Source organism: Trachypithecus francoisi, unplaced genomic scaffold, assembly GCF_009764315.1.
Source record: "Trachypithecus francoisi isolate TF-2019V2 unplaced genomic scaffold, Tfra_2.0 Lachesis_group17, whole genome shotgun sequence".
In the NCBI taxonomy this organism is placed as follows: Eukaryota; Metazoa; Chordata; class Mammalia; order Primates; family Cercopithecidae; genus Trachypithecus; species Trachypithecus francoisi.
In genome coordinates, this window is record NW_022681462.1 from 24,790,298 (window position 1) to 25,010,702 (window position 220,405).

General features: G+C 45.8%; 3 protein-coding genes and 2 pseudogenes across 19 annotated transcripts; 2 read left to right on the forward strand and 3 right to left on the reverse strand.

Moving 5' to 3' along the window:
* Positions 1-2,527: 2,527 nt before the first annotated feature.
* Positions 2,528-3,973, forward strand: LOC117062046 (annotated as a pseudogene). The gene is made up of 2 exons (XR_004428194.1): positions 2,528-3,574; positions 3,606-3,973. The product of XR_004428194.1 is annotated as a keratin, type I cytoskeletal 18-like (transcript).
* A 10,526-nt stretch (positions 3,974-14,499) lies between these two features.
* Positions 14,500-30,391, forward strand: MTHFD2 (methylenetetrahydrofolate dehydrogenase (NADP+ dependent) 2, methenyltetrahydrofolate cyclohydrolase). Its single transcript, XM_033175150.1, has 8 exons — positions 14,500-14,675; positions 22,171-22,355; positions 24,137-24,259; positions 25,012-25,164; positions 26,074-26,181; positions 27,316-27,408; positions 27,858-27,983; positions 29,175-30,391. Exons 1-8 carry the CDS (start codon positions 14,575-14,577, stop codon positions 29,336-29,338), a joined length of 1,053 nt encoding a protein of 350 aa, XP_033031041.1. The 5' UTR covers positions 14,500-14,574; the 3' UTR covers positions 29,339-30,391.
* Positions 30,392-33,403: 3,012 nt separating this feature from the next.
* SLC4A5 (solute carrier family 4 member 5) lies at positions 33,404-174,117 on the reverse strand. Of its 5 annotated transcripts, XM_033175145.1 has the most exons (30): positions 172,981-174,117; positions 161,943-162,019; positions 158,041-158,089; positions 152,853-153,003; positions 146,590-146,656; positions 133,042-133,119; positions 122,368-122,559; positions 103,436-103,565; positions 81,816-81,976; positions 80,847-80,999; positions 78,847-78,942; positions 76,301-76,356; positions 72,497-72,654; positions 71,339-71,426; positions 69,708-69,862; positions 68,909-69,121; positions 67,093-67,267; positions 65,099-65,232; positions 63,786-64,057; positions 58,134-58,192; positions 54,989-55,189; positions 51,096-51,209; positions 49,413-49,574; positions 48,485-48,663; positions 47,278-47,350; positions 43,859-43,927; positions 43,008-43,181; positions 40,873-41,028; positions 37,160-37,227; positions 33,404-34,201 (listed from the first exon to the last, which is right to left on the reverse strand). In XM_033175145.1, exons 6-30 carry the CDS (start codon positions 133,115-133,117, stop codon positions 34,036-34,038), a joined length of 3,480 nt encoding a protein of 1,159 aa, XP_033031036.1. In that variant the 5' UTR covers positions 133,118-133,119; positions 146,590-146,656; positions 152,853-153,003; positions 158,041-158,089; positions 161,943-162,019; positions 172,981-174,117; the 3' UTR covers positions 33,404-34,035. The 5 variants fall into 5 exon arrangements, with proteins under 5 accessions (XP_033031036.1, XP_033031038.1, XP_033031035.1 ...); XM_033175148.1 differs by lacking the exons at positions 146,590-146,656; positions 152,853-153,003; positions 158,041-158,089; positions 161,943-162,019; positions 172,981-174,117 and adding exons at positions 38,600-38,684; positions 143,816-143,964 and having other exon boundaries at positions 34,064-34,201; XM_033175147.1 differs by lacking the exons at positions 152,853-153,003; positions 158,041-158,089; positions 161,943-162,019; positions 172,981-174,117 and having other exon boundaries at positions 146,590-147,839.
* LOC117062050 lies at positions 124,564-125,889 on the reverse strand (annotated as a pseudogene).
* A 6,815-nt stretch (positions 174,118-180,932) lies between the features above and the next one.
* DCTN1 (dynactin subunit 1) lies at positions 180,933-212,254 on the reverse strand. 12 transcript variants are annotated; one of them, XM_033175158.1, is made up of 33 exons: positions 211,966-212,072; positions 203,369-203,445; positions 197,804-198,049; positions 197,452-197,530; positions 197,235-197,269; positions 196,551-196,571; positions 194,126-194,143; positions 192,719-192,739; positions 191,325-191,516; positions 190,767-190,964; positions 190,405-190,609; positions 190,250-190,328; positions 189,971-190,130; positions 189,750-189,854; positions 189,065-189,256; positions 188,863-188,979; positions 188,493-188,645; positions 187,740-187,900; positions 187,464-187,632; positions 187,115-187,183; positions 186,811-186,873; positions 186,549-186,698; positions 186,226-186,387; positions 186,011-186,142; positions 185,661-185,786; positions 185,282-185,424; positions 184,842-185,008; positions 183,391-183,405; positions 183,069-183,202; positions 182,769-182,952; positions 182,425-182,504; positions 181,833-181,922; positions 180,939-181,416 (listed from the first exon to the last, which is right to left on the reverse strand). In XM_033175158.1, the coding sequence occupies exons 2-33, from the start codon at positions 203,393-203,395 to the stop codon at positions 181,279-181,281; spliced, it is 3,831 nt and encodes a 1,276-aa protein (XP_033031049.1). In that variant the 5' UTR covers positions 203,396-203,445; positions 211,966-212,072; the 3' UTR covers positions 180,939-181,278. The 12 variants fall into 12 exon arrangements, with proteins under 12 accessions (XP_033031042.1, XP_033031048.1, XP_033031043.1 ...); XM_033175151.1 differs by lacking the exon at positions 203,369-203,445 and having other exon boundaries at positions 180,933-181,416; positions 211,966-212,254; XM_033175157.1 differs by lacking the exons at positions 203,369-203,445; positions 211,966-212,072 and adding an exon at positions 199,819-200,163 and having other exon boundaries at positions 180,936-181,416.
* Positions 212,255-220,405: the final 8,151 nt, after the last annotated feature.

Genomic DNA, 220,405 nt, shown 5'->3' on the forward strand with positions numbered 1-220,405 from the left:
TTTTTTTTTTTTTTTGTGATAGAGTCTCGCTCTGTCGCCCAGGCTGAAGTGCAGTGGTGTGATATTAGCTCATTGCAACCTCTGCCTCCCGAATTCAAGCAATTCTTCTGTCTCAGCCTCCCTAGTAGCTGGGATTACAGGCGTATGCCACCACACCCAGCTAATTTTTGCATTTTTAGTAGAGATGGAGTTTCACCATGTTGGTCAGTCTGGTTTCAAACTCTTGACCTCAGGTGATCCACTCGCCTTGGCCTCCCAAAGTGCTGGGATTACAGGTGTGAGCCACCGTGCCTGGCCTGAAGGTGTACTTTTGAGTGAGATGTGATGCCAAAATTTTGGCTCATATTGGTGACAAAAATTTGGCTAATATTGTTTTCAACCATGGGGAGACCCCAATCACCCTGAAGTTTTTTACTTTTTTGAGACGGAGTCTTGCTCTCATCACCCAGGCTGGAGTGCAATGGCGTGATCTCAGCTCACTGCACCCTCTGCCTCCTGGATTCAAGCAACTCTCCCACCTCAGCCTCCTGAGTAGCTGGAATTACAGGCATGCACCACCACGCCTGGCTAATTTTTAGTAGAAATGGGGTTTCACCATGTTGGCCAGGCTGGTCTTGAACTCCTGACCTCAGGTGATCTGCCTACCTTGGCCTCCTAAAGTGCTGGGATTATAGGCATGAGCCATTGCGTCTGGCCCACTCTGCAGTTTTAAAATGCCTCTACTCTTTTTTTTTTTTCCTTGAGACGAAGTCTTGCTCTGTCACCCAGGCTGGGGTGCAATGGCACAATCTTGGTTCACTGCAACTGCAGCCTCGCAGGTTCAAGCAATTCTCCCACCTCAGCCTCCCAAGCAGCTGAGACTACAGGTGTATGCCACCGTACCCAGCTAATATTTGTATTTTTTAGTGGAGACAGGGTTTCACCACATTGGCCAGGTTTGTCTTGAACTCCTGACCTCAGGTGATCCACCTGCCTTGGCCTCCCAAAGTGCTGGGCTTACAGGCGAGAGCCACTGCGACCATCCAAAATGCCTCTACTTTTATATTTTTGTCATTTTCCTTTGTTGTCTTAACTCTAACTCACTAGTTGTGTAACTAATGTAAGTTATTTAACCTCTTTGTGCCTCAGTTTCCTCATCTGCAAAAAAGGAATAAGAGTAGGACTGACGTGAAGATTAAATAATGCATGTAAAATGCTCAGAACAGTAACTGGTATATGTTGGTTATTATTATGATTTTGTTAATGTTGTACTTTTTATCTGTTTTCCGTCATACTGGCTATTATTATTTATCAGAAACTAAAGTTTGTGTTGTTAACTTCGTTCTTTTTCTCTTAAAGTTCAAAAATGATCATTTCTTTTGTATCTTAAAAAAGAAAGAAAATGGATTTGAAAATTAGATTGGCCATTTACTCTCTATGTGAGGTTACTAACCTCTTTGTGCCTCAATTTCCTCTTCTGTAGAATGGGAATAGTAGTAGTATACTGCTTTATAGGGTCACTGTGAGGATGAAGTGAGTTACTAAGCATAAAGCAGTTGGTACAGTGACTAGTACATATAAGGGCTACCTGTTAGTTATGTTGTTCTCTGCAGCAAATCATTTCTCCCAATATTGTTACTAACTTTAAAATGCTGAATGTGGATCATTGATAGTGGCAGGAGGCAGACAAATGCCTAGGCAGACAGGGGCAGGTCCTTGGTGAAACCCAACCTTCAAACCAAAGACAGTTTTAAAGCCTGAAAATCAAGCTACGAGTCCCAGGTAAATCCATGGACTGGATTGAGAGCCTCTCTTCCTGTTTGGTAAGGTTTCCTCTGATTGATTCCCACCCTTCACCTATTTTACATAGACATACCTTTTCCTAATTGGTGTTTTACACTGTCATGCCCACCTTTGAGTGGTGCCTTTGTTTTAATCTTTTTGCATACTCACAAACCAATCAGCACACACTCCCCATTCGGAGCCCATAAAAGCCCTGCAACCAGCCATACTGGGAGGGAGACCATCTGACTTTGGGTGGGGGATCACCCTCTCATCTCCTCTCCACTAAGGGCTGTTCTGTCACTCAATAAAATTCTTCTCCACCCTCCTCACCCTTCCACTGTCAGTGTAACCTCATTCTTCCTGGATGCAGGACAAGAACTCAGGAACTGCCAAATGTGGATATGAGCTATAATACAGGCAGGCTGGGGCATGCCCAGCACAGTTGTGGGATGAGCATGGATCCTGCAGCCAGCACAGGATCTGGGCCAGTGTGCAAGCCAGGTGCGGCCCAGCTGGCCAAGTGGACAGGTGACTCCTGTGGCAGGCCTGGGGCCAACTGAGGCCCAGGCAGGGATGACACTGGCCACGGAGGTCCCTGGCTGGCAAAGTGACCAAGAAAAATCCTGCATCACTGTCATCTCAGCACTTTGAGAGGCCAAAGTGGGAGGATGACTTGAGCCCAAGAGGTCGAGACTGCATTGTGCCATGTTGGGACCACTACATTCTAGCTTGGGCAACAGAGCAAGACCCTGTCTCAAAAAAAAAAAAATTAAAAAGTTCAGTTTGGTCGGCAAAGCCTGAGTCCTGTCGTCTCGCCTTCCTCCCATACAGCATGAGCTTCACCACTCGCTCCACCTTCTCTACCAACTACCAGTCCCTGGGCTCTGTCCAGGCGCCCAGCTACGGCGCCCGGCCGGTCAGCAGCGCGGCCAGTGTCTATGCAGGCGCCGGGGGCTCTGGTTCCCGGATCTCTGTGTCCCGCTCCACCAGCTTCCGGGGAGGCATGGGGTCCGGAGGCCTGGCCTCAGGGATGGCTGGGGGTCTGGCAGGAATGGGAGGCATCCAGAACGAGAAGGAGACCATGCAAAGCCTGAACGACCGCCTGGCCTCTTACCTGGACAGAGTGAGGAGCCTGGAGACCGAGAACCGGAGGCTGGAGAGCAAAATCCGGGAGCACTTGGAGAAGAAGGGACCCCAGGTCAGAGACTGGAGCCATTACTTCAAGATCATCGAGGACCTGAGGGCTCAGATCTTCGCAAATACTGTGGACAATGCCCGCATCGTTCTGCAGATTGACAATGCCCGTCTTGCTGCTGATGACTTTAGAGTCAAGTATGAGACAGAGCTGGCCATGTGCCAGTCTGTGGAGAATGACATCCATGGACTCCGCAAGGTCATTGATGACACCAATGTCACTCGACTACAGCTGGAGACAGAGATCGAGGCTCTCAGGGAGGAGCTGCTCTTCATGAAGAAGAACCACGAAGAGGAAGTAAAAGGCCTACAAGCCCAGATTGCCAGCTCTGGGTTGACCGTGGAGGTAGATGCCCCCAAATCTCAGGACCTCGCCAAGATCATGGCAGACATCCAGGTCCAATATAACGAGCTGGCTCAGAAGAACCGAGAGGAGTTAGACAAGTACTGGTCTCAGCAGATTGAGGAGAGCACCACAGTGGTCACCACACAGTCCGCTGAGGTTGGAGCTGCTGAGATGACGCTCACAGAGCTGAGACGTACAGTCCAGTCCTTGGAGATCGACCTGGACTCCATGAGAAATCTGAAGGCCAGCTTGGAGAACAGCCTGAGGGAGGTGGCCTTCAGAGGGCCTGAGGGAGGTGGAGGCCCGCTACACCCTACAGATGGAGCAGCTCAATGGGATCCTGCTGCACCTGGAGTCAGAGCTGGCACAGACCCGGGCAGAGGGACAGTGACAGGCCCAGGAGTATGAGGCCCGGCTGAACATCAAGGTCAACCTGGAAGCTGAGATTGCCACCTACCACCGCCTGCTGGAAGATGACGGGGAATTCAATCTTGGTGATGCCTTGGACAGCAGCAACTCCATGCAAACCATCCAAAAGACCACCACCCGCCGGATAGTGGATGGCAAAGTGGTGTCTGAGACCAACCACACCAAAGTTCTGAGGCATTAAGCCAGCAAAAGCAGGGTACCCTTTGGGGAGCAGGAGGCCAATAAAAAGTTCAGAGTTCATTGGATGTCAAAAAAAAAAAAAAAAGTTCAGTTTAATAAAATCAGGACTAATAACTTTGTAGAACTTTTTTCATGATAAATTATAGGCTACAATTCACTTGTAATTAATTGTAAGATGATAAACAAAAGCATGATCAATTGGCATCTAAGTACTGAAGGAAGTTGGACAATAATCTCCAAAACAACTTTTGGTGCTACTGTCAGAATAATTTATTTTTAAGCACATTGGTAAACATCATCTCTGTTTCATAAAACAATCATACAAAATTTTTATTTTTATATATTTGTTTTGAGGGAGGGTCTCACTCTGTCACCCAGGCTGGAGTGCAGTGATGCGATCATGGCTCATTGCAGCCTCAACCTCCCACACTTGAGCCATCTTCCTGCTTGGTCGAGTAGCTGGGATTGTAGGCACACACTACCACACCTGGCTAAGTTTTGTATTTTTTGAAGGTCCCACTATGTTGCCCAGGCTGGTCATGAACTCTTGGACTCAAGGAATCCTCTCGCCTTGACCTCCCAAAGTGCTAGAATTACAGGCATAAGCCACCACACCTAGCCCAACATTTTCATAGATGGTAAAATTTAATAAGAGTTGTTTGGCTTTTTTTTTTTTTTTTTTTTTGAGACGGAGTCTCGCTCTGTCGCCCAGGCTGGAGTGCAGTGGTCGGATCTCAGCTCACTGCAAGCTCCGCCTCCTGGGTTTACCGCCATTCTCCTGCCTCAGCCTCCGAGTAGCTGGGACTACAGGCGCCCGCCACCTCGCCCGGCTAGTTTTTTGTATTTTTTAGTAGAGACGGGGTTTCACAGTGTTAGCCAGGATGGTCTCGATCTCCTGACCTCGTGATCCGCCCGCCTCGGCCTCCCAAAGTGCTGGGATTACAGGCTTGAGCCACCGCGCCCGGCCTGTTTGGCTTTTAAAAATTAACTAATAAATTAAATTTTTGAGACAGGGTCTCACTCTGTCACCCAGGCTGGAATGCAGTGGCATGATCTCGGCTCACTGCCACCTCCACCTCCCGAGCTCAGGTGATCCTCCCACCTTGGCCTCCTGAGTAGCTGGGACTACAGGTGCACACCACCACACTCAGCACATATTTCTATTTTTAGTAGAGACAGGTTTTTGTCGTGTTGCCCAGGCTGGTCTCGATCTCCTAGGCTCAAGCAATCTGCTGGCCTCAGCCTCCCAAAGTGCTGGGATTACAGGCGTGAGCCATTGGGCCCAGCCAAGAGTTGTTTTAGCAGGCAAAAAAGAAAAAGGAGGAAGAAAACAAAGAAGATGGAAAAGAAGGAAAAGGAGGAGGAGGGAAGGGGAAGAGAGGGGAAAGGAGAAGGAGAGGGAGAGGAAAAGAAAAAGGGTTGTTAGAGTGTAACCTTCAGTGCGAATCATTTCCTTAAGTCTTCTGTGACCTTGTCAGAGGTTCCTTCTCCTGCATTCTGGCCAATGTGTTCTGCCAAATGCCTTGTCTTCAACCAGAACTAATAACTGTACTAGTCAGGTTTTGTGGATGAACATGGATTTTGGATGAAGACAGGCTTGTATTTAATCCTAGCACTGCCATTACTAGCGTGACCATGGGCAAATTACTTTAACTTTGTGAATCTGTCTCTTCTTTTTTAATATAGAGATAATATGATACAGTATTGACCTCACAGGAATGTTAACATTATGAGTAAATGTAGGGGAAGAATCTAGCACAGTGCCTGATGCACGATCAATAGCCCATAATCGTAGTGCCCTTCTTCCTCACCCTTTAACTCCCTGTCCCCTTTTCTATCGTGTTAAATAAGTAAGATTTCCTTACTTTTCCTTGAAATTAGAAGAAAATCTATTTGCATCTACTTAGGTGCCACACTGACTCTTCCTAAATCCAGAGGTGCCCCTCAAACTGAAGGCATCCTTGGTTCAAGGCAACAAACAAGAGTTGAAGAGGCACCTAAGCCCAAATTCTCAGGTCAGAGTTCTCCAAACATGGGATCCTTAAGCAGCTGCCTTTCATGCCCCTTGGTTCATGAAGATGTACAGAGGGGCCCTGTCACTGGCAGGAGAATTGCTTGAACCCAGGAGACGGAGGTTGCAGTGAGCTGAGATCGCGCCACTGCACTCCAGCCTGGGTGACAGAGCGAGACCTCAATCTCTGTCTTAAAAAAAAAAAGGCCGGCATGGTGGCTCAGGCCTGTAATCCCAGCACTTTGGGGCTGAGGTGGGCAGATCACGAGGTCAGGAGTTCGAGACCAGTCTGACCAATATGGTGAAACCCCGTCTCTACTAAAAATATAAAAATTAGCTGGGTGTGGTGGTGTGCGCCTGTAATCCCAGCTACTCAGGAGGCTGAGGCAGGAGAACCGCTTGAACCTGGGAGGCAGAGGTTGCTGTGAGCTGAGCTCGTGCTACTGCACTCTATCCTGAGTGACAGAGCAATACTCTACCTCAAAAAAAAAAAAAAAGATGTTTGGTCATTAATGTGCTGTCTGCTTTCATGCTAAAGATGAATGAGATGAATCATGAGATATAAATCGCCTTGGTTAAATAAGCGTACATCCACTACTGTTGAAGATAGACAGGTGCACAAACAACATCAAGATGTTCTGAGGGTTGAAATAGGAGTATTCCTACATGCTACAATAGCCCAGAGGAAAATGCAATTAATTCTGTCTGTCTGTTTTGTGTTGGAGCAAAGAGTTTATTTTGCCGGTATACAGTCCTGATTCCTGGTTATTTGTATATGAAGCATTCGGGTTCACTTAAAGTGGAGGTCTAGAGGCCAGACTTTTAAGTCAGGCAGGGTAGGGGTACAGGGAGCAGAGAAAGGAGTGCAATCGAACACTATGCAGAAATGCAGAGTATGATTACAGTATAGAGGGCAGAGCAAAGAAAGATGAGGCAGAAAGACTAGCTGGGGTGGGATATAGACAGGCTTAACCACCTCCACCTCACAGAATTTGGACTAAAATTGGAGCATAAAATATTTTTGTTAAACAAAGGAGATTTTATTTTATTTTTTATCATTATTTTGAAACAGGTTCTCGCTCTGTCACCCAGGGTGGAGTGCAGTGGCACAAGGTGCATCTGGGGCTCAAGCCATTCTCCTGCCTCAGCCTCCCTAGTAGCTGAGACTGATACAGGGAGTAGAAAGAAATTATTTAGGCAGATAGTGAGGGCAAATGAGTCCTCGGCAGAGCTTCCCTTCTAACAAAAAGCAGTCCAAGAAATTATTTTTCTCTTAACAAAAAACAGCCCGAAAAATTTAGCTGCAAACATAGGTAAGCAAGCTGGAACATTACACAGGGAATGCTGGCAGCTGTGCCAATAGAAAAGGGCTCTCTGGGGGCCAGGCATATCCATCATGGAAGCTTTATCTTTCTTTTTGTTAGCACATGTATAGTAGGAAAGAAGTGGGCAACACGGCACAGCTTAGGCTGAAAACCCGCCTGCATAATAAAAGAGTAGGGGCCGGGCGCGGTGGCTCAAGCCTGTAATCCCAGCACTTTGGGAGGCCGAGACGGGCGGATCACGAGGTCAGGAGATCGAGACCATCCTGGCTAACACGGTGAAACCCCGTCTCTACTAAAAAAATACAAAAAACTAGCCGGGCGAGGTGGCGGGCGCCTGTAGTCCCAGCTACTCCGGAGGCTGAGACAGGAGAATGGCGTAAACCCGTGAGGCGGAGCTTGCAGTGAGCTGAGATCCGGCCACTGCACTCCAGCCTGGGTGGCAGAGCAAGACTCCGTCTCAAAAAAAAAAAAAATAAAAATAAATAAATAAATAAATAAAATAAAAGAGTAGGGTGGGGGCTGCCAGAAAATTGTGCCCCATACAAATGGCACAACTGGTCCTAACCAGTATTTTGTGCCCTATGTAGATCAGACACCACTTCCCAACCAGCTCATCTATAAAACCTTCTGCATTTCACCTCAGATCGACAACCCATTTTTCTGGGACCCCTCTCTGTAGCAGAGAGCTATTCTCTTTCTTTTGCCTATTAAACTTCCAGTTCTTAACCTCACTCTTTGTGTGTCCACGTCCTTGATCTCTGTGGCTGTGAGGCAATGAACCTGGGGTTTTACCCCAGACAATGAGGCTACTTCAATACAGGTGCATGCCACCACAGTCAGCTAATTTTTAAATATTTTTTAGAGGCAGAATGTGAACCTAAAATATTTGAGATAGGTCTCAATCAATTTAGAAAGTTTGGTTTGCCAAGCTTAAGCACGTACCCATGACACAGCCACATCAGAAGGTCCTGATTACATGTACCCAAGGTGGTCAGGGTACAGCTTACTTTTATTCATTTTAGGGAGACATGGGACATCAATCAATATGTGTAATATGTACACTGATTCAGTCCCAAAAGATGGAACAATTCAAAGTGGGGAGTGGTGTGGGGAGGCTTTTAGATCATAGGTAGATAAAATACAAAAGGCTGCATTCTTTTGAGTCCTTGATCAGCATTTCACTGAATACGCAATTTAGTCTGGCTCAGTGAATCTGCATTTTTACATAAACAATAGGGGAGGCCAGGCACAGTGGTTCACGCCTGAAATCCCAGCACTTTGGAGGCTGAGGCGAGCAGATCACCTGAGGTCAGGAGTTCGAGACCAGCCTGGCCAACATGGTGATACTTCATGTCTAGTAAAATATAAAAATTAGCTGGGCATAGTGGCGGGTACCTGTAATCCCAGCTACTCAGGAGGCTGAGGCATGAGAATCACTTGAACCCAGGGGGCGGAGGTTGCAGTGAGCTGAGATCACGCCATTGCACTCCAGTCTGGGCAACAAGAGCGAAACTCTCTCTCAAAAAAACAAAAACAAACAATACAAAACAAAACAAAAACAATAGAGCAGAGGAAGCAATCAGATATGCATTTGTCTCAGGTAAGCAGAGAGATGACTTTCTGTCCTGCATGTGTGAAGATCATCTATCAATTTATATTGCCAGGGTGAAATTCAATAGAACTGGTAAAGATCTTGAGACTCACAAGGAATTTCCCTGTGGGCAAATTTTGAGGAGGATATGCAGCTTTTTAAAATCTTTGTAGCTATCTTACTAGGGAATAAATTGGAAGACAGGTTTGCCTGACATAGTTCCCGCTTGACTTTCCCCTCGCTTAGTGATTTTAGGGGCTGAGATTCATTTTCCTTTCACGGGGTGTCACTATGTTGCCCAGGCTGGTCTCAAACTCCTGGGCTGAAGTGATCCTCCCACTTTGGCCTCCCAAAGTGCTGGCATTAGAGGTGTGAACCATCATGCCCAGCCTATTTCATTATTATTATTATTATTATCATTTTATTTTTTTTTTGAGACAGAATCTTGTTCTGTTGCCAGGCTGGAGTGCAGTGGCGCTATCTCGGTTCACTGCAACCTTTGCCTGCCAGGTTCAAGCGATTCTCCTGCCTCAGCCTCCCGAGTAGCTGGGACTACAGGCATGTACCACCATGTCCAGCTAATTTTTGTATTTTTAGTAGAGACAGGGTTTCACCATGTTGGCCAAGATGGTCTCGATCTCTTGACCTTGTGATCGGCCAGCCTCGGCCTCCCGAAGTGCTGGGATTACAGGCGTGAGCCACCACGCCCGGCCGAGACAGAATCTCTGTCACCCACAATGGAGTGCAGTAATCCAATAATAGCTCACTACAGCCTCAACCTCCCAGGGTCAAGTGATCCTTCCATCTCAGCCTCCTGAATAGCTGGGACCACAGGTGTGTACCACAATGCCTGGCTAAATTTTTTATTTTTTGTGGAGATGGGGTCTCACTATGTTGCCCAGGCTGGTCTTGAACTCCTGGGCTCAAGCAATTCTCCCACCTCAGCCTCTCAAAGTACTGGAATTACAGGCATGAGCCACCCTACCTAGTCTAAATAAATGATATTTTAAGAGAGTGGGAGCATAGAAGCAGGTCCTTTTGTGAAGCATATTAAAAATATATAATAACGTTCACACATTGGTTTTATAACTGCCCAGTGGGCTCATCTTGCCTGCTGCCTAGATACAGCCCATTTATCAAGACACAGGAGAAGTACAATACAGAGAGCGTTTAATACACAGAGAGCTGGCTAAACGGAAGACTGGAAATTTTTTTTTTTTTTGAGACAGAGTCTTGCTGTGACGCCCAGGCTGAAGTGCAGTGGCTCACTGTGACCTCCCGCCTCCCGGGTTCAAGCAATTCTCCTGTCTCAGCCTCCTGAGTAGTTGGGATTACAGGTGCATGCCACAATGCCTAATTTTTTTGGTTTGTTTTTGTATTTTTAGTAGAGACGGGGTTTCACCATGTTGGCTAGGCTGGTATGGAACTCCTGACCTCGTGATCTACCCGCCTTGGGCTCCCAAAGTGCTGGGATTACAGGTGTGAGCCACTGCACCTGGCTGGAGTTTTATTATTACTCAAATCAGCCTCCCAGAAAGTTTGGGTCTTTCAAGGATAGTTTGGCCCATGCCCAGGAATGACCAAGGGCAGTTTGGAAGTTAAATGCCAAGATGAAGTTGGTTAGATCAGATCATTAATAAAGTGATCTAACCGTTAGATTGCTGTTGACAGTATTTGCAAAGGCAGTTTCAATTCATTCCTGAAAGTTCACATTTTGGGAAAAGAAAATTTCCAAAATTTTGCAGAGGGATGGAGGGTTAGGTTCTTTAAAAGATGGGCATGTGTATTTCCTTTCCCTCTTAAATCACTGTTGCTAGGTTCAAGTAACTCTAAGGTGCCTCCTTCCCACAGTGTCCTGGGGACAGGATCTGCAAATTATCACACCCAGTCTTATCACCAGTCATATGACCTGTAGGCCATTCTCTGACCTCTAAACTTTCCATATCCATTGTTTCATGGGCTCTCAGTATCACATTCTTTTTCTTAGTCTCTTTTTCATTGTATGCCTGCCTCACTCCATGCCCCATAAGGACATAAATATTACTGATCTTTTTAGCCTGACCAACATGGGGAAACCCCATCTTTACTAAAAACACAAAAATTAGCCAGGCATAGTGGCACACGCCTGTAATCCCAGCTACTTGGTAGGCTGAGGCACGAGAATCACTTGAACCCAGAAGGCTGAGGTTGCAGTGAGCCAAGATTGTGCCATTGCATTCCAGGCCTGGGTGACACAGCGAAACTCCATCTCAGAAAAAAAAAAAGAAAAAAAAGAAGGAAGGAAAGAAAAGAAAGAAAGGAAGGAAGGAAGGAAGGAAGGAAGGAAGGAAGGAAGGAAGGAAGGGGGGGGAGAGAAAGAAAGAAAGGGAAAGAAAGAAAGATAGAAATTACTGGTCTTTAAAAAAAATGTTGACATCATTTCAGACATACAGAAAGGTTATAGGAAAAGTTCAAAGAATACTTGCATACTCTTCTCCAGTTGTTAATATTTTACATTTGCCACTTGTTTTATTTTTTTTTTTAATTTTATGTATATACATTGTTATGGACTGAATTGTATGTTCTCCAAAATTCAGCGCTGACACTCTGACCTTGGAATGTGACTGTATTTGGAAATACGGCATTTAAAACAATGAGTAGGTTAAAATGGGGCTGTTAGGGTGGGCTCTAAATTAATCTTACTGGTTTCTTTATGAGAGGAGATTAAGACATTCAGAGAGGCCAGGCATGGTGGCTCATGCCTATAATCCCAGCACTTTGGGAGGCCAAGACGGGTGAATTCCTTGAGTCCAAGAGTTCAAGGCCAACCTGGGCAACATGGCGAAGCCGTCTCTACTAAAAACACAAAAAAGTAGGCTGATGTGGCGGCGCGTGACTACAGTACCAGCTACTGGGGAGGCTGAGGTGGGAGGATCACCTGAGTACAGAAGGTTGAGGCTGCAGTGAGCTGAAGGCACACCACTGCACTCTAGCCTGGGAAACGAGAGTGAGACCATATATCAAAACAACAACAAAAAGTAAAATAATAAAAGATATTCGGAGAGAGATGTCAGGGTTGCATGTGCACACAGAAAAGGCCGTAACACAGCAAGCATGCAGCCCTCTGCAAGACAAAGACTGCACGCCTTGGCCGGGGGCGGTGGCTCAAGCCTGTAATCCCAGCACTTTGGGAGGCCGAGACGGGCGAATCACGAGGTCAGGAGATCGAGACCATCCTGGCTAACATGGTGGAACCCCGTCTCTACTAAAAAATACAAAAAACTAGCCGGGCAAGGTGGCGGGCGCCTGTAGTCCCAGCTACTCGGGAGGCTGAGGCAGGAGAATGGCCTAAACCCGGGAGGCGGAGCTTGCAGTGAGCTGAGATCCGGCCACTGCACTCCTGGGCGACAGAGCGAGACTCCGTCTCAAAAAAAAAAAAAAAAAAAAAAAGACTGCAAGCCTCAAGAGAAACTAATCCTGCCAACACCTTGACCTTTGCTTCTAGCCTCCAGAACTGTTAGAAAATACATTTCTTTTTTTTTTTTTTTAGATCAAGTCTTACTGTTGCCCAGGTTAAAGTGAAGTGGTGCGATCTCGGCTCACTGCTACGTCCGCCTCCTGGATTCTAGTAATTCTCCTGCTTCAGTCTCTCAAGTTGCTGTGATTACATGCACCACCATGCCTGGCTAATTTTTGTATTTTTAGTAGAGACAGGGTTCACCATGTTGGCCAGGCTGGTCTCGGAATCCTGATGTCAGGTGATCCGCCTGCCTCAGCCTCCCAAAGTGCTGGGATTACAGGTGTGAGCCAATGCACTCAGCCCATTTCTGTTGTTTAAACGACTCAGTCTGTGTTATTTTGTTATGGCAGCCCTAGCCAGCTCATACATACTAAACATTATTTTTTTTCTGAACTATTCAAAAGTAAGTTGCAGACATGGTCATTTAGTTCTAGAAGCAAGTGCAATATGTTCTCTTACATTACCTCATGCGATTACCTAACACTGATACAATGCTATTAGCTAGTTGCAGACTTTATTCATATTTTGCCAATTGTCCTATAATGTCATCTATAGGAAAAGAGAAAAAAAAAAGAAGAAAGAAAGAGAAAAAAAGAAAGACAAAAAGTTTTGGGTCCAGAATCCAATCCAGAATCAAACAGCATTTAGCTGTCATGTCTAGGCTCCTTTAATGGAGAACGGTTTCTCATTCTTTGTCTTTCACGGCCTTGGAGCTGTCAAGAGTACAAGCAATTTATCTTGTAGAATATCTCTCACTTTGGACTTGTCTATTTCCTTGTGAATAGATTAAGATCTCTTAGTGTGTTCCAAAGCTTTAGAACTGTTTGTTTTTTTTTTTTCCTGGACAGTTTTAACATTCTAGGTCTGTGATCTTTCTCCTCAATGTGAAATGAGGAATCTGTAACTGTTTTTAGGAGACTCATTGGTTTAGGAAAATCACTTTATTAAATTTACAGGCTTGTTAAGAGCTACAAAGTGATGTGTCTCCTCAATGGATCCTATCAGAAGGCACATATGTGTGTTCCATTACTGGGTAGTGCTAACTTTTATCACGTGGTTGAGGCAGTTAACTGTCAGGTTTCTTCACTGTAAATTTACCATGTTCCTTTCCTTCCTGGAGGCTAGAAGTAAAGGTCAAGGTGTTGACAGGATTGGTTTCTCCTGTTCTTTTTTTTTTTTTTTTTTGAGACAGAGTCTCTCTCTGTCGCAGGGGCTGAAGTGCAGTGGCTCAATCTCGGCTCACTGCAACCTCTGCCTCCCGGATTCAAGCGATTCTCGTGCCTCAGTCTCCCAGTAGCTGGGATTACAGCGTCCGCCAGAACGCTCATCTAATTTTTTGTGTTTTTAGTAGAGACGGGGGTTTCAACACGTTGTCCAGGCTGGTCTCGAACTCCTGACCTCAGGTGATCCGTGCGCCTTGGCCTCCTAAAGTGCTGGGGATTACAGGCGTGAGCCACCGCGCCCTGCCCTCCTTAAGTTTCTTTGCAGGAGAGATACTTTGACACGATGCAAAAAGTTTGCGGGAAAGAATACAGGAAGCCCAGTTGAATCTGAATTCCAGATAAGCCATAAATAAAGTATAAATATGACCCCCCAAAGTGTTTATCTAAAATTCTAATTTGATTGGGCATCCTGTGTCTTTATTTGCTAGATCTGGCAACCCTATATGTAAATATCTTGCTCCTCATCCAACTTTCACCCAGTTGTTTTGTTATCTATTGCTGCTTCTGAATCAGTTTTTATTATGATTTTGCTAAATGGTGATTTTCTAACTCCATAATTCCTTTTACTTCTATTCATTGGTATTCTATCAGGTTGCCTTTTCATCCACCCTTTACAGAGCTTGGCACACAGTAGGCGCTCATATAATTGTTCAACGAATGAATGAATGAACTTTTCTCTTGTGTTGTCCGGGCTTCCGTGACACTAGCGGCGACAGGCAGGAGCTTGACTTCCTCAGCCATTCACGGCATGTTGCCGAGACTTCAGAGCCTTACAGGACCTCGCTCCAAGCTCTTCTTGCTCCAATCAAAAACAGGGCTCTTTCGGACTTCGCTTACGTTTAATAAAGAAAATCGGTTGGCCCCTTCGGCTCCAGCTGGCTCAATAGACAGCCAGTGGCGTGTGGCGGGGACCAATGGGTAGCGGAGGGAGGCGGGGCCTGCCACGAGGCCGCAGTATAACCGCGTGGCCCGCGCGCGCGCTTCCTTCCCGGCGAGGTCACCGGCGCGGGCTATGGCTGCAACTTCCCTCATGTCCGCGTTGGCTGCCCGGCTACTGCAGCCCGCGCACAGCTGCTCCCTTCGCCCTCGCCCCTTCCACCTCGCGGCAGTTCGGTAAGAGGGTCAGGGAGCTCGGTCAGCGCGGAAAGCTGAGGGGAACGGAGGACGAGGGGCACGCTGGGCCCCCGAGGGACACCGAGGGAAGTCCTTCGCTAACATCTCCGCCCCAGCGGTGGGGGCCGCCGAGGGGTGTGGCGAGGCGACGTGGCACCGAGTGCCGCCGCAGCCCTCGACTGGGGGGCTTGCTCGGCGCGAAGGGCTGGGACCCGAAGCCTGCCTTTCGGAGGGAGCTGCTCTTACGCCACTCGGGGCGTCGCCGGGGCCCGTGGACAGTAGGCGGGAGTGACGGGGGTGGCGTGCGGAGCGAAGGCGCCGGTTTACGCGGGGCCTTTAGGCAGCTGCCGGCCGCCCCTGGCTGAGAGTCGTCTGGGGGAGAGCAGGCAAGGGTTCCAAAAGAGCAGCCCTCGGCGAGCTGTCCCTTGCAGTGACCCTAGCGGCGGAGGGCGCTGCTGCAGCTGATGAAATCGCGGAGCCGACTTGCTCTGGGTCCCCGCGCCGCCCTCCTCCCTCCGGCGGTGGGAGTGGCCCTCGCTGCCGCCGCTCTGCCCGGAACGTGAACGGACTCTGGACACCCTGGCTTTGGCTGCAGCCCACCCGAGCTGGTCAGTACCGGGCTGCGTACAGAGAGGTGGCAAACACCCAGGAGGCTCCCAGAGCCTTAGGGAAAGGGAGAATCGAGGGTGACAAGTACCCACGTTTCAGCGGTACTTGCAGAATTTCAGTTTTACAAGATGAAGAGTTCTGGACATGGATGGTGCTGATGATTGCACAACATACGAACGTATTTAATACCACAGAACTGCACTTAAAAATGGTTAAGATGGGCCGGGCATGGTGACACGCGCCGAGGCTGAGGCACGAGAATCGCTTGAGCCCGGGAGTTCGAGGCTGCAGTGAGCCATGATTACGCCACTGCACTCCAATCTGGGCGACAAAGCGAGACCTTGTCTCAAAAAAAAAAAAAAAAAGTTGGTAAGATTTAGGTTATGTGAATTTTACCACAGTAACAAATTGGGAGAAATATACCCGGGAGGAGGAAAGGAAAAGCTCTGTTTGCATTTTTGGATTTCCTTGGGAAGGTGATTTGGTCGGTCATTAGAGCGTTGGCATTGTTAGAGCCATGCACCTTATGACATCGGCCCCTTCTTTTTTTCATCTAACGTTCACTGTGTGCCAGACGCTATGCCAAGCTTTGCGAATTCAGAGATAAAAACTGTTTTTAATGGAGCTCATGTTCCTGACAAGAGGCGGAACACGTGTGTAATTTCCAGTCAGTGCAGAAATGCTGTTAGAAATATTTCAAAGGCGCTGCTTGTTGGAGCAATGAGTTCTTGAAGGAAGACGTGGGAGGGGACTTTCAGGGTTTTCCCTGGTCTGACTCTGACCTCCCCCATCTTTCGTTACTGTGTGTTCTCTCCCCCTCTCCCTCTTCCTGAGTGCCGGCCTCATGTGACTGTGGACCAGACCTTTCCTAGGCTTCCATGATCCAAAAGAGATTTATAAAGATGCTCTCACTCACTAAAGAACTGGGCCAGTTTGCCTACACTCTCCAATTACAAATGCTCTTTTCGCTACCTTTCAGAAAGAACAAGTAAGCTTCATCCACATCTCTGAAGGCAATCCATATTATCTGTACTGCACATTTGCTATTTACAGTTCCTACATACTGCCTTCTTACTGCTGCTTATTTTTAAATACTGCTTATTTTTAAAATGTGTCTTTTTGACAATATGAGTCTGCATTCCTTTTTTTTTTTTCTTTGTTGGTTGGTATGAGAGTTTCAGGAACATAAACCTATGGTTGGAGAAATTGTAGCCTAGGAGACAGTGGGGTTATGAAGTCAATGGACTTTAGAGGCAGAATTTGCCTTTGAATCTTGTTTGTACTATCCTCAGTTTCATCTTCTGTATAACAGTGTTATTATAATAGTCCCAAGGTGACAGAGTAATATATGTTAAAGTTCCTGTAATCCCAGCACTTTGGGAGGCCGAGACGGGCGGATCACGAGGTCAGGAGATCGAGACCATCCTGGCTAACACTGTGAAACTCCGTCTCTACTAAAAAAATACAAAAAATTAGCCGGGCGAGATGGCGGGCACCTGTAGTCCCAGCTACTCGGGAGGCTGAGGCGAGAGAATGGCGTAAACCCGGGAGGCGGAGCTTGCAATGAGCTGAGATCCGGCCACTGCACTCCAGCCTGGGCAACAGAGCGAGACTCCGTCTCAAAAAAAAAAAAAAGAAAAGAAAAAAAAAAAAAAATATATATATATGTTAAAGTCTAAGCAAAACACCTAGTGTTTAATAGATGTTTGTTCCATTCTCCCTTGTGTCTTCCTTCACTCATTACTTTTCCCATTAATAAATGATAACAACTCTTCCCTAAATCACTTGATGATGAATTGTAAAATGCCCTGATACTGATTTCTCATGGAAAATTACAGTACTGTAAGCTGTTGAATTAAAAGGAAAGTGAAGATGCTGCTCACTTGGATTTTAGTTTTGAATTTTATTTTATGTTTTGAGACGGAGTCTCACTTTGTTGCCCAGGCTGGAGTGCAATGGTGCAATCTTGGCTCACTGAACCTCTTGCCTCCTTCCTGGGTTCAAGCTATTCTCCTATCTCAGCCTCCCAAACAGCTGGGACTATAGGCGCACACTATCTGCCCTGCTAATTTTTGTGTTTTTAGTAGAGACGGGGTTTCACCATGATGGCCAGGCTGGTCTCGACCTCCTGACCTCAAGTGATCCACCCGCCTTGGCCTCCTGAAATGTTGGGATTACAGGCGTGAAACACTGTTTTGGATTTTATTTGAACAGTCCTCTTGACTTCTTCCTATTCTGTTGATTATGTATTTTAATGGGAATTTTTCTTTCTTATGTATTTTTTTTTTTTTTTGGCAGGGGAATCTCTCTTTTGGTCAGGTTGGAGTGCAGTGGTGCAATCATGGCTTACTGCAGCCTTGACCTCCTGGGCTCAAGTGATCCTCCCATCTCAGCTTCCTGAGTAACTGGGACCCCAGGAGCATACCACCATGCCTGGCTAATTTTTTTTTTTTTAACTTTTAGTAGAGATGGGGTCTCGCCATGTTGCCCATGCTAGGCTTGAACTTGGCCTCCCAAAATGCTGGGATTACAAGTCTTGTGCCACCATGACCAGCCCTGGGAATTTTTTCTAAACACATCTGTGAACGCATTTAATTCTGGGATAACTGCTAGCTAATATAGTTACAATTCTGGATTCCCCGTGGGACTTAGCTGACTTTCCATTTCCCTGTTTATTTTGGGGTAGCAGTTAATCTGCCCCTTGGCAAAAGAGATGATGCTAAATTAGTTAATGACTCACTCCCAAGGCTGTATTTCACATTTTGCAGAGTTGTGGGAAGCAGAGGAGGGCTGACAGTTATACTATGAAAGATATTCATTGCAAGTGACTTTGTTTTTGATTCTTGTTACTCTTTGTTTTTCATTCTTTCTTTCTTTTTTTTTTTTTTTAAAGCAAATTGGCATAACATCAAGAACCTGCTTTTGGAAGCAAAGTTGGGGACTTGGAACACTGGCTTTTCCCAGAACCCTGTGTCCTTAACTTTAGTATATGATATTATCTGAATGTGCTCATACCATTTTCTCTAAGTTTACTGCTTTCAAAAGAAATTTTTATGAGGTGCAAGCTAAGTCATTCTCACTGAGTATTTATATATACATATAGTATACATACTTATATATATCTCCTTATGAGTATGTGTAAGTATATTTTAAGGATATGTGTGTATGTGTGTGTATATGTACATATATAGAAAACTAAGAGAAAAGAGTCAGAAATTAGTTTTATTGAACATATATGCCTGGCACATTATATATGTTTGTTATTTCATTCAAATAAATGACTGTTCTAAGCCCTTTTAAAGTAGTCTTTCACTCTGTAGTGTTCCAGGATTAGGAATGTATTTTTGGCCCACGGTGGGCATTCCAGGTACTAATATAAATCAGGAATGTTGCCAGGTATATTTGTATCAGCAAACCCCCCACTGTCTTTTTCTTTTCTTTTTTTTTTTGAGACAGAGTCTCTATCTGTTGCCCAGCCTGGAGTGCAGTGGCACGATCTCTGCTCACGGCAATCTCGGCTCACTGCAATCTCTGTCTCCCAGGTTCAATCGATTCTCCTGCCTCAGCCTCCCAAGTAGCTGGGACTACAGGTGTGCGCCACCATGCCTGGCTAATTTTTTGTGTGTTTAGTAGAGAGGGTTTCACCATGTGAGCCAGGATGGTCTCAATCTCCTGACCTCGTGATCTGCCCGCCTTGGCCTCCCAAAGTGTTGGCATTACAGATGTGAGCCACTGCACCCAGCCTGCAAAACCCTTTTAATGAAGTCCTCTTCGACTCTAATTCTGAAATGGAATTGTGAATATTAATATGTTTTCAATTTTTTCATATACCATGGGTGTAATTAAATGCTATTATATGTTGTGCCATGCTAGTATCATTATGTAAAATCTGGGTAAAAGTATTTGATTTGCTATAAGATTATGATAGCTTTTTTCTTTTTTTGAGATGGAGTCTTGCTCTGTCACACAGGCTGGAGTGCAGTGGTGGGATCTCAGCTCACTGCAACCTATGCCTCCTGGGTTCAAGATACTCTCCTACCTCAGCTCCCGAGTAACTGAGATTACAATTACAGGCTTCTGCCACCATGCCTGGCAAATTTTTGTATATTTAGTAGAAGTGGGGTTTCGCCATGTTGGCCAGGCTGGTCTTGAACTCCTGACCTCAAGTGATATGCCCACCTTGGCCTCCCAAAATGCTGGGATTACAGGCATGAGCCACCGTGCCCAGCCAGATTATAATAACTGAATACTTCACAAGATGCAATACAGATTAAGATTAAGTTTAGATATAAGATTATTGCATTATATCTAAGATGTTGAGATTTGGTTTAAAGTTGGTATTTAATCATAATGCAATAAAAAGCACTTATTGAAGGCCTAAAGATCATGAATGCTTTAAAATCCCATTTAAATTAGCAGTTACTGCCTGGGTGCAGTTGTGGGTGCCTGTATTCTCAACTACTCAGGAGGCAGAAGCTGGAGAATTGCATAAACCTGGGAGGCTGCAGTGAGCTGAGATCATGCCACTGCACTCCAGCCTGGGCAACAGAGCAAGACTCTTGTCTCTAAATAAATAAATTAGCAGTTATCTTGAGAATTAATTTTATCTGACCCTATAGGTTATTCAGTACCTTGATGTTAGGTTTTAGAATATAAGAGGAGATTGCTTCATTGGTCTTGAGGTTAGAGCAGTCTTCATGACACCAAGGACAGAGATCTGAAGGGAAAGGCTTCTTTTTTTTTTTGAGACGGAGTCTGGCTCTGTCGCCCAGGCTGGAGTGCAGTGGCTGGATCTCAGCTCACTGCAAGCTCCGCCTCCTGGGTTTACACCATTCTCCTGCCTCAGCCTTCTGGGTAGCTGGGACTACAGGCGCCCGCCACCTCGCCCGGCTAGTTTTTTGTATTTTTTAGTAGAGACGGGGTTTCACCATGTTAGCCAGGATGGTCTCGATCTCCTGACCTCGTGATCTGCCCGTCTCGGCCTCCCAAAGTGCTGGGATTACAGGCTTGAGCCACCGCGCCTGGCGGGAAAGGCTTTTTTAAATGGGATCATTTTACTTAAGGAAGAGATGCTCGTTTTATTTTATTTTATTTTTATTTTATTTTATTTTATTTTATTTTATTTTGAGATGGAGTCTTGCTGTGTTGCCCAGGCTAGAGTGCAGTAGGGTGATATCAGCTCACTGTAACCTCTGCCTCCTGGGTTCATGTGATTCTCCTGCCTTAGCCTCCCGAGTAGCTGGGATTATAGGCATGCGCCACCATGCTCGGCTAATTTTTGCATTTTTAGCAGAGAGGGGGTTTCGCCATGTTGACCAGGCTGGTCTCGAACTCCTGACCTCAAGCAATCCACCTGCCTCGGCCTCCTAAAGTGCTGGGATTACAGGCATGCGCCATCGCGCTGGGCCAGATGCTCATCTTTAAGTAATGGGCACTTTATTGTAAGGACGTGTGAAAATAGGAAAACTGGGACTGTTCCACATTTGGGCTTCATGGAACCCAGGAAGAGCTGCATAGCAGTTCGCTTTGGGAAGAGACAGCCTTTCGCGCAGCTGAACATGGTTTTGGGAACTGGAGGTTCTTCTAGATCCTGATTTTTCTTCTTGCTCTCCACCCCAGCAACAGTTTTCTGATTTCTTATCCTGTTGTCTCCCATTGGTGTGACTATTCTGTCTCTTCTTTCTGTCTTTGTTCTGTGGTTCTAGTTTGAACTGCCTCAGGGACGAGCTCTTACTGGTTCAGCTAACTCTCACTGCTCTGTTGAGCTAAGCTTTTGCACCAACTGGACCACTGGGCAGCCTAGAGATTGTTGGTTGCCCTTGGCGTCAGATACTCAGTCCTGGTCTGTCAGCTTTGGATGATGTGGTGGGGTCCCTGGGAAGAGCACATTGCCAACTGTGAGAAGGAGCTTCCTCCAGTCCCCTGCCCTGCCCCTCTTCTTACCAGGAAAGTCTTCCGCAGAAGGGACTGTGGGGAGTGGTAGTCATTTTGATGTTTGACCTGTCCAGTATATTGTTTGTTCGTTTGTTTTTGAGACAGAGTCTAGCTCTGTCACCCAGGCTGGAGTGCAGTGGCATAATCTCAGCTCACTGCAACCTCTGCCTCCTGGGTTCAAGTGATTCTCCTGCCTCAGCCTCCTGAGTAGCTGGGATTACAGGCGTCCACCACCACATCCAATTAATTTTTGTATTTTTAGTAGAGACGAGGTTTCACTGTGTTGGCCAGGCTGGTCTCAAACTCCTTACCTGGTGATCTGCCCTCCTCAGCCTCCCAAAGTGCTGGGATTACAAACGTGAGCCACCACGCCCGGCCTGATATTGTTTGTTTATTCAACTACAGAATATAATTTATCTATTTAAAAGCACCATAAAAATGAAGTCAATTGACTGGGAAATGATTTGAAATAATGCCTGGCTGCTAACAACAGGGGCAAAACACGAACTACAAATGGCATATAAGCAGATAAGAAGAACTATTTAACCTCATGGTGAGGGGTCACACAATTGCAAATTAAAACTGTGAAAAACTTAGTAATGATCAGGGCGCAGGGTGGTGTAGCAGTTAAGAGCCCAAACTGATGTGAGACTCAGCTTGACCAAGCACTAGCTGTCAGTCACTTAAACTCTGAGCTTCAAATTAATGATAATAATGATTTCTATCAACTTTATCCCCCTCCATATGTAGCTGGATATATTTATTTATTTAGCAGAGACAGGGGTTTTGCCATGTTGCCCAGCCTGGTCTCAAACTCCTGGGCTCAAGCCATCTTCCCGCCCTGGCCTCCCGAAGTGCTGGGATTACGGGCATAAGCCACTACACCTGGCAGAATTTTAGTTTTTATAAAAATTCAAGTTATTTTGTTTTGTGACTCTGTTGCCTTCTGCAGAAATGAAGCTGTTGTCATTTCTGGAAGGAAACTGGCCCAGGAGATCAAGCAGGAAGTGCGGCAGGAGGTAGAAGAGTGGGTGGCCTCAGGCAACAAGCGGCCACACCTGAGCGTGATCCTGGTTGGGGAGAATCCTGCAAGTCACTCCTACGTCCTCAACAAAACCAGGGCAGCTGCAGATGTGGGTATGTGTCCTTTTGAGACCTCGAATGCTGTTCAGTTGAGGTTTATATGAGGCAAAGTCCATTGTCATTTATGATTTCTTTTTTCTGATTAGGAAACCCAAGCAGAGGAGGCTAATGTGATTGAACTGTATCCCAAAACTTTGTTATAGGAAATCAGACTGTATCTTTCGGGGTTTATAGACTAGGACAGGAGATACTGGTTGGTATTCTCTGTGGCTTCTGGAAAGAATATAAGGCATGTTCTGTTCTTAGTCTTTCCATTTGGTAGGTGACCCTGAATACATTTTACATTTGCTTTCCTTGAGCAATAATGGGTCTCCAGCGGAGGTGTTCGAGTGTTTGCAGTTTAAAGCCTTAGAGGCTTAGGGGGCATGATTGAACAATACAGTATTAGGAAATCTCAGTGATGAGGTCAGGAACACAGTCATAGATTTGAAGGAAATGACTCTGACTTCTGGGAAAGAGCTTTCAAGTTCTTTACCTATTGGTTCTAAAGCCAAACATGCGGTTTAGAAGCAGTTCGGGTCTGGATGATGGGGTTTGTGTTCTAGGTCTCATGGTACCATAGATTACTATGTGTCTGTGGACAAGAGGTGGGTGGGCAGACTCAGATATGCCTCTTCCTGCCCATCTGTGGGCCCGTGGTCTGAGCATGAGCAGCACGTGGCCTTTCCTTCTGAAGGGCTGTGAAACCACTGGCATGGCTGGGAGGGGTTACTGGCCTGTGAGCCCGTGGTTTCCTCTATTCTTTACCATTGAGGATTGAGGCCTCCTGCTCTTTTAATTGAAAGCCTTTAGAAACCTCTAGAAAATGGCAAGCCATGGCTTTTTTTTTTTTTTTTTTTTTGAGATGGTGTTTCGCTCTTGTTGCCCAGGCCAGAGGACAATGGCGCCATCTCGGCTCTCCACAACCTCTGCCTCCTGCCTCAGCCTCCCGAGTAGCTGGGATTACAGGCATGCATCACCATTCCTGGCTAATTTTGTATTTTCAGTTGAGATGGGGTTTCTCCATGTTGGTCAGGCTGGTGTCAAACTCTCCGACCTCAGGTGATCCGCCCGCCTCGGCCTCCCAAAGTGCTGGGATTACAGGCGTGAGCTACTGCACCTGGCCAAGCCATGGCATTTTAAGACATTGGGAGGTAGTGTGGTGCAGAAAAAAAGAACATGGATTTTGGAACGAGAAAGACTGGCTGTATTATTAGCTCGCTTATTTATTTATTTATTTAGACATGAGTCTTGCTCTGTTGAGCCGGCTGGAATGCAGTGGTGTGATCTCAGCTCACTGCAACTCCCACCTCCCAGGTTCAAGCGATTCTCCTGCCTCAGCCTACTGAGTAGCTGGGACTACAGGCGCCCGCCACCATGCCCGGCAAATGTTTTGTATTTTTAGTAGAGATGGGTTTTCACCATGTTAGCCAGGATGGTCTCCGTCTCCTGACCTCGTGATCCGCCGGTCTTGGCCCCCCAAAGTGCTGGGATTACAGGCATGAGCCACGCGCCTGGCCTAGCTGGCTTATTTTTAAATCTCTCTGAGCCTCAGTCTATCTGTAAAATAAGGTTAATGAGGATTGCATAGAATGAGGTATACAGGATGTGTTAAGCTAGTATTCTCTAGTGTATATATTTGTGAAGTTACTTTTTTAGGTTCCTTGAGCTACTTCAGCTTCTAGGGATGGGTGTGATGATACAAAACCTGTATGGTAGCCAAGTATGGTAGGCAACATAGCAGTGCTCATTAAATGCCTCAAAAATTTTTTTAACCTCAAAATTTCTTATAATAGGAATCAACAGTGAGACAATTGTGAAACCAGCTTCAATTTCAGAGGAAGAATTGTTGAATTTAATCAATAAACTGAATAATGATGATAATATAGATGGCCTCCTTGTTCAGCTGCCTCTTCCAGGTGAGTTTTGGACTCCACCACTTAAAGATTGCTGCTGCTTCTGCTCCTCCTCCTCCCCCTCTCCCTCCCTCTCTTCTCCTTCCCTCTCTGCCTCTCCCTCCCTTTCCCCCTCCCTCTCCCTCTCCTTTCCTTGTCTCACTCTGTCACCCAGGCTGGAGTGCAATGGTACAATCATAGCTTATTGCATGCTCAAGCTCCTGGGTTCAAGGGATCCTCCTGCCTCAGCCTCCCACATAGCTAGGACTATAGGTATGTGCCACCATGCCCAGCTACTTTTTATATTTTTCCTAAAAATGGAAGTCTTTCTGTGTTGCCTGGGCTGGTCTTGGGCTCTGTGCTTCCCAAGTGCTGGAATTACAGGCATGAACTACCATGCCTTACCTAAAATGATTTCTGAGGAGTAAAAAGGCCTTGTTATTTTATACACCTGGCTCTTCATGTGGATTTGGCTTAAAGGCAAAGTAAATGCAAAAGAGTGAATATTTTATTAGAATGGGACAGACCAACTCAGAATACCCATTACCCCTTGATTTAGTATTGTGGTCTTGATACAAAGGACAGTGGAGGGAAGCAACTGATAGATGATACTGGCTTTGCTATTGGTGTTTGGCTTTGCTTATGCGAGTTCCTTCCGTGCAGATGAAGTACATCTCGGAGGCAAGCTGTAGAAGAATGACGAAGCAGATAAGCTGGAGTCAGGCAGTGCTGACTGTGCGGTGGTGATTTAAGGCAACTGCCGATTTCTTTTTCAGAGCATATTGATGAGAGAAGGATCTGCAATGCTGTTTCTCCAGACAAGGATGTTGATGGCTTTCATGTAATTAATGTAGGGCGAATGTGTTTGGACCAGTATTCCATGTTACCGGCTACCCCATGGGGTGTTTGGGAAATAATTAAGCGAACTGGTAGGTATATCCCAGAATTGTATGTCTGTTAATATTATAAAAGTAGTACCTGCAAATGGTAAAAACTCATAATACAGTCCCAAAGAGTGGAAACCCCACCCCATATCCTCTACTCTTACTCCCCAGAGTTTACCTCTCTTAACAGTTTTTTTTTTTTTTTTTGAGACAGGGTCTTGCTCTGTGACCCAGGCTGGAGTGCAGAGGCGCGATCTTGGCTCACTGCAGCCTCCGCCTCCCGGGTTCAAGCAATTCTTGTGCCTCAGCCTCCTGAGTAGCTGGGACTACAGGCACACGCCACCATGCCCAGCTAATTTTTTTATTTCTAGTAGAGACAGGTTTCACCACATTGGCCAAGCTGGTCTCGAACTAACCTCAAGTGATCCGCCCCCTCGCCTCCCAAAGTACTAGGATTAGAGGCATGATCCATCGTGCCTGCCCTTAACAGTTGCCTATGACAGTTTTTGCTTTTAATCTGGAAGCCTTGGTGAGGGAAACTTTCTGTTTTTCTTTTTAATTTTTTCTTTAAGAGTCAAAGGTTTCACCATGCTGCCCAGGCTGGTCTCAAACTCCTGGCCTCAAGCAATTCTCCTACCTTAGCCTCCCTGGCCTCAAGCAATCCTCCCTCCTGCTGGGATTACAGGTGTGAGCCACCACCCCAGCCCTCAGTGAAGGAAATTTAAGATTTAATAGTGGTGACAGTGCACATTCCTGTAACATTTTGTAGCCTATAGTATGCTTTCTCCTGTTTTCTTTTAGCCCTTATGTGTAGCAAGTTACAGCTCCAGTTGACGGATGAGGCAGTAAGCTCAGTGACTTCTCTATCAAAATTGGCTTCATGTTCTAGGCCATCTGACTTTGTTTTGCTTTGGACTGGCACTACTTTTAATGTAAATACATATATTTTTATAGGTATTCCAACCTTAGGGAAGAATGTGGTTGTGGCTGGAAGGTCAAAAAATGTTGGAATGCCCATTGCAATGTTACTGCACACAGATGGGGCGCATGAACGTCCTGGAGGTAAGGAAATTGTTTTCAGGGAACACTGTCCTTTTTTCCCCATGTAAGAACTCTCAGAAGCCATCCTGTGCATGTTTGGAAGTATTAACTGTGTTATACTTTGTATTTGTTGAAATTTTGTTAACAGATAATTCAGGGAGTAACCTTTGTAGAGAAGCTGCACCCAGTGTCACTTGAGTTTCTTTATTATTCATTTACCATGTAACTAGCTTCAGAAATAAACTTAAGTTTTGAGTATAAGCATGATTGTAGGCAATTAGAAAATTTCAGCTATAGCTTTGATAGCTGGAGCTAAGGAGCAGTTCTTATTCAAAGATACTGTGTCATTTAGTGGAAAAAATCTTAAGCCGTTGCAAAGGATTGAATTGATATGACTGTAATGTGTTCTGTCAGGTTCTTTTAATTGGTTCTAAGGTAAAGCCTCGTCAATCTGTTATCACATAATTATTGTAATAATGACCTTACATGATTATATCAGAAATAATGGCAAAACTATACTTTCAACAATCTTTCAACATACTTAAAACAACCTTGAGTAATTTTAGTGATATTTTGCTTAGAAAAGGTAAAATTCTTGAAAGGCTTTAAAAATATGATGAATAAATTTAATTATATGACTCAAAACAGTCGAGCTGGGACCAATGGTTTAAAGCTATATGAAATTAGGTATTAATTTTAAAAAAGTAAATGACAATTAGCTGTCCAGAAACTATGACACATGCCATTAAGTCAGTTTTTTTGTTTTTGTTTTTGTTTTTGTTTTTGGAGAGGGAGTCTTGCTCTCTTGCCCAGGCTGGAGTGCAGTGGCACAATCTTGGCTCACTGCAGCCTCCACCTCCCAGGTTCAAGCAATTCTTGTGCCTCAGCCTCCCAAGAAAGCTGTGATTACAGCCATGCGCCACCATGCCCAGCTAATTTTTGTATTTTTAGTAGAGATGGGGTTTCACTATGTTGGCCAGGTTGGCCTTGAACTCCTGACCTCATGATCTGCCCACCTTGGCCTCCCAAAGTGCTGGGATTACAGGCGTAAGCCACCGCATCATTGTTGAGTTTCTACAGTGACTTGACTAGTTGAGACCTAATGCAGTCCCAGCTTTGTGTCAGAAATCAAGACATCTATTGTTTTCTTTCTAGGTGATGCCACTGTTACAATATCTCATCGATATACTCCCAAAGAGCAGTTGAAGAAACATACAATTCTTGCAGATATTGTAATATCTGCTGCAGGTAAGAACACAAGGGGAATGGAGGGAAGGGCTTCACCTCAGAAGAGGTGGTTGTACCCCTCATCTTAGAATTCGCCTGCCTAGCTACTATTCATCCTTCCCCTCATGATGATTCTTTGAGCTGCCTACAAAGATGAGGATAGAGTTGTGATTGGAATACTGGTTTCTGGCATTCCATTATAGTCTGGATGGGTGAAAGTTATTCCTAAAGCTTCAAAATATTTATATTAATATTTACTGTATAAAGTTTAAACAGTTCCTTTTGTTTCCTGTCAGGAACCAAAATAAATAAATAATAAAAGTAAATGGTTCCTTAGTTAATATTTTTAACAGGTTTTAATAAAACATGTTAATTAGTTCTTCTAGGTCTCTTGAAATTGAAATTAGACAACAATCTGACAGGTAGACTGTTCTCAGTACTAAGCTGATTTTTCCTTTCTCCATTTCCAGGTATTCCAAATCTGATCACAGCAGATATGATCAAGGAAGGAGCAGCAGTCATTGATGTGGGAATAAATAGAGTTCATGATCCTGTAACTGCCAAACCCAAGTTGGTTGGAGATGTGGATTTTGAAGGTAAATGGTAAAATTTTATTTTTAAAAATGAAATCAATAAGTACTACCTTTCATGGACATTTAGGATAGATTATTTACTTTTTTTTTTTGAGACGGGAGTCTCACTCTGTTGCCCAGGCTGGAGTGCAGTGGCACCATCTTGGCTCACTGCAGCCTCTGCCTCCCAGGTTCAGGCGATTCTTCTGCCTCAGCCTCCTAAGTAGCTGGGACTTCCAAAGTGTTGGGATTATAGGTGTGAGTCACTGCACCCAGTCCATAGCCTTTTCCCTCCCTCCCTTCTTTCCTTCCCTCCCTCCCTCCATCCATCTTCCTCTTTCTTTCTCTTTCCTCCTCCCTCCCTCCCTTCTTTCTCTCTTTCTTTCCTCTTCCTTTTTTTCTCTTTCTTTCTCTCTCTTTCCCTCTCTCTCTGTCTCTTCCTTCCTTTCCTTTCCTTTCCTTTCTTTCCTTTATTTTTTCTTCTTTCTGTCTCTCTTTCACTTTCTTCTTTTTTTTAAAACAGTCTCATTCTGTCACCCAGGTCAGGAGTTCGAGACCAGCCTGACCAACATGGTGAAACCCCATCTCTACAAAAAATACAAAAATTAGCCAAGCAAGGTGACATGTGCCTATAGTACCAGCTACTCAGGAGGGCTGAGGCAAGAGAACTGTTTAAGCCCAGGAGGCAGAAGCTGCAGTGAGCTAAGATCATGCCACTGTACTCCAGCCTGGGCAACAGAGAGGGACCCTAGCTTTCTGTTTTTATTAAAGCAGTCAAACCCATACATAGGTATGTAAGGATTTTCTTTTTAACATTAGGTTAATTTTTTTTTTTTTTACTTCTCACTTTTAAAAAATTACTGTGCTTTCTGCTTTGGACAAATTATATTTAAATTAATAAAATGCTGTAGGCAGCTATTGAGGTAATGCTTATTATTATTATACTTACAACTCCCACACAGTTAACCTACTAGATGTTTCTTTAATAGATTTCTTTATAGGTTACTTAGATGTATAAATATTCCTTTAACAATTCTGTGTGTGCATGTTTTTTTACTAGTGTGTTCACAAAACCTTGAATGATGTAGATGTGATTTTTGAGTTTTATGCATATGTATGTCACTTTTTTTTTGCATGCTTGTTTCATAATATATTAAAGTACACACATGTCCTTTGCCATAACTAAAGCAGCCTGCCTGTCTTGTTTCTATGTAGGAGTCAGACAAAAAGCCGGGTATATCACTCCAGTTCCTGGAGGTGTTGGCCCCATGACAGTGGCAATGCTAATGAAGAATACCATTATTGCTGCAAAAAAGGTGCTGAGGCTTGAAGAGCGAGAAGTGCTGAAGTCTAAAGAGCTTGGAGTAGCCACTAATTAACTATTGTGTCTTCTATGTCACAAACAGCACTCCAGGCCAGCTGAAGAAGCAAAGCAGGCCAATAGAAATGCAATATTTTTAATTTATTCTACTGAAATGGTTTAAAATGATGCCTTGTATTTATTGAAAGCTTAAATGGGTGGGTGTTTCTGCACATACCTCTGCAGTACCTCACCAGGGAGCATTCCAGTGTCATGCAGGGTCCTGTGATCTAGCCAGGAGCAGCCATTAACCTAGTGATTAACGTGGGAGACATTACCATATGGAGAATGGATGCTTCACTTTGTCAAACTCGGTTACACATTTGCCTTTTCTAGGATTGCATTTCCCAAGTGCTATTCTAATAACAGTTGAATACTCATTTTAGGTACCAAACCTTTTGAGTTCAACTGACCAAACCAAAGGAAAAGTGTTGCTAGAGAAAATTAGGGAAAAGGTGAAAAAGAAAAAATAGTAGTAATTGAGCAGAAAAAAAATTACTCTAATTTATATGTGTATTGATTGGTAACCAGATTTATCTAAGTAGAACTGAATTGGCTAGGAAAAAAGAAAAACCACATGTTAATCGTTTTCCTAAACTGTCTTTTTGAGGCTTAGTCACTGGGAAAATGTTAGGATTATTCCTTGCTATTAGTACTCATTTTATGTATGTTACCCTTCAGTAAGTTCTCCCCATTTTAGTTTTCTAGGATTGAAAGGCTTCTTTTATACCTTATTCATGTGTGTTGTCATATTTGGCTTTTGCTATATACTTTAACTTCATTGTTAAATTTTTGTATTGTATAGTTTCTTTGGTGTATCTTAAAACCTATTTTTGAAAAACAAACTTAGCTTGATAATCATTTGGGCAGCTTGGGTAAGTATGCAACTTACTTTTCCACCAAAGAACTGTTAGCAACTGCCTGTTTTTCTGTGATGTATGTACCCTGTTGACTTTTCCATAAAGTTTTTAAGAGTTTGAGTTAATATTGAATTTAATTAGACTTTCTGATTAAATGGTTTTTTTTTCTTTTTTAATAAAACACATCTGTCTGGTGTGGTATGAATTTCTGAGATTCTGTCTTCCTATGACTCTTAGTTACGACCTAACCAGAGTTTTTTTCTCATTTAATCAATGTAGATATGCCTATATTCAGTAACACTTACTTCTATAGCCTTAAATAGATAATTTTTTTTTCTTCTTCTTTTTTCTTTTTTTGGTAGAGATGAGGTCTTGCTATGTTGCCTGGGCTGGTATTGAACTCCTGGCCTCAAGAAATCAATCCTCTTGCCTCAGCCTCCCAGAGGGCTGGGATTACAGGCCTGGGCCACCCACGCCCAAACAGAGGTTTAAAGAGCTTTGGAGAAACCAGCCTCGTCCTCCAGCCTTTTTTTTTTTTTTTTTTTTGAGACTGAGTCTCGCTCTGTTGCCCAGGCTGGAGTGTAGTGGCATGATCTCGGGTCACTGCAACCTCTGCCTTTTAGGTTCAAACAATTCTTGTGCCTCAGCCTCCTGAGTAGCTGGGATTACAGGTGCATGCCACCATGCCCTGCTAATTTTTGTGTTTTTAATTGAGACGGGGTTTCATCACGTTGACCAGGCTGATCTCAAACTCCTGACCTCAAGTGATCCACCTGCTTCGGCCTCCCAGAATGCTAGGATTACGGGCATGAGCCACCGCACCGGGCCTGTCCTACAGTCTTATATCCCAACAGATTGTGCCAAGCTAGGAGCTTAATCTGTTAAATACTTGAGGCAGGGGTAGGTTTCTTGTCTATTTTGGCTTTTGGCTTTCAGGCAAGCAGAAGTAGCTCCTGCTCTAGGCAGCTTGAGGCAGAAAGAGAACAGTTGAGTTCACCTACCTCCATCCTTGTTCTTCTGCCAGCTAGCGTTATTCTTTTCATAGTTCTCTGGAGTTGAAAGAAGTTTCGATAGTTTGTTGGAGATGTTTTTGTAAGTGAGGTATAGCTCATGGCTATAAGCCATGCCTACTTACTTACCTAGATTATTAAACATGGAGCTAGATGACCAGACAGGATTAAATTTTATTGAATTAGAGTTACAAGTGGAACAAATGACTGACTGACTGCATGTAGAAGTATTATGTCAACCTGTTAAAAGCTATGGAGATTAAAATGTTCATGTATATACAAAATATAAATGACATGTAAGGTAAAATTACAGTGATCAATTTACAACAAAGAAATTAACAGTAGTTTTCCAGCTTGTCTGATTAATTAAGCAGGTTTACTCTTGAATCCACAGCATTTCTACAATTTAATTTGGACAAAGTTCTATTCCAAATCAGCCAGGTTTTAAAACTGAAATGTTAAGGGTGGATTGTTAGCTTCCCCAGGATTGGAGCGGATGATAATAAATACTTTTTAGAAACATTAATTATTATTGTTTATAAGACATGGGTTCCAGCTGTCTCCCTGGCTGGAGTGCAGTGGCATGATCATAGTTCACTGCAGCCTTGAACTCCTGGGCTTAAAGGATCGTCCTGCCTCAGCCTCCAAAATGGCTGGGACTACAGGTGTGTGCCAGCATGCCTGGCTAATTTTTAAACATTTGTTTAGAGATGGGTCTCACTATGTTGCCCAGGCTGGTCTTGACCTCCTGACCTCTACTGATCCCCCAACCTCAGCCTCCCAAGTAGTGGGATTACAGGTGTGAGCCACAGTGCTGGCAAGAATTTATACTTAAGCAAAGGAGATGGTTCTGGATTAGCTAAGAAATTCTGCTCTCAGTAGGAGTAGAGGTTTAGAGCTTTACCTCTTGGCAGTATCCCTTGGAAGGGAGCTCTGAGATTAAATGTAATCAAACACTTACTGAGAGCTTTCTGTGGACCAGGCACTCCACTAGACTCGGGATTACAGAGGCCAGTTACCTGTCCTGATCTGCTAATGATCTAGTGTCATTTTTCTTTAAAAAAGAAAGCACCTGCATTTGTCATCTTGAGCAAATATAATAACCAAAGTGATTTACTCAAGGTTCGAATCATAGTTGTTTTGGAGAAAGTAAGTGTCAGATGCACTGTGGCTGTCGGGGTCATAGTAGGCATTAAATAAACATGGTTGGTATTCATTAAATGTGGACTGAAGGTAAAATGACTGATCTTAAGTTTCATGAGGAATAGGTTTGCTTCATTAAAACTGGTTTTTATCTTCCCAAATAGTTTTCAATCATTCCTTTAAAGTACTAGGTTGATTAATATTGCGAAGTTATAATGTAAAATGTGACATTACCTCTGTCTAACCTGTATTGTTCACATAAATGGGAGTTTGACTTTGGGAATAAATGTTGAAAATTTGCAGGAAAGACCCACCCAAATGTATAATGAAATGTGATTCCAGGTATGAAAAACCAGTGATACTAATTTAAATGATCATTTTGTTGATTTAACGTGTGGTTTCAAATTTCACTTTAACAAGAACTATTTTATTTTAGAAACATTTATCCACTCAGATGGATTGGTTCTTTCATTAACAGAGTTTTGGAACTGGCTTTTCAATCTGGGAAAGCCCCAGTCACACTTCTGGAGCAAGGCCCATATGCAGATGGTTCAAACTTTTTGTTTGTTTAGAGACGGAGTCTTTCTCTGTTGCCCAGGCTGGAGTGCAGTGGCACCATCTCGGCTCACTGCAACTTCTGCCCCCCAGGTTCAAGCGATTATCTTGCCTCAGCCTCCCTAATAGCTGGGACTACAAGCATATGCCGCCACGCCCAGCTAATTTTTTGTATTTTAGTAGAGATGGGGTTTCACCGTGTTGCCTAGGCTGGTCTCGAACTCCTGAGCTCAGGCAGTTTGCCTGCCTCGGCCTCCCACAGTACTAGGATTATAGGTGTGTGCCACTGTGCCCGGCTGGTTCAAACTTTTCTTTTTTCTTTTTTCTTTTTTTTTTTTTTGAGACGGAGTCTCGCTCTGTCGCCCAGGCGGGAGTGCAGTGGCCGCATCTCAGCTCACTGCAAGCTCCGCCTCCCAGGTTCACGCCATTCTCCTGCCTCAGCCTCCCAAGTGGCTGGGACTACAGGTGCCCGCCACCTCACCCGGCTGGTTTTTTGTATTTTTTAGTAGAGACGGGGTTTCACCGTGTTCGCCAGGATGATCTCGATCTCCTGACCTCATGATCCGCCCGTCTCGGCCTCCCAAAGTGCTGGGATTACAGGCTTGAGCCACCGCGCCCGGCCTGGTTCAAACTTTTCATATAACCCTTCGGAAATTGGATGTGACAGGGAGAAAAGATATGACCTTTTCAGCATTTCTTAATATGCAGAATTGCCAAATATTCCAAAGATGGTCTAGTGACATAAGAGTATATTACGAGTTCATTCGAGAACATCTGTATTTAAATCTAACCTTTAAACAATTTTAAATTGGTATTTGTTTTAAATATGAATTGACTATTGCCCTTTTATCTTAGCTATGATTTGGGGAAGCAAGCATTTTTTTTATTTCCAAAGAAATGTTAGAATTTCTATGCAGGACTGCATTTTAAAATAAAATATTTAGCTTTAGGTATTTTAATTACTATGAAAGGAAGGGGAGAGCTTTGCATCTAAGCAGTACTTTTCATCAACAGATCTCCAGTTTTCTATTAGGCAGAAGGACTCCCTCTGTTTGATAAAGAAGGAAACAGGCACAGAGAAGTTAAGACCCTCCCAATGAAGACTAAGCCAGGCTCTCCATCTCCCATCTGGGAGAAGCTGCTTCATCCTAGAGGGTGGTCTCGCTGTCAGTTTCTCTTCGGTATTTGTCCATGTCTGTGAAGTCATAGTCTGACTCCATCTCTATCTTCACCTGTGGCACCATGAACACTGGGTTCCGTGAGTAGTTGAAAGCAGGTGAAGCTGGACAGGAGATTTTGAAGTGCAAGGTGATGCTGAACAAGAAGTAGGAAAGAAGGATTATGTAGTTCTTGGTGTTTTGAACCCATCCCCTAGAGCAGGGCTTTAATGCAAATACTTCTGTCTTCGCTTCTGAACTCTCAGCACATGCCAGAATGAGCAGTTTCCTATTGGCTTGGCCTTCAGCCATAGTTATGCACCTGGTCTCGCCCTGTAAACCTATCTTCACGTTGCTGCCAAGGTGAACTTTTGAAATCACAGATTTGGTGATTCCTCATTGTTCAAAAAATCTAAGCTCTTTAGTGTGAGAAGACAGGAGTATCTGTCTTCTCACAAACACAAACACAGCCTTCTGTGTTTGTAGTCCTGCCTGCTTAGTTTGCCCTATCCATTGCAGTGTTCTTTGCTCTTTGGGTGTGTGTGTGTGTGTGTGTGTGTGTGTGTCTGTGTGTGTTTTCAAATGGTACTTCGCGCCTGTGTCCAGTGCCTGCAATGCCTTTCCTTTTCTTTATTCTGCCCCGCTCTATGTCTGGCAGATTCCAGTTTCTCTTTCCTAGATTCTCAAAATGAGGCTAGTCCCTCCCTGTGTGCTCTGTTATTCTTGCACAGGGTGCTCTTTCCATGCCATTCTTTTTACATCCCCAGGGATTAAGCATCGCACCTGGTAGATCATTGATGCTTAGTCTTTGTTAAACCAGACCATGCTACAGAGCCTTTCACTGAAATAGAATCTTGCTATTTAGTGGTCTTTGCCTCCATCTGTTTTCATAAATTCAGCAAAACATCAATGAGGTTGGGAGATGCCATCTCCAGTTACCAAATTTTCTTCATTTCTGACCTTGTCTTAGGGCTTTGTGTAATTTAACAGGGTTTTGGAAACCTTTAACCTGGTCCAAATTTTCTCTCTACTGCCTGAAATTGGGAGCAGTTAGTCAATTTCGTGTAGATTATTTTATAAATGAAAATAAGATAGACTGCTTTCTCCTAATACTGGTATTACTGGTGTACTACTATATAATGATGAATGGCATCATTGGAGCCTGGCATATATCCCAGGTATAGGAGCCTGACTGGGGATGTGGGATGAGAAGGAAGGCGGAGATGTAACTGGGACAGGTGACACTTTGGGCTAGATCATCCTTGGGACTGCTGCTTAGGGAGGGTTGAACTGGGGAAATGTCTGTTGTTTCACCCTGGCATTGGGGTAGCAGCTTTGCCTTTTAATTCAGAAGATCCCCTGTCCCCTGTTTCCCCAAAAATCTCTTGGATGAGTGCCCTCTGTGCCTGGAGACTGATCTTCTAGACTTGGGATAGCCTGTGCTGTAATTACTGTTTGATCCCTGTCCATTCTAGGGCACAAGGTAGGAGTGGGACTGCCCCTGGCATCTTCCCAAGTAACAATGAAGTAAAGCCTTTCTTGCCTCTGAATTCCTCTTTTCTGTGTTTGAGCCCACTGTGTCATCCTCAGGGAGTCTCACCTTTTTCACAGGTGGCTTCTCATGAAGAACAGAATCACATTGTTGGCATGGGGGCTCCTGGCAACCGGCCTGGAACTTATTCTTAACAGTTCCCGGCCGGGCGCGGTGGCTCAAGCCTGTAATCCCAGCACTTTGGGAGGCCGAGACGGGCGGATCACGAGGTCAGGAGATCGAGACCATCCTGGCTAATACGGCGAAACCCCGTCTCTACTAAAAAATACAAAAAACTAGCCGGGCGACGAGGCGGGCGCCTGTAGTCCCAGCTACTCGGGAGGCTGAGACAGGAGAATGGTGTGAACCCGGGAGGCGGAGCTTGCAGTGAGCTGAGAGCCGGCCACTGCACTCCAGCCTGGGCGGCAGAGCAAGACTCCGTCTCAAAAAAAAAAAAAAAAAAAAAAACAGTTCCCATCTCGAGTTGATCTCTGATGTTAGCTTTGATGTTAATCTCTGATGTTGGCTTTCCTCCATACCCTTTCTGACCTTTGCTAATTAACCCTGCTGTTAATTCATTCTACAGAGTACCCTGGGGTTTTGATCCTTAGCGTTCATTTATCCTGGCTTTCAGTGATACTACACTTAAGCCATGCCTAGTTTTTCTGCTTTTTTTTTTTTTTGGAGATGGAATCTCTCTCTGTCGCCCAGGCTGGAGTGCAGTGGCGCAGTCTCAGCTCACTGCACGCTCCACCTCCCGGGTTCGCACCATTCTCCTGCCTCAGCCTCCCAAGTAGCTGGGACCACAGGCGCCTGCCACCATGCCCGGCTAAGTTTTTGTATTTTTAGTAGAGACAGAGTTTCACCGTGTTAGCTAGGATGGTCTCAATCTCCTGACCTTGTGATCTGCCCACCTCAGCCTCCCAAAGTGCAGGGACTACAGGCGTGAGCCACCGCGCCCGGCTTCTGTTTTCTTTTTATCAATATTTAATTTTTTTTTTTTTTTTTGAGACAGAGTCTTGCTCTGTTGTCCAGGCTGGAGTGCAGTGGCGGGATCTTGGCTCATTGCAAGCTACGCCTCCCGGGTTCACGCCATTCTCCTGCCTCAGCCTCCCCAGTAGCTGGGACTACAGGCACCCACCACCACGCCCATCTAATTTTTCTGTATTTTTTTTAGTAGAGACGGAGTTTCACCGTGTTAGCCAGGATGGTCTTGATCTCCTGACCTCATGATCTGCCCGCCTTGGCCTCCCAAAGTGCTGGGATTACAGGCATGAGCCACCATGCCCAGCCACAACGTTTACTTTCAATTTTTGTTCTACCTAGTCTTTTGTAAGAATTTCCTTTACTAAAGTTGAATACCTTTGTGTGTTGTAACCATATTGTTATGTCAGTAAGAAGACATATTTGTTTCTTGGCCCTGAATGATGAGTCAGGTTTGTCAGCCTTTGACTCCCAGTTGGGGACCAGCAAGGGCCTTCTACTCAGAGGACAGCTAGCCTGGGCAATCCTAGACCCTCCACCTTCCCGACCATTTCCCAGTCTCTTACTTAATATGCAAGGAGTCTACCTAACAGTGTTTACCTTCGATCAAGTTCTGTGTCACTGAAGGAAGAATCAGAGTGAGTAACTCCAACTGGAAGATCTTTTTCCTGGTAGGAAAATGAAAATGTCAGATGTGGAGCAGTTTTGAGCACCATATTTCTCCGGGCTTCCCCCACCATTTCCTCTCTTTTCCTTCTCTAATCCTATAGCCAACACTATGCAAGAGGAATACAGGGCCTCAGAGATGTGTGGCTTTGGGCTTAGTTACTCCTTCACCCAGAAGGCTCTCAGCCAGGGCTAGGGGGTGTGAGGCATGGGAGGGCCAGGGAAGAGAGATATGGGAGTCAGGGAAGAGCCTGAGAAACTCAAGATCTTGAGGTGCTTATGAGGGATACTGCTGATGGGAAGGACGCCCTGGCCACCCACCCCTAATCTGTCTTTGAGGGTGGCAAGCCCTGTATTAGAAGCACCAGGCTTGGGACTAAGGTAGGGATCTTTCAGAAGACTCGGGACAGGCTATGTTGCCTGGATGACAGGACTGGCCACCTATGGGGAGCTGAGGCTGAGAGGGGTTAAAGGCAGCAATAGAATCTCCCAGGATTTCCGTAAGCAATGCCCAATCCCTCCCAGGCAGTCTCCCTCTCAGCTGTCTGCTGAGAAGGTGCTGAGGATTCACACAGAGGCACAGCACAACCACCACGGGGATCTCCAATTATGCCTGACTTATAACCCAAGTGCTATGCTACCTATTTCTCTAAAGGGGAAAGCTTGGTTCTGAGCCCTCAATCATTTCAACAGCCACTGGAAAACATGGGAGGCCTGGTGGGCCATGTTTGGACTGATGTGGTCTGAAACAACACAGAAGAGGGCCAGGAGATGCCACAGGGATCTGGGGACACGTGGGGAAAGGAGGGAATGAGGGATTTTGCCTTAACTAAAGTGAGGATTAGTCATTCAAGTCTGCAGGCTTTGCTCTGGGGTTTCCCATCTGGTTGGAGTACCAGTCCTGGTGGCCCAGTTCTCTTTGATCTCTGCCTAGGACAAAGGTCTTCTAGTGCAGGTCCTAAACCCCCAGGCCATGGAACAGTAGCAGAACCAGGCCGCACAGCAGGAGGTGAGTGTGGGCAAGCAAGCATTAACCTCTGTGCTCTACCTCCGGTGGGATCAGTGGCAGCAACAGATTCTCATAAGGGTGAGAACCCTATTGTGAACTGTCCATACGTGGGATCTAGGTTGCATACTCCTTAAGAGAATCTGAGGTAGAACAGTCTCATCCCAAAACCATTTCCCACTCCCCTACTGGTCTGTGGAAAAATTATCTTCCACAAAACTTTTCCCTTATGCCAAAAAAGTTGAAGACTGCTGCTGTAGCATCCAAAATGATTAGATCCCCCTGAGTTACAGATGAAAGTTCCTAGGGGAAAGACATGGAGGATTAGTAGTAAGTAGGAAGGGAGAGACACCATGTGTTTTACTTACTGGCAATGCAGTGGATACCGTTTTGGGGATCTGATTGGACACTTTCCATGGGAATCTTTATAACTGAGGGAGGAGGGAACGGGGGCTGAAGAAAAACAGTGGGAAAAGAGGATAAACATCAACACAACAACTTGGCTTTCTTTTTTTTTTTTTTTTGAGACAGAGTCTCGCTTTATTGCCCAGGCTGGAGTGCAGTGGCATGATCTCAGCTCACTGCAACCTCTGCCTCCTGGGTTCAAGTGATTCTCCTGCCTCAGCCTCCCGAGTAGCTGGGATTACAGGTGTGCACCACCATGCGTAGCTTAACTTTTTGTATTTTCAGTAAAGATGGGGTTTCACCGTGTTGGCCAGGCTGGTCTCAAACTCCTGACCTCATGATCTCCCCGCCTCAGCCTCCCAAAGTGCTGGGATTACAGACGTGAGCCACCACGCCTGGCCAACAACTTGGCTTTCTTGCCAAGATGGAAAATGCATGCATGTGCAGTGCAAACCACCATTCTCTTCACCTCTAGACAAAACAGGGGTGCTGCAAACACTCTGGGGCCCACTGAGGGGGAATGGGCACAGTTAGCCTGCTGTCCTATACACACCATTGAACAGAGCGCAACTCTTCCAGGAATGTCATCAAAACGGTTTTATCTGTCACAGCAACCAGTCACTTGGGAATGAACCTCACACAATAACTGTGTTACTATAAAGACAAGTAAAATGAATTTGTGTAAATTGAATCCTGTTTTTCCATTGATATATCATAATTCAGAGATTCTTTTTTTTTTTTTTTTTTGAGACGGAGTCTCGGTCCGTCGCCGGGGCTGGAGTGCAGTGGCTGGATCTCAGCTCACTGCAAGCTCCGCCTCCCGGGTTCCCGCCATTCTCCTGCCTCAGCCTCCCGAGTAGCTGGGACTACAGGCGCCCACCACCTCGCCCGGCTAGTTTTTTGTATTTTTTAATAGAGACGGGGTTTCACCGTGTTAGCCAGGATGGTCTCGATCTCCTGACCTCGTGATCCACCCGTCTCGGCCTCCCAAAGTGCTGGGATTACAGGCTTGAGCCACCGCGCCCGGCCTAATTCAGAGATTCTTTTTCCCAACCCTGTAATAGTTCTTGGCATGTGGTAGCCACTCAAATATTTATTGAAAGTATGACAACTAAGTGTCTTTAAAAGGCATGTAGTCTCTATTTCTTTGTTTTCAGAACCCACCTTTACAAATCATCTACAAACACATGCATTATGGGACTCTTCCTGGAAAAGCACAGTGATTAAGGACCAGGGGAGTTCTGACTGATCAGAAGATGGTTTAATCATCACCAGCCAGTCAGAAGGGATTTGCCTTGAGCATGTTTCATCTGCACGAGGCCAAATCATGAGAACAGGACAGGGTGGATGCAGGGACGTGAGTTTGGGTCAAATTGGGAGATTGGGAGGCAAGCAGAGCACTAGGAGATGGCATAGGCAGCTTAGCATATCAGAAACCAGCAAAGTCAGGAATTATTTTAATTCCTTCTTAGAAATGTAGCTACATGTCCATTTTGGGTAGGTCACTTCCTTTTGCGGGGACAGTTTCATCATATGTAATGAACACGTGAATTAAGAATCTTTCTGCCTCATGTTTAGTGATTCACTATAATTTCTGGACTGGCCCCTTGTCTGTTGATTCCCTGAGTGTTTTGGGGGTGAAATGGGAAGGGAGCATGGGAGAAGAGGGGCAGATGGGGCAACCATGTTGTCCCAGGCGTCTGGGAAATGTAGCGTCTCCTTTCGGTCAGGATACCTGCCTCTTTCCCCATCTTTGTCCCCCGTACCCTAGGGAAAGGTGCAAGTAAAACTTGTTCCCAGCCCCTTCTGCCTGTCTGGAGTCCAGTCTACTTTTAAGTCCCCATTAGACACCTCTCCTCAAGTCTGCTCCACTCTCTGGAAGTCAGTCTTCATAACCTCCTTCCATGCTGGAGCTGCCTCCCAGCCCTTCCCGCAGGAACCCGCTTGCTGTGATCACAACCATAAAGCCCGCAGTGATGGAAAGAGTGGGCATGGCCAGTCACCTTTTCCCTGGACACGGAGTCTCATTCACTCTGGCCCACTCTGAGGATATTCACATAAACAGAAGAGCCCTCAGCACCCCAGATCAAGACAAGCAGATGCCCCAGCCCATCCTGGATTGGGCCTAGGCACTGTCGCAGGCCACCCAAGAAGCCACCCTCTCCCTAGCCCTGGCAAAAGTGGAGAGAAGGACTCTCGATTTCTCCTCTGTGCCCCAGCCTCACATCTTCCCCACCTCCTCATCACAGTCCTCGTGGGCCCCTTTCTTTCTCTTCCTCTTCTTGTCTGTCTCCTTTTTTTCCTTCTCTGGGAGGATGTTGTCAATCCAGGCCAGGTCGTGCTGGGAAAAGATGAAATCCAGAAGCCTTCGAACGATGATGAGGCCCAGGATCTGTGGTGGGAAACGGGAGAGAGACTAAAGTTTTGTGAGAGTTTGGAGAAAACTGTGGTCTTAATGCCCAAACTCAGGCATAGATTTTTTCCTCCCTCAGTCTGCTGAGTTCAGGGACTTTTTGTGGTGTCTTTGGAGCCATCTCGAAGCTCCCATAAGCCATTACTCACCTTCCCTCCACTGTGGTTCCTCTCGTCTGGCCCCTCAGGTGAGTGACCATTCCTACCAGTGACCAAGAGGGACAGCCTGTGACAGCCGAAGTGGGGAGCCTCAGAAGGGCCATGGGCTGGAGAACAGTTATTCTTTAAATTAGTGGTTCTCAGCCAGGCATGGTGGCTCACGCCTGTAATCCCAGCACTTTGGGAGGCCAAGGTGGGCGGATCACCTGAGGTCAGGAGTTTGAGACCAGCCTGGCCAACATGGTGAAACCCTGTCCCTACTAAAAATACAAAAATTAGCCGGGCATGTTGGTGAGTGCCTGTAGTCCCAGCTACTCAGGAGACTGAGGCAGAAGAATCGCTAGAATCCGGGAGGCGGAGGTTGCAACGAGCCAAGATTGTGCCACTGCATTCCAGCCTGGGCGACAGAGCAAGACTCCATCTCAAACAAATTAAATAAATACATAAATTAGTGGTTCTCAAACTTGAGCATGCACCAGGACCTGGAGGGCTTGTTAATACACAAATCACTGGATTCCCCCAGTTTCTGATTTAGCAGGTCAGGTAAGGCCCAAGAATTTATGTCTGTCTCTACTCTGTACATTTGCCAAAACTCATAGACCCATCCACTGAATTTTACTGTATGCAAATTAAACAAAAAAAATTAATAGGTGGAGGGTGTGGGTCTTGCCTTGCCCTGCCCTGTCTGGCTATGTGCCCAGGGTCACTCTGCTCATGCTCTCTGAGCCTCATGTTCTCATCTGTAAAGCTGGGTTACTAGTGCTTCAGGGGCTGGTGTGGACTCAGTGGAACAGCACTCAGTAAATGCTAATCATGACTACTACTGCCTTTCCCTTCAACAGCTCTGAGTGCCCTCAGGGTGAGGCTCTATCTCCCTTTCCCTGCAGTGGGGGTTCTCAACCCTGGCTGCATGTCTATGCTCATCCGTGGACCTCATAAAAATATCAAAGTCTGGGTTTCCCCAGAGATTCTGATTTGATTGATCTGGGTTGATTGTCATGGGCAGCCAGGGTCAAGAACCATGGACTAGACCCCTCCCAGGAGTGTGCACTTCAAGTTCTCCTCACTGTCCTTACTTTGGCCCCTACCCTAGAACCCTCAGGCTTTCCCCAGGCATTTGCTGACACACTCCAGGCTCCTGGCAAGGGGGGCCTGGGTCACTGCCCTCAGTGAGTTATCTAGGTGGCCAGAGGCAATTATGTTGTTGGCTTTGCATTCTTTTCACTTCTTATTTTGGAGTAATTTCAAATTTATATATTTGGAGTAATTGCAAATTTATATAATATTTGCAAGAATAGTGAAAGAACTGTAACCTTTCCCTTGCTCAAGCTTTATATATACTGTCATTGGGTTTTGTTGTTCTTGATCTCTGACCCTTGTTCTTCCCCCGCCCCACTACTTCACTATTTAGCTTTTCAAATTTAGCTATCTTGAAGGGTGGAAACATCTATATTTAGTACTCGACTTCTGAGACTGGTTGGAATTTTGGCAGTGGGAACTTGGTGTCCAGGTTGAACTGATTTGCTTTCTCTGTCCCTCCCCGGAGCTGGGTGGCTCCTGCATTCTCGCTGAGCTGCTCTGACATTCCTTTTTCCGCCTCCTCTCTGCCCCACCCCATACCATCTGGCCTGGATGGCCACAACTCGAATCAGGTCATTCTGTGCCAGCCTCTGCGACCCGAGGGAGCCAGGCCACAGCTGACAGGAAGGTAGAAGGTGGCGGGAGGGAAGGTTGCGCTGCACCTCTGGGTTGCCCAGGCCAACCTGCCCGGCAGGAGGGGGAAGCCCACGCCCACTTTACCATGACTGGGAAGATGATGGCAGCCACCGTGGATTTGAGGATCCAGAGCACCGCCAGGCAGAGGATCTGCACCAGGGTGAAGAGGTGGATCCGGCGCAGCGGCACGTGCCTCAGGAAGGCGTGGTCCGGCTGGTGCTTGGCTGGCATCAGGAAGAGCTTGCAGCGTTCCCAGAACTAGGGGGACAGCGTGGGCTCAGCCAGGCAGCTGGGCCTGGAGGGCCTGCTGGGCCCTGGGACTAGCAGAAGGGGTACCTGGGTGGGGTCTCAGAGAGGGGAAGCCCCCTGCTCAGGCCTTAAGGGTGCATGGGACGGGGCCTGGAGGTGTCTAGGTGGATGCATAATGGGGTCTTAGAGAAGGGGTCCTGAGCCCTGGTTGAGGGGAACAGCCCTGGAGCTGGCCACAAAATGGACATTGTCCATATTCAAGGAAAGTGCAAGTTAATTGTAACACAAACTGTTTAAGAATTCTGGGATTTCACAGTAAATACAGAACAAAACAAAAATGTTTTCTTCTGCGTAGTTGCCTTAGGGAAGAGAAAGAGGTATAATGAATGCTCACTGGAGTCAGTTCCTTCTGGATTTTGAATTCTGACCCTCCAGTCCTCATCTGTAAAATGGCGATCAGAGGACTTAATTACATAGATTCAATTATGTGAGGCCTATGAAGTGCCTAGCATATTTATTTTGCCTGGTAGTATCAATCAGTGGTAGTACCATTATTACTATTGTTCTTTCATTGAATTAGGACAATTGGGGACAATTGGGACAACTGAATTGGGGGTCTTGGTGACATGGAACCAGACATGGAATGTTGACTCCAGATCATGCAGCCTGGGGAGTGAAAGCCTTACCTGGATGCCATTCAGGGAGGCCACGCCCATGTAGAGGAAGACTCCATACAGCACCGGCAGGGGGATGCACTAAAATGAGAGCAGAGCTTTGGATTGGCCTCTGCCTGGGTCGGGCCCTTGGCCACCCTGTTCTGGATGACAGTGTCTCCTGACCACAGAGGCAGCTGGGGAGCTGGATGTTTGGGGGAACCGAGAGTCAGCAGAACTGGGGTGTGGGTGGGGATGGAGATGAGGGTCACTGGGGCTGTACTGCCCCTTCTCAGGCTGGCCCAGCATGCAACTGCACTCCTGGCCTGGTCCCTCACTGCACTGTGCGGAAGCCATGTGGTCTGGCTGAAGAAATACCTTCTGGAAAGTGAGAAGACTCCACAGACTGCCCCCTCCTCATTCCTGCCAGCTCCTTCCTACCTCCAGCCTCAGGTGAGGGCCCCTAAAACTGCTCAGCCTGCAGGGGCATGGGGAACTTTAATGAGTTGACCTACATTGGCAGGGAGTACCCAGGACACTTAACAGAAATCACGCATCAGGCCGGGCATGGTGGCTCACGCCTGTAGTCCTAGCACTTTGGGAGGCCGAGGCAGGTGGATGACCTGAGGTCAGGAGTTCGAGACCAGCCTGGCCAACACAGTGAAACCCTGTCTCTACTAAAAATACAAAAAAATTAGCCAGGCATGGTGGTGCATGCCTGTAATCCCAGCAACTCAGGAGGCTGAGGCAGAAGAATCGCTTGAACCTGGGAGACAGAGGTTGCACTGAGCTGAGATCGTGCCACTGCACTCCAGCCTGGGCGACAGAGACTCTGTCTCAAACAAAAAACAAAAAACACAGAAATCATGCCTCATGCATAATCACATAAAACAGAAGCAGAACAAAAGTGTGTAAACTAATCAGCACTCATCACCAACTAACCACGAATAGTTTGGTGGGTACCCATCCCTCCAAACTTGCACACAGGCCAGTTTGTTTGCGTTTTCAAAAATGGGATCATAGAATTCATCCCACTCTACAAGAATGATTCCAAATCTTTCACAGCCTTTCAAAGCATTTTTCCGCTGTCTGTCTCAGCTGTTTCTGCCCCTTGCCTTCTCTCCACCTGCAGCTGTGGCTCCCCATGGTGAGCAGAGGCTGCTCCTCCTTGTGGTCATGTTAGAGCACTCTGGAGAGCACAGAGCACTATGCCAACACTAGAAGGGCTTTAGAGGAATTTTTGGCCCCTAAAGAAGGCTATTCTTGGATTGGGTTTTTTTTTTTTTTTTTTTTTTTTTTGAAGACAGATTCTCGATATGTTGGTCATTCTGGTCTCAAACTATTGTCCTCAAGCGATCCTCCCGCCTCAGCCTCCCAAGGTGTTAGGATTACAGATGTGAGCCATCATGCCTGGCTGATTCGAAGGTTGTTTTGTTTTGTTTTGTTTTGAGACGGAGTCTCACTCTGTCTTGCCCAGGCTGGAGTGCAGTGGTGCAATCTCAGCTCACTGCAGCCTCCCCTCCTGAGCTCAACCAATTCTCCTGTCTCAGCCTCCTGAGTAGCTGGGACTACAGGCGTGTGCCACCACACCCGGCTATTTTTGTATTTTTAGTAGACACAGGGTTTCACCATGTTGGCCAGGCTGGTCTTGAACTCCTGACCTTAGGTGATCCAACTGCCTCGGCCTCCCAAAGTGTTGGGATTACAGGCTTGAGTCACCACACCCAGCCTGATTTGAGCTTTTTAATGCAAATACTTGTATGTTAAACAGTGTCAAAATTGACATACACAATGGCACCTTGGAACCCGTTCTACAAAAGTAAATAGTCCCTGGCCATTTAAAATATATTTTTAAATAAACAAAATGTTTGCCCTCCTGTGTGCAATTTGTTTCCCCAAGAAGGGAAATATCCCTTTAAAAATGCTAGCCTCCTACCTACTGCTCAGGTATGCCCAGTACCAATTCTCAAGCCAGAAATATTTTCCATTGTAAATACATCAGCCAGAATCATAATTCTTTAGCCTTTGTTTCTTACAAGGTCACCTCTGAAATGAGGTGTTTTTTTTTTTTTTTGAGAAGAGGCCTTACTCTGTCGCCCAGACTGGAGTGCAGCAGCATGATCACGGCTCACTGCAGCCTCGACCTCCTGGGCTCAAGTGATCATGCCTCACACGTACCATCATGCCTGGCTAACTTTTGTATTTTTTGTAGAGATGGGGGTCTCGCTATGTTGCCCAAGATGGTCTTGAACTCCTGGTCTCAAGTGATCCTCCCACCTCGGCCTCCCAAAGTCCTGGGATTATAGGCATGAAGCCACCATGCCTGGTCATGAGCTGTTTTGAGATATTCAAAGAGGAAAAATAATATTGGCAAAAGGTTGAGGCAATTACAGGTAAACTTAATTCAAGAAAGGAAAGTCTTACGTGAGCACTGATCAAGGGAAAGGAAGATTGATGGGCGATTGGCTGGAGTGGAGAGCAGGGAAGCCTGGTGGGAACACCTTGCTTTCTGGAGTCTCTCCAGAAAGAGACCCTTGTGGGGGACACCTGCCTCCATTGTACCCCTACTTGACTTAATCTCTTGGCTGTTGTGGTGGGACATGAGCAAGAGGAGCTTCAAGCTGTGTGGGAAAAAGTCACCCAGGTCCCAAGACTTCCTGAGTTCAGGTGATCCTCCCGCCTCAGCCTCCTGAGTAGCTGGACTACAGGGATGTACCACCATGTTTGGCCTTGTGCTGCAAGTTTTAAACTTCATGAGCCCTAAACTCCAGCAATGTGGACACACACCCCATTCAGGAAGTTCCTGATCTAAGCAGGGCTAGAACTTGGCAGAACTTTCAGAGGGAAGAGTATCCTCCAGAAGGTGAGAGTGGCCCTGAGAGGGGTGGGAGAGAGGATTAGTGATGACAAAAAACTGCAGCATCACAGAAAACGACGGTGACAGTGTGGAAACATTGCTTTGGCCTAGTAAGACTGTGCCTTTCTTTCTTTTTCTTTTCCTTCTTTCTTCTTTCTTTCTTTCTTTTTTTTTTTTTTTTTGTGAGACAGTTTCGCTCTTGTTGCCCAGGCTGGAGTGCAGTGGTATGATCTTGGCTCACTGCAACCTCCACCTCCCAGGTTCAAGTGATTCTCGTGTCTCAGCCTCCCGAGTAGCTGTGATTACAGGCCTTAGCCACCACGCCCGACTAATTTTTGTTATTTTTAGTAGAGACAGGGTTTCACCATGTTGGTCAGGCTGGTCTTGAACTCCTGCCCTCAGGTGATCCACCTGCCTCGGCCTCCCAAAGTGCTGGGATTACAGGTGTGAGTCACTGTGCCCGGCCAAGACTGTGCCTTTTTTAGGGGGCTGATAGGCCCGTGATCCCTAGCCATGTGGGGACCCCCTCCCTCCCTGAGGCATCCACTCTGCTTTCTCAGGCGACGAGGCCCTAGGTGAGAGTATAGGACCTCACCTTTAGGATGGGAGCCAGGAAGACCGAGATTCCCGTCAGGATGAAGACGATGATGCCGGTCACTCTCTGTTCCCTGGCAGAGAAGAATACATGGTCAGGGTGTACCAGGAAATGCCTGGTGACCACTCCGGCCCTCCTGCTCACTGTGGGCACCTGAAGTTTGTGTCCAAGGCCATGGCCTCGAGGGCTTCTGTATGGAGCTCTGCCTGGTTGCCTGAGGCCCAGCTGAACCATATGTGGGAAGACAGGCAGCCCCCAAGGCATCTTGCAGGGGCATTGAGGGAGGCCGCTTAGTGTAGTGGCTCGTAGCTGGGGTGCTTGAGCAGAACTGATGTGGGCTGGATCCTGGCTCCGCCACTTGCTAGTTATGTGGCATTGGGCAGGAGCCTGCCCATCTTCAGCTTCAGTATATGCAGATAATGGCACCTATTGTTGCGAGGATACATGCAAGATAAAATGCTATTACTCTGCCCTTTGATTTTAAGATTTCACTTTTGTGGGGCACAATGAATGAGGATCTGGGGAAGGGGACACCAGCAGAGCAGGTGTCAGGGGTGGGAGGCAGGTGAGCCCTGCAGTCGGGCAGAGAAGCATCATTCGGGCAGGCTGGGTAGCTCAAGTATCCCAAGATAGTGGGAGAAGTTCTTAGGGCAGCCACGTAGGTGAATGCCAGGGTTTGGTGTGGTCTCACCCTGGAGGTCCTAAGGGGCTGAAGATGCACTTCTCTGCCTACCACGGGGTGTAAGAGAAGGGGCAAGTGAAGGAACAGGAGTGACAGGCAGGGCCATGGACCGGGGAGTGGGGGTGATCCTGGGATAGCCTTCTGGAGGAATGGAGACTGAGCAGGACCCGAACCCACAAGAGGGCCATCAGGGCAGTCGGGGCCTGGAGGGTCCTGAGGAAGAGAAAAAGAGCAGGACAGCACGAGGCCTTGTGGGGACCTTGGGTGGCCGATGCAGATGAGTGTCTGGCATGTGCGCATGTTTATGGATGGGATATGCATACTGCTTGGAGCCCAGTAGGTAAAAATCCCCACTTAAGAGTTGGACTTCTGTCTCTCTCCTTCTCTCCCTCCAGGGATAGCACTCATGTCCCTGTGGTTCTTGGGCCATCAGAGCCCAAATTCTTTTGTGGCAGGCAAAGCCAGCTTCCCCTCTCTGAGTGGGTCCCTCCCCGTTGGGTGATTCCTAGGTCCTGACCCTCCTACCTGACTCCTAGGAACTGGGGCTGCTCCCCAGGGGCGCTGGTCTCTGTCTCCATCTTGAGGCTGTCGATGTGGGCGATGGAGATGACTGTGGCAGCCACGTACCAGGGAAGCCCCATAAAGGAGCACAAGGCCATGAGGATGCCCACCCAGAACAGGTCCAGATGGTAGCCAGCAGCCTTCTGCAGGAGCAGGGTGGGGTGGGGAGGGAGAAGTTTCTGGGGAGCCAGTTCCTCCTGGAAGCAGCCACTCTGTGGAACATGGTTCAAGGCCCCCCTGCCTTCCAGAAGATACTGAAGGGGCCTGAGGTGCTCCTTGCAAGGATTGCAGAGGTGGGCAGGTCCTACCACCCCATCTGAAAGGGTGAACTGCCTAAGGGACATGGGTCATAGAAGAGAGGGATGTTCAAGCTTGGAGAGGCCCTGGGTTTGGGTCTCTGGGGAGAAGGGCCCAGAAGGTGGCCACAGGGTCTCTGCAGTTCCTGAGGGGCCCCAGCTGGGACAGGCCACACCTAGAGTGGTCCAGACCGGGAGCGGGGAGGGGGTGACCCGAGTCTTCTCAGGCTCACAGGCTGGATGGGGAGTTGCAGAGACCAGGAAGGCTAAGGAAGTTCCTCTGCCTCAGTGTTCTAGGCTGAGCCCCCCACTGATTCTCATAAGAACTCGATGCCACTTTGGGAAAGACAGAAAGCCTGTGTCCAGTGGCCCAGCCTAGTTTGGTCCTGGTCCTCAGAAAGTCACTCTAGCCCTGGTGGCCTTACCCACATCTGGAGGTCACATTACCCCCTCAACACACCAAGTGGGAACTTCAGTCTTCTGTCCTCATATTTTCCTGGCCCAAAGTACTGAAAGAAGCATCATGTCCTTCCTTCGCTCCTTCTGACTTTGTGGGAAGAAAGAGGTTATGCCTCTGCTCCTAGTACCGGCCTTACCTTCAGTTTGTTCTCCTTCCGGTTGACAATGACGGCAGTGATCTGCTGGTCCATGAAGATCAGGATGGTCACCAGCAGGGCGGGCAGGATGCTTGCTGGGTACACCCACCACGGGTTCTTCCCAAAGGGGGCCACGAACCAGCCTCGGTCAGGCCGTGTGGGCTGAATGGGAGCAAACAGAGAGGGGCCCTTTCCTCTCTCTCGTCCCAGCACACTTGCTGCCTGGCCTGCTGTCCCACCTCCTCGACTTTCCCTGACTTTGGGTACTTTTCAAGTGCAATATTTTCCCTTAAACTCCTTAGGTACCTGCAACTTTAGACTAAATTCAGACATGGGAAGGAGCATGCACTCAGACAGCGTCTGTAAAACTAAGGAGGTAATTTGCTGCAACAGCCCTGGGGTTGGTCAGGAAACATGAAGGTGAAGGTCAAAGGGCAGCCAGGAGAGAGAGCACAGTCACCCACTGCAAATAACAAATAGCAGGAATGAGGCCCAACAGAAAAGAATAAAGAAATGGGTGGGCCCAGGGCCAGCTGCTTCTGCCTCTCCTGAGTTGCCTGTCTGGGAGCATTATAGAATTGTCTGTAAAACGCTGAACATCAGTTAGTCCTGCATGTTAAGAATGAGGAGAATATATAAAAAGACTTTGTCTCAAAAAACAAACAACAATAATAAAAGAAACCTTAAAGAGAGGGAGGGTAAGTTCTAGAATCTGGACTCCCTACTCTGGTGAGATGCTTGGTGCTCTTTTTTTTTTCTTTCTTCTTTTCGTTTTTGAGACGGAGTCTTGCTCTGTCAACCAGGCTGCAATGCAGTGGCGCGATCTCGGCTCACTGCAAGCTCCACCTCCCAGATTCACGCCATTCTCCTGCCTCAGCCTCCCCAGTAGCTGGGACTACAGGCGCCCGCCACCATGCCCGGCTAATTTTTTTGTATCTTTAGTAGAGATGGGTTTTCACTGTGTTGGCCAGGATGGTCTTGATCTCCTGATCTCGTGATCTGCCCGCCTCAGCCTCCCAAAGTGCTGGGATTACAGGCGTGAGCCACTGCACCTGGCTGGTTGGTGCTCTTATGAGGGAGTAGGGCTGAGTTTAGCTACAAGCATATGTCACCAATTCTAGACTAGTGGGTAATTTCTAAGCAGTGGTTCTCAAACTCGAGCATACTCCAAGTCACCTGAAGGGCTTGTTAAAATGCAGATTGCTGGTCCCACCCCCCAGCTTTTCTGATTCCACAGGTGGGGCTGAGAAATTGCATTTCTAACGAGTTCCCCGTGACTGTGATGCTGTGATATTGGTCTGAGGACCACACTTTGAGAATCACTGTTCTAAGGGACCAGTTTCAATAGATCCTATTTGGCCCAGCTTATAGATTGCCAGAGGTCAGGGAACTGGAGACCCTCAAACAGGAATCAAGAGGCTTCTGCTGGGTTGGAGGGTGAATTTCAGTGCCTTCCTCACCTCATGACTACAGATCAGGATTTCCTGGTGAATATGTTACCCCTCCCCGCCCTACCTCAAAGGACCAGCTCCTGGGAGCCAGTGTTCAGGAAAGGTGGCACACAGAGAACTAAAATGGTCTCTTGACTGAGAGGAGAAGAGAGTTTGATCAGCACAGAGGGGAAAGAATCTACAGCTGGTAGGCAGGCAGACTGGATGCCCAGAGTGGTGGCAAGGGGCAAACCTTGATGACACTGGGCACATGCAGCTTGGGGGTTTCCAGGCCAAAACAGGCATCGATTCCACAGAACATCAGGATGGAGAAAACAATGGAAAAGTCAGCCACCAGGGCCCGCACCTGCAGACAGGAGATGAGCAAGTGAAAGAAGTGAGTAAAGTACCCACCCAGCTCCAGGCAGCCCCAGTCCCCAGGCAGCAAAGAGGTGAACTGTTACAGTCTGGGCTCTGAAGGCAGCAGAACTAGGCTCAAATTTGGGCTCTGCTCCTCGCTAACTGTGTGAGCTTGAGGAAGCGTGTTATCTCTCCAAGCCTCAATTTCCTTCTCTGTAAGATGGAGATGATGGTAGTATCTCCCTCAAAGATGTAACTGAACTGTGACACATTTCGAGTGCTTGGCATATGGTGATCAATGTGGGAGCTGTTATGATCCATGTGGCCATGGCAGCCACTGCTGAAGATGTGTTCTGGTATGACAGTCTGAATTGGGGCACCCAGTAGGTATGATGAGGGCAAGGGCTGAACTCTGAAGCAAACCTTAGTTCCTACAAATCTGTGACAGGTTGTTGTACCCCACCTGGGCTGGGAGGGAGGCTCCTCAATTCCACTGGGGACTATTGACTACTCTCAGACCTTTTGTCCACCAAGAGCCTCTTGTTCCTCTGCTTCTCAGGAGGCCCTTCCTAGGCCAGGTTCTTAACTTGGAGGCCCTTCCTAGATCAAGTTCTGAACCTGACCTTCCTGCCCATTCTGAATCAATGTCCTCTGACCTCCCCTCCAAACCAACTCTATGTCCAGAAGTCTCAGGACAGAAGGTCCCCCATGTCTACCCTGTGGCCTTTTTTTATCTTTTCAGAGAAGGCAATTTGAAGGGCAGGGGCAGGTGACAGTACATTGACTTCATTCCCTGCATCCCCCTTTTCTCTTTAAATTTATTATTAGCATAATATATATAATTGGTTAAAAACTCACATAGTGGAGAAGATTTACAGGGAAAAGCAAAGTCTCCCACCTCCCCTTTTCTCAATCCAGCCCCACCTTCCAGATCCATCTACTATGTCTGCTCGATTTTACTTGTTCTGGAGGTTCCCTCCATGTCATTAACTAATATGCATATACTTTAATATTTTCATTTACTAACTTAAGGTATTATCTATTGATAAGAATTTCCCTTTACTTACACTATGCCTCCTGTCCTTTCCTTATTCCTAATCTTTGATCATTTTAAGCTCCTATGGGATTCCTTTATACTTTCAAGTTATATAATCAAACCTCTCTTTACATTAGCTTTGGCTAATATCTCTCATTCTCCATCTTGCAAGGTGAGGACCACTGCCTCTGTCCTCCTACCACCTCTCTCCTCCTCCTCCCCTTCCTTCCTGTGACACCTCCACTTTGATCTTTCCATTGTCGAAGCTGAGATCTTGTTCTGTAAACACATGGCTTGTGTGTTTTATCTGTAAGTCAATTCCAAAAGTTGAAAATTAGTAACAGCTTTATATTATCATGATCATATAAATATTAGTCACAGTAGAACCAAGTAGTGCGCTAGGTATATACTTCCTTTTCTATAATATTCCTAGCATAGACGTCAAAACCATATGAATGGTTATTAAGTTAAACCACATGAATTTGCCTTTTTTTGTAGGTCGAAACAGTCAAATATGGGCAACTTCACATGGTCCAACCTAATCAGAGAGTGTCAGTTGCTCTCCAAATTGGATGTATCTGTTTATACTCCCACCTACTCCTTTCCATCTCCAACATCTGGTGTCCCAACACCTTCATCTGTCTACCAATCTGATGAGTATGAAATGGTGTGGCCTCATTCCTCTCTGCAACCCTAAATTCCAGGAGGCAATTGAGCAATTTTTAAGTAATGTGAGGGAAAAAATGTTGGTGGCGCAAGAACTCCATGCCACATGAATTACTTTTCATCCTGCAGGCAATAGATAGATATTCTCAGATACAGTGACTGCTTGAGAATTTTTACATAAGAGGAGATAGGGATATGCTCTGGGCTGGAAGTGGGCAGGAAGGAAGAGAACTTGTCTTAAGGATGTACTCGTGTTGTAAGCAAACTATTTTTTACTCAGTTTATATACTGCGAAGCTTCCTAAAGCACCTTTTATTCAGTCTTTAGAAAATTTGGGAAAAATTCAACTATTTATATCAAAGATTTTATCATTATGATTAGTAGCAGTAGCAGTAGCACTTGTAATACTTAGTTAAGATGGCTTTAGGAGAGTGCTAATGGAGTTTATGGTGGGAAAGAGTTGCTAAAATTCTTCTGAGTACCCCCCACCCCACGGCCAGTCACTGCTTACATATTCAAGTGCTGTTTTAATTCAGCCACAAACAGGTAGAAAACAAAATTTAAAACAGCAGTTAGGGCCAGGCGCAGTGGCTCACACCTGTAATCCCAGCACTTTGGGAGGCTGAGGTCGGGGGATCACCTGAGGTAAGGAGTTCAAGACCAGCCTGGCCAACATGGTGAAACCCTGTCTCAACTAAAATTACAAAAATTAGCCAGGCATGATGGCAGGCTCCTATAGTCCCAGCTATTTGGGAGCCTGAAGCAGGAAAATCACTTGAACCTGGGAGGTGAAGGTTGCAGTGAGCCAAGATCATGCCACTTCACTCCAGCCTGGGTGACAGAGTGAGACTCTGTCTCAAAATAATAATAATTATGATTATAATTATTATTTTTATAATAAAATAAAAAATAAAATAGCAGTTAGCATTTACGACAGTATAAAAAAATCAAGTATCTAGGAATAAATCTAACAAAAAAGGTTCAAGACTTCAAGATCAAAATGTATAAAACATTATGGAGAGAAAGAAGACCAAAATAAATGAAGTATACTGTATTCATAAATCAGAAAACTCAAAGTTTGAAAGACATCAATTCTTCCCAAATAGAGTCAAAGATAATCCTATCAAAATTCCAACAAGTTTTCATTTTGGTGAAAGTTAAGATGATTCTAAAATTCATGTGGAAATGCAAAGGGCCAAGAAAATATTATATAAAAAGGACAAAGAGAGAGAGAGTTTGGGAGGCAAAGATATAAAGACTTATAAGTTACAGAAATTAAGACTGTCATACTGATATATAAATAAACTAATGAAACAAAATAAGGAACCCAGAAACAGACCCTGTCATATAGGAACATTTGATATATGGCAAAGGAAGTGTTGCAAAGCAATGGAGAAGGAACAGTCTTTAAAAAATACTGGAACAATTGACTGTATAAAATCACGAAGAAACACTATCTCACAGTACACATCAAAATCAATTCTGATGGACTGTAGATCTAACATGAAAGGAAAAACAATAAAGCTTTTAGAAGGTAACATACAAGAATATCTGCTGTCCAATATTTGCCTTGAGGAAAGTTTGAGTATTCAATTACAATAAAACTAATAATTTCTGTTAATCAAAAGATACCATTAAGGATGTAAAAAGAAAACAACGGTCACAGAGTGGGAGAAGATTTCGCAACACATATCATCACAAAAACATTTCTACCCAGAATATATAAAAAACTCTTGCAAATCAGAAAGACAGACAACCCAAAATGTGCAAGAGATTTCAACAAACACTTCCAAACAGAAAGTCAACTGGCTACACGGCCAATAAACACAGGAATAGCTGTGCTTTCAACTTCATTAGTCATCAGGGAAACGAAACATTTTAAAAACACAATGAGATACTACTATAGACAAAGACTAAAGATAAAAGCCTGACGATACGAAGTGTTGTCAAGGGGACCGGCCAACAAGCGAACACAGTTCTCTCTGACTTAACTTGAAAAACCCCAGTGGTCCAGTGCTCATGTGGAGTCCATCCATGGGTGGACCAGAACTGCAGGTCCCCTCCTAACTGCAGGGTGAGCTTACCTTGGTAGGAAAATAGCGGCTGAATTTGAACTTCTTCAGGGTCAGGGTCATGGAATATGTCCCAAAGAAAAGGATGAAGGACATGAGCGCCAGGTCTGGGATAAACTTGCAGGAATTCCCAAGCAGGCGCCCACCGTAGCTCAGACACTCCTTCTTGCTCAGCAGGGACCAGTCCAACACTGTGAGGTTAAGGGGGTTGTACTTGGAGACCAAGCACAGGAGACAATGGGTCAGCATCTTCCTGATGAGTCAGCTGTGTCCTTCCCACTGCAGTCCCCAGGCAGCCAGCATACCTTCCCACACCCTCTGAGGGACCCCAGCCCTCCTGTCCATGATGGTGCCCTCAGCAACACAGTGATGTTCCTGGGGACGGGCTGGTTCATGGAATGACAAGCTCCCTGGGAAGATTAGGAGCTCACATGTGTTTCTTCATTGTGTTCTAGGGTGCACTGCTGTGCTAGTAAGGAGGAAAAGTGCAGAGAGAGGATGCCTTCTCCCTCAGCAGGCCTGGCTCCCATCAACCAACCACAGGTCCTATGGACGCCTCCTTCCTGGAGTGTCTCATCTTTATTCTCTCCCCTCCATTCCCTCTGTCACATCCTTTCACATGGGGGGATCACATCCCTTGTCAGTCCCCTCTTGAGTCATTTCAGCCATTCCCCACCTTGGTGTCTCAGATGCCTAAAATCCAGGCCATACACAACAGTGAATTTTTATATATACATTATTTATATATATAAATTATATATATATAATTATATATAACAATTTTATATAACTATATAATTTTTATATAAATTATATATGTTATATATAATATAAATTATATTATATATATAAAAGTAAATCACCAAAGCAACTTAAAATGTCCCCTCTAGGGTGGCATTCCTCTGCTGCCCTCACTGGTCTGGCCCCACATCTCTTTCCCAGCTTGTCTCTTGTGGTTCCCTGTTCGAGCCCCACCTTCACCCCGTCTTAGCTGGCCTAGCCCACCCACTAGCCTCTGCACGGGTTTTGTGCTTTTCCTCTCTTGCCCTTCTGTTTATGCTGTTCCTTCTGTCTGGAATGTGCTTTTCTCTGCTGAGTCAACTTTTTCCCAACCTTGAAGACCAGATCGCATTCTACTTCCTCTTTGAGGCTTTCCTTGGTCTCTCCAGCAGCCTCCTTTCCTGCCTTCAAGACTGAAGTACACATTTGGCCTATATTTAATGCATGGTGTATTCTGCTTATGCTGTCCCACAACTTTTCAAGTTCTTCTCCACAAATATATTAAAAACAAATTTGAGGACAGGGACCGCGTTGGTTTCTTTTTTTTTTTTTTTTTTTTTGAGACGGAGTCTCGCTCTGTCGCCCAGGCTGGAGTGCAGTGGCCGGATCTCAGCTCACTGCAAGCTCCGCCTCCCGGGTTTCCGCCATTCTCCTGCCTCAGCCTCCCGAGTAGCTGGGACTACAGGAGCCCGCCACCTCGCCCGGCTAGTTTTTTGTGTTTTTTTAGTAGAGACGGGGTTTCACCGTGTTCGCCAGGATGGTCTGGATGTCCTGACCTTGTGATCCGCCCGTCTCGGCCTTCCAAAGTGCTGGGATTACAGGCTTGAGCCACCGTGCCCGGCCCCGCGTTGGTTTCTTAGATGTCTTTTTTAGCCTTCAGTGCACATGGCCCCTTGCATATAATAGGGATTCAGAAATAGGCACTGACTGATTCTGTTCTCTCTCAAAATTTGATAGTTAGCCAGCCTGGGCAACATAGTGAGACCCTGTCTCTACAAAAAATTTAAAAATTAGCCAGGCATGGCGGCTGATGCCTGTAGTCCCAGCTACTCAGGAGGCTGAAGCAGGAAGATCACTTGAGCTCAGGAATTTGAAGCTGCAGTGATGATATGATCACACCACTACATTCCAGCCTGGGCAACAGAGCAAGACCCCATCTCAAAAAAAAAAACAAAAACAAAACCCTGATCTTTGAAAAATATTAAATTAAATTGCCAACTGGGATGTGCGTAGGCAGAGCAGTCAATTGCCTAGGCAGGAATAACTTAAGAAGCAACCTTGGAGACAGTAAAAGCTCACAAACGTCCCCCAAGTCCTACCAGGTGCTACATTCATCCGGAATTGAACTTCTATCGTTAAGCCACTTAGGCTGGGATGCTGGTTCCTAAAGACCACCGTCATTACTGGGAAAGGCACACCATACCTTAGGCCCCAGAGACTAAGGTGTGCAAAGAACACGTTAGGTTCACTGAGGAAGAAACACTAATAGACTCTCTGGGGCTGGAGAGTGGCACTGTTGGAAATTGGGGGTCCTAGGCAGAAAGAGAAGGAAAAAGGCAAAACGATGAATGGGAGGCTTTGCTTACAGCTTTGTGTGGCCCTATTTACCATCCCTCAACTCTACCTCCCCTTCCCCTGTGTGCATGTCATATTATTATTATTATTTTTGAGACAGGGTCTCGCTCTGTCACCCAGGCTGGAATGTAGTGGTGCGATCTTTGCTCACCACACCTCTGCCTCCTGGGTTCAAACAATTCTTGTGCCTCAGCCTCTCGAGTAGCTGGGATTACAGGCGTGTACCACTACACCTGGCTTGTATCATATTATTAGTACACATGGGGCTGGGTGCGGTGGCTCACTTCTGTAATCCCAGCACTTTGGGAGGCCGAGGCAGGCAGATCAGTTGAGGTCAGGAGTTCGAAACCAGCCTGGCCAACATGGTGAAACCCTGTCTATACTAAAAATACAAAAAATTAGCTGGGTGTGGTGGTGCGTGCCTGTAATCCCAGCTACTCAGGAGGCTGTGGCAGGAGAATTACTTGAACGCAGGGAGGTGGAGGTTGTGGTGAGCCAAGATCGCACCACTGCACTCCAGCCTGGGCAACAGAGTGAGACCCTGTCTCAAAAAACAAAAAACAAAAACACACAAAAAACATGGATTTAACAGAATGAGGCATGTTTTTAAGTGGGATGTTTACAGTATATACCTAAGAAAAAAGTTTACATCTACAAAGCTCTGCAGGTGACCCTGACGTGAGGTTGGAGTTGACCTCTGCAAGTCTGGGTGGCTATAAGTTGGTCTCATTTCCAAAATCTTTTCTCCCTCCTCCTACAAACAAAAGCACTCAAATGTCTGACATAAGAGGAAAGGACTTACCAGAGAAGCGTTGGTGTCTGGTGCCAGTGGGGCTGAAGCATTGAACACGGTTGTATTCACTGTGGATGAGCACATGACACGGGGCAGGGTCAGCAGCTGTGGGGCTGAGAGCTGCATTCCCAATCCCTTCGCATCTCCTTCCAGTTCCTTAGAGCCAAGGCCTGGCTTCCATTGTGAGGGCAGCTCCCTCTCCACCTTCCTCACTTTGCCCCAGTTAGGGAAGGGCTGGTGGGACCAAGCCTGGGCCACAGTTCTGACAGACCAGCTGGGCCAGGAGAACACCCGCCTGATGATAAACAGCTGGTTTTAAAAACTGAAATAAGGAATCTGGGGCCAAGACAAAGTGCTAAGAAAAACTGGAGGATAACGTGCCTTGTGAATCCCCACTGGCCACTGGGCTTTTAGACTTAAAAATGTTCAAAGAACTTACTCTATGCCATGCACTATGCCAAGCCTTTATATATATTCATTTGTTTAAATCCCAAATCTTCACCAAGTATGCCCACTTTACAGATGAGGTAACTGAGGCCCAGAGAGGTTATATAATTCACCCAAGGTCACACAGTTCATACTTGGAGCCATGACCCCATCCCAGGAAGGCTGGCCCAGAGCCTATAAACTTCCCAGCTCTACACTGTGAACTTCCCTGCCCTGTTCACCTCCACAGATATGTTCCTTCCCTTCCAGCCCTCTTTTTTTTGCCCAGGCTGGAGTATAGTGGCATGATATTAGCTCACTGCAACCTCCACCTCCCAGGTTCAAGCGATTCTTGTGCCTCAGCCTCCCAAATAGCTGGGACTACAGACGCATGCCACCATGCCTGGTTAATTTTTTGTATTTTTAGTAGAGACGGGGTTTCACCATGTTGGCCAGGCTGGTCTTGAACTCTTGACCTCAAGTGATCTGCCCATCTCAGCCTTCCAAAGTGCTGGGATTACAGGGATGAGTCACTGCACCCAGCCCATATGTGCTTTTTATTAAAGGTCAGCTAGGCCTGAAAGAACTTGTTGCTTTGATATTATCATTTCTAATCTGCCAAATGCAAGTTGAGAAAAGTTAAACCAAGGTCCAGGTTTTGAAGCAGAATCGGGAACCCAAAGGTGCTGCTCTCAGCGGCTCTCTCTGCATTCCTTGATAGATACTTCCCTACCCTGGCTTCAGTGTCCCTAACTGTATGTGGATCACATGAGGGTCTACAGGGAGAGTTTCAAGGAACCACAGTCATCTGTCTCTCTTTTCCACGTGGACCCTTCCGTTCCCCTGTTCTGCAGTCTGTCCTGCTTCCTTTGCTCCTCATCTGCAGGGCCAGGCTCCCCCCGGATGTGGCCACCCATAGGAACTCAGGCTTTGGAGTCCTGCTGCCTTCTCTCTTCTTCCTGAACTGCAAGGGTAGAGGCAAAGGCCAGGCCCACCTCACCATCCTCCTCTAGTGAAGGCAGAGGCAAGCAGTCCCTCTGCAGCAGGTCTGGGGAGACAGGGAGCGGGCCTGCCAGCCAGCTTGCCAGCAATATGTCTGAAATGCAGTGTAAGCCCGATGTGGCTCCTGCTGGCTGACACCGGCAGTTAGAAACCCAGAAAGAAGAAGAAGTCTATCTTACGGCTTCTCTCAATCTCCAACAAGCTGTCCACAGGGCTGATGTGACCACAGGGCCCTGCTATGTTGCTCACTCCCATGCCTGCTGGGGGGCTAAGGAATTTCATCTTGACCCAGGGCAGAATATTCCTAGAAGCTCTACAAACCCAGAGGTTTGTTAGGATTGTTCTGAGGAAGGCTTCATTTATTAGATATTGGGGTTCTATTGCCTTTCCTCACATCAGTGACCAAAAGAACATGATGCGCAATTAATGATGGAGACAGAGAAGCCAGGCAGGAAGGCTGCCTCAGGGGTCCTCACTCAAATGCTAGAGAACTCCTGGCTGATGCTTTAGCCTGGGGAGTTCAGATGTCTTTTTCACTACCCAATGTCTTCAGACCACCTTTGATGTCTTCTGCTTATGCTTATCAATTCTTTTATATCAAGAACTCTGTAGGGTTTATCTGAAAGCCATTTGAGATGAAGATGAAAGAAATATAACCTGGAAAATTTCAGACAGGGTCCAAGTATCAAACATTTTAAAATTCCAGTGTTTACAAAGTGGTACTCACTTGGGATTGAAAGCAGCCAAATCAGTGTGTGCAGCATTCATAAATAGAATACAAATCAGTTACAATGGAAGCAAAAGCAAATAGAAAGAGAGTGCCCCCAAACAAGCTTTTATGATGAAGAGTGACAAAGAGAGAGAGTATACTATAGTAAGACTGGGCCTCGCAGTAAAACTAGGATTACGGGCCCATTACTAAGTAGGTGGCCCATGGACTGGGAAAGAAACCTTCCACAGTTTGTCCCCCTCATCCCAGTCTCCTAAATGTGTAGAATTTTCCTTTCCATGTTATCTTTTTCTTTTTTTTTTTGAGACGGAGTCTCGCTCTGTCGCCCAGGCTGGAGTGCAGTGGCTGGATCTCAGCTCACTGCAAGCTCCGCCTCCCGGGTTCAGGCCATTCTCCTGCCTCAGCCTCCTGAGTAGCTGGGACTACAGGCACCCGCCACCTTGCTCGGCTAGTTTTTTTGTATTTTTTTAGTAGAGACGGGGTTTCACCGTGTTAGCCAGGATGGTCTCGATCTCCTGACCTCCTGATCCGCCCGTCTCGGCCTCCCAAAGTGCTGGGATTACAGGCTTGAGCCACCGTGCCCGGCCTCCATGTTATCTTAATCAAAACTAACTTGTCCTAGTTCTAGTTCCTTTACTTTCTGTGAAGAAACTGAAAATTTAATCTTACTGGGGTTTAATGGTCAATAATGGCCCATTATTACTAATAGTTCAACAGAGCGATGGTTCTCAAACTTGAGAGTGCATCAGAATCAATTGGAAGACTTAATATACGTCAGGGTGGACCCTACTCCAGAGTTCTTTCATTTGTTCCTTCCTCCCTTCCTTCCTCCCCTCCTTTCCTCCTTCCCTCCCTCCCTTCCTTCCTTTTTCTTTCTTTTTTCTTTTCTTTTCTTTCTTTTTCTCTTTCTCTTTCTTTTTCTTTCTCTCCTTCCTTCCTTCCCTTTCCTTTTTCTTTCTTTCCTCCTCTCCTCACCTCTTATCTTCTCTTTTCTTCCTCTTCTGCTTCTGCTTCTTCTTTCTCTCTCTGTCCTCTCTCTCTCTCTCTCTCTCTCTCTCTCTCTCTCTCTCTCTCTCTCTCTTCTTTCTTTCTTAGAAATAGAGACAGGGTCTGGCTATGTTGTTCAGGCTGGTCTCAAACTCCTGGGCTCAAGTGATCCTCCTACCTCAACCTTCTGACTAGCTGGGACTACAGGTGTGCACCACTGTGCCCAGCCAGAGTTTCTGATTCAGCAGGTCTGGGGTAGGAGGCTAAGAATTTGTATTTCTAACAAGTTCCCTGATGCTGCTGGTCCAGGGACCACATTTTGAGAACCATGACAATAGCATGACCCCAAAGAATGAGGTGACATCAGGCACCTGGGCAAAGCCAGAGGGGAAGCTATTTGGGAACAGGTGGCTTCATTATATCCCTCATAATGCACCTTATATGCTCCTACGGCCCTTGTTCCTAGAGCATCCCTGGGTTAGTTTTTTCCTGTGGATAGATGATTCTCAGTATGGCCAAAGCAGCCAGGTGTGGTGGCTCACGCCAGTAATCCCAGAACTTTGGGAGGCCGCGGCGGGCAGATCATGAGGTCAAGAGATCAAATCCATCCCGGCCAAAATGGTGAAACCCTGCCTCGACTAAAAATACAAAAATTAGCTGGGTGTGGTGGCACACACTTGTAGTCCCAGCTATTTGGGAGGCTGAGGTAGGAGAATCGCCTGAACCCAGGAGGCGGAGGTTGCAGTGAGCCGAGATAGCGCCACTGCACTCCAGCCTGGGCGACAGAGCCAGACTCTGTCTCAAAACAAAACAAAACACAGAATTTGAATTCTTTTCTAAAAGAGATCAAGGATGTGTGCTTCTAGAAGCTATGTTTGTGTAAAATGTATGTCAATGCAACACTGAATCTATAGTCTAGAAGATACAAGCATGTAAGAGGGCCCTGATGGGGCTTCCCCACAGAGGCAGGATTTGCTCCAGGGCAGAATGAAAAGGGCCTGCCTGCAGGTAGGATCCCCTCTGGGCAAGCAACATGCCTTGGCTCAGGACAAAGGGTAGCATCACCTGTCATTAGATTTTAGTGGAATAATTCAAAATTAATGGCAGAAAAAAAGAAAGAAAAAAATAAATCTGGACTTCTTTAGAAAATCAGTGCAGTCACAGAGGGAAGGGGTTATAATCAAAACTGAACTCCTTGAAGGCAAGACATCTTTATCTTCCACAAGGCCTAAAGTAGGGCACACAATAATTGTGCAGCAAATATTTTTGCTTGACTTATGATTGATTTTTTTTACCTGTAGGAATATATTAAGGGGCTGAACAACCTACTATCCACTTAATTCCTTCAACTCAATCGGGGTATAGATTTGGTAACCCCACAGGAGTCCCAGGAGACCAGCAGGGCCTGCATTGAGAGCCCTCTTTTACAGCCAGGGAAACTGAGGCTTGGTATGACCTTGGGTGGTCTCTGGACCTCAGTTTGCTCTCTGTGAGTCCAGCCTTGGTGCTTGGAGATGTGTACATAGACTTCCTGCTCCTGCTCTGCAGCACCCTGGGCACTCTGGGCACATCCCACTGAAGGCTCTTAGGGGCATGATCATGACTATGAAGGAGGCTCAGACTCTATGGGAAGCCCTAACTTATAGATGACAAGTGTTTTGGCCAGAAAGTAACTCTACAGGAGTGGCACTGGGTGTTATCAGGTTGACCCCATCTGTACAGGGATCCTTTTTACAACACCCTTGGCAGATGGACATCCAGAGAGTGTCCAGGTAACTTGCTACCAACCAAGCAGGCCGAGAACTCCCACGGTGGTTAACTCCCACCATTATAGGTTCTTCCCTAAATTCAGCCAGCATCTGGCTCCCTGGAGTATCTGCTCCCTGTTCCTCATTCAGCTCTACATCCTGTGGCTTCAGAGGGTGAACATGGTTCCTTTGTGACATGACAGTCCTCTCATAACTCATCTCCCTAAGAGGCTGAATAAGCCCCGGTTTTCCAACTGTTCTTAGATGGCATGGTCGGCAGAGCCTCCACTCTGGACATCTTTCCATCTGTGCGGATGTCCATCCCTCAGGTGTGGTCTCACCTTACACGGTATGTGGCTACATGGGCAGCACTGTCTTGGGGAGAGCTCATCGTATCATGACTTGATGGAGCTGGGAGAGACTTCAGGCACCATCAGGTGTATCTCTGGCCTGCAGGAGTAACCCCTGAGTGGCACTCCTGATAGGTGTGGCCTCCACATTACCCTATACTGAAGCAAAGCATGCCTTACTCCTTCCTGGGGTATCCCTGTGCCCTCCTGATGATAATCCTGTGAGTCCTATTAGAGCTACTGTCCCCTTGGTTTCCTTCCAAACACTGGGTTCAAGATCCTGTATTTGCTCCCTTGGAACAGTAAGCCCTTAGCTGAATGGCCCCTCCCCAGCAGTAGGAGTAGAGAGCTGTGGTGAAGGATCAGGGGGCCAGTGGGGTAGGTGAGGGCCCATGGCATGTCTGGGGTTACCGGTCACCTGTGTCAGGGGCGACGCACTCGCACTTGTAGGTGGTGATGAAGTTCGGCTTGAAGTCCATATTGATAGGGTAGTACTTGAAGGCACCGATCATCTTCTTGATGGCATCATAGATGAAGATGAAGCTGATGAGGGTTGAGAAGCCCTCCTCGGTGAAGCGGGTGATATATTTGATGATAAAGCTGGCATCTGTGGCCACTAGGATAAGGCACTGGACAGCTGAGTGTAGGCCAATCCAGAGGCGGAACTCCATGTAGTCCAGGCCATTGCCTCTGGAAGGCAGAGGGGAGATGAGGGGCCTACAGCCCGGGGCTCCTGGCTGTGCTTGACTCCTCAGACCCACCCCTGAGTGGCTTATCTGTCCTCCTGTGGCACAGATGCCCTCCCAGGGACTGTGAAAGACTGAGGACAGGGACAATTCTTGGGTGCAGTTGTCTGATATTTGAGATCTCATGGGGGTCTAGTGTTCATTTTTATAAGAAAAAAAAAATTTTTTTTTTTTAGATAGTCTCACTCTTTTGACCAGTCTGGAGTGCAATGGCTCAATCTTGGCTCACTGCAACCTCTGCCTCCCGGGTTCAAGTGATTCTCCTGCCTCAGCCTCCTAAGTAGCTGGGATTACAGGCGCCCGCCACCACACCCAGCTGATTTCTGTATTTTTAGTAGAGATGGGGTTTTGCCATGTTGGCCAGGCTGGTCTCAAACTCCTGACCTCAGGTGATCTGCCCACCTTGGCCTTCCAAAGTGCTGGCATTGCAGGTGTGAACCACCACGCCCGGCCAAAAAAATTTTTTTAAAGATCTTATGGGGGAGGCAGGAAGGTGCTAAGACATCTCAGTGCCCACAGTTGGTAATAGACACCAGAGTGAGTGAAAAATGGGAATTTCCGAAGAACAGGGCTGGAGCAGCCCTTGGAAATGGTCTAGTCCAAACTCTCATGTTGTAGAGGAGGCAACTGAGCCTGGAGTAGCGATGGGAGCTCCCTGGGTCTGGGTGTAACCTTCTGACCTTCAGCCCAAGACTTCATACACTATACTGCCTATCAAGTCACCATTGCTCACAAACTGAGTGGTGTGAATTTTCTACTCTTGTCGTGGCTGGTCCCTATGGGCTGTGCCAATATGCACTAAGATGTCTTAAAGGCAGGTAGCTGGCAGGAGTCAGGAGGAGCCACCTGGTAGCCCTTCCCATGGTTAAAGACGGCTTTGGCACCTCTGCACCACCACCTCCCCTTTGGGCCTATTCCTGCTCTGGCCCCAGCATACTGCCCCAAGTGCGAGAGCAGGCACTGGGGGCCACCAAGGGACACCTACTTGCTGAAGTCGAAGAGGAGCTTCTCAAAGATGAGGATGGGCCCTGTGCTGCTGAGAATGATGAGAGGCTGTCCCGAGAAGAGGCAGAACAAGGAGCCAGCCATGGCAGTGCCCAGGAAGCTCTCCATCACTCCCTGGGGGCACAAGGAATGTGTGGCTCAGCATAGGAAGGAGAAGGGGTCTCTCCACATAGGCTGCAGCCCAGCAATCTCTCCACGGGCCCAGGCCACAGTGTTTATCCTTTGTTCTGAGCCCTTTCCTGCCTAAATCCTGTTCTCCATCTCCTACACCCTCTACATCTTGCCACCATGACCAGTGTCACTCTGTTTAATTCCATCTAGATAAAGGTACCATGTGACTTCCTTTTGGCACCCAGGGCCTATAAAACAGTGGATGTGCTTTTCTCTGTGTCCATTCTACTCCCAGAGGACAGTCCATTTATCCATTTGATTATTCATTCATTCAAACATCTGTTTGGTGCTTTTAGAGGTCAGATCATTCATTCATTCAAAATCCACTAACTGTCTGTTATGTACCAGGCATTGTGAAAGGACTGAGGACCCATCACTGAACAAGATAACACCTCTTCATTCTAGTGGGAGACACAGGTAAGTAACCAGGCAATTTCCATATAGCAGAGTTTCTCAACCTCTGCACAACGGACATTTTGGGCTAGATGATTCTTTGTTGTGAGGTGTCTGTCCTGTGTATTGTAGTGTGTTTAGTAGCATCCACAGCCTCTATACATTAGATACCAGTAGGAACCCTCCTCCCAGCTATGACAAATGAAAACTGTCTCTAGATATTGTTAAATGTCTCCTGGGGTGAAAACTGTCCCTGGTTGAGAGCCACTGCCAAGAGGTGTGCTAAGCTGGGATAGGTTTAGGGTGCCCCAGGAGCACACAGTAGGGGTAAAGGGGTGGTCAGGAAGGCCTCCCTAGAAGTAGATAAGTGGAAGCTGAGATTCAAAAAATGAGCAGAGAATTGGCCAGGGGAATGGGGTTAAGTGGAGTGACAAGAAACAGTGTCCCAGGAAGAGGGAGTAGTGTCTAAAAGGTCTGGAGCTGAAAAACAGCATGTACTTGAAGAACCAAAAGATGATCAGGATTGATGGAAAACAGAATGTAGAATGGGTAGGGAGGGTAGGAATGCTGAGAAAGAGAATGCTGGGAGGTGAGGTGTGAGAGCCAGGTAGGGCCATGTGGTGAGGGCCACATGCGCAACTGGGATTTATGAGTCAATGATAATGCTTAGTTTCTGGTGTAGACAGCTGAGTGAATCATGGTATCACCTGCTGTACTGGGGAAGGGCAGGGAGCAGCAGGTCAGGAGGGAAGACAAGGGATGCAATGTCAGCTCTGTGAATTGAGGGACCCTGAGGGGCAGTCACGGGGAATCCCAAGGAGCAGCCATGTGGACATGCCCAGAAGGCAGCTGGACAAATGGGTCTTCTCCTTGGTGCACTGAGCTTTCCAACGGCTCTACTTTGAAGGCCTCCACCGGAGAAGACCCTTGCCTAGGAGATTGGCAGGTGTCTCTGCTGAGCTGTTTTCCCAGGGAGGCCTGAGTTGTTGTCATGGTCACAGCTTACCATCCTTCTAAAAATGTCTTAACTCCAAACTAAGAACTCAACATTAGTTTTTAAAAAGTTGGGGGAGAAGGCCACAATTAGCACTCCATTAATTGCGCTGATTAAATTCACTCTAGTATCAGTGGAAAAAGTACCAAATAACACAGCAGACAATTCCCCTTAACGGTTTGGCCTATTTAAATAATCATTAAATGTGGTCTTTAGTAATGAGATTTAGCTTCAGATCTTTAATATTGTCTTATTATTATCATTATTACTTGAAGGGTAAAAGATTACAAATACTGATGGCCTCAACCTGGCTGGTAGATGAAACCTTGGTTTTGGGATTACAAGATGAAACTTCCTGCTGCCACCAGGTGGTGGCAGATCTTACTTTTATACTCAGGGCCCCAGCTCACACACACCTGATAATTGTCGGTGGCATCCCCCAGAAGCCCACCAAAGGTGATCGCGTTGGTGATACAGCCGAGGTAGATGAATAGGATGGCAGAGATCGACTGAATGTGGAAGCCATCATAGAAGTCACTTGGGAACCAGGGCAACTTCCTCTTGATATCCAGACACAGTCCACCGAAGAACCTGCTCAAGACAGGCCCAGGGGCTGCTTTCTCACCACTAACACCAGTGCAGGGGCAGGGCTATTTACAAGAACCTGCAGAGCCTGGGGCAAGGAAAGGAACTTGACCGGGGTGGATGGGGCAAAGATCTTTCCACCAGAACATTTAGGGCCAGGGATGAATTCCTGTAGGACTGAGTTTGTGGTTGGCACCACCCACATTGGGAAGGGTGGACATAGCGGTTTTGGAGAGGGGAAGTCTGATGGGAATATGTCCCGGGGTAGACCCAACATTCCATGGACAATGGAAGTCCTGGGGTCCACAGATGATGGTCCTCCTCACATCCCTGACCATCTGCAGGGTGCCCGCTCTTGGTGAACACAGGTATGTCTAACTTTCAGTGACAGAGGCATCCCAGATTATAACAGATTCATTAAGAACAGATCCTAAACATTATAACTGGTTGGTATTTGCTTATTTTTTGATTTTGCTATCTGGAACAGTTGAGTGGGAGATTTTAGGTTTGGAGACATTGTTTACTGGGATTGCTATTCCCATAGCCCCTAATGCAGTCCTTAGCATGGAGCAGAGTTTCTCAACCTCATTTCTGCTGATATTTTGGACTGGATACTCCTTTGCTGTAGGGGCTGTCCCGTGCACTGCAGGATATTTAGCAGCTACCTACTACATGCGAGTAGCATCGCCCCTCTCAAGTTGTGACAAACAAAAATGTCTCTGGATGTTGCCAAATCCCCTGGGCTCAAGGGTAGGGGGACTAAGGAGGGCCACAGTTGCATACAATGAGAACCACTGGTATAAAGCCAAGGGCATATAAAACATGACTTCATTCTCAAAGTCATGATTTATATGTAGATTTGCAAGGCCACATCCTTTCCTAAATCTAGGTCAACCTGAATGACTCCAAGAGCTGGAAAAGAAACCCAGGCCAGGAGAACTTTTTCTTATTTTCTTAAAAAAAAAGTTTTTGAATAGGTAAATTAAGTTTTTAAAAAAGGTGCTGTTATTGAATTGTGTCGCCCCAAAATATACATTAAGGTCCTCACATCTATGAAGATGTAACACAGTTTAGATTAAGTATTGTTGTGGGCCCTAATCCATTATGACTGGGGTCCTTATACAAAGAGGAAAGTGCTCTGTGAAAACAGACACACAGGAGCCCATGTGGTGGAGAGGCAGAGCCAAGGGTGATGCAGCTGCCAGCCAGGAACACCGAGAACTGCTGGCCACCACCAGAGGCCAGGAGGAGGCCAAGAAGGATTCCACCTAGAGCCTCAGGGAGCATGGTGGTCCTGCCAACAACTGCTGTGGAACTCCTCACCTCCAGAACTGCAGGAGAGTAACCTTCTGTTGTTTTAAGCCATCTAGTTTGTGGTACTTTGTTACAGCAGACTCAGGAAACAGGCACCAAAGGATGTCTAAGAGAAAAGTTTGGGTTCCTCTCCTCTTGTATGGGTCTCAAATTCCCCTCTCCTAAGGCAACCCTTTTTGGGGATCCATGATGGGGTTCAAGGGCTCTGGGAGGGAAAGAAGGCAGGGGTGACCTCAAATGGGCACTACAGGCCGTGTGGGAAAGGTCCCAGAGGGCGGCTGAGGAGAGAAGTCTAAAGGACAGCAGGGTCACTGGGAGGCCTGGGGTGGGCACCTTCCCGTCCAGATAAGTTCCTCCCCGATTTCGTGCATGGCTGGCATCTCTCCATCATCCCCGCTGCTCGTTCCACCGGCCCCGCCACCGCCAGCCCCGCCGCCACTGCCACCACCACCACCACCACCTCCATTGCCTCCTCCAGCAGCTCCACCGCCTCCTCCCACAGAGCCATTCATCTGGCCCAGCTCTGCTAGGGAGAACACAGATTTCCTGGAAGAGAAGGGGGATGAGGGAGAGTGGGTCCCCCACAGCACTCCTCAACTCTCCAACCAAAATTATGAAATATCTTAAAAGAGAGACAAAAATGCAGAAAATGATCTAACAATATCCACACACAAGTCACCTAGACTTTACAAATGTTCACATTTAGCCATATTTGCTTCTGATATATCTTATTATTTTTAAACTTATTTTAAAAGTTATTTTGAGACAGGGTCAAACTCTGTTGCCCAGGCTGGAGTACAGTGGCATGATCACAGCTCACTGCAGCCTTGGCCTCCTGGACTCAATCAATCCTCCTGCCTCAGCCTCCAGAGTAGCAGGGACTACAGGTGCATGCCACCATGCCCAGCTAATTTGATTTTTTTTTTTGCAGAGACAAGATCTCACTATGTTGCCCAGGCTGGTTTCAAACCCCTGGACTCAAGTGATCCACCCACCTCAGCGTCCCAAAGTGTTGAGATTACAGGCATGAGCCACTATGCTGAGCCTCAGATGTATTTTAAAGAGCAATAAAATGATACCAACAGAGTTGAAGCCTCCTTTTTCTCCCCCTACTGCCCATTCTCATACACACCTCTTGTCAGCAGAGGGTATCTTCTTGGGGGGCTCAATTCGGATATTTGGGTCCCATTCTCCAGGGGGAAGGACAATGACCTCATCCAGAAATTCATCAATTCCTGCAATCAGATCTTCCCGATTGCGGGCTTTGTAGGCCACATCGCTGAAGAGCTGGTGAGGAGAGAGGAGGGAGAAAAGAAAGATCGCATCTGTTTCTGACATGCCTGGGAGCATACCACATCTAGTTTTTAAAGAAATCATTTTGAACCACATCTCCCACTGACAACTCACTCTCAGTTTTTGGAATGAGACCATAGCACATTGGTAAAATAAACCACAACGGGACACAGCAGGCGCTGGGGGAAGACAGCCTGTCTTGGATCTGAAGGCCAGGTCTCCATATTCTTGCTTGTAGGACTTTGGTTGAGTTACTTAACCTTTCCGTTTTCAGTTTTCCCCACAGCACGCACATTAGAAAACCTTTGTAGAGCCCAGTCCAAGGAGCTCAGATATTTCACATCCATTTTTTACTTCCAGCCCTTCGCCCTTGGAGGCTCATGTTGTGTTGTTCACACTGTCTCCAGAGTGTGCTTTCTGACTTATGGATTCGATGGGATATGCTCATGTTTAACCTTTTCCCATTTAGGAAAAAAAAAGGTGCAGCTCATTGCCAGCACTCATTTTAATTTTACATAAACACTCTTTAAGGCCAAAGCAAATCTGACTGATTTTCAATGTGAAAATGAAATATAAAAATTATTCTTAGAGTTATTTCTAAAAACAACTAACATCAGAATCACTGGAATGATCAGTCATCTAATTTGGAAAAACTGGATTCATCGAATGAATCTTAGGCCAAAAACTGAGAATGATGTTAGCATCACTCGTAGGAATGCTAGTTTTCTAGCATTTGATATTTTCAATGATTGAGAGTTAGTATATTTTGTAAATGGAAATACCACAACTAAAAACAGAATGCTATAAGTAGAATGATGTCTTTTGTTTCCAAAGTCAATATACAAGAGCAATGCAAAAATAATAAAAGTGAGACATTTCCTGGGGAAAAGTTATCTCGGGGTAAAGCCTGCAGCTGCAAGCACTGCCAGTGAGTATTCTTGGCACAAACGGGAAAGAGTTAAAGTCCTCTAGGCTCCCCATCACTCTGGGGACAGAGTGTTACTCAGCTCTGCTTACAGGCTCTGTGTAGTCTCTTGCTCACCTCTCCAGTGTTACCTCCTGCCCTTGAAGCTCTTACACTGAGCCTACATCAAACCACCTCCATCCAGCTTCTCTGAGCCTGATCCATTTCCTTTGTTTGGAATGCTTGCCTCATAGCCTGGTGCTGGGTCTGCCTTCCTCCTGCTCCTCCTTAGCTTTAAAGCCCCCTCATCTGTGAAGCCCTCCTTGACCCCCTGGGAAGCTAGCACATGGTTAGTTTTACAATTATGGATCTGTCCCTCACACTTGATTGGTTCTCCTAAAGGACAATGACTATTCCCTGATTCTCATCATCTTTAGCATCCTATGTAGTGCCTGTTACTCAGTAGGTGCTCAAATGTGCTGGCTGGATAAGTTAATGAATGAAGGTGCAATGCTTGTTGCAGGAGCTGTAAAATTCAGGAGTACAAGCTTCTGGTTACCACTTACATCATCTACCATGAGGGTTGCAATGGCACGGCCAATTTCATTGTAGGATTTTGCTCTCCCAGAAGGTCCCAGCAGTATAAACAGAAATCTGCAAAGAAGATGGAGAAGATTAAGGAAGAGGAGCATGAAAGCGAGAAGGAAAAATAGAAGTAAGTGAAGAGAACTCTTTGACTTTGAACAGTATGCATTCTTTTTTTTTTTTTTTTTTTTTTTTGAGACAGGGTCTTGCTTTGTCACCCAGGCTGGATGGAGTGCAATGGCACAATCTTGGCTCACTGCAGCCTCCACTTCCTGGGCTCAAGCAATCCTTCCACCTCAGCCTATTGAGTAGCTGGGACTACAGGCATGCACCACCATGTCCAGCTAATTTTTTGTATTTTCAGTAGATACAGGGTTTCACCATGCTGCCCAGGCTGGTCTCCAACTCCTGGGCTCGAGTGATTCACCTACCCTTGGCCTCTCAAAGTGCTGGGATTAGAGGCATGAGCCACTGCGCTGGGCCCATTCTTAACTTTTTTACTTCCCTCCATGGAACCCTATGTTTGCTTTGGAGGATCATTTCCTCTTCCCCTCCCATGAGGCTCCCCTTCAAGCATCCTCACCTTTGTCTTGCTGCCCCAGCCCACCTGACAACTTCTCTCCCAGTTGTTGCCTCCTTCTTTATTATTATTATTATTATTTTAATTTTTTTTCCAAGATGGAGTCTTGCTCTGTCACCAAGGCTGGGGTGCAATGGCACGATCTCAGCTCAATGCAACCTCTGCCTCCTGGGTTCAAGTGATTCTCCTGCCTCAGCCTCCCGAGCAGTTGGGATTACAGGCGCGCACCACCACACCTGGCTAATTTTTTTGTATTTTTAGTAGAGACGGGGTTTCACCATGTTGGCCAGGCTGGGCTCGAATTCCTGACCTCATGAGCGGCCCGCCTTGGCCTCCCAAAGTGTTGGGATTAAAGGCATGAACCACCGCACCTGGCCTCTTTTATGATTATTTTTAATAAACTCTAAAACTCTTCCCTAGTCAGAAGATTTCCCTTCCCAGCAGCCACCAAGTTTAGAGGTGTCTCTGAGAGCACTAACAGTCAACAGCACTGCCTGCTGACTGCACTGCTGACTGGCTCCCTGAGGGTGGCATGGGGACAGGTTTCAGTGGCTCTCACCTGGTGGGGACAGGCACCTCGGTCACTCCTCCCAGCATGGCCGACTGGATGAGGCGCACGAACGCGATGAATGGCTGGTCTAGGAAGTCTACCTCGCCCACGAGCACGTTGGAGGCTTCTGAGTCCTTGGGGATCTTCTTCATGAATTTGTTTTTCCGCTGGACAGAGAAGGGAAATGAGATTGCCAAGGAGATTCCCACCTGCTCTCCTTCACTTCCCTTCACACTGCTTTGAGGCCTAACTTGAAAAAAATTCTCTCAATGTTGCCAAGACACTGAAAGAATAAACAAGTACTCCTTTGATTCTGCAGATGGGAAGACTGAATGTAGGTTAACCCCAGGCACCATTAAGCCTTGTAGATGGGAAGGTACTGGCAACGACCCTTCTTGACTAAGACATTCCTTGATGGATGAAAACGGCTCCAGTGAGCTGTGGGCTGAGGGATCAGAGAAGAGCCCTGGGGTTGCCAGACATCAGGCTTGGATTGCCTTCTTCAGGCTGAGCAGATGGGAAGTCTCAGTGCTTCTACTCTAGCCACCCAGACCTCCCCTCTCCACCTTCACTTTTGGTGGCTGTGGGGAGGAGGCGGCCTGTTCTGATGGTCAGAGTAGACAGGCCTTGTTTTCCCTTTGTCACCAGCTTCCTGGCTCACAGGAATTCCTGGACCAGTCTCCAAGTCTGTGGGAGACTTCCATGCCCCCAAGTTACCCCCAGGGGACCTCCCAGGAAATTCATAACTTCTGGAATTTTCCAGCAGAGACTATCAAGGTAGCCTCTCTTCAGTCCCTCTGGCTAGTGTCTCTTCAAGGGAAGAAGGTCAGTCACATAGGCAGAGCCAGTGGGGTCTGATGTGAGAGGTACTGGAGACAAACCCTCCACCCAAACATGTTCCCACTGTCTACATTTATAACTTCATTCTTCCTGAGCCCTCTTTTACACTGAAGATCCTCCACCAGTGGCTACTTTCAAGCTCTTCTTAGTCCTCAACATCTTAGAATGAATTCCTTTTTCAGATTGCTTTCTCTCTGGGCAGCAAGGGCATGGACAGACAAGAGACAGAGATAATTTTGTTGGAAGATGGAGGGGAGCAGTTGGGGTGGCAGCAGGGCTGGGTGCAGTCCATAGTGGCTGACACAGTGGGAAAGAGTCTGGGGGTAGAGGACAGCTCTGAAGAGAGCGCCTGTGAACATCACAATTTTCCCACCAATCCCCCTTCTGCTGGAGTCTTTCCCGTGGCACAGGACTGTTTCTCACAGCCTCAGTGAAGACACAGTTTCCTTGTGTCTTTTCCTGTCCCTGTGGAGGGGTCAGTTGTGGGCATGGATACGGTCAACAGGTCCTGCCCTTTTGTCCCCACAGCTGTTTCCTGATTCGACTTATGTGGGGGCATCATACACACTGCACTGGGGGGCCTACCAGCACAAGGAGGGGCTCGTGAGCAACAGCTGTACCCTTATAATCTTTTAAATCCAATTGGGGAAAAAAAAATAACCCTCCACAATCACCTGGGCAACCATCAGTAGTCCCAAGGATCTTAACATAGTGAGTAAAAGCAGGAATTGACAGGAACACCAGAGTCCCCGAGACTCAAAAAGTCCCTTTGTCTCAGGCATGGTCAGTTGATTACTAAGCAGCATTCTTCAGGGGGGAGGGCTGGGAGTACCAGGGCAGTCACCACCTCCAAGCATCAGGCAGGGTTGGGGCGGGGGTGTCCAGGGAAGGGGAGGAGATGCAGGCTGGGCAGAAGCACCCTGCAGAATGAGGCTTTGAAAACAGCAATGCTTCAGGGTGTCCCAACAAACCCACTTGTTTTTGTTGTTGTTTTGTTTTGTTTTGCTTTGAGACAAGAGTCTCACTCTGTCATCCAGGCTGGAGTGCAGTGGCACCATCTCGGCTCACTGCAACCTCCTCCTCCTGGGTTCAAGCACTTCTTGTGCCTCAGTCTCCTGAGTAGCTGGGACTACAGGCATGTGCCACCACGCCCGGCTAATTTTTGTAATTTTCATCAAGACAGGGTTTCTCCATGTTGGCCAGGCTGGTCTCAAACTCCTGGCCTCGAGTGATCCATCAGCCTCAGCCTCCCAAACTGCTGGAATTACAGGTGTGCACCACCACACCTGGCCATCCAACCAACCCACCTGTAATACAGGAGAGAAGAGAAATTGAACCAGGGACTTGGCCCTTCCTTACACATTGTGACATGTTTGGTAAGAAGGCCAGAGTTGTGGCATCCCAGAAATGGGAGCATGCTAGTGTTCCAACCAACCCTGGCTTGCCCACAGCCTGGACGTGGGCTTGTATAACCAGGGCCCTGCTGACTCCACTTCCTGAACCCTTGGGGACTCCAGTCTGGCTCTGCACTGCAGAGTCACTGCAGCACAATGATGCTGTCTGAATTTACTCTCTGTTCACTGGGAATCTGCTAGCTGAGGGCAGGCATGGAGTTTAGCTTTGCACAAACCAATGATGAAGAAAAAGCCTGCAGAGCAAATGCCTCTGGGCTTGCACCTAAAGAGCACCCACTAGCATAGACTACTGATGCTGGCAGCAACAGCAAGGAGAACTAGATGCTGGCGCTAGGTGATGGGTTCCAATCCCCAAATCAAAGAAGCACTGCCTGGTGAAAGTGACAGCTAGTGTTATTATTACCACTCACATATTCATTAAAACAGGTTATAAAAAACTTTTACTAGGTAATGCTTTCTTATCACAGTTCTGCTATCTGTGTACACGAGTAAAAGTGGTTTTCCTCTCCAAATAATGTTCCAGAATACTGACTAGTTCCTAAATTACTTCCAAATTAAGGGCTCTGGAGTTAGACTGCTTAGGTCAAATCAAAGTTCTGTCTTTCAGCTGTATAGACTTGGGTGTGTTATTTAACTACTGTAAGGCACAGTGTTTTCTCATGAGTAAAATGGGAATGAAAATAGTACTTTTGTGTTTCACAGAAAATGCCCAGCACAGTGTAGTGCATGTGGTGTGGACCTTAAATATTGATTGATTTTGTTACTGTTGTTATTAATTTATTTGAGCCCGGACACCGACACGAGGAGCTGATTTTGTTTTTGCCTTCCACCAAACTTAGGGGTGGCTGGAAGGCCTGGAGGTCACCCAAGCTCCTGAAGGCTCCTCGTCAAGTCTCAGGTTTCCTTTGTCATCTTTCTTCCTACTCCTGGGAAGATACACAAGAGGACCATGGGACCTCCTGCCCTTGAGGTGTGCAGGAGTTGGAATTAAGGGGGCCTCCTCTGGGCTTCCCCAAGAGGCACAGTCACAGGATTCTCAACTGGACCCAATTTGTTTGCAGAATTCTGATCTCATCAAGAGGGTTTCAGCCCAGCTCATGGGAGACCACAGGAAGAAGATGCACTATTGAACGGTCTAATTAATTAACTACCACTGCTGTCCCCACAGGGAGATTCTTTTCTGTCTCTCTGCCAGCCCCAATCCCTATCCCATCTTTAAAGGTGCTTGTGGGTCACCGGATAGATGAAGCCATGTGTGCTGGTCTTCTCTCTCCCACAAATCCTAAGCTCAAGGACAGCTGGTGCCTCATTTGATCATGTTCTCTGTCCCACACTCCCAGGGCCTGACACAGAGCCAGCACCTGGGACTCTGCTAGTCCCTGACTGCTGGCCTTGGCAGAGTCCCCCAGGCAGCCCAGAGTCCTCACTGGGGGCCTTCCTGGAACTCCCACTCCTTTGTAGGAGTGGAATTCTGCCCATAGGGGATCCCTGCTCCTGAAACCAAAGACTTCTTCCTGCCCTGGCCCTTCATTGCAGCTAAGTGCAGGGGTTTTACTACCTGGTCTGTGTTTGGGGTGAGAGAAATGTCATTCATGCTTCTGCTCTGGGCATGACCTAGGAGAGAAGGAAAACAAGATCCATCAGGGGAAGCCAGGCTTTCACAGGACCCTTTCCTATGGACTCTACTCATGTACCTCTCCCATGTTCATAACAAAGCAAACCCCCTCCCACTTAATCCTGGAGTCCCTTTAAGTTAGGACCCTCTCACTTTTCTTCTGTTCAATGGCCGCTTTCCTGAAACAGGTGTCAGACTCCAGGTTCCATTGTTTCATTCTCCCTCCTCAATCTACCACACTCTAGTCTCTACCCCTCCACCCCGCCTTCTTGGATGTCACCAGGCTGTCTACTCTGGGTGCGGCTCTGGACCAGGTCCGGATAGGAGGAGGGACACAGATGTATTATTAGATGAGGTTCCATGTGTCACTTAGCTTGGAATTTGCTGGAGAGGGGAGCAGTTTCACCTCTGTCCTCCATGACTGGTGACAGTCTTTAAACATGGGCTGGGGATTTAGGCTGGCAGAGGGAAGGAAGGTGGGCTCCCCATGAGAACAGTGATAGTCAATTATTTGAACTGCCCAGTATTTCCTTCCTCTGTTAAGAGGGAGAAAGCCAGCTCTCCTCTCCCACTAGCCCAATCTGGCGGACACCCTCAGACCTATCGTATCTTGGCTATTGGACTGTGCCACTCATGGTGTCCGGAATGCTGCTCCTCTTCGCCCTCCTCCTCTCATTTCTGTCCGAGGATCCTCTCCTGCTTGGGCCTCCCAGGGCCTTGTCTTTGCTCTCATCCCCTCAGCCTCTCCACTGGTCAATCGCCCCCATTCCTGTTGTTTCCAACACCCATTTGGGCTGAGGATGCCCAGGATGCATCTTTACTCTAACCCCTCTTCTGAGCTCCAGACACCTTGAAGTAGTCCCCTCTGGCACCTCAAATGCAACTCTTTACCCTCCACCAAATCACTTTCCTTATGGACACATTCCACTCAATGCCCCTCCCTCCCATCCACCAGCCCTTCAGACAGAAATCTAGGAGCAGCCTTGGGCCCTCCCTCTTCATCACCTCCTACTTCCCACCAGTCCTTCAATTCCACCTCTGTCCCTTCCTCTCTATTCTGGAATGCAGGCTCAGTCTCTGCCTTCCAATGTTGCCCCTTCTAGATTATTCCTACTCAGACAGAAATCTGATCACAGCATGCTCCTGCTTCAAGCTTCCCAGGGGTTCCCATTATCTTCAGAATAAAACCCAGGTTCTTTTGCTGGGTGCACAAGGCCCTCTATGATTTGACCCTCTCTTCCCCTTAACTCCTACACTTCCTGTGAACTGAACCTATGTTTTGCTTTCATAGCTCCAGATCTTTCTCTTCCATCCCTCAACCTGCTATTTGTTTCCTTTGTTTACAACTCCCTCTTCCTCCTCCTTGCTCCTGGAAAACTTCTATTTATGCTCCAAGACTCAGTCAGCATCTCCTCCTCTCTGATCCTTCCCCTGTGCGCTGTGTTCTGCATGCTGGGCCACCTCACGGCGGGTGCCCACCTTGAATATGACCTGGTTCACACAAAGCTGTCATCATCCATTCATGCCTCTTGTCCCAGTGGTTCCCACCCCCAAGCAGCCTTGGTAGGGAGGTGACCTCATATACAATGACAACTGAGTGGAAGGTCTTCCCCCGAAGCCACTCTCTACCCACTGAACACTGCCACTGGGCATCCCTATGTAGAATAACAAGGCCGGGGAGACTCAGTGGACTTGGGTCATCAGGACAGAGAGAGAAGACTGCAGCAAACACCTGCTGTGCCCAAGGCCATGGGCAGGGGCTGCATTGTCCCTAAGTCACTCCTCAGCCTGGACAGGGGCACAGCACTGGGCTGCACTTGCTAACATCTTGGCATTTTAGTAAAAGTACCTGAAGGAAAATAGTCCTTCACTACTTTTTCTTTTTTTCACTTCATTTTCTAAGTTCGCTCCTTTCTTTCCTGCAGTTTGCCTGTCTGTGTATCCCTGATGAGGTGAGGTGTGTGAAAAGCCTGTCTGTCACCTCTCACCTCAAACCCACACCCCGCCCCCGACCAGCCATTCCCAGAAAAAAAGGGCCATGACTCTGCCCACATTTCTTTTTCATGGTGGCATGAGACTGACACCCAGTGATGGGAATGCTGCCTGACTGAACAGAAGGAAAGGACCTTGCCTGTTTTTGATTCCATTTCCAGGAAAGCTTTTCACCAAAAAACAGGGTTAATGTCAGTTTGATGAAGATGAAGATACAGACTAAGATAAAAATACCAAAAACATGGGAGTGGGTGTTGATTACACCAGGATGTGACTGAGAGCCTCATTTTTCAGAGGAATGACTTGAATATTATGGTAGTAAATGAGGCCCTGAGAGTAGCCTGGGTTTAGAGTGAAAGTTAGGCTCCTCCTGATTCATGCCCTGAGAATTCCTGGCAGATCCTGGGCTTTGTCTCCCCTACCTACGGCAATGTGGCCATGTCACAGCTGCCACAGCCCGAATAAAGTTGCCACAGAGTGGTGGAGCACACACTCACACAGACGTCCGTAATTTGCACTCTGCCGCATCCGCAGGTCCTCCGTGGAGTGATGTAGACTCGGGCCAGCACCAGGGCTCCGGGCAGGACTGCGATCTGGGAGGAGAATCAGATTAGACTTGGCTTCGACAGTCTTGCTGGGGTAGTGAAGCCTCTTGGGTTAGCTCACTTTAGATAAATAAAACTGGGCAGCAAGACATGTCTCTTCCCCTTCTAGGAAGAAATTCTTTTTTTTTTAAATTTAAGCAAGTCAATAGTCTGAACAAGATTACAGGCTGGGCGCGGTGGCTCACGCCTGTAATCCCAGCACTTTGGGAGGCCGGGGTGGGTGGATCACCTGAAGTTGGGAGTTTGGGACTAGCCTGGTCAACATGGTGAAACCCCGTCTCTACTAAAATACAAAAAATAGCCCGGTATGGTAGTGGGCGCCTGTAATCCCAGCTACTTGGGAGGATGAGGCAGGAGAATCACTTGAATCCAGGAAGCAGAGTTTGCAGGAAGCTGAAATCACGCCATTGCACTCCAGCCCAGGGAAAAGAGTGAGACCCCGTTTCAAAAAAAAAAAAAAAGAACAAGATTACGGACAGAATATCTGTACTGTTGAAAGTGAGATAGATACACAATTCATTCAATGGGCACAAGATGTAGTAGACTGCTTGGGTTCATCCCTGATTCCACACTTACTGGCTTTGTGACCTCAGGCAAGTTACTTAAACTCTGTGCCTCAGACGTCTCATCTGTAAAATGGAGACAAGAACCATACCTACACACCACAGCGTTTTTGTTAGGATGAAGTGAGTTAAAACAGAGAGAGCACTCAAAATAGTGCCCAGAAGGTCGTTAAGTGCTGAATATGTATCTGTTGCTATTATGGTATGTTAAACACTTCCTGTTGTTTTGGGAGGGATTTTTTGAGACAAGGTCTTGCTCTGTCGCCCAGGATGCAGTGCAATGGCACAATCTCTGCTCACTGAAAGCTCCATATCCTGGGTTCAAGCAACCCTCCCACCTCAGCCTCCTGATTAGCTGGGACTACAGGTGTGTGCCACCATGCTTGGCTAATTTTTTGTAAGGCGGGGTTTATGCCATGGGGTTTAAACCATGAGGTTTATGTACTTCTTGTAGAGATGGGGTTGATGCCATGTCACTCAGGCTGGTCACAAACTCCTGAGCTCAAGCAATCCGCCCACTTGGACTCTCAAAGTGCTGGGATTACAGGTGTGGGTCACCATGCCCAGCCCACTTCCCATTTTGAAGTAATTCATTTAGAGGCTCCTCAATGTTTTTAACGTAGCAACTTTGCTCTGGTTACTGTTTGTCTGACAGGCTCAGCAGGGCTAGTGTCTCTGGGCATCTAGGCTCGGATATTGATAGTGGAGTGTTGGAGATTTGAGATGTGTGCATGGAACAATTCACTCTCTCTGAATGGCCCCAGGTCCTGCTAATCAGAGTGACATCAACCACCAGATCTACAAGCCCTGGCACTCTTGAGATAAGCCCAGCCCCTTCTACCACCCTGATGTGTTCCATTTTCTGCTGAGACTCTTGACCTCTCCAGGGGGTTTGATGTGAAACTTTTGGGTCCTTTCCATAGCAAGCCATCTCTACCAGCATTTCCCAATGCTGTGTGACATGAGAATCTCTTGGGGTGCATTCTAACCTCTCTCTCTTTTTCCAGGCCATACCCCAGACCAACTGACTCCAACTCTCCAGGGTGGGCCCAGGCATTAGGACATGTCTCAATCTCCAAAGTGATTTGCCATGTGCAGCCCTAGCTGAGAACCAACTCTCTCCCTAGAAATTGTTCTGCTCTGGTGGTGGGAACAACATGCGAGTGTGGTTGGGGTCCCCACAGGCCTGCCAGAGACAGAGGCTGAGGGATCCCCAGAACATCAGAATTTCTCCAGAAACTCCCAGCCCCTCAGGTGGGCTCACCCAGGTACCAGGGCCTGATACTGGCCCTGCATGTCCCATGCCTACTAGCCTAAGGCCTGACTCACTTGTGGTGGAGACTGACTTCCCAATGTCGACTAAGGAGCGGTGGATGGGCTTCTTGGTTTGGTGACGGTGCCTCCTCAGGAGGACGTAACTGACCCTCTCCCGGAGCTCTGGTCGCAGGAGACCATCCTCAATCTGCTTCTCAATGACATCATCTGTGTGGAAAACATACACACCTCGTCCCTGTGGGACAGAACCGCCCCAGGGTATGGGGGTCTTCAGTTTCACCTGTCATTAGTGGGATTAAATGTGGCAGGGGGTGTGTGGAAATACTCCTGGATTTGCCACTAGCTGTGGAAAACTGGGCACATCATCAACTCTTGGCCTGCTCCTGTTCAAGGGCATGTGCATGTCTGTGTGTGTGTGGTGTGTGTGTGTGTGTGACTCTGCTCTTTCTGTCAATGTTCTTATGAAAAGGGAAAGAAACAGTACATACGAAACTGCCCCAGGAGGCACAAAAATCCTGTGTTCAATGGTTTTAATCCTAAAATGAACTCTTTTTAGAAAAGTATTTTGGGCAAAATACTTCTGGCAAAATCCAATGTGCTAGAACAAAAATCACAAAAAATTTTAGGGGTGTTAAGGCAAGCCACCTCCTCCCTTTGACACACCACTAAATGACAGCTAATTTCCTAAAGATGAATGATGACCCATTTTACCCTGAAAAGGAACAGGTTGCCATGGCAAGAAGTGTCTCTGACTATGCAAGAGGCCCTGTCCCCTTTGCTACATTTCTGGTTGGCATTTTGGAGGATGGTCTTTTCGTCTCTACTGGAGGTCTACATGAAACTGAAACTTGGAGTGACTATGATCCTGCCCTGGGAGCAACAGAGGTCTGCAATTCTGGTCTCTGCAGAATCAGGTGTCAGAGATGGGCCAGTCACACAGACTTCAGGGCAGGCATGAGGTCAGGGGAGCTGCCTGGTTTGCAGGGACCACAGGAGAGATGCACACAGTGGCCCCTGCCTCACCTATGATCTGTGGTAAGGAGCTGCTGTCCAAATCCAGCAGCACCGTCCCCGTCTGCAGGCAGGTACGGAGCTCGAAGAGGCTGTGCAGGGACAGTGTGGACACGTGGGGCTTGCTCCAGCGTTCACCGCCTTCCTCTACCTTTTCTTCAAACTTTATCCACCTGGAATGGTAAGGATGGGGCTCAGTGTGGCCAGGGCCCTCAGGCGGAGGCCCACCTGGGTCTCCCCAAGAGATGGGTGTCCTGTGGGGTCATGCTATGTATGTGGTTGTGGTGTTGGTCCTAGACTCATAGGCAGAGGATCTCTTGGGAATGCCCTAATTTGTCCCCCACTCCTCCTGATACTGTCATGTTAAGGAAAGCGGCATCCGGAGAACTATACAGGGGCATGGGGGATCTTCTGGGAGTGATGGAAATGTTCTAAAATTGGATTATGGTGATGGTTGCACAATTCCATACATTTTCGAAAAATCATTTACCAGTACACTTATAATTAGAGAATTTTAAGTTACTCTAGAATAATAAGGCTGTTTTTTAAAAAAGCCTCAACTGGAACCTGATTATCTCAGGCTGTTCACACATGAGTGTTCAGTGTGGTTTGCTGGGAGCAGGAAAAATGTTCCCTGACGAAAAGTATTTCTCCCTGAGTTCCCCTGCAAGGTCTGAGGTTTCCATGCTTTACACTCTTTTTGCCTCTGAAAGTTCAGGTAAAAATCCACATGCCATCCGGGAAAGGAAAGAAAATAAACCAAGGATGTGTAGGGATCTGTCCTTTCTAGAAGCCTTGGAATCATGGGCTGGGTGTTCAAGCAGAAAGGCCTCAGACAGAGCCAGGGGAGCAAGGAGTCCTGGCTGGAGACACCTAGCTCCCCTTTGTAAGATGTCAACCACAAATGCATGGGTAGCGCCAATCTATTACAACTTAAATCCCAAGGGAGGACTTTTGGACCATGACTATCTAATTCTAAAGTTCCTCTAAAAAAAGTAAACGTACGAGAATGGTTGGGGAAAGTTGAAAAACGAGGAGAAATGGGGATGGGGCATGCCTTAGCACATATAAAAACTTGCAGAGAAGCTTCAGTAATTAAAGCAGTGTGATTCCAGGCCAGATATAGACAAGGGATCAATGGCACAACAGTCCAGAAACAGATCTGTATATCCATGGGAATTCAGGTTTGTTGTTGTTGTTGTTGTTGTTTTAGACAGAGTCTCACCCAGGCTGGAGTGCAGTACCATGATTTCAGCTCACTGCAGCCCCGACCACCTGGGCTCAGATGATCTTCCCAACTCAGCCTCCCAAGTAGCTGGGACTACATGCATGCACCAATTTGCTTGGCTAATTTTTGTATTTTTTGTAGAGATGGGGTTTCATCATGTCGCCCAGGCTGGTCTTGAACTCCTGGGCTTAAGTGATTGGCCCACCTTGGCCTCCCAAAGTGCTAGAATTACAGCTGTGAGCCACCACGCCTAGTCACGGAATTTGGGTTTTGATGAAGGAGTTGTTTAAAAGACAACCAACCTAAAAATAGAAAGTTAAATCCCTACTTTTCACCAAACACAATACTAAATTCTTCATGGATTAAAGTCTAAACATAAAAATAAATATATAAGCAAAAATGCAAATGTACTAGAAGAGAATATAGGAGAGCATTCTTATATTCTTGGAGAATATTGTGGAGAAAGACTTCCTAAACAAAACCATATGTATAAAACCATAAAGGAAAAAAAAAAATGGACAGATTTGATTACACAAAACTAAAATAAATGAAAACTTCTATATAGTAAAACAACATATAAATCAAGTTTGAAGAAATGTACTGAGAAAAATATCTGCAACAAGGAAAGCACCAAAAGACTAATATTTATAATACAACAATGCTCCTTTGAATTGATAAGAAATTAACCAATTAACTCAAATTATCCAATAGAAAGTAAACAATCCTGAGAAGAAATGAAGATGGCCAATAAACATATGAAAAGATGCTCAACTTTACCAGTAATCACGGACTTTTAAATTACTACAAATGAAATAACATTCTTCATTTCTTACATGGGCAAAAGTTAAAAAGATTTACAACTTCCTATGTCAGTGAAAACATGGGGAGGTGGCCTCTTATCTGCTGTAGGTGTAATGACACAGCCTTCCTGGTGTGGGCAGCCTCTTTCAACACTCAGTGTGCATGCCTTTTGGCCCAGCAGTTCCATTTCTAGGAAACGATCACAGGAATATAATTACACTGCCACACCCTGTAATATGTATACAAGGATGCTCGATGAAGCCTTATCTGTTAGGCTGAAGAACTGGAAACCACCAGGTTTTCAGTAGAAGCATGATTACATCAATTCTGTATGTCCATGCTGTGGATCCCCCAGAAATAAATAAAAAATATGAGGGTGAACTCACATGCTGACAGGACGGACACTACCATCCCATTTTATAAAAAAGAAAAACACACTTGTACACGTGTGCACACACATGTGTCTGGAGAAAGCAAAAGTTTTGGAGGGATCCATGTCAAATGGTTAACAATGATTACTTTGAGCGGAGGAATAGGATTGTTGTTGGGGCGGGATTTAAGACTTTCACTCTATTGGGGTTAGTTAGTGTAGTGGTTAGGCTGGGTGAGGTGGCTCACGACTGTGATTCCAGCACCTTGGGAGGCCCAGGCGGATGGATCGCCTGTGCTCAGGAGTTTGAGACCAGCCTGGGCAACATGGTGAAACCCTGACTCTATCAAAAAATACAAAAAATTAGCTGGGCATGGTGGCACGCAGCTGTGGTCCCAGCTTCTTGGGAGACTGAGGTGGGAGGATCACTTGAGCCTGGAAGGCAGAGGTTGCAGTGAGCCGAGATGGCACCACTGGACTCCAGCCTGGGTGACAGAGTGAGACTCCATCTACATTTTTTTTTTTTTAAAAAGAGCGCAGTCTATGAAGCAACACTATCAGATTTTGAAAACCACCTCCATCATTTACTAGCTGAGAATCTCAGGTAAGTTACTTAATCTCTCATCACCTTTGATTTCTTCAGTAATAATAATAGTGTACAGCAATTAGAGCAATGCCTAGCACACAAGATACACTCTGTTAATGTTAGCTATTAAGTTAAAAATAAAGAATATTACTTTTGTAATTTTAGGAACAATAAAAATAAGAAGAAAGCAAAGTCATTCAAAGCTTCTCCAACCAGGAGACATCATATTGATGTCTTGATGGTTGATATTTTGGTAATTGCCATTCTAGACCTCCCTGTGCATGCATCCACATATGCCTGTGCATGCGTGCACATATGCCCATGTTTGCATTAACTTTACATTAATGGCACCACAAGGACTTTAAGGGCATAGTATCTAATGGACATCCTTTCATGTCTATTAGTATTAACATCATTCTGGGCCGGGCGTGGTGACTCACGCCTGTAATCCCAGCACTTTGGGAGGCCGAGGAGGGCAGATCATGAGGTCAGGAGATCAAGACCACTCTGGCTAACATGGTGAAACCCCATCTCTACTAAAAATACAAAACATTAGCTGGGCGTGGTGGTGTGCGCCTGTAGTCCCAGCTACTTGGGAGACTGAGGCAAGAGAATGGTGTGAACCCAGGAGGCGGAGCTTGCAGTGAGCCAAGATGACACCAGTGCACTTCAGCCTGGGCGACAGAGTAAGACTCCGTCTCAAAAAAAAAAAAAAAGAAAAAACATCATTCTGAAGTCTTTCTAGTATTCCACTGTCTGAACGTACCATAATTGATAGGAACAGTTCTCAACTGGTGGACATTCAGATTATTTCTAATTATTTTTTATTATTAATTAAGGCTGGTCAGAACATCCTTAGTCCCGGCTCAATAATTTCTTTAGGATAAACTCTCAGAAGTGGAATTGCTGTGCCTGCACATTTTTACATTTATAACAAACATTACCAAACTATTTTCCAGAAAGCTTGTGTCAGTGCCCAGTGCCACCAGTGAGATCTTACATTTCCCTGAAGTCTCCCAGACTTCGGTATTTTCATTCTTTTTCACCTTTGTTCATTTGGTAATTGAAAAATTATCTCCCATTTGCACTCTTCTGATTACTAGTGAGATTGAACAACTTTTCCTTCATCAGATTTCCTCTTCATGTAACTGTATATTTTGCATTATCAATGTTGAACACCTTTGTTCCATACATTTATTTGAGACAAGTTAACCAGGCACCCGGTGAGATCCTCAGGAATCAAATGGACACAGGATGGGGAGATCTGATTAGAGAAGGACTGGGAGGTGAAGACCTGAAACATGGGAGCTGGAGCCAGAGACCAAGCAGACAAGTTGTAGCTGACCTTTCGTGGAGAAATCTGTTTGGGAAATATCATTTAAATTATGGCAGATCCAAGACTATGTGATATTGAAAGTAAGATGTTTCTAAAAGGTATATTAACATAAGAGTTTACAAGGAATAGACCAAAGGATAAGTCCAAAATTTTTTTTTTTTTTGAGACGGAGTTTCACTCTCGTCACCCAGACTGGAGTGCAGTGGTGCGATCTCGGCTTACTGCAACCTCTGCCTCCATGGTTCAAGTGATTCTCCTGTCTCAGCCTCCTGAGCAGCTGGGATTACAGGTGCCTGCCACCAGGCCCGGCTATTTTTTTTTTTTTTTTTAGTAGAGACAGGGTTTCACCACATTGGTCAGGCTGGTCTCAAATTCCTGACCTCAGGTGATCCACCCACCTTGGCCTCTCAAAATGCTGGGATTACAGGTACGAGCCACCGTGCCCAGCCAGTCCAAATGTTTTAGTTGAGAGGATGCTCAACTTTTCTTCCTGAGGACCAACCTCCTATTCAGATTGCCCTTTTTTTTTTTTTTTTTTGCTCAAAAATGATACAAAAGATAAACTGAACTGTCACCCTCCTCCCAAAGACTCTTTTGCTACTCCATGGCCTTACCCATCCACCTAAAGGTGTGATGTGGCCCAGTGCACAGGGCCACTTCGGTGGGTTGCTCTCTTCACTGTCTCACAAACATCCTAGGCCAGATACTCTCAGGCAGCTCTCTCCCCTGACATCCCATTCTTCAGTCTTCTGCCCATACAAATGCAACTCCACCTGAAGGAGTGATAAGAGCAATGCTTCCTCTTTGAAACATCCTCTACTAACTCCAGATAGCAGATAGCAAAGACATGCAGTCCTCTCCACCTCTCAGGACTTCAACTATTTGTACTGTACATACACCAAACATTAACCCCATACACACACAGACAAGGGCGGTAACCCACATGAGAACAGCGTGCAGAAACACTAAATTACTTGTCTCCAGTTTTAAGCCAATGCCAGAATTAGACTCTGCTACCAGAATCCAGAAAATTTAATTTAAGAAATTCCAGAATATGAGATCACTTAACTAGGGATACCTCTCTAGTCCCCTCTATAACTATTTTGGGAATCCAGATGTTGCACCATTAAGCCTTCCACCTGGAACTTAATTTTGTATTTTCAATGGCTACAGCTAGAAATTTAGCTCACTTTCACATTGAATGGAAAAGGAAACATGGAGGACCAAAGATCCATAGCAGTGGTTTTCAACCTTGGCTATCCATTAGAATAACTTGGAGAGATTTATAAAAATACCAACGCCTGGATGGTTACCCTGCCAGGAGGGTGACCCTGCCATGGAAACTCCCAGGTTATCTGACTGCACCCTGTGGGTTCAGGAGCCCCTGCTCTGTAGGCACATAGGATGGTGTGACTTAGGGATAGTTCAACTTATATGGGGTCCCAACGCAGCAAATGTAGCTCACATAGGTCTGATTCTAATTATACAGCAGGACATGGCCTCTTTCCCTCAGAATGGCTCCAAGAACACCAGCTGAAAGGGTCTCTTTTCTAGCATGGTCATGCCATGCTTTAGTTTCTCCGATTTTATAACGGAAGTTCATTTACAGTACATACTCTACTACACCAGTGTGTCTCAAACTAATGTGCATGGGGATCTTGTCAAAATGCAGATCCTCATTCAGCAGGTCTGGAATAAGGTCAAAGATTCTACATTTCTAATAAGCTCCCAGGTGTGGTCATGCTGCTGGTCTGCAGATCACCTCTGAGATCATGCAGAATGTCCTATTTCCTCTCTGTTTTCCACTGCCCAGCGAGAGTGCCCCTTCCTCCACAAAGCCTCTGCCAGGTATTCTGCTTATTTCTCCTATAACACCCTAGCACGGTTCTCAACATGAAGCACTTTAGGGAACCACTGTTCTAGGACAGTGATACTTAAGCTTGATTGCATATAGGAATACCCTAGATGCCTTTAAAATCTTCATGTCTCAGTCATATCCTAGACCAGTTGACATCAGAATAAAAACAGATGGGATCCAGGCAACTCTGTGCTCCAGAGTATTCTAGGTAAAGTTTATAACTTCTTAGGCTCAGAGCCTAAAATAATTAATGAATTAATTCAGGCTCAGTGCCTAAATTAATAATTAATTATAGCCAATCATGTTTTACGATTGCTTTGGTATATAACAAATGCCAAATATACATTAAGCTTTTTGAAGACAGGTACCATTGCTTCCTCTCTGGTGTCCCCTTATGGTCTCCTGCCCAGATCAACCGTATTAAATGCTTGCTTCCTCCTGCCTGAGGGTAACAAGACCTCACTGACCACTGTGGGTGAGATCTCGCTATGAGGAAATGACTAGGAAAAAAAAGCTTAAAACTCATTTTGTTTAAGTATATCTAAAAATACTCAGAAGCTGCGCATGGTGGCTCACACTTGTAATCCCAGCGCTTTGGGAGGCTGAGGTGGGAGGATTGCTTGAGACCTGCCTGGGAAACAAAGCAAGACTCCATTATACAAAAAATAAAATAATTAGCCAGGTGTGTGGCATATGCCTGTAGTCCCAGCTACTCAGGAGGCTGAGGTAGGAGGATTAAGTCCAGGAGTTTGAGGCTGCAGTGAACTGTGATTGCACCACTGCAATGAAGCTTAAGGGAAAGCGACAAAGAAAGACTCTGTATCTAAAAAGAAAGAAAGAGGCCCTTATCTTTTAGAGACATAGTGAAATATTTACAGACGGAATGATGTGGTGTCTGGGATTTGTGTCAACCTGATCTAGCGTGTGTGTCTGGGGTAGTAGGTTAGGGACAGAGAAACAAGATTTGCTGTGAGGTAGCTGTTAACTGTTGAAGCTGGGTGATGGGCAGGTGGGGGTTCATTCTGCTATATACTACTTTTGTATAAATTTGAATTTTCCATAATAAAATCCTTAAACATTCTCCAGAATGAATAAAGGAATGGCCTCTGTAAAAAGCCTCTGGTCAAAGCCAAGTTTAAAAATTTGTGGAAGACGGATAATAAGGTTCATGTGTAATCCCAAACAACTCATTGCAAAGTGAACTTTATACCATGGTTGGCTTCAAAAAGTGGGGAATTAGAGTTGGGGAAGCAGGTCAAGTGGAAAGAAAATCTCCATGTTCTCCTTCATTATCCAGCAAAGCTTTAACTTTTAACGATTTTGCCCAAGCCTGGGTGTAGACTCCCAACTCTGCATGCTGGGGTGGGCACCAGGTGCCCCCCTCCTGACTGGAATGGAGCTACAAGGAACCTTGAAATGTCACTTGTCACAGAAAGCAGCTCTCTGTCACACAAAGCAGAGCCAGAACTGAGGCTTTTTCTGTGACTAGTAACTCAGTCAGGGATATGATTAGAGGACATTGCTGTTCTATTAATAACAAGAGCAGGAGAAAGCATCATGAGGCTAGCTACCAGGTACAGCCAAGGTTTCCAATGCTCAAATCACAGGATGGCACAGGATGGGAGAAGAGGAGGCTCTCCTTCAAGAAGGATCTGGAAAGGGTTGAAAACCAAGATCTCTCCTCAGATGGAAACTTCATAACTCCTACTGACCCTGCTGGGCTAGAGTAAATATCAGCAGTTTTCAATGGCTGAGTTAGGATCATCTGGGAGCTTTTTTTTTTTTTTTGAGGCGGAGTCTCGCTCTGTTGCCCAGACTGGAGTGCAGTGGCCGGATCTCAGCTCACTGCAAGCTCCGCCTCCCGGGTTTACGCCATTCTCCTGCCTCAGCCTCCTGAGTAGCTGGGACTACAGGCGCCCGCCACCTCGCCCGGCTAGTTTTTGTATTTTTTTTTTTTAGTAGAGACAGGGTTTCACCGTGTTGTCCAGGATGGTCTCGATCTCCTGACCTCGTGATCCGCCCGTCTCAGCCTCCCAAAGTGCTGGGATTACAGGCTTGAGCCACCGCGCCCGGCCGCTGATCTGGGAGCTTTTTACAAATTCTAAAACACAGGCTGAATCTCAGACTAATTACGTCAACCTCAGGGGACTGAGAATCAGACATCAATATTTTTTAAAAGGAAGACACAGATCCTTGAGATGATAAAACAATAGGCTGCCCATTATGTGTGGTTAGATAAGACTAAAATCTGGAGGATAAATATAAACATTGTGATTGAAGAGAAGCTTCTATCTATATTTATTTTGAATGTCATTATAATTAAATTGTGTCCTGGTTAGTTTGTTTGCAAAATCCCCCTTAGGACACTCTAATTTAAAAAATGTAATCTCCCAATGCATGTAACCTTTAATGCTAAGGCTATGTTGCCTCTAAACATTTGTTTTAATAATTTTATTGGTGTGAATTTGTTTCTTACAAGAAGTCTACTCAACTAAAATTTGTAAACTATATATCCACACTGTGATCACTCTATCTACATGGCCTCACCAACTTTATTCTGTAACTCTCCCACCCTGCCTGATTACCCAAAAGCTTGACTTCTGTGTATTAGTTACAAAGCATCAAGACATGTTTGTGCTTTCTGCCTAAGGCCTGTGTGTAATACATTTTGTGACTCCAACAAATTCATTTCTTAAAAGTAAGAAATGTAAGTTTTTCTTCATTATTCAGCAAAGCTTTTTAACTTCATATGAATCATATCAAGATACTGAATTTCCCAACAGAAACTGAAGACCAGTATTAATTCACTTACAAACCCATTAAGAATTTTCCTAGAGATTTCTGAGGAATCATCAGATCCTCCCCTGGTTCAGTCTTTTGACACAGGCACTAAGAAATGATCTGTGGAAGGAAGATTTTTCAAAAGGGGAACACCTGAGGCCAGGCCTGGTGGCTCACACCTATAATCCCAGCACTTTGGGAGGCTGAGGCAGGAAGATCACTTGAGGTCAGGAGTTTTGAGAACAGCCTGGCCAACATGGTAAAATCCTGTCTCTACTAAAAAAAAAAAAAGATTAGCTGGGAGTGGTTGTGCACGCCTATAATCCTAGCTACTCCCAGCCAAGCACTATGCTAAGCACTTAACATGTATTATCTCATCTAATCCTTAAATCTATCTCACGAGGTAGGTCTGTAACTATTCTCATTGTACAGGTGAGGAGACTGAGACCCTTAGAGGATGAGGAGCCTGCCCAAAGTTGCTGAGGCAGGAGAATCACTTGAGCCCAGGAGGCGGAGGTTGCAGTGAACTGAGACGGCGCCACTGCACTCTAGCCTGGGCGACAGAGCAAGACTCCATCTCAAAAAAATGGGAGGAACACCGAAGCAAATTCTGGCCCATTCTTACAATTTATTTGGCCAATTCACGCTACATAAAATCACGTGCATGAAAATATGTATGTGAGATAGTATAACAAGTTGTTTCTACAACTGATTATGACTTCGCATACCATGTATATGTTAATAAACCAAACTTGGCAGTAAATTTGAAAGATTATAAAGTATAAAAGACTGAGTGGGCAGGCATGGGTCAAGGGTCAGCACACATACGGAGAAGTTCAGAAGGTACCAGAAGGGGCTGATGAGTACCAGAAAGGCTTCACAGGCCTCTTGGGGCACCCAACCCAGTCCAGGCTCAGAAATTGTATCTTTTTAGTGTCCCAAAGATGACTAGGTCCAGTGACACTGTCTAATGCTAACTGAGATCACAAAGGCTGATGCATAAACCTGAAGGCCAATTTATTTAATTTACAGTGAGATTTACAATCGTTACAGGGGTTTGTTACACTCATCCTCTAGCCTTTGCATTCTCTTATGGGCAGATATACAGGGTAAGCCAAATTATCACCAAGAAGTTGCTGAATATAGAATCAGAATGAGTTAATCATTAGTTAAGTGAGTCCAGTGTTTAATAGACTCAGGATGATCTTTCATCTCTACACATGAGATATGTCTGGAACTGGGATCAGATAGATAGGGCCTTCTGTCTTAGATTGTTCTGTAATGAACCCCACTTCCTCCCATGGCTGACTGATTCACTCTGAATGAAAGTCTTTCCTTTTGGTGGCCTAGGAACCTCTACTGAGGGCCTTTGGTGATGCAGTGCAGTTGGGCATTACAGGAGAACCACTCCTTCCCAGACAGTGATGAACTGCACTGGCACAGCTGGTGGTGATGGGGCAGAGGTGTGGCATCCCAGGGAGCTGTGATGAATGAAATGGGGGTGGCCTCTGCTCCCAAGCTCATGCATTTGGTGAAGGGTCCATCCTCCTGCACACCATGTCCTCATTCAGGGTTGAAGGGGAGCCCACAGCTAAGTGAATGCCATCAGACAAAGTTACTGACAAATTCTGAACAAGCTTCTTCAGGGAGAGGCTTGTGGAGCCAAAAGCTGTGTGAGGACCACTTGTATGTGTATCTGGGAAGTCCCTGTAATTGCCCTAAGGGACTGTCATCTACACAGTTGTCTGCCTCCCTCAGAGTCTGCTGGTACCTCCCTTCACTGCCTCTTCCACCTCTGCTATTCTAGGCCAAGTTCAAACACCACCTCTCCCATAACAATGCCTTCCCAAGGGCCCAGGTTGAGGAGACCTCTCCTTCCTCTGACTCCCATCACACTTTTTATCATTTATCAAATAACACTTCCTAATCACGACAACAGCTAAAGCTTACTGAGCACTTTCTACGTGCCAGGCACTATGCTAAGCACTTAACATGTATTATCTCATTTAATCCTTAAATCTATCTCACGAGGTAGGTCTGTGACTATTTCATTGTACAGGTGAGGAGACTGAGACCCTTAGAGGATGAGGAGCCTGCCCAAGGTCATGCAGCTTATAAGAGACAGGATTTGGAGGCATGTTTTTAGATTCTAGAGCCTGTTCTCACCACTTTGCACATACCACCCTGAGTTTTAGTTATCTGTGTGTATGAGCACATGCCTGCTTTTTATACCAGATTGGGGTTGAAATATCATGCCTCATGGGCTCCAAGCACCCCACTTCAAGCAGCCTGTTTTTGTATGGCCAGCTAGCTAAGCATGGTTTTTATATATTTAAAGCACTGTAAAGAAGGAGAAAGAGGAGGCAGAGGAGAGAAAGGAGAAGAGAAGGAGAGAAAAAGAGAAGAAGAGGAGGGGGGAGAGGAGAGGAAATAAAAGAGTGGGAGAAGAGATCATTTGTGCACAAAAGCTGAAAATATTTTCTGTCTAGCCATTAACAGAACATGTTTGCTGATACCTGTACTAGATCATAGGCACTTTAAAAACAGATTCATATTTTATTCATTGTAATTCTCCCACAGGACCTAACACAACATCCCCTCAACTATTTTTGGAATGAAAGAAGAGAGGTATGGATAAAACAGCCTCTCCAAAGTTCTCCTAGACTCAGAGGTTAGAGCTTCCACCTTTCCACTGCTCTAGGGATTGATGTAGTGCTGCAGTGACATCCGCAGATCTCCATGGACAGAGATAGGGTGTGGTCTCGCTCTCCTTCAAGAGGAGGATGAGTTTGTAAAATCGCACCACCTATACTCTCATAGGCAACTTGAAGAATTCTGAAGTTCTGGTTGGTATTAGAGGCAGAACTGTGGCCAAAGGATTGCTTACATTAAGTGCATATCTTCATTACTACAGATGTATGAAAGACATATTTGGGGTGTCTGCTCTGCCTGTCTTCAATGGGGATGTGCTCTCTAGGATATAGCAAGGCCTCCCATACCTCCTCATACCTCTGATCTGGGTCCCAGTGATAGGGCAACCAAAGTTGGAAAGATCAGATTCTCCATGAAGAATGTGGAATTGCTGTGGGATGGTCCCTTGAGTAGGGTGGATGTGAACATGGAAGCTGAGGATTGGCCAGAGGCAGGGACAAGCAGAAGAAGCTGGTTGCAAAAGAGTAAAGGAGATGCCCTGAGAGAAGCAGAGACCAGAAGCAGAGAGAAAGAGGACAGGCCAGCTTCCCAGGCCCAGCCCTTGAGAGATCATGCCCCAGGAGACTATGAAGTCACCCCAGTGTCCCAGTGATGCTCCCTCCATTTGTATGAGTTAGCCTGAGTGGGTTTCTGTTACCTGTAGCCCCAAACCTCCTGATGATGACAGTGGCATTTCTCTCCCCTTGGGCATCACACACAGTCCCTGACAGTTCACTTAAGATTAGGCTGTGGGAGCCAGAGATGGAGATGCTGGGTGGGGGCTCTTGACTCTAGTATAAAGTACTGCTGCGCTCATGCCTGTAATCCCAGCACTTTGGGAGGCTGAGGCCGGTGGATCACCTGAAGCCAGGAGTTTGAGACCAGCCTGGAAACATAGTGAGACCCTATCTCTACTAAAAATGCAAAAATTAGTCGGGTGTGGTGGCAGGCACCTGTAATCCCAGCTACTTGGGAGGCTGAGGCAGGAGAATTGCTTGAACCCAGGAGACGGAGGTTGCAGTGAGCCGAGATTGTGCCACTGCACTCTAGCGTGGGTGACAGAGCGAGACTCTGTCTCAAAAATTGAAAAATAAAATAAATAAATAAATAAATAAAGTACTGTTGCCAAAAGGTTTTTAGGCAGGACTCTTCCTTTGGCACCTCTGGAGTCTGATGGCTGTGATCCTAACAAGACAGGAGACAAAACTACCAAAATCAACGTGTAGACCTTATTTTGATTCTAAGTTGTATAAACCAACAGAAATAAGATATTTTTGAGACAGTAAGAGAAACTGAATCTAGACTAGATAACCAATCATAATAAGGAATTTTTCTCAATTTTATTAGGAGATATAACGGCATTGTTGTGTTTACAATGAAGTCTAATTCATAAAGATGTGTACTGAAATGTTTACAACATTTGGGATTGCCTTTAAAATATCCCAGCAGGCCGGGCGCGGTGGCTCAAGCCTGTAATCCCAGCACTTTGGGAGGCCGAGACGGGCGGATCCCGAGGTCAGGAGATCGAGACCATCCTGGCTAACATGGTGAAACCCCGTCTCTACTAAAAATACATAAAAAAAAAAAAAAAAAACTAGCCGGGCGAGGTGGCGGCACCTGTAGTCCCAGCTACTCGGGAGGCTGAGGCAGGAGAATGGCGTGAACCTGGGAGACGGAGCTTGCAGTGAGCTGAGATCTGGCCACTGCACTCCAGCCTGGGTGACAGAGCGAGACTCCGTCTCAAAAAAAAAAAAAATAAATAAATAAATAAATAAATAAAAAATATCCCAGCAAAAGCAAACAACAACAAAACATCCCTAAAAGCAAACAAAAAAAGTGGTAGATACAGATAAATATGAATCTTTGATGAAGCTGGGTGATGGGAACCATTCTCTACTTTTTGTGTTTGAAATTTTTCATAATAAAATGTTTAAATATATATTTGGATATATAAAACATATATATGAATAGGTAAACCAAGTAGGGGTTATGACATGAAGGTGGTCTGATGGTGGGGTTATTCCCCTCCTGACAGCTGCAACTGAGAGAGCTATCCAGGGATGACTTTGGTTGGGGGAGGTGTTTGCTCCTGCAGACCACCTCCAAGGGTTCTGAGGAGCTGCCAGCCAGTTCTGCCCTATCCGGGAAGAGCTCCCTGAGTGTTCTAGTCCCTCCCATCTCTCCTCACTTAATTAGCCTTCCAATCTCACTCACTGGCCAACTAATCTGATCGTACTATCCTGGGTTAATCATGTGATGGCCTTGTGTCACTGCCTGGCTGTCCCCATGGATGTGGACTTGTGCTTCCCCTGTCCAATTGCAGGACTTTGAAGGTCTCTCATGCAGCTCTGCCCTGGGCTGTGCTAACTGTAAGTTATCCTAAGTCCCTGAGGGATGAAAGCCCCTAGCATAACCCTCATTCTGTGTTTACACTGCCAGTTGTGAGAGCACCGGATGGAACCCAGGGCCTCTGAGACTTAGGGAACATTTTACCTGCAGCTTGATCCAGGTTCTGATTCATATAAAAATCCCTTTTTCCTACTTCACCAACATAAGCCTCAAGTTTCAGTTTGGACTAGCATAGAGAGAGGGAAGGACCAAGTTAGATACTGGACATGAAAGCAGCTTGATAATGACAAAGAGTATAATTATTCAGAACAGTAGATCAGCAGAAGGTGGAAGTCAAACAACCTTAAAAACCTTCATCTGACTACAAATCTCCATGCGTGACTCCACTGCAACAAAACAAGAGAGCATTGACTGCTAGCCTGGAGCTGTTTGTCTGGCTCGTGTATACCAGCCATCTGCAGCTCCTATAATCGCTTTTCCACCCCACCTGTCTCCTCAAACCAGAGACAGGCCTGGAATTCCCTCAACTCCCTGCTAGAAGCCCCTCCACCTGTGCCCAGGGCTGCCTTGCTCCATCCAGCAGTCTCCCTCCACTTCTTTTCCCTTTAAATCACTCTCTTTCCCCTGGACCCTTCTTGTAAGCCTATGATATGCTCATATTTCACTGACCCTCAAAACCAAAAGGATCTCCCTTGGCCCATGTTCCCCTTAAGATGCTTCTTTCACTCTTGCCCTTCATGGACAAGCATCTTAGAAGAACTGTCAAGTCAGTTTTTTACTTTTAACTCTTCTCAACTTACTGCCCTCTGGCTTCTGCCCTACCCCTTCTCAGACTGCGGGAGCGGGTCCATCCTGCGAATGCGCTTCAGTTCTTGTGGTACTTGTTATCCCCTCCCTCCATCTTGAATGTCTCTCTGCCCTTGGTTTCCAGGACGAAGCCCTCCTCCCACTCCCCTCCTAACCTCCTGGTTGCCCCTTCTCAGTCTCTTTTGTGGGTTCCTCTTCATCTGCCCATCCTGCAAATACTGAAGTTCCTGGGGACTCTGTTCTGGGCTCTCTTCTCACTTCAAAGGATAAGGTTCACCTCAGGGGCAACCTTATCCTTTTCTGTGGGCTTGATTTCCACCTAGATGCTGATGCCTCATACATTTATGCTTCTTTACTAAACTCCAGACACAGTGGCCACATGATGATCTCTGGACATCTCCACTTGGAGTTTCCTCAAATAGAACCTATCCAAAATGGAACCATTATCAACTGCCCCCAAAACAAAACAAAAAATACCCAATGTAATAAAACTTTACTACTACATTTATGTTTCCTAAGCTGCTACCATGAGGTACCCACTAGCTTAGGTGGGAATTCTGGGTGTCTCCCTGACTATCTGCCCCCATGTGCCATCTGTTATCAAGTCCTGTCAATTCTACCTTTTAAATTTTGTCTCAATCTACCCCTTCTCTCTATCCCCACTGCCAGCATCTCTCCCTTGGACCAGCCTCCTAACTGGCCAAGTCTTGCCCCCTTTTATCCATTCTCCACACTAAAGCCAGATGATCTCTCTTAAGGATATGCATGATTCTGTCCTTTTCCCACCTAGAATCTTTCAGTGGTCCTCTGAAGCTCTCAGCACCAAGTTCAAACACTATAACATGGCCGGCATAGAATCTGCATCATCAGCCCTGCCATTCCCAGCCTCTTGCTCTACAGTCCAGCCACAGGGAACCTGTGCCTGTTCCTCTATGTGTCTGTTTTTCTGGTTCCAGGGCCCTCTCCCGCCTTCCCTACCCTCTCCTGACCATCCTTCAGGTCTCAATGTGAATATCTCTTCCTCCTAGAAGCCTTCCTGGACCCCTCCTGCCTGGATTAGATGCTCCTATGCTCTGCTTTCACAGTGCCCCCATTACCAAATGCCCCCTTATTTGCCTCTATGTCCAATTGGACTGAGAGCCCAAGAGAGCAAGGGCAGGATCTGCCATGTTCCATTTTTATATCTCTAGCAGGCTCAGGGCTTGCAGATAATAAATATTAATTGAATGAATGAACCAAGTGTGTTGATTTCTGCATTTGGAGCTCTCAGCTTCCTACTCTCCTTTAAATTGAGTGGGCAGCTCCAGCTCCAATGGAAGGTTGATTCCAGATGGATGGTGAAACCAGAAGTCTGGGGATGCCTACTGCCCCACACTAAGATGGGAAATGATGTTAAGAGGGCATTATACAGGATTTTTTTTTTTTTTTTTTTTTTGAGGCGGAGTCTCGCTCTGTCACCCAGGCTGGAGTGCAGTGGTGCAATCTCGGCTCACTGCAAGCTCCGCCTCCCGGGTTCAGGCCATTCTCCTGCCTCAGCCTCCCAAGTAGCTGGGACTACAGGCGCCCGCCACCTCGCCCGGCTAGTTTTTTGTATTTTTAGTAGAGACGGGGTTTCACCATGTTAGCCAGGATGGTCTCGATCTCCTGACCTCGTGATCCGCCCGTCTCGGCCTCCCAAAGTGCTGGGATTACAGGCTTGAGCCACCGCGCCCGGCCGATTTTTTTTTTTTTTTTGAGACAGAGTTTCACTCTTGTTGCCCAGGCTGGAGTGCAATGGCATGATCTTGGCTCCCTGCAACCTCTGCCTCCCAGGTTCAAGCAATTCTCCTGCCTCAGCCTCCTGAGTAGCTGGGATTACAAGCACCCACCAGCATGCCTGGCTATTTTTTTGTAATTTTAGTAAAGATGGGGTTTCATTATATTGGCCAGGCTGGTCTTGAACTGCTGACCTCAAGTGATCCACCCGCTTCAGCCTCCCAAAGTGCTGGGATTACAGGCATGAGCCACCATGCCTGGACTACAGAGGATCTTAATGAGGGTGATTTCAGGGTTGACACAGAAAGCTTGGCTTTCTCCATCCTGTATGGAGTGAGAAAGCATCCCTGCCTATGTGCATAGAACTATTCAGGGCTTTTGAAAACATACTGATCTGGTCTGACCCAACAACTGACCCACTTCTCCTGCCCCTTCCCGGTCATTGCAGTAACGTTCTCAGAGCATGTGTCTCACAAGAATCTTGTGGCAAGTTTGTGTTTGTGGTCTGCTCTGAGTTGAGACCAGAGGCAGCTTGGATTTGGAATTTGCTTTCATGGCTCTTGGGAGGCGCTAAGCTCTGGTTATTTCTGAGTAACCCCAAAGGGCCCTCCACACTTGGGTGGGCTCCAATCCAGGTCATTCTCCTTCCCAGCCCTCCACTTGCAGTCCGGCAGAGGTGGGCAGGAGAGAGGATGGAATTCTGGGTAAATAGTTTGCTCACAGTCAGATGGTCGCCCCCACCCAATCTGATCCAGCCCTTCCTGCAGGCAAGGTCATTATCAGCAAACAGCCAGCTGCATTTCCCTCATGTGAATGCTAGAGACAGACTTAATAAAAATCTATCTTATTAACAGCCTGACCTACCAGCATTGATCACATTAGAAATGACGCTGCACACACAGTCCCCATTATGTGCATGGCGCAAGGCTCAGCAGAGCTCAAAAAGCCATTTAAATCCCTCCAGGAGTGACTCCTCCAAGGGCCTGAAACATCCCCCAAACTAATAACTCCTGACAAAGCACTGCCAGGGAAAATTCCTTGCGGATTTGAGATTTTCACTCTGTTAATCTCCTAACTCAATAAAGCAAACGCTCCCTGCAGCAAATTAAATACTTTTATTAAAGGGTCCCCTCCCCGATTCTCTTTGACATGGGTATTGTGGACCCATAACCCTCTTGGAGCCTGAGTGTCTATGTAAGGGGCTGTCCCCTACTCCCCATCATTTTCTCCTGTTACTCTAAGAAGGCCAGAACCCATTATGATTTGCTGATTCTTAGATTCTCGAAACATCTGACATCTCTAGCTTCCCTGAGTGGCTCCACTGGCCTGTCAACTGAGGAAACTGCTTTCTGTTTTTTTGTGGGGGTGACAGGCCTCAAATAGCCCTGACCCAGGCAACTCTAACCTTGTAGTTTGCCTGGAGGAGGACCCAGCAAAACTGATCAGGCCTGGTGGGCTTCTTGGCCAATGGTCAAACCCTTCTTCCGACTTCACTAGGGGCTTGCTGGTCATACCTTGGACAGTTATCTGGAAACCAGATGGGGTTAGCTGTAGAGAGTAGAAGAGGGTGGAGCAGAAGTCAAGAAAGCTACTCTTCTCTCACATTTTCCTGTCCCCAAGCTGGCCTTCAAGCTACTCCTCTTTGGGATCTGCCTAGAATTGGGTTCGGCCACTTTAACTTCTAGTTATCACTTTCTTTTACTGCTGGTTGGAGCCAGGCTATCCTGAGGTCCTGATGGCCCTTCTTCCAGGACCTCCTCAGATGCCATCTTCAGAAAGCCTGCTTTGCAGGGAAACCCACTACTTTGCAGATGGCAACTGCCAGACCCCTTTATGTTTTAAGGGAAGACCCCTTCTAGAAACAGCCTCATATACAGTTTCTCAGTTCTATCACTGGGTCTGGAGTGCAGAGGGCTTTGTGAATCCACACTCTGAGAGAATAGAGACAATGTGTTTTGCCTTTGGCAACAGTCAGGTCTCTGGGGGCCATAAGGCCTTCTTGGCAAGGGCTCCATAGGTGTGTGTGATAGGCCCTCGTGGAGGGTCTGGTCCTGGCAACCATGGCTAGGAGTTCTGGATGCAGACTCTGTCCAGGGTGTGGAGAAGGCAACCTCTCCTTCCCGGGCCTCTGAGAAGACCCTGCCCAGCTTTCCTCCTCTCTATTTGCCCACCCTGGGCAGGAGAGGCCCTCGTTCAGGGCAGGCAGTGGCTTCAGGCCCTGGCCCCTCAGAGGTGTTAAGACATAATAGCCCAGGGTAGGTCTTGGTCATTTGAAACGTCCCCCTTCCCTGTCAATCTTGGATAGGCATCCTGGGCTCTGCAGCTCTCCGCATGTATCTCTGACCCCAACAGAATTGCTTCCAGACCTATGTCCTCCCCTAGAAGTCAAAACAGTCACTGGAAGTTAGAGACAGAAAGAGAAAGGGCTGAGAAAATGATGAAGGGAAGACAAAGTCCATTATCTCTCAAGCGGGGAGTCAGAGAGACCTGGACTGGAATCCATATTCAGCTACCTACATGCTCTGAACCCTGGTGAGCTACTTGCTCCCCTTAACCTCAGTTTCCTATCTATAAAACAGGGATAATGAAAGTTCTGCCCACTCAGGGTCACTGTGCAACTTGCAAGAGATAAGCCTGTGAATCGATCAGCACAGTAAGTGTTCAAAGAATGGGATCATAGGAAGAAATTCAAAGGCTTCCACACAGGGACCAGGCCCAGCTGTGGAGCTGGGGATTTGTTCCTCTCTGAGGCCTGCAGGGATTTATTTGCTAGTCCACCTAGTGGCCTTTTTTCCAGATACCCCTGCAGGGTACCTGGAGTGGGGAAAACCTGGGGTGTCCAAACCTGTGTCTTCTGGCTCTACACAGCAACTACCCAGGCTAGTGATGGAGATGAGCGAGGGAAGAGCCCAGGTCGTGGTTGTGGACAGCTCAGGCTCTGGGTGTCACAGTGGGCCCCATGCAGAGACAGACCTGGGCATAGTTGAGTCCATGCACTCTCAACTTGGGCATAATTGCCCCCAAGGAGGCAAAAACTGGTTCTTGGAGGAGTGAAAATATTTTAGATATTACAATGGCTTGTGTTACTCTACAGCTACACTCGGCCTGACAAATCTTATTTTTTTTTTTTTGAGACAGTCTCACTCTGTTGTCCAGGTTGGAGTGCAATGGCACAATCATGGCTCACTGCAGCCTCAACTTCCCCTGGCTCAAGTGATCTCCCACCTCATCTTTTCGAGTAGCTGAGACTACAGGTGTGTGCCACCATGCCTACCTAATTTTCTATTTTGATTTTTTTTTTTTTGTAGAGACGAGGTCTTCCTATGTTGCCCAGGCTAGTCTTGAACTCGTGGGCTCAAGCAATCTCCCTGTCTTGGCCTCTCAAAGTGTTGGAATTATAGGCATGAGCCACCGTGCCTAGCTCTTATTCCTTATTTTTTTTTTTTTTTTTTTTTTTTTTTTGAGACGGAGTCTTGCTCTGCCACCCAGGCTGGAGTGCAGTGGCCGGATCTCAGCTCACTGCAAGCTCCGCCTCCCGGGTTTAAGCCATTCTCCTGCCTCAGCCTCCCGAGTAGCTGGGACTACAGGCGCCCGCCTCGTCGCCCGGCTAGTTTTTTTGTATTTTTAAGTAGAGACAGAGTTTCACTGTATTAGCCAGGATGGTCTCGATCTCCTGACCTCGTGATCCGCCCGTCTCGGCCTCCCAAAGTGCTGGGATTACAGGCTTGAGCCACCGCGTCCGGCCTCTTATTCCTTATTTCTAATGAAAGAAATTAAATTTTAATATGATAAAGTTGATTTAAATCAATTAAATTCTTCTCCTGGGGACAGAGTGGTATCATGTAAAGAAGGTGAAGAAACATTGGCACAGTCTGTCTTCCTGTCCGAAGGTCCTTCCTGCTGCCTCTTCCCATAGCTTTCCTTTCCCTTGGGCTCTTGGGAGCACTGGGCACTGCTGAACAGTCCAGTTAAGTCCCAAGGCCCCTTTGTTCCACGCACTGGGGATATGAGCAGTGCCAACCACTCTTACCCTGCCCCTCCCTTGCCTCCTGTGACTTCTTCGTGCGGCTCCCCTCCAGCTTCTGCTCTCCCTATATATGGAGAGCTCTCTGTTCCCCATGCTTTGCTCCATGGCTGCAACTCTGCAGCCCCAAACTCTGCCAGTTCCCTTTTCTTCGGTGGCCCACTAGCCCTCTCCATTTGGATTTTTCCCACCATTCAGACTCGATGTGCCTGGCACACCTTCTCCTTCCTCCAGGAAGCCCTCACTGTCTACCCCAGCCTACTTGGTACTTTCCCTTTTATAGCATTCAGCTTGAACGATTTTATATTAAAGAACATCCTAGGTAAAAAAAGTGAGACCTCATTGCTACAAAAAATAAAAATAATTAGCTGGATGCAGTGGCATGTGCCCGAAGTACCAGCTACTTGGGAGGTTGAAGCAGGAGGATTGCTTGAGCCCAGGAGTTTGAGCCTGTGTGCAGTAAGCTATGATTACCCTACTGCACTGAAGCCTGGGTGACAGAATGAGACCCCATCTCTGGAAAAACTACAACGACGACGACAAGAATGCAGCTGACCCCTGAACAACATGGGTTTTGAACTGCATGGGCCCATTTATACACAGGTTTTCTTCAACCAAATGGAGTCAAAAATACAGTATTCATGGGATGCAATACCTCCATATATGGGCCAATGTTTCATATAGGCAGTTCCACAGGGCCAACTGGGAGACTTGAATATATGTGGATTTTGGCATCAGCAGGGGGTCCTGGAATCAGTGCCCTATGGATACGGAGGGACAATGGTATATGCCCTTGTATTACTCTCAGAGTTTCATGGGTGACTGTTCTGTCTTCCCACTTGAACTTCAGTTTCTTTGAGGATGAAGAGAAAGTCATAAGGTTCTGTTTGCTCCTTACTTCTGGACACCAAGGAAGGCAGGTGGGAAGGTCTTTGTGGACCAGGAAGCTCTCAAGGTACAAGGCGCCCCTTCCCACTAGGAGGGTCAGGCAAGCCCAGGCTGTGCAAGACTGAAGTGCCCACCTGCCTCATGGGGCCCCACCTTACCTGGCTGACTCCTTCCACTCCATCTGATCTCCGTCATGCTGCAGAGTGTCCATCTCTGTGAAGAGGGTGGGGTTGGGAGCCTCATCTTCCTCCCCCAGGATGTCCTGGAGCTGCTCAGCAGCCGGGGACCCTGCAAAAGAGGGGCAACAGGTCTGCTGAGTGTCCCATGGAAGGAAGGAGGACCACAAGGCCAGCAGAAATGGAGTAGGAGGCAAGCACAAGGGAAAAGCATTTTCTAATTCTGTAAAACTAAGTCCAGCTCCTGGGTGAAGCTGGACTCCTGTCACCATGAATCAGAGGTGGGCGAGATACTCTTTAAGATAAAAGGATGAAAATATTTAGTCTGCATTCAGATCCTGGGTCTTGTAGCTGGCAGTGAAGAATGATGGGAAATGGTCGAAGCCAGGGCAGCAGCAAGAACCAGGAACAGAACTAAAGAGAGAAGTGAGAAGCACTCTGATCCAACTTCAGCTTACCACCAGAGGGGTTCTTCTTCCCGCCGGGCCCCAAACCAGCCAACTCCCAACACTGGTCTTGAAAAGGCAGTCAGCCATGCAAAAGGATAGCTTGCACACCCTTGTACCATGTGGGCCCACTTTCTTCCTGGGCAAGGTGGCAGTCCATTTCCTGAGCCTCCAGCCTGCTTTCCAACTGCCCATTGGAAGTCACTTCCTGGGTGTCTCCCAGGTACCTCAAAACTCAACATCCCTCTCCCAAACACATTTCACCTGTGTTCTTTCTCTCTTTTTCTTTCTTTTCCTTCCTTCCTTCTCTTCATTTCTCTCTCTCTCTCTCTCGTGAATGCCTACTATGTGCCAATCATGATTCTAGGTATTGGAAAATAAAGCTATGAAGAAGACCTATGTGTCCTTGCTCTCTTAAGCACATGCTCTAGTGACAGAGACAGATAATAAACAAGTCAACAAATCCATAAATGATCATTTCAATAAGTTGTCTAAAATAAACAAAATGACCAGGGGACCTACAGTAGATATCATAGTCTCAAAAGGTCTCTCTAAGGAGGGGACACTGAAGCTGTGACTTGAAAAATGAGAATGAGCCACTCTGCAGATCTGGAGGAAGAGTGCTCTGCATGTTCCAGGCACCCTGTGGTGGAAAAGTGCTGGTGAGTGTGGTTTAGCACATGAGCAAGGGACACAGAGATAGCATGACGTCAAAGTGGTGACCAATGCTGTGACTAAAGGCATCCCTGCCCACCCCACTGCACAGGCTAGACACCTTGGAGTCATCCTTAACTCACCTCCTTTCCCCTCATCTTCACCCTCATATTGAAATTTTTAGGAACGCAGTCCCTCCTCACCAACCCCACTGCCCTGTCCCGATGCAATCTCTCATTCACTGTCTCCTAGGCCTCATCAGGTCTTGCCTTCCTCCAGCTTCTTTCCTCAGTTCATCATTCCCTTCTGTTCTCACTTATTTCTTCATGGACCTCTACTCTTTTCATCACATCCTCCATTCTTCCCCCTTTGACTTCCCAATAAAACTAGCCAGACAATGCCCAGACAAGAATTCACTGGCCCAGTCTCCTCTGCAGATGTGTCTGAGGGCTTGGGCAGGGGGGTAGGTGGGGTGGGGATGGCAGCATGGAGTGGTAGTGTGGTGGAACCAAATGGACTTCCAATCCAGCCAGACAAGGGTGTGATTCTCGGGGCTGCCACTTATTCACGAGTGAACTCAGTTGAGTGAGCAGGACTGCTGGGAGGAATACATCAGGTAAGAGAATGAAATGCCTGACACAGGGCTTGGATGGTAACAGGTGCTTAGCCCCTCACCACCAACACCCACACCCAGGCCCATAAGACCCACTGTAAGGGTTTTCCCTCAGCAGGTCTCAAGTGCAGCAACCTTCCATGCATCCTTGTCAGTACCCTTCCTGTGTCCCTCGAGGCTGTCCCTAACCTTTGCTCCTCTCTTCAAGCTTTTGATTCATCTTTTACCCCACTTCACCAAGAAAATAAAGGCCTCCAGGCACGAAATCCATCAACATCCTTTCTTCCATCCCCTCGACTCTTTCAGATCCTTATTTCATCAGCTAGTCTTTCTTCAACCTGGATCTTCAACTTCCCTCTCTCCACCCTCTTTCTCTTAGCCTAGAAACAGCTCTTCCTACCCAAGACAGCCTCCCTGACCCTGCCTGTCTCCTTAGCTCTCCTGCTTGCCTTCTCCTTTCTTTTACCCACACTTCCTAAAGTAGTGGTCTGTGCTCATGGTCTCCATCTCCTCCTTGCCCAACCACTACCCAGCCTGCTGTCACTGGCGCAGCCCCCACTGCGCTAAGGACGTTGACAAAGGCAGAGGTTTCAAACTGACAGTTCAAAGGTGTGTTTAATTCAGGCCTCGCAGAGTATGAAAGTTTTTGAAAGTATTCCTAAGATAAAGAATTGTAAGATTTCATACAGAAATCCAGATCTCTGACTTTTCTTGAAAAGTCAGATGTTCTGATCACTGTGCCCACGTTCCTGCTGGGCAACAATCCATGAGAGTTGATGATGGTGCCTTCTTAGGTAAACATATACATTTTAGTTTGCCACAGTCCCCACTACTTCTTACTAGTGTCCCATTAATCTCATTTATTGCCATGCACCCATATTCACAACCCTTGCCCTCAGATCCCTCTTGTTATTTTAATTGTCAAACCAATAAGCTAATAAAATCAATCAAACCAACAGCACTGAGAAGCTATGGTCTGGCTTATCTCTCTGGAACTTCAGAGGTGATGATCGCCCCCTCTGAACTGAAATGTGAGTTATGGCTCTTATAACAGGGCAGTTTCTTGATATTTTCCCTCTCTTTGAAGATTCTCTCTCAATATCTTCCCCTAGTTCCTCTTGCCCGGCTAACACTTAAATCTTGATCTTCCCCAGGATTCTGCTTCATCTTGTTCTTTTTTCTCTCTTCACACTCTTTCTGGGCTAGCTCATGTTATTTGTGGTGTCATTTTATAAATGAGGTCACCCTTGTGTCCAGGCAATACACCCATGTGTATTGAACATTCCAGCCAACAACTGGACTGCTCCTTCTGGGAGCTTGGCAACCTTCTCAAGTCACCCTGAACATATTCAAAACAGTTCTGCCTCCCTTATTCCATCAACCCAGCCCTGCTCTCCTCTGTTTTGATTAATAGCACCTCTAGCCATCTACCCATCTAGACAATGCTGGACTCATTCTTGAAGCTCCTTTTTTTTTTTTTTTTTACCATTCATGTCCAAATGGACACTAAGGTCTTTCACTTGCTTCATAAACATTATTTGGTTCTTTCCTTTTTTTCCAACCCATTGCCACCATCTTGGTTCTGGCTCTCATCATCTGCTCCTATCACTGCAATAGCCACTTACTGCTGCCATTGCCTTTGGTTGTCCCATTTAACCCCATTCCCTATGTAGCAGTAGAGTGTGCTTTTGAAACATTTCAGGCTGGGCGCAGTGGCTCACGCCTGTAATCCCAGCACTTTGGGAGGCCGAGACAGGTGGATCACAAGGTCAGGAGATTGAGACCATCCTGGCTAACATGGTGAAACCCCATCTCTACCAAAAATACAAACAATTAGCTGGGTATGGTGGTGGGCGCCTGTAATCCCAGCTACTTGGGAGGCTGAGGCAGGAGAATGGCGTGAACCCGGGAGGTGGAGCTTGCAGTGAGCCGAGATCGCGCCACCACACTCCAGCCTGGGCGACAGAGTGAGACTCCGTCTCAAACAAAAACAAAAACAAAAACAAAAAACAAACAAACAAAAAACATTTCAAACATGTTCACACAATGGGCTCCTGGGAGTCATGGTTCTCTTTGAATAGCACCATAAAAATACTATACATATGAGTTAGAAATCATTTTACTAGCAGAACACACTATTATCTGTACAGAGCTCAACAGACTCATGTATTTAAACGAATTTTAAATTTCTGAATTTTTCTATTACTTTTTCTTTTCTTTTTTATTTTTTTGAGACAGAGGCTCACTCTTTTGCTTAGGCTGGAGTGCAGTGGCATAATCTTGGCTCACTACAACCTCCACCACCTGGGTTCAAGTGATCCTCCCACTTCAGCCTCCAGAGAAGCTGGGAGTACTAGCTCATGTCACCACACCTGGCTAATTTTTGTATTTTCTGTAGAGACAAGGTTTCACCATGTTGCCCAGGCTAGTCTCGAACTCCTGAGCTCAAGAAATCCACCTGCTTCAGCCTCCTAAAGTGCCAGGCTTAAAGGTATGAGCCACTGGGCCCAGCCTATTCCTTTAACTTACATCCTTTCCACTGTCTTATTGATTGCTGGCACTTGCTAGCAGACATCAAATGTTTAAAGAAATTTTATAGACAAAAAAACCAACAATTGAGAAAATAACCTTATTTTTTCTTCAAATTGAGAAAACCGTGACTGCTTGATTCTGAGGGGCCACACCAATTCTCCCTGGGATTAGAAATCAGTAACTACTCTTTTAAATTTGATGTACCTTGGAGGATGGCATGAAAAAGAAAATAAAAAATAAAATAAAATAAAATGTAGATTTGATTATGTTATTCACCAGTTGAAAAACTTTCAATGTCTCTCTATTGCCTAAAGCCTAGGGGTCAGTGTCATGGCTCAAACCATCAATCGTAATCTAGCCCTAACCTGCCTTTCTAGGTTCTAGCATGTCCCTCACCCAGCCGCCCCAACCCCAGCCACAGCAGACCACACACAGTTCTCTGAAGAGTAGGGCATGCCACTCCTTGGGCCCCTGTGCCTACCATTCCATAAGTCAGGAATCCCCTTTCCCCTTCAAGGCCAGACAAGAAGGCAAATAAACGGACTGGTCCTGGAGAGAGGAGACAGGCAGAGAGCAGGATGCAAACCAGTCCTGCCTGGGGCATTACCTGCTCCCTGGAACAGCTGAACGCTGGGGTCCCTGGCTGTCGATGCTGCCTCTGGCCCCAGCCTGCTTCCGCTGCTGCCTCCCTGGCTGCTATTTCCACAGGTCCTCTTCTTCACACAACAAACTCACTTTTGTTTCCAGTTAAGCACCAGGGGAGGCGTGGGGAGAGACGGGGGGTTTGCGGGGAGAAAAAGAGAGAGAGAAAAGGAATGTGTGAAGGACTGGGGAGGTGGAGAGAGAGGCTATATGTTGAGAGAATACAGATGTGGTAAGTGTAAGTGTGGGAAAGATTATGCAAAACTGTTTGAGAGAGAAAAACTACACTGAGAGTTAATTAAAGATCAGAGAGAGAGAGAGAGAGAGAGAGAAGTGAGCAAGAGAGAGAGAGAAGTGAGAGAGTGAGAGAGAAATTTCAGGTGCACTGGAGAGAGAAAGGCTCAGTGGCTGCAGCAGAGCCTCAAGCAGGAAGCTGGGTCTCCACAGCAGCAGGGGTGGTGGCAGCTAAGGACCTGTGAGAGGACTGGCAAAACTGCCCCTTTACCCCCTTCCCCATGAGCGCTTCCCATGTGCCTGGGGTCTCTGGGAGAGCCCGGGCTCCTCTCCAGAGGCCCCTTTATAAAGGCAGGGGTAGGAGTTGCTGTGAGACTCCCCAGGGCCTCCTTAGGAGCCTTGGCAGCAGGTGAGCTGGCTGGAGAGAAATCTGGCAGGTCCCTTCCTCTCCACCACACAACCCCAAGGGTGGAGTGGGGTTGCTGGAGGGGAGTGTTTGCTGTGGGGTCTCACACTGACCGAGCAGTGCTTCGATAATGTGCTGTGTAGCTGGTTTCTTTCCTCCCCAACTTTAAACCCAAACTCCTGATCCTCTTCCTGTTCCTCCACCTCTCAGGCAAAGTAACAAGGGTCACCACTCGGCAGGTGTTTTCTGAGAGCCCACGGACAGTGGAAGCTGGTCACTTCAGAGTGTGGGGTGAACTCCACTGGGGAATTATTTTGCTCTTCTGAGAAACTCCTAATCTCCTGGGTTTGGTTTAACAAGTGCTTACTGAGTACTTAGAATGTGCCAAGGTTGATTAGAGGTCACTGAGTGGCAGCTGCTCCAGGAAGTTACAAACCCTGAATTCACTAAGTCTTAGAGCTGGGAAGGAGCTTAGTGATGGTCAAGTCCAAACCCTTCATTTCACGGATGAGAAAACCAAGACCCAGGTTACCCCATAGGCCCCCTAGGCCCCAACACAGGTTAGCAGAGCCTGGGGGAGAGCAGACATCAGACATCCTCCCACTACACTGCTCCATTGCAGCTGGCTCCACCAGTGACATTTTCAGACCTGAGGCTCGGGGATCAAGTATGCCCATTTTATTTTTTTATTTTTAGAGACAGGGTCTCACTACATTTTGCAAGGTTGGTTTCGAACTCCTGTGCTCAAACAATCCTCCTGCCTCAGCCTCCCATAGTGTTGGGATTACAGGAGTGAGCCATCACACCTGGCCACAAGTATGCCCGTTTTAAAGCTGAGAAAACAGAAGCAGAGGACGCCAGGCCCTACCTGAGGGTCCCAGGCTCTTCAGCTTGCACTGCACTGTGGCTGAGGTTGACCCAGCTCCAAGTGGCCACAGCAGGCCACACCAAGTCAGGCCCTGTGGGTGGCCTCAATACTAAAAAAAAGATGGCCAAGGATCCCAAAAAGATCCTCTTTATTCATGTGCTTTAAGAGCCCAGACCTGGGCTCAACTCCGGACTCTGCTATTACCAGCAATAGGATCCTGGCAAGGCATCAAGCTCCTCCTGAGCCTTAGTTTCCTCATCTATGAAGTGGTAATAATCACGCCCCCGTCACTGGACTGTGGTGGGGATTCAATGAGATAATATATGTAATGTGACTGGCTGGCACAGCACTTGTGTACACCAGTCGCTCAATAGTTGATATTGCTATTATTGTTGATGCCAGCAGGTGAGACGCTTCCTCCATTACTACCAGTCACCAGCCTGTTCCCTCTAAACATTCCGAGGGCCCAATCTTTCTGAGCTTCTAGACTCCATGCTCCTCCCATGCTACCTCTGCCCCTCCATCTCAGGCCCCTACGCTGTCTCTACCCCTCCCTTCTGCCCACAAAAGGTTTAGCTCACCACATGCTGGGCTACTGGGTCAGGGTTTCTCTAATGCCCTGCGGGTCCCACATGTGTGCAGCACATCAGAAGTTAATCCACATAATGAGAAATGCCACAGGTAACAGCCCCTCTGTTCTATAGCTAACAGCAAAAGTCACATAGCGCCAACCCAACTATAGGAATGGATTCTAACAGCAGTTGCTGGGAGAAACACAACCGCGGTGGGGACCGCTTCAGGAGGCACACTAAAGCCACACATAGAATCATACTTTAACTGGGTTGGGACTGACTTAGCACAAAATGATCTAGTGGCCTGCAAACTAGCAAGCAGTGTGGACTTCAACTCTTAGGGAAGGTCTGGGAGCCATGATGGCCATCTGGAAGTCAACATCAGGACACGATCCTGGGGTCCTCAGCTCTGGGCAAGTCCTTTCAGACATTCCCTCTCTCATCGGCTCCCTGATGGGTGGCTGCACGGTCAGCTTCGTAAAGTCAGGGCCTATCTTGTTCACATCGCACTGCTGGCCCCTGACATGGGTTCACGCAGCATGTGTGCTCAATGCATATCTGCTGGGTGAATGGATTTGACTGCCTGACACTCAGGGGAGTATGTGATGAGGCTGGCCTCAGCAAGAGAGGAGCCAAGAACAAGGAAATGGAGCTGAAGGTGAAGCAGAGGGGGCAGGGATAGTGGGATTCGGGTGACTCAAGGCCACTGACTATTGGGGAGTGGGAGAGAGAACCCAAAGAAGCCAAAGCCATTCTTGCCAACTGTGTGAAGTGAGTGTTGGAGGCCCTGAGTCCTACTTTCATGGGCAATAAAATTCTTTTTCTAGAAGGCTGTATACAAACTCCAAGTGTGCCCTCTGAGAGAGGAAGAGGAGAGAATCTGCTGTCTTGCTGTGTTCATGGGAATCCTTCCTGGGGTGGGTAGCTTTGAGATGTCTGCCTAGCCCATGTCTCCCTTCCCATAAGGATCACCCTGGGCAGCCATGTTTGTGTGACATGTGACCCGTGCTCCTGGCCACAGTGAGTTGGAGCAAGAATGGTTCACTGGACACCTGACCCAAGCCTGTGAATTTTGAATTGGGTCTCTGAGTTAGCTGGGCCTTTCCTGATGGTTTCTGGGAGATAGAGCTGGTAAATGGAAGAGGCAGAAAGGGTTGGGCTGCAAAGAGAGGAAGCAGCCTAGAGGCGAAGCTGTGGGAAAGGGCTGTGTACACCCAGAGAGGGGGCTGAGAGGGCACTGCGCTCACCCACTTGAGCCTGGCTCTTCGTTTTGCTTTGGGACTGTGAGAAACTCCTTTGCTCTTATAATATAAACAATCTCTCCCCACACCCATTCTCTCTCTCCTTCCCCAAGCCGGTTCAAATAGGTTTCTGGCACTGTGATAAAATTACCTTCTTAATCATGAGTCCCCTTTGTATGAAATTCTAGAGTGTGAAGATTTTTTTCTCAGTACATTCTTGAAAACCATAAGTGTAAAGGTTATAAAATAATATTGAGCTACTGTCATAAGAATAGTTAGATTAAGTCTAGTCATGTGAAAAGTAAAAGAGCGGGGAGTAAACAAAGGCAGGGCAGGCCTAAAGAAAGAAAGAGGGGTCAAGGAAACATGCCATGACCCTGGATAAGGGAGGAAACTCAACTGGGTCAGAGGGGCTGGCAGAGCCTGGCACACGCATGACCGGCCCCCCAAAAGCGCTTGTGGATGGAGCCAAAGCTGGAGAAGGTCTAAGTATATTGGGGGTCAGGGGAGACTCAGTCAAGGCTAGCTGAGAAATTCAGATAAGAGATCCCTCTGTCTTTCCCATCTGAGTCCCCTACGCCACTCTGGACCTCCGGGCCTGGGAAGGGCAACAACCTCAGTGTGAAATCAGAAAGGCCTTGAGCATTTACAAGACCCAACAGCAAAAAGAGAACAATGACATCCATCTCATTGGAGCACCAGAGAAGGAGAGGCAGACGAATTTCTGGAGAGCCAAAAGGGTAAAAGGCAATTATTACTCATGATTTAAGATTTTAAAATATCACCAACAGTCTTCAATTTGCATGTTGTCCTTATTGCTCTATTTTGGTAGATACAAATGCAGTATAATGAAGAAGTTGTCATTTAAAACCAAACTAAAAAGTTGCTCTGCTTTTTCCTTCCAAGCCAAGAGGGGTATGGAGCCTAATTACATCAGTAGGAAGTTGAATCTTGATCCTGCTTCTTTCTTTTTTTTTTTTTTTTTTGAGACGGAGTCTCACTCTGTCGCCGGGGCTGGAGTGCAGTGGCCGGATCTCAGCTCACTGCAAGCTCCGCCTCCCGGGTTCACGCCATTCTCCTGCCTCAGCCTCCCAAGTAGCTGGGACTACAGGCGTCCGCCACCTCACCTGGCTAGTTTTTTGTATTTTTTAGTAGAGACAGGGTTTCACAGTGTTAGCCAGGATGGTCTCGATCTCCTGACCTCGTGATCCGCCCATCTCGGCCTCCCAAAGTGCTGGGATTACAGGCTTGAGCCACCGCGCCCGGCCGCTCCTGCTTCTTTCATCTGACAGAGGCCAGTGGGGAGGGAGAAAGAAGAAAATTTAAAGCCTCTTTCAGATTTTTTTTTTGAGACACAATCTCGCTCTGTCACACAGTCTGGGGTGCAGTGGTGCAATCTCAGCTAACTGCAACCTCCGCCTCCAGGGTTCAAGAGATTCTCATGCCTCAGCCTCCCGAGTACATGGGATTACAGACGTCTGCCACCACGCCCAGCTAATTTTTATATTTTTAGTAGAAACTGGGTTCGCTATGTTGGCCAGGCTAGTCTCAAACTCCTGGCCTCAAGGGATCCGCCTGCCTCAGCCTCCCGAAGTGCTGGGATTACAGGCATGAGACACCATGCCTGGCCTTCTTTCAGTTCTTTTATGCTGTGTAAGGGCTAGACTGAGAGACGGTCTTTGTGTTTAGTTCAACACATTATGTGTCCAGTTGCCCCGAGCTAAGGTGAGAGAGACAGAGGTAAATCATATGACAGGTAAAGTGAGTGGAGTGAGTGTGTGTGTGTGTGCTGGAGAGGGGCGCTGAGGAGAGGGGACTCAGAAACCGAGAAGCAAGGAGATATGAGGAGACTCAGGAGCACAGTGATGGGGGAGTGGGAGTTGCCAAAATTATGGTAGGAAGGTGAAACTACAGAGGCAGGTGGCCAAAGGGAAATCTTCAGCAGCCAGAGGATTTTTAAGAACAGGGATATCTAATATCTCATTTTAAAAATTGAGTATCTCGGCCGGGTGCGGTGGCTCATGCCTATCATTCCAGCACTTTGGGAGGCCGAAGTGGGTGGATCATTTGAGGTCAGGAGTTCAAGACCAGCCTGGCCAACATGGTGAAACCCTGTCTCTACTAAAAATACAAAAATTAGCCGGGCATGGTGGCGGGTGCCTGTAGTCCCAGCTACTCGGGAGGCAGAGGCAAGAGAATTGCTTGAATCTGGGAGGCAGAGGTTGCAGTGAGCAGAGATCACACCATTGCACTCCAGCCTGTACAATAGAGGGAGACTCCTTCTCAAAAAAAGAAAAAGAAAAAGAAAAAGAAAAAATTGATAATATCTCTGCAAAGTAAACCCCCTCCATGGTTCTGAACCTTCAACAAAGCCTGCTGCTCACCTATATGCTTTAAATGACCAATTTTGAGGAAACCACAGCAGGGCAGAACTCCATACCTGGGCTTTCCTGGAGATTAAAGCAGAGAACAGATACCAAAGGTGAAGCACAGTGAGACTGAATCCACCAAGCAGGGACTTGGAGCCAGGGCAACACTGAGACTAGAAGCCTTGGAAATTCACAGACATTTAAGCAAAGGTGTGGGCCTACTCTAGAATGTGGTGAGGAGGCTAGAGTCTATTTTAGTTAACCATATGGAATAAAGTTATAAAAACTTTATATTAGGACTTTCATTGGTTCACTTGCAAATTCAGGCTCTCAACCCATTTCCCCTTAAGGTCTTAAGGTCACTAACTCAAGATTCTCTCCTGATAGTGTTTTTTGCTTGTGTTTTGTTTTTGTTTTTTAGGAGAACAGCCCTCATGGCTAGGGAGGGAATGTAGTATACACTGAAAATTCAGGGAGATCTTGGTTTTAAGGTTTCAAAGGGCAAGAATAGAGAGGGATAGATACAGGCTTCCTTGAGGTAATTTTAATGTGCCTTCCTTCCCCAGCCCTGGGGTTGGCGGGGAGCATAAAAGGTCTAGAATGATCTTTATCCTTTCTCCTTTTTCTTCCTCCTTTCCTCTTTTCTCACTTCTCCCCACTTCACCACTCCCTTCAAGATCCAAATTAAGTAGACAAAGGTGAGGAAGCCACCCCCATTCTAAAGCTTCAAACCCTAAAAGAAAGCCAATTGTCAGCCAGGCACCATGGCTCACGTCTATAATCCTAGCACTTTGGGAGGCCGAGGCGGGCGGATCACTTGAGTCACTTGAGGTTAGGAGTTTGAAACCAGCCTGGCCAACATGTAGAAACCCCTCTCTACTAAAAATACAAAAAAAAAAAATTAACCAGGTGTGGTGGCACACGCCTGTAATCCCAGTTACTCAGGAGGCTGAGGCAGGAGAATTGCTTGAACCCAGAGTGGAGGTTGCAGTGAGCCGAGATTGTGCCACTGCACGCCAGTTTGGGTGACAGAGCAAGACTTTGTCTCAAAAAGAAAAAAAAAAAAAGAAAGCCAATTGTCTTTGCTCCTATGTTTGAAACATAGCCTGCCTCAGGAACTCCTTAGTGCAGGAGATGTTTTAGAGATAAACTTATTTTCTATCCTAACCCTTGCTCCTTCTTTAACAGAAAAGAAAGACAGCATGAAACATGTCTTTGGTCCTAAGGCTCTGGAACTTTGTGAGGTTCCAGTGTCTTAATAGAAAGCCTTTCTCTCCTTTACTTCTCATCTTGGCGTAATTTTGATCTTCTGGTGACCCTAACGTTGCTCAATACCTGGCAAATAGATGAAGCCTTGAATATTTTTCACACTCCTTCCATCAGAAGGATCTTATAAGCTTCTCAGTACCAATGAGGGCAGCCAAACCAAACAAATGCCCACTTGTAGAGGAAAAAGATTTGGGCATGGTGCTCTTAAATTGGGTTAATGTGTATAAAGTGAACCAACTATATGTTAAGTGCCTACCAGGCACCATGCACCATGTGAGGTATCTAATATCTATTTATCTATCATTTAACAACTCATAGCAATTTGGCATGAACAACCTTGCAGTTTGGCTAGGACCGACCTGGTTTCCGCACTGAAAGTCCTGCCTCCCTCATCCTGGGACATGTCTCAGTCCTGGGCAGATTGAGACAACTGGCCACCCTGCAACAATCTTTCACTCTCCAGATGAGAATACTGAGACTCCAGGGTCTACACACCCCGGCTGGGCTTGACCAACCTTGTTTCTCTTAAATCTTGGCTCCAGTTCTTATTAGCAGCCTAGAAAAGTGGAAGTGCAACCACATTTCTAAAGCTGCTTCTAATCCTCTTTCTCCTAAAGGCCTCTCAAGAGGTTTTCACAGCCAGAAAACACATTTTTTCCCCCAGGGTAGAAATCCTGGCTCCTACTGACTTTCACCACAGTTTGATGATTCTATTCATCATATGAGTTCTGCTTAAGTCAAAATTGATTGGCTGCTAAGTACTGACTTCCTAAATTATTAATATATTCACACTGGGGGAAGGTGTGGTAAGGAGGAAGAGAGAAAATAAATAAACCAACTGCTATGGCCTATTATTTCCTACCTATCTATTCCTTTCAACATAAGGCAATTTGGGTACTTGAAAGGACATCATTATCAGCCTGGGTCCAATATGGTGACTGACCAATGACATCTTACAAAGGAAAGTAATGTAGTGAAAGGGCAAGCACAGTCTTTGGAGTCAATAGATCTGTTTTTATTTCACACCTTCACTGATTAACATCTACATTATGCTACATCTCTTTGAACCTTAGTTTCCCCATATGAAGATGGGGATAATAATATCTCCATTTTACTGGTGGTGTGAGGATTGAGAAGATGTAATTCCTGATTTCAAATTATATTACAAAGCTATAGTAATCTAAACAATATGGTACTGGCATAAAGACAGGCACATGGACCAAGGGAATATAATAGAAAGCATAGAAACAAATGCACACATACATGGTCAACTAATATCTGACAAGGGTGGTAAGGATAACCAAAGTGAAAAGATTAGTCTCTTCAATAAATGGTGTTGAAAAGACTGGATATCCACATGCAGAAGAATAAAATTGGACTCCATCTTATACTACTGACAAAAAACTAACTTGAAATGGATTAAAGGCTTAAATGTAAGACCTCAAAACATAAAAGTGCTAAAGGAAAACAGGAGAAAAGTTATTTTACACTGGTCTTGGCAGTGATTTTTTTTTTGATATGGCACCAAAAGCATAGGTAACAAAAGCAAAAATAAACTAATGTAACAACACCATATGAAAAGGCTTCTGCATGGCAAAGGAAACAATCAACAAAATGAAAAGGCAACCCATAGAATGGGAGAAAAGATTTGCAAGCCATGTATCTGATAAGGGCTTAATACACAAAATATATAAGGAACTCATACAACTCAATAGCAAAAAAACCAAATAATCCTATTTTTAAATGGGCAAAGGAAGCCAGGTACAGGGGCATGTGCCTATTGTCCCAGTGCCTCAGGAGGCTGAGGCAAGAGGATAGCTTGATCCCAGGAGTTCAAGTCCAGCCTGGGCAACACAGTGAGACCCTTAAAAAAAGGCCAAGGATCTGAATAGATGTTTTTCTAAAGAAGACATATGATTTGGTTTGGCTGTGTCACCACCCAAATCTCACCTTGAATTGTAGCTCCCATAATATCCATGTGTCATGGGAGGCTCGCGCCTGTAATCCAGCACTTTGGGAGGCTGAGGCAGGCAGATCACCTGAGGTCGGGAGTTCGAGACCAGCCTGACCAACATGGAGAAACCCCATCTCTACTAAAAATACAAAAATTAGCTGGACGTGGTGGCACCCGCATGTAATCCCGGCTATTTGGGAGGCTGAGGCAGGAGAATTGCTTGAACCTGGGAGGCAGAGGTTGCAGGGAGCCGAGATTGTGCCATTGCACTCCATCCTGGGCAATAAGAGCAAAACTCCATCTCAATAAATAAATAAATAAATAAGTTTCATGATACCTGACAGTTTTATAAAGGGCAGTTCCCCTGCACATGCTCTCTTGTCTGCCACCATGTAAAACATGTCTTTGCTCCTCCTTCACCTTCTGCCATGATTGTGAACCTTCCCCAACCACGTGGAACTGTGAGTCCAGTAAGCCTCTTTTTCTTTATAAACTACTCAGTCTCGGGTATGTCTTTGTTAGCAGCACGAGAACGGACTAATATAACATAGAAATGGCCAATAGGTACATGAAAAAGTGCTCACCATCACAATTATCAGGGTAATGCAAATTAAAACCAAAACCATAGTGAGATAACACCTCATAACTGTTAGAATGGCTACAAAAAGACAAAAGGTAACTAGTATTGGCGAGGATGTGGAGAAAAGGGAACACTTGTGCACTGTTGGTGGGAATGTAAATTGGTACAGCCATTATGGAAAATAATCTGGAAGCTCCTCAAAACATAAAAAGTAGAACTAGTATATGATCCAACAATCCCATCTCTGGGTATACATCCAAAGGAAGCCAAATCAGTATCTTAAAAAGATATCCACATGCCCATGTTCACTGCAGCATTATTCACAATAGCCAAAACAGAAATAACCTGCATGTCCATTGACAGAAGAAGGGATAAACAAAATGTGGCATATATAAATATATACAATGGAACATTATTCAGCTATAAAAAAGTAGGAAATTCTGCCATTTGTTTCAACATGGAAGAACCTGGAGGGCATGATGCTAAGTGAAATAAGCCAGAACTATTACATGTTCTCACTTATATGTGGAATCTGAAAAAGCTGAACTCATAGAAACAGAGGGCAGAACAGTGTTTACCAGGGGTTGGATGTGGAAGATGGGGAGATGTTGGTCAAAGATGAAAATTTTCCAGGGATCTAATGTACTGCATGGTGACTATCGTTAATAATACTGTATTGCATACTTGAAATTTGCTTAGAGAGATCTTAAGTGTTCTTACCATACACATGCACAAAGGTAACTATGAGTGGTGATGAAGGTGTTAACCAATTTGATTGTGGCAATCATATCACAATGTGATAAACATATCACAATTCACATATCACATATCACAATGTGATATGTTTATCAAATCATGTTTTATACCTTAAACATATATACTTTTGTCAATTATACCTCAATAAAGCTAGAAAAGAGAAATGTATGAATTTCCTTTTCTTTAATCCTCCCAGCTGCCTTTTCTAGCTAATTTTTACTTATCATTTAAGACTCATGACAGTTGTCACCTGCTCCAGGAAGCCCGTGCTGCCCCCTCTGCCACCACTCACCACCTGGGCCTATGTGCTCCTGTTTCTCCTCCTATAGTTTCCTGTGCAGACCTCCATCAGCATACCTCCCACCAATTTATGCTTATCTGTTTGTGGGTCTATCATCTCCAGGTGCAAGATGTCTTCTCCAAGGGGCTCTGACATGATCCAGAGGGCAACTTTGAAGCAAGGGGCTGCTTTCCATGTAGGGTATGGAGTCAGTACAAGAAGGACAAGGATGCCTGGGCTGGCCTCTTTCCTGCCCCTGACCTGCTGTGGGAATGAGGACCAGCAGTTACTTGGGCCTCAACTGGAGTGACAGCAGGGACTTCACAGGGTTCTGTAAGTTAAATGTGGTTCAAGGAACCATCAAATTTCTTTAGGACAGTGTATCTTTTAACCAGGTACTCTGGAACTTAATAGAAAAGTACAGACACCCAAGCCCCATTCACATCTAACATGTCAGGCAGCTGGATTGTGTATTTCAAAACTGTCCTGGAGGTTAGGAACCTTGCAGCATATATTAAAGGCACCCTCATGGGTCTCTGAGAAAGGAATAAAAGTGAGCTACCTGGCCTTTGTTTCAACTTTATAGTTATGATTATTAATATTATACATTTTAAAAATGATATTGAACTATCATTCTCAGGGGGCTTTCACAGGTACCAAGCCCCTTCACATACACTGTCTTATTGGATCTTTGCCATTATTCTGTAAGGCAGGAACTGAAGGGGTCTCTGCTCAATCCTCCATCTGCATAGTGTGCCTGACCCTCAGGCCCAGACACATCTAGCCACCCTGCCTGGCCCAGGCCCCTCATACTCTGCAGGATGCCCCTGTCCTCTGAAGTGGGAGTTCCTGCTGGGCTATGCAGCCAGACCAGCTGGGCCCCCTGCCTAGGTGTCTGGATGGATTTATAGAACAGACAGGACACTCAGAGAGGAAAAACATATGTGATCAGGTGTCCTACAGCAAAGAGAAGTGGGAGATTCAGACAATTATCCAGATGAGGCAGGTAAAACGATTCTGGCGTTGTTTCATTTTCCCTTCCACAGGGCATTGACACTATCCCTGAGATGTGGCAAGAGCAAGGTTTATATCTGTATCACACATACAGTGCCCATTTTGCTTAGAAGTGAAAGACTGCGGGTTGAGACTTCCACTCCATGAAGAATGGCAGAAACCAACTCAATGCTCATGCGCTGCAGAAAAATCACTGTGGTTGGTGACCTTGTTATCAGGCTTTGTGGCTTCCTCAAACTGGAGTGTCTGGAACTGGGGTCTGGAATGTATTCTCAGGGGTAGAAATGTTTCACTTGAACTTTTAAATTTTGTTTCCATTTTGATGATAATCTTTAAAAATTCCTTTTATTAGATGGAATAGCAAAACTTGGGTTATAATTCATAATTGGAAGATATTTTTATGGAATAAAACCCTAATTAGTTAGATTATTTCTCAAATTGGAATATGTGGCTTCCTGGGGCCCTACAAACATAAAAATGCATTTTCGTGGGTCCACAGGACTTTATTTTCCCTTTAAAAGGGGTCTTCACTTTACTCCAGCTTATGAGACATGGCCTAAAATTTCCCGTCCTCCCAGGCTCTCCCATTCTCCCTTTCCTACTCCACAGCCCTATTGGGAACAAGCCAGTAACACACATACATAGTATAGGAAGAGCAGGCAGTGAAGGAAATGCATCAATATATTTGGTACAAATATGAAAAAGGGGTTGGACATGGTGGCTCATGCCTGTAATCCCAGCACTTTGGGAGGTTGAAGCAGGTAGATCACTTAGGTCAGGAGTTCGAGACCAGCCTGGCCAACATGGTGAAACCCTGTCTCTACTAAAAATACAAAAATTAGCTGGGTGTGGTGGTGTGTGCCTGTAATCCCAGCTACTCATGAGGCTGAGGCACGAGAATCACTTGAACCCAGGAGGCAGAGGTTGCAGTGAGCCGAGACTGCGCCACTGAACTCCAGCCTGGGCAACAGGATGAGACTGTGTCTCAAAAAATATATATATGCCAAAAGGTTCTACATTCTTTTTTCTTTGGTTTGCAGTTAAAATCAGTGTCCACTTAACTGAACGGAAAACCACCAAAGCAATGTCAAATCCACCATCTACAACTACTTCTGTGATGTTCCATGTCACCTCTTCTACAGTCTTTGAGCAGAGGGCACCAAATCTAAACTCCTTTCTTCTTCTCTGGCTCAGGAGGGACCCAGCAGACTCTACTTTCCAAGGACGACCTCAATCCTGAATACAGGAGAGGTGGTGGGGTGACAGGGGAATATCTCAGAGACCATGTCAATATGTGTGAGGCATCCAGAACCAACATGGGGGCAAGAGGTCTTCCCAGCAGGCTTGCTTTCCTCTTGGTTCTGATGTTCCCACTCCTCAGCAGGACTCTGTGTGTGTGCGTGTGCGTGTGCGTGTGCGCGCGCATGCGTGCATGTGCACGTGTTTTGTGTGTGTGTGTGTTGTATTGTAACTACAGCCCATCTCTTACACTGGACTTCTCCAAAGGATTTACCATTTCTACAAAGGCACATTTACTCTGAAAAAGCCACAGGCCCTGGTCGACCTAATGCCAATGAGCGGGGTTGTGGAGGGCTCTGCAGGGTTGGGGGTAGCTCCCGTGGCCTGTGAGAGCAGGTGCATCAGGTCTCCTGCCAGGATACTAAGATGCAGTCACTGCCTCTGACACTCCTTGGAAGGTAAAATAAACCAACTTTTCCATGCTCAAGACAGTGAGCTATATACAGTAGAAACCGAACTAATACTATTTATTAGGCAGGTTTGGGATATGCTGAGAGTGAAATCACGTCCCCAGAAACATCAGTAAAGTCTAGAAAATAAAACGTCATATTTGTGCTCTAAGGATTCTAGTCCCTTTTACTCCTCTTAAGATTAATAATTTTCTTTCCACAGGAAAGAGCAAAAGACTGATTTTTAATTAGCCCAGTGATGTTTTCTGAAGGAGTAGAGGCAGTCCTGGGGTCTTTGTTGTCCTGGGAGAAAGCTTCCTAGGTGTCTTGCAAGCTACAATGCAGGGTGACTAGACAACTCTGTACCAGGCCTTTCAGCTCCAGTGAGGAGAGAGGGTGGAGCTAATGTAACAAGAACTTCAGTTTACTGAACACAATGCCTTGTACAAAACAAGCATGTCCGTTATTGGTTCTTAGGGCAACGACCGTATGGTCCTTGGAATTTGGAAATGAGGGAAATAATTCTGAGAATTAAACCATGAAATCAACACAGAATGGATCAGAGGGGAGGTCTCAAAGTCCCTAGAGAAAGACAGAGGGCTTCAGTCTGACCAAAAGCGTCAGTGAGCAGGAAGGGTGGCCAAAAATGGAAGCAGAGCAAAGGGGGCCTGAGAGGCTAGGCTGAGCCATGTGGAGCATTACCCACATTCTCCAGAAAATCCCCCCTGCCCTGCTGGGTCCCATCTGGGCACACCAGCAGGATGGCTCCCCAGAATGCACCACTCAAGGAACTCACGAATCCTGCTGATAAGATCCACGCTGCTGTCCCGGCTGCTTGCCCCACTCCCTGGGCCAGTCACTTCCTGCTGTGGCTGGTCTGGCCGCAGGCCCCAGTGGACTTTTTGCAGGCCCGAAAGATGTCCCTTCTGGTCAGTTTTTCTTTGCGGGTACGTGGGTACTGGAAGCCCAATGTGGATAGAAGGGCATTCTGTGGGCACAGCACAAAAGACAGGGGAGGCAAGGTTACTGAAAATTGGCATTTTCCCATAATATCCATTAGTTATGAAGAGATTGGGCTGCAGAAGCAAAATGGAAGACACGGAATGCCAGGATGGGGTCATTGCCCTGAGGCTTGGGTTTGACAGAGCTCCAGTAATGAACCAAATCAACAGTTGCTGGAGGGAATACCCTCAGTGCTATAATTAGAATTCTGTTAGAATGAGCAGAACTCCCAATTCCCCGTTCTTGCTTGTCCGGAACAGTGATTACTGGATATGACTTATGACACGTGGTTCAGGGGAAAGTCCCTTAGTGGGTCACAGATGTAGTTCAAAATGCCAAGTGCTCTCTTTGATTATTAGGGGAAAGTCATATGCATTTCTACTGAGAGCCATTTTTACTAACAATCAAGGACTACATAGACTACTTATCAGAAAAGTGAGTTATTGAGAGTTTCACAAAGCTGGCTTTGTAAACTAAAATTTCTAAGAACTAAAGTTACCAAGAGCCCTAATTCAGAATCCCACTAATAAGCCTGATTATTATTGAAAACCAGGGTAATGGGCAAAGCACACAGAGGCAGCTGGAATTCCCTCACCTCTCAGATAGAATATTGCTACCAGTTTAACATCAGAGTTGTCTTAAGTCAACAATTTTTAAAATAATTAGTAGATTTTTAGAACAGTTTTAGATTTACAGAATTATTGAGCAGACAGTACACAGAGTTCAATGTACCTACCTCCACCCTAACCCCACCTCCACCCCTATAGTTTTCCCTATTATTAACATCTTGCATTAGTGTGGTGCATTTGTTATAATTAATGAGCCAATACCGATACATTATTATTAACTATATAGTTTACATTAAAGTTTACTCTTCTATTGTCTAGATACTTCTATGGGTTTTGACAAATGCATAAGGACAACCATCTACAATTATATATCATATAGAATAGCTTCACTACTCTAAATATCCTTTGTTTCGCCTCTTCATCCCACCCCTTCCTCTCTCCAACCCGCCCCCACAAATTTTTTTTTTGAGATGGAGTCTTGCCCTGTTGCCCAGGCTGGAATGCAACGGTGTGATCTCGGCTCACTGCAACCTCCCCCTCCCAGGTTCAAGTGATTCTCCTGCCTCAGCCTCCCAAGTAGCTGGGATTACAGGCATGCACCACCATGCCTGGCTAATTTTTTGTATCTTTAGTAGAAACAGGGTTTTGCCATGTTAGCTAGGCTGGTCTTGAACTCCTGACCTCATGATCCACCCACCTTGGCCTCCCAAAGTGCTAGGATTATAGGCATGAGCCACCACGCCTGGCTCCAACCCCCTTTTTACTTACTATCTCTACAATTTTGCCTTTTCCAAAATATCATAGAGTTGGAATTGACAGAGCAGGAGCATCACCATCTTGTTGGATAAGCACTGCCAATCTAAAGGTCACCTTGAAAACCATATAAATCCAAAGGGCATCAGCCTAATGGCTAAGGTGAGCATGACCATAAACCACAAACAACATCTCCAACTAGAAACATTCCAAACCCCTCCCTGACCAGAGACATGCCAGCCCTGAGATAACCTCCCCTCCAGCCGGAGAGATGTCAGCCCCAGGATAACTGCCTCTCCCACCAGAGACATTCCAACCCCACCATAAACTTCTCCCCCACAGAGAAACATTCCAAGCTTGTGGTAAGTTCTCTCACTCTAAAATAAACAGTCTTAGTCTGTAAGAGAGAGTGCTTCTGACCCAAATCAGCCAAAAGCCCCTCTCAGGTTTATTCTCAAAATAAACCTGTCTTTGACTGTTGAGCCACTTTCCATGTTTCTTTCCTTTCTTTAACTCTTACAGGAATCATATATTATGAAGCCTTTTCAATTGGCTCTTTCAATTAGCAATATACATTTAAGCTTCCTCCATGTGTTTTCAAGGTTTGATAGCTCATTTCTTTTTTTTTTTTTTCCTCTGAACTTTTTATTGGCCTCTTGCTCCCCAAAGGGTACCCTGCTTCTGCTAGCTTAATGTCTCAGAACTTTGGTGTCATTGTTCTCAGACACCACTTTGCCATCCACTATCTGGTGGGTAGTGGTCTTTTGGATGATTTGCACGGAGTTGCTGCTGTCCAGGGCATCACCAAGACTGAAGTCCTCACCATCTTCCAGCAGGCAGTGGTAGGTGGTGATCTCAGCCTCCAGCTTGAACTTGATATTCAGCAGGGCCTTGTACTCCTGGGCCTGGGGCTGTCCCTCTGCCCAGGTCTGTGCCAGCTCTGACTCCAGGTGCAGCAGGATCCCATTAAGCTGTTCCATCTGGGCCTCCACCTCCCTCAGGGTGTTCTCCAAGCTGGCCTTCAGATTTCTCATGGAGTCCAAGTCAGTCTCCAAGGACTGCACTGTACATCTCAGCTTCATGAGCATCATCTCAGCAGCTCCAACCTTGGCAGACTGTATGGTGACCACTGTGCTGCTCTCCTCAATCTACTGAGACCAGTACTTGTCTAGCTCCTCTCACCTCTTCCGAGCCAGCTCATTATATTGGGCCCATGTGTCTGCCATGATCTTGGCAAAGTCCTGAGACTGGGGGGCATCTACCTCCATGGACAACCCAGAGCTGACAATCTGGGCTTGTAGGCCTTTTACTTCCTCTTCATGGTTCTTCTTCATGAAGAGCAGCTCCTCCTTGAGAGCCTTGATCTCTGTCTCCAGCTGCAGCCAAGTGACATTGGTGTCATCAATGACCTTGTGGAGCCCACTGATGTCACTCTCCACAGACTGGTGCATGGCAAGCTCTGTCTCATACTTGACTCTAAAGTCATCAGCAGCAAGACGGGCACTGTCGATCTGCGCAACTATGTGGGCATTGTCCAAAGTATTTGTGAAGATCTGAGCCCTCATGTCCTCAGTGGTCTTGAAGTAATAGCTCCAGTATCTGACCTGGGGTCCCTTCTTCAGGTGCTCCTGGATTTTGCTCTCCAGCTTCCTGTTCTCAGTCCTCAGGCTCCTCACTCTGTCCAGGTAGGAGGCCAGGCGGTCATTCAGGCTTTGCATGATCTCCTTCTCATTCAGGATGCCTCCCATTCCTGCCAGACTCCCAGCCATCCCCATGGCCAGGCCCCCAGACCCTATATCGCCCTGGAAGTTGGTGCAGCAGGACACAGAGATCCGGGAACCAGAGCCCCCAGCACCTACATAGATGCTGGCCGCACTGCTGACCAGCCAGGCGCCATAGCTTGGCGGCTGGACAGAGCCCAGGGACTGGTAGTTGGAGAAGGTGGAACAAGTGGTGAACCTCATGCTGGCCAGGGAGGAAAGTGAGAGGAAAGGACTCAGGCTTTGCCAATGACCTCATTTCTTTTTATCTCTGAACAACACTTCACTGATGAATGTACTGTAGTTTGTTCATTCATTCTCCTATTGAAGGACATCTTGGTGGCCTCCAGTTTTGGTGATAATGAATAGAGTAGCTATAAACATTCATATGTGGCTTCTATGTGAACATAATTTTCAACTTAATTGGGTAAATACCTAGGAACATGATTACTGGTTCAGATGACAAGACTATGTTCAGTTTTGTAAGAAACTGCCATACCGTCTTCCAAAGTGGTTATACTATTTGCATTCCCACCTGCAATGGAAGAGCATTTCCTATTGCTTTGCATCCTCACCAGCATTTGGTATTGTCAGTTTTTTAAAAAATAGCCATTCTAATAGGTGTTAGTGGATCTCATTGTTTTAATTTTCAATTCCCGAATGACATATGACATTTAGAATCTTTTTATATGCTTATTTGCCATCTGTATATCTTCTTTGATGAGGTGTTTGCTTATATCATTTGTCCATTTTAAAATTGGGTTGTTTGTTTCCTTATTGTTGAGTTTTAAAAGTTCTTTTGGTATTTTCAGATGCAAGTCTTTTATCAGATATACACATTTTGCAAATATTTTCTCCTAGTCTGTGGTTTTCTTTCCATTCTCTTAGATGTCTTTCATAGAGCAGAAGTTTTTAATTTTAATAGAGTCCAGCTTATCATTTTTTTCTTTCATCAATTGTGCTTTTAGGGTTGTATCTAAAAACTCATCACCAGACCTAAGGTCACCTAGATTTTCTCATATGCTATCTTCTAGAAGTTTTATAGTTTTGCATTATATATTTAGGTTTAAGATCCACTTTAAGATGATTTTTTGAAAGGTGTAAGGACTATGTCTGAATTTTTTTTTTTTTTTTTTTTTGAGACAGAGTCTTACTCTGTCATCCAGACTGGAGTGTAGTGGCATGATCATGGCTTACTGCAGCTTTGACCTCCTGTGCTCAAGTAATCCTCCCACCTCAGCCTCCAGAATAGCTGAGATCACAAGCATGCATCACCACACCCAGATATTTTTAAAAAAATTTTTAGTAGTCTCAAAATCTCTACATTGCCCAGGCTGGTCTTGAACTCCTGGGCTCAAACAATCCTCTCGCCTTGGCCTCCCAAAGTGCTGGGATTACAGGCATGAGCCATTGCACCCAGCCTGGATTCTTTTTTTTTTTTAAGCATATGAATGTCCAGTCATTTCATCACCATTTGCTAAAAATGTTATTCTTCTTCCATTAAATTGCCTTTGTGTCTTTGTCAACGATCAGCTGATTATATTTGTGTGGGTCCATTTTGGGGCTATTTATTCTGTTCCACTGATCAATTTGTCTGCTCTTTTGACAATATCACACTTGATTGTAGTAGCTTTACAGTAAGTCTTGACGTTGAGTAGTGTCAGTCATTCAACTTTGTACTTCTTCAGTGTTATGTTGGATATTCTGGGTCTTTTGCCTTACCATATACATTTTAGAATCAATATGTCGGCATCCAAAAAAATAACTTGCTAAGATTTTTACTGGGATTATATTGCACCTATAGATCAAGCTGGGGAGGACTGACAACAATGTTGAATTTTCCTATGCATGAACATGAAATATTTTTTCATTTTCTTAGATCTTTGATTTCCTTCATTACCTTTATAGTTTTTCTCATGTAGATCCTGTATACATTTTGTTAGATTTATGTCTAAAATTTTTGGTGCTAGTGTATCATGTCTTAAATTTCAAATTTCAATGGCTGGTACATAGAAAAGCAACTATACCCTAAGACTACAACCTGAGACCTTGTTATAGTCACTTATTAGTTACAGGAGTTGTTTGGTAAATTCTTTGGAATTTTCTGCATAGACAGTTATATCATCTGTGAACAAAGATAATTTTATTTCTTCCTTCCCAAACTATATACATTCATTTCCTTTTCTTGTCTTATTGCATTAGCTAGAATTTCCAGTATGATATTGAAAAGGGCTGGTGAAAGGGGATCTCTTTGCTTTGTTCCTGATCTCAGTAGGAAAGTTTGAGTTTCTCATCATTAAGTATGATGTTAGCTATAGTTTTTTTGTTGATTTTTAAAAAATCAAGTTGAGGAAATTTCCCTCTATTCCTAGTTTACTGCAAGTTTTTACTATGAATAGGTGTTGGATTTTGTCAAATGCTTTTTCTGCATTGGTTGACATTATTGTGTGATTTTTCTTCTTTGGCCTATTGATACGATGAATTATCTTAATTGACTTTTGAATACTGAACCAGCCTTAATAACTGGGATAAATCCTTTTGGTCATGGTGTATAATATTTTTTTTTTTTTTTTTTTTGAGATGGAGTCTCGCTCTGTCACCCGGGCTGGAGTGCAGTGGCCAGATCTCAGCTCACTGCAAACTCCGCCTCCGGGGTTTACGCCATTCTCCTGCCTCAGCCTCCCCAATAGCTGGGACTACAGGCGCCCGCTACCTCGCCCGGCTAGTTTTTTTTTTGTATTTTTTAGTAGAGACGGGGTTTCACCGTGTTAGCCAGATGGTCTCGATCTCCTGACCTCGTGATCCGCCCGTCTCGGCCTCCCAAAGTGCTGGGATTACAGGCTTGAGCCACCGCGCCCGGCCAATTATTTTATATATTGTTGAATTTGATCTGCCAGCATTTTGTGGAGGATTTTTGCATATATATTCATAAAGGATATTGATCTGTAGTTTTTCTTTCTTGTCATGTCTTTATCTGGTTTTGTACTGGGATAATGCTGACCTCATGGGATTAGTGAGAAAGTATTCCTTCTGCTTCTATTTTCTGGAAGAGATTGTAGACAACTGATATCCTTTCTTCCTTAAATGTTTGGTAGAATTCGCTAGTGAAATCATCAAGGTCTGTTGCTCTTTTTTTTTTTTTTTTTTGTAAAGTTGTTAATTATTATCTATTACCTCTCTAATAGTAATAGACCTGTTCAAATTATTTATTTCTCCTGTGTGAGTTTTAGTAGTTTGTGTCTTTCAATAAATTAGTCCATTTCACCTAAGTCATCAAATTTGTAGGCACAGAGTTGTTCATAATATTCCTTTATTATCCTTTTAATGTCCATGGAATCAATAATGATCAACTTTCATTTCTGATATTAATGTATGTCTTCTCCCTTTTTTCCTTGGTTAGCCTGGCTAGAGATTCATCAATTTTATTAATCTTTTTAAGAGATAGCCTCAGTTTCATTGATTTTTCTCTATTGTTTCCTATTTCTAATTTCACTGATTTCTGCTCTATTTGGTATTATCCCTTTTTTCTTCTTGCTTTAGGATTATTTTGCAATTCCTTCTCTTGTTTCCTAAAATGGGAGCTTAGGTTGTTGCTTTTAGATCTTTCTTCTTTTCTAATATATGAATTTAATGTTATTCATCTTCCTCTAAGCACTGCTTTTGCTGTATCCCACAAATTTTGATAAGTTAAATTTTCATTTTCATTTAGTCAAAAATATTTTCAAAATTTTCTTAAGACTTCTTCTTTGACTACTCATATATTATTTAAAAGTATATTGTTTAATCTCTAAATCTGTTGGGATTTTCCAGTAATTTTTCTGTTACTGATTTTTAGTTTAATTCCAATGTGGTGTTACAGCATACTCGGCATGACTTCTGTTTCTTTAAATTTGTTCAGGTGTGTTTTATGTCCCAGAACGTGGTCTGTCTTGGTGGATATTCCACATTGAGAAGAATGTGTATTCTGCTGTTGTTGGCCGAAGCATTATACAAATGTCAATTAAATCCAGGTGATTAATATGCTGTTCCTCTCAACTGTATCATTACTGATTTTCCGCCTGCAGGATCTGTTAATTACTGGTAGATGGGTGTTGAAGTCTACAACTATAATAGCTGATTTGACTGTTCTTCTTCAGTTTTGTCATTTTTTTGCCTCATGTATTTTGATGCTCTGCTCTTAGGTGTATACATGTTAAGGACTATTACGTTTTCCTGAAGAATTGACCCTTCTATCATGATGCAATGCCCTCCCTTATCCCTGTTAAAGAGATGTTCTTTGCTCTGAATTCTTCTTTGTCTGAAATTAAAATACCTATTCTTGCTTTCTTTTGATTAGTATTATCATGGTATATCTTTCTCCCTCCCTTTACTTCTAATTCATCTGTATCTATCTATCTATCTATCTATCTATCTAATCTATCTATGTGTGTGTGTGTGCATATATATATGTGTGTGTGTGTGTATTTGCATTTTTTTTGAGATGGAGTCTTGCTCTGTGCAGCTTCCACCTGCAGGATTCAAGTGATTTCCTGCCTCAGCCTTCCGAGTAGCTGGGATTACAGGTGTGTGCCACCATGCCCGACTAATTTATGTATTTTTAGTAGAGACAGGGTTTTACCATGTTGGCCAGGCTGGTCTCGAACTCCTAACCTCAAGTGGTCTTCCCACCTCAGCCTCGCAAAGTACTGGGATTACAGGTGTGAGCCATCGCACCTAGCCTGTGTCTTTATATTCAATGTAGGTTTCTTGTCACATAGTTGCGTCTTGTTTTTTGAGCCTTTCTAACATCCTCTGTCTTTTAATTGATATGTTTAGACCATTCATATTTAAAGTAATTATTGACCAGGTGCAGTGGCTCACGCCTGTAATCTCAGCACTTTGGGAGGCTGAGGTGAGTGGATCACCTGAGGTCAGGAGTTCAAGATCAGCTTGGCCAACATGGCAAAACCCCGTCTCTACTAAAAATATAAAAAATAAACCAGCGTAGTGGTGTGAACCTGCAGTCCCAGCTACTTGGGAGGCTGAGGCATGAGAATTGCTTGAACCTGGAAGGCAGAGGTTACAGTGAGCTGAGATGCACCATTGCACTCCAGCTTGAGCGACAGAGCAAGACTTCGTCTCTAAATAAATAAAGTGATTATTGATATCAGTTAATTAATATCTACTATGTTTACAACTATTTTGTGTTTGTGGCACTTGCCCTTTTTTTTTTTAAGAAATAGGGTCTTGCTATGTTGCCCAGGCTGGCCTCAAACTCTTAGCCTCAAGCAATTCTCCTGCCTCTGTCTCCTGGGTAGCTAGGACTACAGGCACATGCCACTATGCCTAGCTCCTCCTGTGGTTTTAATTGAGCACTTTATATGATTCTGTTTTCTCTCATCTCTGAGTGTATCATTATACCCCTCAAAAAATTATAGTGGTTGCCCTAGACTTTGCAATATACAATTAGAATTAATCGATGCCCACTTTCAAATAACACTATAGTGTTTCTCAACTGAACTATGGAGAAGCATGTCTAAGCCTTTTAGAGAGATGTTGAATATGCTTTAGAGAGATGTAGTATCAGTCTACTCTGGTTGGTGCATTCCTAGGTACTGGAGGTCAGGTTACTTGGATGTCAGTGTCCAAATCTGTATATAGTCCCAGCTCACCCCACTGCATGCTCTTCTGGATCCCATTCTCTCCTGGGTGTAACAGGGATGAAGAAAATGAAGTGGAGATTATTATGAAATGTGGCCTCGCTTCCTAGGGGACGGGTGTCAGAATGACTAGTTTCCCTTCTTCCTCCTCTCACCTCCCCACATCATGGTGGAACTTCCCTTCCCTACACTGCATTGTTTAAGCAAGCTGCAATTTGAGATAAGAAGTAGACACTAGCACTTAGAGGTAAGTAGTTCCACTCTAAGGGCTTAGTATATTTGGGTCTTCCAATGACAAGTTCCTATTCTCCACCCTTGAGGCCAGGAATGGAAATGAAAAGAAGCAGGTATATCAGAAAGACCCCATCCCAAGAGGCAGCTGCCCTGGGTGCTCCCTGGCTTGTCCTTTATTTGATCTGTGGCCATCTTGCCTCTGTGGGACTCAGTGAACTCATCTGTAATGTGGGAATGAAAATCCTTTCTCTACCAAACTGGCATCTGAAAAGATAGAATGGGATCATGTATGAGAACATGATTATGCAAATTGTAAGGGGCCACACAGGAAGAGTATACTTATTAAAAAAATCAGAGGAGATGGCTGTCAAAAAAATATTTTACTTTCTGTTCTGAATCTAAATTGTCCCATCTTTTCTTGGCTTCTATCATAATCAAAAGAGCATGGTGATTTAGCTGGTGAACTGTAGAGAGTGGCTTGTCCTCACCCAAGTCTACATTCTCCTTCGTGGCTCTGCAGGACCTCTCCTCTCACCGTAAGTATCTTGCAGTTTGGCTCAGGACATGTGCCAAGTTCTCCTAGCAACTCTTTTTTTTTTTTTTTTTTTTGAGACGGAGTCTCGCTCTGTCGCCCGGGCTGGAGTGCAGTGGCCGGATCTCAGCTCACTGCAAGCTCCGCCTCCCGGGTTCACGCCATTCTCCTGCCTCAGCCTCCCAAGTAGCTGGGACTACAGGCGCCCGCCACCTCGCCCGGCTAGTTTTTTGTATTTTTTTTTTAGTAGAGATGGGGTTTCACCATGTTAGCCAGGATGGTCTGGATCTCCTGACCTCGTGATCCGCCCGTCTCGGCCTCCCAAAGTGCTGGGATTACAGGCTTGAGCCACCGCGCCCGGCCTCTCCTAGCAACTCTTTAGGACATTTTTCTTGCTTGACAGCTCCAAAGTGGCTCTACACATTCTGCAGCTCACAGAGCCTCTAGGTGGACAGCGAGGTTGGTATTTTCCTTCACTTGGGGCTGGGGTAATGATGGCACTAGCCACCCATCTGACTGCCTTTTCATAAGCCCTGTGGCTTCTTCTCTGTAGTGTGTAGGAGGCTTTGGGCCTCTAAAGTCAGCAATTCTGGAGCAACAGAAATACCTGCCACCCCAACATCCTCTTGCACTAGTTTTAATTGAGCTGGCAGTTTGGGAATCTATTAATATAAAATGTTGATATTTGGCATTTATTATGGTTTGCAGATCTTGTAAAATTAGGTGAGTTACATTTTGTGTTGGGGAAGCTATACTCTAATCCACAGAGCCAAAGTGGCAGTTTCCTATCTCCGGCCTGACCATGCAGTCCCCTGGGGATACCATGAAGGCTGGTGCCACCAGCCTCAAGGAGACACTGTGGATGAGTCAGGAAAAGAGACCTGCTCCCTAGACTCTCCAGCTGAAAGAGTTGTTATAAAGACATCCAGAGAATTCTCAGTGCCTCCTGAGATTTGCGTAAAGTCCTCAAAGTGACCTCACCTTTCTGATCCGGAAATCTCCTCCTGTGGTTAGTGTGGTCCAGCTTTCCTACCCCAGCCTTCTCCTTCACCTTCATGACTATAAAGTAAAAGGAACACAGCCTCAAAATGTATACATTAAAAAGGGTAGGATTTCAAGGATAAATGGCCAAATCCATAGTCACGATGGGAGATTTTAATACAGATAAAAAACTAAGACAAAAGGACATATAGCTGGGTGTGGTGGCTCACACCTATAATCCTAGCACTTTGAGAGCCTGAGGTGGGTGGATCACCTGAGGTCAGGAGTTCGAGACCAGCCTGGCCAACATACTGAAACTCCATCTCTACTAAAAATACAAAAATTAGCCAGGTGTGGTGGCATGCGCCTATAATCCCACTTGCTAGGGAGGCTGAGGCAAGAGAATCTCTTGAACCCGGGAGGTGGACTTTGCAATGAGCTGAGATTGCACCACTGCACACCAGCCTGGGCAACAGAGCAAGACTCTGTCTTAAAAAAAAAAAAAAAAAAAGGACATATAAACAAATTGAAGAATAATTTCTAACAAATAGAGAACACACTTCCTTTTCAAGTACAAATGACACCATTTACAAAGAAAGCGCATATACTAGGTCATGGAAAGCCTCAGAAAAGTAAATTTATTATGCTTCTATAGTTTATATATAATAAGCCTAATTTGTATTGTGGTTTCCTATTAAAACCATCATTCAAAATTATTATATATAAATATACTTGTATATATAATAATTTCTAATCATGGGTTTAATGGGAAACCACAATAGAAATTATTAAATATTTGAACTCAACATTTATAAATACAATATATTGAAACTTGTGGGATGCAGCATACTTAGAGAGAACAAGGAAAGAAGGCAATTACTTTAAAAGATTATTAAGATAGGCAATTGAGCCAGGTGTGGTGGCTCACACCTGTAATCCCTCCACTTTGGGAGGCCAAGGCAGGAAGATTGCTTGAGGCCAGGAGTTCACGACCAGCCTGAGCAACATAATGAGACTTTATCTCTATAATACACATACACATATATATATCTTATTAGATATATATATTAGATATATATTTTATAGATATATATTAGATATATATTTTATAAATATATATATGTGTGTGTATATATAAATATGCACCACGTGTGATGGTGTGCTGTAGTCCTAAGCTACTTGGGAGGCTGAGGCAGGAGGATCATATGAGCCCAGAAGTTTGAGGCTGCAGTGAGCCATATATGATTGTGCCACTGCATTACAGCCTGGGTGACAGAGTGAGACTCTGTCTCTATGAAAAAGAAAAAAAAGAAAAAAACAAAGGCATTCTATGTAAGATCAATCAGAAGAAAAGAAGAATTTTAAGTAAACAACACTAGGAATGAAAAAGGGACATAACTTAAAATATAGTTGAGAATTTAAAAAGTATAATTCCATTAAAAAATTCATACCAATTAATTTTAAAACTTAAATAATAACAATAAAACTTAAACAATAACAATTACATTGCTATGTGCCAGATACTAAAGTGCTTTGCATGTATGATTTAATTGAATCTTCTCAACAATCCTATGAAATAAATAACATTATTATTCCCATTTTACAAATGAGGAAACCCAGACACAGAGAGCTTAAATGACTACCCACATGGAAAAACAAAACCAGACAATCTGTTTCTGGAACTATAACCCTTAGCCACAAGGCTAATAAATGGATACTTCACTACAAAAATAATAGAAGTATCAAAAATTGACTTTAAAAAAATTAGAAAACCTAAATTAACCAATAACAATTAAAATTATTGTAGGAAAGGCACCACAATCAGTCATATATTGATAATTATTGAAGTTATGCTACAAAAGATTTGAAAAAAAAAAAAGAGTTGTAAACTAAAAACAAAATCCTAAGCCTCCCCATCAACTGAATGGACTCTCTCTTGGCCAAGGGGATCCCAGGCATACATTAAAAACCGAAATCCTGGCCAAGACAGGATAGGAGGTCAGACACACCTTGTTATATTCTCTCCTTTTTGCAGTGTAGACAGAACTGACCAGCATTTATGTTAAAATTGAGAATAAGACTAACAGAACAGATCCTTTGTGGCAATAAGGTACCAAACTATAAACAAGACCTAAAGCCAGGCCAGGCAAGGGTTAAGTCATGCACATCTACACTTGAAGAATAAGCTGTGTCCTAAGTGCCACAAGGTTTTTCTTTTCCTCTAGCAGTTAAACAAGCACTGGCCTTGAGACAAGCAATATTAGAACAATTCACAGCACATCTACCAGCAGACGCTGACTAACCAACCCCCTGCTCCATAAGCCATAACTATAGCTTTGATTGGACAAAAGACTGACTTCAGTGACTTTCTCCTGATAAGATCACGGACCATGGACTGGTTCTGGTCAGTTTACAGAGGCTGTGCATTTGAACTCCAAAGATATTCTAACGTATAATGCCTAACGTAATACATTTAAATGTAATGGCTCCATCCCAAGGTGAACATGGGCATGTGTAATATGCATGTTTGTTCAATGCACATGCATCAGGACCACCTTCATGAATATTCATAGATCCTCCTGTAACCTATTGAATATGCATGTTTGGCCAACCCAGTCATTACCCCTCTTCCTTCGAAGTGCCCGTCTCTGATCTAACCCTGAGGCTGTGGTTCCCAGCCTGTAACATGGCCACCTTGCAGGCTGTAACCCTTTACAAGAAATACTTCTCTCTAAATGCATAGATTATGTGATTTTTAAGTTAATAGGGTCATCATCATTTATTTTACTTTTGTTGTGTTTGAAAATTTTTCTATAATGCAAAGAAAAATAAACACCAGGAACAGATAGTTTTTTAAAATGTTTTATCTGAACCTTCAAGGATTAGATAGCCTCTACATATACAAAATGTTTCTCAAAGATAGAAATAGGACATCAGAGGCAATAGGGACATCTGAAGACCATGATGCAGAGTGGGCTGAACACAGGGGAGATGGTGGAAAATCTTCATAAGGAGTTCTGAGGTTAAATCCTCAGGTCTCTCTTCTAGGCTCTAGTCTCCTATAATGCCCCTTCTACTCAGAATATGGAGGGGCCCTGTAGGAGACTAAAGCCTAGGACAGAAGATCCCTGGATAGCTGAGGGCAAAAAGGAGTAATTTCACTGGGGAAACAAAAAGGAGTTAAGTAAATGCAGTTAGTCCCTCAGCCCTTTGCCTGTTGGACTCCTAGAACCCTAATGAAGTTTAGGCCCTCCAGGCAGGACATTGGAGAACTTTCAGATTCCAACATTTTGGGGACCTCTGGCAAAATGGCAAGGGCTGCATCCAATTGCCCACTGTAAGTCTATCATTCAACAAGTCCAGCCTGGCCACTTGGCAGCTGTTTAGCAGTTCCACTTCAAAACATGAACAGCCAGCCAAGAATCACCAGAATGACAGATACCAAAACAAACAGGAAAAGAAAAAGTCCAAGGAAACAGGAGCAATGAAGGCAGCCAAAGAAACCATTAAAACTATGTAGTAGCAAATGCCACAAAAGCAAAAATAGACAAATGGTACTTAATTAAACTAAAAAGCTTCTACACAGCAAAATAAACAATGAACAAAGTAAACAGACAACCTACAGAATGAAAAAAATATTACACACTGTGCATGTGACAAAGAGCTAATATCTAGAATCTGTGAGGAACTCAAACAACTCAAAAAGAAAAAACAAATAACCCCATTAAAAAGTGGGCAAAGGACATGAACAGATATTTGGCAAAAGAAGACATATAAATGGCCAACAAGCATAAAAAATGTTCAATATCACTAATCATCAGAGAAATGCAAATTAAAACCACAATGAGATACCATCTTACACCAGCCAGAATGGCCATTATTAAAAAGTCTAGGCCTGGCAAGGTGGCTCATGCCTGTAATCCCAGCACTTTGGGAGGCTGAGGTGGGGGATGGCCTGAGGTCAGGAGTTCAAGACCAGCCTGGCTAACATGGTGAAACCCCATCTCTACTAAAAATACAAAAATTAGCCAGGTGTGGTGGTGCATGCCTGTAATCCCAGATAGGAGGCTGAGGCACGAGAATCGCTTGAACCCAGGAGGCAGAGGTTGCAGACTGAGATTGTGCCACTGCATCCAGCCTGGGCAACAGAGTGAGACTCTGTCTTACACACACACACACACACACACACACACACACACAAAGTCTAAAAATAACACATGCTGGCCAGGCTGCAGAGAAAACATGCACTGTTGGTGGGAATGTAAATTAGTACAACCTTTATGAAAAACAGTATGGAGGATTCTCAAAGAACTAAAAATAAAACTACCGTTTGATCCAGCAATCCCACTACTGGTATATGCCCAAAGGAAAAGAATCATTATATTAAAAAAGATACCAGCACTTGAATGTTTATTGCAGCACTATTCACAATAGCAAAGATATGGAATCAACTTAAGTGTAATCAATGTAGGATTGGATAAAGAAAATGTTATATATATATATATGTATACATATAATGGAATGCTACTCAGCCATAGCAAATGAAATCATGTCTTTCGCAGCAACATGGATGAAACTGGAGGCCATCATCCTCAGTGAAATAACTCAGAAACAGAAAGACAAATCCTGTGTGTTCTCACTTATAAGTGGGAGCTAACAATTGGTACACATGGACATGTAGAGTGAAATAACAGACACTGGAGACTCCAAAAGGTAGGACGGTAGGAGGGGGTGAGGGTTGAAAAGTGACCTATTGGGTACACTGTTCACTGTTCGGGTGATGAGTACCCTAAACTCAAACTTCACCACAATGAAATATATGCATGTAAGGAACTTGCACTTTTGCTCCCTAAATATATATTTTAAAATGTTTAAGTTATTTTAAAAACTATGTAACTGGTGCTCACTTTAGTAGCACATATATTAAAATTGGGATAATAAAAGATTAGCATGACCCCGTGCAAAGATTACAAAACAAAGACAAAAACAAAGATAGTTAATATCTTCAAGGAGATTGTCATAGGTTTGTTTAATATAGTTCCTTCCTTGGCATCCAGTTTTTGGCCTGACATAAGTTGTTTGAAACCCAATTAGTTGTACTCCTTGGCCTAGTTAAAACTTCCCCTCCCCATGTGATTGTTTGTAAAAGAGCGCATTCTCGCTCTCTCTCGCTCTCTCTCCCCCCATTCACTGATTGAACATCCTACTGCCTCTTGACTTCCCACCAGCCACCCCTAACCTCTCCGAGATCTGTAAGTAATAACTTTTTTCTGTTTTATGCATTTTGGTTTCATTGTGTCTCACCTGACCACCTAAACCTTATTTTCCTCCTGGTTAGAGCTGTCCTAGAAAGTGGCTATCTTGGTTTCTGGCTACTCTGCAGAAACAGCTCTCAAGACCAAATTAGAGGAAATCACAACAGAGACAAGAAAAGACATTGTATTCATGACAACAAGAAAAGCAGAATTAAAAATATCTTAGAAGAAAATTTTCAATAAAAGACTTGGAACATAAATTTGAAGGAGTATATCAGATAATAGAACACAAATAAAAAGAGATTAAACAAATACTATGATAAAACAAGAAAACCAGAGAATCAATCCAGGAGGCCCAAACATCAAAGTAATAGGAATTTCCAAAACAGAGATAAAAAAATAGTGGAGAGAAAACTATCAATGAAATAACATGAGAATATTTTCCAGAACTGAAGGATTTGAATTTTCTGATTGAAAGAACTTTCAATCAGCTCAGAAAAAATAATTTTTAAAAAATCCACTCCAAGTCACATGATTATGAAGCATTAGGACATCATGGATAAAGAGATCTTAAAAGCTTCCAGAAAAAAATAAGTCACCTACCAAGAATCTGAAACAAGAATTACATCAGATTTCTCAATTGCTACAGTGGAAGCTACAAGACAATGAAATCGTGCTTCCAAAAGTGAGACAAAATTATTTCCAACCTAGAATTCCAGTCCCAATCAAACTATCAATCAAGTGGGAGAGTAGAATAGGGGCATTTTCAGACATAAACTATCTCAAAAATTTACCTTTGATGCACCTTTATTTCAGGAAGTGATTGAAGGAGGAACTCCAGCAAGATGAAGGACTTGCACTAAGAAAGAAATTAAGTCTGGAAAACGGGATTCACCACAAAAGATGGGCAAAGGAAAGTTGCTGGAGAAGAACCCTGTAACAGTCCAGAGAGCAACAGGCACATTTTAGAGCAGGCACTGGACAGGATGTCTTCAGGAAAAAACCTGGTTCTGAAAAATGGTCTTCATGTGTTTGTTGCGAGAGGATACAAAAAGCTTGTCAAGAACAGTCATAGAAAGGAAAAGTAATCATGGTACACTATACTCAACTGTGGGCAATATTTACACAGTCATAATAAATCAAGTGAGTGTTAGTTTCCCTGAAAATAGCAATAGAAACAGGGTTGATATTCCACCGATATGCATTGGTATGGCTGCTGTTTATGGTTGGTGTCCATTTTTAGTGATCAGGTATTCATTTTGGTTGGTCAACATCAGTGCCATGTTGATTGTTAAATATTTTGAACATTACCACTGGATGTAACTATTTGGAGAGTATAAAACACCTGTGGAGAATGCTGCTAGCTACTTCCCTGATGCCCATTCCCCTTTCTGCTCTGACTTTCTGACTTCTGCTCCAGCCACAGTAGCACTATGGCCAACTAAAAAGAATCACTTCCCTCAGATGCTCTTCAGCTCTCTCTGGCTGAAGAGCTGCAGGAGAAAGAATCTGAGGAAGGAGTCCCTTCCTAGATAAAGCATTTTCAGAAGAAAGCCCCTTCACTTTTCCTTCTTCTTCCTTCCTGGATAGAGTTGCCAGGTTTAGCAAATAAAACTAGTTTGCCCAGTTACATTTGAATTTCAGATAACAACAAATAACTTTGAGTATATGTTTGGTACAATATTTGGGATATACTTCTACTAACAATTACTTGTTGACAAAGGTGACCCAAATGTGGTTACTGAAAACCATACCTGGGTCATATGACAAAGGACTCTAGGAAAGTAAGTTTTTACTGGGAAAATAATATTGAGTCTGTCAGTAAGGGAAAAAGGGAGAATGGGCATTGGGTGGTCATCTAGCATGTCTGCTACACTGCCCAACATCCATTCCCTCTTCTTCTTGCCTATTTACAAAACTCCATTTTGTTCAGGTAGAGACACAGGGCCCTTGATTGCCAGCAGTCACCTTCCGTAGGCTCAGGCATGAGTTGGGATCTATATAAACCATTCATGGTAATCTGGTTGCCCTTAGCCAGTCACTGATTTTAGGAGTAGTCATGTGACACTATTCTAGCCGATGAGATATAGGTAGAAGTACCTTGGGTAAGGCTTCCAGGAAAGCTTTTATTTTCCTGATTGAAAGTGACACAGTTGGAATGCATAGTTTGTCCTTTACCCTCCTCCTTTCTTGCACGGACCTTGAGACTTTGAGATAAAGCAGCCATCTTGCAACAATGAGGTGACAAGTATGAAGATCAAAGGCACAGGCTAAGGACAAAGCAGAAGGACAAGACAAATCTGGGTTCCTGAGAATATCACTGAGCTCTGGAATGCTTATCCCTGGATTTCCTGTTACCTGAAAAAAAAAAAATCTCTATATTTAAACTGCTAGTTAAGTTTTATGTTACTTTTAGCTGAGGCCTTCCTAACTGACACACAATGGATGACTGTGGACAGTTCAAACGAATGAACTAGATTTTTATGTATTAACATGTCTAAATCTCAAAAACATAATAAGAAAAAAAAGTTGTAAAACAAAATGATATTATTTACATAAAACTTTCAAACAAACAAAACACTACCAATACTGATTACAGTTACATTTATAAGTAATGAAATCATAAAATTATGCAGAGGAATGATACACACCAACTTCAGGTTACTTCTGGGGAGGGATAAAGTTAATGATGCTTGATGATCTTTGGTATTTTGGATAGATTATACATATACATGTAGGTATGAAACAAATATGATAAAATGTTAACATCTGTTAATTCTGGACAGTAATATATCAATATCTGTCATATTGTACATATTTGAGGTATTTTATTATTAAATTTTTTAAAGTACTTTTAAAAATAACTAAGAGGTCTCCCCAACATTATGAGATAATAGTGTCACACCAAATGGGTCAACTGAGCACTCTGCATAAAAAATGACTGGGAAAAAACCTCCCCACACTTTGCTAGATCATTATGAAATTTTAGAACAGTGACTATGAAGAAAAGAAAGATCCTAAAAACTTGTAGAGTGAAACAATCAGAAACAGGTCACCTGTCAATGAACAGAAAAGCAGAAGACTCCTCCTCAGCAAGTTGAATAAGAGAAGATAATGGGCAGGGTGCGGTGTCTCACGCCTGTAATCCCAGCACTTTGGGAGGCTGAGGCGGGTGTATCACCTGAGGTCAGGAGTTCAAGACCAGCCTGGCCAACATGGTGAAACCCCGTCTCTATTAAAAATACAAAACTTAGCCGGGTGTGGTGGCACATGCCTGTAATCCCAGCTAATTAGGAGGCTGAGACACGAGAATCGTTTGAACCCAGGAGGTGGAGGTTGCAGTGAGCTGAGATTGTGCCACTGCACTCCACCTGGGTGACAGTGAGACTCTGTCTCAAAAAAAAAAAAAAAAGAGAGAGAGAAGATAATGATAGAGCAAAACCACCCCAAATCCAAGGGAGAATGATTTCCAACCTAACATTCTCCACCCAGTCAAACTACCAGTTCAGAGTAGGGGTAAAAGACATTTTCAGACATGTAAAAAATTATTTTACTTCTCTTTCATAACTTCCTAGGAAGTTCTTTAAAAAGTTACCCATCATTAATCAAGAAGGGGAAGACAATGATATGCAGGAGAGAGTGGATGGAATCAGAATAATGAAGAGCAGTCCCCAGATGACAGCCGTGACCTCAAAAATCAATCAGTCCTCAAAAGAACTAGAAAATGAGGCTTCAGAAGAAGCCGCCCAGGGGAAAAAATGAAATGTGAAAGATTTGATACACTCTTGGAGATTTTGGAACAACTCAAGAAAGTGACAGAAAATGCAAAGAAAAAAGATAGCAATTAGAAATACTAGGGAAAAATTAAAACTCTGCAAGGAATAAAATGTGATCATGGCATGTAATCATGAGTATAAACACTGCATTTTGAATGAATTAAAAACAGTGATGATATTCTACACTGGGAGGATAAAAAATAGATGTCTGTGGTTGTAAGTTAAATATTCACTTGTAAGTGGCTAATGTCTAACTTCAATAAATAGCAGGAATAATTATTACTATCATTATTATTAAAAGGTAGCCAACAAAAAAAGCTAAAAGAATTCCTAGTGGTTATCTTTGGGAAGTGGAACTGTGGCATATGGAGGAAGCTGGAATGGAGTTCCATTGCTTTTTATGGAAAGCTCTTACATGTGTTAATTTATTTTTAAATTATAGCTTTTTTATTTTAAACATTTTAAAGTAAATAATTTAATATGCCATGTGTTCCTACTTTATGTGATAATCGTATACTTGAAAATTAACGGTTAAATCTATTTATTCAAAGCAAATCATGTTTAAAATACTTAGCAGAATTACACAACAAAGAACCCTTTAAGGCAGTGGTTCTCAAACTTGAGCGTGCATCATAATACCTAGAAGGCTGCTTTCTGTTTGTTTTCTTGGAGTTGGGGTCTCGCTTTGTCACCCAGCCTGGAGTTCAATGGCGCAATCACAGCTTACTGCAGCCACCAACCTCTAGGCTCAAGCAATCCTTCCATCTCAATCTCCAAAGTAGCTGGAATTACACATGTGAGCAGCTCCAGAAAGCTTGTTAAAATAGATTGCTGGGTCTCATCACCAGAGTGCCTGATTCCATAGCTCTAGGTTGGGGCCTGGAAATGTACATTTCCAACAAGTTCCCAGTTGCTGCTGCTGCTGCTGATCCAACGACCACATTTAAAACCTCTATTCTAAGAAAGTAACTCCCAATTTATATTTTTTATTAAATTGGGTCAGTTGGTGATTTTTAAAAAGCTGATATCTTCCTACTCCAGTATGGTGTGAAGAGTACAGAGAAGGTGAGTAACAGATTTCTTTTCCCATAGAAAACCATCTTCAAATGTCTTAGTGGGTGACTCCATGTCTCCCCAAGCCTCCACAGGAAAGATCATGTGACCCAGCCTGGTCAAACACACCCCATTCCAGCCACAGAGATCGGTTCGGGAATGATCCCATGTCCTTAACTGGGCCAATCAGAATTCTTCCGAGGACATTTCTGCTTGATTCATCCAAAAACTCTGCTCATTCTGGCACTGCTAAGCTGATAAGTTTGGAAGTTACTATTTTGCCTGTCACATGGAGGGAAGCATTCAAGAAAAGTAGAGAAACAGAGTCCAGATAACACTGTGACTCCCTGAATCAGTTAATTTTGAACAGTCCTTCTCAGTTGTGTTGAGCTGTTAAATTTACTTTATTTTTTCTCCTGTTTGAGTTGGGTTTCTCATGTTTGCAATCACAAGTGCCTGACTAATTAAAATGAAATAGAGCTTTCCAATATGTTTTTAAAATGTGTTATTTCCTATTTGAAGTACTATGGATTCTCAGATTGGAAAACAAATGAAAGTTTGTTGGAAAAACAATGAAATGCCTGATTGTCACTGACAAATGACAATACATATGCAAACATAGATGAGAACTCTACAAACTACAGAAGTATGGAGCTATAATGTAGCTATAATATTCCAGTAGATGCATACCTTCCAGTTCTGGACTAGCTGAGACCATTCCTGCCTCATCTCCTCTGTGCCAGGTCCCAACTTCTCACAACTTGAGAGAAGCTCCCTTCCAGGGATATGCAGAAGTAGGAGAAAAACCCAAACTCCCTGACATGATCTTCAAAGGAGTCCATCCATCTGAAGCTGAGTGTTGGCCCTGGGGAAGTGTTTGGATTAGCTCTGCTCTGATTGGCAACTACACTGCCCACTATAAAAGTCCCAACCTAATTTATGAAACAGAATTTCTACCTCCAATATTTCATATAATGTGTATTAGTTGAATGTCGGGTATTTTGCTTTCATCATCTTATTTAATTCTCACTATAATTCAGTGAGATATATAATTTTCACCCCCATTTTACAGATGAGTAAATGAAGACTAAGAGTTAAGTGATTTGTCCTGGATCAAAGAACCAGCCATGGTGGAACCAGGGTTCAAAGTGGATTCTTTTTGATTCCCAAACCTAAGGAAAGAAGGAAGAAGAAAGGGAGGGAGGGAGGGAGGGAGGGGAGGGGAAAGGGGAAGGGGAAGGAGAAAGGGAAAGGGAAGGGGAGAAGAAGGGAAGGGAAGGGAAGGGGAGGAGGAAGGAAGGAGGAGGAAGGGAGAAAGAAGGAGAGAGAGAGATGAAAGAGAAGTAAAGATGTGAGAAACAGAGGGGGCCTGGTATGGGTTACTGATAGTCTTCCACTTCTGGGTTCCAGGCCCTTCCTGAGGCCTGGCTAAACTCCTGTCCACAAGACTTCCCTGGTATTATAATAAATCCCTCCTTGGCAAAAAGGAATTTGATGTTTAAAAAAATAAACATTTTTTTAAAACCCTCTTTTCTCTTCAACTAGCTTCAGCTGATTTGATTTACTTGCATCCAAAAAGTACTAACCAGTACCATCATTCACTACAATATCTTGCCAAAGGAATTGTGCTAGCAACACATCAACCTCTGGCATGCAGCAAATGAAAGGACTTGTAACACTAGGCCCTACCCTGCCCAACTAGCTGTTATTCCCCCATCCATCTTTAGATCATAGAGCGCCTTGGCATTCAGCATGCCTTTACAGTGAGGGAACACACAAAAGTCTCTTCTGTCCTGAGTCAAAAGTCACTTTCCATTTCATTGCCCCTACCACTAGCCTGGAATCACATCTGGGATCCCTGAGAATCCAAAACCCTACTGACCAAATCAACACCTGGGTCGGGCGCAGTGGCTCACGCCTGTAATCCCAGCACTTTGGGAGGCCGAGGCGGGAAGATAACAAGGTCAGGAGTTCGAGACCATCCTGGCCAACATGGTGAAACCCCGTCTCTACTAAAAATACAAAAATTAGCTGGGTGTGGTGGTGCATGCCTGTAATCCTAGCTACTCGGGAGGCTGAGGTAGGGCAATTGCTTGAACCCAGGAGGCAGAGGTTGCAGTGAGCCGACATGGCACCACCGTACTCAAAAACAAAAACAACAAACAAACAAACAAAACAACACTTTAAGCCTGTAAGGCCAAGGATCAGAGTGCTACCCTAGCAAACAGACACACAGGGGTCCCTGCCCAAGCAGCCTGCATGTCCAAAGCAGCAAGGAGGTGGTGACATAGCTAGCTTTGAAGATATATGACACATTTTAGCCATCAGAACCCTTTTGATAGAATCATCTGGTGTTTAGGTGCCCATCCCTTCCCTATCCACAAGGGCACATCAATTCAATCCAACAAATCCTTATTGAGTATCCACTTTGTTCCAGATATTTGCACTAGACACTGGGAACAGAACAAAATAGTTGAATTATTAGGGAAGAAGGGTAAAGCATAGTAATGAATCCTTAAGATTAGACATCCACGTCTCTGGGAAAAACGATAACTAGTAAAAAGGTTGTGCCACATTTTCACTGGTCAGATTTTGGGGAGCTTTTCTTTCCACCCCATATTTTAAGCCACTTGACCTTGATATCTAAGAACTCTAGACCAGCCAACATGGTGTCTGGTGCACCCCTCTGAGAGCCCAAAGTATTTCAGAAAAGGACTTCCCCAAGGGCTTATCTGGGATTATTTTGTGAACTGAATCGACAAGAATGACACGGGGTCATGCTGGGCTTTAGAAAGCTAAGCTAGAAGCCAGGGAAAGGCTACCCTCTCAACCCGTAGCTTGTCCATTGCCTCGGGGCCCTGCAGACTGAAACACCCATGCATGCTCTAGGAGAGAAAGGACAAAACAAACAAATATCCCTAAGAAAACTAGCAGTAGCAAAACCAGGTACCGTATCCAAAACCTAAAAACAAAAATGTGTAATGAAAGGAAACTAGTCATTATTCTGTTTCTATCTTGAGATGTTACATTAGCAGACATAATTTATTTTCCCATGGTTTTCTGTAAGTCTCAGGGTTTTTGCTACTTCATAAATATTTCACCCAGTCTAACACATTTGACAAAGACAACATAAATTTACGTGCCTAGAAGAGAAAGATTCCGTTCTATTAGATGAGAACAAGATAGAACTCACTCACCACGGTGTCAGACAGAACAAGTCTCCTGTCATTTCTGTTAATTTGGAGTGGTTTTGCACCCACAAACCTCAAGGCACCAGGGTGACAAAAACAGAAAATCAAATATTCTATACTCATTTGGAAGATTTGCCCAGCTTTTCCGGTATTCTCCTCTTCAGTGTGTGTGAAGCTTACTCTTAAATACTCTGTGTTCATGCTATAAAGCACATTTTCCCTTATCTGCATAGCTCTGTCTACTTTCTCTGAAGCTTCCAGCTGCAAACTTACCTTTGTGTTCTCAGCTCTGGAAACCAGGACCCAAATCCCACGGAGGCCAGAACCACTTGCTCTGTTCCTGTTGGGTGGCAAGAAGGGCTTTCTGTGGTTTCCAGGCTGAACCGTATTTGGGGCATTGGAGATTGACTTCTGAGGCTCAGTGGCGGCCAGCCATGTGACCAAGGTTGGGGGAGGGACGCTCCTGCAGGGTCAGGGATGGATGCCTGGTTGACTGACAGACCAAGGTATAGCAGGGTCTGAATAGAGCTGGCCATGATCATAGGCAGATGGCTTTGCTCTAAATTTCTTCTTGAATTTTAACTTGGTGATCTTTTTATGGCAGTGGTATATTCCAGCCTTGGTTCTGAAATGCTATTTTATCTCCCTGCATAGTTTTTAACCCAGATTCTTTTTGGATTCTGTCTTGGAGGGATGTTAGAGCTGGAAGAGAACTTGGAGAATCCAGTCCTATCTCAAGGTTGCCCATTTCATACAATGAAAAATTGGGGCCCAGAGAGGGGCACTGGCATTTCCAGGAACCTATAGAGATGTGGGCCTGTTGTTAGGTACTGGGATGACCCCACTTGGCTCAAAATTACAGCTCACTTGAATGTCTCCAACTTTTACATTGTTAGAGCTTTGAGGACTGCTGAGATGTCAATAAAGGATCTTCCGACATTGCAAGTACCTAAATATTCAGCTGTCAGATTAGGGCATGACTTGGAAATAGTGGCAGTCTGCACTTGTGGTCAATGAGTTTATATAAACATGTGTACTTATTTTTAGGTATCTCTAACTCAATCTTTGTAAAATGCTCCAAGGTGATCTTTTTAGAGGGATCAGGTGACACCAAAAGCTAGAGACATTTTTTTTCTTTAACCTCAAAGACCTTGAAGACCTCTCTAGACTATAGCCATGCAGGTAGCCTCCTAGTTCACACCTGTCTCTCCAGCCAAAAGGATGGCTGCTGGCTCTCTGCTGACAAAAGAAGAGGTGGCAGGAATGATGGAGAAAATGATAGAGGCAGAGGTGTTGGTTGTAGAAGTAGCAGTAAAATGGTGGCAATGTAGATGAAGGTGTGAAGTGTAGATGAAGTTGTGAAGTACAGATGCAGGTGATGAGGTATAAATGGAGATGTGGGGTATAGATGGAGGTGTGAGGTATAGATGGAGGTAATGAGATGTAGATAAAGATGATAAATTGGCTGGGCATAGTGGCTCACACCTGTAATCCCAGCACTTTGGGAGGCTGAGGCAGGCAGATCACCTGAGGTCAGGAGTTTGAGACCAGCCTGAAACCAACATGGAGAAATCCCATCTCTACTAAAAATACAAAATTAGCCAGGTGTGATGGTGCATGCCTGTAATCCCAGCTACTCAGGAGGCTAAGGCAGGAGAATCGCTTGAACCTGGGAGGTGGAGGTTGCAGTGAGCCGAGATCATGCCATTGCACTCCAGCCTGGGCAACAAGAGTGAAACTCCATCTCAAAAAAAAAAAAAAAAAAGGTAAGTAGTAGATGGAGGTGAGGAGATGTAGACAGATAGATAGATGGTGAGGTGTAGATGGAAGTGTGAGGTGTAGATGGAGGTGTTGAGGTATAGATGTTAGTGTAAGGTGTAGATAGAGATGGTGAGGTATAAAAAAAAAATTAGCTGGCGTGGTGGCACGTGCCTATAATCCCAGCTACTTGGGAGGCTGAGGCAGGAGAATTGCTTGAACCCAGGAGGCAGAGGTTGCAGTGAGCCAAGATTGTGCCACTGCACTCCAGCCCAGGCAACAGGGCAAGACTCCATCGAAAAAAAAAAAAAAAAAAGATGGTAAGGTGTAGATGGAGGTGGTGTGAGGTGTAAATGGAGGTGTAAGGTATAGACGGAGATGATGAGGTGTGAGGTGTAGACAGAGATGATGAGGTGTATGTAGAGAGAGGTGGTGCGGTGTATATGGTGGTTTGAGGTATAAATGGAGGTTCTGAGGTATAGATGGTGGTGTAAGGTGTAGATGGAGGTGGTGAGGTGTATATGGAAAGGATCAGATGTAGATGGAGGTATGAGGTGTAGATGGGGTGTGAAGTGTAGCTGGAAACGTGATATGTGAATGGAAGTGGTGAGGTGTACATGGAAGTGATGAGATGTAGATGGAGGTGGTAAGTTGTAAACAGAGGTGTGAGGTGGAGATGGAGATGGTGAGGCAGTATATAGTGGTGTGAGGTATAGATGGGAAGGTGTGAGGTATAGATGGGAAGGTGTGAGGTATAGATGGAGGTATGAGGTATACATGGGGGTGGTGAGGTGTGAACAAGGGTGGTGAGGTGTAGATGGTGATGGTAAAGTCTAGATGGAGGTGGTGAGGTCTAGATGGAGTTGTGTGGTGTAGGTGTAGGTAGTGAAATATAGGTGAGGGTGGTGAGGTGTAGATGGTAGTGGTGAGGTATAGATGGTGGTCGTGAGGTGTAGATGGAGGTGCTGATGTCTAGACGGAGGTGGTGAGGTCTAGATGGAGGTTTGTGGTATAGATGTAGGTGATGAGGTATAGGTGAGGGTGATGAGGTGTAGATGGTGATGGTGATGTCTAGATAGAGGTGATGAGGTCTAGATGGGGGTGGTGATGTCTAGATGGAGGTGTATGGTGTAGGTGTAGATGGTGGTGGTGAGGTCTAGATGGAGGTGTGTTGTTTAGGTGTAGGTGGTGAGGTATAGGTGAGGGTGGTGGGGTATAGATGACGGTCGTGAGGTCTAGATAGTGGTGGTGAGGTCTATATTGGAGGTGGTGAGGTCTAGATGGAGGTGTGTGGTTTAGGTGCAGTTGGTAAGGTATAGGTGAGGGTAGTGAAGTCTAGATGGTGGTGGTGAGGTCTAAATGGAGGTGTATGGTGTAGGTGTAGGTTGTGAGGTATAGGTGAGGTTGGTGAGGTATAGATGGTGGTGGTGAGGTCTAGATGAAAGTGGTGATGTCTAGATGGAGGTAGTGAAGCCTAGATGGAGGTGTGTGGTTTAGGTGTAGGTGGTGAGGTATAGGTGAGGGTGGTGAGGTCTAGATGGTGGTGGCGGTGAGGTCTAGATGGAGGTAGTGAGGTCTAGATGGAGGTGTGCAGTTTAGGTGTAGGTAGTGAGATACAGGTGACGGTGGTGAAGTGTAGATGGAGGTGGTGATGTCTAGATGGAGGTGACGAAGTCTAGATGGTGGTGGTGAGGTCTAGATGGAGGTAGTGAGGTCTAGATGGAGGTGGTGAGGTCTAGATGGTGGTGAGGTCTAGATGGAGGTGTGTGGTTTAGGTGTAGGTGGTGAGGTATAGGTGAGGGTGGTGAGGTGTAGATGGTAGTGGTGAGGTGTGGATGAGGGTGTGATGTGTAGATAGAGGTGGTAAGGTGTAGATTGGGGATGTGGAGGCAGTGATAGTGATGAAGGAAGGAGTTAGAAGTCCTTGTGCATGATGGAATAGAAGATTCTTGTTGCTATTATGCTGATAAATGTGGAAGAGCCTGTCCTCCTTTGATTACACATGTGAAATGGTGAAACTTCACCATTAGGAGTATGGAGAACCTTATTCTTTCAGAGCCATGGTACCTGTGGGAAATCACTTCACCTCTCTGGGCCTCAGTGTTCTTGGAGCAGAGGTTGCTCTATTAAATGGCATTTGTTAGGGGGAAACCTACCTCTCCCGCTCCAAGCACTTTTGCCTCATCTTATAAAGTGGGAACTTCTGTCCTTGCTGCAGCCTTGAGAAAAGTACTCTCCACTTACTGCTCTACCTCCTAACTCATGGTTTCTAGCAGAGGATAAGTGGTTCATGCACTTGGAGAACTGGAGCACATAAAATGGGCATATGTCACGACTCAGGTTCTTCTGGGTTTTCTCCTTTTGGGAACAGCCCCCCCAGAGAAGGCCTGTGCTTCCCTCCTCTCCTCTTCTTTTCATGGCAAGCTTTCTAGGGCAGGTTCTTGCCTTGTGGGATAGAGGCATCTTCCAGTTCTGGGTAGATAAGTTTCATTTTGAGGGAAAGAATTAGGAAGCCCAATTGTACATTCAAAACTACATTCTCCAATCAGCTTTAGCTGTCATAAATTTATGTTAAGTCCCAGCTGCTTGACTTCTATATCTTATTTCTCATTTGATTCCAAGGACAGAGGAGTTGTGAACAAGTATCATTCTCAAAGTCCAGCACTGAAGAATTAATAAAAGAGCCCACTTAGACTGGGTTGGACTCAAGGATCTCTTAAGTTTCTTTTAAGCTCTACTGCCCTATGATTCTATGTGTCTAAGTGAACTTATCGCTGAAGCAAAATAAATATATATTGATAGTTCTGGGTCAGATATTGGGATTCTTAAAGGATAACTTCCCAAGCTCTGACTCCCTTCTTTCCTGCTTTTCAACTGGATGAAGACCTCTGATCTTCAAGCATCTTCCTCTTCTCCCCATATACCAGCTCCTCATGGCTTCATTTACTTCCCCTTCTGGTCTGGACATCATAATGAATCCTTTCCTCTCTTCTCTCATTGATACCCATAACCTCTTATTCCTGCCCTGCCAATCTCTTGGGCAAAATCAGCCCATTCATTAACTTCTTCCTCCTGCACTAAGTTCTCTTTTGTCTCTGGAGAAAGCCTGTCTTCAGTGGGAGAGAACAAAGCCAATACATAGAATGGCAGAGGGGTGTCCATTTGTGTGTGTGTGCATGTATGTGCATGAAAGAGAGAGAGAGATGAGGAGGGAGAGAAAGACCTAGTCCTGTGATGTGTATAGCCAACTTCATCCCTGCCCTTCCCTGTGGTTTAGTTTTGTGAGCCAAAAAATGTTGAGAGAAGATATGGCTACCCCTTTTCTCTCTGCTCCCTGTCCTCTGGCCTCCTTCCATGTTACAGCCAAGGACATGCCAAGCCAGCCACTCAGCTGTGGCACTGGAGTAAATGCTTGGGGGATACTGTCAATTCTTCCTCACTACCAAAGTGGTAACAGCTGAGGCTCACGCACTGGTCTTGGGGAAGGGGAAAGAACTGGCCCCAGTGGTCCTCAGTCATGGGTGCCTTCCTCTGGGAACATCTGGCAATGTCTGGATCTACTTTGGTTACACTGGAGGGAAGGTCACTACTGGAGGGAGGGTACTTCTGGCCTCTAGTGGGTAATGGCCAGAAATGCTGCTAACATCCTACAAGGATGGCCCCCACAACAAAAACATTATCTGACCCCAACTATCAATGGTGCCATGGTCAAGAAATCCTGGATTAGGGCATGCAGTCTCTGGTTCTAGGCTCTCACTCAGGCAAAAGGAGCACTCAACATAGGCCCACCTCACTCGCCAGGGATCTGCCAGGAGAGGGAGCTGAAGATTCTTAGTACAGTTGGCCCTCTACATCCACAGGTTCCTAACCCAAGGAGTCAACCAACAGCAGATCAAAAATATTTGAAAAACTAAAAATAACAATACAACAATAAAAATAATACAAATACTCCCAAAATACAGCATAAAAAACTATTTACATAGCATTTACATTGTATTCGGTATTAGAAGTAATCTAGAGACGATTTAAGATAAACAGAGGAGGCCAGGCGTGGTGGCTCACGCCTGTAATCTCAGCATTTTGGGAGGCCGAGGTGGGCGGATCACGAGGTCAGGAGATCGAGACTATCCTAACTAATATGGTGAAACCCCGTACTAAAAATACAAAAAAAAAAATTAGCCGGGCATGGTGGCACACGCCTGTAGACCCAGCTACTCGGAAGGCTGAGGCAGGAGAATGGTGTGAACCCAGGAGGCGGAGCTTGCAATGAGCCGAGATCGTGCCACTGCACTCCAGTCTGGGCGACAGAGCAAGACTCCGTCTTAAAAAAAAAAAAAAAAAAAGATAAACAGAGGATTGTGTAGGTCACATTTTATGTGAAGGACTTGAGCATCCTCAGATTATGGTATCTGCAGGTGGTCCTGGCACCAATCCCTTGCAGATGCTGAGGGATGACTGTTTGACCTCTGTGCCTCCATTTTCTTCAGATACCTGGTGGAAGGTGATGACTGCTCACTGGGATGGATTCCCTTCCATCTCCTGGCTAAATGCCATCTGAACCCCACCTGGGTTTGACATCTGGAAGGATTTAGGTAGGTCTGACCTAGGACCATGCATGGGGGCAAAATTCTGTGAAGAAAATAGCAGCTTCCTACCCTGGAGAGACCTGCGTGGCTTAGGCCCTTGTTAGTGGGACCGAGGATTAATTTGGGAGCCCTGGCAGGCTTATCTAGAACCTTTACCCACAAGAAGTTCCCCACAGGCTGGGCAAGACTCACTACAGTATGTGCAATTTTTGGCTTCCAGATTGTTTGTGCCAAGTTTTGGCAGGTGGTACAATATTGGCTGCCCCAGATTCTTGTCTGCTTTAGCTGCTTTTGAACTGTGTCCAGGGTTGAGAAGGGAACATACTGTGATGGTGTCAGCACTCTGCAGGAAGGTGAAAAAAGGTGAGGGATATGTTAAAGAGAAGCTGAGACACTGTAAGAGGCCAAGCCCAGGTGATGCTGTGGAGGAGTTCTCTTTCTTCACCATCCCTATCTACTTTCCAATTGCTGCTGTGGCCTATGGACTCAGCTCACTCTACAGCAGCCACGATGCAAGTCTTGCTGTTCTTCTAACACCCCAGGCTCACTTCCACCTCAGGACCTTTGCACTTACTGTTTCCCCAGTCTTCAGCCTGACTTGTTACCTCATGTATTCAACTCTTTGGTCAAATGCTATCTACCCAAGAACACCTTCCCTGACTAGCCCATCTAAAATGCCCCTCTCTGGTCCTTAACTCTGCTTTATTTGTCTAAGTGGCATTTCTATTCAAAACCACATCATGTATTCATTCATTTGTTCACTTTTTCTGTCCTTCTAATATGACAGAAAGTTTATCTGATTCACTGATGTATCTGATACCTAGAATAGAGTCTGGCTCATAAATAATTGGGTCTAAATCCTGACTCAACTAACTGTGGGATCTTGGGCAATTTCTCCTTTTTTTTCACTGCAATTTCCTCAACTGAAAAAAATTCAAATAATAATTATATCTACCTCGCTGGTTATCTGAATCAATGTGAAACCTTAGGTCAATGTCTGGCCCACAGGGAATAGTTAGTATTAACTAATAATATTATTATAATTATTACACCCTCAGGGAGAAGCTCACATGTCTATCCTGAGGAGGAGGGGAGGGCGATGAGCAGTACTCCTAGCAGCTTGCAGGAGCGGAACCGTCTTTGTTGCTTCTCCAGGAACCAAGTCCTGTTCTCCCCTCTCGCCTGCTCTCTGCTGCCCTCTGGAGGCCTTCAGTGGAGTCAGGCAGGGAGCTGATTCAGGGACGCCACAGATTACGTATCTCCCACGGAGAAGAATGAGGCATTGCTGGATGACAGTCCCTCTACTTAAGCGACCCAGAGCCCAGGGAAGCATCTTGGGCCTTGGCAGAGCTGCCACTAGAGCCATCATTTGGCAAACACAATTGGGAATCATTGAGGCCACAGAGGAAATGTGGGTACCTAGGAACTCATTCTTCAGACAGATCCCCAAACGGAATCAGAACCAGCATGCAGCCAAGCAAGGGCTGCGCCTTCCTTCCCCTCTCCCCAGGCTGTACTTCCTTAGCCAAGGGACAGTTCTCTGATCACCTCAGCCAACCTAAGCTACCTGGAAAAATAGTTCTCACCCTGTGCCCCTGTGCCTCTTGGTCAGAGCGTATGTCACTGGCTGGGCCAAGTGATCTTCATGTCAACCTAAAATGAGAGGGCTATGGAAAGACATCCCTTTAGAGACATCTGGGAGCTGATTAACTAACAAGAACCTGGAGACACCAGCACTGTGTGATCAAAAGATACAATGGACGGAAAGATTTCATTTCAATAAAAACAAAAACCCTAAAACATCTAGAAATAAACTCACCTAGACATGCATGTTTTATATGAGGACACATGGCAACACTTTGCTAAGAAACATATAATAAGACATCATATTTCTGGATGGGAAAACTGAATAGGGCAAATATGCTTAAGTTCAGACATTTATATATTTTTTAAATACAATTCCAAGGGCATTTTGAATGAAAATGACCAAAAAAATCATGGCTAAAGTATGAGCTTAGAATTTATTGAGTTTTTACTATGTGCTAGGCTCAGGGCTGAGAGCTTTACATACTTTACCTCAATTAATCCTCACAGCAACCTCAAGAGGTCATTTTCTTTCTTTCTTTCTTTCTTTACTATGGAGACAGGCTCTCACTCTGTCACCCAGGCTAGAGTGCAGTGGCACTCTCACAGCTCCCTACAGCTTTGACCTCACAGGCTCAAGAAATTCTCCCGCCTCAGCCTCCCAAATATCTGGGACTACAGGCAGATGCCACACCACACCAGGCTACTTTTTAATTTTTTTGTAGAGATGAGGTCTCAATATGTTGCCCAGGCTGGTCTCGAGCCTGGGCTCAAGCAATCCTCCCACCTCGAGCCTCGAGCCTGGGCTCAAGCAATCCTCCCACCTCGGCCTCCCAAAGTGCTAGGATTACAGGCATAAGCCACCACGCCTGACTGAGGTCATTATTAATATTTATGAAAGACAGGTTGGGAAAGTGATTAAGAGCAGGAGATCACATGATTTTGAACAAGTTACTTACGACTGTGGGAAATGGCTTCCTCATCTGGAATGATAGCAGCTATCCCACAGGTTTATGGTCAGTATTAAATGAGGTAACATACATGAAACATTGAGAACAGTGCTTGGCAAGTAGAAGCACTGATATGAACTACTATTATCTTCATTTACAGACGAAGAAACTAAAGCTTAGAGAGGATAACATAATTTGTCCAAGTTCACACAGCTGATAACTGGCTGCCCTGGCCTGAGGGATGGGAGTAGGGAGTCTTGCCTGCAAGATCTGAAAAATTATAAAATCATAATAGTTAAAAACAGGAAGCACATCTTGTATAAGATATTTTTATATGCCTTACAAGATCATGTTCTGAAATATTAGTCAATGCCTTCTCCAGCCTGATACTCTCTTTACCTCTCTCCCTTCCCTGCCTCAAATAACCAGGCCATTCTCTGCTCAGTGCTGCAGGGAACATGTGTGAAAACAGAAGGAAGAGGTAAGGAGCCTCTTTCCTTAGGGGAATAGAAAAGACTTCTGGCCTAGACCTAGACCAAAGTGTGGGAGAAAATGGTCATGAGAAAGATCAAGGCGTTTCCTGCCCCTATATCCAAGAAGAATCCCCAGGGCAAGGACAAGGGCTGGAGGGAAGTTGAGAAACATTGACTTTGCTAGGTCCTGGAGGTTGAAGTCCCAATCCCTGCTCCCTGGGCTGAGCCCCACCGAGAAAGCAGCATCCTTCACAATCTGTGGATCTGAGAGCAGAGAATAGAATGGCTACTGGGTATATCTAGGCCAAAGGGACCCTAGGCAAGCTCCCTGAGGCTGCTTGAAGAGGTGGAGAGAGACTTAGACCTCCACAATAACCTGCAGGCACCAGGACCGGATGGGACAAGGAGAGATGACATCAAGGGCAGGACCCTTTGTAGGTCACTGAGAGTCTAGAACCCTGCACTCCACCCCACCCCAAATCCAAAATGGAAACTGCAAAGGAAACTCAGAACTGACTGAGATTAAGGGTCAGCACCTTTTTAAAGAGTGGGGCTCAAGTATAGATGAAGGAGAATTTTATTTTATTATTTATTTATTTATTTTTTTGAGACGGAGTCTCACTCTGTCGCCCAGGCTAGAGTGCAGTGGCCGGATCTCAGCTCACTGCAAGCTCTGCCTCCCGAGTTTACGCCATTCTCCTACCTCAGCCTCCCGAGTAGCTGGGACTACAGGCGCCCGCCACCTCGCCCGGCTAGTTTTTTGTATTTTTAGTAGAGACGGGGTTTCACCGTATTAGCCAGGATGGTCTCGATCTCCTGACCTCGTGATCCGCCCATCTCGGCCTCCCAAAGTGCTGGGATTACAGGCTTGAGCCACCGCACCCGGCAGAAGGAGAATTTTATAAACAAACTAATTTTTGTTACACACTTGAGTTTAGGGGCTAAAACTCGTAAAGGATAGATTTTTAAGAAAATAGTGTTGGGGAAATGCACTGTTTAAAAAATCCATTTAGAAGAGAAGATTGGGCAGTGAACAAAGGCAGCAACTTAAAATCATTTGTGGGCCTCAGCACATATTATTGATCTCTGCTCTGAAATTAAAGGTAATTTGTTCCTTAGGATTGAGCTGAATTTGCACCCGATCTGCCTTGGACAGTAATCATCTGCCCCTATTGTCTTGCCTTCATAATTGGTCGTGCTCCTTTCATTCTCAAAAGAGTCCCAGTTTGAGCAGTAAATTAAGTGGTTACTCTGCTTAAGATCTTTAAATGAGAGTGATCCCATGGGTGGGCTGACTCTGAACTAGGTATCGTGAAACAGAAAGTAAGGCTTTCCAGGCAGGTGTGGCTGGAGGCCAGTGGGACCCGACGTGGAGCCTCTGGAGGGCAGAGAACCTCAGGTGGATGGGAAAGGAAGGCAAGGTAAAGGGCAGGTGGGGCGTCAAGAGAGGGTCAGGTGCTGGGTAGTTAAGAGGACAGTGGCGAGATCAGAGTGGAATGTTTGAATTTAATATTTCAGAGATGGAGCAGCTAAGGATAATGGTGTGGCCCAGGTTTTGACCATAGGCACAAGAGGGAGAAATGGAGGCAAATGGAGGCCTGATTGTGTTTGGGGACAGGAATTGGGCACTGGGGAGACACACGGATGGGGTTTGTCTCTACTCTTGTATTCTTTTCAAATGTTGAATCTTGTAACTGTATTAACTATTTAAAAAATCTACAAGTAAAATTAAAATGTAAAGGATTCCAGGCTACCTTGTCCATTGATTATTCTAGGTCAACAGTTGAAGCATTTTATCAAGTTTTTAAAACCCCATTATAAAACAAATGGCCTTTAAACATTTGAAAACATGCTCAACTTCATTCATTTAAAGAAAAAGAATGCAAATCTGAGCCACAATGAAATAACTTTCAGATTGGCAGATATCAAGAAATTTTCCAACAGTGAGAGAAGAGGGCAACGGGCCCTCATACATCTACTTGCAAGTGAGATGCAGATAAGCACAGCCTTGATGGGGCCGGTTTGGCTGTATTTATATAACTTTAAAATGGACATACCTGGCCAGGTGCAGTGGCTCACGCCTGTAATCCCAGCACTCTGGAAGGCTGAGGCAGGTGGATCACTTGAGGCCAGGAGTTCAAGATCAGCCTGGCCAACATGGTGAAACCCCAGCTCTACTAAAAAAATACAAAAGTTAGCCAGGCGTGGTGGCTATAGTCCCAGCTACTTGGGAAGCTGAGCCATGAGAACTGCTTGAACCCGTTAGGCAGAGGTTGTGGTAAGCCCAGATTGCACCACTGCACACTCCAGCCTGGGTGACAGAGCAAGACTCTATCTCAAAAATAAATAAATAAATAAATGAAATGGACATACCTTTTGGTAACAGCAACTCTTTATCTGGAAAGTTATCTTACACTCCCACCTGTGGACAAAAACAGAGATGTGGTTTGGGACAGTTACTCACCTCCCTGTGCTTATGTCACAGTTATAGTGAGAATTAAAGGATACATGGGAAGGATTTTAACAAGGGCCCGGCACATGGTAAGCATTCAGGAAATGCTGGCTGTTATCATCAGAGCATTGTTCATGGTGGCAAAACATTGGAAACAACCTGAATGTCCATGAATAAAGGACTGATTTTAAAAAAAGAAAGAAAAACAAGTTTTGTCTCTACTTTGGAAAGCCATGAAACTTTTAAATAGAATGGGATATTCTTTAAATGGTGCTATTGAGTGATTTTTTTAGAAATATTGTTAGGGGAGGGAGAGCATCAGGAAGAACAGCTAATATCTGCTGGGCTTAATATCTAGGTGACAGCAAACCACCATGGCACACATTTACCTATGTAACAAACCTGCATATCTGGCATATGTACCCCTGAACTTAAAATAAAAGTTAAATAAAAAAATTAAAAGGTTTTTAAATTTTTTAAAAAGAAATATTGTTAAGTAGGAAAAAGGGAAAGTGTAGAAGAGTGCTTATGGCTGTCATCATGCCTGTGTAGAGGATGCCTATGGGTACGGTATGGTCTCTCCAGGGAAGAGGTCACAGAAACTGGTCAGAAACTGGTTACAGTGATGCTTCCTGGAAGGGGAACTTGGAGGTCGGGGCTCAGGGAACTCTATGACTTCTTGTACCTTTTATACTGTCCACCATGCAGAGGTATTCCCTATTCAAGAACAATTAAATAAATTCCACTTCTGGGTATATACCCAAGAAAACTGAAAGCCAGGATTCAAACAGATAGCTTGAATTATATGCCAATGTGCATATCAGCATTCTTCACAATAGCTAAAAGGTGGAAACAACCTAAGTATTCATCGACAGATGGACAAATAAAATGTGGTATATACATACAATCGCGATTTAGCCTTAAAAAGGAATGAAATTCAGACACATGCTACAACATGAATGAACTTAAGGACATCATGCTAAGTGAAATAAGCCAGACACAAAAGGACAAATACCGTATGAGTCCACTTCTAGAGGTACCTAGAATTGTCAGATTTATAGATACAGAAAGTAGATTAATGGCTACTAGGGCCTGGGGCAGTGGGAAATGGGGAGTTAATGTTTAATGGGTACCAAGTTTCAGTCAGGAATGATGAAAAAGTTCTGGAAATGGATGGTGGTGATGGTTGTATTATACAACAATGTGAATATAATTAATGCCACTGAATTGTACATTCAAAAATAGTTAAAATGGTCAATCTTATGCTTATTTTGCCATAAAAGGAAATCATGTAAAGAAAATCAGATAAAGAAATAAAAATATTCCTTTATCACTTTGATAGGAGCTATGTTAAACGTAGATTAATCACAAAGAGCTGTGTTGTATGAGCAACAACAAAGAACAGTCCTATCCAAAAAAGGGCTTTTGTTCTCCAAATTCTGGCATTTAGACCTGCTCTGCTTTGCTGGCTGGCTTTTTGGGAGTTCATGTTTCTGAGCAGGGATGAAAGGCTGAACCAGGACCAGGGGAAGAGGGTAGCTTCATCCAAGATGGAGGAGAAGTGGTCAGGAAAGAGATGATGGGTGGGGGCAGAAGCAGAGAAATTCCCATGGGGCCATGAGGATGAGATAAATGGGGCGGGTGTACGAAAGGGATTGTGACGGGGTGGAGAAAGTTGGCCTTTGAGGGGAATAAAAGAGGAGTTACAGCAGGAACCTGTAAAACAATCACCATGTTCCACTGGTGAGCTGGAGATCACAAACATGTAGTTTTCCTATTCCTCTCGCCTCTTCTCTTCCAGGCAACAACCCTGAAGGGGTTGAGGACCCTGGTTAGCTAAATGAGTGAGGAAGAATGGAAACCAGGGACTCCCCATCCAGACCACCATCCACCATGGGCCTCTGTTCTTTAGCAGCACCAGAAGAGGCTCCACTCCAAGTCAGGATTGAAGTGGCATCATTAGATAGGGCTGGAAATTATAATCATTAAAATGAGACTGAGACCAAGGGTGGCTGGAACAATCTTGTGACTTGCCTAAATTTCATTCAGGGGCAAAGCAAGAGCTAGTCCCACAGAATAAATGTAAAAGAGGCTGGGTGCAGTGACTCATGCCTGTAATCTCAGCATTTTGGGAGGCCGAAGTGGGTGGATCACCTGAGGTCAGGAGTTCAAGACCAGCCTGGTCAATATGGTGAAACCCCATCTCTACTAAAAACACAAAAATTAGCCAGGCATGGTGGTATGTGCCTATAACCGCAGCTACTCAGGAGGCAGGAGAATCGCTTGAACCCAGGAGGTGGAGGTTGCAGCAAGCCAAATATTGTGCCACTGCACTCCGAGACTCCATCTTAAAAAAAAAAATAATAAATGTAAAAGAGCATTAAGAGCAAAAATCAAGCTGCTTTCTGATTTTACCCCATAAATTATGTTTGTTCATTGGAACAGTGCACAATATTAGCTTTAGTTGTAAATTAATATGCATCTGTTAAATAACCTTCTATCTGACTTTGGATTTTAAGCTTTCTGAGGTCAAGGACCATGTGCTGTTTAACCCCACACTGTTCCCACAGCCTGGCAGGCTGCCTCAAATGTACACAGGGGTCACTGAGATGGCTGCTGACTGAATTGCTGACCAAGAGGGACTGTCCCACATCAGGCAGCCCATGCCATTTCTGTGCTCACACGGTGCCCAACACAGAGCAAGGAATCATAAGTCCTGGGTGGCTTGAATTGACTCTTCCTGAAAAAGAGTCTGTGATCTAGGAAGTCCAATATAAAATGATGTTGCAGATTGCCTAGACTTAGAGTAAGAGGGGCAGAAAGGAAGTAGGCATGGATGGTAATTTTGTTTTTCCATCAGGGCTGCTCTCACTCTGGAGTAAGGACAGGAAGGTTAAGACACAAAAGTGGGACTCAACCCAACCCAGCTTATGTCCTATGATACCAGAAGGGAGCATTGCAATGACCTATTAAACCTCAAACCAAGCGGAATCCATTTTTGAGTAAGAGACTCTTACAGGGCTCCTGTCCTCAAAACTATATAAAATTGTCCAAATTACGTACTTCTGAGATAATAAATTAGCAGAAGCAGCACACAGCCCACCTCTTAAGATAGGGAAGTAGGCTGGGTGCAGGGGCTCATGCCTGTAATCCCAGCACTTTGGGAGGTCGAGGCGAGTGGATCACGAGGTCAGGAAATCGAGACCATCCTGGTTAACACGGTGAAACCTCATCTCTACTAAAAATATAAAAAATTAGCCAGGCGTGTTGGCGGGAGCCTGTAGCCCCAGCTACTAGGGAGGCTGAGGCAGGAGAATGGCGTGAACCTGGGAGGCAGTGCTTGCAGTGAGCCGAGATTGCGCCACTGCACTCCAGCCTGGGCGACAGAGTGAGACTCCGTCTCAAAAAAAAAAAGAAAGAAATAGGGAAGTAGATCTCAAGTAGCTCAAGAAACAAAGTTTTCTACAGATGAAGGATGAAGGAAGGAAACCCAAGACCAGTTGATTCTGGTTTGGGAAATGATAACATTGGAGAACACACTCTACTATCTGTTTCTTGTGACATCCTTTGTGCTAAAGTTATCTCCTTTGTTGACATGGCCACCATCCCTACTTCTAGTGCACTGGAGGTAAAAGAGATGTATGAGTGTCTCCATTGCTAAGTGTTTGGTTACTCCCTCCTGGGAGATAAACTTGACTGGAGTAGGTGTGGGCAGGCATTCAGTCAAGCAACAAGCCACTCACTGAGTGCCATCAATGGGGTGGGAAAAGATGACTCTCCTTAGACTGGTCCATCCAAAATAAAGGAAGTGGGGACAGCGTACCTGGGTGGTCTTCAGGGTACTCCTGGAAACATCCCTCAGCTCATGAGCTCACAGCTGAATTCCAAATCCTGGGATGCCTGCTTGGAGGGAGAGTAAAACACCATCTCTCAGGGACAGACGCCCACAAAGCTAGGGGCACTGGGTTTCTAAGTCAGGATTTCATCACGGGCTGGAGGACCCTTTTTTCAGAAAGTCAGCTGATCTCCGGGACTCCTGATACATAAGAACTATGCAGTCTGTCACTTCTAGGGAGAGAGATGGGGACTAGCTCTGGTTTCTCATGCATTCCTTCCCTCTCACTCCCTAAAGACCTCAGGAAACAAATCCTTGGTAATGATGCCTTCTTGGAACCAGAAAGCTTAGTTGAAGTGTGGATTCTTATACAAGTCGAATGTTTTCTGGACTCCTAGAAGACTCAGAGGAGACACCATAAGTAAACCTTATTGAATTGGAAGAAGTGTGAAGTACCATCAACCACTGTGACTTCTATGGCTCAAGAACATGGCATTTAAGAGGGGTAATTAGACCTCTGCACAGGGGTCAACTAGATATAGGTCTCAGTCCCTGACTTTAGAAGTCTGACATTTCACAGATGTGCACACACTACACGCTCCCCTCACAGAGGAAACTGGAGTAGGGGGACAGAGCAGAACAAAATCGCAACACTACTACAGAACAACCTCGTCATTCCATTACTTGTCCTTTGCTATGTTGGAATAGTTACAGATTAATTTCAACAATCAGATCACTCCTTATCTTTGCTGTAAGTCTTGTACCGGCCTTTAGCAAAAAGCAATAAAATTCTCACCTGACTCTCAGTGGGCTGGGGAACCTGCCTATACTATTCAGTTGGTTCACTCACATCTCCACACCAGAACCTACAACCATTCTGTAACTTTTATTTATGTAAAATCCACTCTACTCACCCCAGTGCAGTGGCCTGTGGCTCCTGGGCCCTGACTCCAATTCCTTTAGGGTGGACCTTGCAGTTGGAACCATCCACCTCTCGTTTTTTCTACCTCTGCTATTAACATAGCCCCTCCTCTATTGCCTCACCAACTATTTTCAAACCAAAAAGTCTTTGTCTATTCATAGCCACTGTAAAAGTAACATTCATTTTTCTGTTTTTTAAACTAATGTCTGTGTCTTCAGTGGTTCTCACTGGCTAATCTAATCAGTGTGTTCTAGGGAGGTTTATTCCTTGCCTGCTCAGCTTGCCCCAGCACAATAAAGCTAAGGCATTTGTCTGGGGGAGAATCAGCTCTTTTAAATCAGACAATCCTCAGGAAAGATGTCAGCACCTTTGCCTCTTTTCTCCATGGGCCTGAGATTCAGGAGAATGTTCCACATGCCACTGCCACGCAGCTCTGCAAACCCCAAATCCTGACTCTCTGGAGAAGGATATGGGCAAGGACAAAAAGAAGGCATTTGAACAAACCAAACCCTGCAAGAAAAACTTTGCATACTCAGTGATTTTTCTGGGTTTATCCTGACTTTTGGCCTCTTTTTTTATGAATTCCATTTTTGTTTAAGTGAGAACGATATGGTTGAGAGAGACATAGTGGAAAATGGGAAGTTTGGAGGAAGATGGGAAGGAAGAAGAGAGTCAGTGAGTAGGAAGTGAGAACTGGGAGTGGAGGGAGTGAGGGACGCAATGCTGAGGGACAGGGAAGAGGAGCATGCCAGGAAGGCGCAGCGTCTCTGGACACCTAGCATGGGGCCTGGTGTTTGCACACATGTCCCCTCACTGAACTCTCAACAGTCCAGCAGGGAGAACACTCTCATCCCCAACCTTACAGGGCTGGAACAGAAGCTCAGAGACTTACAGACAGGAAGAAAAGCAGGAGCTAGAAGCCCCATTTAAAAAGCAACTCTGCCCCTCTTCTTCCACAGTCTCTTCTGTGGCTTCTCTAAGGGTCTTCAGCCTCCTTATTTCAGGGTTGACCTTCTGTTTCAGATAAGAAATTTATCTTCTGGTTGGATGTCCTCACTTTCTTCCTAGATCACGTGGAGTTTTCCCTTAGTGGAAAAGCCTCATTCCTGGATCTAGGGCCTGCTGGTGGCAGACATGTGAAAGAACATGTTTCGGAGGCCATGCCCAAGACAACACATTAACCCAACATTATAGTTTCTGTTAATAATCCAAGGAATCAAAGACAGGCAAGACTAGGGAGATCAACACATTCTGGGTCACCAGAGGTATTCCTGGTTTTAGCACAGAAGATCTCTGACCCAGGAAACCCCTTAGTCCCAGGAAGAGCAGCATAGCCTAGGCCAGAAACAGTTTCGGGCCTTAGGGAATTTCCAGCTGGTTGGGAATTCAACAAATTCAGAAGAGTATGAGGCTCCAAAAAGAAGCATAAAGTGAGGGAAGGGTTCAGTGAAAGAAAAATCACCCTTGTTTGGAGGATTACTTTGTTCCACAAATGTTCATGGCTTACCTACCAGCCCTGTGTGTTAAGGAAAAGCTTCGTGGAGAAAATGGCCTTGGAGATGCAGTGAAGGGGTAGGATAGAGGTAGGATTTAGAACACCAGAACTACCAAGGGGTATCTGAGGCAGACGGAAGAAGCCACAAAAAATAAAGATGTAAGAGGTGGGAGAACATAGCATAAGTATCCTGAGAACTAGAGAGCTGTTTCCCTGGCACAGGGCAGGTGTGGGGAAATGAAGGTTTGGGCCTGCGAAGATAGGCTGGGTATTCTATGGAGAGGTGTAAACATCAGCAAACATGTCTGAAGTGAAAGGAATGTGGAATGGGACTTGGTACAAGAATGGAATAATTGGCTTCACAGTGGATTGTAGCACAGGTAGAAAGACCAGTTGAGATGTTACTGCCAAGCATTCAAGTGAAACCTTTTGGTTTCTACCTACCAAGGTCTTGTTCAAATCATTTGGACATTTATTTCAGATACTTTAGGTTTGGGGTTTTTTTGTTTCTCATTTCACACAGGAATTTGAGAGTGAGCTTCATCTGGTTTGGTGAGGATATAGGGAGGTATGGGGCAGGGGCTGTCCCTCCAGGATGCACAAAGGGAACAGGTTTGCAGGCTCAGGAATAGGGAAGAGGATCTGCCCTGGCAGCACTGTGCTTTCTTCCTTGAGTCTAGTGTCTACTGGGAGTTGGCTGTTGCACTGCCTGTCTTCCTGTCCAGCCCTAATGCCTGGTTAGCCGTTAACCAAAGTATGTTCCTTACTTCTTTGAGAGCCTTTCTACCTTGCTAGAGAAAGACAGTCATTTGAATGTTCTCTGTGAGCAAAGGAAAAGGCAGGGTGGTGGTGTGAGACCACAGCCTGAAGTCCCCTGATTGCCACCACCTGCTACAATATCCTGCTGCCACTCCCCAGTTCTGCTGTCTCTGAGCCTCAGTGTTCCACATGAACCAGGCGACTGAAGTGGGGATGGCGGATTTTCTCCCAGAAGGGAAAGTTCTAGGCGTCAGGTCCAAATAAGTGTACTGTAAACCCTTCCTTGTATTCCAGCACTGTTTTGGAATGTTGTTTTTTTTTTCGGCTTTGGATATTTTTCCTTTTTACTTTTTTTTTTCCAGTTCTCTCATGAGGTTGCATACTTTACTTTTTTTCATTTAAAAAACGTAATTCCAGTTGGACTTAGGGAGTAAAGAGAAGTAAATGTAACAGTTCACTTTGCCATCTTAAACGAGTTTTTTACTTAAGGTTGATTTAACATGGTAATTATATTTTTTGTGAATTTCCTAGTCATGTATATGTTTCTATTGATGTGTTTCTTTTTCCTATTTATTTATTTATTTTTGAGACAGAGTCTCACTCTATCACCCAGGCTGGAGTGCACTGGCCACCATCTTAGCTCACCTCTGCCTCTCAGGTTCAAGTGATTCTTGTGCCTCAGCCTCCCAAGTAACTGAGATTACAGGCATGCGCCACCACATCAGGCTAATTTTTGTATTTTTAATAGAGACAGGGTTTTGCCGTGTTGGCCAGGCTGGTCTCAAATTTCTGGCCTCAGGTGATCCACCTGCCTCAGGCTCCCAAAGTGCTGGAATTATAGGCATGAGCCACCACGCCCAGCTTCTTTTTCCTATTTATTTGTAAACGTTACTTATCATATGTTATATTTTTCTTTTTCTTTTTTTGTTTTTAGAGAAAGGTTCTTGCTCTGTCACCCAGGCTGGAATGCAGTGGCGTGATCACAGCTCACTAAAATCTCAAACTCCTGGGCTCAAGCAATCCTCCCACCTCAGCCTCCCAATTATAAATATTTTTCTGTTTGTCATTTGTCATCCAATTTTGTTTACAGTCTTTTTTTCTTTTTCTTACAGAAAGGTTTAATATGGTGTGTGTGTGTGTGTGTGTGTATTTTAATAAAGTCAAATTTATCTGTATCATCCTTTAAGGTTTCTAGTTTTGTTGTCAATCTTAGAAAAGTTTTAGCCATCCCCAACTTTATATACAAAATAAATTTTCTTTATATAGAAAATCTGTATGTTCTAATTTTCTACTAGTTATTTTCCGGTATTGCTTTGTATATTTAAATATTCAATCCAACTGGACTTTGTTATATGGTGTAATATGAGGATTTAACTTGTTTTTCCCAAGTGTTAAATCACCATTTGTAAAATTATGCACCCTGTACCCACCATTCTACACCCGCCTTCCCAAAGGGGCAGACTGAAATCCAGCTGAGGGGACCCATGGTGCTTGATCACATACTAACGTTTCTGTGTGCTTGAGTCTGTTCTCAACCAACCATCCTGACAGTAGGCCCCGCACCTAGTTTCCCTTTCTTACCACTCACTCATCCCTCAAACCATCGTGTTCTGATTTCTGCTCTTTACTGGTCTACAAACATTTCTGTGGCAAAGCTCATCATCAAAGTTCTAATTGCCAAGTTCTGCTGTCTAATTGGACAATTAGACAGTGGACACTTTTCAGATCTTTGCTTGATAGACCTCTCTATTACATCTGATGTTATTGACGATTCTTTCCTTTTTTTTTTCTTCCTGTTTGTTTTGCTTGGTATATTTTACGACTTGTGGCCCATTCAGTATGTGCATATTTATCTTTGTTAAATAAGGCCACAGTGTTTTCCAGAGTGGCTGTAGCACTTCACACCCCTACCAGCAGTGTGTGAGTGTCTAATTAGCTGATTTAAGGATAAGAGTTGGGAGACTTGGGACGCTCTGGTTTTCTGCCCCCAGGCATGTGCTCAGTGTCCCCTTTGTATTGTCACCCCACAGATCTCCTCTCTCCTGTGAGCTTGAGTCCTGCTGCTGGCCTAAGCCAACCCCACCACTATCGCTACCAACCCCCAACACAAACCAAGAGAGAGCTTTAAAGACTCACCTTCCCAAACCCTGTTTTTGCATTGTGTTCCCTGTTCCAGAATTGTCAGTAGCTTCCCAATGCAGTCAAGTACAGTCTGAACTCTTTGGCTTGGCACTAACAGAGTTCTCCTGTCTGGCTTCCTTGTTCCTTGCCTGCCTTATTTCTCTCCCGGCTACACCCTCCTCCCCAAAGGGGTAGACTGGAATCCTGCCAAGGGGACCCATCCTGCTGATGAGGCTGTAAACCAGTACAGCCACTCTGCAAAAACAATGTGGCAATATTTAATAAAGATGAAAATACTCATGAGGAATGACCAAGCAATTTAACTCCTTAGAGAAACTTTTGCATATGTGTGCCAAAGCACATGAACAAGGGAGGATATTTATATAGCATGGTTTGGAGGTACCTGAACTCGGAAGCAACCCAAATGTCCACTGGTAGTGGAATGGGTACATTCTGGTCTCTTTACCCTCCTTCACTGCCCTTGCCTCCTCACTGAACTTACACAGCAATTTTTCAAATATGTCTTCATTTAAAACAGGAGCCCAACTACCTACTTTCCAAAATAGAGAGCATTTTTTTCCACTGAAAAATAAATTTCCAATATCACTGTTAATATGTATAAAAACTGGCCAGGTGCAGTGGCTCATGCCTGTAATCCCAGCACTTTGGGAGGCCATGGCAGGTGGATCACAAGGTCAGGAGTTTGAGACCAGTCAGGTCAACATAGTGAAATCCCGTCTCTACTAAAAAATACAAAAAATTAGCCGTGTGTGGTGGTGTGTGCCTGTAATCCAGCTACTCGGGAGGCTGAGGCAGGAGAATCACGTGAACCTGGGAGGCGGAGGTTGCAGTGAGCCGAGATCACACCATTGCACTCTCACCCAGGCGACAGTGCGAGACTATCTCAAAAAAAAAAAAAAAAAAGTATAAAAATTTTGTTAAATGGTGTGGTATTTTTAAAAATGTAAATATATATTATATCTAGGTTTTCAGTTCTACGTTGTCAAATGCATACAGTCTATCCTTTGCTTTTTGCTTTTTACAAAGGAGTACCAAGATGAGTTAAAAGTGATTTATCTCAGATTTTGTTCACTGAGGCTTAGAGTTTACCCCATGAGTTCATAAGGGTTCAGTTTCACCTATTGTTCCTTGCTCAATTGTTTGAGTAGGTCCTGATTACCTGCCAGATGGCCAGTCCTGGGCTGATCTTTTCTACTAAGATCAGAAGGGTCTCTTCTGGCAAGGCAAGCCTGGCTTGTACTCTCTATGGAAACTTGACTAGCCATGGCTGCAGCTAGAGGACCCAGCCAAGGATCTTTCCAAACCAAGTGCCTTTGGCTGTCAAATGTGTAGGTAACTAAAACTCCAATATCTGAGAGAGGACAGTCTGCCCTATCTGAACTCCCTTGTCTTTTAGAAAGGGTCAAATAGTAGTCTAAGCACTGGGGGAGAGTGAACACTTTTCTCCTCGTGTCTCTGTCAAGGGCAGGGATCACTAAACCATTAGTAATTATGTAGTTTTTAAAGTACATTAAATCAGCTAAGTTAACTGTTAAACCATAAGTTCACCATCTTTTTTGCATTCCATCTGTTACGCAAAAACCCCAAATTTTCATTGATATGAAATAAAAACGTAGAAATAACAGGCATACCATGCCATCAAGAGACCAACCACTACCTCATCCAATATTTCACCCCTGTCTACCCCAATTGTTTTGATCTCTTTCAATGGGTGACTTCATAGAATTGAGATGCTAGGCCTCACCAAGATGGTGACTTTTATGGCCAGCCTCTCTGGGATGAGTAGGAATTAGCATTTCCCACAATTCCCAGGTGATGCTGATGTTTTTAGTCAGGAAATCACTGCTCTAAATCCAACTAACAATTTACAGAAAATGGAGAAGACAGAGGAATGTATTAACACCATAAGGATGCATTTTAAGAAAATTCAGATTCTGAGAAATAGTTCTTTCCACAAATAAATTATAAGGAAAAATCAAGCAAGAAAGAACCTAGACTGCCCGTGAATGGCCACTGCATTCCAGCCTTGGCAACATCGCAAAGCGCTTCTCTGAAAGACAGAAAGAGATGATGATGACAAGGAAGAGGAGGTGGAGATGTTTCTAAGCTCAGGACTGCAAGAGACTGGACTGGAGGCCTCAATTTATGCCCAACGTCATCTGGAGGGCACAAAGGGCAGAGCCAAGATGGCGGCCAAGGCACAGTACGAGCCTATCCTAGCTGGTGTCAATGTCAGCTAGATTCTGCCCCAGGCCTCCAACAATGGCTACAGGCTGGAATGTGGACCAGCCTGCTTAGTCTTCAAAAGAGAAGACTGCCTATGTCAACTCAAGTGTAAAATATCAGGAGAGCTCTTTGCTCAGGCACCAGTAGAACAATATGCTGACACTGCTGAGACAGTGAAAGATTACAGCTTCTACTTTGTAATGTGGTTCTAGGATGACACTAAGCAGGTATAGTGCTTTCATTGGCATTGGCTTCACAGATGAGGGTGATGCCTTTGACTTTAATTTCTTCCTGAAAAAGCACCTTAAATGGATAAAACAGGTATCTGAGATGGCCAAAGGATCTCTTGAAATGAACACTCACCCCAAGTTGGATCTGGGCTTTAAGGAAAGACAGACCATCAAGCTGAGTAATGGGAACATTACAACCAAAGAATGATGTGCTTCAGCCAGGTGCAGCGGCATGCACCTGTAGTCCCAGCTGCGGGCTGAGGCAGGAGGACCACTTGAGTCCAGGAGTTGGGGACTGTAGTGTGTCATGACCATGCCTGTGAATGGCCACTGTACTCCAGCCTTGGCAACATAGCGAAGCTCTTCTCTAAAACAGAGAAAGAGATGATGGAGATGATGATGATGATGAGGAGGAGGAGGAGGAGGAGGAGGAGAGGTTTCTAAGCTCAGGACTGCAAGAGACAGGACTGGAGGTCTCAATTTACTCCCAACCCCATCTAGAGGCAAGTTACTCTTCCCCTCCATCCTCCAAGGATGTTGCCTCACCAGCTGTTCCAATTCTAACCACGGAGGGAGTGACGCAGATATCCTTTTAGGCTGTGATTCTTCTGCTCCTGTCGTGACACCAGCACCAGCTGCAGTCTCTGTCAGCAATGACTTGGAGAGACTTTATAACCATTCTGTCCCAAACCTGGCATCAGAGTCAACTGACTCCTGATCTGAATAGTACTGGCAAGACATCAAGGACAGACTTGAAGAACAAAAATGACCTTGAGAAAATGGGGCAGAAAATCACTTCTCTGAGGAAGAAAATGAAGAAGGAGCAGAAGGTGGATCTTGTAAAAGAAAGACTGTTTCCTAAAGAATTATGATGTTTGATGTATGGGCTTGGGTATTATCAGAATCCTTACAATGAGCCGATGGATATTCCTGAAAATCTTGTTATAGAGTTCATCAATGCAATCATGAACTTCCAACACCAATTGGACGATCAGATCAAGTACAAGTTGATGATATTGTCTTCTTAATTTGAAAGGACCCAAGAAAGTTTGCTAGGGTTAAAAGACTTGGTTACTATGGATGAAGAATTGAAATAAGCTAGAAAAGCATCTGACAAAGCCAACTACAGATTTTGACACCTTTTGTACTTTCTGAAGCTCCATTATTTTCTGGGACAACCATACATAGTAACTAAATATTTCTATAGTAAGGTCCCGATATCTAACCATGTAAATGAAAGATGAAGAAACAAAGTTTTCATATTTTCAACTTTAGAATGTTGAGACTTTAATGCCTGCATTTATATTACCATACTTGTTCAGTTTTAATGACCACGTGTAAAGGACCTTGCAAACTGTGCAGTTCCTTCTGACTTTTGACTACCTAAATGATGAAACAACACAATATTTGTGTCGCGTCTTTGTGCCACTGTAAGCTACACTACAGCTGTTTTAATATATGCAGTCCAAATGGTACCTCTGACTCACCATAGCTGAGACACAGCTGTATCATGTAGTCTTTAGTTTCTAGACAATATCAGACAAATTATTAAAGATTGTGAGCTGTTTTATGTTTCCCTTAAGTAGATACAGGAAAAGTCTATTTTAATAATGTTTGTATTAAAAGGTAATTTAATATTCTTTTCTTCTGATAGCAAGTGATTTTTTGTAGAAACTAAGTTTCACGTGAAGGTTTCAATGTTGGAAGGCTTTTTATTTTTATTTTTTGAAACAGAGTCTCATTCTGTCACCCAAGCTGGAGTGCAGTGGTGGGATCTCAGCTCACTGCAACCTCCACTGCCTGGGCTCAAGCAATTCTCCCGCCTCAGCCTCTCAAGTAGCTGGGACTACAGGCGCATCCCAGCACACCCAGGTAATTTTTGTATTTTTTTTTGTAGAGATGGGGTTTCATCATGTTGCCCAGGTTGGTCTTGTCTCAAACTCCTTGACTCAAGTGAGCTGCCTGCCTTGGTCTCCCAAAGTGCTGGGATTACAGGCATGAGCCATTGTGCCCAGCCTTTGGTAGGCTTTTTAAATTTAAAAGCTTTGAGGTTTATCCATACTATTTGTCAAGCTTTTGGAGAATTTATTTTCACAGATCAGATTAAAGCTTCTAAAAATAAATGATTTTAGTAGTAGTTGGAATGGTGTTGCTTTAAAAGTTGGTGACAGGGCCGGGCGCGGTGGCTCAAGCCTGTAATCCCAGCACTTTGGGAGGCCGAGACGGGCGGATCACAAGGTCGGGAGATCGAGACCATCCTGGCTAATACGGTGAAACCCCGTCTCTACTAAAAATACAAAAACTAGCCGGGCGAGGTGGCGGGCGCCTGTAGTCCCAGCTACTCGGGAGGCTGAGGCAGGAGAATGGCGGAAACCCGGGAGGCGGAGCTTGCAGTGAGCTGAGATCTGGCCACTGCACTCCAGTCCGGGCGACAGAGCGAGACTCCGCCTCAAAAAAAAAAAAAAAAAAAAAAAAAAAAGTTGGTGACAGAACAAGCATTTGGTATTAAACAAGTATTGCTTGATTAACATATTTGTTAGTACTATTCATTATGAAAATGCATCCTTGTCTAAAACCATATGTGGCTATGGAAACCACTTTTGTAGTTCAGAATATACAGATTTTGTGTGCATTTAGCTATGTTACATGAAATCATCCCTGCACTTAGCTTATAAGGATTGAACTTGCATTTAAGGGATCAATGAATGTTAGTTTGTGAAATGGAAAGTTTTGTGTGCCACTTATAAACATTATCAATAAATCAATACTTGGGAAAATTCTACTTTCTTAACCTATTGATACCAGGAATGATGTATGAAAAATTAAACAGAAATAAAATGACCTTGGGAGCAGGAATCTTTAGGAGGCTAGAAACCCCTTCCCTTCCCAGAACTACAATTACTAAACAACCTTTTACTTAGCTTCCCCATTATATTCAAGTTGTTTTATGTCAGTCCCCTTTGCAGTCACTTGCTGCGCAGCCAAGAGTGTCTGCCATCTCCTACTCACTAACAAGCCAGGAACTAATGGGTCTTACCATACCTGCGGCTGACTATGGGGAAAAGACCCCAATATTGTAAAATCTTTCTCCACCTTTTAAATTCCATAACTTATTTCAGTCATCTCATGGTTCTCATGTACCCTTTGTGAAGTCCTATTTAGCAATTTCAGGGGACAAAAAAACAAAACAAAAAAAAACCCTTGCTACTTTCCACTCCACTAAGCCAATTCTCTGAAAATGGATAGACTTACCTCCAGTGTTTATAGATCCCAAATTTCGATGGGTATGGAGAAAGATCTCTTATATACCCTTCTTCACCACATCCAGTGCTGAGTGCAGCTCCATCGCCCTCGTGTGTTTACATGTCTCTTCCTATGATACAAAGGTTGTGTTGGTAGCACCTCCATTTTTTGGTCAAAAAGTGCAACATCTTCAGCCAGTGGGTGTGGTTTAGATGATGGGAGTTCAAGGGGATGTTCTAAGTTATATTCTAGAAGTGTTTATTTTCTCCATCCAGCTGCTGCAACTGATGGAAGGCTTTGCTTTGTATTTGCCCCATTATTTAATCTAAAATTAAAAAGTTTAGAATTTAACCTGATTTGTGGAGCAGAGAGGTTGCAAGCACTTAACTCTCACTCAGTACCCATGTTGCCTTGCTGCCTGGGTATCTGTCTGGCCCCCTTTCATAGACAGTTTTTTTCAATCCATTAGCACCTCAGTAAAAATCTGCTACATCTTTCATCATTTGTAATGATAGAGAGTCACAGCTTCAGCCATTTGACAGGTTTCTCAAGGTGAAGGCTTTGATATCCATCACCTAGAGCAGTGGTCCCCAACCTTTTTGGCACCAGGGACCGATCATGGAAGACAATTTTTCCATGGAATGGGGAGGAGGGGGAGGATGGTTTTGAGATGAAACTGTTCTACCTCAGACCACCAGGTATTAGTTAGATCCTCATAAGGAGCCCACAAGATCCCTTGCATATGCAGTTCACAATAGGGTTCACACTTCTATGAGAATCTAATGCCGCTGCTGATCTGACAGGAGTCAGAGCTCAGGCGGTAATGCTCCCTTGCCCGTTGTTCACCTCCTGCTGTGCGGCCAGGTTCCTAACAGGCCATGGACCCAGTACCAGTCCACAGCTCAGGGACTGGAGACCCCTGACCTGGAGTACCTCAAAGCAAGTGACCCTCTCACTACTTTCCCTCCGCCCTGCTTTTTCTTATACACTGCTTGAAGAGAGCTCCCTTTTCTAGGTCAATGGGCATTACCTATTTGGTTTGATAAGGGCAATCTGAGGAAGAAATAAGATACAACTTCTCTCTTTAGCACCTGTTTGGATGCTTACACTCTGAATAAAGGAAATAGTTTGTTGTTGTTGTTGTTGTTTTTGAGATGGAGTCTGCTCTGTCACCCAGGCTGGAGTGCAGTGGTATGATCTCGGCTCACTGCAACCTCCACCTTCTGGGTTCAAGCGATTATCCTGCCTCAGCCTCCTGAGTAGCTGGGACTACAGGTGTGCACCACCGTGCCTGGCTAATTTTTGCATTTTTAGTAGAGACGGGGTTTCACCATGTTGGTCAGGCTGGTCTTGAACTCCTGACCTCGTGATCCACCCACCTCGGCCTTCCAAAGGGTTGGGATTACAGGCATGAGCCACCACACCCGGCCAGGAAATTCTATTTAGTTTCAAAATATATTCTCTCTCCTTGACTTATGTCTTTTCATGTTTTCCTAATTTTGAGTCCATTTTTTTTTTCCATTGCACTCCCATTCTAGACAGCTCTATTCTTGCACAGTCATGGCAGGACACCTTTAAATTTAAACAGAAAATACTAAAAGGAAAATCTCTATAATCCCAGTGACTAAGTTCTGGGAGCCTATGTTCTCAATCTTCCTCCATATTGTGTTATTTGTATTATCAAGGTGATAATGTTATGTATTTGAATTGCTGACACATTGAAAATGAAGCTTAAGAAGAATGCATACAAAGCAAACACTGTATTAGTACAATAATGAGAAAATAAGGGGAAGCAGACTCAAAAGACATCTATTTGTAGTGTATTGTCTTTGTCTTAAATCTCATCCAAATAAACATACTGTAAAACAAAATGAAATGTTTATAAGACAACCAGGATAACTTGAATGCTGGATAGTTGATGAATTAACTTTTCAGGTGTGATAACGGTATTGTAGTTTTCTTTTTTGAAGAGCTGTATCTTTTAGGTATACTAAAAGACTTTTGGATGAAATAATAAGGTAATGTCTGAGATCTGCTTCAAAACATTCTGGGAGTAGATGGGAAAGGGGATATAGACGAAACAAGATGAACCATGAAATGAACATATATTGTACATGTAAGTCATGACACCTCCTCTCATTTGTATGTTAAAATTTTCCATAATAAAAAGTAACAAAACACAGGGTGAGAGACATCTATTTACTCTGGCACCCGTTATTTGAGCAAGAAGAATCCAATTCCCACATCCAAACTCCCCAGTCTTTGGAAAAGGAATGTAGGCCAAACGCCCCAGGCTGCCCCTCTGAGGACCTCTGTCCCTGGGAGTAGCGATACCTGTTTCGGGTGGCACAGATAATAGAGATGGAGGGAGGCTAGGTGAATGGTCATGCTACCCATACACATAGAAGAGCTGGCTACATGAAACAATAACCACAGAGAAGCAGGAGGGACCACTCACCCTCAGACTTAAGTGTTTTCCAGGTGCCCTGGGCCTACTTGACAGGGTCCAAGGTCATCTGTGCTATAAAACTTCCACAGTACGGAGGCTATAGAGCATACCTGTTCCTAATTCACTTTTTGCCTCATGGCTGTGTAGGGTAGACTCAGCTCTGGGGCCTTGTACATTCCCTAGGATTACCCAGCAGCAGATTTGGGTCTTTGCATTGCCCCACCCCTGCTCCCCACTGAGGTAGAGCACTGAAAATGTGAACCAAGCAGGTGAATTCAAATTGTGGGAGTGGAGTGAGAGAGGTGACACCATGTTTAGACTCTCCTTCTCAGCCTTGGCCTGCTAAAACGAGGAGGAAACAGTGCCTGGATGGTAGAAAATAAGACAGTAGCCACCCACAGAAACAAGCTGAAAGCTGGGGCACAAAGGGCTACCTATACTTCTTTTCCTTTTTTTTTTTTTTGAGGCAGAGTCTCACTCAGTCGCCATACTGGAGTGCAGTGGTGCGATCTCGGCTCACTGCAACCTCCGCCTCCTGGGGTTCAAGTGATTCTCCTGCCTCAGCCTCCCAAGTAGCTGGGACTACAGGCATGTGCCACAACGCCCAGCTAATTTTTGTATTTTTAGTAGAGACGCAGTTTCACCATGTTGGCCAGGATGGTCTTGATCTCTTGACCTCATGATCCGCCCACCTCGGCCTCCCAAAGTGCTGGGATTACAGGCGTGAGCCACCGCACTTGGCCATGGCTACCTATCCTTTGGGGCTCAAAAGATGGTTATGTGTGTCACAAGTGTACGTCTTGGGAATGTGACTGCTTCTATTTTGTTTCCTTTTCATTTGTTTAGTATCAGCCTCTCCCAGGTATCCTTTTTTAAGCATCTGTATCAAGCATGCTATGTCATTTAATTTTCTCCCTGAAGATTACCTAAGAATATCACCTGAGGAAGGTGCTATTGGCCTATTACAAATAGAGAAACTGAAGTTGAAAGGTTAAGCACCTTCCCCACATTCAGACAGCTCAATAGTGAAGAGATGGGATATAAGCCCTATTCTTATTTCACAAAGGTGCCTCCATGCTAAGGCAGGTAACGTTAACCCTAGGAAACTTCCCAAAACCCACCAAAAGAGAGAAGCTCCCAGGGAACAGAGTTGAGAATGTTCATATCCTGTCCCTGCCAACTGCCAGCCAGTCTGCTTGGTTCTGTCACACTGGCATTTCTGGCTTTGGATGAATCAAAGGTGGCTGTTACTATGCTATGCTCCATCCTTGGTACACAGAGCACCTCGCCAGGCCTCTCCGCTACCATCACATCCGAGTTTCCAGAAATCATTCCCTGGTCATCTGCCTGGCTATCCATTCTCCACAATCCCCATGAATGGATGCCACCCAGGGCACACAGTGAGCATGAGCTGCTGTCTCCCCTTTCTAGCCACCACAACCCAGTTTGTTTCCTCTATTCCATGGAGACTGCTCTGGCCAGCTCATCAGGCATCTCTGAATCACAATGGCCACTTCCCAGAACTTGATTGCCCTCTGAGTTGCTCAATCTCTCTCCTCTCTTAGCTCTGTGACAATGCTTTCTACGGGGGCCCTCTGCTTGCAGTGGATGCCCCTTCAGGCTGCAGGCTCTTTAACTCTCAGGGCTTCCCAGAGTTCTATCTTCCCTTCCCTCTGTATACTCTCTTGAGGTAACTTGCTGCTTCAGATTCTCTCAGCCTCACCTGACTCCCAGGTCTCCAGCTGCTTGCTGTGTGCTGACCAACTCCCACAGGCCGGTGACCACATTCTGTTCCCCTTGCCATTGCAGGACTTAGATTAAATGCCATGCCACAAGGCATGGGATCTGGCTTTCCCAGTGGCCAAGAAATATCATCCCAGCAAGACAGTGGGGAGCTAACACTGGCTCCATGGCAAACTTTGGGCAGTAAAGCATGGGCAGGAAGCAGAGCAGGTGAATTTCCCCTCCATCCCTCCATCAATCCAAATACAATGTTCCAGCCAGTCATGGTGTTTCTGTGTAGCCTATCCAGAGACATCCAACATGGGAAAGTGACCAGCTGTCTTTGTGAGGCAGGAGCCAACTCACTAACACTAACCTTTGATTTTCTTTTCCTCCTTTCCCTCACTCTCACTGCTCTGAGACTTCACCCTCCAATAAAGTGCTAACCACTAGCTTTGCCTAAGATTCCATTTTCTTAGTAACTTGAATACAGACAGTAACCTCACACAAACCATGCCTTTGACCACCATTGACACGCTCCCAACTCACTCCCCAGACTTTATCTTCAATCTGGACATTTCTGCTGAGCTCCAGACCCAGCAGGTTCCAACTGCCAAATGGACATCTCTGCTTGTACATTCTCACAGGCACCTCAAACTCATGTCCAAAATAAAACTCATCTTCTGGCTAGGCACAGTGGCTCATGCCCATAATCACAGCACTTTGGGAGGCCGAGGTGGGTGGATTCCTTGAGGTCAGGAGTTCGAGACCAGCCTGGCCAACATGGTGAAACCCTCTCTCTACTAAAAATACAAACATTAGCTGGGCATGGTGGCAGATGTCTGTAATCCCAACTACTCAGGAGACTGAGGCAGGAGAATCCCTTGAACCCGGGAGATGGAGATTGCAGTGAGCCAAGATCGTGCCACTGCACTCCAGCCTGGGCAACAGAGTAAGACTCTGTCCCAAAAACAAAACAAAACAAAAACAAAAACAAAACACCTCATCTTCCTCCTCCTCAAATACGTGCCCTTTACTTGTATTTGATGGGATACAGAGATGGAAGACACCCTAAAGGAACTCCTGTCTAAATTGGGAGAGGAGTTAACTACACTTAAAATAGAAACAGATGCTTACTGGCATAAAGTAGCGTAGTAGGAGCACGTACTAGAGAAGAGAAGCAAGCCTACTGTGTGCCAGCACAGTGCTTGATGCTTGCATGCACTATCTCATTTCACCTTCGTAACAACCCTGTAAGATATAATTTTTCCATTCTGCAGGTAAGAAAACAGATCAGAGATCAGAAACCTTGCCAAAGTCACAAAGCAACTAAATCCAAGCACACCTGAAAAAAAGGTCTATTATCTTTTGCTGCCTCCAGAAGAGCAGCACCTAACAGGTCACAGGGATTGGAGATTTACTGAGGTGGCAATGCCAGAGCTATCTTAATAAATTGACAGGATGTCAGCTGAGGAATGGGGATGGGGCGGGGGCAGAAAGGTGCAGTGGAGGGAAGGAGATAGATGGCATTCTGGGTGGTGGGAAAAGGCCTGAGAGAGCACAGGGTGGCAAGGAAACTGCAGGAGTTCACTAAAGCTGAACCACCTGGCATGTGGGGAGAGGCTGGAGAGGTGGACAGGACCCAAATCATTGATGGTCTCTTGGGCCATTCTAGTGAATTTAAATTTTAAAATCTAGACACATAGAGGAACCATTTCAGATCTTATGTAAATTTTAAATCTAGTTGAAGAAATCATTTCAGGATTTAAACTGGGTAATGACATTTAAACTGGCCCAGTATGCATTTTGGAAAGGTCCCTCATATCAGTGTGTAGAACTGGTTGAAGAGAGGCAATGGAGGTAGGGTAACCAGTTTAAAAACTGCTGAAGTGCCCAGGGCAAGAAGTTATTTATAGACAAAGCTCGTGGATGTAAAAAAGTGGACAAATTTGAGAGACAGTAATGAAGGACAAACTGAACAGGACTGGATAACTAAATTAGCTAAGGAGATCAAAGAAGGAGTCAAGGATATCCAGGTTTGTGGCTTGTCACATGTAGGACCAGAAGAGATGATTTCAGTTTTGGACACGCTGACTCTTAGATACCTGTGGGGGCACTCACGGGGAGACAGCCAACAAATAATTGGGTGAATGAATTCGGCATTCAAGAGAGCAGTAGTTTAAGTAGTGAGAAACCACCACCAAGGGAAAAGGATGGAACAAAAAGCCCTGTTCTCCTTTCAAAGTGCCACCAGAAGTTGCTTGGCCTCAGTGTCCTAACCACACCAATCAGAAGGTAGGTCAGCAGCTTGGGTAGAATCCAATCCCAAGGAAAGGACAGTGTGGTCTGTGATTTCCTTAGCTCTAGCAGAGCCCAATTTGGAGACGTGAGGTGAAGATTCTCTGGTTCAAGACACAATAACCCTTCTCAACCACTTCTGTGAGAATTAATCCTTCATTATGTAATGCAGCATATCCTATGCATCTAGAATGATACTGGTTGTGTACCATCATTGAGAGTATTGAGGAAAGGTGATCAAATCATTTTCTCTCAGAATCCCAGGTGAGAAGAGCCAAGGTACAGAGCAGGCATTCAAATACCATAACCCGCTGACCTCCCAGACAGTATATTCGTTGAGAATACGGCCCCTGGACGCCCACCTTGGAGTAACCGCCCTCCTGTTTGCCCTTCCCTTCGAGACAGAAAGCACACAAGCAAAGGGTCTGGCCTAATTCAGGCCTGGCACTCTGCAGGGCCAAGGGTCTCTTTCTGCATCTAGATCAGAGCCTTTTAGGAGTCTGGACTGGACTTCTCTCCCCAAGTGGGGAAAAAAGAGAGTATAAAGGAGCTAGCCAACTAATCTAAACTGGGGCTAATATCTACAATGCTGGGGTGCTGTTTACCAGCCTATTGAGTCCCAACTCTGGAAGTGTTTTCAGCAGGTCTGGGTCAAGAACCAGAAATCTGTTACATTTTAAAAGAAACTCCCCAGGTGATTCTAATTTGTAGTGGGGTTGGGAGTAGCTTTTGTACCTTCTATCTTTTACTAGTATGCCACTTTAGTTTCCCCTTATTTAGTAAATATTCCCTCTGAGAGGCCCCAGGTCTTATGGGAAGACTCTGGCCAGTGCATCAGAAAATTGGCTGGGGTGGTGATCATATCATTACTCTGGCTCCAAAAACTGGAATAAAGAGCAGTGGAAGCTACACGAAGCAGAGGCAGGGTTGGCAGAGGCTACACCCTCCCAGCCCTCCTAACTCCATAAATGAACTTAGGTACCTAGTACTAAGTCTAGCCCGTTCCTCCTTGCTTAGAGTAACTTACTGCACATGAATTTTAGAAACAGCATTCTGGGCCGGGCGTGGTGGCTCAAGCCTGTAATCCCAGCACTTTGGGAGGCCGAGACGGGCGGATCACGAGGTCAGGAGATCGAGACCATCCTGGCTAACACGGTGAAACCCCGTCTCTACTAAAAAAATACAAAAAATTAGCCGGGCGAGATGGCGGGCGCCTGTAGTCCCAGCTACTCGGGAGGCTGAGGCGAGAGAATGGCGTAAACCCGGGAGGCGGAGCTTGCAGTGAGCTGAGATCCGGCCACTGCACTCCAGCCTGGGTGACAGAGCCAGACTCCGTCTCAAAAAAAAAAAAAAAAAAGAAACAGCATTCTGCTGGTCACTACGAGAGGAGCCCTCAAATTTGATACAGCCAAAGCTTCCTCAGCATCGCTTCTCCTCCCTTCCTGCTCTGAGCTGAATGGCCCAAGTCCCATTCTCAACACCACACAGGAACCACTGAAGCAGAAGTTGCTTTAATCAAGGGGTGAAGCCCTCAATCAAGAGGACCTCACTCAACCTTTGGTGGTGGGGTCTCAGCCTACCCCCCACATGCCCTGAGGCCCCTCAGGAAGGAGGGAGCAATTGAACAGCAAATTATGGCAGAGGCCAGGGAATGGGAGTGGGGGAACCCAGGTCAAGGTGAAGGGGCAGGATGCTGAAAGGGTGGGATTGAAGCTGAATGGGGCAGGAAGAGCCTAACCCACATGTTTCTACCTGGGGGCTGGCTGAGGTGGCTGTGCATCTGGCAGAGCGGCACCAGAGGGCTGAGGGTCGAAGGGGACAGCAGGGGAAAGGAGTGCTTAGGAGATGAGGCGACTGTGAAGCTGGTGCAATTGCTCTTGGGTCAGCACCAGCCGGTGTCGCTGTCCAAGACCAGCCGCACAGGAGAAGGTCACTTTGCCCATGTAGACTGTGTCATCCTGCTGCTCCTCCTTGGCCTGGTGGTTGATGAGGAGAAAAAGACTCCAGGTCAGTGGCTCACTTGAGCTGTAGGCCACTGAAGGGGTCCCTGAGCACTGAGACCAAGGCAGCTCCTAGGTGGCTGGGGCTTCTGAGATCCTGGGCTTTGGTGACCACATTTTTCAAATCAGAATGGGGATACATAATCTGACAAGGGAGTTTTGAGCCTCTCCTGGTGTCAAAAGTCACACAAAAGTGTTTAGGTGCTAAAATATTGGAATTTCAAAGCATCATAAGCACTTCTGAGTTACGTGTAAGTAAGATTTGGCCAGATAACCCAAGGTATGCAGTTGTTAGACCTGAGACTCCAAAGGCCTCTTCCAATTCTGGAGGAGAGGGGGGCCCACCTGAGCTTCTCCACATTGTCCCGTCCTCCACCCCATCTCCCCCTCACCCTGAGGAAGGCTGATGAAGGGAAGGTGGCAAAGTCAGTGGGTACTGTGGCTCCAGGGCGCTGAGATACTGTCTCCTTGAGGACCTCATCCTAGGGAAGGGGTGAGAAAGACAAGGGTTCATTTAGGGGACCCCCACAGGCTAGCACAAGACCGCCTGGTTTCACAGAGACACTAATACCAAGGGGGCAGGAACTTAGTCCTCTATATCACCATACTTTTGCTCTCATCTCCAACCCCATCCCCCCTCCCCAACACTCCTCCTTACTTTACAAGTCCTCATCCTGTAAGGTCCAACTCACATTCTACCGCCCTTGGGAAGCCACGCCCAACCATTCTACCCCACAATGATCTCAGCCCTGATGGAATCTAAAGCCTGAACCAGTCATGCTAAAGATTATCCTAGCTAATCCATTTTGTTATGAGAATCTCTCTTCTGTTTGCACTGAGACAGTGAGCTTCCAAGGCAAGAACCCTGCCTTCCCTTCCACCTCCTCCCCAATTGCTGTCTAGCATAGGGCCAGGCTCAGAGGAACTCCAGAAGTGCCTGGCTCCACTGTGACGTGAGCTCTGCAGGGCAAAGTCTGAGCTGACCTTGAGCTTCTCAATGGTGTCACTCAGGGACTTAAGCTGAGCCACTTGCTCCATAAGTTGGGCTGACGGACTCTTGATAGCTGTGGGGAGAGAAAGCTGGTGAGGCCCACCAAGGCGCAGGCAGGCAGTTGTACTGGATTAAGGGTTAAGGGTACAGGTATGAGATTCTCTAACAGAACAAGTACTTGAGAGAGAGCGGTTGAATCAAGAAAACTGAACAGTGAAGCCAAAGAACACTGCTGGGAAGAGCTTCTGTGGTAGGGGCACCACCTGAACAGGGCCTAAATCCCTGGGCCAAGTAGAGGGGGTGGTTTTATTCATCTTGGGGGTTGGCAGGTACATACCAGTGCTGGTGCGACTGATGTCTACTACGTGTGTGTGTGTGCTCAACTGATTCAATGTCTCCAGCAGCTGGCTGGTCTTACGATACAGCGCTCCAGCTGGTAACTCACTGCCAGAGCCCTCATGGGATAGCTTTGCAACATGCAGAGGGGGCAGGGATGCCAAGGATGCCTTCATCTGGGCTCCCTGTGGATGAAAAAAGAAGGGTAGTGGTAAGAGGTGCTAGGAGGCCCCTGCTATCTATCATCAATGGGGCGAATATGCTCCATCCCCCATCCCAGTCCACCCTGTGGCTCCCTCACCTTGAGAATGTTATTCTCATGCTGGAGCTGGGAGATGTGCAGCCTCATGGCAGAGATCTGCTGAAGCAGCAGTGGTGAGTCCTTCACCAGCCCTGGGCCTGGCACAGACCCTGGAGCCTGCCCAGGGACGGCTCCTGTGGGGACCACAACAAATGTCATCAGCCCCAAGTGGAGAGGGTTGAATACTGGGCTCCATTCCTGCTCTTTCCCGCTTTCTGCATCCTCCCATTACCCACCTCCAGTCCTGGCTCTCCCCTCACCCTGCTCCCTTAGCTCCATTTCCCACCAGCCCTGGTAACCCCCAGCCTGAGTGGGTCTCTACCTCGCTGTTGTTCTTCTGTGCTCAGGATAGCCCATGGGGGAGCAGGAAAAGAGGAGAGAGGAGTTAGGTGATTTGCGGGTTAGGGGGACACACCAGAGGATCCTGGACACAACCTGCAGGAAAACCCTTTTCCTAATCATCATACTTTCTCTAACAAGACCCTCTGCCACCTATCTTTGTGGACGAGCAGATTTGTGTGAAAGAAAGACACCAAACAGGAGTGAGGCCATAAGACAGGGTATGTCTGAAGAACAGTAGCAAAGGGAGTGTGCACTGCACAAAGCACTCGGAACACGAGGCTGTTCCTGCCTCCCTGCCTCAGACGCCATCTCCAAGAAGGGCATGGAGAATGCTCCAGAGACCCCAATATGTCTGCACCCTTAGCGCTCACCAGCAGCAAAGCTTAAGTTGGGGAAGCAAACACACTCCCTTGCTCCTCAGGATTCTCCACTGCTCTGAGGCAAAATATCTTCTTTTTTGGTGGGAAGTTTCATAAATTCAGAACCATGTTTGTTTAAAGAGTGCTAATGTTTGTTTCAAGAGTGCTAAAAACAACACAAAGTAGTAATTCTGGAAACTCTCTCCAAAGAACACAGAGCTGTCTGTACCACAACAGCCTAAAGTCAAGAAGGTACTTGGTCACCTCGCAAGATCAAGGGGTGTCAGTGACAGAGACTTTGTTGAAGACTCTATGTAGGTAAGGTCAGCTGACAAGACACGGGAGCAGCTGGGAAAGTCTGGAGGCCCTAAGGGTTTAATTCCAGGGCAAAGAGCCTGTCTTCTGGAGGGTAAGTGAGAAACTGGAGGGCAAACAAAAACTATAGGGCAGAGGAGAACAAAGACAGCAGCAGCCACCTCCTGAGTCAGGAAACTGGGGAGGCTGAAACTGGTAACCAGAAAAACGCTAGGTGAGGAGCCCTGATTATACTGAGTGACTAGGCAAAGGTCAAAACACAAGCCCCAAGTGAAACTGGGAGAATTCAGCAGCGGAAGATATGGCCACATCATAGAATGAAGCCCCAGGAACTCAGTGAGAAAACACAGTGCCCAAGCAGAGAAGCAATCAAGAGCAGGTATCGGGCAGGGCCGGATGCCCTAGGAGAGTCAGCCCAGCCTGCTGATGGCTGACAACCCTCTGGGATACAGGGCTGAGCAGAAAGGTCAGATTACAGAGCCAGAAAGGACATCTACTAGAGACCAACTGTCACCATTATTCTGAGCCTCATTAACAATTTAGTAAAGCCCTCCTTTGCCCAAAGGAACTCAGCACATATCTTCAGGGAAAGGGAAAACTTGGTGAAAACTGGCACGGAGTGAAACTGTGCAAGCATATTCCTGGCTGAATATCCTGGGGGTAAAGGGGGGGGGGGGGGCAGAGGTCAAACTGAGGCCAAGGACAGGAGAGAGGACAATCTCCTCTGTGCTACTGCTGCCTATTCCACTGTACTCACCACCAGCAATGCCAGAGACCAGAGTAGCAATGCCTGAAGGAGGAGGGCTCCGGAGCCCCTCAATCGTGCGCTTAGACTGGCTGTTCAGCCGCTGCTTTAGTTCTGTCTTCTCTGCCTCCAGCTGGTCGATGTCAGCCTGGAGTGCATCCATTGTCTCCTCAAAATCTCTGTGAAAGAGAATCTGGGCTTTGGCAGTGTCCCTTCTCCAGAGCACCCCTTGACTATTCAGTCCTGAGAGGTCCTTGGAATAGCCATGCTAGTGCGCAGCCAGGGCAGAGCAGCACAGGCTGAGGCTGGGATGCTGCAATGAGGTTGGCAGTGGGTAAAGAAAATGGGAGTCTCACTATAAGAGAACCTGAGTAGGGGTATGGGTTAGGAGGCAGAGAGCTCCAGCAGTGGGGAGGATTAGAGGAAGCAAGGCCCCAGGGAAAGTGCCTGACTTCTCCTTCTTCCGCAGCAGTGCCTGGGTCTCCTCCAGCCGAGTCTGGACTTTCTCGATACGCTCATCTGCATCCTTGGCAGCACTGTCCAACTTCTTCTCCAGGAGGCTCAGCCGCACATTGGCCTCACTTAGCTCCTCTCCCTGGACAAGGACAGAACTTCTAGATCCCTGACATCCTCCCCACAGTCCCTGGAAACTGGGGGCTAGACCATGAGATAGGAGGCTCCCTGAGGGTTCACTAGAGCTCCCATTGACTGCAGGCCCCACTTCTCCCCTTAACTCCCAAGCCGTCTTAGTCCCGGATCCCCAACATTCACTGCTTGCCAGGGTCCTACCAACTTCCTGGCCCCCAGATCCTGAGCCTACACTACCCTCACCTTAATCTTGAGTGACTTCTTCAACTCCTTAATAACTGTCTCTCGATCTTCGAGCTTCAAACCCAGGCCTTCAGCATCTGTGATCTCTGCACGAAGGGCGGCAGCCCGCAACTCAACTGGTGGAGGCTAAGGAATGGTCGGTGGCGGGTGAGAAAGTGAGGGTGGAGAGAAGAGATCATCAACGTGCTCCTTTCAGACAGATCCGGTTACAGGGAAACCCTGCCTTCTAGGCAGGATGGTGCTCTCCAGATGCCTTCCTCCTGTCTCCCTGTCCTCCCACAACTAGCAGTAGCTCTGCAAGTCTTACTCCTACAGGCCTCTGCAACTTCTCCAAGGAAATCTCCACCCACCTTGCTGGGGGGCCGCTCTGCATCATACTCCCCCTCCTGCATGGCTGTGGCCAGCTTGTTCATGGTACTGATGAGGATGTTGCAGGACTGGCGCAGACACTCATAGGGGCTGCTGGAAGGGGTCCCATAGATCTGCAGGAGCCAAGGGCAGAAGTGAAAGCCCCACACTGGTCACTGATTCTCCCTACACCTTCTGCCCAGCCATTCAGGCCCACCTGCTCGCTTGCTTTGAAAGCCAGTTCCTCCAGGGCAGCCACAGGTAGCCCCTCATTCTCCGCCAGTGGGGCAATGAGCTGGGCAGCAGCAGCTGCCACCTCCTGCAGCACAGCCACAACCCACGTCAAGTGTTTCCTGCAGTCTAGGAGCGTGTCAGATACCTGTGTGACGGGCCAGAGTCAGGAGTCAACCCTGGGTTCAGCACCACAGTTTCCAGTTACCCCAAAACCATTTTTGTCCCCTAACCAGATCCAGATCTTCAAGTGCTATGCCCCTCCTGTTTCTACTCAGTTTCCTTCCTTCCCCAGTTGCAGCCCTAAACCTGTGGTCCAAAGGCCAGTGCAGCTGGGATCCCAGGAGCATCTGTCCCTGGCATTCGCCTTCGGATCTTCTTGCAGAACTGGCGGATGTCACTGCACGAAGTTTCCAGATCCCGGAGCAGAAGGGCAATATCTGTAGCCTCCTGCCCACCCTACTCAGGAAAAAGAAAATGGATGGAGAACCAAGTTAGCATTAAGGCTGGGAGTAAGGAAGTGAGGACTAAGAAAGAAGAGGAGCTCACAGAGATCTAGATGTGTTCTCACCTGCAAGAAGGCACGCAGCCGTCCTACCTCCACACTCATGCAGTCCAGAGCACTTTGCGTGAACTGTAAGGACAGATGCATGCAATCATCAGCCCCCAGCAGGAGCCCTTCTGCCTTATCGACATCTCTAAGAAGTCCTCATCCTCTGCTGACCCCCATACATAAGTAGTCCTCTAGTTTCCCTGATATGGCTTTGGTAACTCTGCCCTAGTCTTATGTGATACTTCTTGGGTGCCTGATCTCGACCTGACGCCCTCCATTGCTGATCTCCACGGGGGTTCAATCACTGGCCCAGACACTTCACCTTAATGTGGTCAGCCAGCTGCATAGTACAGTCCTCAGGCTGTTCGGCAAGGTGGATGCTGTACAGATGCTGAAGAGAGATAACAAAAGAAACAGACAACTTTTAGGCCCTGGAGGGGGTGGGGAGTTCTTCCCAAACTGTAGTTTGAGCCCTGGTCATCATGGGTCTCTGGAGGTACAAGAGAATCCAAAGCCCTCAAGCAGGTGCATCATATGGAGAGATCATCTAAGAGCAAACCAGGCCTCAAGCAGCGAGCATGGGACATACAACCTTGATAATATTAGTAAGAGCCCTCATCAAGTGAAAGCTTCCCTGCCTCCTGCCCCAAGCCCAAATTCTCGCCCCACACCTGATAGTACTTGATGGCCTTGGTGAGAGGCTCCACATTGACAGTCTCATCCAGCTGATCCTTGTGCAGCAGTTCAATGAGGAAATCCAATGAACGCTCATGGGCACTCATCTCAGGGTAGAGGCTGCCCACTTTCTTATACACATCCACACTGCACTGAGAGAGGGCACTAGAGACCAGAGAAGAGCGCTGTGAGGCTAGAGTCTGACAGGCAATCTCAGTTCCGGCCAATTCTGGACCCCTGACCCTGGGGTGAGGGAGTGAGGAGTCACTTACTGTTCATAGCGGTGTAGCGTGGCCTGCAGCAGGCTCAGCGAGTACACCAGTCCAGCAGCAAAGCTGAGTTGTTCCCCAGCAGCTCCTCGCAGCCCAGGCCGCTCTGAACAGTTCTCACTTAGTTCAAACTTCTCCTGGGCCTGCTTCCGGATTAGCTCTGCCTGTGGGAAAAAACACCAGGAACCTGGGCCTCAGAGCAGAGGATGGAGAACACAGACTCAGGAACACAGTACTCAGAACTTAACTATGTGGGGAGCATGGACACACACAGGAGAGAAAGCAGAAATAGCTCTTACCTGGGTGGGGAATCTCGCATGGGGAAAGGGTAGTGATGTGATTACTGGAGGTTGTGAGGAGTCAGGATATGAAAATGAAAGGGTAGTGGGACCGGTGGAACCAAGGATCCTTCCTGACTTAAAGCTGCCACTCCTGCTATCTCTCCACCTAGAATGCTATCCTGCCAATCACCCCCAACGTTAACCCCCAGGCAGCTCGTGGCCCTCAGACAATGTTATTCCCTCAGTCACACCCTGTTCGCCTCTAAATCTCCAATTGTGCTCTCTCGCAGAACCTCTCTCTTCTTGAAAGCACACCATTTGTAATATATATTCATCAGTGACTTTGCTGTGTTCCTCCACTACACCATAAACTCTCTGTGGGCAGAGACTCTGTTGTCTTCACTCAGCATCTTCAATGCCTGGTTCATGGCAAGTTCATTAGATTTCTGTGGAACATGTGATTGATTGGCTGTACCTTGCAAATGAGACGAGGCATGAGTAGCAGCACCAGAACGCAGTCATGGTCCCCACCTGGCCGAAGGAAGCTGTCAGGCATGAAGGCTGTCAGCAGGGACATGTGTCGGTTGGCCTGGGCCACCTCCATCTGCCTCAATTCCATCTCAATTGCCTGTGAGGTGAACAGGGAGGAAGACTCTTAGCCAGAGTTGAAAGAGCCCCAGAATTCCCATGCCTTGCTCCAGGAGATGCCTTGCTTCTGGGTAAGCTCAGGCCAGAGTCTTCCAAACCACTACACAAAGCACCTCTTCTCCCAGGAATCTGAAGCCTAGAACCCCATACCAGTTCAACCCAGGCAGGGCTCCCTCAGACCCACCCACTTTCCTGACCTTGGCATGGGCCTTAGTCTCAGCAAACTTGATTTTGAAGTCAAAGGTCTCTGGAGGTGGCTGCTGTTGCCTCTCTACAGATGCTTCCTGCTGGTTTGTCAGTTCCCGATTCACATCCTAGAAGGAGAGACAATGAAGCATACCTGGGTCATAAGGAAGCCCTGGGGTGATGGTGGGCAGACAGCAAGCAGTAGGCATGCACCTGAAGATGGGCGGTCAGCTGGCGGTACTTCTTAATGGTCTGCTGGTAGTCTGCAACCGTCTCCTGGGCTGCCTCCACACGCTTCTGGGCCTCACGAACCCGTGCGCCCGCCATGTCCAGCTGCTCCCGCAGCTCCAGTTCTGTCTCACGTGCATTCTCCTGCAGCTCATCGTTCATCTCATTCATCGCTTCCTAGGACACCACACCACAGTTGGGGCAAAAGAAAGGCAGGGTTGGCTGGGCGCGGTGGCTCACACCTGTAATCCCAGCACTTTGGGAGGCCGAAGCGGGCTGATCATGAGGTCGAGATCAAGATTATGCTGGCCAACATGGTGAAACCCCATCTCTACTAAAAATACAAAAATTAGCTGGGTGTGGTGGCGTGTGACTGTAGTACCAGCTACTCGGGAGGCTGAGGCAGGAAAATCACTTGAACCTGGGAGGTGGAGGTTGCAGTGAGCCAAGATTATTGTGCCACTGCCCTCCAGCCTGGCAACAGAGTGAGATGCCATCTTGGAAAAAAAAAAAAAAAAAGGCAGGGTCAGTGCAGCAAGCCCAGGCTGGGTCCCTCACCGCACACCCTGCTCAAAAAAGGCCAGCGGTCACATGTCAATCTTTTTCTCAGCAGGTCCCTTCCAAATACCCACCATTGGGGTCAGATGTCAGGGGTCTGCTCTTCTCTTACCAAGTCTCCCACAGTCTCCCTCAACTCGCGCACTTTCTCTTCCAGATTCAGGTTCCGATCTGTCAGCATCTCCACCATCTCCTCAGCACCCAGAGCAGCATCCACCTGTGTTACGGGGAGGATGGGGAGAAGGGCTGCTGGAAGGCACCTAGAAAGAAGAGGCACCAACTGATAGGAGAGTCAGGTGGGGGATTCTGGGTGAGGGGCTAGGCTCCCCAGACCTGCTCCTTGAGCTCATCAATGGTGCTCTCTGCCTGGCTTAGCTCCTCCTGCAGACGCTCCCGCTGCTGCCTCACAACTTCCAGTTCTTGGTTCTTCTTTTCCATGAGCTTCTGGAGCTTCACATGCTCCTGCTTCTCTGAGGAAGAAAGATCTCGCATCCTGCAGGGACATGAGGAAGATAGAAAAGGAAAGCACATGTCAGAGTCTCTGGCGATGGGTGCTCTAATGCATTTGGAGACAGAAGAGTGAGCATCAGAGCCAAGCACTGAAGACCCTACCTCACCAGGGCATCCTTCAGGCGGGCGTTCTGCTCCTCAAGCTGCTTGAGCTGATAACTGGATGCAGCGCCATCTGAGCCTGGAGAAGACCATTAACACGTTCAGACATGATTCTCACCCGACCGTTTGGCCCCCAGCAGCTCTGGGCCCCTTACCCTTCTCTTCAATCTCAGCCTTGAGGATCTCTAAGTCAGTGGTGAGCTCGTCCACTCGCTCCTTCAGTGCCTCCACCTCCTGCTGCAGGGACTCAGCCCGCTCTTCAGCCATCTCCTTGTCCAAAGTGGCCATCTCAATGGCATCAGCAGTATCAGCCATCTCCTCCATATAACGTTCCTTTGCCTCCAGGGCCTCCTTGGCTTCCTGAGGAAGAGGTGGAGGTGGGAGGGGGTACAAGCACAGAGATGCCCCGTGCCTCCCTTTCTCACGGGGTGTTCCAGGCTCCAGTTCCAGTCTAGTTTCCAGCATGCTTCCTTGGGTCTCAGGCCACCCCAGCCACCCCCTTCATCCAGAGTCAAACCTTTCTCGCCTCCTTGAGGCGCCGTTGTAGGTCGGCCTGCTGCTCCTGCATTTTGCTCTTCCATTCCTGCACCTGCTCCAGTTGGATTTTGTGTTTCTCCAGCTCTTTTAGCTTTGCTTTGTCTTCTGCCCGTTTCAGTCTCAGGGTCTCTAGTTTTTCCTCCAGGTCCCGCACCTGAGCCCTTAGTACCTCCTCCTCCTGCAAAGGAGAGGCCTCACGGTCTGTGCACAGCCCACCCCACCTCTCCACCAACACTGAGCTGGTGCAAAGAACACAATAAAGTGTGCAAACACCACCCAGCCCCAGGGTGGCCAAAAGTCAGTGGCATAAGAACATCTGAGAGGAAACCGTGGCACAGTATATACGGGGAAAGTATGGCATAATGGCAAGAAAAGAAAGGGTGACTCAGTCAGTGGCAAGATATCCATAGGCTACGTCCTCTCCCTTTCTGATCCAAGTTCTGGGTCTTTGCCAACCCCAGGAAATTTTCAAGACACAGCAGGTAGCCACAAGCCTCTGGGTATCTTGATTCTCCTTTATCCCTACCCCAGTCCTTACCTTGGAGGGGGAAGGAAGCGGGGGTACTGCTCCAGGAGAGGTGAGGGCCGGCGTGGGGATGATGGGTGCTGCCAGCGGAGTCTGAGCCGGGGTGCTGGGCTCACTGCTGCTCAGCTCACCTGCTGACGCTGAGCCAGAGGGGCCCAGGGAGCTACTGGCCCCAGCGACCCCAGTACTGGCTGGGCGGGTGGGCTATTCAGAGAGGGTAGAGGCAGACCAGAAAGAGAGCAGAGGATGCGGTAGTAAGAGGAACAGAAACAGAATATGAGAATATGGCAAGGGAAGGAGACAGAGAAGGAAAAAAGCAGAAAGAGAGTATCAAAGCACAGTGAGCACAGAGAAGAATGAAGGGGACAAGGAAAACGATACAGAGAGGCAGAGAGAGATAGTGACAAAGGACAGGGGGAGGAGGGAGGCAGAAGAGAGAGGGAGGAAAAGATAAGAGAAAGACATCATAAGATTATAAGGCTCCTTGCTTGACACTGACTCCACATTCCTCCTAGCTCTGGAACTACCCGTAAGAGCAGAATCCACTATTCCCTAGAACCCCCGTCTATGACCCACTTGTGATCATTTTAGCAACTTCATAATACTCTCAGTCCCATCCTTGCTCCAGGTCTATGCCCTCCACCCCTAGAGGGAAAAAGAACAATGTAATTTCCAGAGAAGGCAGGGCCAAAAGTGGGGGCGCCAGGCTCTCTACCCCTGCTAAACCCTCTATGGGAGTCAAGCTGAATCTCCCTCTCTCAGTCTATTTCAGGGGACCCTGCAGGTAAAAGGGCCAAGGTGAAAGTTGTACCCCTAGACTCCCCCTTGAAACAAGCCTTCTGTCATCTCCCCTGATCTGGCAACACTACCCAGGTCCCTGTGGGGCAGGGGAGGAGGTGGGCAGAGAAGCTGACCTGAAATTCAAGTCCTGGAGCACACAGGCCTGCCAAGATACTCAAAGTGCTGAGCCCCAAGGTCTCCCAGTGGGCTGACACTCAGAGACCATGTGCAATCCTCAGAAATCCCCACCCAAAGCCTGTCACAGACACACTCACCTCCTTATCCGCTGACATTTTACATGGCCAAGTTCTTCATCTTTCTTCCAATCCCTCCCCTCAAAACAGGTCAAAATTCCCTTGTTCAAGAAAGCCTGCTTTGATTAACTACAACCCCATTCATTTCTCTTTTGCATTGAAGCTACTGACTTAGACAACCTCCTAAAAGCCAAAAGCCATTTTCCCTAGGAGGTACCTGCCAGCACCGCGATCCCCCCCTTTCCTCTGAAGAGAACCCAGGATGCACTATGACCAACTTTCACTTGCTCATACACGTGCCCTCATACATGCACATGCCTGAAACGTGTGTGTTTACTCAGCAGTGGCTCACACAGGGGCCTGTTTTCTCACCTTGGGCCGCCGAGTTGTGGTCTGGACAGGCAACAGGAGCCAGAAGAGAAGTAGTCAGGAAAGAAAGGGCAATGGCAGAAAGACAGAGAGCAAAAGGGACAGCAATGAGAGCAGAAGAAGTAACAGGAATGGGGCTACAGTTAGCCACCCTCCCCCTAATCCCATCCCCTTCTCCCTTCAGTGAATCACTGTGTTCCTACTTCAGGAACCCAGAATTCCTGTTCCCCTTGGTTCCTGCTCCCACTTTTGTCTAATCCTTGCAGGCCTCACCCCTTCAGACACCCCAGAAATCCCAATCCCAGAAGTCCATGTCTAGGCTGAGCCATAGAACAAGGAAGCAGCTAGTGAGAAGGTCCCAAGAGACCAGTCCTCCTGCAAACGATCTCTCCCACTCCAGTCCAGAGCCAGAGGCCCCGCCCAGCCACCACTCCCAAGGACTTTCCCAGGTCAGCCTCTTCCTTCAAGTGCTAGACTCTATACAGAACTCCCTAGAAACCCCATGTGACAAAAGTAATCTAAGCCCAGAAATGGGAAATCAGGTCCCTAGGGCAGAGCAATGCTGCTGTCCTCCCTCCCCCTAACCCCCTTCCCCAGAATCAGATCCTGCAGCAGTCCTGATCGCTAGGGAAGAGGGCTCAGGTGTCAGGACCATGAATATTGCATTAGCAGAAGCCCAGAGCTCAGCAAAGTAACCCCACCCAGCGGTAGGAAAGGAGGTGGGGGTGGGCAGCAGCACAGAAAAACTACAGCCCTAAATCAAATCTGGAAACCCTTCAGGTTACTGCAAAATGGTAAGCGGACAATTAACTCCAATACCCAGTATCTCACTGCTCTAGTCAAGGTAAGATTTGGCTTGGGCCTTACTTCCAGGATACACTGAGGCCAAGAAAACCAATTCCCACCCCTCCTACCCTGGGTTAAGCTTCCATAGCTGTGGGTCAAAAACTATTCTAGGGTTCCCATCCCACCCTGGTAAAGTGCCCTGATACAAACCCTGGGGGTTGGGGGATGCGGGGAGAACTAAGAGGTATTCTAGCAAAGGCTGGGTGAGGCAGGCAGGCCTGCTAGAGGCACTGAGATACCTGGGCCTGCTTCCCTAGGTTCTACCACAGGAAATCCTCCCAGATCCAGTATGCAGTAGAGGCTGCCTAAAGCCCAAGCCTGTGAGGCCACTGGGTATAAGGCCTGGAACACAGGCAGAGCCAAAAGCAGGCAAAGCCGTAAGCAAATGCCCAGGGTGTGGGGCATAGTGGTGACACACGCCTCTCCCTAACCCACCTTCGTCCTCACCCGCCTCCCCTGACCAGGTAGACAGATGAAGTCAATCAGCCCCCACCCCCACCCCAGCAGCCTGCTGCCACCATTGCCCTGGCAACCCAGCAGCAGGACGAGAGCAAGCAAGAGTACCTTTCGGGCTGTCGGTGCCTGTCTCATCATTGCAGAAAACCAAAGAAAGCAAGGAGGGGAAAGAGAAGGGACAGAGGAGGACAGACAAACACACAGAGGAAGGACAGAGGAAGGGAGGGAGGGCAAGAGACCGAACAGAGGGAAAGGCGGCGGAGACAGGAGATTAGTGCATCAAATCCCAACAATGCAGCCTCAGCTTCCCGGTGCCGCAGCTTCCCAGCCTGCAAACGGCCGCCGCTCTGACACAGAGGCCCCCGTAGATGTGCAGCTTGATCACCAGGCTCTGGCAGGCACCGGAGCGGTGCCTGGCCCAGTTCACCAGCTTAGGCTGATGGCAGCCTCAGTGGCCGCAGCACCAGCTCCACCTGACGTCATGCACCCACCCTCCTCTGCTCCATGGGGGTGGAGCCACTGCTCCTCAGTCACCTAGCAACCGTCTAGGGCTTTGCTGGCTCCTCCTCCTCCTCATGATGGTCATGCGCAGAGCTTGTCCTGCTTCTTTCTCCAAAGAACAGGTTCTGGCTCCTCTCTTCCCTCCCTTGCCCACCCCCAAGAGTGTGTTCCCAAAAACTGGGCCAGAGGCTATCCCAGAAATGGCATTCTATGGGGCCAGGGCATCACTGGGCAGGGACACAGGGCCTCTCTGCTCCAGCAGTCTCTCTCATCATACTCACACTCTGCCCCCCTCCCCCGCCACCCACCCACCCATAGCCCCATTAACTCCACTTCTGTCTCTTATACAACCTGGCAACATCCTTACAGTCTCTCATCTGGCGCACACACACATCTAGAATGCCCCTCCAGCAATAGGACTCAGCTCTGAGGAGCACACACAGTGACTAAGAAACCCTGGGGAACATGCATCTGGGTAGTAGCAGCTCTAATGACTGTTGGGCTCCTCTCCAACCATCCCCTGGTTGTAGACAGGTTAAAGCTTGTCTCTAAAGGGTTTCCAAAAAGAACTAAGCACTTTGCAGAGACATCTGAGTTTTCTTCTGCCTTCCCCTTCAAAGCACATTCTTTTGCTCTGGAACCAGCTCCCTGATCCACATGGGTGAGAGCAGGGGCCCTAGGCTAAGTGATCCGCTTTGAAAAAACTACTGGAGCGGAAGACTGGGGTGCCCCGGGGTGGGGGCACTCAACTGTCTGATTGACACTTTCCAACATGAGTGCAGAAGGGCAGCATGGGTGGCCTAGCCTGGGCTTTCCCACATTTCCCCAGGCAGCTGCCAAAGCCCCTGGTCAGACCAGGCTGTGGAAAGAACTCCATAAATATCAGATCATAGTTTCGTGCTCTTCTCTATTCAAGGCCTGAGGTGAAATGGAAACCCCAACCAGGAGACAATAATCAAAGGACAAAGCCAAGTTTCTATGACTCTGAAATGGGCCCAGGATCCTTCACAGCACTATTTTCTTTATATCCCCATTTCCAACCAAAGCAAGTACTGGCATGTGGTCTCTACCGTGGCAATACTTCAAAGTGAGGACCCATCACCAACCAGGAGCTGGTTTCCTCCTGGAAAAGGCGATGTTTTCCTCTCCCCTCCCACAGCCCCAATCCAGCAGCTCTCCATGCAATGTCAGAAAGGCCTGAGATAGGCTGACAATAAGGAAATCATAGAATTGTACATACAACACAGTACATACAGGCCAGACAGGCACATGCAGGTCAAAAAGAGCTTGGGCACAGGCCCAAGGCAAGGGCTGGTATGAGGAAGTGGTCATGGCAGCAATCTAAGAGTTGAAAGAGTCTGTGGTGGGGAGGGGAGGGAAGGTGACATGATTGAGCCCCACCCACTCCAAAGATGGTTGATGAAAGGCTGCAAGGGGTAGGAGGTAGGCCTCAGGCACACCATCAGAGGAGGAAGGAGGCAGGGACAGACTGATGAGGCAGAGTTGCGGGGTGTGGGGATATTTATGGCAGTGCCCATCCAGAGGCAGGCACATGAAGGCTCTTAGGTTTTCCAGCTTGGGACTGCTCTTACCCTATGTGCTGTTCCCTGACCTCCCATCTCCTTGCAAAAAACCCCATCACTTGGTATCTTCCTCTGTCCCATTCCCCCAGTCTATCCTTCTACGGTTGTCCGAGCTCGGGCTGAGAACCCACTGTAACCCAGTAAATGATCTATTTCACACTGCTGCCATTTACAGTCAAATGCTTATAGTTTTTGACTGGGGAATCTTTGACTTGGAGTCCTGGGGCAGAGAGAATCATCCCTAATGAGTGCTACCTGGACGTGGACACTGAGCCTGAAGTTCTTGCACCCTTCAAAGGAACTCTGAAAGCCAAGGCCACCATTTCCTCTGGCCATCCCAGCCCAAGGTCATACGCACACAGGCATGCAGCAACCCAAGGACATGCAGGACAGCTGGGGAAGGGGCTCATGGCCCCCATCCACCCAGGCACAAATAGTAAACACACCACCTTCTTAGGCTTCAGTCCCCGCTGCATGAGGAGTAGGAAAAAGCAGAGTTAGAGAACAGATGTCCTGGGCATAGGTGTTAAGACCAACTCAGGCATACACAGGTTAGGTTGGGGTAAGGGGTTGTCAGGGTGAAATGAGTAGTCCCTCAAAGATCAGCTTCCATGATGTTCACCCCTTGGCCCACAGAAGCTGCAGAGTCTACAGCCCCACCTCACACACCCTGCACGGAGTAGCAGAGAGGAACTAGGAAGCACCCTCTGCATCCAGCTTAAAACAGGAGGTAGAGGGTCCGACTCCTTGCCATTCACTTGAGAATAGGAGATTGCTTCTTCCTCTATCTTCTACCTTAACCTTACCCTCAGACCCTTTAGATGTTGGCATCTTTGGGTTCCAAAAGGTAGGAAGTTGGCTACACTACTAGGGTTAGACCTGTCCTTCCTATCACCCTCAGCTCAATCTCATTTGACCCTGAACTTATGGAGCCTATGAGTTTTTCCCTGCTACCACCTTTACTATAACTCTAATGCAGAAATTAATCCCCAGAAATCCTCCTTCTTAGGGAAGCTGGAGAGACTTGAAGGCAACTCAGACTCACCTACTACTTCTACCTGCCTAGCACTGGGTATCCCCCATATTTCTCCTTCCCCTCCATTACTCCCCATTTCCACCCCCAAACCACTCACCAGTTTGCTAGTCTTTGCAGTTGTATCAGTTCCCTCTGTAGAAAGCAAACAGAAACAAAGTGTGTACTTGTATAGAGAGGTAGGGGGAGATATAATAAAGGAATATAGTGGTGATAGAAAAAAAATCTTAGGATCTACTGTGGCCCCATGTTATGAGGAGAAGCCCTGGGGACTCCTCCTGACTATGAGGAGGCAACTTTAAGTGGGTGGTTGTTACCTCTTTTGAGGACTTTTGAAGCAGAAGAATCTGGTGTCTCTGGGGAAGTAGTATCTGCTCCATCTTCAAATACCTGGATCTGAGGCCAGATTCAATATAGCCAGATCAATAGATTCAATACAGCCAGATCAAGGATGGCTGTAATATGGGCCCCTCCCCAGGCTCCAAGCAAATCAAGAGTACAGGGCAGCTTCCCTAAGGATGGATCTCCAATCTTCCCTCCCCCACTACCTTCCACTCTCCCAACCAGAGGCTTATGCCCATGCTCAGGAAAAGGAAGTACCAACACATCAGCTGCACATGCAACAGACATGTGCACACATGCACACACATAGAGGAAGGGCGTGAATACCTGGGACTGGCGCACAAAGATGCCATGCCCTTCATCACATGTGAAGTACTTCCTTCCTTGAACAGTTCCATCATTTTTGCCCTTTGCTTCATCCAGAATCACGCCTACCCACTTGCCAGTGGCAAAGAGTGTGGCTCCAACATAGGCCACAGTGCCTCGGTGGCCTTTTCCAATCACTTCTACACGGGAGCCCACCCGCAGAGGCCGGGCGCTTGCCTCTGCACTCATCCTGCTGCCGCTGGGCGTCTGAAAGAAAGACATAGGTAAACATAGACAGTTAGAGGCCTCAGATCAAAGGTGGCATTCTCATGTATAAGAAATGCCTCAGCCAAGATGCTGGACTGAAAAACAACCAGAATCATTTTCTTAAACCCCATTTGCAGAATTGGGTAGAACCCCAAATTCCCCTCTGAAAACATGTCAGTGATATTCTCTTCTAAGATTTATCCAAATTCCTCTGGAATCTGCTAGAATTTTTAAGGGTTTATATTTTTTTTATAACAAATCGGAATTCATTGATCAGTCTGTGAATGTCACCACGTGGCTGCTTTCTCAGGAGCACTGCCTCCTTAATTCTCCTCTCAGGAAGGGAATTAAGCTCAAGCAAATAACTCAGTTTAGACCAGGCTCCCCACAACCCAATGCCCTGACTCAGGAGTCTGAGCTGGGAAGACAGGCAATTCAGTGGGTGAACCTACAGAATCCTGTTTCCCCTTCCACTGTCACTTGTCTCCTCTGTGTTTCAAATGGTTTTCTTAGGCCTCATCCTTTCAGAGGCACACAATTGTGCCTCCTTCCAGACCCTTAAGTCACCACCTCTCCTTCCCGATCTGACTCCTCCCATCCCCATCCACAACCCACCATGAAACCCCAGATGCTTCACCACAGCCCATTCAACCATTCAACTCCCTTCTACCTGGCCTGAGTCTTGTTTGGTCAACTCTCTATCCCCAAGTTCTGGAGATTCTTCTCCATGCTATTTTGCTATAAAAAGGAAAACATAGGCCAAGTAAATTGGGTGGATCTACCCCTCACTCTGTTCCCAAGACTCTGCTCAGTGGTCCAAATGAATGGTTTATCACTCCACAGATGGGCAAGGCAAAAGAACAGACTAAGACACTGTCCTTGGGCAGCTCTCAGCTTCTGGCACACCCATGATGACTGAACACAATAGAAAATTAGGTCCCAAAGAGGCCCATGGTTTAGAAGAAAATCACACTTGTCATTTTTAGCAATAGCAACTCCATGAACCAGGGGCCTTGCAGCAAACAGATGAATGAGGCATGATGAAGTGATACCATCATCCTAAAGACTCTATGGGAGTCCCTTCTGATACTCTCATTCATAATAGCTTCAGCAGGGAGCCCTAGCAGAGCCATGGAAGAGCCAGGACACCTCCCAACCTGTCATTGCCTAATTCCCTTCCCCAAAGAGCTCATCCAGGAAGGTGAGGATATAGTTCCCAGAGGCTCCAGGATCTCAAATCACACCTGGAACAGCAGGATGGCTCTCATGGACCTGATAATAAAAGGAATTGCCAGTGATATAAAAGGCTGAACCCAAAGTCAGAGATTCCCCCACTTTCCAACCCCAATAAGCCTCTCAGAACCAGGGGGCCACAACAGTAGCTACAGATTCAATCTCAGAAGAGAAAGAAAGCAAGTAACAAATAACAAAGCAGCTCTAAAGAAAGGCTTTACTATAAGACCTCTCTGACACATCATCCCCATTCTGAGTCCCCAGGATAGTCTGGACCCCCTCAGGAGCCCCTGGTATGAGGGCCAATTAGAGTCAGAGGTCAGGCCTTGCTAGTCCCCATTTAGGGATCAACTCTGTAAAGGGAAGCCTGTCCAGCCTTACACCACCAGGGCTTCGAGGGCTCCTTAGAAAACACAGTCTGAGTGCCCCCAGCTGAGCTCCAGCCTATCTCCCCAGCCCCCACAGCAATGATGTCCACAGGCACCCAGGCCTTCCCCAGCAGCCCTCCAGGGCCATCCCAGATTAGGGCCACTTACCCGGCTGTACACGTGCCTCTTGCTCTGTGCCATGTTGCTCACCCGGCCTCTACCCCCTCCCCCAGCTGGCCAAAGACAGAGAAAAAGGTAGAAACCTAGGCAGGAGGGTCAGGGCGCTGGGCCCTCATAGAGGGACACAGGAGTCGTCAGGCACAGCCCTCCCCAGTCCATGGGCCTCACTCGGTGGCCTACACGGGTAGGGGTGGCGGCAGTGATGGGGGCTGAGGAGCAAGTCCCCTCTGCTGCCTGAGGATTCCTGAACCCAGAGACACAGAATCCTGCTTGCCAGCTGATGAGTCTCACTCTGCGCTAGTGCTGCTCTAGACTTGTCAGGAACCGTGCTAGCCTCTGGGTCCTAGTGCCCCCCTGCTTCACCTGGGCCAGGGACTAAGGGCTGGGCCTGCGCCACAGACCCTCAGCACTCACCTCTTGAGTATACTGTCCTAGGGCTGGGAACAGTCTTGACAGGTCCTCCTAGTCTGTACCCACTCACCATCACTGTTCCCCTGTCCCCCATGATGTAAGGCCTTACCAGGCCCATAAGCATCAAGTGACACTTCAAAGTGATCAGCTGCCTAGGGCCTCCACACAGCCAAAATAAGGGTCTCTCATTCACCTTTCTGGTGCTCTTCTCTCTCCCTCCCCTCTCTAAACTCTGGATTCAAGGTCCAAATTCATGCAATTACGGCCTGGATTTCAATCTCAAACTGAGCCAGAGGAGGCAGGACCTGCCCAATAGGCAGCAAGGGAAGGGCAGTAATGGAGGCAACTTCACACACATAGCAAAGCAAGCCAAGTACCCCAGCCCCCTCCCACAAGGCTGGCAAAGGTTGCCATAGTCACTCTTCACCCTTTATGGTTGTTATAAGGGGCCAGGTTGTAAAACCCAAGAGTATCAGACTCAACCGCATTACTAAAGGCGGTAGTCAAAAGCAGAGAGCCCTTCTTTCTTCTTGTAGCACAATGCCCAGTCCACCTCAGCCATCTGCCCCTTGTACTCTTGGGCTTGCCTCCTAGCATCTCAGACCCAATGAAATGGTTTATTTTCTACGATTCTGTATTTCACAAAAATTCTTCAATAACCATGTATTACTTTTATAACTAAAATTGTTTAATTTAATGAGATTATGCATTCTAATAAGAGGTCTCCAAGGGACTATGTAACCATACTGCTTTCATTCACTGGCACATCTATCATGGGCTAGGAACCAAAAGACCAGGGTCCCTGCTCCTACACAGCCAACAAGGTTGGCCTGGGGTCTGACCTATGGCTCCACTGAGTATGGTATGGATCTAGTTCCCTTGGGCCTAGGGATGCCTGTCTTTTCTGTACTGGGCTTACTTCACTGGCAGAACAGTGACTTCACCCCACTCTACCCTCCTAAGATAGGCCAGGTAGCCCAACAGTAGAATGATAGCCAACATTCAGAAATATAGCCCCAAAACACAATTCCGTACCTTCAGTCCTGGCCAGACCCCCTAGGAAATCATCTCTCTCCTCCTTGCAAAATCTCCATGTTTCCCCTTCCTTTCCCTATTCACCATTACACAGGTGGGCAAGGCCAGGCACGTCCTTGCAGCCTGGACCTCACATGTTCGGGGCACTTCACAGTCTACCTTAAAAAAAAGACATTTTATAGAACCATGGTTGATTACTGGTTCTAGACTCAGGCTACTTTCCTGGCTTTACCACTTGGTAGCTACATAAACTTGGTCTAGTTACTTAACATCTCTATGCCTCAATTTCCTCATCTGCCATGGGGAAGTAACAAAGAACATATTTCAGAGAGGTATCGTGAGGATTAGCTGAGATAATCCATACAAAGCATCCAGAACACTGCCTGGTATTTTTGTAAGTGCTAAATAAAAGTTAGCTAAGAACAATGTCATCATATATGGACATTACAATAACCCCAATGAGAGGTTGGCCAGGGATGATGCTGACAAGACAACTGAGGCTTTGAGAACTGAGCAACTTCCCTGAAGTTACACAGGCTGTGAGGAGTAGAGCCAAAACTGGAAACGACCTGACCCAGAGCCCTCTGTGCTTTCTACTACCCCTCATCATTACCACAAACATCTCTAGGCTTCCAACCCACTGCTCTTCCTGTAGGCCACACTGCCTTCAAAAATTCAAAAGAGCTCAGATCTAAAAATAGCCTCACAACTCACTAACCACATAGGTATCAACAGTCCCCCAACTTCTTGGAATCTGTTTATTTTCCTATGAAATGGAAATAATATCTGCCATATCTATGTCAGTATTATGAGGTTCAAAAAAGCTAAAGCATATACAAGTACCTTGTAGGCCAGGCGTGGTGGCTCATGCCTGTAATCCCAAAACTTTGGGAGGCTGAGGCTGGTGGCTCACTTGAGACCAGGAGTTCAAGACCAGCCTGGCTGACATGGAAAAACCCCATCTCTACTAAAAATACAAAAATGGGCTGGGTGTGGTGGCGCATGCCTATAATCTCAGCTACTTGAGAGACTTTAGGCATGAGAATCGCTTGAAGCCGGGAGGTGAAGGTTGCAATGAGCCAAGATCACACCACTGCACTCCAGCCAGGGTGACAGACTGAGACTCAAAAAAAAAAAAAAAAAAAGTACCTTGTAAAAAGTACAGAAATTATAGAAGTGCAAAGAATTACCTGACATGATAATGGTATATACAGCTACACAATAAATATTATAAGAAATTATAGAGAGAGGTAAATTAGAAAGAAAGGGGGTACCTAAGCATGCCTTGAATTATGGGGATTTTAGAAAGTATGTGGAAAGGCCCAGAAAGCCCTGTAAGTTGTGAACACAGTATGAATAGAGGCAGAAATAACTTGGCTTGACCAGGGAATAGTAAAGAATACTGGCTTAGCTGAAGTAATGAATTCTAGATGAGTTATTCTATCAAACTACAAGGTTTTTGAAGCATAGCCCACACCTTTTCCTCTTTATGATCCAGTAGCCAGTACATAGCTCATGGTCAAATATTTATTGAATAAATAAACATCTTAACATTGCAATGTACTGGGAGGTAACTGTGGGTAGGCAAGAAGTTTAACATCAGGCAGACACAGATGGTCTTGATCCAATAATCACAGGAAGGCAGTCCTGTTCCTGAGCAGGAGACAGCATAGTGAAAATTATTTTAGGAAGATCAAACTGATGACACCTGCAGGATGGAGTGCAGGCAGGAGCAACCTGGCAAAGACAGGAATAACAGCAAGGAGGCTGCTGCAATAGTGAACATAGGGTAAGGAAGGCCTGAACCAGGATCAGGAGAGTGAGAAGAAAGAGGCCAATTCAGAGACAGTACCAAAAAAGCCCTAAGAAGGCCCTGTAATAGATCAAACATGAGGAAAGAGGCAGCAGGCCTACACGGGCTCTGGAGACAGACCTGAATACACCTTTGGTTCTCCTCTGAGCAAGATATTTAACTTCCTGAGCCCTGGTTACCTCAACCGCAAAAAGGAAGAAATAATGTTACCTCACAGGGACATTCTGAATATTAAATAAGATTTAAATAAAGCATTTAGCACAATGTCTGTATGCTCACCAAATGGCAGATAACATCTTCATTCATTATTTTAAGGGAATATCCATGATGACTTGCACACAGTAGGAACTCAAATGCTGCAAGGATAAATGGATGGGTCAATGAATGCATGAATAAGTAAATGAATAAACTCAGGAAGTTTTCAAGCATGAGAAATGTAATAATTGAAACATTAACAGAATTGAAGAAATGGGAGGGGAAACAACATGTTAGGAGAGAGAAAATGCATCCCGTTCTTAGGGCCTTCTCTGGGGAAAACTTAATTGTATACACGAATACATGTACTTCACTATCTCCTTCAAAAATGAACCTGTGATGGTAGCCAAAACAGATTCCATTCTCTCCATTCCACAGATGATAGAACTGTGTCTCAGAAGTCAAATGACTTGCCTAAGTCTTATAGCCAAAAAATGGCAGAGGGGCACATCTGAATATCTCTACTGGTAGGTGCTCCTTCCACAGCATTACCGGGCCCAGGCCCATATCCCATGGGACAATCCTGGGTTAATGTTACCCCAGCCAGGGAGGAGACAGACACCTCTTGGATTTCTAATCCATTTTCTTCTCCAATGATATTAAATACCACTAAAATAGCTAGAAAAATGGGAAGAGAGGAGGGAAAAATATCTGTGTCTAGTAAATAAACTGCCAATAGTCTTAGAGAAATTTCAGGAAATTATAGGAAAATAAGATTTTGGAGAATTAAAAAGGAGAAAGTGAGAAGGAAAAAGACTCTTTTCCGGCCGGGCGCGGTGGCTCAAGCCTGTAATCCCAGCACTTTGGGAGGCCGAGACGGGCGGATCACGAGGTCAGGAGATCGAGACCATCCTGGCTAACATGGTGAAACCCCGTCTCTACTAAAAATACAAAAAACTAGCCGGGCGAGGTGGCGGGCGCCTGTAGTCCCAGCTACTTGGGAGGCTGAGGCAGGAGAATGGCGTGAACCCGGGAGGCGGAGCTTGCAGTGAGCCGAGATCCGGCCACTGCACTCCAGCCTGGGCGGCAGAGCGAGACTCCGTCTCAAAAAAAAAAAAAAAAGACTCTTTTCCATCTCTACCATTTCTCCCCTGTCTGAACCATTTCTACCTTGTTTTTACTGGCACTCCAGCATTCTTTGATACCTTGATCTCCTCTTGTCTCACCTTATCAAACCTTGATCCTGGGCTAACCCAACTGTCTGCTTTCCCTGCTTTCCCACTCCTAGAGGAGCTTGTCTGAAATCCAGGCAGTCTGACAGCAAGGCAAAACTATACATCTCTGAAAGCACTAGTAAGGAAGAGATAAGTGTGGACCTAAGTCCTTCAGGAGTCAGAAAGGAAAAGGTCTGCTTATTGAGTGGTAAATGGAGGCTGGGAGACTGGAAGCTTGGAAAGCTGGATTCCAGATATTCACAGGACCCCAGAAGACAATGTGTACAGAGCTTTTTGTTCCTAGGTCCTACTCAGTATCTGCCTTACAGATTTCATAGATAGGGCCTACACACTCAATGGACTTCCTTCCCTTCTCCAGCTCCTCATTACCCTAAAAAATGTCTACAGACCCACTCCCACTCTGAATGCAGCTCTACGCCATCTCAAAATGTCCCCTTCCCCCAGAAATATCCAATGACTTCCAGGCCCACCTCCAAGGGCCCAGACCTCTAAGAGTCAAGAAGAAAAGCTATGCTATATGCTTCACTCATCTTCAATATAGGAACTTCTGCAGGAAGGTAAGAGGCACTCAGTCCTGTACTCAAGAACTGCAATGCTCTCAGTGGTATGAGAAGTCTGACTTAGCCTGTTTGAAGTTCCTGCTGATTCCTCCCCCTGAATCAACCAGCAAGTTCCTGGCACTAGGACCCTGTAGACAGGGAACCCTGAGCCTGCGCTCTAAAGAGAGAGATGCACCATTTCACAACTTCAGCAAAAGCCAAAGCAGCCAACAAAGCCACAGCCCCATCGGCTGTACTGGGCTCTGCCTTTTGGGCAGCTCGCCGGCCACTCCCCAAAAGCAGAGCATTCCATCCTTTCTCTTTTTAAACCCACGTCATCATCTGATCATAATGGAAATCAATCTCCTCAAACCACCATGCAAAGGCGTATCCATGGCAACCTCAAAAGGAAGGACACAGAGATGATGCTTCAGTGGCTGCAGCAGGAAAAGGTAAGTCCGTTTCTCTTCCATCCACGCCATCCCATCACTCTCTCCTTTCACTCAAGTCAGGTATACAGCTTATCTACAAACTGTATCTGTCACACAAACTGAGAAAACACATAAGGTGAGTTAATAATCATTATGTTATTATATAAGGTTTTAGATCTGTCTAGTCTCTCTGCCAAGAAAAAATTATCCTTTTCTAGGCGATAGGAACAGGGACAAGGTCTCTCTTCTTATTCACCTCTCAGGTGACACAATCTCAGCCCACAATTCCTGACAAATCACTATTGGTCACTTGTCTTTCTAGTCAGGATGCTGGAAAATCACTCAAGAATATCCAAGTTTCCCTATGTAGTTGTCAAAAGCTGACAGTAACACTGATTCCACTGTCCTGCCCCCTCCATGCCACTGTCCTGCCCCCTCCATGCCACCATCATGCCCACAAACTGGCATGGTAAGATTCCCTCCTTAGCAACCCTAGACTCTAGGCTCTCAAGGTCCAGAAAGTGGGAGTTGGGATTAAATTTCTGCCTTCTCTGATGCCTCAGGAGAAGGAATTCATTTCTGCAGAGGTAAGAGATTCATCAAATACAAGTGCTACTAATCCTCCATGCCTCAATTTCCTCTTCTGGAAGAAAGGGATAATAACAGTAACTTTCTAACAGGATTGTTGTAAAAATCACATGAGAATGCCTGAAAATCACTTAGAACAGTGCCTCTATAAAGCACTCAATAAATGTCAGCCATCATTATTATGAGAAAGATGAAGAAGGGGAGGCTTATAGCGTAGGATTTCTGTTCAGAGGGTACTCAACACTCTTGGAGCTTATTTCAATTCCACTGTCTTCCTCTTTCCTCTTAACAGTTGTTTCAAGCTTCCTTCACCATTTTTACCATTTTCGAGTCTTTACTCCCACCCAAGCCAACACCAGTATCCCCACCTCTCAGCAGATAACCTTGCTGAAAAAGAAAACTGGCCCTATTAGTTAAGAAGTTCTTTGCAAATTTAGATATATCTACATGCATATGTCATTATCTCTTTCTTCCTAAATTCCTTCCTTTCTTCCAACATTCCTCTTTAAAGAAAATGGTATTCCCTTCTTTTCAAGGCCCACCCTTTTCCCTCTCCTCTGAGGACCTGATTTAGCAATCGTCCTTTCTCTTGTGTCTTCATTGCACCCTCTCTACTGGATCTTACATGGCATCAGAAAAGCCATAAACAAGACTCTTCCATTCTAGGAAAAACTAGTCCCTGCTACCTCCTCCACAAGCTGCCACCATTCTGTATTCTTCCTTTCTCTGCTGAACTACTCAAAGTGAGTACACATTCTCTATCTCCACTTCCCATCTACTTCTCGATCCACTGCTATCTGGCTCCATCCCTACCACTCACTGAAGATGCTCACAATTTAAATGAGCCCTGGTGACCACAATGTTCTACACAACCTCAAGGTGCGTTTCCCAAGCTCATCCTAACTTGACCTCCCTGTAGCAACTGAGACTGTCAATCCTTTTCAGGAATTTTCTCCTTTCCTAGCTTCCTGGACAACACTCTCTCTTACCCTAGCATGTCAATCATACTCATCTCCTCTGTCATTATTTTCAGCCTTCTATAAGCATGGCTGGGAGAGCTCATCCATTCCCACAACTTCAACTACCACTCATACTTACTGCCCCTAGACAGAAATTCTTCTGAACTTCAGACTCATATCTCACCCTGTCTGCTAACCGCCACAGAGCCCTCAAGTTCAATATGACCCAAAACACACTTGGTATCTCCCTCACTTTAAAAAAAGAAAAAGAAAAAAAAAAAGGCTCCTCTTCTATATTCCCTCTTTGCTATTGGCACTACCATCCACTCAAAATAGAAAACTGAGTCATTTGCAACAACTCCCTCTCTTGTTCTCAACAACCAATTTAGTCATTATGTCTGGTTAATTCTGTTTCTCCAGTCTCTCTCAGATTCACCCTGCCCTCTCCATCCCCACTGACCTAATCCTTAGATCAGCCCTAAACCATGTCCATGATATTACAAGAGTCTCCCGATGTCCCTGAATCAGGTTCTTCCCCTTCAGTCTATTTCCACATTTAGCTTCCCAAAATACAATCACGTCATCTTCCTGCCTAAAAGCCTCCGGTGGTTTCTCTGCCCACAAAATGAAATATTTTTAGCACTGCACTACAGGCCATTAACAACCTGGTCTTGACCAAGCACAGTGGCTACACCTGTAATCCTAGCACTTTCAGAGGCCAAGGCGGGAAGATCACTTGAGGCCAGGAGTTTGAGACCAGCCTGGCCAACACGGTGAAGCCCTGTCTCTACTAAAAATACAAAAATTAGCTGGGCATGGTGGTGCATGCCTATAGTTCCAGTTACTAAGGACGCTGAGTAGTCCTAGTTGTAGTAGCTATAGTCCCAAATACTCAGGAGGTTGCAGTGAGCCAAAATCGCACCATCACACCACACTCCAGTCCGGGTGACAGAGTGAGACTCTATCTCAAAAAAAACAAAAAACAAAAAAAACACTGGCCTCAAATTCTCAAACTGGCACAGCAGCCTGCAGACCCACCTATACTCAGGAGGCTGAAGGGGATCACTTGAGGCCAGGAATTCCAGGCTGTAGTGCCTGATGATCTTGCTTGTGAATAGCCACTGCACTCCAGCCTGGGCAGCATATCGATACCCCATCTCTAAACAACAAAACAAAATACAACAATGTGGCTTCATTATGAATCCGGTCGCATCAATCACCAAAGTTCTCTTTTATTCCAGCCACTTGCATCTATCTGCCTTTCCCTTTATGCATCTGCAAATGTTACAAGTATCACCAGGACCATTCTTCCTCCTCATCCTTCAAGGCTCAGCCCAATTCTCACCTCTTTCCTAAAGACTCTTCTGGCTTCTCCATGTAAAGCTAATCATTCCCTCCTCTGCCCTCACAGAGCACTTGGGACATATCTCTATTTCAATACCACATTCTATTTAAAATATCGTCTCTTACTCTACTATGAATTCCTCCAGGACAGAGGATTGTATCCATCTCAGTATCTAAGCACTCAACATAGGGCTTTGCACAGAGAAGGCATTCAATGTTGAATAGATGCCTGTACCAACATCACACTCAGGATATAAATTGTCTGACAGTTTTCCCAGAGAGTAGATCCACCCCTGAAGACCACCACCATTGGGGAAATCAATACTCAAGTGCACACACACATGCACACACACATCTCTCCCCCAACCCTCAGTAAACATGGCTCTTTCCACTCCAGATAGGAGCCTAAGAAACTAAAAGTGCAGGAACAGCCCTAGGTTCTATGGAATTTGGTAGTGACACTAAATCTCAATCTCATATACTTCCAGGGTAAAAGAATAACAGAGACGGCTCTAGGTGAGGTGCAGATCTCCTGGGAAACAGCATTAGGGAGGATTTGGGGGCAGCAAGGGCCCATGCTCTGCTGTAGTGAAGCCCTTGGGGAGGCCAGACTAAACAGCTAACCTGTCCCTTGACCACATTCAACTAATATCAGCCTGAATCTCAAAAGCAAAATGATACAAAGCCAAAGTCAGGAGTCTCCAGGATGGCAAGGACCTTAATATAGACATGAATCCAGCAATATTTCAGCTCTTACCTCTTCAGGGGACACTGAGGACCAAGTTCCTATTTTACTTGGTATGAGACGGATAGTCCAAGCGCACCCAGTATCACCTAGTAGCTGTAGACAGGCCAAGCAACCTGGGAATCATCTAGAATCCCTCTCAACCTGTAACTCCAAGCAGCTGCTATCAATGATAAAGCTTGCAGAGTAAAACCTAGAGTGGCAGTTGTCAATGGCATTATGATTCACCCAACTACTTTGACTCTTCCCTAACAATTTCTTCTCCTTTGTATCCTCATGGTCAGTCAGGCCCCACTTATCAATTCGTCCTTAGTACTCCCTCCTGCATCTTTCCTTTCTCCTCCACTATCACTATCATTACTTCAGGCTGCCATGTAATAGCTTTGAAAATCAAGGCAAATCATTTACCCTCTTTGTGCATCATCTACAAAACAGCATAACAGCTGCTCTGCCTACCTCATAGGAATATTAGATCAAATGAGATCATGCCTGTGAAAAGTTCTGTAAAGTGTCATAAATAAATACAAGGCATTATTATTATCAACCTAAATTCTCTAACATTGCTATGCGAAGCCTATCCAGCTCCCCCTCTCCCCCTCCTTCCCTAGTTCCAACCATCTTATACGTCACAGTAAAGCAAATACATCTGCTAAAACACTGCTTTGTCCCTACACCCATCTGCTCGACATCTCTCATTGATAATCTCATTTCTCGCTATAATCAAACAATCCTGGATTCAACAGATGCAATCCCATCTCTGCACCACTGTCAGCTGCTTAAGATACTTTTCTAGTCTTGCAAGCCACACCCATCCTTCAAAGTCCAGCCAAAGCCCCACTACACTCCACACATAACAAAGACAAATTTAAGAAAGGGATTTCTAGGCCGGGCACGGTGGCTCAAGCCTGTAATCCCAGCACTTTGGGAGGTCGAGACGGGTGGATCATGAGGTCGGGAGATCGAAACCATCCTGGCTAACACGGTGAAACCCCGTCTCTACTAAAAAATACAAAAAACTAGCCGGGCGAGGTGGCGGGCGCCTGTAATCCCAGCTACTCGGGAGGCTGAGGCAGGAGAATGGTGTGAACCTGGGAGGCGGAGTTTGCAATGAGCTGAGATCCGGCCACTGCGCTCCAGCCTGGGCGACAAAGCCAGACTCAGTCTCAAAAAAAAAAAAAAAAAAGAAAGGGATTTCTTAAACATAATGGAAGAATTAAACACAATTCCACTTACAAAAATCATAGTAGGCACAGCTGTCATCTAATACTTGGAATCAACTTTTTAGGAAGACGGGTGACACTTTTTTTCTGTTTGATTAAGAGATAATCTAGGACCAACAGCATGGAAGTTGCAGAGATGTATTTCAGGAACATGAAGAACTTCCTTCTTGAGCTATTCCAAGAATAAAATGGGATGCCTTATTTGTAGACAATTCCCCATTATTTTAAATGTTCAAGCCAAACTGCAAAATTTACCAAATTGGCAAGAATATTTTAGATAGAATTCAACACTACAGGGATAACTAGACTAGACTCACAGAATTTTAAATCTGAAAGAAATATTTGAGATCTTGTAGTCCAAACTCCTATCTTACAGGCCTGGACAGACAAAGTTAATCTCTCAAGGCAGCATACTCTGTTCTGGAAAACATGGTCTCTAACTTTCAATCCAGTGATCTACACTTTTGCTACTCAGATTGTGTTCCATGGGCCAGTAGCATTAGCATCACCTGGGAACTTGTTAGAAATGTAGAACCAATCATAACCTGTACTGTAAGGAGATCCCATTACACGTGCACACCATTAAAACTCAAAACGCACTGACCCCTACTGCCCCTTCTAAACCCTGAATTTCTAATTCTGGAACTCCAATTCCCAAACGGTTCCACATGTTAACCAGGGGCATCACCCAAGAATAACAGTATATCCTAGTAAAATTTGGGAAATTCTGCATACCATACCCCCAGTTGGAGATTCATGGTAAATATTATTAGCATATTAAAGGCTCTGCAATATTCTGTAGTAAAGTTTAACCACGAATTTTCCAACAGCTTTTGAGAACAAAAATGCCTTTTTAAAATAAAGTTATCATTATCTCTTTTAACATCTCATAACTTAGGCTTTGGCAGTACATTAAGTAAAGGATGTCAATCTCTACCTCCTAGCTTTTCGCCTCTCAGTACCTTAAGTATACCCGAGTAGCCAGTGATCAATATGGGTTTGCTGCTGTCCTCACTGCAATAAATGAGGGTAACTTTTCAAACCCCTGCCTCTAAAAACAGCAGAGATCCTTATCTGTGTGATTTAGCTGTGGTTCTGTCTAAAGTTAAGGGATGCGCAAGATGACTTCAAGGATCATCTTGCCAGCTAAGGCGGACCCCAGCAGTAGGATCACACACACAAGCCATATCCAGACTCCCATGCTGTGAGTCCTTTAAGATTTTTCTCCCCGTTTGACACGAATTTCTCAACCATGTGCCCACAGGAAACCTGTAGCTCAGTATGGATTCAGGGGCGCCTCGGACGCTCGCAGGAACGGAAGGGAGACCCTTGCAGTTCTGGAGAACTCTAAGGCGCAGTCACTCTGATCCCAAGAGAACACTGCTAGGCTGAAGAGCTGAGGTGGGTCAGACGGGCCTCGGGGCAAACGCTCAGGCGGAGCCCCCAGACCCCGGCAAGCGCCCACCCCTGATCCAGCCCATCCCTGCCAGTCCCCGCCCCGCACACCGGGCTCGGTGTCTTGCCCTAGACCAGCACCGAATCCCCAGCCCACCGCCGGCAACCTCACGAACATGTAGTGGGCCGGCGGAGCAGACGGTTAGCAGGGTCGCGCCTCCGTACCTGCACTGTCAGGGGCTCCGCGCCCAGGTCCGGCCCCACAGACGACCGACGCCCAAGACCCTGCGGGGCCGGCCCCGCCCTCCCCGCCCTCGTGGGCTGCCCGACTCGCCGCCAGACCCTTCCAGGACCGCCCAGAACCCTTCGGCCTGGAGTCCCAGAGGCGTTCTGGATCCAATGAACGCTCTTTTCCCGCAGTCCCGCCCTGACTGAAAACTGCGCGCCGACCGCAGCCGGGATTACATCAATCAGGCACAAAGCTGGACACCTGGGACAGGCTAAGCGCACGCGCACTGTGCCTGGGAAGCCGATTAGGACCATAAGAAATCGGCGTGTCGTAGCGAGCGCCCCCTCTCGGCGGAGGGGAGAAAGCGCAGAGGGTCTGGAGGACTCAATTCCAAGTGTTAAACTGCAAATTAAAACAATAGCGATAAACCATATCTCCTCCATTAGCCTGTGGGAGAAAATTAAGTTTTGCTGCTCCTCAGTGTCACCTGTCATATGGGGATACAGGCATTCTCATGCGCTTATGATGGGAATGTAAAATACAAATTTACATAATGGCATTTTAAAATTTTAGACATAGGTTCAAATTCTTTTTTTTCTAAGACAGGTCTCGCTCTGTTGCCTAAACAGGAGTGCGGTAGCACGCACAATCATGGCTCATTGCAGCCTTGACTTGTCAGGCTCAGGCGATCCTCCCACCTCTCAGCCTCCCTAAGTAGCTGGGTCTACAGGCGCGCGCCACCATGCCCTTTTAGCTTTCTTTTTTTCTTTTCTTTTTTTTTTTTTTTTTTGTAAAGACGGAGTTTCACAATGTTGCCCAGGCTGGTCTCGAACCCCTGGGCTCAAGCGATCCAACCGCTTCAGCCTCCCAAAGTGCTGGAATTACAGACATGAGCCACCACACCAGCCTGGGCTCAAATTCTAACAGCAATTTACTAGCTGTGTGAGAGCTAGAGTTAGTTATTTACCCTCTCTGTGCCTCTGTTTTCTTATTTGTTAAAGTGAGAATGTTAATGTGGTACCTATCTCATTATGTTGTTAGAAGGATTAAGTTAATCCATGTGAAGAGCCTGAAATACAACTATTGTAATGTTATATTTATTTCAGTTAATCTCAGATTTGAAACCAACTAAAACATTCATAAAGCTGATGTGGGGGGCAGTAAGCAGTAGAAGGGATGAATTGAGTATCCCCTTTATTACTCCCCCCTTTTCCCTATTTCACCTTCTAAATATTTATAACTGTTATTTTGATTAGATACTATGTTTACATGGTTCAAAAATCAGAACACTATTTTAGAATATAAACAGAGAAACCTCCCTTCAACCCTGGTTCCCATCGACTCCATCCCCCTTGCCTGCTACAGGTAACGCTTGTTATTAGTGTCTTCTTGTTTATCTTTTCAGTGTTTTGTGCAAACATAAGCTCATATGAATATATAGTCTTACTCCTCCCATTTGTTATGCCAAATGTAGCATGCTAGATACACTTGGCATAAGTTCTCTTCACTTAATCTATCCTGAAAATCTTTCTAAATCAATAAATTAGAGATCTTCCTCATTTGTTTTTCAGTTGCTTAGTACTCTATTGCATGGATACACATAATTTATTAACCAGTTTCTTCTAGTTACATACTTTATTTCCAGTCTTTTAGTATTACAATGTTGCAGTGAATCACTTTGAACATAATGACATTCCATATGTGAGCAGGCATATCTGTAGGATACATCTTGGTCAAATAATAAATGCATCTATAATTTTAGTAGAAATGTCTTCCATCTCCTTCAATTAAAGAAAAATGAATATAAAAGTAAATATAAAGACTTTAAAAGATACTGCATATACATATTTTAATTGTGGTAAAGCATACATAACATGAAATTTACCATTTTAACCATGTTTAAGTTCAGTGGCACTCCGAACATTCACATTGTTGTGCAATCATCACCACTATCCATCTCCAGAACTTTTTCAGTTTTCCGTACCCAAAACAAACAAGTAAGCAAACAAAACCCTCTGTGCCCATTAAACACTAGCTCACCATTCTCCACTTTCCCCAGCCCCTGGTAATCACTATCCTACTTTCTGTCTCATGAATTTGATTATTCTAGATACCTCATACAAGTGGAACCATGTAATATGTGTCCTTTTGTGTCTGGCTTATTTCACTTAGCATAATGTCTTCAAGGTTCATCCATGTTGTAGCATGGCCAAAATATATTCCATTATATGGATATGCTATATTTTCTTTTATCTATTCTTTCATCAATGGACATTTGGGTTATTTCTGCCAGTCAAAAGATAAAACTTTAACAAATTGGATTTAAAGATCTCATTGGCTTTCATTAGTAATTCAAGAATTTAGCAGCATCCCAACTAAAGATTTAGACAGGAATACCATTAGGCATGGCAGGACAGTTGAATTTCATAAAGTAACTTGAGTAGAAATAAGGAAACAGCCTAATTTTTATCTGTATTTATTTATTTATATTGAGATAGGGTCTCGCTCTGTCACCCAGGCTGGAGTACAGTGGTGCAATCACCACTCACTGCAGTCTCAACCTCCTGGGCTCAATAAGTCCTCCCACCTCAACCTCCTGAGTAGCTAGGACTATAGGCATGTAACACCATGCCTGGCTAATTTTGTATTTTTTGTAGAGACAAGGTTTTACCATGTTGCTCAGGCTACTCTCAAACTCCTGGGCTCAAGTGATCTTCCCATCTCAGCCTGTCAAAGTACTGGGATTGCAGGCATAAGCCACCACACCTGGCCAGCATAACTTTTTAAAAATCGGATTGGTTAACACCAGGCTACTTCAGGTTATTTTCCTTATAAGGGTTAAAGCAGAAGGGATTTCCTTATCATCCTGGTTAAAAACTGGCCTATTTGGGGATTTGGCTATGATCTCTCTTGTGATTTCTCAGAAAATCAGATAAACAATTTAACTTTGGTTTGGTGACATGGAACTTTAGTTGAGTAACTCCATTTCCATTTGGTCTGTTGGAGTCTAGTGCAGGAGCTCAGTCCAAATCAATGGAGTCCCATCAATTTTACTTAACACACCTTTTAGCCATTGCAAATATGTGTGCACATATTTTTTAGAAGCAAGTACATTTCTCACTTATTCCATACCCAAGATTCCTACCCAAATCAACTCTTGATGCCAGTTTTTTATGTGCTGTTTCAGAATTAGGCTCTGAACACAAGCATTTTAAATGCAAATTGCAGCTTCCTATACACATTGTTCTGAATTTTGCTTTTATCCCCATTGGACAATGATATGGCTTGGCTCTGTGTCACCACCCAAATCTCACCTTGAATTGTAATCCCCATAACCCCCACGTGTGCAGGGTGGGACAAGGTGGAAGAAATTGGATCATGGAAGCAGTTTTCCCCATGCTGTTCTCGTGATAGTGAGTGAGTTTTCACAAGATCTCATGGTTTTATAAGCGTCTGGCATTTCTCCTGCTTGCACTCACTCCATCCTGCCACCCTGTGAAGAAGGTGCCTGCTTCTCTTTTGCCTTCTGCCATGATTGTAAGTTTCCTGAGGCCTCCCCCACAATGTGAAACTGTGAGTCAATTAAACCTCTCTTCTTTATAAATTACCCATTGTATTAGTCTGTTCTCACACTGCTAATAAAGACATACCCAAGACTGGGTAATTTATAAAGGAAAGAGGTTTAATGGACTCACACTTCCTCATGTCTGGGGAGGCCTCACAATCGTGGTGGAAGGTGAAGGAAGATCAAAGTCATGTCTTAGATGGCAGCAGGCAAGACAGGGTGTGTAGGAGAACTTCCCTTTATAAAACCATCAGATCAGGCTGTACATGGTGGCTCACACCTGCAATCCCAGCACTTTGGGAGGCCGAGGCGGGCGGACACAAGGTCAAGAAATTGATACCATCCTAGCTAACATGGTAAAACCCTGTCTCTACTTAAAAAAAAAATTAGCTGGGCGTGGTGGTGCGCACCTGTAGTCCTAGCTACTTGGGAGGCTGAGACAGGAGAATCGCTTGAACCTGGGAAGTGGAGGTTGCAGTGAGCCAAGATCGTGCCACTGCACTCCAGCCTGGCAACAGAGAGAGACTCCATCTCAAAAAAACAAAAAACAAATATCAGATCTCATGAGACTTATTCACTACCATGAGAAGAGCATGAAAAAGACCTGCCCCCATGATTCAATTAACCTCACACTGGGTCCCTCCCATGACACATGGGAATTATGGGAGCTACAATTCAAGATGAGCTTTGGGTGGGGACACAGCCAAACCATACCATTCCACTCTTGGCCCTTCCCACATCTCATGTTCTCACATTTCAAAACCAATCATGCCTTCCCAACAGTCCCCCAAAGTCTTAACTCATTTCAGCATTAACTCAAAAAGTCCACAGTCCAAAGTCTCATCTGAGACAAGGCAAGTTCCTTCCACCTATGAACCTGTAAAATCAAAAGCAAGTTAGTTATTTCCTAGATACAATGCGGGTACAGGCATTGGATAAATACATCCATTCCAAATGGGAGAAATTGGACAAAACGAAGGGACTACAGGCCCCATGCAAGTACAAAATCCAGTGGAGAAGTCAAATTTTAAAGCTGTGAAATGATCTCCTTCGACTTCATGTCTCACATCCAGGACATGCTGATGCAAGAGAGGGGCACCCATTACCTTGGACAGCTCTTCACCTGTGACTTTGCAGGGTACTGCCCCCTCCCGGCTGTTTTCACAGGCTGGCGTTGAGTGTCTGTGGCTTTGCCAGACACACGATGCAAGCTGTTGGTGGATCTATGATTCTGGGGTCTGGAGGATGGTGGCCCTCTTCTCACACCTCCACTAGGCAGTGCCCCAGTGGGGAGTCTGTGTGGGAGCTCCAATTCCATATTTTCCTTCTGCACTGCCCTAGTAGAGGTTCTCCATGAGGGTCCCACTCCTGCAGCAAACTTCTGCCTGGACATTCAGGTATTTCCACATATCCTCTGAAATCTAGGGAGAGGTTCCCAAACCTCAATTCTTGATCTCTGTGTACCTGCAGGCTCAATACCACATGGAAGCTGCAGAGGCTTGGGGCTTCCACCCTCTGAAGCAATGGGCTAAGCTGTACCTTGGCCCCTTTTAGTCACAGCTGGAGAGGCTGGAACTCAGGACACCAAGTCCTCAGGCTGCCCACAGCAGGGGGGCTCTGGGCCCACCCCATGTAACCATTTTTATCTCCTCGGCTGCCTGGCCTGTGATGGGAGGGGCCCCGTGAAGGTCTCTGACACGCCCTGGAGACATTTTCCCCATTGTCTTGTTGATTAACTTTTGGTTCCTCATTACTTATGCAAACTTCTCCAGATGGCTTGAATTTCTCCTCTGCTTCTTTTTTAAGTATAAGTTCCAATTCTAAATCATATATTTGTGAATATATAAAATTGAATGCTTTAACAGCACCCAGGTCACCTCTTGAACTCTTTGCTGCTTAGAAACTTCTTCCACAAGATGCTCTAAATCATCTCTCTCAAGTTCAAAGTTCCACAGATCTCTAGGCTGGGGCATAATGCCGCCAGTCTCTTTGCATAGCAAGAGTGATTTTTTTTTTTTTTTTTTGAGACGGAGTTTCGCTCTGTCACCCGGGCTGGAGTGCAGTGGCCAGTTCTCAGCTCACTGCAAGCTCCGCCTCCCGGGTTTATGCCATTCTCCTACCTCAGCCTCCGAGTAGCTGGGACTACAGGCGCCCGCCACCTCGCCCAGCTAGTTTTTTGTATTTTTTAGTAGAGACGGGTTTTCACCGTGTTACCAGGATGGTTTCGATCTCCTGACCTCATGATCCACCCGTCTCGGCCTCCCAAAGTGCTGGGATTACAGGCTTGAGCCACTGCGCCCAGCCTCAAGAGTGATCTTTACTCCAGTTCCCAGAAAGTTCCTCATCTCCATCTGAGACCACCTCAGCCTGGACTTTATTGTCCATATCACTATCAGCATTTTGGTCAAAGCCATTGAACGAGTCTCTAGGAAGTTTCAAACTTTCCCACGTCTTCCTGTCTTCTGGGCTCTCCAGGTTTCTAGGAAGTTCCAAACTTTCCCACAATTTCCTGTCTTCTTCTGAGCCCTCCAAACTGTTCCAACCTCTGCCTGTTACCTAGTTCCAAAGTCACTTCCACATTTTCAAGTATTTTTACAGAAGTGCCCCACTACCCAGTACCAATTTACTGTATTAGTCTGTTCTAACACTGCTAATAAAGACATACGTAAGTCTGGGTAATTTATAAAGGAAAGAGGTTTAATTGACTCACAGTTCCACATGGCTGGGGAGACCTCACAATCATGGCAGAAGGTGAAGGAAGAACAAAGTCACATCTTACATAGTGGCAGGCAAGAGAGGGTGTGTAGGGGAATTGCCTTTTATAAAACCATCAGTTCTCATGAGACTTATTCATTTTCAGGAGAAAAGCATGGAAAAGACCTGGCCCCATGATTCAATTACCTCCCACTGGGTCCTTCCCATGACATGTGGGAATTATGGGAGCTACAATTCAGGATGAGATTTTGGTGGAGACACAGTCAAACCATATCACCGAGTTTCAGGTATTTCTTCATAGCAGTGTGAGAATAGACTAATACAGACAATATATCTCAGAAGTTGTCCATATTAGTACATACTGATCTGCCATGAAATAAAATACAGTTGGCCCTCTGTATCTATGAGTTCAACCATCCTTGGATTGAAAATATTAGGGGAAAAATGGATGGTTGTGTCCATAGTGAACACATACAGACTTTTGTCCTTGTCATTATTCCCTAAACAATACAGTATAACAAGTATTTACATTGTATTAGGTTTCATACATAACCTGAGATTATTTAAAGAAACAGTTCCCAACCTCTTTGGCACCAGGGACCTGTTTTGTAGAAGGCAATTTTTCCACAGACTGGGTTGGGCAAATGGTTTTGGGATGATTCAAGTGCATTACGTTTATTGAATACTTGATTTCTATTATTATTACATTGTAATGTATAATGAAATAATTATACAACTCAGCATAATGTAGAATCAGTGGGAGCCCTAAGCTTTTTTCCTGCAACAAGACAGTCCCATCTGGGGGTGATGGGAAACAGTGACAGATCATCAGGCATTAGAGTCTCATAAAGAATAAGCAACCTAGATCCCTTGCATGTGCGGTAGGGTTAGTGCTCCTATAAGAAACTAATGTTGATGATGATCTGACCAAAAAAACTAAAGTATATGATAGAATATGTGTAGGTTATATATAAATACTATGCCATTCCATGGATTTTGGTATCCAAGGGGTGTCCTGGAACCAATCCCCCACGGACACAGAGCAACTACTGTATGTATCTCCTGAGTGACTTTAACATTTAACCTGTGTGCTGAGTCTTTATTTGACACCAGGAGTTCAAGACCAGTCTGACCAACATGGTGAAACCCCATCTCTATTAAAAATACAAAAAAAATTAGCTGGGCATGGTGGTGCACACCTGTAATCTCAGCTATTTGGGAGGCTAAGGCAGGAGAATCGCTTGAGCCTGGGAGGCAGAAGTTGCACAGTGAGCGAAGATTGTGCCACTGCACTCCAGCCTGGGTGACAGAGTGAGACTCTGTCAAAAAACAAACAAACAAAAAAACCCTATGTATTGAGGTTTTTATATAAAGCTGCCAGGTCTCAGTTGGGATGGGGTGGTGATTCAGGAAAGACCCAAATGTTTCTCAGCATCATGAAAGAGATCCTACTGAATCATAAGGACAGGACGTGCTAATAGGAGAAATATTGATTTTTTTTTAAATATTTGATTAGGCTGAGTGGTCTTCAAGGAAAATTAATATTGTCTTTGTCGTGTGTTTTTCTTTATAGGTGCTGTTGTAAGAGACCCAGCCTGCCTTTGGCTTCCTCCAACGGGAAACCTGAACAAGGACCCCCAAACTCCTACTCACATAACTAGAGCCCTTTCCCCCAACCTGTGATGCTGAACAGAGAAGAACATCTGTGCTCACCTGGGTGGAATCCTAGGCATTATAGAATGTGGGGAAGAAACCAGGGGAGAATCCTCCCCCTGAGGAAAGGGATGCTGTTTTCCAAGAGAAGGTGGGTTTTCAAACTGAAAGGCTTGGAGACAGGAATGAATAGAGAGCAAATCAAAGGTGACGAAGCCATAGGGAGGACATGTGTGGGAGAGAGAAGCATCTAGATTAGCTATACCAGCACTGCCCAATAGGCATAAATGTAAATTTTAAAACTGTTTTTGGGCCGGGCGCGGTGGCTCAAGCCTGTAATCCCAGCACTTTGGGAGGCCGAGACGGGCGGATCACGAGGTCAGGAGATCGAGACCCTCCTGGCTAACACGGTGAAACCTCGTCTCTACTAAAAAATACAAAAAACTAGCCGGGCGAGGTGGCGGGCGCCTGTAGCCCCAGCTACTCGGGAGGCTGAGGCAGGA

Excerpts from the sequence above, each read along its gene's own strand:
- SLC4A5 (XM_033175144.1), bottom strand. The coding sequence starts at position 143,843 with ATGGTCTCAGCTAGTCCAGAACTGGAAG. Across the intron at positions 71,427-72,496 it reads GAGGTGCCTGTCCCCACCAG|ATTTCTGTTTATACTGCTGG; the intron begins GTGAGAGCCACT and ends TCTTCTTTGCAG. Across the intron at positions 34,202-37,159 it reads GACACAGAACTTGATCGAAG|CATCACCTTGCACTTCAAAA; the intron begins GTAAACACTGTT and ends CTTCTTGTTCAG.
- DCTN1 (XM_033175157.1), bottom strand. The coding sequence starts at position 199,851 with ATGGCACAGAGCAAGAGGCACGTGTACAGCCGG. Across the intron at positions 198,050-199,818 it reads AGAGGCACGTGTACAGCCGG|ACGCCCAGCGGCAGCAGGAT; the intron begins GTAAGTGGCCCT and ends TCTTTCTTTCAG. Across the intron at positions 197,531-197,803 it reads TCTTTGTGCGCCAGTCCCAG|ATCCAGGTATTTGAAGATGG; the intron begins GTATTCACGCCC and ends ATCTGGCCTCAG.
- MTHFD2 (XM_033175150.1), top strand. The coding sequence starts at position 14,575 with ATGGCTGCAACTTCCCTCATGTCCGCGTTGGCTGCCCGGCTACTGCAG. Across the intron at positions 24,260-25,011 it reads TGTTCAGCTGCCTCTTCCAG|AGCATATTGATGAGAGAAGG; the intron begins GTGAGTTTTGGA and ends TTTCTTTTTCAG. Across the intron at positions 25,165-26,073 it reads GGAAATAATTAAGCGAACTG|GTATTCCAACCTTAGGGAAG; the intron begins GTAGGTATATCC and ends ATATTTTTATAG.